General features: G+C 39.8%; 5 protein-coding genes and 4 long non-coding RNA genes across 23 annotated transcripts; 2 read left to right on the plus strand and 7 right to left on the minus strand.

The window, feature by feature from the left end:
- The first annotated feature begins 6,369 nt into the window (after positions 1-6,369).
- On the plus strand, positions 6,370-92,765 carry RAP1GDS1 (Rap1 GTPase-GDP dissociation stimulator 1). 7 transcript variants are annotated; one of them, XM_048941229.1, is made up of 16 exons: positions 6,370-6,619; positions 24,418-24,557; positions 35,099-35,206; positions 51,299-51,421; positions 54,099-54,224; positions 67,041-67,187; positions 74,850-74,978; positions 77,428-77,553; positions 80,706-80,849; positions 81,112-81,243; positions 81,638-81,772; positions 83,180-83,305; positions 84,280-84,419; positions 87,486-87,612; positions 89,104-89,232; positions 92,097-92,765. In XM_048941229.1, the coding sequence occupies exons 2-16, from the start codon at positions 24,542-24,544 to the stop codon at positions 92,222-92,224; spliced, it is 1,836 nt and encodes a 611-aa protein (XP_048797186.1). In that variant the 5' UTR covers positions 6,370-6,619; positions 24,418-24,541; the 3' UTR covers positions 92,225-92,765. The 7 variants fall into 7 exon arrangements, with proteins under 7 accessions (XP_048797186.1, XP_048797187.1, XP_048797188.1 ...); XM_048941230.1 differs by lacking the exon at positions 24,418-24,557 and having other exon boundaries at positions 35,096-35,206; XM_048941231.1 differs by lacking the exon at positions 24,418-24,557.
- On the minus strand, positions 6,676-33,851 carry LOC125691674 (uncharacterized). Of its 2 annotated transcripts, XR_007376204.1 has the most exons (6): positions 28,365-33,851; positions 25,769-25,863; positions 19,004-19,775; positions 15,606-17,908; positions 11,720-11,761; positions 6,676-9,061 (listed from the first exon to the last, which is right to left on the minus strand). It is a non-coding gene; the product is annotated as an uncharacterized LOC125691674 (long non-coding RNA). The 2 variants fall into 2 exon arrangements; XR_007376203.1 differs by having other exon boundaries at positions 15,606-19,775.
- LOC125691672 (uncharacterized) lies at positions 35,790-67,032 on the minus strand. Its single transcript, XR_007376199.1, has 5 exons — positions 59,568-67,032; positions 48,934-49,057; positions 43,443-43,537; positions 38,818-38,902; positions 35,790-36,389 (listed from the first exon to the last, which is right to left on the minus strand). It is a non-coding gene; the product is annotated as an uncharacterized LOC125691672 (long non-coding RNA).
- Positions 92,766-98,634: 5,869 nt separating the features above from the next.
- Positions 98,635-178,886, minus strand: TSPAN5 (tetraspanin 5). Of its 7 annotated transcripts, none has more exons than XM_048941250.1 (9): positions 178,412-178,484; positions 119,322-119,372; positions 114,123-114,222; positions 110,022-110,168; positions 108,186-108,356; positions 106,150-106,275; positions 101,599-101,646; positions 101,359-101,475; positions 98,635-100,794 (listed from the first exon to the last, which is right to left on the minus strand). In XM_048941250.1, the coding sequence occupies exons 2-9, from the start codon at positions 119,327-119,329 to the stop codon at positions 100,729-100,731; spliced, it is 783 nt and encodes a 260-aa protein (XP_048797207.1). In that variant the 5' UTR covers positions 119,330-119,372; positions 178,412-178,484; the 3' UTR covers positions 98,635-100,728. The 7 variants fall into 7 exon arrangements, with proteins under 7 accessions (XP_048797207.1, XP_048797210.1, XP_048797206.1 ...); XM_048941253.1 differs by lacking the exons at positions 114,123-114,222; positions 178,412-178,484 and adding exons at positions 115,355-115,457; positions 115,731-115,871; XM_048941249.1 differs by lacking the exon at positions 114,123-114,222 and having other exon boundaries at positions 178,412-178,886.
- Positions 178,887-179,076: 190 nt separating this feature from the next.
- Positions 179,077-192,570, minus strand: LOC125691677 (uncharacterized). The gene is made up of 3 exons (XR_007376206.1): positions 191,806-192,570; positions 183,981-184,061; positions 179,077-182,804 (listed from the first exon to the last, which is right to left on the minus strand). It is a non-coding gene; the product is annotated as an uncharacterized LOC125691677 (long non-coding RNA).
- A 9,552-nt stretch (positions 192,571-202,122) lies between these two features.
- Positions 202,123-225,564, minus strand: EIF4E (eukaryotic translation initiation factor 4E). Its single transcript, XM_048941256.1, has 7 exons — positions 225,503-225,564; positions 216,952-217,058; positions 215,224-215,319; positions 213,431-213,494; positions 211,378-211,491; positions 209,273-209,412; positions 202,123-207,359 (listed from the first exon to the last, which is right to left on the minus strand). Exons 1-7 carry the CDS (start codon positions 225,518-225,520, stop codon positions 207,245-207,247), a joined length of 654 nt encoding a protein of 217 aa, XP_048797213.1. The 5' UTR covers positions 225,521-225,564; the 3' UTR covers positions 202,123-207,244.
- A 5,322-nt stretch (positions 225,565-230,886) lies between these two features.
- Positions 230,887-236,064, minus strand: LOC125691670 (uncharacterized). Of its 2 annotated transcripts, none has more exons than XR_007376197.1 (3): positions 235,961-236,064; positions 235,459-235,699; positions 230,887-231,255 (listed from the first exon to the last, which is right to left on the minus strand). It is a non-coding gene; the product is annotated as an uncharacterized LOC125691670 (long non-coding RNA). The 2 variants fall into 2 exon arrangements; XR_007376196.1 differs by having other exon boundaries at positions 230,887-231,393.
- Positions 236,065-236,073: 9 nt separating this feature from the next.
- On the plus strand, positions 236,074-260,496 carry METAP1 (methionyl aminopeptidase 1). Its single transcript, XM_048941237.1, has 11 exons — positions 236,074-236,263; positions 246,478-246,529; positions 248,680-248,792; positions 249,513-249,573; positions 250,741-250,832; positions 251,213-251,296; positions 252,196-252,334; positions 253,236-253,367; positions 253,977-254,120; positions 256,817-256,882; positions 257,092-260,496. Exons 1-11 carry the CDS (start codon positions 236,150-236,152, stop codon positions 257,250-257,252), a joined length of 1,158 nt encoding a protein of 385 aa, XP_048797194.1. The 5' UTR covers positions 236,074-236,149; the 3' UTR covers positions 257,253-260,496.
- A 1,446-nt stretch (positions 260,497-261,942) lies between these two features.
- LOC125691662 (alcohol dehydrogenase class-3) lies at positions 261,943-270,255 on the minus strand. The gene is made up of 9 exons (XM_048941243.1): positions 270,125-270,255; positions 268,418-268,519; positions 267,721-267,862; positions 267,039-267,126; positions 265,641-265,860; positions 264,834-265,094; positions 263,999-264,134; positions 263,159-263,297; positions 261,943-262,260 (listed from the first exon to the last, which is right to left on the minus strand). The coding sequence occupies exons 1-9, from the start codon at positions 270,134-270,136 to the stop codon at positions 262,236-262,238; spliced, it is 1,125 nt and encodes a 374-aa protein (XP_048797200.1). The 5' UTR covers positions 270,137-270,255; the 3' UTR covers positions 261,943-262,235.
- Between the last annotated feature and the right edge of the window lie 3,707 nt (positions 270,256-273,962).

Here is a 273,962-nt window from a genome sequence, read left to right on the forward strand (position 1 = left end):
GAAAGACACTTTTTTTTTCAGTTCATTCTTGATTTGTAAATCTGATATATTCCAGAAATATATATGCGTGTAGACATATTAAATACATTTAATACAGATATGTCTCTCTATATATGCAGTCACAGATAGGTAAAGATATAGATCTGCTTTAATTTAGTGAAACTTCCATTTCGGAAAACCAGTAAAATCTATAGCCCATTTCACAGTTAAGGAATTGAAAAAACTCACAGGGTTCTGCATGTCCACACATTCAAAAAGTTCTGTTACCTTAGCATACAGCCTGAATTCCTGTACTAAGGAACGAAAAATTAAATAAACCACAGAACATATATTTTATCTACCTGAAAAGCTTGATTGGCTTTAAAAGGGCACACTGCAGGCAGCTTCCTTCTCCAGCTTCATGTCACACCAGCACATTCAGGGCAATAATGTGGCAAGACTCTGTTCTTGGAGCTGGACATTCCTCTGACTAATTACTCTCTGTATTAGCCAGATTCATCTGACTGATACATTGCTCAGATGTTAACTTCAGTCAAAATGAGTTCAGCTACCTGAATATGGCAAAATTATCTCCTAGTAGCAATGAAACAAATGGAGTCAAAACAGAGAGTTATAAAATACGCAGAAATCCACTGGATTGCAATGTTGGAAGAATAGTGAAAGATTGGGGTGGGGAGAGAAAAAAAAATAAGGAAAAATAAAAGGGCTGCTCTATACACATCCCAAATGTCCTGTTTGAGTTCTGAGAGTTTATTGACGTTGAAGCATAGCAGTATTTACCTGGTGTAAGGAACCTGCTTTGGCAGGGGAATTGGACTCGATGATCTCTGGAGGTCCCTTCCATCCCCTACAATTCTGTGATTCTGTGATTGTATCTGGCAATGTGAAAAAAACTATGAGCTACAGAAAACAGGGTCGTTTCTTCTTTTTTATATATATACAATATATATAATATAATAATAATATATATATAATAACATATAATATATATTAATAATACTAATGATACTACTAATAATAATATATAGCTATAGCTATACATATAGCTATATATATATATAACTATATATATAGCTATATATATAGTTATATATATAGCTATTTTATTTTACTTTAACACATACAGTAAGCAACAGATAAATTCTTACCTATCTGTTGATGAAATGCTTATCCTCATGCAAGGATGATCACAAATCACAGCAATAAGTATGAAAAGTAGGACTTAAAACAGATAATTTTCATTAGAATGCCCTAAAATGTCCTCTCCCTTGCATTGCAGTATCTTATTCTATGCATCTTTCTAACAGCTCAGCTCTGGCTTTACTGAGTTACTTCATTCACAAATAAGTGGGATTCAAAGAACCTCAGCATTACACAGACAGAATCTGTTGTTACAAATTAGATATCGCTTATGTGGCTTAGTTTTATTTGCCACGAAGTAGAGAGATACAAGCACAGAAGCAAATAAAAAATAATTGTCCCGCTAAAAGAGTAATGCTATTTGCATAGTGACAAATTATAACATGTAACTATCAAATGCTTCATAACAGTCAAACAGAAAACACTGTAACAAATTCTGTCATGGATACGCGCACTTCATTGGGCTAAATTAGGAAATGCGATTTGAGTAACAAAAGATAAACTGAAGATACACAATTAAAAACAAACAGCAGCGCGATTGCTTTGTGCACTTAACTCCAAATCTGGCCTTTATCCTAGCACACAACTGTATGTTGGCACTTATTCAGGGATAGGGGTATCAATCTATAAAATTTTTTGGGTTTTTTTTCCCAGTTCATTTCATATTCCTATGACTTGAGCAGGAAAATAACTAAAATCAGCTGACGATAGTCATGAGGAATGCACTTACAGAAGAGATAGAGATCTCCATGGACAAAACCTATTTGTATTTTAGACTCTCATTTTATAGCATTTAAATTTTCTGAAGAGAGTAGAGTTTCTGCCTCCCCACTTGAAAAGATATAAGGATTACAGGATCACACACAGATTACAGAATCGTACAGGTTGGAAGGGACCTCTGGAGATCATCTTGACCAAAGCTAGTTCATCCTTTCTTGCTTTCTTCCACCAGCCCTCTCAGGATAATGGCAGAAGGAGTGACAGGATCATCTGTGTAACACAGGTTGCTATACTTAACCTAGATGCTTCATGGACCAGTCTGACTTTACTCTCCCGACTGCAGAAGAGATTTGGTCAAATACAGCTGTGTACCACCACTGAGGAACAGGAACCACCAAGTTGCCATACTGGTTACCATACCAACAGGCAGCTAAATACCACATGGCTCCGCCACTGCCCCAGCTCAGGACAGGGGGAGAAAATATAATGAAGAGGAAAGCAGATGGTTTGAGATAGGGACAGGGACATTGCTCACAGATTACCACCACAGATAAAACAGATTTAGCACAGGGGAGATTAAAGTAATTGAGAGTCTGTTGCTAACAGGCTTGGGCAGTGAGAACTAAAAGCAAACTAAAACCTCCTCCCCCCCCCCCATCCTCTTTTACTTCATCTCCCAAGAGGCTCAGAGAAATGAGGAATGGTGGACAGCCTGCTCTACTATGGGGCCTTTCCTGAGCTGCACAGAAACTCTGCTCACAGAGGCCATCCCTGAAGCCCCCTGCTACCTAAACCTTGTCATGTTACCCCAGTGCACATACCCAAGACAGCTGCATGGCTGAACATTGGTTAGGCGAAATTTTAAGAGAGAATCCAGCTAGTGAAGAGAAAGACAAATATATCCAAGGCCTCTACCAACCTATCCTGGGAGTAAAGACTTTCCCAAGCCCAGATTCTGTGACTAGGTCATCTAATTCAATTTTAGACCTATAAATCTTCTTGGCACAAGTTGCTATCCTATCTCTTGGCTGCAGGAAAGTCATAATATAGAAAAATTAAAACAGAAAGCTCACAAAAATAATGCAAGTGACAAGCTATGTTTGATGGGAAGGAGGAGAAGACTCCTTGTGTAGGAAACCTCCCGCCACTCTGAGAAATAAAACTATCCTACTGTTACTGCTTTTGTACGTTATAAATGTACCATCAATGGGCCTTATTACTTTCCCTAGCAATTGGGAAGAAAGAGGGAGGCACTATCAATTCAGAAAGACACAGATTTTCAGGCCAGAAAGGGTTTCTGCAATATTTGAGCTTGACTAGCAGTGCATGCACTCTCTCATACAACACTTGCAGTATATTCCTTCAGCTGAAGTAAAGTTATGCTTTTTGAACAATAACTAAGCTGCATGTGAAAACAAACAAATTAACATGAGTTTCTCAGCTTTCACTTTTCCAGGTCACTCATTCTGATATTTAAATTGCACTTACAGCTATGAAACTTCACCTTACATCAAGGTTGGTGTACTCTAATTTCAACTTCCAGCACTTGCCAGTAAGACATTATCACAAATACTTACACACTGGATATGGGAACATGAATGAGTTATCACAGGACAAGGTCACATGTTAGTTTCTGTATTAACAACTGTTCTTGCCCCATGGAAAATATGAGGCAACTTGCTCTCAGGGACAGCAAATAGCTAGAAAACATCGAGTCAGCCTTGTGAACACTCTCCCTGATCATACTTTGTCATCATCTTCCCATTCATGTATTACAGGAAGACCTGAAGAAATGGCTTGTCCTGGTTTCCAAGTGTGAGTTCACAGACAGCACTGCAATATCTCCACCTCGAGTTCTACAAGAACTTAAATTTCTCACAGTGCCAGGACTCGGAGTGTTGCTTGTGCCCCTTGTAGGAAGCAAGTAAAGCACTACCAGCATTTTTCTCTTTGTCCTCCTTTTCCTATGGAACAATTTATGATAGCCTATTCCTGTCAGATGATCCAAATTCTACTAAATTATGGAAATATCAACCATATCATATTTCCCCGTGTATTTGAGCATCCCAACATCCTCTTGCCGATCATGCAGGTTTCTAACATTGGTACAGAGGTAATCAGAAGATATTCCTTACATGCACCTTTGTGCCAAATTAAATTAGATACTGCATGTGAGAAGATTTTCAAGGAGATGCTCTGTCAGAGGTGAGGAGATGTGCTGAGAATGTGAATCTGATGCAAGATGTGAGACTGAGAATTCATGAAGTAGTAAGCACTGGAAAGTCACTTTGACCCAATTTTCTTGCAGAACATCAGATATAGTCAGTACTTGGGAGCACAGAGACATCACTAGTTAACTGCTTTGCTCATAGTTTTCTTCCTCGTTTCTTCTGCAAATGTCACATTGCTTCCAATTCCCAGTTTTTCTAAAAAAAATTTTTTAATTAATTTTTTCCTTGATGAATACATCAAGGATATCATCATTTAAACAAAATATTCTCACAGGCATCACTGCATTGTACTATACAGCTGCTTATCGCGTAAAAAAAACCACACTGCACTGATTTAGCGTACTGTTGTTTACAGCTATGGTATCTAAAAAGCCTGATGGCACAAAGGTTTCCTTTGTACGCTCTTGGAGATGGAAATTCCTCTACTAAAGTCTCCTCACCCTTTTGCAATATATTGCCCTTTTTTTCTTTTTTCTTTTTTTTCCCCACATCAGTACCATTGTTCTGTTGTAAACTTGTATCTGAGAACTTGAAAAAAATCAAGTCCTCAACTCCTTCGGAGCTTTCTTTCTCTCCTACAATTAATATTCAGTCCAAACAGTAAAAGGTCACCCAAGTTTTGGGCAGTACCTCTGGATCTACTAAAAACAGCAATAATCAAAGAAGTTCCGTAGTACCAGGCCTCTTACTGGCAATTTCTCAAAAGCAGAATCCTTCGGAAGCCACTGTTTCAAAAATCCTCTCTCAGAGCAGGTTACCCTTCTGGGCCTTGCGAAGATTGTTGTCTGCTTCAGTTTAGACACACAGGTACACCCATGAAACCCAAAAATTTTACAGAATGCTCTGATCTACCCCAGGTACAAATGAATGATAAGATGAAATAACATGTGGGACAATGTCCTCCACGATCCCTCAGAGATGGATTAATGACAACAGAATTTCACTGCCTTTTTCCCCAGACAAGAGAAAGAAACATTTGGGGGGTGGTTATAAAGACAAAGGAAAAGCTTTTATCAACAGAAGGAAATAAGGAAGCAAAAATGTAAGAGATGAAGTTCAGGCTTGATTTTAAAATAGTTGAAGTCAGCGACTTTTCACCACTGAGATTCATCTAAGAACTGCTGTATTTTATTAGAGATTGAATTAGGCAAACACTGCAGGCAAAGCACAAACGTGTTCTGCTTTGAACGAATTTTCTGCAGTCTCAATGCAATGAAGACTTTCAGTTGTATAACCATAGTAAAAACACAGTCATTTTCAACATCAACTGAGCATAAAGCTAAGTATCTTCAGGATCAAGTTCTGCACCAAGGGACAGTGGTTAAGCCCACTGAAGTCAGCTGCAAAATCCGGCTGATATCAGAAGCAAAGACGTGGTGAATCGCACGGCTACACCAGTGTAAATGGACAAACGAGAGCATTCCTCTTGTGCTGCACAGAAGGGACGGCAAATGATTCTTTGCTTGTCCCTTTGCTGATTCTTTGCTGCCCCTTCTCAGGTACAAAAGCTTCCAAGCCCTTTCCCATGGAGGACCCCTCGGAAGCTGCCGGCTGCCACTCGTGCACCGCGGGGCTGACTCAGCTGCAGCTCCTTTTTTCTCCTCGCTCATCCTTGCTGTACCCGCTGCCCATGCCTATGGAGCAACAAGACTTTGACTCTTTCGTCCTACTCTGTCCAACCACACCGTGGCATTTACTCGAGTAAAACTGCGAATAAGGAAAGAACTGAAGAAAGCGAAGACGCTCAGAATGTTTCCACATTGTTAACACAAAGACTCCCTATGAAAGCAATACAACGCGAGGACTGTCAAAGTAAAGCGTTCGCGACTGCTTGCTGTGCTACAAAATCTGAACATCCCAGGGCAGAGAGGAAGGGGGAATACAGAGATTCATTTTCTTGTTAAAAATGTCCTCCGCACACAACAACCGCGGGCAGAAGCCTTTCGCTTTCGGCCGCGCAGTTCCCAGCATCGCTTCAGCAAAACGCACGGCTTAAGGCAATGGCAATTTGCCCTTCCTCCGCTGATCTTAGCTCACGGGGCCCATCTCACAACGCTCGCCCCCCGGCTCAGCCCTCCTTTCGCGCAAAGGGCCGCCAGACAGAGCCCGAGGAGCTCGCCAACAACCCCATCCTCCATACCGCCACCCCTCAGCCCCGCTAACAAAGGCGGCGCGGGACCGCCGCAACCCCCGCCGGCACCGCCCTCGTCTCCCTCCTTCCCCGCCCCTCCCGCGGCCGGGCCGGGCCGGCCCCGCACCGCCTTCTCCGTGCCCGCCCGCCCCTCCCCGGCGGCGGCAGCGGCACGGCAGGGTGCCGCCGGGCGGGCGGGGTGTCTCCCAGGCGGCCTTGCCCGGATGTGCTACCCTGACTCATAGCCGAGCCGCACGCAGCCTCCGCGCCGCTGCCGCGCTCGCCCCGCTCCGCTCCTCGCACGGCTCTCCCGCGCCTCCCCGAGAGGCGGCGGCGGCGGCGGCTCCGGGAGCAGGGGAAGGAGGAGGAGGAGGCCGCCGCGGCGCCACCACCATGGGTGAGTCCCCTCTGCGCAGCCCCTGCTGCCGCCCCTCCGCCCCCAGAGGCCGCCGCCCGAGCTCGGTGCAACTTCCCCGCCGGCTGCGGGGCTCGGAGCGCGCGGTCCCCGCGGCGCAAAGTTTCCGCGGCAGCTCGGCTCCGCGCAGGCCGGGCCGCCCCGATCCGCACGCGGAGGGCGTGAGGAGCCGCCTGCCCGTGTGCTGAGGGCGGCTCGGGGCACGGAGTTACGTAAGGCGGCCCCGGGACCTCTCGCCGATCGCGGCCGGCGTGACGAAGGCGGTCGGGGTAACGCTTTGGGAAGGTTATGCTGCGGTCCCTGTCCGCTGTTGGAGAAAGACGTAAGGATCTTCGTGTCGCTCCGGCTGCGAGGAAGAGCGTTACTCGTGCCTCTGAATGCAGCCATGTTACCTCTGCCTTTTTTTTTTCTTTTTTTTTTCCCCCCTCTCTTAATGTTGTAAATTAAGTAGTTTCGCACCGGTCGCCACTTGGATGGAGCTTCCAGCGAATCCCGTGTGAACCCAGGGAGCGCAGCGTTTCACTGCCTTCACAGAGCGCTCGCTGGGCTTCTCCTCGCTTCCCCACCTCCTCCTCTTTGCACGCACAGTACGGTGCCCAGCAGCCACCATCAGGTTCCCCACACAGCTGGCTGCAGTGTGGGCGCTGGGGCAGGGGTGGCTCTGCCGGCCTGTGTGGCACTGCGCTCTGGGCCATGGATCCCCGGGGCGAGGGGATGTGTGCTTTGCAGATTGGGCAAAGGGCCTGACTTCGGTTCGGGGCTTTGACATCAGCACTTCCTGCAGCCTCAGGTGCTGCACTGTTTAGTTTCTTTTTGCAGATCACGCGCATCTTTCCTTTTCGACTAGAAGTTTCCATAGGAAGAAGCACTTGCAGTGCCTCTGTTTTCCTGGTCGTGGAATGGGATAGATACTTGTTTGCTTCCTTTAAAGTGATGGAGAACTCCTGGAGAACAGTTGCAGATGGAAGCTGCCAGGGGTCAGGCATGGAGGAGAGCTGTCAGGTTTGCTCAGAATAAGGACCAACTCTTAACAGTGTAGCAAAGGCCTCTTTTCGTGCATGGAGATACCAGGATTTAGTGAGAATGTATTTCCTGTCTCTACTCACAAAGTCAGGCTGGTAATCTGAGTGTTCTGGTCAAAGTGCAGATGTGACCAATTCTACTTTGTCTCCCCCCCAAAAAAAACTTCATAATGTTAGCTAAACCTCTTCAGAAAAGCTGATGCAGAATTAATGCAGCACTGTTTTAGATGAGACTACGTCTCAGCTGCAGACAAGTTTGAAAACAGCTTGAGAATCTGCTCCAGCTTGCTATATAAGTAAGAGTCATTAAAATGTTTTCAGGAAGACAAAATTTTTCTCTAGAATCTGTCATTGCCCGTCTGTAACTGATCAGAGGTTACTTGTGCCCACTCCTTCGCATATTGGGGCCTGGCCCTCTTGCTCTTAATAAGAATCCAGGCAAACGACAGCCTCTGCAGCAGCTCTTGTTGCTCCAAAGAGCAAAGACTGAAATCAGTTTCACCTTGGCTAGCAGCTAACTATGCCTTCTGCTGCTCAAGATCTATGTTCTAGCTCATACAGTCAATGCGATAGCTTCCCCCATTCTGCTTATAGCATTCTTTTTGGTACTGTGTCGCATAACAGCTGCAAATCCTTAGAATTGAAGTGAGAATGAATATTTGCAGTGTTTAATTTGTTCTTCCTATGGCTTGCACTACATTCCATAAATCATGCTCAACAAATAGGCATTTGTAGCAGAGTGCGGTGATGCCTTACAGTTAAATGTGAGCTCTATTCTGTGTTCAAAAATGCAGGCTTAGTATTAGCTGATCTGTATACTGGTGATATAAAATGGAAAGCCAAGTAAGTATATTTTAATGCCAGTCAAAAGATTTCTGCCACTAAAAATATTTGTGTATATATGGATCTGCGTTATCTTTGCTGTATAAAAATCTCTGCTGCCACTTCAGCCCCAAGTGTGTATTTCTCTGAAGTCATTCTCATGGCAGTCATTTCCTCCTGGAGGACTGTGGCTTCTTCTCATAAATATTGGTTCTTCTCAAAATTGTCACTTTTGTTGCTCGTACTTATGTAGTTTTTGAAGTCACGTACACAGAATGGCACAGTTTCAACAACGTTCATTTCTTAGCTTTGCAAGACAAGTTGCTGAAGTGCTCCTAGTAGCAAAACACTGAGTACTTGAGGCAACGTGTGCTATGCTTCTATTTTTATAAGAACAATTTCAGGTTTTTACTTTTCAGTTGCTGATGTCATGCCTCCATTTCCTGATGAATAGCCCCTTTCTCTGGTCAGTTTTCATCTTTTAACCTCCAAAACCACAGCCTGCATGCTCTGTCATGAACTCCTTGTGGCCAGGCAGGTTTTTCTGTTTTCAGGCAGCAGTCATTCCGCAAACACGAATCTGTAAGATAAATCAGTGATATGCATTGACCACTCAACACTAATGCACTGGCCCCAAAAGATGGAGAAACACAATTTGTGAGAGTTCATATGCTGAACAGAAATACAGGTTACACACAAAGTTATTTTTATGGTATGTATCAGTTGCAGATTGAAATAGAGATGTTACGATCAGTAGCAGTGAAAACTCATGAAGACCATTCTTGCATTTCAAAGCACCCGTTGTATTGCAAGAAATGGAAGGTGGCCTCTATTCTGATGAAGCTTAACATGTTCCTCAGCACTTAGCTGGGCAACAAACCGTGAGAGCAACCTGCCAGTTGCACAAGGAGGTTGGGGAACTTCTTAGATTCTCTTAGCAATACCTAGCACTAATATCATGGTGATGAGATGCAGGAGATACACAGGCTATAATGTAAATGGCTATTGTGCATTTAGTTACAATTGTCAGAACAAAGGCTTACGTTGCCCCTCTCCTCCCAGGGCACTGTATTTCCGCTCCTAGTTTCCATACAGAATTACCACAGTTGTCAAGCTTTGTGGCCAGCCTGGCGGCTGTGAACTCCAGATCAGAATGTCACAAGCCACTGTCTGTATTCATGATATTGCTTCACTCAGTGAAGATGGCAGAAAGGAGTGAATATTCAGGCATGGCTGTGTGCAATATCACTTTTGGGAAAATGGGAATAAGCCTGTGTGGTTTTTGTGAGTAATCAATAGCCTCACATATGAGAGGAATGAAAAAGTTGTCCTCCTTGAAAACAATTCTGCTTGTTAGAGATCTTGTAAGAGATGCGAGTCACCTTCATAGATTGCTTATAAAAGTGATATATTTATTGCACAAAAAGCTAATTTTTAATTATTTTAAAGCTTTTGCAAATACAGTGGGACTTCGTATAATGCTAGCATATTAGTTGTACCCAGCAGCAATACACCAGTTTAAGTCAGAATGAGTGAGATGTATTATAGCCAAAGACAAGACTGCATTTGGCAAAAACCTTGTCCTGAAAACACAAAGGCAGAAGAAACTGATTTTAGGATATTTTCTGTTTCTTCCTCAAATAATGTTCCTCAGAGTGTCCCTCTGAAGCATCCAGAGAGGTTAAATTAGTTCTGACTGCTCTACCATAACAAATAATATTCCTATATTCAGGCCGAAGTTTGTGATCTTTTGTTATTACATAAGATGAAATCCAATCAATTTTGTCTCCTGCTTTAGGTTAAAGGCTTGATTCAAAAGTGTTTCTTAAGAATGTAATATGCAGTGGTAGCTGTGTAGTCAAAATAAAACTGGGAAGAGAAAGGGCAAAAGAACAGATGAAAACTGAAGGAAACAAAGCACTGATAATGAAAATGAGAAAGCTACCAAGACAAGAATAGAAAGAACAAAAATCCCCTAAAGGAAATGTGTGGAGGGAGAGAAGTACTAGAAGCAAAGGAAAGATGGGGTAAGGAATGAATGAACGGAACAACAGAAAACAGAAATGTCAGAAGGAAATTAGGAGCTCTCTTCCTGATCCACTCCCAACTCCCCATTTGATACAATTGCCAGGGTATGAAAGATATAGATAAAATCAGAGCATTTTTACCCTTTCTTTGTAATTCATTTTGGCTGCAGCTGATAATCCTTGAGAAGATTCATTATAATTCTCAGCCTTTCTTAAGTAAAGCTGATCTATTTCTGGAAGTTCTGAGAACTTAATTATTTATGAATATGTAAAAGATAAGTAAATATGTCATTAACATAAACTAACATTTGTTCAATAAAGGACAGAATAATGTTGTCACCATTTGACATGAGAGAAAGCTCTGATGTTCCATCTGTGGCACCTGACCAGAAGGTTGGGTATGGTCCTTAACTCTGTTGCAGGATTCAGGTTGAGTGTTACGGACGTTAATGGTTACCTAATTACTTACGTAAGAGAAAACCCACTTTCTCCTGCTGACAAGTCCACCCAGGTCTCTGTGTTAACGAGAAATATTCCATCTGTCTTTACGCTGTTGTACACATTATGTTTAAGACAGTATCTCACTTCCAGATTAAAATTGATTAGTAACTACATATAAACTTCTGAAAATTAAAATCTTGTGTGCCTTCTTCAGCTACTGGTGAAATTTTTTAATGACTGTTTGAATGTCAATTAGGCAAGGAACTTTTCCTATGAAGGGACTTTGTCCTTGCAGTGAAGCTGCTACATATAATCTCACAGGGCCTCTTCTTGTTAAATACGGTCTAGAAACTTGTTTCTGTTTACAAATTTTAATGATAGCAAGCAGATGGAATTGGTTTTGGTAGTGTAAGATGATTGTAAAAACAACAACAACACCACCACAGATTTTTGATCACTGAAGTTCTACTTACTCCAAAAAATAGCTGTTACGTTTTAGAATTTTCATGTGCTCTAGATATGCCTAACTGAATTTGTAAACTCTCTGAAACAAATGGCTTTGGTTCAAGGAGCTTCAAAGCTGTGCACACAGCCTGGCGACATTTGTTCAGTCTGAGAGTCACAGTTCTGCTTTAGGGAGCTTTGAAGTTGTGCAGAAACCCTGGTGATCTCAGCCCACTCTTAAGCTGTAGTTCAAGAAGATTACAGGCTCAGCAGACACCCAGTAGAATTTGTCAAATCTATAAACCAAATAACTGCCATTCACTTACTTTCAGGTGGAGGATGGGGTTTAGCGAAGGATTCTTTGAGACCTGCAAATAAAGACACAGTTCACATTAACTATTTGCTTAAATACATGTCTCAGAAACGTCCCTTACTTGAAACACTTTCAGATATTTCTTAGGAGAATTTGAAAAGATATATCAGGAAATAAACATCAGTGTGTATGTGTCTGTTGCAGCTGGAATTCAAAACATGTTTAAATAGAGGAAAAAGTAGATGTCTATATGAAACTGTGTTAAAATTTGCAACCTAAAATGAATAAAATGAGGGCATTTCAAGCTTTGCATCTCTAGGTTAGACAAACCTACTACAAAGATTACATTCACACATTCAAAAATGAGGAGAAAAACCCACTCTTTTGGAAAGGAAATATTTTACTTGATTCCTTTTAATACTTAGTGCTATTTTCCTCATATTTCAAATCTCTTAACAAACTTACTGCTTTCTAATTATGTATTATGGGAATATGTGAGACATGGGTCGGTTCTGAGCTTTTGTTAAAACACCGAATAATTCCTTGTGTGAGTGATAGCTCTGTGAGATTCATTATAGTTAATCACAGTTGCATACATTCATCAGTTGGTTTTGGCCGCTGATACTTGCCAGCCTGACAGTCACAATCATTTGGAAGAAATTTGCCAGATTTGTTTGTTAATTTTTGCATTAATTTTTTTGTTTACATTTCCTGTCAGTTGATTTGGATTCGGCAAGCCGTGTCAATATCTGATTAAGTGCAGTTCAGCAGGTGTTCAAAGTCACGTGGTGAATAAGCAGCCTATCTTTCAGCCCTATCTCCTTCACTTTTGCAAATATTCTGGGGGAGTAAGACTGGAAAGAGACAAAAGTGAGTGAGAGAGATGGAGACTGAATAAGAAGGCCCAGGCTCATGGAAGAGATCAGCTTAATGGCAGGATGTACAGCATGATGAGGATTGAACAGAGCTTTGGAGAAATTTGCTGGGGCTGCCAAAAGCTGTAGGGAACAACAGGCCTTTGTTGATACTTGAGGAGTTCTGTGCCCATTGTTAGCTTCCTCTGTTTCTACGGCTCTCCTGGTACATTACTGTGGGAGCATCGGGACACAAAACCTACAGTTAAAAACCTCTTCTCGTGGAATTCTTCACCTTTCAGTGAATGCCTTTCTCTCTACTGTATGCCAGTCCAAAAATAACCCCATGTGTAACATGAAGGAAGGATTAATACTTCCCTCATCGTATCTTAAAGGAAGGAGGGGGGCTGCAAAGAAAACTCTCTCATAAACAGCAAGTTACAAACTCCCATTTGCCCGTAACTGTATCCAGACTAGGAACTAGAACTGCTTTGTATTGTGTGGATTAACACTGTGTCAGTGTTTTGTAGCTGGAAACTTAAAATTTTTCCTGCTTGAGTATAAATACAACCAGACATCAAAGAGGAGCAGCTGCAAGGCCTGTGGTCTGCAGGTTCAGCGGAGCGTTTGGCTGAGGTGAGCACGGTGCTGAGTGCAGCCTGCTGTCTGCCAGCCAGGAACTGCTCTTGAGAGCATATTTAGAAAGGTTTCCTGTCTTTGGTGTTGTACCAGTCTCATGACATGACAACCAGCATTTCTAGCCTTAGAAGCAACCTTACAAGTACATGTCACTATTTTAGGGCTAGTAGCACTTCTGCTCCCTTCCCTGAGTTCATGCCTGTATCCTTTCTTTGTTGAGAAACCCAAGATGATCTCAATTTGCAACACCCAGTGCCCTGCAGGCAAAACTGAGTTCAGCACTGCCAAATAGCTCCTTGTGCTGCATGAAGGCTCTGGAACGATTTCCTTAAATCAAAATGCTGTTTTATCTTGACAGCAGGAACAAAGCATGCAAAGAGAAAAAGGCTTTAAAACCAAAGCAGGAGTGTACACATCTTTCTTATCCAAATTTTCCCTGTCCACAGAATGTTTAACTTATACCTGCTGGGCCTCTGGAGGAACTGACTGAAGTCAGTCTTCTGAGCCTAGTGTATGTAGAAATAGCATCTTCAAAGTTGTGACCCCTTCTTCAGGCATACCCCTTTCTGAGAATTTTAAGAGGAAATTCAGGGAATTAACATGATCATCAGGAGGAGCACCAAAGCAATGAGTTGTTTTGGGGATATTTCATGCTTGCCCCCACCTCTTTCTTAAGTAACAAGTAGCCATGATGCTTCTTCCTTTCACTCCCATCTCTCCTATCTTTATGCACTGAATCAATTTTAGGGCCAGGCTATAGTTCTACTGGGGGCAGCAGGGGGGGGAGGCGGAAAAGAAAGGAAACTACAACAGAAAATTGGCCCACAAAGGCATTCACTGTAAAAACATCTGCTATGATTAAATGAATTTAGAAATACATTCAATAGGCTTTATATACAAACATATTTGATCTCACCCTGCAAAACCTGTTGAGCCTTTGTTCCTGGATCTCCTCAGAGGGTGATACAGACATACTGGCTCCCGCCATATGAAATTTGGATGAAAGCAGAGAAATTATGGAGTTTGAGAGCAAGATATGCAATATACCCATAAAGAATGGCTGACAGGAGTCAAGGAAATTCAGTTATTTAGTGGTGATGTTGTTTTAAACAATTGCAGTACAAATTCCATCATCTGTTTACAGCAGGATAAGTACTTCAGTCAAATCAGAGGTACTAATCATTAAGTTTACATGCAGCAGTGCCCAAACTGCTGTGCAATTTCCAGGCAAAAACTACATTTCTGTAACTGATGCTATAATGTCCTCATTTTCTTCAAGTCATTTCTTTTTTTTTTATTAACACAAGAATCATTTCTTACTCTTCCCACTCTCTTCCACAGCCATTCTATTATTCCTTTAGTCCTTTGCTAAGCCCCTTATTTCATTGCCCAGTTTTCTGTAACATCTTCCTCCTCTTGCCTCCTCCAGTTGTTTGTTCTTTTCTGTCTTTCCTCCCATCTCCCACTCTCTCTTCTTCTGGTTCTGTCCTTATTAATTATCTGACAGCTTCTTCCTTCATACCCATTCCACTATCTTTGTTAGAGAAAGAATCGAAAAACTGCTGTTCCACTTTCTAATTTTCAAAAGCAGAAGGTTTTTGGTTTTTATTTTCATAAATATCTGCTAGTTAAAACTAATATAAAATCAGTTTTTAGTTTCGCCTAACATACAATGAGCAAGACTGCATGAAAGAATGCATCTTGTAGGAAAGAAACAGCCCAGGATTGGGCCCTACTCATGTAAATGCTATTTATACAGCATTCTTGTACCCACACAAAGCCCACACTGAGTACCACTGAAGTCACCAGGATCCTGCTTTTCTGACTCAGCTATAATGGGCCTCAAACTATAGGGTCTGGGTGAAACTGTGCAAAATAGCATGTTCCATAGAAATACACTTAGAAATATTGGCTCTCCAACTTATGCAGTTGGGAGGATGGAAATATTAGACATTGGGCTAATTTTGAGAAGCACTGTTCAAATGTCTTTTATTGGTAAGTACGGCACTATGCTGGTTTATAACGTGAAGAAATGATGGAAGCGCCACATTCTGTGCTGAAAAAGAAGATCTGTTGAAATCTTTTTTTCTTAAAAACTGATGGAATCGTACAGCTTATAGTAATTTGTTATTTCAAAGAAGAAACCAATTTAACATGAGGATAACATTAGAACATCATCCTGTAAAAGGGATCGTAAGCACGATGTCATAAGCTATTAATATACATAAAGTTCTATCTTGTAGCAGCATAGGAAAAAAGAATAAATATGTTTCAGAAATGCATTTTGCAGCCATTCGATAGTGTCTTTTGGTATTTTCTGATATTCCCAGAATATGTTAGGAATCTCTCTCTCTAAGACTTATACACATTATGCTTCTAATGCCACATTAGAATGTGGATACTTACTGTTTCACAGGCAAGAATGCTGTAGGAGGAACAAAAAACAATTCAATGCACTTCTTCAGAATGCATCATCATCCCAGAAATGATCTGAAGTGCTTGTTTATCTTTATGAAGGCTATAACTTCTCCTTTTACAAGGGGAGTGAAGGCATCTCAGTTTCTGTTTCTGACTGTTAAGAATAAGGTAGAATTTCAGATTTCTTGTACAGTCTCTGAAAGAGTTCTTCTATGAATGTAAAATTTGAGTTCTGTGCCTGTACCCAGTTCAAAACAGATGACTGGGGGAAAAAATGCCCTAGATAATAAAGCACTTTATGTTAGCAAGGGAGGCCTGTTTTGTTTTGCTTTTTGTTGTAGTTTTCTTTTTCAAAACGTTTATGAGGTTGTCTTTCTGATACTAGAGAGCTCTTGTGATAAAAAGCAACAGATGTGAGCTTCTGGATTACTTTTAGCATACTCAGATTCTGAACAGTTCACTGCACTCAGGCATCACAACAAACAAGGTGTCAGTCAGAAGCCAGCACACTTCAGCAACTTTTAAACTGCTTGCTTTTCTAAAATCATAAATGGTCATCAACAAAACAGAACTTTGGCTGTACACAGAGAACTTTTTCTGAAAGCTGATTAATAGGCACATTTTACAAAATGACTGAAGTTTGGCAGGTTGTTTGAGAAACGGCCTTTTCTGTTGGACACTTTTTGTATCTTAAAAATAAGTGGATGAGACTATTATTATTATTATTTTCACTGTTATCGGAAATACATTTCTTACAATCAGAAATACGCTGAGGAGCCTGGATGCAGATTAATTTTGGACTGCATTTGGGGTTGCAGAGGTTTAACTTTTAGATCAAATATCAGATATCAAAATTGAAAATTTGGGAAATCTTGCAAGCTCCTTCCTGATATTTCCTCATTATTTCTCCCCAGACTCCTTCTTGCAAAAGCAGCCACTGTGTCAAAAGAGGCCCCTTCTGATTTTGGCCAACAGTTCAGAATGAAAATACAGCAGCAATTTTTGTTTAAACATTTGGTGGTTGGACTTGCAGAGAACATTCAGAATAGGTGATTATTGTATTCATATAACAGTACCACTTTTGTACCACTCTTGCACCACTCTTACTCTTTGATCACAAAGCATGTGTTGAACTTCAGTGTTCATTTTTAATATCTTAAGGATGCAAGTCCAAGTATAGAAGGCAAATTCTGCTTGTTTATGTCAGTTTAGTATTATTCCACTCTGTACCTATGGAACTAATTTGTCCCCAAAGTCAGCATATCATTTGAATCTTTACATTAGAGATGTTTCTGCTGCTTCATCTAATAGAACCTACGGGTAATGTAAAGCCATCAGGCAAAGAAGTCTGGTTGCTCTGATGTGAAAGGTCTGCATGTTCAATGCAGAACTTCTAAAATTGCATTAATTTAATGAAAATAAAGCTTTTTTTTTTTTTTCCTGTGCTGAGACATGGCATCTTTAAACGTAATACAGCAAACTATCAAATAACATTTTTAAGTGCATGTTGTAGATTTAAATGGTATTGCCTTGCAGTGCTTTAACTGACCTGGTTGCAGAGCATTTAGAAAAAGTAATCCGTTGAAACAAGCTTTGCCGCTGAAGCCTCTGTGTAGTCAGATTATGGCCTCAGTTCCATTACCCTGTATTATGCATAAAGTTGCTGCAAATTTGATTTAAATGGTAACTGGGCCTAAAATGTAGCTTTTGTGTCCTACTTGAGCATAAACAACCATAGGATAATGGGCAATAAAGCGATGGGTAATAAAATGATGTCCATAGTGCCTTCATATCTGAGATGCCTTAAAGAAATCTTGTTTTTAGATTCTTGTTCTGGTTTAGTAGAATTAATGGTTAAAGGTCTGCATAGAGTTTTGGGGGCTGCCATGACTCACAACTGTGGAAGCCAAAAAAAGCTGCAGATGTTCACTGTGCTGAAGAATTTGTGGCACCAGAGAATTAGGAGTTGCATTCTCAGAAGGCTGCAGTCACTTCAGTGCATCATGGGATCAGACACAGGTCTGAAGAAATCTGACCTCCCATTCATCTGAGGGAAAAGGTAGATGCACTGGCCATGGGTGAAATTAACAGTCCTGGGCTCTAGCATTAAAAGATTCCTCTTCAGAGGGATTTATAAACACTAATTCATTAAAACAGATTCTCATGCAAGACTTACAAGTGAACGGATTGTAGAAGGCTGCTTTTGACCCACATAGGGACACAGGAAATAAGCGACAACTGCTTAGTTGAGTTCTATCATGAACTCTGAAGTACGAAGGCAAACAAATAGCCTAAGAAATAAAATATATAGTGTTCAAAAGAGATATTGATTCAATACTTATGACAAAGTTTGCTCCCAAAATGTATTTTTCAGTGTGGCAATGTATCATTAAGAGAGGTATCAATGTGCAAATGCCATAATGATTGTTAGAATTAATAGCATAATTGTCAGGCCTGAAGGCCTGCGTGCATCCACAACTCTTTAGTTACCTCAAGAATTAAGGCTTATGGGCATTTTCATAATTATTTCATTATATTCACATCAACTCCTAACAATTAACATGCTGCAAAATTTCAATAGCGTTAATACATTTTTGTAGTTCTACTAGTAAACAGTTCACAGAATTGCCACTGTAGTAGGCAAGTTCCCTTTGTGTATTTGTGTCATGTATACTCATGTATAACTCCTCACAGATTTTGCTATTTTTTTTTTAAACAGCCACATTCTAAATTGTTTTTCACATTTTAAGTTATAGAAATATATATATATATTGCTTTTTTTCCAAGAATTCAAATCTTGCTAAAATAAATAAGACTCATTCTGTCTATTTTTTTCTGTATTTACAAACAAAGAGGACAATTAAAAGAAGTCTACCTGGTCCATTCATCAATGCTGTGCTCAGATCCTTCTGGAATAATATGAAGGACTTAATCAAGGTCATTTATTATACACTCATAATCTACATGTTGTATTTTTTCCAATGGTAGGACCTACCTCCGTAATATTTTATAGTTGTACTGTCAGTCTCCTCATATGTAGGAACTGAGGCAGCACAAAATATACATATGCTGCTGAGTAAATGCAAGACAAAAATTTCATAATGACGCATAACAATATGCTGTTAAGAGAAAGGAAATAATTTTATACATACATACGTATAAAATGTATGTTTATTTTATACATACATATACTCTCTTATCCATGACTGAGGCCAACACTGTGGAAAAAAAAGGTGCTTGTCTGTTTAAAAAGAAGAGGAAAAGATCTGTTACCTAAGAGTTAGACAGCAGGAATAGTCAGATCAAGATTTTTCCAGTCTGCACTCTGCTAATTTATAGCAAGATGAAGCAGTTAACAGTTCTGTCACACAGCAAAACAGACTTACCTATAATAAGGATGTCCTACTTGGATGCTCTGTTAGGAAGCCTGTAGTAGAAACAGTGGAAGTGTTGGAGCTGAAATTTGAGCAGATTCACAGTCTTGTAGAAGGAAAACAAAACTGTCATTTGGAAGGATTTTGAATAAAGGTTGTAAGGATTTTGAAGAAGGCCAGTGCTATAACCGGGTCAACTGTGATTTTATGTAGTTACATCTTGAAGCCTCCACAGTCTTTGTGTCTTCACTTTAGGTAGCTGCAGGGCCACTATTCAGTCACTTTTCATCCTTCTCTTCGGCAGAGTGAGGAAGACCTCATCCCCCAACCTCACTTTTGCACATCACATGCTCTGGGGACAGGCTCATCTTCGGAGCCCTGTCCTACACTTTCTCCAGTTTCTCAGTGTCAACCTGGGACATCCAGAGCCAGGTTAAGAATTTGGGGATGTGCAAGTTCTTACCAGGCATCAAGCAGAGACTTGATCTGCTGGCCACACTCCTAATATAGCCATAATGCTGCTTGATTTATTTGCATTGAGAACATGCCGCTGGCTCATGTTTTAATTGGCCTCCACTGTAATCCCCTGGGTGTTTTCAGCAGGGCTGGTCCTCAGCCAGTCAGCTCCCAGTCTTTCCCAGTGTGTGGGATTGTTCAGTCTTAACTACAAATCTTGGTCCTTACACTTGCTGAAGAAGACTTCTGGCCATCCCATCCCCAAGTTTCTGAAGGTGCCTCTGGATTGCTATTTGTTGTGTCAGCTGATCCCCCGATATAGCATTGTCTGCAAAAGATTAACACTGTTCAAATGCATGTTTACCTTCATGCTATAATGTTTTCAAACAAAAAAAAAAAAACCCCAAACTTAAAATCTGCAATTTGTCCAGCCCAAAAAGAGCTGTGTAGACTCCCATTCAATTTTTTTACGCTATAAAGTAAGGCAATGATAAACACTTCTTATTTGTGACTGTAGAATAGCAGAAAAATGATTACATACTTGAAAAAATGTTTGGGAGTATTTGTTAGACTAGCATCTGTAGTTGCAAGTGAACATGAATTATTGGTAATCACTTAATTCAAGTGAGTAGAGGATGACAAACCTTGATTTGTAGACACCCAACTGACTGAAGTCTGCAGAATAACACTAATGATGAAATATGGATTCTCAGTGTAGCCTAAATGGGATGTCAGCTTTTTCTTTTCTACTTTACTTACTTAACTGGTGAGAAGTGCAGAGAGAATGACTTGCAGTAGCAATTCATGGGAAACCATTGGGTCCAGATCTCCAGTCACCCTACTGAGAGCCCTACTGAGCATGCCACAGCTCCCATCTTGCCTATATGTCCACTCTTCTTTCCAGCTAATCAGGGCAGAGCACATAACTTGAGTTTCTTTCACATGGAATATGATAAATCAGAACATGCACTTTGAAGCTCTCCTGATCTTCCAGTTTAGTCATAGCACAAATCCTGGCCCATACTTAACTGTAGAGTCTTCTACACTTAAGCCCCTTCCTAATTTAGGTTAATTTACCCAACACATTTTGCTTTTTTACCTGTAGTTTTGTTTTGTGTTAAGTTTAGATAATATTTTTTTATCAAGCTGGAACAAAAGAAGGCTTTTTCGAGATAGATGAGTCTACACTAGCAGTGTTACCTGTTAGCATCTATCACTATTTTTATTCCTCTACAGCACAGTGTAGACCTGAATAGGATGACCACAGCTTTTGCTCATCTAGATGAGGGAATAATTCATTTTGACAGTGGCATTTAATACTTCTCTAGTGGGGCATAGACTGCACTATTTTAAGGTATTATCACAGTGCATTCTACACACAGGGAAGACATAATTCACTATAAAAGGGTGGCAGTGCACAGGGCTTGCTTTTCCTGGGATGGTGTAGATTCTTCAGTGCTGGTAGAGCTTATTAATTCTCTCTTTCTGGGTCTTCATGTAAGCTTTTCCTTGTAGCATTCAAACTAAGATTACAGATGGGAAGTGCTGACAAAGAATAGGGGTGTGCTCAGTCTGAGAAGGCCAACCACCTAGATGAGACACAGAAGGAGCCATGTGTGCCATGTTATGTGCTGTATATACAGGAGATTTAAAATTACCAGCAGCCATCAAATAACAACTCTTTGTGCCTGCCTATTCAAGTGGGAATGGAGAAAGAAGAAAAAATCTCTTTATCCTGTAGCTGAAGCATTAGCAATTTTCCTGATAAGTATTGCTTTAGTGATCAATTGCTGGCTGTATTAATTAATATTACCACAGTAACTTTCTATATGAGGCTTTTGGGTATTAGTAAAATGGAGAGAAAGAATATTAAAACTGATAATATATATGGTTTTTTTATTATAAGCAGCTTCTGGAAGTAAATGAAGTATGGCTACCAACAATGCATCACTGATTTATGCCTGCTGATACAGAAGCATCCTGGTCTTTTCCTCTCATTTCATTAAGACCTCAGCATGTCAGTGGTGGTTAAAAATGACAGTAGCTTTTGGCACATGTGCAAATCTGCACATTTACTCCATGAACTGTGTCTGTGACCTTTCCCATATAATGTGACCACTTCTGAAATATTCCTTTCTCCACTTTTCCTTTCTTCTACTTTCAAGGGACCAGTTGTAATTGACAAAAAAGCCAACACAAAACAGAACAAAAAAACCAAAAAAACAACAAAAAAAAAACACAATTGGAGAATGTAATAGGAGAGATTGTTTCCTCAGCTGTCATCTCTTTGCACTGTTGCAGCAGTGGCTGGCATCTGTGGGAGTTCTATATGCTGACCGAGTAGAATTCCCTCCATACAAACACTGTAAACATATGCTATAGAGAAGACTGTGAGGGTCCTCGATGTTGCTGCAAGATGCCTCCAGGAGGAGGGGCTAAGGCACATTGTTAGAGTTGTTCAGACATCTGACTTACTGTTGCAAAGCTTCCTATGTGTCTCTTGACTGCCAGGCAGCATGTAAGTAATTTCCCAGTGCACTGAGTTATGCAGATATGCCTGTGACATGCAGCAACTGGTTAGGAAATCACCTCTGCCTCTCAGTCTTGCTGGGTTTTGACTTCTGTTCTCTGCTTCTTTGCCTTCTGAACTAGAACTGTATTTCAGCCAGATGGTAAAAAGATTGGCAGTCCATCGGTAGCTCAGTCCTTTAAGTGTCTGTTTTGAGTAGTTTACTGACCCTGTAGAACTGTCTAACAGTACAGCTGCATTTAACAGGGATGCAGTGATCTGAAGTGTTCTTTGAAAGTGGCATAAAATAACATGGATATTGGGAAATACGGCAGTGGAATTTTTGTGTAGACTCGTGGTTAGGCATGGACTGCATTACGCATATGCTATGGATTTTAGGTGCTAGTTCCCAGTATGGCATTCAGAAATCCGAGGCAGCTGTTTTGGCTCTCTAAACAGTGCCTGCAGAGTTCAGACTACGATCAACTACCAAGCTCAGCAGGAAGACACTCATAACTAACATGCATACCTCTATTCTATTCAGCATAATTTCCACCTCAGGCCAAGGGCATGGAGTTATTTGGGAGATGGGTACCTGCATCTTTTCAGTGAAAGTCTGAGCCTTTGTTACTCCTCCTTTTCAAATGTGAATGAAGGAAGAGGCATTACTTCCTTCACCTTCCTTGAGATGGGCTGCAAACCTCAGTAGTCTTTTGATTCACACATATATGGAAGAAGAAAAAAGAAGAAAAAAAGGAGAGTAGTCCAGTTCTTTTCTCTTCCTGAATCCAGAGCTCTGCCATGAAACAACAAGATCCTTGGTATGCTTCTGTGAAATTGCATGCAGAGGATGAGAATGAATTTGGTTTATTTTAGTGTTTACGTTAATGTGTAAAATGCACTTTCATTTTATTGTCATTTACTTTCTGTTGAATGCTAGTATTTTCACTAGGATTTCCTTTGTGGTCTGTGAGTATGGGGCACATTGTGGCATGGGGCCAAGAGGACACACTTCTTAGAGATCTCTATCAGGCTAATGCATGGATTTGGCTACGGAGCTGCCTGAGAGGATGAGAAGAATTGTGGATTTGGGCTGAAGGTTAAATTTCTTCAGAATTTGGTGACAAGTGAATAGGACCATTGGAAGTAGGATTCCTAGAGTCTTTGGAGCTCCAAAGATTCCTTTGATGACCAAGCAGATCTTGACCAACCCTTAAATCGCAGGGGGAAAAGAATAAAATTAAATGTATAGAAAGAAAAGACTCTAGGAATCCTACTTCCAATGGTCCTATTCTATACACAGGGAAGACATACTTCACTGTGTCCTCTTGGCATTATAGAATGGCTTGGGTTGTAAGGGACCTCAAAGATCACCTAGTTCCAATCCCCCTGCTGCAGACAGGGTTGCCAGCTACTATACTAGATCATACTGCCAAGGATCCCATCCAACCTGGCCTTGAATGCCTCCAGAGATGGGGCATCCACAACTTTTCTGGGCGGCCTGTGCCAGTGCCGCACAGCTGCAAATACCACGGCCCCCAAGCCATTCTATAATTTTATATATCTAACTGCCAAAGAACTTTGCATCCCTTGTGAAACACATACCAAGGACCTGTTGGTGGTTTTTATCTCTTCAAGCTCTGCCCTTCCTTCCTGAGGCCTGCAGATTGCACAGAGAGCCTGCTTCCTTCCAGCTGCTGTCAGTGGCTCCTTACTTAGTCTAAGGGATGGTTATTATGCAGTGAAACACAGCACTACTCCACTTCTCTGCAATACACTCAGATCCTGCTTGCAGAGGCAACAAATTACTTTCAATTTAAGATAAGAAGAGGCATTTTGCAGAAATCTTTTGTCTTCTAAAAATATATTTCTTTGGAGGAAAAAAAAAACTTGGTTGCCTTTTTTTTTTTTTTTTAATTGAACTTGTTACACATGTGTCTTATGAGCATTTCACTTCTTTTTGGGATATTGGCTGAATACAGCTGAATACAGGTTGCAGAATGGAGAGTTAATAACTTAATTAAGAGACATAAGATTTAAAACATATGAAGTAGCCTTTTCTTTCAGAGATTTATTTTTCCTGATTTGCCCTGTCAGACTGTCTTACTCCAAAACCATATTTTCAGAGGATACATAGTGCATCCTCTCATTCATTCAAACGTTCAATGAAATTGTTTGAAATAATCCTTGAGGCTTATAAAATTTGGATGATGATTTACCCAGCTGTGTATACGTGCCTTAGTGTGCAGCCTCAGAACATCAGTATCGTGTTTACTGCTCTGTCACTGTTGTATAGTTTTTACTAAATAAAGCTCTTAAATGCTGTGCAAAGGTTAACAATCACTTATAGCTGCAGTAATCATGCAGAAAACTTGCGGGTTTTGTGGAAATATTTCTTTTAAATCTGCTATATTAAGCATTTTGCTCACTGTTTTAATTTTGCCATCTGATTCATCTCTAGGTTTGTGTCAGCCTTACGTGAAAACTCAGTTGAATCCTTTTCCTCTAGAGAGTATCTGAGCTGATCCTATCAATGCAGTGCTTTATTGATGCTGTATATCTTCTGCATTCCTGAGTGAGAACAAATGACTGCATTAATAGGTAAATATTTATAGCTAGTGGGATTAACCACAGATGCCTATTAATCTTGGTCACACCAGATTTAAGGTGATATGTGATACCTTTAAAAACAAACTTTGGAGTACATTTTGGCCCTAAAAGCTTCTTGATGAGTGATCGCATTCTAAACATTCGAAAGCCAGTTATAAATGACTCAGGGCTCCAGTCTTCAATTTACAATATTGGGCACCACAGTCTGCCTGCAAGTACATATTGTTTATTTGGGGCCACCTTAGCCAGTAATTTGTGCTAAACCACTGAATTGCATCACACCACTAATGGCATCACACCATCTCACCGGCCAATTACCAGCACTTTCCAGGACTGACTTGTTTTCCTTTGTATTCTTCATTAACTTTAGAAAATATTAAGATCCTTTTTCTCTGAAGCATGAGGAAACTATCACATTTTATCAGCCCCTTCTGTGGTTAAAAGAAAATTTTGACTTATAAGTTTTAACAATTGGGTTTTTAAGAGGAAAGGCTATTCTTATGTCCATTCTTTTCTTGGGCCAAAAATGTTTTACCAAGAGTAACTTAATAGGAAGATACAGACAAGCACTTTTGAGCTGTAAGACATTTGTAAATAGAGGTCTTTAAAGTCACCTATTCAATTTGCAACCTGCATCTTTCTAACATACTGTCAAAGAACAATAGCACAAGTAGGTCAGTTTTTAGAAAAACTTACAGGAGCGGAGCTGCACAGTGCAATGCCTTATTATCTTTTATTTTAGAAGCAGTTTAATCTCATTTCTGACATTATCTACTTGTTTATGCTTTATTTTACCGGTGAAATATATGTATTACATATTTACAGAAAGTGTAAAAGAACAGGATACAAAGTGGCCTCTATAACTTCACCAGGCTAAATATTTACTCTCCTTGTTGAGGTTTGGCTAAAGCACTCTGTGTGAGCCCTCAGTCTTTCAGTTTCCATTTCCTGGTTCTGTGTCAGGCATCAGATTTTTCATGGAGCTAACATGCAAAGAGAGCAGCACAGACATCATGATAGCAAGTGCCAAGGAGAAGCTCAGATCAATAGCTGAAGTAAGGGAACATGCTTTGCTGAAATACTCTGATCAGTTTTGAATTTAACACGCAGCTTGAAAATCCAGCATACAATACAACTTTTTAGCCTGGAAAATGACTGCAAAATACAAATCTATGTATTTTAAGAATTTTTAAAGGACTTACTTTTTAGAAAAATGCTCAGGATCCAGACTTTCTTCTAGGATGGTGAGTATTTGTAGGCTAGTACCCTCTGTATCCAGTAATCACATGCAAAAGTACTATAGCAAAACAAAGCAAAGGTATTAATAGATTAAAATTTAAGATCTCTGACTATGAGTACCAAAGCAGATTATGTTGTTAATTTTCAACAACAACCTCAGTTTAAGATGTGAAGATATCTCTAAAAATGCAGCGCTGAATAAATACAGAACATGTAGAAAGATCATTATGTCTCCACTCAGTCTCTAATAGCATTTCCTTAAAGCCTCAGAGCATTTCCAAATTAGTCACTGTTTTACCACTTCTTGAGCTGTTTTATTTTCTCACTCTGTATTTCTCAAATCCCAGACCAGAGTCTAGGGGAGCACTGAGTATTGCTTTACTTGTCTCTTGACTGGATGTTGTGCTCAAGTGGATGGCCGAGATTACATCTGCCAGTCTTGCAATTTTGAGTCCTCCTCAACCACCCACTGGAACAGGTTGCCCAGGAAGGTTGTGGATGCCCAGACCCTGGCTGTATTCAAAGCCAGGCAGGATGTGGCTCTGGGCAGCTAGCTGTATCGGTTGGCAACTGCCCATGGCAAGGGGGTTGAATCTAGATGATTTTTGAGGTTCTTTTCAACCCAGGCCATTCTATGATTCTATGATTCAGCTATTGCTATGATTATTTTACTAGCTCTTCTGTGTTGAAGTCTGTATACCAGGCCAGGCAGCTCAGTTTTGTGTATGGGTGGTGCATACAACCGTATCGGTTGGACTCAGAACATCACATGGAAAAGCAGGTCACTAGGGACAAGGGAGGTCAAGCAGTGCTAACTCTGAAGCTAGATCAGGTGGCTCAAAATTTCTATTTAAGTTTTTTTTTTTTTCTCTCAAGCCAAATTTGTTTTTCCAACATAGGTTTGAATATAGATTTTAATGCATAATTTATTTTTCACTATTAAATACCCATATTTTAGCACAGTGATGAAGGAATAAATCAATAACCGATGTTGGCACTAAAAGATATGCACTTAATGCATACTGAGTGCAGTACTCATCTGTTGCTGAAATCTCTCTCGCTTCAGAGTGAGATTTGTTTCCCCCATGAAGATATCTGTCACAGGACAGACATTTGTCTAACCTGCTGCCTACTGTGACATTTTTACTACATACTCCCATTCCATTGGCTTCGAGCAGGCTGAGCAGTCTAAGTATGTTCACATTTTTAGAACAGCCATGTTCCAGGTCTTCACTTTCACTTTTGTTTTGCCTAAAAAGGAAATCGGAGCAGCAGCAGACTGAACAATCCTAAATGTTAGAAAAAATACATAAACCCAAGCAACAGCCCAAAGCAAAAACTCAGCAGTTTACTTTCAAGGGTAGTTTCAAGCTTACATGCAAGTAAACTTGTTAGAACCTAGCCATCTGTAATATGTTATTAGGTGTGTATCTGACAAAAAAAAAAGAAAAAAGAGGGTAAGTAAAAAAGCTGTCAAATGACTCTTGAACATTCAAATGGCTCAAAGGCTCTTTGTGTGGTAATGCTGGCACAGCTCCTAAGTGACCAGATGGAATTTTGTTAGCACTCAACAGGTCAAGGGCTGAGATTTTGTTTTCAGCTTACTATATTTGAAAAGCTTACACAAAATGTGTCGCGGAGCTTAATATTTTTTCCTCCTATGCAAAATTACACATATACCTTCCCATAATGCAACCACGTTGGCAGTTTCAGAGGTTGTCACTTCTGTAAGGTGGGTAAGAATAGAGATGTGAGAGGCATTTGTTATTTTTGAAACTGATGGCAATTAAAAGAAGAAAAATGAATACATATTCCTGTTATAGACCAGTCAATTTTAAGAGGTGTTTTTATTTACACAGTGATTTTGTTAGAAACAATTTAGAAACAGACTTTGTAATAAACAGGCAAAGCCTGTATTTTTTGTAGGAGATAACAAAAATATCTTACATACTCAAAAAGCTTGGTTTCTGATATCAGTTACCACTAGCAGTAGAGATGTTATTTTCATTGAAAGACACTGGAAATGATATAAAATCGCATGATTTCTGTGAATCCCCTTCTTCTGGTATCATCATGGCTTTACTGTCATAAGGAATATCCAAAAACTGAAAATTGGCATTGTCTCTAGGAAAGCTCTCAGGATGGCTTCCAAACCAGACAAAAACAACAACAACAACAACATAAAAGGGAGAAACAAAATCTCTGGCACACCGTGGATGCACTGTTTGCCTTTTAAGTGCCTCATTTCCATACTGAAGGCTTTCGGGGAGCCCACGATAGGGAGAAGCATGTTATGTTACAGATAAGTATTTTATAACCGACTTCTTAGAGTACCTGAAGCTTCAAAAAGAACACTAATGCAACATCGAATTAGAGTTAGCAATATTAGTTTTGAGCCCAGGTATCATATTCAGGCAAAATTCTCACTGTGGATGGAGTAAGATGAGCCTGGGGCTTTTGCATACAATCTGTTCCCATATTTGTTCAGTAACTCAAACTGATAGCATAAATGTAATTATGACAGACACTGTACTGATTGTATAATTTATATGTACTTACTTGCATAGCATAGGCCAAAGGTCAGATCTAGAGCTTGTTGAAGTCAATAAGAGTTTTTCTTGGCTTCTTCAGTACTGGAACATTGTATCCTCAGGCTTATATTGTCCAATTTTCATTTATTTATTTAATGCCCAGGTTCTGTTTTTTAAAAAAAAATGGAGGAGAAGATGATGGGTCCAGTATTTTTAAAAGGGGAACAAATAATTTATTAAAAAACTAACAGTAGATTTACTTCATTGTATAGATGAGAGATGAATACTTATGATCTAAATCCTGCACTGAAGCCTCATGTGAATATCCATTCACCTAACTTCAGTGTTATCTGTGTTACTTTTAATAGCTGTTTAACAATCCCTAGTGTGTACAGAACTTGGAAAAGTATAGAAAATTGGGAGCCCCATTAAATTATACAAATAAAAAAATCAGTGTTTGTTTTAATGCATCAGGGAAATAATTTGAAGGAAAACTGAAAAACATTTTCCAGAAAGTGTTTTCCTCTTGCTTAACATTTGCCATTTATACTCAGTTGACTTGAGTCAACATTAGGATCAAAGCTTTTAGAGTAGGTGCAGTCAGAGAAGGTTATAGTCAATCCACTGAAGGGATTCAGGTTTGCTTGTAGATGATGATGTGCATTTCTGTCTGGTGAAAAATTAAAAAGCCTTTGTTTAACAAAGGTTCTAATGGTATTTTACGTTCACGCTCTTCATGTGGAAGATCAGGCACCTGGAATAATAAACAATATGAAAAGAAAATGTGCAGGTCAAATAAATGTGTTTTTTAAGAAATTGGTAGCCATCTTGTATATCATTTTTTTTTATTCTATTCCTACTAGTAGGGTACCAGAAAATATCTTTTCATAAACTTACAACTGTGTGTCTTCATTAATTGAAATAAGTATTTTTTCTAACATTAGCTGATACTCAAAGGAAATATTTGTAAAAAGATCTATTTCATTTTCTTCTAGGAAATGTTTTAAACACAATTTTTAAGGGCTTTTGTGTTTTCAAACACCACACAAACTGTTGTAATACAGTTTCTCCAGATCTTCAGTGTTTCATTATGAAGTACAAAGATATCTAAATCTGCATCACATTTTCTTTGGGAAGGGACAAAAATCTTCCAGCATCCTTTAAAGTCTTCTGAAGAGTCTGCTGTGGTATCTTGCCTTTTGCAAGTCAGGACTTAAGTAAGAAGGAAAAGATCACTGGCATAGAGAAACCAGTTACAGCAGCTACAGGTCAATGTAAATATGTTTGTAATAATATTGTATTAACTAAAAGGTTTGACCCTTTTAGTTCCACTTACATGCAAAGGTATATGTTTCTTACACCTTGGCATGAGGGCATGAGGGCATGAGGGAATTCAGAGGTCAAAAACAAAAACAAAAACAGCCTTTTTCGTGTAGAATTGCTTCAAAATTCTGAATTTGCAAGAGATTGCAAGTGAACAATTACTGGCTGGTGCTGATTTGTTTAGGTTTCTATCCTGGTTTTGAATACTAACTAAGTAGTTGTTAGCTTATATAGGCTGACCTGATAATTATCAAAAATCATTAGGTAACTCGCTGCACAGGTGGCAATGAGCCATACTGTATCAGTACTTTCAGGTAATAAAAATGAAGCTCTTTGAGAAATTGAGGCGTCAGAAGAACAGACGCTGAAGGAAATGGATAAGTGAAAGAGTAACAAGTCTTTAAGACCAGATGGTATATATCTAAGATTCAGAAAGTGTTTAAGAATGAAGCAGCTGAACTGTTGTCAAAAATAGGCAATCTCATTAAAATTAGCCACTATGCTAGAAAAGTAGAGCAAACGTACCTAAGTTAAAAGCAGGTTACAGCACAAGCCCTGAAAGTAATGATCCATCAGTATTTCCTTAGTACTAGTAAAATTGGTTGGAAAAAAAAACTTTAACCCATCTCTGTACATGGTAGAACAGAGACAAAGAAGCAGGATTTCTGTTTTAAATTTAACAACAACAAACTACTCCTGGATTAGGAAGTCCGGATTCATGGAATTAAGTACTAATCTGGTTTAGGGCTGGGGTCAGCCTCAGGATCTGTTCAGCATCAAAAATGCAGCTGATAACACAGGAATTACCTTTCTCACTGTGGTAAAAGTCATTCCCAGGTTGTCAGGTGGAAACAGATGGCCAGCAAAATCCAAGCACAGCTGGGGAGATCTTTTCTTGGTGAACTGGAGCACTGAGGCACGATGCCATACAGCTCTCTGTAGCCTGGTGCATCATACCATGAGTTGAGGCAGCTATTTCTGACAGTGCACAGTAGTGTATGTCAGGAGAAACACAGGGCAGGGATGGGATGGGACAAGTGGCATGCTCCCAATTTCTAGTAATCTGAGGACTGGGAACTTCCTAATTCAGAATTCCTATGCATATTTCACTATTAATGGTCATGCATGGATTTCAGTTTCTTCATGAAAAAAAATTCTCATTGAATAAATTAAATGAATCTGTTTACAGTTCCAGCTTCATAACAGTTCCACAGTTTAATTACATGTAGTGTGAAAATATACTTTCTCCTTCAAGCTTATTGCTTAGTGATTTCATTTTGGTATTCTAGCAGCTGTGTTAGGAGTAATAGTAAATAGCAGCTTTCCTTTTATCAAGATAGTACTGTTCATGATTCCATATATCTCAATCATTTTTACTCAGTCATTTTCTTTACAACACGGAAGAGCTCTGGCCAGTTTAACTTCTTGAGGCACTCCTTACCTTTGCTCAGCCATTCCTGTGCCTTTTTTCTGCCACAGGTTATTACTGATCCTGGGTGACTGGAGACACATGCAAACATATCTAGCACACCTGCTTCAGCATCCATGTCTATTTGTCTACTCTCTGAAATGTGCATCTCTTGCCTTGAGCACCTTCTCTGACATTGTGGACTGAACAATATCTGCAGAACAGTCTGCAGTTCTTGATTATCCTGGTGCAGTACAACAGGAATTCAGAGTGAATAGGATAACTTGCAACTATAATGTGTTAGTACCTGAAATCACAACAGTGTAGTCAAAAGATACAGGAAATGTTAATGATACATTTGTTATTTTTTTTAAAAATCACTATACTGGGAAAAGGTCACAAAATAGAGAAAAGTGAACTGTTCAGACCATTTATCAGTCTAAATACTTTTCTGAAACATTTATTTATTTGTTTGTTTTTAGTCTGAAAATGCATCTCTTTGGTGTACTTTGACTTTTTCTGTGGTTTGGATAAAGATACTTTGGACTCAGAGCAAAATCAGCAAGTTGGTTCTTGGACACAGAAGCTGTGTTGCCAGGCACACTACTGGCCACCTTGTAAAACTATCTGTAGCTTATCCAGCATTCCTGAGGCCCTGACCCAAAACAAGGATGATGAACTACCAACTTTTTAATGAGATAAAGGAACAGTACTTCTGTATGAAATAAATTAGTAGTTGAAAATAAGAGCCATAATAAAGCTCTCACAAATAAGGGTACAGTGAAATGAAACAAAATATTAAAGTATTCATTTATGTGAATCAGGTTCTATTTCTATTCTGTAAAAATGCCTGTGTAAGAGACTGTAGTAATAACACCGTGCACCCAAAAGCAACAGGAGTTACTAAAGGATTGAATCCATTTTGTTTTACTGATCGTTTGTGTAATCATCAAGGAAAATCAAAACACAGTAGGAGGTGGAATGGCCAGTTGGGTCTGACAGCTTGCCAGATACCCCTTCCCAACTTGTTAGTATCTTTAGGATATACGGTATTAAATTCTGTGGGGTTCAGGGCTTTCCATGTAAGAGAACTAATGATTCTGACAGCAATCTTGTAAGCCAGATGTAAGTACAAGTGACTCCCTGTGCTTGGGATCATCAGCAAAACAGTTGATATTGCTGTTAAACCTCTGACCTCATTCTTCACAAATGCATGTGATAACAGATTGCTGAGCAACCATACCATACGAATCACATTGAACCTTATTTTTACCTTTACTGTCTCGGCCTTGTCCCCTTAAATCTTCCCAACCTAATGAGCTTTCACGTGACCCTACATATTGACGGAATCTACTTATTTACATTTCTCTGACACTTAGCTGAAAAAAAAAAGTCTTATATTGGTTTTGTCCCGTGGATTTTTTGTCTCTGAGAATCTGATCAGTCTCTGCAGTAACAAGCCTGCTGGAAACAGCTTCTACAGAGAGAGAAAGAGATGGAAAAGTAAGCAAGAGATGATCACAAGGAAACAACAGGGTTTTTGTATGTGAAAGAAAAGCATCTGCAGCTTCCTCCCTAAATGACAGGTTCAGTGCAACTGTGAAACTGCAGAAATCAGGAAGCCTTGCGTAATTATATGATAGGAACCCACTGGAGCACTGCTGCCTTTTTACTCTGAATATTCCTGTCAATGTCATTTCAACTGTAAGGTTTGTTCTTTCAGAACAATAAAAGGAGAAGGGGGAGAAGGAACAAAACCTCTGAATCTGTATTGTATTTGCATATGTCCACTATTCTACAACGTCAAAGAAAAATGCCTCTTTCAAGGTATTAACCTTCCTTAGGAGAGAGAAAGCCCTGGCTTTGGCAAGAAGAGACAAAGTGAGCAATAATATGTTTCCTGAAGGCCACTTCTTCCTCCTGTCCTTGTGGCCTTCTGATTTTGTGGCCAGAGGTCTGGTGTTCCTGCAGTATTCCTACTTGTGTTTTCTTTTTTTGCACAGAATAAGAGATATGTCTAAGGATGCAATAGGTTTAGAATTGTTGCCTTGTTAGAAGCTCAAGTAGTATCATTATTTATTTTAAAAACACAGTTTATGCCTATGGTTTCTAATTTAATTTCTCTGTGTCGTATTTTAAAAGTACTTAGAAAATCTAATCTCATCTAGCGAATGGCAATTTGGTTTGTATTGCAACATTTTAAAAGTAATATGGCGCACTATTGCCAAAAGCACTGACTGATTTTTAAAAGTTAGGTGTGCATGTATGTCAGTGAGATACACATGTGCTCAGTATCATGACAAATTGAGTCACTTACCCCAGAGATTGAAATATTTAGTTGATGTAAGGGTAGAATATTAAAAAAGCAGACATTCCCCAGAAAAAGGAAGCAGAAAGTGGGGCTGTAGGAAAAGAGATGGGGAGACATTCTCACTGCCTATGGTAGGTTCTGACATGGCAGTGCATGTTGAGCTGTTGATGGAGTGCCATTCAATAAACATGCTGTATTTAAGGCTGCTGGGCAGTACCATAAGCCAATACTGGAGAAATTTTTCTTTCTTGCTGGCTTGTTCAAGGAGAGTGAGGACAGGTGGTAGGGAGCAGAACCATGCGCAGCTTCCCCAGAGGCTTTAGAGTTGAATTTAGGAGGAATAGAGTTCCTGTCTGTAGAGTAGCTAAGAACGTGCACATTAGTGAGCAAACAAACAAACTGCCTGATAAACAATTTCGTACCTAAACAGTGGGAACTTTAAAAACGAAGCATCATACTTTTATCTCAGTGGGATATCGGGCTGCAAAATGGAAGTGGGATGAAAGCCCCAGCTCAGGCTGAGAAGCAGAGCAGCTCTAGGAGGAGTGCAATTTCTCTCCCTCCATGCTGCACATCCTGATTCTGCAGTGGGCTGCCAGTGCCTAACAGGCAAATAATGGCAGCAACAGGGAAGCTCCAGCTGTGCCTCCTTTCCTTGGCACCATCTTGTATGCGGGCAAGCGAGGAGCAGGGAAAGTGTGGCTTTCCCTGTGGTTCTGTAGGGCTGGGGTGAAGGCTTTCTGATTAGTCACTCAGGAATGGTAGGCGGCTAGACACTATTTAGCATTATTTGTTTGGAGTAACAATTCCTGCCTACTGAGAGAGTTGGCATGGAAACTGCTTCAGCACTTGTGTTTTAAAGGGTAGCCCATTCAGCACCAGGGTAGTCATCGGTGAGCAAAGCAAGGAGACTCGGCCGGCAGCTGCCAACACTGCTGCCTCACTCCCAAATACAGTGAATGGTCAAAATGGCAGCAGCGATACTGCCCTAACTTCTATGAGAATAAATGGGCGGCTGTTGAGAGTTGCATTACATGGTTTGAGTTCATTTGTGGTTGTTCTTTTCTCCTGGAGAAGGAAGGGTTATTTAATTATCTGAAATTTACACAAGAAGTTTCTTATTTCTAGAAGATGCCTTATATTTTTATGGTTGGATTAAATTTAAAGAGTTAGCACAGTTCATATAAACAGCACTTGCACTTAGAACAATGCGGTGGAAAATGGCATAATCCTTAAAAGGCTGTAAGCTCAGCACTGAGGCTTTGTGAATGCGTAGCCAAGATGGAAACATACACAGCACACAGGAAATGGCACTGTCAATTATTTTCCCATTGTTAATGGCAAAAATTCAAACTGTACTTAATTTCATCATATTTTTTTCTATGCAGAAGTATACAAGCAGAGATACTGCTGCCGATTCTTTAAACCAACTCAGCTGAGAGAATATTGATGGCTAAATTGCTGCTCAGCAGCATTTCATAAAGTGCCTGCTGGCGTCCTGCTCTCAGATGCAGGAGGATAAATGCATGCGTAAATTTGAAAAGTTTAATTTCACGCGTACCCTTTGACTCCTGGCTTTTTGTATCCCCAGAATACAGAACATTAATTCCTTCTTCACTGATACAGAGCTTTGTTTACTTTACAGTCACTGTTTACATTCAGTGCTGTTACCAAACGGCTAAGGACACTGATTTCTCTTTTCTTTGTGTTTACCAAGCAGATAATCTAAGTGATGCCCTGAAAAAGCTGAAGATAACAGCCACTGACAGCACAGCAGATAGCTTGGAGGGATGCTTGGACTGTCTGCTTCAAGCTCTGGCACAAAACAGTAAGTTCTGTGGACCATTCAATTTTTAATCATACCATGGTATCAGTGAATAAGAAGAGAGTTAATAAATTGTGGCTAAAACCTCATGCAAGCAGTTGGCTGCTAGATTGGTTGTTCAGAGTTTTTGTTGTTGTTGTTTGTTTGTTTTTATACACCTATCTGCAACACTTGGGTGGCAATGAAGGCAGTGATAAGTAAATACCTGCTATTTGAAACAGTTGTTGTTCAGTCATTTTTCCAGTATTTTGAAGTAGTACAAGAGATTTCCCAACTGAGGATAGGACAGGGATGGACAAATGGGCCTAACAGGACAAGTAGAGTGGATATAGGAGCTGCTTGCTAATTCTGGTGAAGAGAGTGTTGTTTCCTCTTGGTAGTTGGTTACTTCTCCTCATACTTCATCATTTCTCATACATCAACATTTCTTATTGCCAGTTGTTTCAGATAGCAGAAATGGGCTGGCTATCTAAATGATAGATAAATGATAAATTAAGAATGAAACAAAATGGGTTTTTTTTGCATGGCTTGGTTGTTTTTTTTTAGTTTGGTTAGTTTTTATCCCCCAAAAGCTGTGAAACGTGTGTCCTTACTCCAGGTACTACTGATAATCTTTGTTTCTTCTCCATGTTATTCTACAAATCACAGCCTTTTGGCTTTCTTGGTGTAAAATAATTCGTGAGGTTTTTCACAGTAGACCATAAGTCCCATTCATATCACATCAAAGATGTCATGTGGATAACAACAGTCTTTGCATTTAATAGTAGTGCTTTTTTCATTTTAATTATTCTTCAGGGAGATTCAGCCAGAGATCAGCCCACTTTTTTGAAAATGATGAATCACTTTTGTTATGGGCTTATTTATTAGGCATAACCAATACTTTAATCCAATTTTCTGTTGGTTTTGGTATTTCCAATACTTCTAAATCTAATACTTAATCTGAAGCTTAATTAAAAGGAAACTGTATGAAAAAATGATGATGTATTTAGCATAATTAACACAGATTATCATTTTGCTGATGAAAGTTGCATAATTTTCTAACAGCACAAGGTTAGCAGACACAAAATAATTTTCTCCAATGTACAGCAAACATACCAGCACTTCCTTGCAGCCAGATGACTCTTCTATCATGGTCTAGGGCTTTGCTCTTCCTTCCAGAATCTTTTCTCTTCTGGTCATGTGGCTACTAAATCAGATAAACAGATTAAGATTTTGACCCATTTCTTTTGGGTAGTTTTACATATACAGCTATAATCCTTCTGGAGTTTAAACCAATCCAATCGATGGGTTCAAGGAGTACTTATATTATGTAATTGTTCTTCCAAACATCCTAGTTATTATCAACAATAATATATTGCCAACAGTATATTGTGAAAATCCATCTTCTTTGACCAAGCAGCCAATGAACGTCCTTTCTAATAGTTCTCATCCATTCAGCTAACTTCCTAACATAGATTCACTTATTTGGCACACTATATATCAGATATATATAGATGGCATATATGGTAATATCATGAGGATATGACAGAAGGTGTGTCTGTGTATCAGTACGTCTCTATGTATCTGTATGTCTTACACAAAGGAGATTTCGGGCTAAACAATCACAAATGTTTTATCATTGACAAGTTTACTAACGTAGATATTAGGAGTAACACATAAAGCTAAGACAAAGCAAGCCAACATGACAAAATGGTTTAAGAGATGACTTCCATCCCTTTCAGAGAACATAGTTTAAACAGACTGAAGTCAAATAACCATCCTGTCATTTTAAAATGGTGTCTTTTTTTTTCTTGAAGCAAAGTTTTTGATGCTTTAAATCAATTTTATTTTTTAAATAACTTGATTTGCCTGAAATGAGCTGGAACAGAAGAACGAGTGATCTACGGGGCAAAAGTGTACCACTATTAAGTTTCTTCCAGACATGTCACGTTTGGATATCTTGAGAATAAGCTATTAAAACAGAACTTAGAGGACTAATAAGTCTGATTCTCTGACCTTTCCTGACTGTATATACACAGATATATATATTTGCATATGTGTGTGTATATACATGCACATATATGGTTATATACCTATATATCATGGTAAGTGAAGTTTGTGAAGACTTCTCCAAAAACTGCATACTGACATACAGAGTCTCCAGAGTTCATGGAATAATGCCACAATGATTGATTCCTAACTAGTCTGTTCTTTTGAGGGCAGAATTAAATAATGTCTAGAGAGATAACATGGAATGTGTTTTATATGGGAAAGTTCCATTACGTGTGTTTTCAGATAACATTAAAATAGAAATGTTTCCACCAGGAAGCCTTCAAAGAAATGTAGAAGGTGAGTAATAATGATTAGAAGTCAGATTGTTTATACTAAATTATATATTAATTGTAACAGGAAAAAAATAGTAAGATTTCTGAAATAATGATTCTACTTTCCTTTAGGATATTCCCATGTGTATGATCATATTAATTAAATTTACATTCTGGTTATAGTTCAGTAAATCATCATATTGGAGTAAGAACAGAAAAATAAACTACGTGAGAAATAGAGTGTATTTAAAGGAAATTTTTTAGGACTGTGTTTTCATTGAGAGTTCACCATAGTATCTTAAATCATGTAACTTAAGTTCAATTCACTTCATTCAGACTTAGGAACATAAATAATATGTCGTGTGTAAAATATAATGTAATGTTATTACTCTGATGGAACCCATTCCCATCTAACACCAGCCAAAAATCCAGTGTAAGATTGTGATTTCAACAAAGCAAATAAAAATGTTTAATTCCCACAAGTTCAATGCAGACCTGCTTCATGTATGTAAGAATGTTCCTCAGACTATTTCACTACTTTTAGTTGCTGCCTGCATGCATGCAGCATAGTCTGGTTGCTGCAGGAACACAAGGAAATCTCATTTGTCAGCAGTACATCAACAGTTTTGGTTCTATTTGCTTTGCATGCAATCTTTGAACTTTTATTGTTAAAAGGTTACTAATCACTTTCTTCCAATCCCATATTATGTGTCACATAGAAAGAGACGGCAAAGCTGTGATGAATGTTATAGCTTTTAATTTCTTTTTATGTAACCTTCTACTTTCCTTTTGTGTTTTTTTTTTTCCATAACTCTTGCCAACCCATCTTTTGATAATAGCAGACAGGCTGTAGTGCCATAGAACATGACACCCCTTTTCTCTAGCCTGATGAGCTATTCTGCCATTTGTCACACCAAACAAATTAAGGCATGTGCATGCACACGTACAACAGAACACAAGGCTAAGTCAAATAACGATCTGTGATAGCTGCCAATAAACAATTTGCAGGTCAAACTGAATTGTTTTTAGCTACTATTTTGTCTAGAGAGATGGCTGTATAGCCCTTCACATCTGACACCTGGGTCTAAAAATCTTGCACAGATGGTTTCTTCAGGAGACACTGTTTGGAGAGATTATTATCCCTGTTTATGAGGACATTTATTTCTTCAGTGCTTCTGGTGAGACCAGTCATATTTTAACAAGCTAGAGCCACTAGACAAAACTAAGGGCTATAAGCTGTAAGAAGGAATGATGGCAGAGGAGTAAGAGCTAAGTGCACATTGCAAATGCTTTACAATAATGAAAACATACCTTATTTTGGGGACTTCTTTCATCATTCTCAGTGAAGACAACTGGCATAGCTAGGGACTTTGCAGCCATTCTGTCCACCATATTTCTGAAAGGAAAACACAATTGTTTGATCTCTCTCCATCCACCAGCGTTCATCATCTCTAAACAGATAAACGTCCTGTGCTTCAGATCTCTGAAGTGCAGGCCGTAGCAGGCTGTGGTGCTTGATGGTGCACTGAATGAAATACTGCCTTCTACCAAATCAGAAGATGAAATTCACTTACCGTGTCTTGACTTTTAAAAACTATATATTAAACAAATGACTCCAATGTCTGCTCTACGTTTTAGATTTATGGGCATGGTTTGGTGTGTTATTGTCAAGAAGGAATTTAGCTGATCCAGAAGCAGGCTGTTTACTGTCGTATGAAGTGCAGAATTATCATAGCAATGGGAAAAGACAAAGAAAAAGGAGAAATTACTTTGTGAGTGAATTTGATTCTGAGGTTCTGTACCTCTTGTTCAATTCAGCTTAAACAAAAAAACATTAACTGTGCATTGAAAATATGATTTCATTTTGTGCTTAGAATGATAGAATTCCCTCCATTATAAGTTGAGACCTCTATAAACAGGGATTGTTTTCCCTCTTATCCACAAAGTAGCCTAGAGTAATGGAAAGCTTATGGTTGAAGCTGCTTTTTAATGTCCGTAAAGAAAAAGGGAAAAGAATTAAAATCTGCAGAAAAAAATTACAGGAGGAAATCGGGGGAAAAGAACACTGGTGTGTGATTCTGAATGCATTTTTCTTAGAGAAACATGGTCGTGTCATAGACTCACAGAATCATCATGGTCAGAAAGAGCACTAAGATCCTCTAGTCCAACCACTAACCATCATCACCATGCACACTAAACCACGTCTCTAAGTACCACACCTTCGCATTTCTTAACTCCTCCAGGAACAGGTGACTCCACCTCCCTGGCAGCCCATTCCAGTGCCTTTCCTCATCTGCCTGTGTTCACAGTGGAATGAGAAGCACACTCCTCCCCTGGGACATCAGCCTGCCCTCTGACCACACTCAAACAGCATAGCGTGTCTGCAGCCCAGGGCTGTCTGCCTGCATATCTTGGATGTAGTTAGCAAAGCTGTATATTTGGTCTGATGTTTTTGCTAAATTTTCATCATACCAGCAACTTAGAAATCAAAGGGTATTTTGTGTTTCTGTTCTAATTACAATTACAGAAGGATGTTTTTCCCCTACGTACAAATGGAAGTGAAAGTACCGCTGATGATGCAGGGGAGTCTGTTTGCTTTCCTGTCCAACTGAAATTGCCAATGCAACTACTGTAGAAAAATGGCAGTATTAAATACTGTCTCTAGTGGCATCATTAGGCTTTCATTACTGAACGTTATTGCTTTTTGAATAATAAATTGTACCTGATTATTACATGTTCAAATTATTTCCTATTTTGGAACCAAAAAATCTTTGTTAGGAAAAAGGAGACAATTATTTGGTTTCAGGAGTTTTATTTTAAAAGCACAATGTTATGTGTTGCATTATTGTAACAACTCAAAGGACACAGTAACTTGAACTTAAATTGTTTTATGTAGGAAAAATTCTGTGAGACAATGGATATAATTTCATCCATTTATGATTTTATTGGCTCAGATGCTTTCCAACCAATGACTGCCTAAGTTGACAGAAAAATATAGTCTCTGAACACATGCATTGCAGCTAGGAATTTAGGGGTGTTGCTGTATAAAAATGGGGAGGTGGGGGCGGGGGGATGAAGAAGGCTAAAGCACTTTTGCACTGGATAAAAGTATTTTGAAAGGTTATACTTATAATCTTATATAATTCTCACTTGTGAGAAGTAGAAAATGCTTTATTTTTGACTTCACATCTATAAAAACATGACTGTATACTGTTGGATTTAGGAAACAATAGGTTAATTGTAAAGAAAATACAAAAGAAGGCAATATCCTTCACTGCATATCACTGTGTAGTGATGTATACTCACTAAGCTCTATCTCATAAATACTGCATCTATCAAAAAAATAGTTATCCTGAGATCCTCAAATAGAGGTCTACAAAAAAAAGGACTGCATGAGAAAAAGAAAATGAGAAAGAAATATAGGTTTTCTTTGAAAGCTTCTGGGACAATTACTGCAGTAATAACAAAAAGAAAAGAAAAAAAAGAAGAAAAAAGAAAATGTTGTTGCTAGTCCAGACATGCTGCATTTCAGATACAAGAGGTTAGAGCACACATACATAACCCAGATTTGACAGATGAGGAATCTCCAAATCTGCTGAGAACGTTATTTTTGGCTCTGATACACTCAGTGTAAGAGGCTGAAAATGCCCACTAATCCCAGCCTTCAACACCTAGCTCCGAAAAGTGTCTGGCATGTGACTGAAGCAGAAAGGCAAGCACACACATTTCCAAATATTTTTTACACTTCATTTTTTGGAATCTAAGCCTATGAGTTCACACATTTCTATGTAAAAATGCTAAAGCAGAATTACACCAATAGAGATGAGCTTAAATGAGAAGGGAAGGCCCTCATTTTTGGAAGAAGTTACGGTGCAATGAGAAAGATTTAAAGCAACACACTTCCCCTTGAGATGTGATTGGCTAAGATATGCAGTTTTCTATTTGAGGAACTGTGCTAATCCCTGATAACTCAAGAAGCTGTCAAATTACTCATGAAATTTTTAATTTCAACATTTCTTGCACAGCTCCTTTGCCGTGACACTTTTCCTCCCATAATGAGTATAATTACTTTGTACTTTTTTTTTTTTTTTTCCTCAAAAACATATTTTGGCTACATACTGCCCTGTTTTGATTTGGATACATTCTCTATGTTGCATCAGAGAAAATACATTATAAACTTTCCAAGCAACTGCTAGTAGATCTCTTCCATCACTTCCTGCTGTTTCAGCTTTCTGGTGTCAAGATCATGAGCTCAGCCCTCCTACCTAAACCTTCTGTTCAGGTTTTCTCATGCAAGTCAGCAGTAGGTTTTCTAAAACCTCGTGGTTCCTATTTGATGGCATCACAGAGGAGGATGTGAGCATCTGCTGAAGAAAATGTTGGATTTCAGCAGAGATTGCTGATTTCTCACATTCCTTCCTCGGAGATGAGACTTGCTGTCCTATGTCCCAAATCTCCGGTAGGCATTTGCTTCCAAAGGCATCTACTTTCCCATTTTTTATGTCTTGGTGGATTTCCAGTTCTCACAACCATATGTTAACACAGAGGTTATATCTGAGTTGGAAATTCTTCACTATGCTCTGTTCTTTTTAACTGGCTTTCATATGTTGTTGAGTTAGTTAGCACTTACACTCTTCCTATAATTGACATTACTTTTTCTGATCTTCACTGGTCATAGAAGACAAAACAATTCCTGTACTCAAGCAGCAAAATCACAGAGAATTCAGAGATAATTTTTTGTAATTGCTAAATTCATACTTATACTACAAAGATACACTTCTCTGAAATACTTCAAATGTCACCACTAATGCCTTTGATTCAAGGGAAAAGCTACTTTTTTTAAAATTTACCTATATTTTCTATTTCCTTTTTGTACATTTTGGGCAGTTCAACATACATGCTCTTATTTCATTCTTCACCAAGTCAGACAAGCACCTATACACTGAACTTTTAGCACATCAAACTGCCATGTGGTTTTAGAAAAGTTCTATGCCTGTTTAGTATTTAAGCAGGGGTCATTTCACGTTTTGTTCCCAGGAAAGTAAAAGCTTGGCTACTCTCCCACCCAAACACAGAAAAGAATAATTTGTAGAATGTTCTATCCTAGCAGAGTTATTCTAAGAAATAAGAATTACATATAAATTTCATTCATTCCCATTGTGGAGGCATTTTAAGCTAACTCATTTCCCTTCCTGAAGTACAGAGGAAAACCTGAGCATTTCACAGCTTGCTCAAGCAAACTTGGCCATAAACTTCTCCAGTTTTGCAGTCAGATTTGAGCAGAGTGAGAGTAAGATGAGATGTGTCATTTCATGTGGATTGTTATCAAGTAACAGTGTGAACCTCTGCACAGCATTAGAGCCTAAAATAAAACAGTAGCCACCTATAGGCACTATTTTGACACTCACGTGTAGGATTAAGTTTTGGATACTGTTATTTCACGTAAGAGCACTCACCAATTTAATACTCATTACTAACAAGTAAGCTGCAAGAACACAAGCCAGCAGGCAACAATGGCAGGAGAACACAAAATGAGTGAGCAAACAATGATACCAGTTAATTGTTGGCTTATTAATAAGTAGCAGAATCAAGGCCAACATTAGAAGTATTTGCCCTGTAGCACTGAGCTACCTGTAGCACCTTGAACAGCACGTTTTCTGTGCATATTGGAGACATGAAGTGGTATTTGTTTGGCAGCTGCTAAGTCTTGACCCAGCGTCTTTGGATTTGGTGATGCAGAGATAATTAATTGAATCTGTCTACTCAAACCAAGAGAGGGAGGGGGAGTAGAAATGGAAAAATATGAGACTAAGTAGAGGAGTAGCAAGGAATAAAAGCAGTGCATGTTCTTAAAGGAAGGAAAGAAATAAAGGAAGGGCAGGACAGATGTAAAGTTAAAATTTTTGAAAGAAAGCCATCAAATTAAATGCAGGTACCTGAGTGGCGATGGATGCTGAATCTCCATAATTCCCACTGCCTTCTGCAGCAGCTGCTCACACTCAGAATTTCTACTGATTTCACTCAGTTACTGCTGCATGAAAGTTGAGAACAGAGTAAAATTAGTACAAGAAATAGAAAGAAAGGTTGTGACACTGCCAGCATTTGCCAATATTCTTACCTTTAAGGACAAATTGACAAATTCCTATGTACTGTTAGTCCCATTGAGCCCGAGTTATAACTTGTAAAAAGTTATGTCCATAAGTTGCTCCAAAAGTAATGCCTCCATTTTATTTCCATGAAAACTGCAACAGCTACAAAGAGCACAATAGCACTATTTTATAGAGCAAATTCTCAGCTACAACATGCTTTTTTTTCTTTTTTTTTTCTTTTTTTTTTTTTTTTTTTTCTTTTTTTTTTCTTTTTCACCATAGTCACCACTGTTAGCCAATTTATGAGGATGAGCTGATCGAGACACTCTTCATTTCATGGTATGATTGTTGTGCATGGCTGTCCGGAACATAGCTTGTCTTTCATGGCACTTTCACTGCTGCTGAAACACACCACCCACTGCCTCACTGTGCTCACATCCACTCTTTGGTCTCCATAAGTGTTCAGCAAGTGTCAGTGAATGTCACTGGGTGCCATTTTTTCCATATGGAGGAATTCAGTGACACACATTTGCATTCATACGCACTCCCATGTCAGATGCCATTGAGTCAGAGTGCTCCACCTGTTAAAAGGCAACAGAATGTAATGGAATTGGTTGGGAAGGTTCAGCCTCTGCTGCCATACCACCATTCATCTGCTATGGGACAATAATATAGGAGGCATTACTTTCAGAGCAGCCCTTGTGGATGACAGAGTACTTCAAATATTTGGATATAAAGCCGCTCCTTTTTCAATTGCTTTGTTTTGCAGCACCATCAGTCTCGATTCTTATATGACAGCAGGTGTCAAGAAAAGTATTCTTTCTTCAAAGTTTATTTCTTAGCACACTGTCTTTGCTGAGCATCATACAAACCTGGTCTCCGTGACGGGGAATATAATGCAATAAAAAGTAAAGCAAAAAGCATAACATAAGCGTTCAGCATTTATAGTTGAATTACATTTAACATCCAATTAGCAGGAAATAAGATATCATTTAGCATAATTAGGAGTATTTCTCATGACAAAAGATATTTTGATTGGTAAGCATAAAATCAGTTGTGTGTTTACAGAGATGTTAAGTCTAGGTGGTAGCGAATTACAGGGGAAGAAATTTGACAGGAGCATTTTCATAGAGTGAGTTTTGATGAGAAAATGAAGATGGTACACAAAACTCTGAGGAAGGCTTTATATTCTGCTAGAGAAGGCTTGGAAAAGATGAAGACTGTCTTAGAACAGATGCTGTTTCTATTGGCTAAAATATTCCTTTGCTACACTACCTTACATCACATCCCTCTGAAAGTAACATTACCCAGCAAAAACACCTTACTTGTTTTTCTAGCTTTTGGCAGAATAGCTGCTTCAGCAGTAGGGGTTTGTTGGTAGGGAAACTGCCAAACTGAAATGACCACATCTTAGACTTACGTATTCAGACAAGCTAGAATTTCTAGTCAGCCTTGGATACAGATGATCTCTTGTAGCAGAGCCAGAAGTTCAAATCTTATTGGGCCAGCTCAGCCAGTTAAGCTCATTGAAGTCCAATAAGTTTAGCTAGTAAGACTTACAGTCAAATGCTTTTCTGAAAACTGGGAATCCTGATGGATGTTTTGTAAGGGAGTTTTGTCTCAAATACTGTGTTATAAATTGTTCCTTCTTCTTGCTGCAGATGCTTGTTGCATCTTAGCTCATGAAACTGTGTTTTCAAGGCACCGTATAACACAATGCAGAAATGTTTCAACACAAATGCTGTGTATTATACAATATTACAGTATACATATTTAATTTCAACATACTAAATCAAAGCAACTGCTTTTTATTGGACTGTCTCCCAGTAAACTGGCTTAGCTTAATGATACTGAATGGTAATCACTGCTGCTTAGTAGGGTTATATTTTACATAAATTCCCCTTAATAGTGATGTGTATTGTTAGTGCCACATAGTTAAATGATGTTTATCCAAGTGTTAAATTCCAAGGGCTATTCATTGTATATACAATGTGCCAAATAAAGATTAAGTGTTAAATATTTTTTCTTCTCAGAAGACTTCAGTGAACAGCAGTTTCAGGTAATAGAATATAAAAATATTTTTTTTTAGGTTAGATTTTTGAAGTGCAGTGCAGAAGCAATGGAAAAGGCCTCTTCTGTTTTTGTTTTTGTTTTTTTTTTCATTCTTAGCTTTGGCAGCTCTGTCCCTTATGACTTACAAATATGATTTCTTTTTAGATTAAGCTTTTCCTTATGCTGCTTTGGCAACAAAACTTTTTTGAAACATCAGTGGCTAAGAAAAAAACCTTTGTTTGTAGGCAGTTGCCCAGTAAGCACTGGGGATAATTTTTCAGTAGGCATTTGATCTTGTTTGAGAGCACTCTTAAGAGATTGCTTTAAAGGAATATGAAACATTTCCTGCATGTATAATAGACAGCTTTTAAATCTCATTTCATTTCTGAACTTAACTAAATGTGGAAAAAGGATTTTACACTATGGGCCTTGTATTTTTGTTGCACAGACTGAAAAACTAAAGCATGAGGGGGTGCTTAAGGTTTTACCCAAGGTCTTGTATTGAACCCAGTTTGTACAAGTAGTGGAGGAGGCAGATTAAAATGTCCACACAGACTGAGTACGAAACATAGAATCGCTCACGGATGACATTTGTGCTAAGATGCCAGGCAATCAAGAAGGTAACTAAGGTACTAATTATCAAACTATTTAAACAACTGGGCTACTAAAGCGGTTACTTCCTGCAGAAAGGTGGACAGGGAGAATTAAGAGCTCAAATAAATCCACCAAACCACATATCTGGGTGCTAAACTAGATACAGTTCAGGATAAGAGAATCCTAGCTGCTTAATTTTAATATGCTGCCTTGTGCTGCAAAGCACCCATGGAAGTTTTAATGTGCATATTTCTTCATGGGAGGCAAAGCTGGTGTGTATGTTTATTAACTCACTTCATTGGTACCTGCAACAGGCTGTTCAAGGCATGGGTCTCATCCTACAATTCGTTTTTTTTTCTTTGGATACTGCGCCTGGAGAATTTAATCAGCAGGAATCATGCAGCTAGCTGGTTGGTGAATTGGTCTCTCCATCTGTCCTTCCTTCCTTGTTAGAGCTGAGATTTTAATTACCAACATCTGTGCACTATCTCTTTCTCTTCATTAAAAATAAGAGCTGAAGTTGCCCTATTGCTGCTGCCGTAGAAAGAACAGAGCAAACTCCATGATAAAAGTGTTCACAAAGCTGAGGGAGAATCCTCCCTCCCTCTTAGGGCTTTAATTTGAAGGATGTGTGAGCAAGCAGATTATATTTATGGGGAGGAGCTGCCAACAGAAGATATATTTATGCGTTTAATTGTATATATTCTCTCTTTTTATATAGTATTAATTGTATATATTCATTTTTTAAAAAGAAATAATTATTGGAGTGGTCTTTTTGGCTCCTTCCTCTGTGATGTAGACCTTGCTGCAGAAGATCACATCATTTGTTTTCCAGAGGCTCTTTTTGCGTTCATTTAGTCAGACCAAAATCTCCATTTTGTGGTATGGAAAAAAACAGCAGGAGGGCTACAGAGAGACAGGAAGGCAGAACACCATGTGAGCTCTTGGTCACGTGAACCTTTTTTCTTTTTTCTTTCTACTGTGGTGGATAGAGGATGTACCAGTTAGGAATACATCTCTTGCTCCTTCCATTCTGCTATGTGAGTGAGCCGATGAAAGGTTCCTCTCCTGTTATATGTGTGGTTCATTATTATTTATTCATATGCTCATCCTCCTCTTTCTGATGAGAGCACATGTGAGAGGGACATTATAAAGCCATGGTAACTTCCTACAGTGGTTTCTGGAGGTTTATAAAACATCTCTTCAGCTAGAAATACGTACATTTTTCAAAAAAGTACTCTGCAAACACGGTTGGCTTAATAAAGAGGACACTAATGGAGCTGCTCATTTACGGTTCCTCTCTCATGTAAAGCTCTACAACGCAGGCATTGCTGCAGTGATAGCCCTCACTTATATTATTTCATACTCTTTTTCTGCTGGAATGAGAAGTTATATGCACCGAAAAAAAAACATGTAGTAGTACAATTTAAATTCATTGTTCAAACGAACTGTGCACCAATATTTTTCTGCTGCCTGTGAGTGCAAAGTAGCAGTATTTGTGACAGATAAACCTTTTCCTTCCTGCTCCCTGCCTTTTCTTTCACTTGAAGATGTGGAAAATGATGCAGAGATGAGAAAAGAGTGATACAGAGAGGAGTAAAACTTAACAGGAAATAGAGCCAAGAGAGGAGAGCATACAATCTAATTGGATTTTTTCCTGTAACGATTTCTGCTACTTAATTAAGCACTCTGATAGCCCTGGTGCTCAGCTCTCCCGTTCTGATCTACGACATTAAAGAATTTCCTGCTCACACCCTTTATTATTCTGACTGCAGGCACTGCAAAAACCATGAAAAGCAAAGATATTGACATTTTAATCACACTATTATGACATTAATAAGATTTTGGCACTGTGTGATCTAACATATTCTTCATCTTGATATCTAGTGATAGGAAGAGACATCCAAAGCTGCAGGTTTGACCTTAGGGTTTTTTCCCCCAATTATGCTTGCCATGGCACAGCATTATACTGTATTGTGTGCAAAAGGACTGTTTCTAAAGTAGCATTATCACAGCCCTACAGTTCCTTTCCTTCAAGATAAGAGCAGTAGGTACTCTGTGGGTGGGTTGTGCTTGCAAGTTGAAAATCAGGCTTTAAAGGAAAGCAGATGTAATCTGGATGTGTATTTATAGCAAAAGGATTTTTTGAGGTACAGCACCCTAATATCAGGCAGCCTACGTTGTCAGGTTTTCTTAGCACAGAAATTTGTGAGGAAGTGTAGTTCTGCTGAAGGAGTTAAAATGGCAGCTTGTTAATACATCATTAATGTTGGCTATACTTCCCTTTTTCACCATTACAGAAAGCATAAAAGGAGATTACATCACAGAAGTTTTGTCTAGATCTCACTTGCTCCTGCAGAAACATTTGTTTTTACATGTCTCAGTTACAATTGACAATACATTGAAACAATTCAAAAGATGACACCTGAAATAAGATTCCAAAATAATATAGCCTCAAATTATTTACTAGGAAGCCCAGAATGAAGCTAGCATGCAGCAGATACGCATCTTTTGCAAATATTACTTCTTTCTTGCATACACACAGAGAAACAAGAAAGCAGACCTTTTCCAGTCCATGAAGAGAGTAAAGGGAAGAATTTAGGAGCACCAATTTCCAATTCTTGCCAAATCCCTGTTTTAAAACCTCCAATTTGTTACTTTTTTTCTACAGACATGTTTGAACTGTTAGTACCTGGAAAGCGAATGTTCAGGAGACTCTTCAGTCAAGGGAAATAATTGCTGGAGATCTTCATTTGGATGTCGTGCTTTCCACAGAGCATGTCCATGTATCGTTTGCTTGTCGTTAAGTCCTCCTTCTTTAAGAAAAATACAAAGAATATTGAGCAAAAAAGCTAGATATAACAAAGCAACTTAAAGTTTATATATAAGCCAAGTCGTTGCAATTAAAATACCCTTCCTTCTGTAAGAGTTTCAAAAGCCCTCCAAAAAAAAGCTGAGTTTCTATACCTAAATTGTCTTTTAATTGTATATCTTAAGAAATGAATCAGTGTATTTCAGCACATTGTAACAAGCAAAGTTTTGACATTGGTGCTCAGCCAGAACCAATGGGATGTTGGTTTTCTGAAGGAGGAAGTGTATACAGGTGTGGCTCCTGTACTGCTCAAGGTCTTAAAAAAACAAACAAACAAACAAACAAACAAACAAACAAAATGGAAGTGAATGTCCTGTTTTCATCTATGGGATACCAGGTAGCTGATATCTCAATTTACAACAGGTCTATTATGCACTGTGTTTTTATTGATACACGCTTACTTATGAGAATAAAATAAATCAGAGCCTATCTGCTACACACACCTGGCCTGGAGAAGCACTTTGTTTTATTTTCCCATTTCTTGCAGGAAATATTTTGTTCCAGTTGTGTAATTTATTTTTTGGCAGTAATAAGTCCACCAAACTACAGCTCATAAAATAAGACTGTATGTCTCAGCAGCACAGTAGAGAAAAATGCATTAATGTCTCCTGCCTACTAACTGTGGTTAAAATCACATTGGGCTCACAGATACCTACATTTTTGTCCTTTCAATTTTGAACTCAAGGGAGAGTCATCTCTCCTTTAATAGACTGTGTCTGGAACAGTCTGTAATCTTGACACAATTTCTCTGAATTCAAACTTTCATTTCATTCATACATATCCATGGGAGAACATAGCTAACGATGTGTATGCTAATGTCAGAACTTGAAAAAGCTTCCATATCAGTTGGAAGTTGTTTTACAGGGGATCTTCTGAGAGGAGTTCTCAATACATGTTAAAAAATCAGTTAACTAGATTGCAAATAGATCAGTAACAACTAGTACATTATGTGTATGTTGACATTAATCAATCTTTGGTTTTTACCTAATCTGTTGGTGATCAGATGTCACCATATTGTAGTGGGTGGTCCTAGTCAGAGACCAACATCACAAGAGAACAAATACAACAAATACAGAGCTCAGGCAGAATTGCAAGCCAGACTTGAATTCTCCCCCTCTAATTCATATTCTCTGCAGGGTGAGCCCAATGCAGCTCTCCTGCGCTTAAAGTGGGTTGTCTTGGAGGCCAAAAGGCAATGGCAACACTGAGAATAGGAATAGGAGGGAATAGGAGGGAAGAGGAGGACAGAAGAGATGGTGAGCCCAATGACGTGCTGTTAACTATTTGCAGGTGAAGCACAGCTAAGAAACGATTGCACATTGCTACTCCAGATGACTTCCTGGGCTTCTATGCTGCATTCTGAAGCGGTAGCTGCCATCTAATAATCTATCACACTAATACTTAACTCAAAACTGCAAACTATTTGAAAGCATTTGCAAGATAGGTTTTAGTATCCAGTACCCGATCTTTAACTGCAGTGAATCAAAGTTCATTTACAATTTGTACAGAGCTGCAGGCTAGTAATGCTATGTGGGGCCTTTACTATGGAGCAACTGCACAATTCCTTCTGTAAAACAGGCAGAAAGAGGAAATGATTTGTTCTGAAATCTGCAATCTGAGTGTTATTTTTCCTTTTCCCTTCTACTGGGACTGTGTTGGAGCTACCGTAGCCTAGCAAAGTAATACAGAAGATGCACATCTTGAGTATAAATGAGGTCTAGACTACGATCTGCTTAGCTCTCCTTCTCCAGTTTCTGATTTCTGCATTACACTGAGCCCTCAAATGTTGGGATATCCCCATCATTCTTTGAATGTTTCCCATAATTATACATTTCAGAGCACCAATTCCTTGATTTTTACACAGTATTTCAGGCTGCTGCAGATCATATCACTCCATGGCCTTTAATCTTTCTCCCTCTCTCCAGTCGTGGCTCAGTGCATGCATGAGTATGTTTGTATGTTTACTTATAAGCAGTCACCCATAAAGATTGATTCTGAATGGCAAAGTATAAATTTCCATGAATGCATCATGCAAAGCAAACATGATCACTGAAATATGTCTGCTTGTATACTGGAAAGCAATAACTTTGAGAATTACATTTGAGAAGATGTACATTCTTTTTCTTCCTTTTCCTTCTCCAAGCAAGCTGATGCTTAAGTCATTTTTGTGTGATTTGTTTTTCAGATACGGAGACAAGTGAAAAAATCCAGAAAAGTGGAGTTCTTCAGGTGTTCGCGAGTCTGTTGATGCCACAGTCTTCCTGCACAGCAAAAGTAGCTAACATCATAGCAGAAGTAGCCAGAAATGGTGAGGTTTTCTACAAGAACTTTTCTGCTGGAACATCTTCAGTTTTTCACCTCACTTGTCAGTATGTTTTACTTCATTTATGTTTTCATTTTGTAGATTAGACATCTTTCATATCTCTCCCTCTCACTTTTTGTTTTTATTGTGTCAAATTTTGTTTCTCAGTACAATCAAAACAGCATTTGGCTGCTGGAATATTTTCAGTCCTTACTTCCATGCTATTTAGTTTTTAAGATAATCAGCAATGTTATTGGACAGAAATAGCACATCACTGGCTTTTTAAAATGTATAAAGAAGAAAAGATATGCATCATGTGAGCACACTGTTACACGTAGCACACACAGTTACAGCCATAGAATATATAAGGGACCACCTACAGTCATGTTTTTTCCAGTTTGAGCACGCTGAAGGCTCAGATGCTTTTGGTACCTGGAGTTTCTCTTCCCAGCTTTTAAATTCTTTTTTGAGGTCTTCTCTTCTTTGCCAGACTTAGGAATAAGAAAACCATCTTTATAATCTGTAGTACTACAAAACAATTAAATCCCTCTTTTGAAGTCTTGTCCTGGATTGGTTTATGTTACTCTGTTGTTCAGTCATTCCCCTCCTAACTTTTTAAGTGATTCTTCAGTGTTTCCTTTAAAGGATCTGCTTCATTTTCCCTCCAGGATAGTGGAAACCTAAATGACTTTGCTCTTGGTTACCTTCTTTTTCATCTATTACTTCTGTGCAAATATGTTTGCAGTTTTACTACATACCTGTGAGACAGCAACAGAGTTTTGCCATGTATGGCACCACTTCTTTTACTTCATACCTTTACATGACCTTGATAAACACAAGCTTTCACAGCATATTGCCTATTTTTTTTTCTGAATGGGAGACTGAAAGCTTCTGTTCACTCCAGATTGAGGGAGTGAACACTTCTCACTGCTTGAGCAAGACCCTAAACAGCTGCACAGACTGATCTAGATGTCTTAAGAATAGAACAAGTTTCTCTTTCCTCTCACAGATCAGAAGTTATTATTATATATATAAATAAAAATTATATGATTGATGATGTAGAAACTATGATAAAGCAGTGAGTATAAAATAAAATGATGCAGAGAGAAGCTGAGGAATGGAAAAGAGCTTTCATTGGCAATTAAGAGAGGAAGAAGTTGAGGGGGCAGAGAAGACAGAGGGGTGAAAGTAATATGTTAAGTAAATAAACATTGAGATAGATAAGGAAGTGAGTGATAAAAAAAAGATAAAAAGTTACAAGGACATCCAATCTGGTAACGATAAGTGATAGTATCACCATTTAGGCCATCTCATTTATCACAGTACAGTATCTGTTTACAGTTTCTAAAAGTTCAGTGTTTTAGGGGTCAATTTTACTGGCTATCATCTTCTTTTAGATGCGTGCAAATACAAAGATGTTTCTTCATCTGCTTGGTGATATGTCAATGTTTATCAGCACAGGAGGTTTGCTTGTCTCCATGACAATTACTTATTTAGCTAAAACAATACTACATGATGAACTACAAAAGGTAGAAATTCCTATAGTAAAGAAACATCAAAGTATGTTTTAAAAGGCACATCAAAGAAAATATCTAAAGTGTTTGGTACTTTTATGAATTCTTTGAGGTGTTGGCTTTTGGGATTCTGTTGATCCAAAGTCAGAAAAGCTTTCTCATCTCTTTGTGTAAGGATTGTACATCCTAGTTCATTCATTATATATGACTAAGCAACACAAAAGTAAACTGGTTGTGAAAGATCCAAGACAGTGCAAGATCAAGAAGAGACGTAATTTGTAATTCACAACAAATAAAAAATGTACTGACCCTTTGCCTACTACAGTGCTATATCTCTGATGGTGCCTCAAAGTAAACTACTCAGCTTCCACAAGTGTCTGAGTGGCTGCTTCTGTAAATTTCCCTTGTAAAAAGAACAGCCTGCCTAACTATAGATCTTCCTGGAGAGCAGCATCCAGATTATTTCAGGATAACTGTCTACCTGTGACTTGCACAGACTGAAGAGAATTCTTTGGTTCCCTGGCACAGAGGGACATAGTAGGAAAGAGGGGCAGAAATACAAAAAGCTACCCAGTAAATGGGTCCTTTACTTTTCCTCCCAAGAGGGAAGTCTCACATAAATCCCTCTTGTATTTCTTATTCCTTACCTTCAAATAAAGAACCTTTTTTCTTATTCCTTACCTTCAAATCAAGAATCTTTTACTTAGCTTTATTTATTTCTTTTTTTTTTTTTTTTTTCTAAAGCAAAAGCTTTGGGAGAACTCTATGGAAATAAAGGGTAAAAAATGCTGCTTCTATTGGATAATTTGAGTCATCTCTTGTGTAAATCAGTAGTTTAATTTATGTTTAGTTTGAATGGAGAAAAATGATGTGGATTCTCTGTTCTTTTCAGCATTTCTTTATGATTCTAAAACACGCTCAGCCTGAGCTCTGTTAAATTAGTTTCCATGGAAGTCAATTAAATATTCTTAATTCCTTCTAAATTAACAAATAACAGAAACAGCATAAGCCCAAATCCTGATGTTGGGTTTGTTCTTTAGAAACCTGCACGTGAACTTGCACTGTTTGACTGTACTCTTACAAAAGGCCCCATCACAATGCCAGGGTAACTAGAATGGAAGAACCTGAAAATAGCAGGCTTTCTTTAACAGGTATTTCATCATTTGCAGAATTTATGCGGAACCCATGTGTGGATGCTGGGTTGATCCCTCCTTTGGTGCAGATGTTAAACTGCAAAGACCAGGAAGTATTGCTGCAAACAGGACGTGCCCTGGGCAATATTTGCTACGATAGCCGTAAGTGTTGAAATATGATGAATTTTGTAATGATGCTGGTAGAAGGAGAAAAATGCCAAGGGAATTTATGTTGTCTACTGGCATTCACGTTCCTCTTTTCTAGATTTTTATTTACTGTACAACTGTTCTGATTTCATAGGATCATTGTACAGTGCACTCGCATTATGCCTTTGTGACACTAAGAACAAAAAAATTGCTATGATATCATGATGCAACTGGATATAAGATCAGAAAAGATTTATGGGCTTCAGGGCTCTTTTTGTTTTAAACGTAACAAACTAGCTTTCCAGAGAGTGCAAGTGCTACGTACACAGTGACCTGAATGGCTAATTACCCTCAAATAGGCTCACAGGGGAGAAGTCAGAGCGAGAAGGGAATATTCATATCTTGCCAGTCTCAGAGCTGTGCAGAGCTACACATGTGGCTGAAAGGGAAGCTTCAGCTGTGCTGCTGACTCTCCGAATTCTTAAGTGGCCAATCAATTGCAACAAGATTACATGTGGTTAATTTTGATAATCAGGACTTGGGGATTGGTGACGACATTTAGTTCTTTTGTGGTCAAAATAAATTTTGAATTGCCACACATTAGCAAATTGCAATGCACTTGTGACTCCATGTGTGGATTGCATGCATGGACACATGATTTGCAAAAACAAACCAGCGGTTGCAGTGTTTTGAAAATGCAATCTCTGTATTCACATGAAGTAGCTAGAAGCCTATGGATGTCTGCATATGGGAAGTGAAATGCAATTGCATAAGCACTTTGTTATCTTCAGATTTAGTGTTTTATTTCGCATTGCAAGAGTTTTTCTTTGTGATACATTTTGCATCTGCTAAAAGTTTTTGCTGTTCTGAATTGCTGTCTTTCAAAACTGGAATTATTGGTAGCGTCTTACAATTTTTTTCAAGCTAGTTTGGAAATTTGCATTTTATCTTGTTTGAAATTACTTATCTTGTCTCTGACCTCAGGGAAGCTCATCAGATTTTCCATGCTGGTGTTTTCATTTACAGACAGCTACCACTTCAGGATGATAATACTTAATTCTTTCATTTAGGGTTTTGTTTAAGGTGACCAATCAACTAAACACCTGCTTCCCTGTGAAAACTTCAAGAAGAAACTATTGAGCTTTCCATAACATTTTACTTACTAAATTTTATTTCAGGGTCATATGTGATATAAAGCTCAGTCCCAGGTTGCAGTGATTTATTTCACGTTGGTAAAATCTGTGTAACTACTGATGTCATTCGTTGTTCAACCCACAATTTTACATGAAATATAATAAGCAAACACGAAAATGGTTTTCAAATATTGGGTAATGTGGATTGCTTCTTGCTTTTACAGTGCAGGGCTTACACAGCACAGAAAAAGTTGCACTATATGCCCTGTGCTGCCTTTTTGTGGAACAAAAACCTACAGTACAGTGATATGTTCTGTATGCCTTGTATTGCTGCAGTCCTGTAGGACAGTCACAGCCCTCCCTGTGCATTTAAATAAGAATAATGAACAGGCTGTAATAAAATACCACAAAAATCAAATCAGCATCTCTGATTTAAGTGGAAGAGGCTATTCATGGAATCTATTTATCGCATCCACCCTATCCTGCTTTGTTTTGATTGTTATCTTAAAGTGTAATGATTCTATAACTTATCCTAGAATCTTACTGAAGACGAGTACTTTCAATATGCTTATTACCATAAAATTTAGTATATTCTCATTTATGACTAATTTATTTTTATATAAATTATTTTCCCTAACAAAGATATTTAATATATAGCAAAGACAAGATGTGGAGGACAATATTTCTAATCACGTTCTAATCAGACATTTTGTATAGATCATCTTTTTCTTTTCAGCTGACACAAAAGCAGATGTCACTTTTCTGATAACTGGGACTGCCACAGAAACCCAAAATACCTCAGGAACTCTATTTTACCATGTGCATGACTGTTTTTTCACTTCCATAGCCCATACAGTTATAGCATGCAACAACGGAAAACATTCTAAAAGTCCTAAATCAGTGTTAGGCTAAAAGTCTGAAATCAAGCCCATATTGAATAGCTCATAGCAACATTTCTATTTATTGGAAGCCCCAAATATCCTCTATTTCACATCAACAAGAACATAATGTTTTGTCAGTGACAAAAGGAGCTAATAAAGTCTTTGTTTTGGAGGGAAATCTGTACAATGCAGGATGAAAGCTATGAGTAAAGTGTTTTTTTTTTGTTGTTTTTTTTTTGTTTTTTGTTTCTTGTTTTTTTTCTGTGGGGAAAGCCCCAACAAAATGACCACGCAGAGAAAGACAATTCCCTAATAATTTTCTCTTGATAAAATTAAAATGACACTGTTTCTCAGTTCTGCATGAAGGCAAGGCCATTTCCACTGGTTACTTCTGAAACACTGCTGCTGTGGGAGAGGTATCCATTGCTAAATCCAAATGCTCAGGTTTAATACCCTTCCACAGAGAAATGGGAATTACACACCTCCTGGCCAGACATTATACTGAAAGATTTCCCTACTGAAAACGTGAAATGGAAGCTGTTACTTAGTGACGGATTCTCTTCTCCATTATGTTTGGGGTAACATGCACAGTGTTATCATCTATGTGATCCCCAATTTTAGGCCCCTAAAAATAATGCTGAATAAACTCTTTGAGAAGGGAAGAAAAAAAAACCCAACAGAATAAAATGCATTTCATAAACAATTAAAGAGAAAAAAATAGGTCAAATTTATCCCAAGCAGCCATGAGAGCATCCTTCTTAAAGCTTTTATGTTGTGAAAATATCTGCTTTATGTAGTCTCTAAACATCACCAATACAGGCAAATATCACTGCAAAGCAGAGTAGAAGAAAGTTTTGTTAGTTCTGATGAGGCTTCTAGTCTCCCAGCCTTCCTCTGATAAGCATAGATGAAGGAAACAATTGAGGCAGCCAAAAAGATTTTACCTCAGGAACAACCACACTATGCAAACTGTTCCATGCTGTCCTACAGTTTAAGAACAGATACATTACTGCATGTTCCTGTACAGCCTGTAACTGTTCTAAATGCTTTATGTAGTTATGCCACATTCACTTTGCTCCCCAAATCTTGGTCAAAGCAAAAACTGCAAAGAAATGGAGGTGTGATCCTCTTCATTCTCCCACCTGCTTTCTCTCCCACTACAACTACAGCCTATACCAAATACAGTCACTTGAACCTCTGTATGCCCAGACAGTGGATTCCACAGCCTCACTCAGGAGCAGAATTTTGTCTTAATTTTATTACTAGATAGAAAAATCCTAGCTCACTCATTCCTTTTTACCACCAGCTACTTTCTGCTTACAAGCAAAGCTAAATTCTTAGGCATTGTCTAGTCAGAACATAGGACCTATCTTGTAGTTGCTTTCCCACTCTTTCTCCATGAAATAAATCAAAGCTACCTTCCTACTGTTCTCCTTTCCAAAAACCCCATGTCATTCTTCCCAGATTTTTCTTTTTTTAGAGCTGTTATAGATGTATAGGTCTTACAGGTATTTTAGAGCATACTTCCAGAAGTCCAAAAGGTTCCCCCTACATCTTGAGATCTAAATATTGCATATGAAACCATCTGCACTGATTGAGAAAGGTTATTTAACATAATACAGTTCTTGCTACAAAAACCAAGATCCGCATGAGCATGTGTGAAAAACACTCCAGTTTTGAACTGATTGGTTGACAGACTACTTTCCCACATCTGTATACAACACTGAGCACACTGTAGGAAGTACTGCAATTGTAATATTAAAGTGATAATTATAAGAGGTGGTGAAAAGCTAGGATATTCAGAGCTTGATTTGTAAACCACACGGGCCAGAATGAGTAATTCACGTTGACTTCAGTTGAGACAGGATTTTACCCATTATGAAATAATTCCTTCTTGCTGTTCAGAACATCTAAATATTCTGAAAGCTTTCACAGTGAAATAAACCCTCTATGTATCTTATAAGAGAAATGAAAAAAATCCCATTCTGCACTTCTATAAAATTCATATTAATGGTAGAGGTTAGAGACCTCTTCAGGGGTACTCAGATCAACTGCTATTTACTCCATTTGGTCCCTTGTTTTTTCACAAAACCACCAGCATGCATGCATGTTTTCACCAACCACAGTTCATGATATAAATAACTGTAGAACTTGAGAGAAATTAAAAATGCCAACCTATTCTGTAAGGGCTGCCTTCTGACAGCTGCTTTTCTGCAGGATACGCACTGGATCCTTCTCTTGTTTCCCAAGTCATACGTTTCTATCAACCTGGTCATACTGCACTAATGGCAAGACCTCTGTGGCTTCTCACATAGACCCAAATCTGTCTTGATCCCACCCTTAACATTAGACCACGAACAATATGCCACCTCTTATGTTCAAAAGAACTGGGATGCTATGTATTCCGTACACTTGGCTGCCCATCCTAGAAGGATGTACAGACCTCTTGCAGAAGGAAGGCTATTTACAAAAAACACAAAACTACTCAACTGTACAATTTCATACATCTTTCAGAAGACAAGTTTAATTTCAGGATCTAAAGCTGAAAACCAGACACTTAAGAATTAAGCATACTGAAAACGCATCAAATTCATTCTTCTTCAAAAAAATGGCATAGCCTTTCATAGTACCATATGGAAAAACAGCAGAATCCTAAAATGCAACTGGTGTTGATAATAGCACACTAGTAGCTAATTATTTTTATGAAAGTCACCCTGATTCATGCAGCGAGGCAGCATCTTACCACAATCTTTCACTTTTCTTTGTATCAGACCTTAACAAATGCAAATACCACCTACGAATCAAGCAGTATCATGAAATTGAGACCAAAGGTTGTAACTAATTGCTTGAAAATTGATTGTTTACAGAGAGAGGTGTCAAATTCTAATTTACATAGTGCAGCAATACTGTGTTACCTCTAGACCTGTCCTCTCTAAGCAGTGCCTGAGTCTTAGACAACTATGCTGTATTTTTTAACCTAGGAGTCCCTGATAATGCAGTATTTTTTCCAACCCTCAGCAGAACAAGTATTGCATCAGCTAGAAACCAAGTATACCATATGCACTTATCAGCAATTAGTCACAAATGTTCTTAGGAAGCTATTAAACAATATAATTTTAATTTATGGTTGTCTAAAATGGAATCAGAATAAATCTTCCTAGAGCACTGGAAAGAGCCATTTGAAGGGTGACAAAAACATGAATTCTCCTTCTAAGGCTATTACTCTTTTCAAACTTATGTTCTACATATTGACCGTATTGTGACAAGTGACTAAATTCTTATGACTTAAGCCAAAACTTAAAAGCAGCCCACATAAGAAAAGTAAATTAATAAATGCAATTTACCATGTATTTGCACTTTCTTCTTCATGTCTTTAAAATGAATATATGAGACTGATTTTCTTGCCTTTCAAAGAGTTCAGGTATGAAGAGTCCTCTATATTTTCTGCAATGCTGTTTTTTTTCCTTTTCCTTATTTTTTCCAGGAAGATTATTGGAATATGTAGATCAGTATTCTATCAGTACAGGAACCAGGACTATAAAAGTGAGAAACAAACCAGACTTTTTCCAGTTCTTTACTTTCTCCCCCTCCTGCATTTCATTCACAGTCTTTAAAGTTTGTGCTTTATTCACATTCCAACATCGCCCTTAATCCTGAGGCTGCTGCTCATTTTGTCAGTTGTCCAGCCAGCAGAATAGCCTGAGAAGTCAGGGTGGGTGTGAGAAGGCTATCTAGAACTGTACCTACTTCCTTGCAGAGGGGTTACTTACCTGAGATGGTGTCCAGTTCATTTATCAATGACATCTTAGCACCTCGCCTCCTGAGTGTGGGCTGTTCTACAGTCACCTTATGTTCCTTGATGCCCTAAAGTCAAATCAGTGAACGGCCTTCTGCTAAGGAGGTAAAAGATTTCCTAAAACAAAAGACTACTGGTCTTTCTCAAGCTGCAACCCTTGAAATTGAAGCATCTCCTACAGTCACCAGGCTGAACGCTGCTCCCTTTAGAAGGCCAGATCTTCTCGCTCCCTATAGCTGCATACTGTTGGGCAAAGGCAGCACTACCCCAAACCCAACCAAACCCAAGACTCTCCACAGCTTTTCCGAGGGCACTTGTTTCCTCACTACTCAGGGCCTAGTAAGATCTGCAAACGTGCTTTGTGATGTTTTGTTCGTTAGTCAGTTTTGCTTTTTGCCTCTTGGCCTTATTTCAAACCCCTGTAGGTCACACACTTTGAATTTGCCTCTCTGACTGTTTTGCTGGAGGACCACAGCTCCTTTCAGCTGTCAGCACTGCTCCTGCACAATGCCAGGCTCAGCTTCATGCTGAGCTCCTTTCAGCAGCACCCAGCAGAAAATCTCTGCTTGGCATTTGGTTTTGGTCTACTCAGATCCTTGCTCGTGGCCAGATGAAGCTGAGAAATCTAAATCTAAATGCATGCAGGTTTATTCTGTTCATAGCATGGGATGCTATAAATGCCCACCTACCATTGTAGGAAAACTGCTTGATGAGTTATGGTATAATTGGATTCCATTATTTATTTTATAATACATAAGTAAAAACCATAGGCTGGATTTAGTTGTGACTTACACTCTCATAAACCTAGAGTAATTTGTTTTGGCTGCAGTGCAATTACTCAGGAGTTGCATGGAGTTAGAAAATCAGCAGAAGAATCTGCTGTGAGCATTTCAAGTGGGAAGGAAGGCAGAGAGAACTGCTGCACTTGAGCCAGGAGGCCCCTTGCCTGTCTTAGGCTTAGCTACTTTAGCTTTTTCATACTGTTTGGTTTCCTTGCTTTTTAACAGAATTCATGAGTGGAACTACGTTTGTTCTTTTGACTGAAATTAGAAACAGATGATTTATCTTGTACCTGACAGAAGAGGAATAGGAAAAAACAAGATAGCTTTTGGAAATCAATTGAGAATTTCAGTGTGGCTTGCCTCTGGCTATTGCCACAGCATTACACGAGGGACACTGTGATACTGTCACATTCGCCTGTCCCTTCAAATGTTCAGCCGAACTCCTGACTGAAATTCCATGATACTTGCCAAGGGAGAGGAAGGCTTGTTAGCACTGATGCCCTACAGGGCACTCAAAATTTAACATATAATAAATCTTCCAAAAATATCGCTAGGTTTTCAGTTGGAACATTTTTTAAAGTGATTTGTTGAAATAAAGCAGTTGTGTGAGTGTTAGTGAACACCTGACAGTTTATTTTAGTAGCTGTTTTGTCCTTCATCTGCCAGTCCAGTACCTGAGCTGAACAAGGCTTCTGTGTCTGGTAGCAGCTTCTGGGCCCATACACCACTGCTTCAGTTGTCACTACCCAGCACATATGCTGGCAGCAATTTTATCCAGGAAGACTGATGCTACACCTTTTCAGTCTTTGAAGACATTGTATTAAAATACAGTTTTCTGTTTGCATTTCAAGCTTATTGTTCACCTCTTTACTATTTTAGCAGTCATTTTTTAAGGCGGCACCCTCAATGAAGGTGGAGTTAGAACTGGAGTTAGAACCGATGATAGGTGCTGGCAATTTGAGATAACTAACTACAAGATTTGTATTTCTCTTGGCAGCAGGCATGGCTAATTGAGGATGAGTTTTTTCTTCATTAAAGAAAAAAATTAAGACTATAGTCATTGATTTTAATCAACAAGCAAATTTTTAAAAAAGTACTTCTGGTAATCGCATTTATATAATTCCTGAAGTAATTAAATAAATGGAAAGGAACTTCAGTACAAATCGAGCAATCCCAAATCAATTTGACCATTCAAGTCATAAAACATTAATACCAAAGTACAGTGTTGCCATGCCCTGTTGCTTGTAGACAAGTGCAAAGAAGATGCAGAAAAAAAGCAGCAAACAATACAGTCAGTGCAATGTAATTTCATGAAATTACTTTCCTTGAAAAAATAAAATTAATGGAATGCTGCTCTGTGTTCTGCAGTGGGGTTGTGGACTGCAAAGAACTGAGAGTGCAGAATCCTCTGATTTAAAAGCATACACAAACAAAATAAAAAGCCAAGTCAAGTATTATTAAAATTGAATGGCAGCATTGCATTACAAGTTTCACCATCAAAATGATGAAATAGAAAAATGTAATAGTAAACTCTCAGTTAATTCAAGTAATTAAGGTTTTCCTAATATCTGCACATATAGTGTGCTTTATGCTAGGAAAGGGTTTGCCCCAAAAATTTTAAATTTTCTTTCATTTTATTACTTTAAGCATGGAAGTGGGCCCTTTCTTCCTTTGGAGTTCTGCTCCTGTTGTTTTGTTTGTTTTTTTTACCATATGTACTCATAATTTTATGAATGTCACATCATAATTTTCTCTGCAACAACCAGCTTGATGTCACAGAAAATTATGATTTCAGGTGAAAGAATAAGCACTAGAAGCAGATGTATGGTGAAAAAGAAACAACTACACAAACGGGTCCCATAAAAAAAAGAAGAAAATGAAAACAGAGTATGAAGAAAGAACTCTTCCCCCTCCTCCCTAGGACTACTGCAAATTCATCTTATATTAAAATAATGTTCTCTATAAAACCCTGGTTCAGCCTAAGCAATATTTTGGCCACAAAGAATGCAAAACTGACAGACTGCATCTGAATTTCTGCAGCTGTGTCAGACACCTGAGAACATATTAAGTGCATAGAAAATAATTTCTGTATTATCTATCATAAGATGTTATTCTACTTGTGGATATTGGTCACACTCCAGCTGTATGGCAGTACCTTTATATTTTTCCTGAAGGTCTTCCATGGTTGGAGGAAAAACTTTCTGCGTTACATATCACTGAATGAAGAGCAGACAAATCACATGAATGGAGGGCAGACATAGAAGGTACTCTGCAGTCTGAAAGCAAAGATTTGATCAGATGGGAGAAATGTTTGCACCAGTTTTTTCAGTAAATGAAGGCTGAACAACTATAGTTTAGTTAGAACAGTGGTTCTAATGTATATGACAACCCCTCTGACAAATAATCCCAGCCTGGAGGAGAGCCAAGCATGGATCCTGAAGAAACCAGTCCTCAATGAAGAGAAGTTGAGAGCCCTTTGAGAAATAAAGAGCTGCCATAGAGAGGTTTTGCATTGGCTTGCTGCATCTTCCAAGGCAGCATTCAAGGAGAACAAGTATACAAGGCACCTTCCCCTGAGTTTTAAAGATGTTCTAGTCAGGAACTACAAAAATTTTGCTCTTTGGCTGGTGCACCCCTGACATCCTATAAGAGAGGGCCACAATGAAATTTGACGGATGTCTGCATAGGAGGCATGAGAGCCATCACAGTAATTTGATAGTCCATATTAAAACCCATTTCTGCATAAAACCCCTGAGAGTAATTAAGGATAGAAAAAGAGACTCTAGTCATTCTTAGAGATAGTTGTGTTGGACTAAAGGACATTGGGGAAATAGCGACTTGTTCTATAATAAATCTCACTATACATTTCATTGTAGGAAGAAAACCATCTCTCTGCTCTCTTGGGCTGTTGTCATTTTGGCATCTTTGAACAGTATCATGTTTACTAAAAAAAAGTAATAATGCAACATCATTGCCCTTTGTGAGCTCTACTGAAACATTTTAAAGTAGAACTGTGAATGCTCATTAAACTGTTCAAACGTTGGTCTCATAGGAACAGCAAATGTTTATTTAAAAAGGTCACAGGAATAAACTTGAACACCGCTTCTGGGAGGCTGGAAGCGTTTTGAGAGTGGGAGTTCATAGAGCTGCTGAACTACAAGGTAATAGTTGGACTGAGAACAAGACACAGCAGCATGCTGTGGTCTTGTTTTGACTGTAAATGATTTGGAGTTTGGTATTCTTGTGTGCAAAATCTGTTTCTTAGAGACAAAGCAGGAAGAAGTGAGGCCATATAAGCACATGGAGTACTATGAGTCAGAAATACACTTTTTGCTTGGGGATGCAACTGACTGTCATAGCCTGAGCTTGGAGTGAGTAGTCAGGACCTTCTGAGTTTTCCTCCTACACCTGGTATGGAGTTCTTTGTGGCCCTCCACTAATGAGCTGCGTTAAACCTCTGAGGCATAAGGAGGCAGCACCAGGAGTTTGTAATTATAGCACCAGCGCAGGTCTGCTCTTCACCAAGCTGCTTTGGGCAGAAAAGCAGCTATACAAGATGAGCCTAGCATGGGAAAGAGATGCGGCAACAAAAGAGATACAGCAACAAACTCAATTAAGGCACATTTTCTACTTCAGACTACCAAAGCTGGCACTTAGATCCAGCCACCTACCTGGGGAGGTGATCCTGCAGTTCATTTTACCATACATTTTGAGCATGCTATATATATCTTATTTCTCAGAGTGAGATTTGTTGCTATATCTTTCTGCCTTAGTTTTGCTGTTGGTACCGTGAAAGCTGATTATCTATCTACATAATAAAAACATGGTGAGGATAAAAAAAAAATGTATCATACATTGAAGTGAGAGAAGAGACTACCATGTACTGAAAGATATAGATATAGCTGGTTTTGATATATAGCTTCTCTGACAAACCAGAGAGAAAACAGAACTAGAAGAATGTTCAGATCTTCATTTGTTCTAAGGTATAATCACACGATAATTTTCAGTGGAGTTATGTCAAATTCTATCCAGGTAAGGAACTTGGCTTATAACTGCTTTTTTGTTGGTTTATGGTCTTTTTCTTTTTTCCCCTTTTTTTCTTAATTTTTGCATCTAAACTCACCAGACTATACTTTTGCCGAAGTATTTTATGTGCAGTTCCATACCAAGACACGTAACTAGTTTGACAACTGATTTTTATCACAAGCTCAATTTTATCATGGTTTTACTTTGATGGTTTTAATTGTATTATAGTAACTTGAATACCACAGTCAGTCTATTTGATGCAGAATCAGCAATTCAATTCTGTTTTGCACACCAGTTTTGACTCACAAAAAAGGTGAGTCATATACGAAATCATATATTAAATCTGCAATCAAAAAAATTCCAGAAGATACATAAAACAGTATGCTGGAATATTTTTTAAGTTTTTTTTTTCCTCTGCTAATTTGATAAACATAAGCACCTAATTTGAATAACTACGCTGCCATACTATATTATGATGTAGAATTGTATTTCATTTCAGCATTACGCCCATGTCTGTCAATGCATCAGGGACGTGAGAGGTTTACTGCTTTTATATTTCTCCATTTTTCATACACCATCCTTGACAGACCTTATTATCTTGAATTTAAACAGATTTGACTTTAAACAGATTCTAGTTTCTAATTTTTCAAAATGAACTATACATACCTGGAGCGAATCACAGTTCCTTAGCATCCTGATCAGGTCAGGAATGGAAACAGTCAACGACTTTTTTCCTCTGCTACGTGTCCAATTTCATGGATACTCTGCAAAACACTTACTAGTGTGGTAATAAACTAAACAGTTTAGATCCACCAAGAATTTCTCTTCCCACTCCAGCTCCACTCAATACATCATCTGAAGTCCCTATATCTATACACATATATATATATATACCCTCCTTTATACATACAAATGGTTATAACTATAGAAGAGTTCATATATATATAGCTATATATAGATGCTATACTGTATACTTTATACAGAGAGTATTCATATATATAAAACTATAGTTATAACCCTTTATTTAGATATATATTAATTATATATTTTTCTGTAAAATTAATACACTGTTCCTCTTATACCCCTTACATTCTAATGCAATATGCCCCTTTTAAATGCTATTAACAACAACTGGAAGATTTAGAAACTTTTTAAAGAGCTCTGGACCAATTTTTAGTGGAAGATCATATTATAAATGAGAACAACCTTGGTATTCGTGCTGCACATGTTGCAGAATTGGGAAAACTTGATAGCTAAACCTCCAAGCATCTCCATTATGGGGATAGAAGAGTGATGTTAAGAATAGCAAAGGAAAGATGAGATCTGCTGTTGGACCATTAAGAAATAGAGGACTGAGGAGCAGTGTAAGTTTTCATCCAGATTTTCCAGTTGATTCCGATTGTAACTCACTAGGAAATCTCTGCTTTTAGTAGCCATGCAATTAAGGTTATTGATTGTTGTCTACTGCCTGCTGGGAAAGGAAGCAGTATAGTTGGTTACTGTAATAAAGGACAATTTTTCTTTTATTCATACACTGATACATCAAATTGGATTTGTTATACAGAGAGTTCCATACAAAGACTATGGTGTGTTATTTATGAAACTTCAGAACACTGTAGTATATTGCAGATGAGAATGAATTTTCTTTCAGCCATACAAAAACAGTCTGATAGTGGTATTAAATTCCAGGTATGGAAATATGAAGAACACGCTGTGTGCCACTGAGTTGGTTACTGGGAGTTGGTACCTCTGATTTGCTTTTCCATTTTTTTCCCATATCCTCTTGCTCAAGGGAGCAGGTTGTTCTTTATTTCAATTTCTCAATCCACATAGCAGTAGGAGTCATTTGGCTTGTCCACAAAGCCTTCAGGATACGTGCACTTTATTTTGTAAATGCTCAGAACCTTCCTCTGGCAAAATCCAATGCATCATCTGAAGATTATTTTTCAGCTTCAGGGCCTCTGCATCAAACTAAACATCTGTACAAAGGTATTAGCGCCAAGTGGTTAATCCATTTTGTTGTAGGTGTTCTCACTTTCCCAGCTCTGTTGCACTAAAAGCTGGCCTTCAAGAGTCTTTATAGAGGAATTTGACAACACTGAAGAAATGACTTCACTGTTTAAAAAGTTGGCTTTGTATGATTACTGTGATGTTCGGGGTTCTGTGGTGGGTTTTGGTTTCATTTATTTTTAATGTAACTCTTTGTTTTACAGATGAGGGCAGGAACGCAGTTGACCATGCAGGTGGTGCACATATTGTAGTAGACCTTATAAGGTCGCTGTGCAGTAAAACAGATCCAGCCAGTGAGAAGCTCTTGACTGTCTTTTGTGGCATGCTGATGAACTATAGCAATGAGAATGGTAAACAACACAAAAAACTTGCTTTATGTCTACCAGGAGAACAACCCCATCCAAAACCGAAAAAAGATAAACATTAAAGCCAACTGTAGGTTTATGTTGTAGAAATTAAATTATTTTAAAAGATAACCACCTCGATTTACATATGCAATTTTCTGTTTCAGTACAATTACATTCCAAGAAATACTTGATGTCTTCCTGAGGCAATTCCTAATAGTATAAAGTTTTAAAATCACCATCTGGAATTCACTTGGATCTAAAAGCAATACATATAGATGCATCATACACCTGAGGAAGAAACAGATTTGCAGAAGTAAACTAGGCTACGTTGCATCCTCTTTTTCATTTAATATCAAGTGGCACTATAATATTGGTTTTTCTCAGGCACACAGTATTGTTTTGTTGATAATCTGGATTAAATATACAGGTTTTTCTTAACCATTTTCGCCTTGAGAAATGTATGCAAAACCACATGTTACCTGTGTTACATATGGGGAATAATTTATGTGTATATCCAGCACTAATCTGTGCCTGCCAGTCTTTGCCTTCACACTAAGTGGAAGTGTTTAGGGCTGGGACAACAAAACAAGATAGTAGCTAAAGTTAAAAATCCTAGACCACTGAGGCATGGAAAGCAGTGTTCAACATTAGCTGTACAAACGTCCTGGTATTTTAGTACCTAGTTTGCTTCTGCATGCAAGTGTGGTAATAATGCCAAGGCAAATTTTGTAGCAATCACTCACTTCCGAGTTTTTCTAAATGGGAATTTTTAAGAAAATGGGGAGAGGTGAGGAAAGCTAAATAGAGGCTGTTCTCCTGACTTGTAATGGCACGGATTGCAAATGTAGATAGCTAATCACACTGTTTCTTCAATCATGCTCATCTCCTGATTTGTAGTGCTTTGTCTGATGAAAAAATAGCTTCTTTATTAGCAACTCCCTGTTTCTTTACCATTGTAACTTAGCACTTCCTGTGACTCACTTCCCAAATCTGTGTCCCCAACTCTTCTGCTTTTCAGGAAGGTCCTTAGGCTTAATTTTTTGACCTTTATTGTATAAATTTTTAATCTACTTTATCATCTCTTCTGGTATAGTTTTTTTCTCACACATTTTCTGCACCATCTCTCCAGATCTCTCAGCTCTTATCTTATCTCAGATCTTTCCACCTCCAAATGCCATTGTTGTATGTGTCTCATGTCTTGCTCTTGTTCTTGCATTATTTTTCTATCCTCTTTTCCTAGTAATATTGAAGAACACTTCTTTATAGTACTTCTGCCTTATTCAGCAAATAACAACTGTCTAGCTCCTTTATTTCATAGTCTTCAGGAACTGTTTTTCTTGATGTCTGTGTGTCATACAACTCCAAATTTTATAGTGTTAACTCCATTATTTTCTTTATTTGTTTAAACACGTAGAGCAAATATATTTTCATAAGAAAAAGCTTCCATGTAAAGCTATGAGCTTCCATGATTCTCTGCATTAAGACTAGCAAGCTTCCAGTATATTTTGTAGTTCAAGACAGACCAGTTCCAAAGTGCTGTGCAGAGATACTGCAACAGTTTTGCTTCAGAGACCCAAGTTCTTAGCAAGTCTTCCATAGTTAAACTAATCAGGAGACAAATCTCTGCAACAACAGTTTGACTGTTTTAAAGATGGAGTGAATGACTCATCCCATCTAGTAATCTGGCTTATTCTCATGGAATCTATAAAGCAGTTGTGTAGTTCAGTGACAACTAGGCGGATTCACTAGCTGTTCTCTGCTCTGCTAAAAGACATCTTTCATTTCACATCAACTAACAAACTGATGCAACGGTCAGAGGAGCCAGTGAAGCAGGTCAGAAACATGAAATACTCCCAACTCCTAGATCTGGGTGCAGATCTCCACTCTGTGCTAACACCACATCAAGGAGGAATGCTGGAGGCTTACCAACCATCACCTTCACCCCACATACCTGGTGTCTCTGTAAGGGCTTTCCATAGGGACCCATTGCTATGTCATGTAAGACTCATGTTCTGTAGCTCCACTGTAATCAGTGAATCTGCCCCCGAGCTGTGGCAAACACTAAAATCAACCCTGAATAATCTGCCAAGAAAAAAAAAAATAATTATAAGATACAATTTTAGGAAGAAAACTCAGTGACTGTATGTGCAGTATGTGTATGGAGAGACAGGTGGTTGGCCTGCTTTCCAGATTTGTTTTAGGAGCCACAAATACAGCTGCACAACTGTTGTGAACTGCTATAAAAATACTCTGCCAACCATGTTAAATTTTCAAGACAAATGTCAAATAGGAGCCCAAGAAAACCACTTACTTCCATGTATTGCAGCATCAGTTGGATAATATGCTGAGTAAGTGCAATTTTTCACTGATTTGTTAAAGATGAAAAACTCAGGTTGCCCTGACAGGGAACTGTACTCACAGATTAGCTGGTGCTGTTTTCACAATTGACTTGCAAAAGCTCAATCCTGTGTTACTTCCAAAGAAGACAAACACTGCACTAATTGTACTGTAGAATGAGAATATGGGAATGTGTCCTAGGGTCTTACATTGCTGTACTCGTAGTTATGGAAACAAATTGGACAAAAAAAAAATTAAAAAAAAAATGGAAGCGTGAGAAGGAAAGTGTTTCAGTCTTTGAAACAGCACTTTCTGTTTTTACTGTTTCTGTAATCTTTTCCTGCTCAGCATGTGATGTTACCAAGTTACAGGTGGGGACTTTGAAGATTTCCTTACCTCCTCTAATGACTCACGCTCTCTGAAGTTGCACTAGCTATCCAGATAAGGATGATTACAGTGCATTTGGTTTAGCTGCATGTAATTATCTGTGAAACACCCTAATATTTTCCAATCCTTAGCAATTTATGAGCAAGGAGCATATAAATTGTTTATTTGATTCTAAACATCTCACTGTTCACAGTGTACTAATTACCTTCTTTTTACAATAGCGACTGCACTATTTTTAATAGCAATTAGCTACCTTATTTTTTTGACATTAAAGATTCATTCTCAAGTGCTTCACATTTTTTAATTAGCATAGGGCGTTTACCACACATGAATTTTACAAAAATGGCAACTAAAGAGCAGCTATGAGTAATACTTTATTTTCCTAAACAGAGCAAATTAATCTAGCATTCTCATACCTTGTGCTGGTTCTGCAATTGTAGCTTCATTCATAATGTTGTTGTCTAAGCTTTAAAACTCAGATTCTCTTCATAAGGTTCTTGTGCTATCTGCTCATGTTCTAAAATTATTTTTGCCTGATGTCTCTGACTTCTTTCCTTTGCTTCCATAGTAGCTTACCATTTCATTAGGTGCTACAATGTTAACAGAACAAACTTGGCTTTGGCATCTCTTGCACTTCTAAGCTTTAAAAAAAAAAAAAAAAAAAAAAGTGTTGATTTTTAATTGTATTGCTAGAAAACAGGGATTTTTTGATGGGATACATCCCTTTGTCTTCCGTATACATTATCTCAACCCTCTCTGCCATAATTCTGTTTTACTACTGGACTTCAGTTAGATGCAAATTTCTCATCCCTGCTTTCCATTATTAATTCTCAAAAGGCAGAGTTGCAGGCATGGCTAGGAATGGGACAAGTGTGCCACACATTTGTGAATGGTTTTCCTCATGCTGTAATTCTGTTAAGTAAGTCTTGGCAAAAGCCTGTAACAGTTCTTTCTTTGTCAAGACATGCAACAGCTGTTTTGGCACCTTTGTGCGTTCAGCATAGCGTTGTGCTTCTACCATTCTGAAGACATATTGTTACATATAGTCTCTGTATAGCTATGGATCTGCTTAACAGCAAGAGGCAAAGCAGGCTTGGATAAAGAGTGAAAAATAGCAACTAATAATCATATGCGAACAGCCACATAAAAGAGTTAGTGACAAATGGTTATTCTGCAGTTATCATAATCCTGTAGGCTAAGACTAGTTACAAGTTAATGGGATTAGTCTGTAAAGTAGCTAACTGTCTCACAAGATTTGCAAAACAGACCATGAAAAAACTTCCAAAGAAATGTAGAAGTGATTGAGAATTAGGTCAATTGGATTCTTAGGTCATCAAATTATAGATCAGAAATCAACTGAATACAGTATGCATGTGTGAAACAACAGAGAAAAAATAATTCTGTTTATAGACTACTTTCTCATTTCATTTCATATTAAAATTCAGTCTGTCAAGGTTGCCTATTTCATTCAGTGCCTTTTTAAAATGTAAAGTGATGATGTTAAGCCATAAATCTGCCAACCTTTTCCTATGATCACAAAACTCTCAGTGACTGAAATAAAGACTGGGGACTGTCTTGCACTGTTTACTGTCTGCAGAATCTATGTCAATACACAAAGAATGAAAAGAATGAAAGGAAGACTTACTGTTCCATGATTATGGTCTAATAGCAATATTTCAGCAATGCTTCCTTCTAAGACTTAACTTTGCTAATTTTCATGCTTGCCATAGTTTTTGTTTCATTTCATCACTGCTGTATAGTGTGCTTTCAAAATCTAAATATACTTTAAATGCAAAGAAACCTAAAGCATGTAAAAGCAGATTAACTTTTTTTAAGATAGTGATATAATTTACTATATAATTACTTTTATAGGTTATTAACTTATGCCACCTATTTGTAGAAAACAGATTTTCCTTTAGTGATATAAACACTTAGTAATGAAACATGATGACTGGATGTTTTCTGAAATTTTGTCCAACATCAAGCAGTAGCCTAAATCAGCATTTTGAATTCAAATGCCCCCAGTAAAGTTCTCAATTTGGGATATTCTCCTCAGATCTTACTCTTTGGAGTTTCCATGTGTGTCACCGAAGGACACGGAGCCATTGAAATTCAAGTTTTAGGTAGGTAACTATTTGTGCTGGCGCATGTATTGATTGCCTTTTATCTACCTGTATATGCATCTGTGCAGCATCACTATCAGTGCTTTTCAGCCCCGAGAGAACACAGGCATTTTTCCAGTGCAATATTTGATAGCAGTATAATGAGAGAGTTTTTTTTCTGACTTTAAGTCAAATTCTGAAGAGGCATTCAGGTTTTCATGCTTCCTGTTTAGCATGCATCCAGCTCTGCTTAGGAAGCTGATAGAAATGCTGTTTCATCCTGAGACGTGATGTTGCCTGGCCTTGAGCTTTGGTTCAGCCCTACATCAGAGAGCTGCTTGTAGGACAGATGCATGTTTCCCGTGAGGTTGCCTCCTGCTCTAATAAGGCCCTAGCACTTCATGCAGTGAAGGGCTGAGGTTATGCAGTTATTCCAGGTTTTGCCTCCCATGTGGCTTTGTGACTCATGAGGTTGTCGTGTCTTTGTGAGGAAAAAGTATATCCTTCTGCTTACTGTGGTAAGACGTCAATATTAAGCCCAGATTTTCCCTCTTTGGCAATTCCTGTTCACGCTTTTCTACACTGTAGGCTAGTCCTCAGATGCTATTCTTCCACCAGGGAAAAAAGCTGGCATGGAATCAGATACAATATGTGAGTTTTGACCTAGTACAATTATTCCTTGATGGTGTATTTTCTTTTTCCTTTATTCCTCTTTAGGAATTATGGAGTCCTTTGAACTAATGCGCTCCATGCTCTCTTAAACTATATCCTTCCATTTGGCTCTTAAGATTCCTTTTTCCTTTTAAGGATGGATATGATTTCCCTCTTCCTCATTTGTTTTTTGCCCCTTAGATTTTTTCTATCTATTGTGTTGAAAAAACAAAACAAAACACTACTCACAGTACAGAGTTTATGTTTCTGATGTCAGAACGCTTTGCTAAATGAAGCCCATAGAGATTACTCAAAGAGATAGAAGCATAGTCTAGTAATGAAGAAACTTCTTTTCACATAATTTTCTATGCATTTGTCCTTTGTGTCTTTGTTCTCCTGCTGTCCATGACTACCATTTTTCCTTCACAATTGTTAAGCACCTGCAAGGGACAGTCAAAAATCAAGGAGAAAAACAGATTATTTACCAGTAACTTCAGTTTTCCTGCACAAACATTTTCTCCACAGAACCATTCCAGTTCCCCCTCTCAGTTTTTTGATTCAGAGTTAGATTTTTTACAGTCAGTTTGGAATGAAACAGGAGGCGTTGTAGTGACTCACACATCTGCTGGAGGTAAAATGGCATTCAATGCATGCGCTAGTGCAATCTGTACTTACCTGAAATTTGACAACTTCAACAGCTCTTTGATGTCTCAGAAGGTGTTCTCATATATTTATCTAAAGATTATGCATCTCTGGAAGAGGTAACATCCACCCCCTAAAAAAAAAAAAAAAAAAAAGGGAAATTCAGTTACTGGTCAAAAATAGAGTTTTATTAAAGACATCAAGACATAAGAAATCCTGTTCATCCCCAATAACCTGTAATAACTGCAACATAAACTTATTTAGTATATCAAATTTATTGTTATTCAAAGAGTGTCTTATACCAAATATAAATAAACATTCCAGAATCTTTTCGTAATTTTTATTAATGAAAATTTCAAAACACACATGGCAGAATCTGGAAGATAAAGAGGTTTCCAAGCACGTGAGATGATACTAAATCTGCTAGACTTCAGCTGTAAGATGTTTTTATCTTCCTATAAACATCTGAAGTTTCTGTGGCTCTGATTCCACAGAAATAAAACTTCTAATTGATTTCAGCTGCTCAGGAAAAAAAAAAACAAAAAAACAAACAAAAAAAAAAACAAAAAAAAAAACAAAAAACAAAACAAAACAAAAAAAAAAACAACTCCCCTGTAGGGCTTGATCCAAAGTTAAGTGAAGAAATAGAATTCTGCTGAATTCACTAGGCTTTGGATCGTTGTCTTTTGAGTGTATAACATTAAAATGTAGTTGAAGTGCCTAGAAATAGAGGAAAAAAGATACTTAAGAAATCTACTAAATATCTGGTTTGTTCACGTCTGCTTCATTCTAATCAACTGTGAAACAATGTTTTTCTTCTTTGCTGTGTTATAGGTAATGTTCAAGATAAAAAATGGTTATAAATAATCCTTTAAAACAATCACATTTCTGCCTAACCATCAAAGCATCTTTCTATTTGCAGACATCTAGGAGCAATAACTTTCCTACTTGTAAATACTATAAACTACCATCCTATGCAAGAAATTATCAGAATGGCTTCTAAGGACTTTTCTTAAACCTTCCATTTTTTGTCTTTATTAAACTTTCTTTTTTCTCAAGCTCCTCATAATCTACATTGTGACTTCCTATGTTTATAAAACTTCTCATGTTTATTTCAGTGCCAGTTTATATTCATTCTACTTTTAATTTTCCAGTTTTTATCTTTAAGGCAAAACAGTTTATAGAACCAAGCTCTCAGATAAATAAGTTTCTCACTGACGTAGTTTTGTTTTATTTTACTCAGCTAGTCTCAGTCAACTAAGATTCAAACCCAACTATATTAGGAGCCACCAGTAGCTGCATAATTAACTTACCACCAGAGCAGGAGGGAACAATTACAGGAATATATCCCATCGCCAGGGGAAAAGGGAAGTCTGAGTCCATATCCCATGCCTGGACCAAATCCTAGTGTAGAATAGTAGAGGAGACAGCCATTTTAATACTGCTTAGCCTAGGAGTTACTTTGCGTGAAAAATGTTGTTCTGATGTAAATAACAGTACTACAGACACAAATACTAACTCTTCGTTGTGCTTTCTTTTTACATAGATACCCTGCAATCACAGCTTATCAATATGGGTGTTATTCCTACATTAGTGAAATTGTTGGGTATTCATTGCCAAAATGCAGCTCTGACAGAGATGTGCCTTGTTGCTTTTGGCAATTTAGCAGAACTTGGTAAGTCCGCAACATTCATCTCAAACTTAGTTCTAGTTTTCTTCAAGTTCATTCTTAAGATTAACAGAAGTCTTGTCTCAGTGCATTCCTACTGGTACATTCAAAATTTAAAGCAAGCAATTTCTGCTTCTTATCTCTGAAATCCATAGTTGTCTCTTTTTCCTTCAATAACTCAGATTTATTTGGGTACTTAGTATACTTTCTGTTTCACGCTAACGCTCTTCAGTGCAACTAGGCACATTCTAAATCATCTAAACAGTATTTCCTGAACACTGCTATTTATAGTGAAGTATTTATTAATAATATAAATAATATATCCTGGTGCAGCTCCACAAAGTTCTATCAGGATTAAATTTGCCCATGGAATTCACTGAGTGAAACTGAAACAAGCACAGTTCATAAGTCTGTTTATGCAATATTCTTTTAGGTGCTGAGTTTTAACATGTGCTAGACTACATACTTGCGTGTACACGCCATGACAGAGATTGTGGTTTTTAACAAGTTTGTGTACTACTTCATTTAATTTGAAGTTTGTGATGATATTTAGATCCAATAGGTTTTTATTGGGATTCAACAAGGTGTAAATCAACAGGTTGTTAGGGCCTGTGTTTTAGCACTTTTGTTTTACATTGGTGTTGATCTTTTACCAACCTATTTGGTCAAATTTTAGTCCTATTTATTCATTTCTTTATTTACTCTAGAGTAATATTTACTCTCTATATATTTACTCTATATTACTCTATATTATATATTTATACTCTATAGAGCATTTACTCTAGAGTATAATATAGCAGCTGGGATTATCATCCTGCATTTCTAAGGACATCCTGTGGTTCAGAATATGAAAAACATATCTGTTAGTTAGAATTATTTGAAGGCCTGAAATTATTCAAACTGTCCTCCATTCATAGTTTTGAAGGCCAGAGAGAATATTATGTACTCATCTAGTCTGGTCACACACATAATGCCTTTATACATAGAAGGCAAGTTTGAATAGAATAGAATAAAACAACAGAAAGATTCATCATTAGCACTTAAGAAATGTCTTGAAGAATTGTGATCTGTTCAAGCACTAACATATTCTGTCTGTACAGTAAAAAAAGTAATACAATCTTTGCTTGAAATTCTACTGTTACTAAAACACAACAAAAAACATAAAGATATTAAATATGATACTGAAAACTACATTTTCTTTTCCTCTTTGGGAACAGTCAGCACTGGCCAGCTGGACAACTAACATGGGAAAGAAGCTTAAAGCAGCTGCTTCCCTTCCTGTTCCTGCACAGTGAAAAGCTGCTTGTTCTTTAAGATTGACACGAAATTAATTCAGCTTTTAATACCTAAATCTCCCTTAAGCAATAGCTTAGCCAATCACACTACATCTGTAATATTTTATTTTTGCCATGTAACTTCAGGGAATTTTATTGTCAGGTTGTCATCTTTCATCACTTAAAAGTGACAACTGCATTCTAGAGATCCCATGGGAAGCATTATATGAAACTATGTCGAAGTAAAAAAAAAAAAACACAAAAGAAACAAAAAAAACCAACCCACATTGAGAGAGTGGCGGTGCTTTTCAAATACCAGAAAGGTCAAAAATCCACTTAGAATATGCAGTGCAGTCATATATATTGAAAAAGCAGCAACGGGATGTGCACAAAAGAGGTTAGGTTTATGGTTTTTCCCAGTCCTTGATCAATTCTACATTAAAATAATCTCTAACCATCCACTAGAGCGTTAGCAAAGGTGCTGGAAGATTTAATTACAGATGGCCCTCAGGAGGTGGCAACTGGAGAAGACAGAACACCATTCCCACCATCTGCATCCCTTGTAAAACTGCCAATTAGAAGGAATCAGATATAGGCAATAGAATCAGATGCTTCTATTGAATCCACAACATAAAAAACCACAATCCGATGAATAATCTCCTTGTGGCCACCTTGCCTAGTTGTAAAGCTATGTTATGCTATCCGTGCAGTATGAAACAGCCTTGCAACAGCCATGCACAGATTTTAAAGGAAAGGTCACTGTCACAAGACCATGTAAACACTAAAGCTTTTAGTATGACTCTTATCTCTCCTAGGGAAAATACAGTATATGATCTGTTAGTCTTCCTCTTAAGGTGGGGATAATAAAATACCATCTTTATTTTTGTAACATTACTGTTTCTATAGCTACCTTTACATTCTCTTGGGCAGAAACAGCCCCAACAGCCTTGATCATGTACATAGATCTTTTTGAACAGCCTTATTCACAATTGAAGGCAATGCATCTGCTTTAAAGCATTAGACTATTTCTTTCCTTTTTGTGACAAACACGAGTCTATTGTTCTTGCCTGTGAAGTGCACTATTAGTCATCTCACTGAGTAAACCTGGTAAAAAGAGAAAAAAAAATCATCCTAGCTTTTGATTTGGTTTGTTTACTTGATACGGAACTTTTGCTTTGCAGAGTCAAGCAAAGAGCAGTTTGCCTACACAAACATTGCTGAAGAGCTTGTGAAACTGTTCAAGAAGCAAGTAGAGCATGATAAAAAAGAGATGATCTTTGAAGTTTTGGCTCCCCTAGCAGAAAACGGTGAGCATTTGATCTTTTTTATCTTACAGTATTTGTAATTCAAAAAAAAAAAAAAAAGGAATGGAATGGATATGTTTGTCTCTCTCAGGGACTAACCCTGCTTGGCAGTCCTCAGGGTTGATCTGTGTGATGACAGTTTCAGCTGAAGTGAATATTTTAACTGTCTGAGCACATGACAGGGGCCTACAAATTGCTGATACTGATTCCACCTCTGATTCATTCTGTATGTTATATTTTATTTCCTCCTACCTGCAGTGGAAACATTGAAAGCAGATTTTCTTTCTTTCCTATAGAAGAATTTACAGCATTTATCTACAGAACACTGAATATCAGAGATGCCCATCAGAGTTGTTCTAGGACTGTTACTTTCGCTTCAGCATTGTATTCTTATCCTATGAGCACGATCTATTTGCTTTACAAGTTGCATTTTAAAATCAGTGGAGCTTACTATTGATTGATACTTCTCTGAAGTAGCCAGCAGGTTTCTCTGTGAAATACAGAGAGCTCCATTTCCCCCTGAAAGCTCATGAGAGGCTGTCACGACTCTGTAAGTCCTAAGGAGCAACAAAATAGGCACAACTGTTGGCTGAAGCATTCATAGTCCGTTGCAGCACCAATATATAATATTATATATTATAATACAATATATATATATAATGATGTAATGACTGACATATATACATATTATATATTTGAATTATATATTAAATATTATATAAAAATAAATAATAGATATTATTATATATACATAATAAATCAGTCACTACATCATTTACTGGTATCTCAGAACTCCCCTCCCCCCAACAGCTTAATTTCCTATGGAAATATTTTTGCAAGGGACATGTTAATTGCAGATATAAGAGGACATTCTCTGCTTACTTTTCATTGGGAAATCATTTACACTGAGTTTGGTGTTGATGAAATATATTATCATCAGCCTCAGGGGACTGAAGTTTATAGTCTGGCTTGAGCAGTGAATGACAGTGACACATGCAGGACCACCCCTCCAGCACGTTCCTCTGAAAAGACTCACAGTGGTTTGTATAACCTTATATCTGCCCTTTAGGGAAAGCAAAACATCATTTAACCTGTGGAGCTGATTTGGAAAGCAGCTCAGGGTATGAAAGATAGGACAGTATTTGATGGCCCTATACATCTTCATCACCTCAGCATTAGAACTTGCTGAAATGGAATAAATTCTTAGAAGATAATTGTAGACTCAGAAGATTTAAGTTTCATCCCACTCTTCTCAGTATAAATCAAGACACATTTTGACTTCAATTTAACGATGTGATAATGTCTATTTTTGGCAGGTCCTTTGTCTTTTATTGCAAGTTATATGTAAAACAGGATTTCTTTTTTCAGTTCTGAAAAGGTACCTTTTGCCAAAATACATTCATTTATTATATAATTAATAGAAGCAGCTCTAAGAAGTTCCAACCTTGGAGACTGACACAGAATTACTCTAACATTCTGTGACACCAACATATTTCATTTCAAATGCTTAATTTTTATCTGTTTTACAGTCACAGTAAGCTTTGATAGGTCTACTGTTGCTGAATCTAACTCAGCTGCTTGCACTGTGAGGCGCTCAACTGAACTCTTCCACTGTGAAGCCAAGGCATACCTAAATGATCATGAGACCACTGTGCTAGTGCTGTTAGGTGCTTTTGATTATAGATCACTGACAACCAGCCATTATGCAAAAACATCTAGATGAACTATTGGCAGAGTAAATTGAGGAGGGTTGTCTTGTTTGTTTGCTTGGGTGGTGGAGGGGTGTTACTGTTCGGGCGTTTTTGTTTTGCTTTTTTAAGGACACAGATGTAGCAACTTCTACTTCAAGTCACAGCACCCCGTTATCTTATAACTGGATTGCTGGTGTTTTTTTGTTTGTTTGTTTTTTTACATACCTCAGTACAGAAGTGCTTATTTAAAAATATCCCAGTTGAATATTTTGCATTCTGTAAAAGAGTCCACAAGAAGGTCAGCTGCTCTGGGAGAAACAATTTCACTCAGGCACAAAGTTGAGCAACAGCAGTAAATGGACAGAATCAGGCACATCCTTCAACAGAGAGATGGGCCATTTTTCCTCACCCAACTGTTGCTTGTAAATTGTATGAAGAAATTACTTTTGCAGCTTTGGTCTTTAAAAACATTTTAACTTGAGCTAAGCTCCTTACACATCTCATGCAGAAAATGTCCATACAAACGGCTATTATTTACATTTCTGCAGACCTTCGAGACTGTGCTCTCTGAAGTCAGGATGCAAAACTAATGGTATCACTTTCACATAATAAAAAGAGGTGGCACAGCATCAGGTGATTTGCCATTCTAACTTAACAGGAATGGAATTCATGTATATAAAGAAGGAGATATCCAGCTCTAAACTCACAGGAAAAAAAAGCATTAAATATTGTGTTCTAGAGACAGAAAAATTATTGCTTCCAAATCCTATATTGCTACCTAAACAACCCATTCATCACCTTCTCTGTTGAGCCTCGTTTCTAGTAACTAAGGAATGAGCTTGCTTTAGCAGTTTCCAGCTTTTTTTTGGTCACAACAAATTTCTCTCCCAACCCAGCCTGCTGGATTTGGCCTTTCTGTACTCTTGAAGTCCTTGGAAAAGTGACTGAAGTCTTGGCTCAATTGAAAAAAAATGTGTCATTACTTGCTCTGAAGTGTCATTTTTAGAAAATCTGTATTTTACACTTGCACAGCTCATTGAAGTCAGTGGCTCTTCTGTACACAAAACAGAAGATGCACTCCTACCTTTGTTCTGCAACTCAGTCCAAATTCTTTGGAGAGCCCAAGCACAGCATGGCTCGTATGAATGTGCTGTGTGAGGACCAAGATGCCAGATCATTTCTGCAAAGAAATATGCTCATTTTTGAGAAGAGCAGCTCCACACTGCTTCACAGTGGATAATGTGGCCTAAGGGCAGTCCAGAGCTGGGGATGCACACCTGCTAGTTGAATTATGATGGAAGTTGACCCTAAGAATGCACATTTTAAAAAAAAGTGTGATTTTAGCTACACGAGTTGTCAGTGAAATACTTGACGTTGCTTCTAGTTTTGGCTGTCCTGCATGTAGGTACAATGGATGTATTTTAAATTACAATGTTGACTCCTCCTATACGTGCTACTTCACAGATGTCATTAAACTGCAGCTGGTTGAAGCAGGCTTGGTAGAGTGCTTACTTGAGATTGTCCAGAAGACCGTCGACAGTGACAAAGAGGATGATGTTGCAGAGCTTAAAACAGCTTCTGATCTTATGGTTTTGTTACTGCTTGGAGGTAAGTACAGTGTGTCACTTCTGCAAAGCAACAGCAGACACATGTCTGTCATTTGGCTGCTGAATGTTACTACTTATTAGACAATTTTCAAATAACCTAAAGGACCTGGCATTTAACATTTAGTAGGTTATGTTAGATTTCATTTGTCATCGAATTCAGAACTGGGCTGATTGCAGCAAAGGTGGTAGAGCTTGACAAATATAAAGAAAGTAATTTTCCCTAACATTTCTTTGGCTTGCTGACTGTCTGCTTTTTATCCCAGATGAATCCATGCAAAAGTTATTTGAAGGAGGAAAAGGCAGTGTGTTCCAGAGAGTACTTTCATGGATTCCTTCCAACAGCCATCAGCTACAACTTGCAGGAGCATTGGCTATTGCAAATTTTGCCAGAAATGGTAAGAATAGTCCATAGTATCTTATCTGTGTTTAACTGTGCCCTTCTATCATGCTACATCTGTACAGATACAAAGAAAAGGTGTACACTCTGCTAAAGCTGGTAGCAAACTGTATAGCAACATCAGTAATTTCATATTTCACTAGCCTGAAAAGCATTACATCTATTTTAAAAAAATTATTAAAAAATTTCACATTTGTAATAGATGTGTAGGGAATTTCTGCCTTCTGCAGTTCTTCTATCACTGTTCTAGATTTATCGTGAGCATCACAAATCCCATTGACAGTGGTGGTCAAGCACTCCAACATCTGGAAAGGAGCAGGGAACTGAAACTTCTGTTCTTAAAAAGCATTCAAAATCTTTCATTCACAAGTGACTTGTCTCATCTTGCACAGACGGAAACTGTATCCATATGGTGGATAATGGCATAGTTCAAAAGCTGATGGATCTGCTAGACAGACATGTGGAGGATGGAAACGTAACTGTGCAACATGCAGCTCTGAGCGCGCTCAGAAACCTGGCTATTCCTGGTAAGCCTCCCTTTGCACTGCTACCTATCCAAGGAGAAATTCTGCTCTCTCGCCTTTGTAGCTTTTGCACAGTGATAGCAAGTAGCATTTTTAAGTACATCACAGATCTATCAGCCATCCTTTGACACTTTGAATCCACAGTCTCATCCCCCACCAAGGAAAGGGCAGGGAGCCAAGGCTTCAGGAAGGCAGAGCGCTGCTTTTTGTTTGTTTTTATTTCATTTGAGTTCTCTTTCACAGCCCAAGGTCCCCACCAGACAACAGTGAGGAATATATTGAAACACTGCATCCCCCTCTAACTTCCTAAAGCTTTGCCTATTCAGAAGGTAGAGCTGGAGGTGAGCTGTTAGAATAGCCGGTCTGTTCTATTAGTTACTGTTTGGAGGCAATGGACTGAATGCTAATTTTTTCATTTTTAATAACTTCATTTGTGACTTTTGATTATGCAAACATAAGAGGCAGAGTATGTGCACATAAAACCCAAACAAACCTACGGTACTTGTGTATGCTTTCTAATACAAAGCCACAAAATAATTCTTTCATCCATTTAACCTTATTTTACTATTTTCAGTTTTGACAAACAGTAACTTTCTAAAAATGATTGTGCATACATATTAAACCCATGCAGCTTTTGTGCTACACCATTTGCTTACCTTGCTTAGGTAATTCTGTTAGCTTGCATCAGTTCGAAAGCTTCCCTGCAGCCTGTGCTCAGGAATGTCAGCCAGAGACCTACACAGGACTTAATGAACGTCAATATAGAAAAATGAGTAAGGAGTAAACGGCCCGTGATGAACTGCTTGTTAAATGCTACTCTGAAAAGAAATAAACATTTTTTAACTATGATATTGGATCAAGTTTACACCTTACATAGATTTCAGGGAGCTCCATGGAAGCAGAGAACTTAGACTAGTGGAAAGGATGAAGGAGAGCTCGGGCAGGCCACAGTGTTGCTTGCATCGAATATTACAAGTGGGAAGAGGTCACTCTGCTAATTGGATGCTTTAGTTCCCTTCCCTACATGAAAGAGAAAAGTGTTGTTGGGATTCAGAGAAGTTTCCCCATATTTTGGGGTGCAGGTAAGTACTGGCCTGGGCTTCTGCTTGGTTCATTTTGTGGAGGACTCCTTTCCTAAGCTGTGGTGGGGAAGTCTGGTTTCCACGTTTACAGTGAACACTAGAGGTTATAAGTGCATGCTGGGATTAGGCACTTCATTTTGCACGTGTGTCTCAGCAACCACAACATTTTTGTACAACACAGCATTGTCAGCACACACTCGTGTTCCTGAAGTCTGTGTTCACAAGCTATTTTTCAAACTGTCTGAAAAACTGCACCAACACTGTCTTGGAAATAAACTGCATCTTCCAAAAATGTTCTCGAGATCATTCCTGTTCTTTATTCATGCAGTTGTAAATAAGGCTAAGATGCTATCAGCTGGTGTTGCAGAAGCAGTGTTGAAATTTCTCAGATCGGAGATGCCCCCTGTTCAGTTCAAGCTGCTGGGAACATTACGAATGTTAATAGATGCACAAGGTAAAAATAAACTGTTCTCTATGTTAAATGATTCACTTAGGTTCAGTCTGTGATATACTGCTAAAACTTACACAAGAAAAGCGTTGGGTTTTTGTTTGTTTAATTTTATTCCTCAAGTTTTGGAATAAATACATCTACAAAGGCAGAGAAAAATGTGGGTTGATTTTTTTCCACCCAGAACTCCCAAACTGACTACCAGGGACCCTCAGAATAGATGTCAAATGCTTATTTACTTTCTTATTTCAAACCGCTCCTACACTGTCACAATGTGAGAATGCACTGAGGTGTGGGAGTTGTAAGCTACCACTCCAGTTTTGCTGTTCACTTGGTGCATTTTCTAGCTGTACTGAGCTTCTTGGAGCATACTAATGCACTTGCTCAATGACAAATTGCAATTTCAAAGTGACCAAACACCTTTCAGTTCTGCAGCTTATTCTGTACCTAGAATGTGTATTTTTGAAATTAATGTCTGTTAAGTTATTAATGAAATAAATCACCAAAATGTTTTCAACCTTGTGCAGCAGATTCATGGGGGAAAAAAAGGAAATAAAAAGGAAGCTCAGAATATTGTACTTTACCACAGCTATTAGCTGTGGTAATATAACTTCTGTGAGTAGAAACTCATTGAAGAAACTTATGCAAACTATCATCTACAAGATTTAATTGATGATAGTGGTACTTTAAATTTTTTAACTAGTTCAACTAGGATTGGGACATTACCTGTATTTTCTTTGCTGTTAGTCAGTGCATAAAGTTCAAACAAAAAGTTGGGAACTGGGTCTGAGTATTTCTGATATTTGTCTCCATTTTTACTGGCTTTAATTGCTTCCATGCAACCTAGATTTTTCACACAGTACAAGCTGGCAAATTTCTACTCGAACTCCTTCTAGTAAGTAACTTTCAGCTTATTTTTCTAGCACTTGCTTAAAAAATGACAACTTCTCTGTTGTGTTGTTGGCTCCGGAAATATGTAGCAGAAGCAGCTGAACAACTGGGAAAAAATGCAAAACTGGTGGAACGATTGGTGGAATGGTGTGAAGCAAAGGATCACGCAGGTGTGATGGGAGAATCAAACAGACTACTTTCTGCACTTATACGACACAGCAAATCTAAAGTAAGTTAGTGGCGAAAAAGTTCAGCTTGTAAGAACGAAGAGTTACCTCTGCACTTCATGCTGTTGGCAGCCAAAGCCTCTGGTATCTAAGTCTTGTTGAGAGTTAGGATGGTTGATTTCCTATTTCATATCCTCTCAGCCTCCAGGACCTGCCAGTTCACTGAAGCACCAGGTTTAAACACTCACTGGAAGTATGTGGGTTAAAAAATACAGAAGCCAGTCAAGGAACACCGTTAGAGTGCATACAGCTAAGTCTCAACCTGTTAGAATTTGCTCTATATCCAGCAGAAATTCAGCGTGCCATATTTTCTACTTAATGATAACTTATGAAGAGTCATTGCATTCAGTTATGATGATGTTGCTATATAGATACGTATCAAATTACTGAGATCCAGAAATAGGCTGTCCCTCTGCTCTTTTCACATGGTATTTCAGAGTTTTAAGATTTTAATGGACCATTAGAAATGATCCTCTTCTCTGAATTCTATCAGAAGCTTGCCTGTACGTGGTACAAGGTATGACATTAAGAGAAACTGTGACCAATGAGTTTTGTCTCACCCATTACCTGTGTATCAATTTATACATAAAAGGTCTTAAGTTATAAGATCCAAGCACATCCAAGTCTTCAGTCCTTGCTCAGGGGGAACACTAGATGAAACAGAGCCCTAGAAGGAGCACATGCACCTCCCCTAGAACCAATCTACTCCACGCTCTGACTTCATTGGCTGAGTTTGGTGATACAAACCCAGGTTACATCGTGACTGAGCTTAAAAGTAAGCAGCGTGATGTGGAGAACTCAGACCAATAGTGATTTCTTCATTTGTTCATGGTGTTTGCAAAGTGAAAAACAATCTGCAATGTCTCTACAAAAACAAATCAATAGGACTTACAGAGACAAACACTTTCACTGATTTCTAGACTACTGTGTCTTTTTAAAGCTCACTCTCCATTTTATGTCCAGTTTTCCCACCCCAAGTTCTATACCTTCCCCTCGTATCACTTACAAATGCCATGCGTAGATGGTATAAGAAGGCACAGACGCAAATTATTAATACTCCCTACAAGAAAACAGAATTTAATCCTAAATGCAGAGACACTATTAATGGCTTGAAATAGATATTAAGATGGCACTTAACGGAATTATCACAGTTGAATTTCTTCGTGGTTTAGGTATTTACAGGAGAAACAACTTTGGTAGAATAAAACAGCTGAGAAGGTGGTTGGGGTTTTTTTTAATGCATTTACTGCCCTCTAGGCTTGGACTGTGGACATAACTGGTTCCATAGCACACATTAGATTTGAAATCATTTTTTATTTAATAGTATTTGGGCTAATATTGAGAAAGGCAGCAGTGGTTTAGGAACTTCTTTCTAACTCACAAGTACATACTCCCTTTGTTAAGTTGCAGGAGTACCCAAACCTGACTTATCTGACATAGCACCTCTTACCTGCTTGGCACTGCCATTTTGAAGGCAATGCTCAACTACAGTTATTAAAGTTTGGATGTCAAGGCAGATAGCCAAAATTCCCCACAAAGTCAAACAGAAATTAGCAGCTCCCAGAGTACTCCAAGAAGTCTCAAAGCCACTAAAGAGTTTCCACCAGAAAAATCACAAGTGAGAAAAACTATCCTTGCAAGTAAGTAAAAATACAGAAATACTTACATACTTGCAGACATGACACAATTTAAAAATGTTTTTTCTGACTGACAAATTCTTGAGTCATTAGGCTGTGACTTGCGCCACAAGGATCTTCAAGTATCTTCAATGTGATCATCTATAAGTATTTCGGTTTTCAAGGTTGTGATCATATTGTGTCTTTTTCCTTGCACAAAGAATGTCACCGCACAGTCTATGCAAGCACTGAAACAAATTATTCTAAACACACGTATCAGTTAATGAGCTGGGCTTGTGGTTGGAATTGCAAAGAGACATGTGCTTAAAATGGAAATTCAACAAGCTTATAAATTTAAATTGGATTCTTATTTCAAGAAACAACTACTGCTTCAAATCTTTGCATCCACAAAACAAATAAAAAATAAATTAAAAAGGCAAACCACATTTCCTTGGACAGTTGTCCCTTGGCATGCAAAGTTATCCAACTTCCAAGCAAACCATTATCAAGTATTTTTTGTGCACATAATGATGAAAATTTGCTTTATGTGCAAACTAGCTTTTTAATGATAGCATACAGGTAATCAAAATGCATACACCAGAGATTTTTATTCACTCTTCATTACATATGTAATGCAGATCAAATTTTGAACTTGAAAAGAGAATCCTGTTTGCATATATTTGAACTGTTTAAAGTCACTTAACCCACCCAGCATTTTTATTTCCTAGATCTTAGTCAACAGTCCATTTTAATTGCTGGCTTTAGAACAAAAACCGACTCATCAGTATCTCGTAACTGTCCTTTCCTAACCTGCTTCATATTTGAAGCATAAATTTACAATATTTCAAGAGAATGTTATTCATATTCCTACCTAATTCTGAATTGTAATACACAATTTCTATTAAGTAGCAGATATATTTGTGATCTCACCTCTCTGAACTTCTGGAAGAAACTAAAAATCCATGGAGAGATGAAGACATCTGGATGCCAACATTATTAAACTGTATTCTTATATTTCCTTATTTCAATTACAGAATTTTTTGGGTGGGTTTGATAAGCTGCCCTGAACATGACAACATAAAAGGAAAAATTAGTAATCTTTGAACACCAGCTAAGCTCAAACACCGCAAAGTGTATTCACTGTTAGGCAACTGGCCATCTGCCATAAGAACTGAAGTTATAGGTGGTAACTTGCAAAAGAGCAATATGTCTCTTAGATTGGTTGACTGGCTTGGTTTAATAAGTTCTATATTATAATTGCAGTGTTAACAGCAGATTATTTGTAGGCTCACATGCACATACATTTACATGTAACGCGATTAAATGTGCATATAAGCAATGAATATCCTTACCACGATAACTTTGTTTAAATGCAATATGTAATGTTTAAAATGTTTAAACTTTGTTTGTATGTAATGCGGAATTTTTTCATTACTATGCCATTTATTTTAGGATGTAATTAGGACGATTGTACAGAGCGGTGGCATCAAGCATTTAGTAACCATGGCAACCAGCGAACATGTAATAATGCAAAATGAAGCTCTCGTTGCACTGGCACTAATAGCAGCTTTAGAGTTAGGTGAGTATCCCATTAGCTAACTGCCTGTGTTCTTCTGAGCCTGTGCTCAAAAGAAACCCTACAGGGAGAGTCCTGTGAGTTTATTTTACAACGTAGAACAGGCTGCTGCTTCCATCTCCTTTTTCGTTGCATGGAAATACATGGCAATTCATGCAAAGAAATAGGCAAGAAATAAGTTTATGCAGAAAATTCAAGTTTACTGGTTATACTATATCTACTTTTCTATTCTGATAGGTGATCACAGATTCTAGAACAACCTCCATGAGATTTCAGATAAAATCTAATAGTTAATAAAATTGTAATTTAGAGTGGAAACTATGTGACTGAGGCCTGTGTACACTGAAATGATCAATCCCCTCTTGAAAGGGCTTATCAAAGTAAAGCTTTCACTTACCTAATCAGTGGGAGCTAAAGAATACATATAGAGGTAGATGAGGCCCCAAAATATGTCTATTGCTACTATTAAATTCCACAGAAATAGATGCTAAAGTTGCCATATGAAAGCAGAGATGATTACATGCCTCAACTTCATAGAATGACATAGGTTGGAAGGTACCTTAAAGATAACCACTTCCACACCCTCCTGCCATGGGCAGGGCTGCCAACCAGTAGATCATGCTGCCCAGGATCCCATCCACCTTGGCTTTGAACATCTCCAGGGATGTTGGAATCCATAACTTCTCTGGGCAACCTGTCCCAGTGCCTCACTGCCCTCTGAGTAAAGAATTGCCTCCTAACAAGTAACTTAAATCTCCCCTAACTCAGATTACCAAACAAAGAAGGGTAAATGCCCCGTGGCGGCTTTGTCCTGTTTGTTTGTGTATTAATTAATATCGTGAACTAAACAAGTATTGCATACTTTTGTTCTTGATTTCATCTCTTGTCATTGTGTACACACAGAATGCTACATTCAACTTCCAAATCACTGCCAATAACGCATCAGAGTTTTTGACTGAAAGGAAATGATAAATTCAGGAGTCTTTTAACCCTGCAGACATCTAAAGGTTTCAAGCCTGAATTCAGTATGTTTCTTAGAAAACTACAAAGGAAAAAAATCATACTCTGATCTTGCAAAGCCTTTCACAGTCTTAATAGGCCTTGAGTTTTCCTACCATGGAGTCAAGAATTTCACTGTCTGTATTGAACTCAGACAAACTTTCTAAAGGGAAATTCAGGCAGTAGAAGTCTTCCATGTTTAAATGTTGCAAGTGTTGACTTAAGTAGCTAGAAAGCCAGGCACATTTTCCATTAGCTCCTGCATATTTAAAATTGGATTTTATCACTGAACATAGTGATTGTCTTTTCAAGCAGTTAGGTTATTTTGCATTTTTATAGCAAGAGCTGTGATTCCTATCACCATGCCATCTAACATGTTCTACCACAGCACCAGTTTCACTACAATGAAAGATCCATGCTTCCATAGAAGGATAAAACACAAAAGTACCAAACGAAGCACCAATTCCAGTTTCACAGCTTTCACTTGTATTTCAGTCACTGCTGAAAAGGATCTTGAAAATGCTCAGCTTGTTCAGATTCTATACAGACTGCTATCAGATGACAGGAGCGCTCCAGAAATAAAATACAACTCCATGGTGCTGGTCTGTGCCCTTATAGGATCTGGTGAGTATTTGAGAGGGACTGCTTTCCTAAAACATTTATATAATTAATCTTTCTGTAGAATAAACATAGGGCACATGTGCAAATACACTGGTTCCCTGTTCACTATGAATGTGCACAGAGTGGGTCAATTTACTGTGACACTTTATTTATAGGGTCAAGAAAAAGAAGCTGTTAACTGTTTTGGATATTAACTACAGAAATCAGATTCTAGCTTTTGCACGATGCAGGTTGATCCCAGAAATTTGAGCTATCTGGAAGTTTGACAGGAAAAAAATGAAAGATGTTTTAAACTGTACAGTATTGGTCTCTCTGTACAGGCATGCAGATAATTTAATTTTCACCTTTAACTGTAAGTTCCATGTAACTGACATACAATGGTTGCTTTGTTGTTTTTCTTTAACTTACTCAAGTTAAAATTAGGTGGAAGAGAAATTTGCAAGGTACCTCTTGACCTTAAATTCCTAAAAGAATTGCAGGAAGTTCAAAAAGACAAGAAATACTTGCAGGGACACATACAAACAAGAACTTAGTACAACACGTAGATGTAGTCCTGCGACTACATCCCTCCCTGTGAGGAGGGATCCTCACTCACCTTGCTAGGAAGGGTCCTTCCCTTGGCAACCTGAGCATGCTCCAGGCACAACTGTTTGTGGTCGTTTTGGATGATGAACAGGAGGTGCTCCAACACATGCAACTGCCGGACATGACGATACAGGGAATGGAGCAGGATATAACAAGGAAATTTGATCTTCAAATAAGGATTCAAGAAGTGGCTACATTTCTTTTACTCACTGTGACAGTGTTGTGTGCACTGACAACAAAAATAATCACCCTCAGAAATTCTGCCTGACGCTTGCACTTTCACTTCTCCAAGTCCTGTCACCTGCAAGATTGACCAACAGCATTATTTAAAGTCAAATAACTGTCTCCCTATTCCACCAGAATAAGGCAGCAGTCTTCCCTTATTTTTCCAGGGTTATCCAAGTGGCAGAGATCGGTTGCCACCACACTGTAAGCATTGCCTAGATGTTAGGCATCTTGGCATTCTCCCAGGGAGCAGACAGCACATTACTGCAATGCACAGCTGTGAAGTCGTCAGAGCTGCCCCAATGTTCAGCCCTGCTTCCTCATGAATAGACCCGTGTAAAAATAGCCAGTATATAATAGCAACAACTGAGCAACTCTGGTATTAAGTTTTGTTTGCCAATTGATTTTAATCAGAGAAGTGAAATCACAAAGAGCAAAGTCCACTCTTGCGTGTGAAAATATGAAACATATATCTTCCAGCTCTGTTGCTGCTAACGTTTTCCCCAGTCTCCATATTTTTCATTTACAAATTCCCATGTAAACAGACCTCTGTAGCCATAGTTAGTAAAAGCTAGCAAATGGTTGTACTGTTTCAATTATTAGTAAGTTTAATTCTCCAGTGTCCACTCTTGTTACTGTCCTTAGTTATAGGATAGTACTTGATACTGCCAACAGCTGTGTTAGCAGAAAATACACATGCCTAAATACATGATTTTTGCCACCTGAAGTTGCTGTTGCAACTGAGTGAATGGGTGAGAAGAGGGAAGAATGAGGGCAATGGACAATGGAAGTGTGTAACCTAAGGAATAAGCAAAAGCAGAGTATTCCTAGATAGCACAGTGACTTGTGTGCAGCGGTCAGAAATACGCAGAGCACAACTGATCAGCTAACTGTAAATCACAGCAAGCTCCTAAAAGGCAGTTCAGTAACACTGCTTAAGCTTGATGATATCTTAGGGGAATGAAAGTGCCTACACAGCCTAAGCACCCAACAGCTTCACTGACACTGCTCAATATATACTGGGTCCCAGGCACACAGCAGCATGAGAGTTCTCAACACACAAAGACAGGGATAACTACAAGAAAAAAAAAAGTGAAAACATGTGAACAAGAAAGTAGGAAGGGAAAGAAATGCCCAAGTGTGCTGTAAGGAAAAGCCGTAGATATGCATAGCATATATAGCATAGCTAATCTGAAACAGCTGGTTGGGTTTCTTTCTGGGAAGCTCAGAGATTAAGCCCCTAGCAGCACCTGGGAAGCAAAAAAAAATACACGTAGGTGTTTGTTGCTGAGTGAGTTCACTAGAATGGACTAAACAGGATATGAAACAAAACCAGCTGCTTTGGCTCTTAACTGTGAGAAGTCTAGAGCAGAGGGCTTTCAGTAAGTTCCCTACTTTAAAAAATAAAATAAATAAATGAATTGCATCAGTTTTGAGTACTGTTCCCAACCTTTCCTTTTTAATATCAAGAAGAATGCTATCCAGGATGAGAACCACGAAACAGTCTCGGAGTTTCAAGTCAAACATAAATGCTGTATACATACACACAACATTAGCTGATGACTTGTGACAAGATCAGAACTGAACTGTAAATGGGCAGCTACCAGCAACCAGGTGGTGACATATCCTCTTCACACTCTCACACGACCAACCAGAGATGATTTGAAACAAATGAGCTATGCAGTGAACCCTTCAGGCAAACTTGTTCATTCCATCAAAATAGTTTAAAGAATCAAACAAAAACATTCAATTAAAAAACTTCTTAAGCATCTTTTTTGAAAGGCATTCCAGGTGGATTTTTGTAACTGCTATGCAGAAAACTCATCCTTCATCTCTAGCTGAAATCTGTGGTGTCTGGGCAAGCCCAAGGCCCCAGAGACTTCTTCTATTCTTAAAAGCAATTCAGAACAGTAAATAAAAAGATGATATTTATAGGCTTATGTGTAACAATGGGTACAGGGTAGTGCTGACACTTTCCTAAGTGCCTCATACCATGCTTTACTGTTCTCTTGCCCATCTCATACAAAGCGCTGTTTCTTCTACTATTTCTTTTCCAGAATCTCTCCAAAAGGAAGTGCAGAACATGGCGTTCCTAGAAGTCGTATCAAAACTCCGCAGCCATGAGAACAAAACTGTTGCCCAGCAGGCCTCGCTAACAGAGCAGAGACTCGCTGTAGAAAGCTGAGGAAGGTCTTGTTTTCACTGCATCCATCACAAATTCCACCTTCATCCTTTGTCCTGCTGTCTCTCCTGCTATGTTTTCCACTGTATCACTTGTGCATGCGTGTAATGTCCCCACACAAATTGATGAACTGCTGTAGGTACCCATCCAAAAAGATTTCTAAAAATTCATAGGTGGTGTTAACATGAACCTGTCTCTACCCGTAACTGTTCTACTTGTATTCTTGTTGCTTGGGCCACATAGTAGAATGTGCATGTTGTAGTCCTATGATGATGTAAAAGTGGTACTACACAATGACTCTTTCCTCACACCCCCCCCTAACTGCATAACAATGTACTACTAAATTAGGGACAGTACAAGATGCAGCAAGTCCAGGCTAGTGCACTGACTGTAGGATTAAGAAGTAAATCTAGCTCCATTTTTGGTGCTCTGAAAAGGCAGGTTTGAATGCAATGTACTGCTGCTCATTCACTGGTCTTGCCTATTAATGTCAAACTCATGGTACCTAGAGGTAAACAAATAAAAAATTCAGTGCTTTCACTTATCCTGTGGTTTGTCCTTTTTCATACTCACACACAGAACCTGTGACAGTACCAGCACGTACTGGTGAAGAGCCCTTGTTCCTGGCTCTGGCCCCAACACAATCACTGACTGCCTTTCAGCTGCAAGAATACAAAGGAAACAATTCCAGCCTCTTTCACTGTGTATGCTCACACAGAGGCACTGTGGTGGTTTAACAATTGTGGGTTTCAATGGCAGAAGCTATGCAGTACTTATTCCATAAGGCCATGTAGGTACAAGTGCTGTTGGGCTTGCTTGGGTTGGGTGGGTTTTTGTTACTGTGGTTTGGTGGTTGTTTGTTTGTTTGTTTTTTTTAAGATGGATTTTAAAAGGCATATCTCGCAGCAGCTTACCTAGAGAACCCATCAAGTGAGAAACGCATGCAACTCCTCAGCCAGGTAAAGGAGAATTCAGTGCTCCCAGTGCTATCCAAAGTCTCAAGCTCCTTGCTTATCAACACAAGTCAAACCTGGAGCCCAAGCACCCATGTGACGCCACACCATATGGTTGCAAAAGACAGCTTTTGACCATCCCAAATTCACTGCCAGGCTCTCTGAAATCACTGGGCATCCCACACCGTGATGGGAAGATGCCACTCATGCCAGGAAATGAGTTATGCACAGAAGCTGCATATGAAAAGAGAATGGACACTTTCTTCAGTTTTTTTCAGATTTGAGATTGTGCCAAAACCCAACAGATGCTACAGGAGTATTCACACAAAATTTCCCATCCATTTAATCCAGTGCCAGAAATTAACTGGCAATAATCAGTAAAATGCAAAGAAAAAGCTTCAAGTACCAACTGTAAAAAAGCCTCTTATTTAAAAAATAAATAAGTAAATAAATTCAAAAGACATATTAGTATAGTAGCAATATTAGTATTAGTAGCAATAAAGCCACCTCCAGAACATATTGTTGTGAACATAGATTATAATCCCATGATAAGAGGCTGTGAATAATGCAGAACCTGTACACTGGTAAATGCAGCCTGCATGTTTACATCACAGCTCACAGCAGGCCCATATGAGCCCAAGTTTTCTCAGGCATGGAAAGAATTTCCATTAATTCCAATAGATTCCAAAATATATTAGAAAGGCCATTTAGCAATGACATACCCAGTTCTAGATTCTTTATTCCTTTATACAATGGTATAAACCACAAGTTCTCACATAAGCAGGGCATAACAAAGGGGTGACAACTCCCATTCACCTACGTGTCTAATTGGACTTCAAGTTAAAATATCAAACATTTCCTATTACTGAATTTTAATTAGAGATGCTATTGGCACAGCAAGTGTAAAGGCCAACAGTGATACCCTTTAATTTTCAGATGGTTTCCTAGGACAGAATATGAAGTGACTTACACTTCTAGATAAAATCCATGCTAAGCCTGCACAAGTGGAAGTGAAGATGGTTTTATATCATGGCAGAAGAAGGCAACTGAAGAGATCATCTGTTCACAAAAATGCTGCACTGATCTGAGGCATGTGTCAGCCTGCAGGATATTTCTATGTAGTTGGCAAATCATTTATCCTCTCAGTCTCTCTTCATTAGAGAAACAAGATCTAAGAACAAACACAGTACAAAATAAGACCAGATTTATGCTGCACTATGCTGTTCCCATCTCTTTGCCTGCAATAGGACTAGAAAGAAGCATGTGCACTTGGGCAGCATGTAACCTGTCACAGCCAGAAGCTGTCTCAAGAGAAATGATCATCACTTGGCCCAATTCATTCCAACTCACTGATTGCACTAGATCAGTGACAGATGACAAACAGTTCACTGGCCCATAGATGTTCAGAAACTTTATTTCTTGGTGAAATTTATGAGAAATGCCTCTCATGGAGCCCCTTCAGCCAGAACAGAGCTACATCTTTGTACTCAATGCAGAATCCTGATCAAGCCAGGTAAAGGCTAAGATGAAGGCAAGATTTTCCACTGTCAGAACAGTGGTGATAACTACTGTAGGGGGAAATGAATCAGGGTACTGACCTCCCAAGAACATTTGGAAAGTCTTTCCAAGAGGTTTTCTCAATCTGTTTTCCAAAGTGCCTCAAATCTACTATGCTTGTTTATTACTGCAAAACAATGCAGGTTGATGAAACACTATTTCAGATACATTGAAGTGGATTTGCTTTCCCTATAGCTTTTAAAATACTGTTTTTTTCTCTGTGTAAACAAGTACAAGACATCATCACACATTTTTACCTGCACAATTCAATAAGCCAGCTCTCACTATTTCTATTTGAGATATTACACTTAGAACAATTAATTTCCCACTTTCCTTTACAAAAGCTTAATGCATGACAAAATGCTATACCCCTTCGTGCTGCTCCCTGCAGAGATACAACTTCTGAACACTTCACGGTCACTAAAATGACTATGGTAGGAGCTCCAACAGCTGCACTGACCAGCAGCCACAGCAGCGTGAGGAACACCAGTGACCTGTCAGAAACAAACAGAGCACATTTGTTAGCTGGATTTCAGTAACAGCTGACACTAGATGTGAGTTTTCATCTCTTGAGGATGTGTTGTTCAAGTATTAGCTTATTACTTATTTAAGGGCAGATACTGGCAACACACAGCATGTTTCACAACTACCTCAAAATGTAAATTCTATTTGCAAGTGAGACCCAGGGATTTGTTTCCCCTGCTAGTCTGGGGGAGAGAACAGGATGGCTTTTCCCAGAGGAGTTTTTGCCTGAAATTTGTATCTTCAGCATTGTGTGCTACACCAAGAGTACACAGTCACAACACCATATTTCACGCAATTTTATTTATAAAATTGTAATTATCTAACAAATTGCATATAAAATGATTTACTTCAAGTAAATACAGAGTACTGCACAACTATTAAAACTACTGTGTTGTCCATCATAAGTGTATTAAAAACTAAAAAATGCGTCTATTAAAAAACAAAAACTCAAGAACACAAGTAGCATGACCAAGACCACTTTCAATAGCTTAAAATGAATTACCAGGAAGTTGCATTAACTTCCTAAGTATACTCCAGTTACATCCATTGAGATCAGCATGTGATACAATACCACAGTCTAATGCTAAAGATGACAAGTAATACATATGCACCTGATCTATGCTTTTCTCCCAGACCGAAGATAACCAGTCTGAAATCAGACAACTAAAGCTCAAGTCAAACTCTACTGGGCATGCAGTTCCGTTATACCAATACTTTCAATCAGTAAATGTAGTTGGCTTTTACAATCAATTTTACATCTGATAAAAAAAGGAACACAAGAGAATACATTCGTATAAAAAGGAGTGATACATAAAGGGTAAATATCAACACTTTTCTTGTGCCATCGGATGAACCAAGCGCAGAGATTCAGTTCAAATGGATCTGGAACACACTTATCACAGATGGATCTGAGCCACAAAACTCAAATCCCATTCTCACCAGAGACCAAGGCAGCATCAAGTCCATCTCTACTGAGTACACATCATGAACATGAACACACATACAGATGGAGCTTCTCATCAACAACTTTGTATTGCTGAAACACAATAGACAGCTAGTAGCCCGGCATGGCTGAACTCCCACATGGTGCACGCTAGCAGTCACAATGTTGCTGCACATTAGGGGAAGAAGATCTTTCTTTTCTTCAAGTGGCAAAGTTTGGTACACAGCAGATCTAACAAAGTAGATGGTTTTGTTTGCATTATACAGTTTTGCTATCAAATATAGACAACTCAAAAAGCTTCAGAGACAAAACAAAACTGGAAGAGAGAAACTGGAACCTTCACCAGTTCTTGATATCTGTTGAGATCTAAACTCCCCCGTAATCATTTGCAGAACAACCACTACAATGCACCCAAATGGCACGCATACAACAAGAAAGGAAATGGAATTAAGAATACACATGAGAGTTTCTCTTGTGACCAACATTGTTCAATTGTGACCAATTTTGTCAAGGGCATCTCTAATGAAATAAAAATGCAGATTAACATCCAAGACCACAGCAATTCAAATAGCACCACGCTTAGTCCTGCCGCAAGTGATACTTACCTCCCAAAACAGGTAGTGGCCACTGACTCTGATACTCCAGTTTACAACCTAATATTATTCTCCTAATACCAAGTAGCAAAGGAAAAATGCAAGGCAGGTCCTGATACTAACAGAGCTTTCCCTTCTCCGAGCGCTTGCTGCAATTGGGCCCGAAGACACTAGGTGGTAGGCGACTAAAGAGCTTCTGCCTCACCGGCAAGGCGAAGTAAAGCAAAAATGGCCACTTGCTGTGCTCATGTTCGGCCAGCAAAGTTGCACGGTGGATATCTTGCTTGTCAGTATAAACACTTTCAGAGTGAAAAGCAATCATGTGCAAGAACCATTTAATCTGCATGCTACTATTTACATTTCAAACACTATTTACACACCAGAACCACAATTAGCCTCTCTCACAAAGGGAGAGACAGCTTTCAGAACAGAGCTCACTTGAGCAACGTCTCCACTGCTTCAAACTCTAAGGGGTACAATCAAAATTATGGATTTTGAAACAAAGATATCTACTCTCTGCCAAAACAAACACAGACAAACCAAACATTTGTTCATTAGGTATCAAAAAAAAAAGGCTTTAAAAAAAGCTTGTGAATATGGAGAGAGAGAATTTAGGGAGCGGAGGAGCAAGAATTGTGGAACCCTTTGCTAGGGCTCAGTGGAGAATTCAGAAATGGCTTTAAAATCAGGGCCATCACTAAAGTACAAGCAGACGTCTAAGCAGCAACATTCCCATCACATAGCAAGTACGCAGCAAACAGCAGTCTCATGCTTCACAAGGGGCCACAAATGTGACAACAAATTTCTGAGCAACTACTGCAGATTAAGGAAAGTTACAGTGACTTCTGAATTCACCTTATTCACTAGCCCATCAGGCAAGCTAGAGATTGCCAAAAGGTTGTACTGCCTACCATATCTTATTGCTTTGGAAAATGAGCCCATGTAAGTGGCAGTTGTGCTCTAGTTGTGCTCACCTGAAGTTTCTGTAAGGTTTTCTGGAAGAAAGCTTGATTGATTTTGGCAGGCTCTGACCATAACAGATTGACCTCCAAGGCTTCCCACAAGCCTTCCAAATTGGACACCTAAGCTGCCAATAGCTGGGGCATTTCTAGGACATCTAATCCAATCTGTAGACAGAAATGTGGGATTTAAATGTGCAATACAGGCAGGCAATCCTGAACATTCAGTGTTCATCCATCAAATAACTGCAAAAACGAGAAAAGTTATAGGGAGTTGAGGGGCAGGGGATGGAACTAGCATCTGCAGCAAAAAATACAAGGCCTGGAAAAATAAATTTAGTGGGGTTTTTTTAATAAGAAAAGTAACTCTGGGACTCACAAGATATGTTGAACATTTGTGAGCACATGTGCAAATACTGAGAAAAAGACTTGCTCACTTCAGATCATTTACCTTCCTATCAGTCTTACACTGCCAGTGCACATTCAGCAGACCGGAGCTCAGAAAGCAGCACAACAAGGCAAAAGGCCAATACAGAAAAACTGCAGAAATTCAAGTAGAGGAATGGAAGTTGTCTTCAGAAGCCCATAGCAGCAGAAGTACCGTTCAAGATCAGTGGCAATAAGGAATGTTTCTGTAATAGAGACTTTTTTTTTCTTCAAAGCAAAGTGCTGGGTCATATATCAAGGCTCTTGAATGAAGGAGTTATTTCCTGAACCAGACTTCTTTGATTTCTCCCCATACCATTTCATCAGTGCAGCATCAGAGGTGCTGGTGATCTATCTGTCCTGCTGCTATCAGGCAAAATGGTGTGTCCCTTTGTGGGAAACAAACACCAGCAACTCCTCAAGATGAGGAGTGACTAAGAAAAACATAACACTGTGGTGAGGTGGAACCAACTTTATTAAGGACAGTGAATTATAATTGCTTGCAAAGGCTTTAAAAAAAAATAACTCTGAGTCATGGCTGGCCTTTCACAGCAGATACCAAAGGATATGGAGGCTGCCTGATTCAGAGACAGTCAGTGGGAGTTAACCAGAAGAGAATGAGGTAATACTGAAAGACAGAAGGACCAAAGGACTTTCTGTAGCATCTATGGATCATCAGTGTGCCCAACACCAGTTTTGGAGGGGGGAAAAACACAGTTGACTAAAGCACAGGAAGGTAAAAATATGCAGGGTACATATAATCATATGTTTAAGAGTCCTGGAACCAGTAAAGACCTTAATAGGCCACCAGAGCAGCTTCCTATCCATCCACCACAGCAGGGACACTTAGGAAACAATGCATTAACCTCTTCTACTCCATGTACTCCTCTGAAAAATCATCTCTTGCAAAGAGATGCTACACAAGTTTTTATCACTGTTTTACCAAAGCAGGAGCAAAGAGCTCATAGCTTTCAGAGCTTATTCTGCAGATACTGGAGAAGGTCATAAAAGAAGAGTAATTTGTACAAAGTGCAATGGAACTATCCAAGTCATGGTCAGGTTTGTAAATTCATTATTATTTTTCAAGAACAACAAATCAAACTTTATGGTGGATGGAGTCTGATCTGAGCTTGATTTCAAATTTTGTCCATTTCAAGAGTATGTGCCTTGGCTGATCCTAATACACAGTTCTATTTCAGAACTTTTATTCCATTGCTTCAAGATTATTTTGTTGTTGTTGTTGTTGCATTTTACGCAACAAAGGGAGACTTATCTTCATAGCGAGGATTTGTCCATTGAAAGTAAGCATTTATTCTGGTAAAAGCTGTTTTCTCCAAGTTGCAAAGAAATGGAATATGAGCTTCCCATAATCACATGCATTTACCAATAAATAAGTTTGAATTAGACTGTATTAAAACATATGCACAGATTTAAAGCACTGGAGTGTCACAGATTCTTACTCCACAGCTCATGCAAGTGAAAAGAATTGAAGGAAAAAAAAATTAAGACCAAAGCCTCAGATAGGAACAGACCTAGAAATTATCTTAAAAGAAGTTTTGTACAAGTATATCAAAGCATAATATTAGTGAGATCCCTAAATATATTAGGTTACACTAAATTCCAAAGAAACAAAAGATTTAGCCATATCAGATGCTTTCATTTTTTTTTTTTTTAAGTTAATATATAATTCATTCTTTGAATAATAATATTCACTTGGACCCAATATCCACACTGCTTTCATACATTTATACAGTTATATCTCATTCTTGCCTTAAGAGGCTGATGTCCTAAGGTATGGCAGCAACTAAAGGCTCTACAACCCTTGTTTGACAAATATAAAATTCCTTCCCCTTCATACAAGGATAGAGAAAGGAAGAAAGATGTTGATAAAATTAGGCAGTTCTCCCTGTGAGCTTGCTCATTCCAACTTGAAAATACTACAGGGAGATGGCTGGAACCTTGTGTAAAAAAAAACAAAAACAAAAAAAACACACCAAAAAAGTAACTTTCCCTTGTCTTAAAAACAATTTCATTTACTGTACAATAGATGCATAGAAAGCCTGTAGCTACGTTTATCTGTGAAAATAAGAAGACTGTTCCTTTAGAGTGGTGAGGTGAGCGACCATCTCAGGAATACTTGGCAGCTACTAAGAGCTCATGGCATGAAGAATAAACAGTATATCCACAGATAACAATAATGCAACTCTGTCCCACTGAATACACCAATTTTTAAAAAGTGTCCACTTGTTACTCAGGATCAAGAATACAGTAGAGATTCACGGCTCAACAGCTTTCAAAATGGTGGTTTAAAGAAAAAAAAAAAAAAGAAAAAAATTGTCAGTGAGCAGCAGATTTTAAAGAGCCCACTCTTCTAACCCCCACCCCAAAGAAATACGAGTTCACTGCAATATCAGGAACTTAAACTTGAGACTATGTGGGAGAGAAGGCTTCCCTGTCACCCATGTCCATACAGCTTGGTGTCGGAGAGACACACTGGAGGTTTCAGAGGGTTTCGGTTGTCCAGTGTCTTGTTGTGGTTACTTCAGCAGTTTTACCAGCTGGCTCTGACAGCCTCAATGTCACTAACCAAATTCTGGGCTAAGCAAATCCCAAATATCTGGAAGAGACAACAGTTTATTCATTTGGAGCATTGGACAACTCTTTTCACACAGGTAAACTCCTTCAGTTATACAAAACTTTGTTAGGAAAACAAGCAACAGAAAGCCATTAAGTTAACAGTAAGTGTTGGCAGAAGAAAGTACTGAAAGACTCCTGTAACCCTCATCTTTTTATAGCATTGCTGGGTTCCAGGAAATTGAATTGTTCTGTATTTGCTTCACAAATCCAACTGTAAAGGCATTCCATTGCTCATTTAAACACCATCAGAAACTGTAGATCTGTACGGGCTTAAAAATCTCTAGCCAATCTTTATCTAACAGAGTGTTGATTTTGACCTGTGAACAGCTGAAAAGGAAAATCTTTACTGACAAAAATTAAGTACCTCTTAGCACACACAAAAAAGCCTCAAGCATTTTGCACACCTCACTAAATCCTACAGACCTTATATTTCTAGGTGAAACTTGTATTTCCAATTCTCATATTCAGTCCCTACCCAGCACCTACATGTTTAATTTCTCTGCAATTCTTCTATGTAACTCATTACAAGGAACTCTGCACTTACCTGCAGTAATGCTATCCCAATGAATATACCAGCAACTATGGTAAGATTGTCCTGCAACCATTTCTCAAATTGAGGGACACAGCCTTTTGTGTAGATAACAATCTGCTGATCAACTTCCTGCCAGAGAAGAAGAAAAAAGAGGTTGTTACATTCAATTATCCCACCAGTAAAATAACCTGTTTTTGCCAGAGGGATTCAGATTCTTAGAACACATTAGAAGAAGAAAAAAAAAATGCTTACTGGTTTTTGCCTTGCATCATAGCCACACTGAGTATTAATAACATCTTCCTAGGAAAGAGAGACAAACAGGAGGCAAATGAGTGAAAAGAAATGTCTTCAAAGCATCCTGTCACAGTTCCCCAGAGCTGGTCCTGTATGTAGTAATACAATCACCTCAGTTTTGGTCTTCTTACTACTTTTTAAAAGATTCTTCTTCTCTCTTCCACTCAGTGCTGTCAATTATTAGCAACAAACAAAAACACAAGGTGAAGAATACTTTCAGCTTTCAAAGGAGCGCAGTGGGAAAATCATTTCCCACATTCCATATGTAATCAAAGCAAAAGGATTAAGATGCATCTGCTTGAAGCAAAAGAACTTTCCACTCAAAAAGTTTTGTCTGTTTACAAAAAATACAGTTAAAATTTTTCAGGGCTCAGTCATGAAGAGGTAACAAGGAGCGGTTCCATTTGCAGAAACTAAGCTCTTACAGGATGCCTGTAGAAATATATATAGGTACCTAGCTCCTTTCCAAAGTAATAGAGGAAAAAGGAGAAATGGATAATGTTTACTAGTGCCCATTCTTTCTTATGGGATCTTGATACCAAAGGAGGAGGAGTTTTCATCCTACTGACTCTGCTTCAGAACTCCTCAAGCACCTTCAGCAGGCTATGACAGAGTTTTCTTACTGAACAGGTGCTACCCAGTGGAAGCTGATGCTGACTGCAGGTATTTCAGGGCAATAAAATGAAGCAACTACTTTGCTGCAACAACAGCAAAATATTAAGTTACTGGCTCATATAATAACAGTGAGCAGAATGAGCTGCTCAAGGAAGTCAGAAATATCAGCCAGTATTTGCTAGGTGTACTGAACATCACAATTTAATCAAATTGTGGGAAAGACAGATCGGCAAAGATAGATTTTAAATAACAGCCATACAGAAGAAATATCCTTCTGTTAGCACTTAAACTCCTCCACCTCTTCAGGAAGTACATCAACAGGTATCAATCCTGTCAGTTGCCCAAACTGAATTCCCTCATTGGACCTTTAGGATTTGAGCAATCTTTATTTTTTTTTATTGAGATGAATGCTCCTGTTCCTAGCATATCAGAGAGCCAAGCAATTCACAAGCAGATAAGATTTCAAGAGAGGGTTTTTAAGCTTTCTTTCTCATGCTGAGTATCTACTTGCTTTATTACCAATGCCTTCTGTCTTTAAGTTCAGGATCCGATAACTGAAAGAAAGCATGAAGAATGAAATGGAAATATGACAACTTTTCTAGGCCTTGCCTGTAGAAAAACATAGTTTAACAAGTTGAAATGTTGTACAAAGTGAAGTAAAGGAATCTAAATTTGTTTCAAAGGAGATTTGCTTTGGCTTAGCTTAGACTTATCATTTTCTGATTTAAGCTAAACTAAATGCTACACCACAAGCAAATCCTGTTGAAAAAAGCATGCACATAACTTTCTGCATCAGTCCAACACAGCACTCTAATTCCAAAAGTCACAAATTTGCTTTCCCATGGAATAAATCTGTATATATCATTGCACACAATTAACCTGTCACAGCTTGGTTAAATTCATTACATGCATTAGGCAGTTGTTATTTTAAAGGCAATTAAGTGTGTCACTTCTCTATGGGGAATAAGAATGAGACTTATCTTAAAGTTTCTGGTAACTGCATCACCCCCCCAAAAAAGGAATAACTATATACACAGGCAGAAAATTTTAGCATAGATTATGTATTTATAGGATTACATGGTAACACTGTCACTGGTTTGGTTTTATAACAACTGTATTTTTAAAACTGGGTTGAGATGCACTCTATGTGTGGGTAGGTAGGCAGACTGGTGAACATTATGGGGAAATCCTGAGCTTGAAGTAAGGCTTTAGCCTAATATGCTTTCCATTTTGTTATAATACTTTGTTAAAAGACACATACATATTCACAAGGAATATTCAAACTAGTTTGAAAATGCATTCAACTGCAGAGGAACCAGAACGCAGCATCTGCAAATGGAGGGCTACGGAGGACAACAGCTGAAGCAACTAGATGCCAAAGGAGTAACTGCTTTGCATTAGCAAGGCAGGAAGCACCTGAGCTGCCTGCTGGCAACTCACCTGATTTTAGTTAGTACTATGGACTCAGATATTCAAGGATCTAGAAGTCATTCCAGGTGGAAAATAACCACCTGAGCCACAGCTGACCTACCAGATAATACAAGCACTCACAGGCTGCTTCTTTTAAACTACAAAGTCAAATATATGCAGAGTTACACATAATTTACACAGAATCGCAGTGTTTGGAAGGGACCTCAAGAGATCATCAACTCCAACTCCCATACTAAAACAGGTACCCTAAAATGGGTCACAGAGGTAGGTGCCCAGACAGGTCTTGAATATCTCTACTGAAAGAGACTCCAAAACCTCTCTGGATAACCTGTTCCAGTGCTCCATTACTCATTCCATAAAGATATTCTACCACATGTTAGTATGGAACTTTTTGTGTTCACATTTTAGGCCATTGCTCCTTGCCCTATCACTATGCATCAACAAGAGGAGCCTAACTGCACTCATTTGCCTCCCACCTCCCTTATGATATTTATAAACATTAATCAGATTTCCCCCCCCTCTTCCCCCCCCCCCCCACCCACACATCTTCTTTTCCCCAGGCTACATAGATCCAGGTTATTCAGCCTTTCCTTGCACTAGAAAATGCTCTAGACTCTTAATCGTCTTTGCAGCCCTTCGCTGGACTCCTGCTAGGAGATCCCTGTCTTTTTTGAACTAGGGAACCCAGAACTGGACACAGTATTCTAAACGTGGCCTCAGGGCAGAGTAGATGGGGGATAATCACCTCCCTTGACCTGCTGGCCACGCTCCTTTTAATGCGCCCCCAGGACAGCACTGGCCTTCTTGGCCACAAGTACACACTGCTGGCTCATGGCAAAGCTGTTGTCCACCAGAACACCCAGGTCTTTCTTCGCAGAGCTCCTCTCCAGCAGGTCATCCCCTAACCTGTACTGATATGCGTGATTATTCCTCCTCAAGTGCAAGCCTCTACACTTGTACCTGTTAAACCTTATCAGGATCCCCCCTGCCTACTGCCTAACTCTACAGCCTGTCCAGGTCTCATTGAATGGCAGTGCATCCTTCTGATGTGTCAGCCATTACATTCACCAAGATCTTTTCAAGATGATTGAGAGAAGTTCAGCAATAACCTTTGCCAGCTCCCTCAGCACACAAGGGTGCATCCCCTCAGGGCCCATGGATTCGTGTGAGTTGATTTTAGCTAGACACTCTCTGACCAGATCCTCCTAGGCAAACAGGAAGTCTTCCTTTCCCCAGACTCTCTCTCTCTTACCCCCAGGGCCTGAGATTTCTGAGGGCTAGTCTTCGTATTAAAGACTGAAGCAAAGAGGGCATGCAGAATCTCCACCTTCTCAGCATCCACTGTCACCAGGGTACCTGCCTCATTTAGTAGGGGACCCACATTTTCCTAGCCTTCCTTTTACCGCCGACACACTTAAAAAACATTTTTAGTTAGCCTTTACCTCCTCTTCTGCAAGGTTTAACTCCAAGATGGCCTTAGCCTTCCACATCACATGCCAACAGGACCTGACAACATTCCTACATTCTTCCCAGGTTGACAGGCCCTCTCCCCACATCCCATGGACCTTCTTCTTTCCTTTTACTTTATCCATGAGTTCCTTACTCATCCACACAAACCTCTTGCCACCTTCCCCAGATCTCTTACTCTTAGGCATGCACCAATCTTGAGTTTGGAAGTAGTGATGTTAGCCATGTAACCCATCCTTATTCTAAGCTTCTCATCGTCAGTGAACTGCTTCCCTACACTCTTGATCATGTCTGTACTATTAACATATAGCCCCAGCATCTTCTGCTTGATGTACCAGAACTATTTAAAAGGACATGAAAATGCATCAGAAGAGCTGCTCCTTCAAACAACATTTGACCCTTCAACTTTGATCTCAGGTGACTGCAGGACAAGCTAATTTTAAAAGAAGACAAAGAGCACAGAAATTTCTGTGGCTGTCTAAAGACTGTAACAAAAACATACAACAGTTCTTCAAAACACAGGCTGTCACTTATTACTACACCTAACACAAACCAGGCCAATATGACTACAGCCTCCGGACACTCCATTAAATAATGAGCAATACCTGCTTTAGAGTGTCTGATCTTACAGTTATTTTTTAAGGCAGCAAATGAAGTATCCTGATGATAATCAATTAAAAGCTCACATCCTTCAACTCACTATGGACTTCTGCTTTTTATACTTGCAAAGATTAACATGTACATTCAGCCGAAATTGTGCTTCTCTCATTCTAATGAACAACAGCAAACATGAAAAGCATACAGTGAAGTCTTAAGTTAGTTCTGGATTTTTGCTGGTAGAATTTAGTAGTTACGCTGTGCTTCAAATTAAAAAAAAAAAAAAAAAAAATATTAAAAATGGTAGAAAAGTTAAGATCACGCATGACTTCCAGAAAAATCTCATACAATCATTTGAAATTGAACAACAGACCCCTCTTACTCTCTTGACTGACTTACGGCAGGGTCTTTAGTGCAGCAAGAGAATGGCACACCACAGCGCTCTCGACTTGCATTGGAATCTGTGCAATTGAAGTAAATATTGAGGTTCCAGTCATCAGCTCCAAAAGCCCCGCAGCACTGCCACTAGAACACAGAAAGGAGAGCTTTTTGTCTTTCACTATCAACAAATCTCAGCATTAAAGCATGCATAATTACTGCTGGTTTCTTTCTAGTTTTCCATAAAGAATCCAAGATTCCTTCATTTAATTGGACGTAATTTAATTTTTAAAGACCACTCCAAACTACTAAGTTATTCTAAAATTACCATGGGATTACAGTTCTGTTCACACCCTGCAATGCTATTCTTTGGAAAGAAAATTACAGAGCAAACTGATATCCTAAAGCCACAGAGTTGCACAGTTCTAGAAGCTCACACCCCAGGGACAGTATATGAAGTGTGATATTCTGCCTCGTCCAGTGTGCCATGAGCTCTTAACAGACCTGATGAGCAGTAAGTGCTGCACTAGTGTAGCTACTCCATTTGCCAGTTTGAAGGAATCTTTGCTAGGCTGTATACTAGTCAGTATTAATTCAGCATTTACTGCACATCACAGTAACCCTTAACTGAAGGAAACCAGAATCCTTCAGAAAGTAAATAGTCTAGATGTTACACTTAGTCTCTGGTTAAAAAAGGCCAAACCTGAAAAGAACAGACTAGACTTCAGTGGACCACTGATTATTTACAGCACTCCAGAATCTAGCCCAAGAAACCCATCTATGCCAACTAAAAACATACTAATAATAAATAAATAAATAAAACTAAGCACATTTTAAAGTGTTGGGAATGGCAATTCTCTCCCTCTGGATGTAAATACAGTTCCATCTGCATTAAAAGAAATAGGCTGTCTTCAAGCCTCATCTCTCCTAGCTGAAAAAGTGACTTCCTGGCCAGACTCATGCTGCTCTGACTTAACTGTCAAGATTGCTAATCCAGTTATCTAGTGCCAGTCTACTCCAAAACCGGATTATAGCCTTTTGGTTATGTACATATGCCCCACTGTTTTCAGATCCCTGGCCTTCTTCAAACTGGAAAAGATTCAAATGAGCACAAGGATCCACATTCTGTTACTCACTCACATTTTACCCCAAGGCATATAGAAGCGAACCAAACACTGAATAACTTTATTTGCAGAATATGTAAAAATGAAGAGACATAACGATTTCAACGAACGCTTAGTGATGCAACTATGCAGGGCCAAATTCAATGTGAAGTTCATAACATAGACCAGAAGAGAGTGCTGGAGCAAGAATGTACTGGCAAAATGGCTTCTGTGTGAAATTCAGTGCAAGACTCCTTTACACACTGGCAAATTTGACCTTAGAATCTGCACAAGCACGTGCATCTGACTTCACTCTTCCTTTCCCTTCAGGTGCTGCTGGAGTGTCTTTTAGAGATTTATAAGGATTTTTGGAATTGCCCACTTCATTAAGCTACATACATTGAGTCTTTTTGAGATAGAACATTGCAGTCTCAACAAGCCCCCACATCTCTGTCACTCAGCAGAGTGGCGTAGCACTTCTAATGTTGCTAAAACATCACCAACATTCAATTCATAACAGAATAAGTTTCCATCAAGCTTTAAAAAATTGAGGGTTTTGTTTTTGTTTTTAAACAGAAGTGACAGTTCCTACAATAAGATATTTTGAAAGCAATCCCCACTCTCCACTCCCCACCCCTCCAAAGTATCTTTATAAACACTTACAAATATGCTCCAACAATCTGAACGGTACCTAATCAGTTTGACACACTTATCTTTAAAAGCCTTCATGAATAAATCACCCCAACTCTCCACTGTAATTGTTTTGCTGAATAAAACAACAAGTAATAAGCCACTTTTCATAGATACTGTGTGTTTGCAGAAGGTCTGTGAATATTACAAGAATTACATTCTAGTATATTTTTGTTAATCCTTGAAGAAACCAAACAGGAAGTAACAAACAGAGAAGGTATTTCATTCAATCAAGCATTAAAAATTAAACATAGTCCTACTTACATATTCCTGCGTAAAGTCTATGAGGTTTTGCAAATCAATGTCATCTCGGTATGCTCTGATGTTGTTGTTTATAAAGAAATACAGCTGGTCCTTGATCCAGTCTTTGAAAACAAACGCTAGAATACCAGCAGTGAGTTCCAAGAAGAAAATAATTCCAAGAAACACAGAAAACTATAAAGAAAAAGGAAAACATTAAAATTATTGTACTGTCATGCCAAAAATGTATTTTTCAAGGCTCGCAATTATGTGTGCTGGTAAAGCTTTGTCTGTTCCAGAGCAAACTCAACCTATTCACGCAGACAAAAAAATTAAGATTAAAAATACACATATTTTTTTTTTTTTATTAGAGCTGAAGTACAATACTCTCAATTTTATTCTAGCAAACAATAAAAATGTCAGTGAACGCAAGCATTGGCACCTAAAGCAGGACATTTCACTGGAATTTCCCAAGAAGCTCAAATTGTTTACTCTAAATTTCAACATTACTGCCTGGCCAACTGCCAGGCTCTTTGAAAACTCTTGTAAAATTCCTGTGTAGGCACCCCCACTTTCAAAGGTACTGAACAACAAATAGGACAAATTAAATGCTGTCTAAGTGACCTTCTCTTCAGACATCCTCATTGGTAAAACTTTGCCTAAGTGGGTAAGGCAAAAATTCTAACAACAGAAATTAATTAATGACTGAGTCAGAGAGGAATGTCTATGGAATGACTCATATCCACACTAAAACCAAACGAGGCCGTGATGATTAATGCAAATGCAATGGATGCCAAAGGCATTAGCAATGATCTGCCACTTTCTCTAAGCATCTCCATTGAGTCTACAGTGTTTTAACACACGCTGGGGTCCTCATATACTGGAATTCCATCTCTTTTGCAACTGTGCCTTTAAGTCTCACTTTAATATGCTCTCTGTGTTTGCTCAGATGCATTTTTAATTCCTCTGTCAGCTGCTGTATAGGAAGCTATTTCTGGTAAAGCAGATGGGTACGTTTTAGAGGAGAGAAAGAAATAAAGAAAGAAGAGAAAAAACCCAAAATTTACAAGTTTGGTTTTTTTTGTTTTTTTTTGGTTTTAATTTAATAGAGGTAAGAAGAGAGTAAGCTAGAACTATATCTTGAGCTGCTTCATAAACAGCTCAGTAACTGTCAACTTCCTCCTGCAATACAATGTGTCAGTGAGAGTCAAATAAGTGACCTGAAGGCTGATTTTTCCACTGGAAACCTTTTTGAACGTATACTAAAGTTAACAGTTATAAAGACAAATAGTATCCTGGCTAAGCACAACTCTGGAAGGTGTGACAGGAGAGGAAAATATCTTGATTTTATTCTGAATCTTAAATTTACATATGGCAATAAGGTCTTTTTAGCTACACAGTACAGAGCCGAGTCTTATCACAGCAAGCAATGCCTTCCTAGCAGTTCTATCTCTTCTGTACCATGAGGGAAACTTGTACAGCAAAAATCAGATGGTTCACATTCAGTAGCTTATTATACATTCCTCCTAATTCACAGGCAAGCTGATCATTGATTCTAAGTTCAATTCAGGCTCTTAGTGACAGAAGTCAAAACGTTAGACTATACCCATATGAAAAGCAGTAGTTCCACGTTATAATTCTTACTATCAACAGCTTTAAACATTAAAAAAAAAAAACAACCCAATAGTAAGCAGCAGAGATTGAGATCTATAAAGCAAATCAAGAGATTCAAAGAACAGTACTCACATCAGTAACACCTTCTGCTCCCCAAAAGGCCTTTTAATATCTTTACACGGTTAAGCAGGAATACCAAACATGACTTTCCCCATGTAACTACTGAATGCCACAGTTGCTACTCACAAATTTGAGAAGAAAGGTATTTTCTCGCAAAGCTCCAATGCATCCTGCAAATCCCAAAATGAACATAACTCCTCCTACCACTAGGAAGAGCCAAACTGGATCAAAGCCACCCAGGTCAGTGATGGAAGAGATGTTGGACAGCACTCCCTAGGAAAGAAACAACACCAAGAGTTAACACATGGTCAACCTTTCTGCTGTAAACATTCAGCTTGCATTTTTCTTTTTAAAAAGGTAGAGGTTTAAAGCAAACAAATGTTCCTCAGCACAACAAGAAAACAAAATCTTTTCATTTTGTTTTCAAACAGAGAGAAAAAAAGGTGATTATGATCAGTATTTCTAAATCAATGCATGGGAAGAGCAAAAGAGCATTCTTCTAGAGTTCTCTACAACAAGTCAGATTTAGACATTAGAATAAAATTGAACTTAATTTTATTACCATGGTAAGATGCATTTTGAGTATCGTATATGTTGTTCATAGAAGCACAAACTTACAAGCGTTATGACAGAAAAAGTGGTCAATAGCAAGAAAACCTCTTCAGTTTAGACCCGGTATTTTCAACAACTGACAGAAATTAGAACTGAGCTTCCCAGTTAAATACAGTATTCTGTAACAAATTTTATGTTATATTTTGACAATTTAGATACCAGGCTGATTAAAACTTCAGTCACCTATATGGCAAAACCCCATTAAGTAAGAAAAGCATGGCTACTGTCTCACCTGTTAACAAAAAGAAACATTGAAATTGTATCTTCTTAGTAGGACAGAAAGCCATTTAAAGACATGTCTGAGGAGATGGTATGCATCAACTTGGGTTAGATTTATCACACGGTAAACTACACACGCTGTATTTCAGATACAACAGTCAGCAGAGCCTACTTATGATGCCATTAATCCCTAAGATACAGAGCTTGGGTTGTCATGCCAGGAGTCTTGAGAACCTACTTTATTGATCTGAACACATTTTAGCCAGAGTTTGGCTGATGTTGAACATATGGGCCATATCAAGGAGCAAATACAAAGTCTTCCTTATTCCAGTGAGATTGCGGAGGAACAGTTACAATTCCACAAAGCCTTCTGGCAACAAAAAAGCTGAAGCACCACTGCTTCATTCCTTCATTTACCTTTAGTGTCATAGGTCAATACAAAGCACACTACTGCAGTGGACATTTCTGCATGTGTTCCTTCAAAGAAGCCTGAATGCAGGCTGAGTGTTCTGGACTACTGCTTTCCCTACTAACTCCTGAGTTAACTATGGCTTGAAAAGCAACTATAGATGTTCTGCTCTACAGCTTCTTGTTTGCAGATCTACTCTCAAGTTTTCCATCCTTTTACTTGTTCCTGCTCATGTCCACTTTGCTTCTTTTGCTCCCAGAACAGCAATAGTTTTAAACAATTTTATCATAGCATCATTTCGAAAAGTTGTTAGCAACTCTGTTAACAAGTAGCTCTTCATAATTGTAACTTTGGATCCTTGATTTTGTTTTTTAATACTCAATTTGGGCCACCCATAGCACATAAATAGTCACGCACCCAGTATCTCTAATACAGCACATCAGTCTGCAATCACTTCCATTATTTCCTCCACACAAAGCTGACACTGAATAAACTGGAAATGAAGACAGTCCATAACAGTTTTTATTTCTGAATGACAGACTGGATAAAATAGGTGCCTGAATTCTCCAATGCACACAGCGAGGAGCCTTGGAAGAGACCAGAAAACATAAGAAAACAACAAAAAACAGAACGCCATCTAACTCTAACTTACAAGCAATGAACAAGAATGAGTTAACATTCTCAGACTAGATTTTCCTCCTACTAGAGAAGGCAATCCCCCCCGACAGAGGGATGAAAAAAAAATATATTCACTGCTTTCCTCCTACAGCACATACAGTACTAGACATTGTCATTCATTACAAAGGCAAGAATAGATGTGATGCATAATATAACACAATGCTGCTCAGAACGAGTATTGCTGTCAAACCAGACCAGTTGGTATGCCTCCTTTTCTAAGTAATCAGTGATGAGATGGTACAAGTCAGACTGAATTGAACACTTAAATCAATTTGTACAGAAGTTTTCCACCACTGTTTCTTGATTACTTGAGCCATGAAAAAAGAAACTGAAGGATACAACTTTCTGGCTAAGAATAACAAACAATAAGCAGCATAATCTAACATACAAACCTCTGAAAAAGGCACTGCTTTGGACATACACAAGTCAGGAAACACAACCTCTACCTCAAGGAAAAGGTCTGCCGTAATGACTTCCAATCATGTTTGGAAATCCTGTCTATGTTTTCCCCCATGAGAACAAGTTATGCCTTAAGCAAAAACTACTCCTAATTTCTTTGAATATTAGCTCATATTTTTCATTAATGCACTATAGCAAAGGATAAAAACAATCATTGAAAAAAGGACATTGCCTACTGCAATTATTTTCCTTCAAAAAAAAAATCCAGAAGGATAAATGGTCATTTAAGTCTCTCTTCATAAGACAGTTTGGTCTTACTTTTGAAAGAAAAGAAAGAACAGTCTAATCAAATTATTTCCCTTTTGAAAGTAGTAAAATTCAAATCAAAGACAAAATCCAAGTGTAATTCAGTTAATACCTGTAGACCCTGCTCTTTGAGAAGCTACTCTTTATACAAATAAGTGTTAATAAGAAGAAATACACAACTTCATACTTTCATTACACCTAATGACAATAAAATTTAGCAAATTGGTTGTATTTCTATTCCCTTCCTGATCATGCCATTTCCCAACTGACTTGATTTTAGCACTGGCCACAAGCTGGCTTGTCACTCAGCAAAAGTCACTCACATTTAAGCAGAGTTCTCCTCCAGATTCTGATTGCTCAGTACAGCTGTGATCTGACATGTACTGAAGTAAAACAATACAGGCTTTATCTGCCATTGTTCGCTACCCTTGGAGAGCACCTTTATGTGCATCTTTTGCTAGTCCACATATGACAATCATAAACCAAGCTTGGATAAACTCCAAGTAATACATCCTGACAGCACAAAGCATACTGTGTAATTCTCATTTGCTTTGTGTGCTGTCTGCATACGAATCCTAACTTATCAGTATTCTGGAGACACCTCAGGATAAGCAGTCTTCTGAGTGGCTTTGGCAATAAAACCATTGCTAGCAAGAGGAATGACAAACACAGACAATGTTGTGTGCTTACACCTAGAGATGCACAGAGATAGTGCTTTATTCTGGGGAACACACCAAGTCTCACAATTGCCAATTCTGTCTTCATCCCATCTTCAGCCAAAAGCAGAAAGAAATGTGCATGGAGCTGATTGAGCAGAGGAAGAGGAATCCTGCAAGATAACACTGCTTATTCCAGCGACACTCTGAATCCTCAGGGCTACCTGAGGTGCATGTGGCGATTGTTCACCAGCTCATCTCTTCAAGGGATGAAAAGCCTAAACACATCACTGTAAATCTTTTAAAGATGGGCTCTCTCCAAATGAAAAGAAATTTTTCTCAGCAACACTACTGCAGAAGTCCAGTCTTTACCACAACACAGTTGCAAGTACTATCAATATTCTGGCATCTAACAGGAAGAAAAACTTTTTTTTTCTTAAATCTATATTCACACTTCAGAAGTATGGTAATGTTTCTGGGGTGCACACACAGCACTTCTTTGGTAGTTCAGACATATGCCTAATCTTTACTTGACAGTAAACGCTTTGTGCAGAGCCACACATGCTAATACTTTTCTTCTCCCAGTGGCACCAATCCAGGGGCTCTACTGCAGTCCCACAAGGAGAGCCAGCAGTGCTCTCTGGATGAGCTCCAGCTCATCTGCTTGCTCTGTTCCCCCACCCTCAACTGCCTGCTGTACATTTGAATGTTGAGGTTCTTAGTCTTTTCATCCCCTGCAAGTCACTTTTTGTTCACCGTTATAAAGAAGCAAAACCATCCATAAATGAACTACAATCAATAATGGTGGTTACATTACAAAAAAGTTGCTTTATTTGTTAAGTGTATCTGATTTTGGCCACTAGAATAGAATGACACAGGCATACAACTGGAAAGACTGACATATTTCTAAACCACCCCACATTCATGAGATAAGTGAAACAGCAGGACCTGCTCCTTTCTCCAGTGAAGGAGTGGTGGAGAAGCATTGGCGGTGACTTCTGCCACACCAACAAATACCAGATCACCAAGCCAGGCCCATGAGAAGCTCCTAAAAAAAAAAAAAAACAGGGAGGTGACTCCCTCTCGTACAAGAGCAAACCATTTTAAGAGAGGTGCCTGAATCTAGTGACCTGTGTTGTCATGCTACCTTTTTTTTTTTAAAAAAAAAAAAAAAAAAAAAAAAAAAAAAAAAAAAAAAAAACATGGCCAGAGCTGTGCACCCTACACACTGGATTTCATGCATAGCTCAAGGCAAAGGAAAAATACTGATCTTGAAGACAATTTCTTGATAAGGCCTCTCCCAGTATTATAGCTGCACTGTTGCTTGCTTTTATCCCATCAAAAAAGATGAAGAAAGCAACATTTACTTGCACAAGGATTTCTCCATCCTATACAGAGATTACTAAGACCACTTACACCACTTCCCAAAGCCAGACCTCTAACTCCTGCTCTAATCTTTGATATTTGATACATATCTATATTATCTATATTTGCATTTCAGTTCATGTAAAAGGACTCCCCATAAGCTATGCTTCAGTCCATATGAAAGTCTCAGACCACAGAAACTAGATTACTGACAAATGAAGACATGGCTCCATAATACACAACTTGTGCTCAGACAGTAGGAGACATTCAGTCCATGGGATCACCTAGAATTAGCCTGAAGAAAACAGCAGCACACTCAGCAGTCCCCATGATAAACAATACCCCAGTGGGCCATAAAAAGAAGAAATCAACACAAGTAGGATGGGAGAACTCAAGAGGAAATGCACGAAAATATTTAAGATATAATATTTAAGGAAAAAAGCCACTAAACATTTCTGCTGCAGAAGCACATTTCCAGGACGAAGAAGAAAGTAAGTGGTCAGAAAAAAGGCGCAGCAATACAAGACCTTCAGAAACATTTCTTCTCTGCAGCCTAAGAATTAACCTTTCCACAAGCCTGTCTCCAGGACTTAGAAATGCTGGCAAACAAAAACACACAGGAGTGATTTCCAAATGTATTATTTTAAAATGGAAAAAAATCTACTTCCACAAACTTTTTGCAGTTTCTCTACGCTATGCATCTGAGCAAGCATGAAGAACAGAACATTGGTCATCGAAATATGCCCAATTAATTCCACTCCAGCATTTAGTCTCTGCAATTTAGAAACTGGATGAGCAGTGTTTACAGAACTCACCTCCTTGATTTTTGTTGGTTTTGTATTTCCCACAGCAAACAGTAATAGCAGCAAATCTTTCATTTCCAAGGTTCTAGTGAAGTAGACTAGCCTAACTTCCTTACTGCAGCAAAGTAGAGTTCAACACATAAATAACTGTTAGAAAATACACATAAGAACAGTTTTTTCCATTTTTCAGGATTAATGGTTACAGGGTGTTGGAACACTTCTAAAAATTATTTAAAAACATATTTAGAAAATGACTCTGTATGTACTGAAACCTAAACTTAAATGTACCAGCGAGATCTAATTGACATGAAAAAGTCAAGTTTAAAACTTGAGATCCAGACCAAGAGCTCCTACTCACCAACAGCACTGTGCAGGCACACAGACATACCATATTGTTATTCCAAAGTGTGGAAGTCGGCTTCTGAGCTGGAGTATCTTCTAGTTATGCTGATTTAATAAGAAAAACTTTGAAACTAAACTTATGCGTGCAACCAGCCTTTTCCACTTCTCGCACTTCATTTCAGTCAACCTTGGAAGTAAATTAAGGCTGATCAACAAATTTTGTGAGTATCTAAACATTTTTTTCCATTTCCATTTTAGAATCTCTGCTTTTACAACCTATACCTATTACCTAATGCAGATTCCAAAACCTAAGTACTTGCTTTCTAAAAGCTCCCACTCTACAGTCCCCAAAAGCCTCTGAGAACATAAAAGCAATTCATCATTCATTCTCACTGCACTTACATGTAAATCTCCTGCAGGTAGTGAGAGAACCACAAAGTTTGTTTTCCTAAGTACCTACTGGCATCATACCATGAACACTCTCAGTGAGCCTTAAGACCACATTATTTAATATTCACAACCAAGGAGGGAAGTACACATTTTGTACAGGGTGAATTTGTTTGTAAAAGGCAACAGAAAAGATTGCTTGAAGTGGTCTAAAAAATTAGTGAAATATAACGACTGTGTATTTTTTCCTGCTGCTGAGCAAACACTGTAAGTTGCTTGGACTTAGTGTAGCCTTTTTATATGCTAACAAGCCAGGAGGAGGAGGAAGGGGTGGGTGTCAGCTGCTCAGTGGATGAACTTTTTTTTCCTCAAACAGTACTATACCAAGTCTAGTGAGCCTGAAAACACTGAGAGATTGTGAGCTATATAGTGCATCTATGGTATAGAAAGCTTTATTCATCCCTCAAGTTTATTGCCCCCACCTCCAGTTCTCTTTCTAAGTCCACGATTCAGAATGCTAATTGCTCAGATTTTGTTCAGGCCTGGCTGGCTGGCTGTCAAGCCAATTCTACTGCCTGGTTGACAAATGAGCTCTTTTGCCTCCCTGCATAGGAAGGTCATGAGACTGTGTGTTTTTTTCTTTTTTTTTTTTTCTCTTCAGTTTAAAGTCTAAAGAGAATTCAAACCGATCTAGCAAAAAAGAGAAACCAGCCACTAAATCAACTAATCTATCACAGTCTCACCTGGCAGCAAACAGGCTTCCTATAAAATGTGGATTACTTCATTATATCCTGTATTTTTAACATGGCCTTGTACACTATTTTTCTGTGATGCAGCAGAACTACATACAAGTCAACAACCAGGACAAAGAACAACAAAGCTAGATGTAAATCCTTCTGAAGACCTAATCTGGCAAAAACATGGTAAGTTTATGTTTACATATTATACAATAGTACTATTAAGTTCAATACTGTCAAAGATTTAGTTCATTGGGACAGCAGCAGTCTTCACAGCATAACAGAACGTTCAAACAAAAAAACAGTTGAAAGAGTTGAGGCCCTGGTATAGAGCACCACTGACAAGAGCATGGCACCATTTTTCTCCCAACACCTTCTGGGAGACAGATTCCCCACCACCTGAGCCTTCTCAAGTCTGAACAGGCCCAGCTCACTCAACCTTTCCTTGTAGGAAAGGTTCCTTATCTTCATGGCCCTTTGCTAGGCACTTACTAGTATGTCCACATCTCTTGCTTACTGAGGGGCCCACAACTCAACCCAACACTCCAGCTGAAGCCTCACCAGTGCTGAGCAAAGGGAAAGGATCCCGTCCCTCCACTTGCTGGCAACCCTTTGCCCAATGCAGTCCAGAACATCATTGGCTAGAACTGCCTCTGCAGCACAGGCATGCAGCTGGCTTCTGTTCAATCTGCAGTCCACAGGTCCTTTTCTGCAGAGCTGCTTTCCTGTCTTACAGTGTTGCATTACAACAGACCATGATGCAAACTGATATTCACATCAGCCACATCAATCAAGTTACAGACCTTCCAAGTGTTTGGCTTCACCTGCTCATCTGTCAGCTCCAGATTGCAAGCTGCAGCAAGAACAACTCTGTATGGGATGTAGCTGATTCACCCCTCCAGTTGCATGGGCACTACAATTACCTGGCACTTGATCCTAAGTCAAGTCCTGGCCATTTTCTGTCCCCAGGAAATGCTTAACATGACATGACAATAGATATATAGACCTTGAGTAAAAACATGATTTTTTTATGATATTTACTATTATGAATCGAAAGGTGCGGGTGGTTTCACATACAGACAATAAAAAAAAAAAAAACCAACAACCTTTCTGTTAGAACAACCTCTGGCTGCAGGGGCAGCGCATTTCAGACTTCAGAAACTATAAAAGCTCTTTTCCCTTTACCTGCTCATTTATTCTAAATAGGAATAATCTGTATTACCACAGTAATTATACAAAAAAATGTTCAGAACTTTTCTGGTAAGCTACTCTGAAATATATTACTTCTCTGAGGCTTAGACACAGGCATCATAAGCTCCACGAGTATGCTCAGATAACTCAGTTAAACATGTTTGTACATTTCTGCTGAATGACAGCACCACTTTCCAAACCTACTCAAGGTTTCCAACATGAGCATCATATGGTAGGTAAATATATGGGTAACACACTTAAACACAGGCTTCTACGTACAAACAGGTATATGGTGTGAGATAGTTAACACTCTATTACAAGCTGAGAGTTAGTTTTTGCATAGAGCAATTAGCATTTAAGTCAATAACTCACTTCCAAATCAGCAAAATTTGTCCTGAATTTAAGTGGCAAAACTCCAGCGTTTCCAATGTGGTTTTTCTCTGCTGCAAGTGCCAGTTATTATGCCTGAAGTAAATATTAGCTTAAAACACTAACTTAGTGTTTTCAATCAAAAAAGAAAAACATCACTTAACTATATCATAGCACCAATGTTATCATCCAGGGTTGGATTTTGGTTTGTTGTTGGTGGTTTTTTTTCTTCATTTTTAAACAAACAAGGAAATTCTGGCTTTAATTTTAGCAGTTGTATTTCAGTAACCCAATACATACTGACTTGTTTTGTATGTTATGCTTTGATACTTTATCTTCTTTCTTACTTCTGTAGCGAGCAAACTAAAAATCGGGCTTTGGTTCACAAGTGAATTCTCTCTCTCCACCTTTTCCTTCCTTTATTCCTATTTCCCAATTGACTTTACAGTCTCAAAATAGAAAGATTTCCAGTGTACGACCTTATATTCTGCATAAGAAAAAAAACTAAAATTTATCTTCTATGCCTCAGATTTCATTTGGTTTCCTTAAGAGAAGCAGCAAGAAGCACGCTACGCACAGACAAAGCTGAGAAGGCTCACTTTCAAGAAGTTGCCTTCTGAGACACGTAGGCTACCTCTCATTCCTAGGGACACATGCAATGGAGACACACTGCCAACACTGCCTTCAGTAGAGCATTCTATTATCTGTGCTGCTGTTTGAGCATGTACGGATTGAAATGGTTATTTCATGTGCAAGTGTCAGCCATGATTCCTTGCCAAAGTATTCTTGGGAAAAATGCCTCAGATCTTCCCCTAGGAGAACCTAGCCAAGGTTGTGTTTTATTTTTTTGACAGAGAAGCTTGATTTTGTTTCAGAAGAAACTGCGTGGACACACTAAATGTGTAGCATTCATCAGAAAGAAAAATGTTTGTTTGGTGCTATATTCAACTTACCTTTTCATTCCATGCCCACAATCCAATCCCAAGAAATGCTATGCCAAGGAACTAAAGAGAAAAAGAAAAGAAAAATATCAGACTAGAAACTATAAATTTAAAGATTAATTTATTTTTAAACATACATATTACCTCATCCCCTGTATTGGATAATCAATTTTATCATGACTTTGGGGGCTTCCTAAGAGTTTTAAAACATGAATAGTTGTGTTTTCTTTATTTTACAACTCAACCATTAGAACTGGAGGACTCCGCATACTGCACAGTGATATTTCATGCAGAAACAGTAGACACAACAAACATCACTTTCTCAGCATCATGCAAGTACGACTTCTTGAACTTGACAGACTACCCCCAAACCAAACTTCACAGTCAAGTAACAAATTATTTTCTCATTGCATTATCCATCACCTGTGAGAACAACTGTTGTCAAACCTCTTGCAGATCACACACATTAAGAGAAAAGGATTAAAAGAAAGCCCTCAACACACTTACACTATCAGCTTAAGCAATGTTACCCACAAACACAGAAAACTGTTAAATGACACGAAAAAAATGCCCTTCCTCCACCAAGGAGACTCGAAAAAGTATATCTTCCCAAACAACAGAAAAGGGAACAGCTTTTAGGGTTTTGTACATCCTTGTATTTTCTATTCCACTGAATAATTCAAGTGCATCATTCCCCTCTCAACACTACTGGATTTCTGTATAAAACCCACATCAAGAATCTCTGAAACAAGCAGAAAAGGCAGACTCCATCTCCTGACATCACCACTGTATATTTGACATGATACAGTACCATCATACAGAATGCTTAAAACAAATGTATTCTGGGTGTCCAAGCACGTTTCTAAACATTCACCTGTCCAACTTTAATCCTTGGTTTTAAAACTTACGTACTGGCTATAAACAAAATTATACGCACTCTAATTTCAGGACACGTAACAGAATATTGCTCAAACATCAAACTCGTATTTTCTTGTGGTTTCCACACAGTGAGGTGCACAGACTTATTTTGGCACATAGCACATTTTCTCTTAATATCTGCATAAACAGTCAAGTATCCTAATGATTTTTTTCTTTTGCAAAACAGGACAGAAGTGTTTTTCTTTGTCTAGAAGTGGGAGGAAGTGCAAGTATCAACTTCTTTCCAGAAGTGATTTCAACAACTTCAAAGCAAGGCTCCCACTTATATACACTTAGATGGCAATTTCAGCCTCCACACACCAAGAATTTCTATAAAGCATAATTCAAAAGGGAATATACTCATTGTAATACCCTGAAGTTCCCAAATACCTCTCACATATGAGATATTCTGCAAATGTACACTGCCTGCCGAGCAAAGAAGACACTGCCAGCTCACCCAGAAGCACATCTATGCTACTCTCCTTTTTTGATTTGAAGAGTCATGCTTCCGAATTTAAGGAGTACTATAAGCCAGCATTCCTCACAGGAAACTGTCACAAGCTTGGCTATATTAAATACATGATAAATGGAAAAATTTCTTGAATAGAAAAACAGAACTGCTGGTCAAGAAAGTCTGCTACTTCAACAGCCTTAATTGTCTATAACACATAAGAGATGGATTTGAAAGTATAGCCTCCTGTGACAAACCACATAAGCAAGAAAAGGATATTTTACCTGTACCAAGAATACCTCATGGCTGGACAGCTTGCCAGAAATATGTAATCCTTCTGACCGAGTGATTATTTGAAACTTGGTGAGATAAAGCTGCACAAGTTTTCAAATCACTTTCAGGCTAACACAGTTATTTTGCAGTGACAGGCTCCTTTCATTCTTTCTTATGCAACCAAAAGCACCAAGGACTAAGGAATAGGAGTGGAGGGGAAAAGAAAAACTGGACTTGGAAATTGTGAATTTTTATTTCTAGAGATACAAAGCACCGTTTTGTGAGTAGCTGAAAATACTTTTGAACACAGCAAGCAAGGAAAACCAGAAAGAATTTGATCAGTGCCTATATATATGTAACTTAATAGCCATAAACATCAGCTGTTAGACTGGCTCAGATCCACTAGCTGTATTAAATGTAATCCAGTCAAGTGTCCTTATCATTCACCAGATGTTGAAGCTTACAAGGCATTACTTCATGAGTTGCAAATGGTAACTTGTAGCCTCCTTGGGTCTCCAGCCAGACTGATCTCATCACTCAACTGTAAAGTGAGATGAGACTGCACTATGCTAAGCTGGAGCACCTAAAAAAACTGATACTGTCAAGCCCCTGGCAAGCCTGTTAACAAAAACCAGAAAACATTCTCTTGAGAGGACTCAAAGAAATATATGCTGCTCTGTCCTCTTCATACTACAAAATGGAAATCTCTGTCCAGTTGCCTTTTGAGCAGCTGATGAAAGAGGAACAACAGACAATACCCATCAGGAGAAGAAAACGTTCAGGATGGAATCATGAGTTCTGTCACAGGATGCTGTAGAAACTAAACACTTCAAGGCATTCAGAAGCAGAATTAGATAAATTCATTTAGGATCCACAGCTATCGAAGAGTGACTCTGGCAGAGTTTCTGGCTCAGTAAGTTTTTAAACCATTGCTTACGAGGAGAATATAAGCAGGAAAAGATGCTTGTGTAGATGCTTTGTTTCTTGAACATCTCATTCCTTAGGATTACACTTACTTGCATTAGTTGAGTCAAAACAGTGAGCAAGAAATACAGCTGGCCTAACTCCCTACACTCGCTCCCCAGAAATGCTTACCCTCATGCAAACAGCCTGCTGGGAGGGTGAAGCTCAGAGGAATCTCAGTAATCCCCACTGGCAGAAGAGAGATGCTTGCTAGGAGACTTACACCTCTTCCCAGGATTAACTTGAAAATTCCTTGGCAATCATAAAAGAAACTTTTCAGCAGCTTTTAGGAAGTGCTTAGCAAAAATCCCTCCGCATTTTTGCTATTAGAAGCAGAGGTAAAGCAGGATGCACACTCTATTTATCTTGCAATTTTTCAGCATATGTCTCCATGAGTGTCTTATTCTGCTTGTTTGTAACCAAAAAGAAAATCTGTTCACCCTAAGCACATGGGAAGAGAATGGCATAATATGTATTTTCTCAATTAAGTCTGGAAAATTGTATTTACGCCCTTTAAATTATTCCAATGAGTAATCAAGAGGTAGAAGTTTGCCTCATTATTACAGGAAAGACAGCTTTAATTCTCCCCAGATATCTAGTAAGACCAATCAGCCAAACTGTAAATGGTCATCAGATCTAGGATAAAGCTTGTAAAATCTTGTTTGTCTTTTTTTCCAAACAATAGTTTGCAAGAGAACATTAAAGCATTTCTCTACAGTATCACAGCATTATGAAAGACTCGCATAATAGCACTTTTTGAGCCATAGGTTTTGACTCCATAAGCACCAAATAAATGTGTTCAAATTTCTCTTTTCTAAAGCATGTAGCAATATTTGTACTGCTGCTCTGCTCATAAAGTTTATGTGCAGTTTTCAGAAGTGGACTGATCAATAAGTGCTTCAAGCTGCATATATCTTATTCCTAGTCTTAGCTGCATGGAAGAAAACGATTTCTTGTTGCTAGGGATACAGCATTATGCAGAACACTATTTCATTTGAAGGATGCTGAGGTAAATACTAATGTAAACATGAGATACAACTTCAGAGAAAGATGAGCTTAAGCAGAGCGATCAGACATTTCATACACCAAATTTTTCATTTCAGCTGACACAGTGAGTTGGCAGCAGTTTTCAATCAAAAGCACAACCACCGCAGACCAAGCGGCAAAAAGGTTGGTTAATGTGCCATAAGCCAGTGTTATGTCCACGTGTGAATGCGTTATTAAAGGGTTGTGAGAGAAGGAACTAGAGCACAGCTGCCTTTCTACCTTCATCACACCATACAAACACACTAGCAAAAAGCATGTCAAACCTGAGAAAGCTCAGAGACAGAACTTCCTAACAACTGCTTTATTAAGTTACATACTTAAGGGAGCACACAAATTTCTCATCTGCTCTGTATGCTTCAAGAACTGTGTGTAGTGTTAGCAAGGAGACTCAGGATTCCTACAACTAGTTCTGTGTTTCTTCCTTGGCAATATCCTGCAGGCTCTTCACACAGGAACATTTCCTCCTGTGCGATTCCAGCCAGTACAACAAGGGACAGCAAGGTACAGTAGTTTACAGATAAATGCAGCAAGTGACCAGGACACTATGAAGAGTTTTTTTCACATCCCGAAACACAGTCAGGAAAACAGAGCACTTCTGAACTAAGCACATATGCAAAAGCAGCACTGACAAGTTCTTAACTGAGCCCAAAATCCCAGACGAATAATTTTTCCCTAAGCACTTCCTCCGCAGCAGCCTGTGTTAACATGCACTCGTAGAAATTTCAAAGACAGAACACTCACTGCTTTCTTTAAAGTATTTTATACGAAATCAACCTCTTGGTTTTCAACCAAGGGCAAAAAGGAGATTAATTACTCCGTCAGAGCACAAAACATTATTGTTACTTAGCTTTAGGTAGTACTGACAGAGAAAGGATGCCAAAACAGAGTTTAAAATAAAGATTCGTGCACTTTGTTTCTGCTCTGTTTATGCCACTGACGTGCATCCTGCTGTAAGTATGTCTATTGGTATTCCTTCTAACAACTGAAATAAGACACTCTCTTAACTCTTGTCTCAGCCTCACAGCTTCCAGCAGGACCAGTATTACACAGGAGGAAGATAGCACAAGTGTTCTTTGTTCCTGCTTCCCCATGCTCCGGTTCCAGTGTTTTTTTCTGTTCTGAAACCAACCCTAGCACAGCATTTCATTTTCAGGTGGCTAAACACATATTGTGGCCACACGAAAGGCAAACTGCTCAAAATGTACACTTTCATTTATGTGTTCATGACAATGCTTATAAAAAAAGTGTCCACTTAAAGCCCACCTCTTATTCCCCTTGAGATATCACCAGCAGGACTATATGATGTACTACAGTAGATGAACAAAGTTGCTGCAAATGTGACTAATTACCATTTTGGTCCATAGCAACCAAAAAAATGCCCGGCTAAAAAAATGTCTGATTTATATCCATTTTATGTGATGCTGTTAGAAAAATGTTAAACTGCATTTCACAGATAACTGTTCATGTAATACCTGTTATAAATCACACATATGAGGAAGAAAAAAAATCCCAGTCTTCACACTCTTTTTGTTCAGCTGAATTAGACAAACAATTGATTCTATAGAATCATCCAAAGTAGAAAACCAGATCTGAGAACAATGAGACAGGCCATCTGTTTTATCCTGCAGGACTCTTAACGTGAAGAATTGTATAATTCTTTTCTAATGTATTTTCTAATGAAGAATTAAGCTTCTACAAACCTCCATTTTGAGTGCAAGGTGCTGTGGCTGTTAGTGCATCTCTAATTTACACCCAGTATAGGATTTTCTGGTAAATTCGTTTTAAAAGTAAGCCAGTTGTACCTCTGCTCCTGCCCCAACTGTACAACCATTTGCCATTAGTTTTCTTATTGCCTTCTCCTGTTCTTTAATTGCAAAAGCAAGACATCTGCTTTCTGTTACAGCTGCTCTATGTATTTATTTTATTGCTTTCTGGTGGTGCAATCGTAAGTACTGCCAATCAGCTTGCAGCAAGAGTCCCTGAAGACTGAAGTTCCTCTCCTCTTGTCCACAGAAATTGATATACTGGAAAACATAAAAAGGAGGATGAATTAGACCCAATTTCTCCTGCTCCAACTTTTGAATAACAATTCCCCTCAAGCCTAGATAAAATACATTTAACTCTTTCCAAGCTCACAGTAAGTCTCTGCAAGCACAGTTCCTAAGTGGGAAGACAGAAATTCTGCTATATACACCTCTGTGTGGGCCTCTTCCTTAGCCTCCCTTCTGAGCCATGCTAAGTGTTCGGTCTGCTTCTGCTTTTCCTCTCCAGCCTTGTTCTCTCATCTGTACCACCTTCACCTCTGGCTCAGGCCCCTCCCCTGCAGCTTCTCTGCATCTCTGCCTGAAGTCACTTTCTATTTATAAAAATGCCCCAAAATTCGGGAAGTGGTGCTGCAGCAAAATTTGAAAACAGTATGGGATTAAAACAACCACAGGGAGCTGAAGTGCCTGGAAGCTTAAAATAAGAGAACTGAATACTGTGTCTCTATTCTCTCTGCATGGTCCAACTACTGAAATCTGAAATGTAACTTTTCATCCTGGTCTGCAAATAAGAAAAAAAAAGCCAAGGTAAAGAAAGCACATTTTCCTTCATGCTAGGCTGAAGTTGAGCATCTCAGAGCAGTGCAGTGAACGGGTTGCTGACGAGGGATTGCAGCTTCCTACTCCTGAGGTCAGTGAGACTCCTCTGGTTCCAGTCTTGTTGCTGCGTGCACCTGGTTTGCTTGCTTCCACCTGAGCAAAAGGGTATTTAGGTGCAGCCCTGCCACAACTCTTCGCACCATTTTTTCTAGAGTTATTTTTCCATTAAAAGGAGAAAAAAAAGACTACAAAACAAAGCATACCTGAAACTCTCTGTGAAACAGATAGACAAATGCTCATTTCAGCAACTGTAACATCCAATTCAGGCATTTGATACAGCAAACAGAAAAGACCTGAGCTAGCTTTTTCCTTGGTAACAAATTGATGTAAGCAGCAGAGCCAGGGAACACAAACAGGTACGTTTGTCAACACAGCAGGATGCTTCCAACACTCAGCAATTCCTCCAGAGACAGCAGCCAGAGTTCCGCTGCACAGGCTGCCCACACAGCAGGAATCTCCTGCTCCACTGTCCCAGCAGCCACATTCCCACATCCCAGGCCGTTTCCAGGAACTGCACTGAAATCCATTTACTAACAGGAAGTCAGCGTGTGTGGAGCACAAGGGAGACATGAAAAGCCTGGGCAATTCTGGATAGACAAGCACACTAAGTGAACAGCACCAGCTTTACAGGTAAACTTGGGCTGAACAGTTTAACCTGGCACTTGGTGTACTTTGAGAAGGAACTACACAGAAACTGGAGCACATGCTGCGTGAACAGTCAATGCACAGCCAGTCTATAAACACATTGAGCTTTTTCCAGCAGCAGCTTTACTGCCTCTTACCCTCACCGAATATTCCCTCCTAGCTCTTTTTGAGGAGCCCCCCACTCAGAAAGATATTCAACACCATTTACATAACAACTGGTATCTGGTACCCTCTTCTGAGAACAAAGAAGGTACATAAAGGGACTGCAGTAGGCTTATTGAGTTATTTGACAACACAGCAACTGCTCACTTGCCAGTGTTGCGGCCAGGTGTGTAGAGATGAACAATGCTTCTGACAACACAAAAACATAACCTCAAAAGTTACGCCAGCTGTGTCCACGCATGCTTGTATATCCCTCTTTTTCAGAGATGTGGGGAAAAGGAATAAAGCCAAAACATTAGTTAGCCAGGTATCAAAAGTTATTTCCAATAACCACACACAATTATTATCAGTCAGCCAGATACACAAAGTTCTGTCAAGTTATTTATTGTTTTGCATCTTGTAGCCCTTGCAATAGAAGCACGTGGTTGGCAGTGTTAGCCACCATCAAACTCTCCACATTTCCCATGTAGCACACTCTAAGCGGCCAGAACTGAAAAGCTCAGATGAAACATTAAGCCTGACTCTGTACATCTCTCAGCACGTGTTTCAGGGGCACTGGTCAGTCTGGACCAGAGCTCTGACAAGTTCTGCTCCAGACAATAAGGTAATTTAACCCAGCATTTTCTCTTGGAATGCACTGCTTCTTATTATATCTAAAGCCAAAGCATCTGAAGGACACACCCTTGATGCACAGTACACAAGGTTATCCATCAAATTAATTCACATTTTTACTTGATATAAAAATTAAACAATGCTTTACTAGATACTTCTATACTGAAAGATAGCTTCCAGATTTCCAGTGAAAGAAGAATTTACAGAAGTAGGCAACAATTTGTCATTTCATCAATAATATTACTTGGCTGGGAGCAGAGCAAACAAAACTGTGATTTCAATTTCTTCTCAAATAAAAGCAATGTGGAACAAACAGGAGATAAATGGTCACAACACTTAAGTTCTTTACTAGGAGAGTGGTTAGGCCCTGGAACGGGCTGCCCAGGGAGGTTGTGGATGCCCCGTCCTTGGACGTGTTTAAGGCCAGGTTGGACGGGGTCCTGGGCAACCTGATCTGAATGTGTATGTTTGGTGGCCCTGCTAGGCAGGGGGGTTGGAACTACATGATCCTTGGGGTCCCTTCCAACCCGGGTGATTCTGTGATTCTGTGAACACTATTGAGCTGAAGGTTTTATTCCTAGGTAAAAGTTCTACAGTTTGGCAGCAAACAAAAGCAGCTGCTTGCCTAAATGAAACAAGGCACTAACCCTTTGTCTAGTCTGCAGACCAGACAAAAGTACCCCTGTTGTTTGTTATTCTCAACAGAAGAGCTGGGGGCTTGACTAAACGTGTAAAGAAAATGCTCTTCGCTACCCTAATGGTGCCCCTTCAAAGAGCTGTTGCCTCATGCGATACAGCAGTCTGAGGAAGATTTGCTCCTAACACTTGTGCTGGACTTGTTTTGGAGAGTATATCATGCTATCCACTGCAACTTAATTTGAGGGCCTTAAGCTTGCTTTAAGAATAAATTCATTGAGAAAACAGATCTATGTTGTAAAATTTCTGGCACACTATGCTGGAGCCTATTTTCCCTCATACAACTTCAGCTCAACCAACAGTATGAGCATAATCTTGTAGGTCATATAAAAGGCTCATATATTAAGTACAAATTTTATCCCTCATTTTCTTGTCACTTTAAATGACACAATTTCCATAGACTCTAATTCCTGATGATTGCATTATCTTTGCTTAATGTAAAATCTTCTGGCTTGCATAAGTGCTAATAGCTAATCTGTCCTGCTGACACCTATCAGGAAAAGAAAGCATTACGAAGTCTGTTTAAGGGAAGTAGAAATGCAGCTGTAGCACATACAGATGAGTCGCTAAGAGAAAAGCTATAAAAAGGAAACGATGCTGCCTTACCTCCTGCAGAGCTGTGCTACTGCAGTCAGTCAGTCTTAGCCTGCCGCTCTTCCAAGAGCAGGGAGGCGTGCTGGTACCACCAAGATGTGCAAGTCTTCACGTGCCCACCAGACAGCCTCATTTTCACCCCTGTCTGTAAAAGCCAAGTTGCTGCTCATACAATCCCTGCTTTACCTGCATAGTCATCACTGAAGAGGGCAGTATCACAAGATCATTTTTTAAGGAAGCTTTGGAAACAGTAGAATGATCTTAAAAATGAAGTCTTCATTTTATTTATGGTTTTAATTTAGTGCTAGAATGCAATTCCTCCTTCCATAGCAAATATAATTTTTTTGCTATTTTCTTACTTCCTGCTCTGCCCCAGAAGGATTTCCAGGCACAAAGTATACAAGAGCACAAAACAGCCTCTTCATAGAAAAAAATATATATATCCTGAGTAACTTTCCATGCTTAATTGAGCATTCTTATAGAAGAGAAGAAAAAGCATTTAATTTTTAGTATTAGGCACCACAGTAGATCTATTTCCCATGGAACATTCGTCCCATGCAGAATCTCAAGCGGAACCTTAGCAATCCACAGACTCTCAACATAAGCCTTCCAAGCAAAAGCCACTATATTTAGCTCAACAGGTTCAAAGATAACATGACTATGGAGAACTCTGCCTTTAAGAGTCCCAATGGAATTCACTTACTAGTGGTCCTTTAGGCATTCTTCACAATAGCAATGCACTGGGATACAAACTGACTAAACAGCAGACCTCTGTCAGACTGAGGGACTTTGAAGGCCTCCTGATCACCCCAAGTGCAGGCTTCTCATCCCCAGTATTTAAGTCAAGGCTACAAGGAGATGAAGCAACACGTGCAATAATAAACCTGCGATTGAAGCAGATGCACAAGTATGAAAAGACACCATCTCCTTATGAAGTAACTCCACACTGCAAATAACAGCTTATGCCAGTGGTACATCTATCTAGAAAAGGAGACACATCTCAGCTCTTAAGACAAATAATTTCAGCTAAAAATACCAAGGTAAAGAAGGTATTCTGGCAGAGTTGGCATAAAAACTTGAGCACAGATGTAAAGGAGAATATGTGCAGCATACATCTCTACTAAAGCAAAGTTCAACACCTCCCTGCCTGCACTGCAATTTGAATCCAAGTTAGCAGAAAAAATAAACAGTTTGAGGCACAACAGTGCTGACTTAATGCTACATAGAAAAGACAGCTTAGTATTTTAGAGCCATGACTGAAGTTTTTGCTTATCTAGAAAAACATAACTTAAGTCTTACCCTAAGCAATGATTCCAGTTGCACTGGAAGCCCTGCTTTTGTTTAAGAGCAAACATATTTGGAAGTCACTTCCAAACACTGAAGAAATAAATGCAAACAACAAAAATTGAAACTGCAAGGACAAGCAGCATCAAACAACTTATTCCTATTTCCCAATAATTTCACCTATCGATCTCTTTTCAAAAGAGCTGAACTTGTGTCTTGGCTAATACAGCAGAAGAGTCTGCTTGGTTTCTCTTTCATTTCAGGCATTCCTCTTCCATTTCAGAATACTTCAGAGCAGAAAGCTTCCATCTTCATCCATGTCCTAGTTCGGCCACTAAATACGTAAGAAGTTTTTTAGAGTGTTGTCAACGGTTTACGGGCTGGTTCGGCCCAGTTCCGTGACCAGCAGGGCAGAAGGATCCGCAGATCCACGCCTCCAGAAAAGGGAAACAGCGGCAACGATCTGAGGTGGAACAAACTAATTTACTAAATATAGCATCAGCAAAAAAATAATGAGAGAGAGAGAGTGTCTGAAAGGTGGTGAGGCCTCACCACAACGCTAAGGTGAGAAGTGCAGTCCAGTTGAGCCGATGAAGAAAAGCAGACGGAGAAGAGAGCATCAGATGGCCTTGCACAGAGTTATATCTCCTCACTGACCGCAAAGCCTCCTGGGGAAATGCAGTTCTTCTCTGGACAGGCACCCGGAACTTGAGCATCAGCAGTCAAACCCCCAGTGCATTACATGATGTTATGATGTGGAATACCGATAACCAAAAAGAGTAAATTATTTGCCTTTTCTATTACCTTTATATTTTTAAATATTTTTTTCACTTGAACTGAAGCATTTGGAGATAGCATTTGGAGACCTTCAAGTCTGGACCCACCCTGCAGCACAAACATAGCAGTTCATCTGTGTAAGGCTACAGGGAGAAGGACTGAGAGAAAAGGTTTGCCCAATCAGTGGCAACCTGTCACCATGGCTGCAGAGCCATCAGCAAGAATCCTTCACCAATACTTCACATCCTTCTCTTCCCATAGTGAAGAAAGGTGACCCCAAACAAACTGTGGAGGGCTGAACATATGGAAGGTGCAGATGGAATGGAATTTAACGATCCAAACACAGCATCATATATTTTAGGGATACAAAAATATCTGCTATAAGCTGAAAACTTACTCCCTGGAAAGATGACAGAAAACAGCCTTAGAATTACATGCATCCATCTGCAAGCTGGTAAGGCGATGGGATGTGAAAAAAAGGCAAAATAAGGCCTAACGAAATTGAAAAAAAAAAAAAAATCTCAGAGATAAAAATATATATGATTGCTTTCTGTAAGTTTCCTTCAATTCCCTTAACTCTACAAAAGTTTAAAACATCCAGCAACACTAAAAATGTCCAGGATGGCTTCAGTCCCCTATATGACTACAGGCTGTTCTTTCAAATGTCACATCAGCATTGTACAACAGGACCCTGCCAATGCCAAGTTTGTGCATGCTTTACAACTCCTGTATGAGGCCCCACTATGCTCCATCACTACTCAGTAATGGAATACGGCCCTCAAGATTTTTGGACATGGGCCCATAACACTTAGGATGTAGCTGGATCTACTCACATAAAACTTCAGGTTCATTTACTATAATTTAACATAAGCAGTGCTAGGAAGACAAGGCATCCCAGTGAGCACACTCTTAATGCAAATACATGAACGCATGCAGAACAACACTTCTACCTCTCTAGAGTGCCAGGGTTTTGTTTGTTTTAAAATTGAGCAGCACGTTTTCAAAAGCCTCTCCTGTGACCATCACATTTACTTCCCCCTTATTTCTCTAATCCCAGCATTCTTATGTTAGCATTCTCCTCTGTTTAGCATTTGACTTTGCATTCAGGTAATAACCAGCCTGAATCTGACCCTTCCAATAGTGGTAGCTCATCCAGCTTGATTCATCACACAAACAACATGTGGAAGGCTTTCTAGGACTGGGCCCATAATTACTGAGTACTGACACAAAGACACTTCTCTGGACGCTCATTAATTCAAGCCTCCATTCACTCATCTGTTGTCAAACCTTTCCTCTTGCTCCAAATGTGCTTCCAGATTCAAGCAGGTTTCCTCTGTGTGTGCCATATCTCTCCATAAAAATTACAGATTAATTCCAAGATACTTGGTACAGCACTGATCCCTATTCACACAGCATCATGAAAGGGGCCCAGTGTAATGTAACCTCAGCTCTGGCAATGATGAGCTCTTCTAGTTACACTCGTGTGACCTCGCTTGATTTTGGTCACTGCCAAACAGGCAAGGAACAAGAAACTGCAGGGTGGCATGTCAGATCCTTTACCATGATGCACTAAATCAAGCTATTACACTCTTCAGCAGCCAACCTCAGGGCATTAAAAAGGGAGAGATGGGAGCAGTGTGTGTGAGGACAGAGATACCACCAGCAGCTTTTAGCCTTGCCTTTGGCCAATACAGTAATTTGCACTACCACCTCTTGCCTCAGTCAGAGCAGAAGGAAAAGCTGCAAATCTGTGTGATATACCCCAAATAAAGGAAAGGGGTTATTTCACTAACCCATCATTGTAGTCAATATATCTGATGCTTATATAACAATGCAGGACAACAAATCTATTGCATAGCTTTCTACACTGTCAGTGTAGTCTATCGCTGCCTTGTTGAGTGCTCCTACTCTTGCCTCTCCTACACAGCTCCCAGCAAGACTCACATCCCCCACGATGCACTAGAGGAACTCACAAGCCCCATTTTGTTAAGCAAGCCCCTGCACTCCCCCTCCACCACCATGTACGCACACAAACAAAGAGCTCACAATCAGGCGTGAGGCCGTGCGGAGGCTGGAGCTGTGAAAGAAGCAGCAGAAGGAGAAGGCCCACACTCTACAATGCTTTCAGAGACTAAAAGAGATCGGGTTTCGCAGCTGGCTAAGTCAAGCCTCTGTTCCCAGGAGACACTGCATCCATCAGCAATCTAGAGGTACACAATAACACTAAAGAGGTTGGATTTTTTTTTTTTTTTTTAATTATGGGCAAAAAGTAGAAAAATTTGGAATCATAAGTCCTCCAGGCAAAACATGTACAATGATAAGGATATACAAACATATTAAACCCCGGCATAATTTTCCAGGCTTACTCTCTTGACGGCAGTGGCAGCTGAGAGCAACTAGAAGCTTTTGAAAATCCTCCCCATCATCACTGCTAACGTCTGCTGTAGCCAGCTTAAAAGAACCAATTTATTAACACAAACATAACTAAACCGAGAAGTGGTAAACCAGTAAGCTTCTCATTATTCAGAGGCCATCCAGGAAGCTAAAAATACTACCGCTACATTTGAAGCCACCTGCTGCATCTCCTTTTTAAAGATCTTTTCTTCTGAAAGCCAAATTTTCATCAGAACATTTACCACAGTTCCCAGATCTTCTATTCTGTTACCTTAAACAACAAGCAGTCAGATTTGCGGCTTAAAGGGTTTCACCTCCCAGAATAGCTTCCTGCTTTTTTGTATTATTTCATAGACTGCATCAGCTTAATTTATGTTAAATGCTTACCTCCTTGGAAAAGTAAGGCATCTTACAGATCACATTTTTCCAGGAAGAAAGAAAACATCACATGCAAGGATCATCCTTTTCACCAGTTTTAAGATTACCTCAGTTCTTGACTCCCACTAAATGCGAAATAATTTGATCCAGTTTGAGTCATAAGAATATACTTCTACACGCTTATTAAATGCACTGATTTCTCTCAGTATAGTTTCACTGATCATTTTAACATACGCTTCAACAGAGACACTGGTGCTCTTCCTACTGCTGCCATATGAATCAGCAGTAACTGCAGAGGAAAAAAAATCAAAGACCTCAAACTCCTGGATAGCTTGCTTGCACTAAGAAAATGTATTTTTAAAGCTCTGCAGGTTTTCCATAAGTCAGGACAGAGAATGCTGGAAGTTTGTACCAAAATAGTGTGACAGCTACGCTGTGGGTCAATCTCACGTGACAGAAGCAATACAATTAAGAGCTCAGCTTAAGCTTGGGGATATACTTTCTACTTAATTCACTCTTCCAAATCCTGTCGCCAAGGACTTGCTGAGTACCCAGTCGTTCCCCTATTGCAGAGTTACACAGGAAATACAACAACACAGATGACACATAGCCACATATGGATATATACATATATACTAACCATACATGCACTTAAAACTTCGTACAGAACTTCTCTGCTCCTACACAGCCTTATCTGTTAATATGCAATATCAGTAAATTCAAACACCAAAAAAACTCTGGCATGTTTTTGACGTAATGAAATTTTTCATATTGGTCAGAATATTTCTGGACTCTAAAGAAAAAATATAATCAGTAACTTTAAAAAAAAAAAAAAACATACTTCAGACTTCAATTTTTTCCATCCTTCCCATTTCCTTTTTCTTTAAAGTGAGTCTGATTCCTTTCTAATATTTAGACTGTAGTTAAACCCAAATCGGTTTGTTTTCCAATGCTCAGTGAACTTGAAAATTGCCCATCTAAAGAAGTCCCCTTGGAATTACAGTAAACAACTGCTATTCTTAGCACAGCCTCATCACATACAGCATTATAAGCCGCATGATAAGCACCCAGGTAAATTCTCTCTAGCAAGATGTCTCATTTCATAACAAAACACACCACCCCGCAATTTTAATACAAATGATGAAGATTTGTCATAAGAAATGAAAATCTGTTCTTAAAAGCTGAAGAGATGGTCTGCAGTCAGTGAGAGACTTGCACAAGAGTCTTGGCCTTTTTCCTCAGGAAATAACGTGCTTCCATTTTCCCACACCTGTGGCAGGACTGCCAACACACAGGCACCCAGGCTGCTGTTCCAGGGCAACATGAGTTGTTTCAAGTCCTCCAAGACAGCTGCCAGTCCCCCAGTGATAGCCTGGATACCCCTCCTTCTCTGAGGTGCTGGTTTTAGTACTCTGCCTTAGCAGTCAATGCCCTCCAGATTTCATATACAGTGCAGTCCTTCTTATAAATCAGATTTTTTTTTTTTTTAATTGTCTTAGTTATGCCACAATTTCAGCTTGCCATTTTTTACCCTAAATTTGCAGATTAGAAATTGCACGCTGTCATGTTATCATACTTGACAGTTTAACCAGTAGTCCCTCATCCATCCCTCTCACATCGTTATAAAAGGGCATTGAGGAAACACTTCTATATAAATCATCACTATTCACATTGCAGAAAGACAGCTATTTTTAATGCCTTTAAATTAACAAGATTACGGCTACATGTTTTGCACAGGAAAAATTCCTTATGGAAGTAAAATTCTTTCACCCCAAGAGCCAACATCTACAAAAAAAAAGAAGTGCCAAAAATGTTTATTCACAAGCAACCTCATAACCTCCATCAGCTCTCCATTTGCACAGCAGTAAAGTTTTGCCAACAGAATGTGAACTCAAAGTCATCAGCATTTTACTCAGGACAAATTATCCCTAGTCCACTTCTGAGGGAGCACTCTTTGAACAAGCTATGTCAGTGGAAGCAAGCATATTTCTGCTGTATGACATTGCCTAGCAAGTGCTCAGTTCTGTTCCATGAGAGGAAGGCTGTAACCCAGGCAATAATTAAAAGGGTTCAAGAAACATCTAATTAATTACTAAGGGGAATCTTTCAACTTTGAATTGCTGCTGAGCAAATAAAGTACATCTCTGGATCAAATTACAAAAAAAAGCATCATTTCAGTACAACTGTATAATGTGGAGTACTTTTAATCCCACAGAGTATCTATAAAAAGGGATTAAGAGCAAGAGCTTGGGCCATTATGGCAAAAAAAAAAAAAAGTTACTGTAATCTGATCTCCTAATATATTTTAGAGATCAGAAAAAAAATCCCAAAGTTTTTTTTACTAAAAGTTACTAAAAGTAACACCTAACACTTATTAAACATTTTGCTATATATCACTGCTGTATTCCATTGCTGAAACCATTAACTCTAACAAGGCCTCTTATAATAGTTCCAGCTATGGTTCTGGTGAAATTGCCATGAAAGAAAAGACAAGGAGTGCTATTTCTAATTGATTTATGCTTGGCTGAATGAAAAACAGAACTAAAAGTAAATCTGTTTCACATTCCCACGTTCCATTTAGCATTTAGAATGCTTTACACAATATTCTAAAGTCTTATTTAATGATATTAATTTGTAACCCTTTTCATTATTAAAATTTTATCCATCTACTAAATCCAGTTAACTGGGGATTAGGCCAAGAAACTGTAAACATATTTCCCTTCAAAATAAGAGTAGCCTGAAAGCTTTAGACAACATGATAGAAAATGAACCTCCACCAACGATTAATTTCTTTTGCTATAAATCCTAGAGCAGAGAATTTAACACAAATGAGCACCATCAGTCCCATCAGGTTTCATTTTCTTGTTGTGGTGAGTTACATCAAGGACCGATGCAGCAGGTTCTTCAGTTTGAGATTCAACTGTTCCCAAACATTTGGATTAACTTTCACTGTATGAAACACAGAGGATGGCAACTGCATAAGGACAAGATGCTGCTGCTGAAAATGCAGGAGAGGTGCTGTAACCAATCGCTGCTCTTTGCACCTGTACAGAGGCTGTGCCCTTCAGTTCTGGGCCACGTATCCCAACCAACTTCCGTCCTGCTTTTCTCCTAATTCAACACTCTCATCCCTTCAGTTGAGAGATAGCAGATGAACAAAAAGTATTTTGTTTTTATTTATAGATGAGGAATTTTTTTTTTTTTTTTTTAATATCTAAAACCACCTATACTACCAAGTGTAAACTACTCAGATTTACGCATGCAAAGATGCATGCAGTTAGAATTCAACTTTGGTTCACATCCTACAATGTACCCGTAATAAGCACAACAGTTCACTACCATTAAAAAAAAAAAAAAAAAAAGCTTAAAAACTACTCCCATACTGTTTAAATCCTTACTATGTCAAAGGAACTTAAAATAACTATGGAAGATGAAATCACCAAAAAGAGGATTACAACATATGGAAACATGCTTAGCAAAGTTAAATATTGGCAGCAGTGCAATTCTACAGTTGCTGATATCAAGCTTTGGGTCTCAACTACAAGGCACTGTTTTCTTCACCTTTCACTGACCTTAAAACAAAAACAACTGCAAAAACATATAAAAGTCTTTTTCTTTTTTAGCAATAGTAACCTGAATCAAGAACTTTTATTTGTATTCCCTAAGGTCATGAACTTTTATTGACACACCAGACCGTTTGCCATGCAGTGTCAATAATCTGCTGATTAAAGGTCTCTATTAAGTCCCACAGACACGAATGACCATGACAGCTTAATGATCCGCTCATTATAACCTGGCGTAAGATCCTTCTATAAATTAACATTTTCTCATTCCAAATTAAGCTTCAAATTTATGAAATTCAGAAACAAGACTAAAAAAATCTGAAGCTGTATGTTATGCAACTAAAAGAACAGAAATGACAGCATCACCCCAATGAAGTCACCGAGCTGCATGACCTTCAGTGCTTGTGTTGCAAGTTGAATATCAAGAGTGCCTGGGAAGCGGCAGCCGGCAGTGACAGCTGGTGGAGCGGCAGCCAGACGGCGGCTCCAGTGCCTGAGCCCTCTCCATGGTTTTGCCACTGACCTGCAACAAGACCTCACACAGGTCACGTCCTCACCGTGGCTCACTTTTTCCTACCATCTTTTGTCGGCTAAATAGCCTGAGCCCTTTGCAACAAGGCCGGTCTCAAAGCCTCTGGTCGAGCACAATGCCATCTCTATTGTGTAGGCAAAAAAAAAAAAAAGGTAGTTTCTCAGGCTCAGCAAGGGCAAAGTGTTAATGAAACACTGGTTTCTTATTGTTCACTTCGGCAAGACTGGATTGGGGGTTTTACAACAGATTATTGCTGGTTCGCTTCCACTAACACTTTTATTACAGAACATACAAGAAAAAGAAAACAGCACATGAAAAAGCATGCAGCAAAGGGTTCGTTATAGCTGCACTGTTAACACTCATTTGGTTTTAGTCTTACAGTATTACAAAGGGGGGAGGGGAATCCAGCATTTGATAGATTTTGAGACATCAAAAAGACAATACTGAAGGAAGAAGGGAAACAGATGTTGCTGATAGAAAGTGGCACTGTTATCGCATGATAAAAAGACAAACCGAAAGACAAAAACAAAAGGCAGGGGCCCATCTTTTCCAGTGGCCTGCCTTAAATGCCACCAGAAAATAAACCTCAGAACAGCCTTATCAACTGCTTACACCTGACAAACCTTCAACAGCATCGGGACACTAAAGACTGTTTTGATATCTTTTAGTCACAGCTGACAGCTATGCTTTAGAAGATGTAATTACCTTGTCTGATAAAGCCAGACGCATCTTTTTTCTTAATAAAAGCCTGAAACTCAAAGGACAGAGAAAAGAAAAGAAAAACAAAGCAAAGCAAAGAACATAGAAGGCGGCAGAGAGGGGGCTCACGTGACTCACACCCCGATTCTTTCTCTGCTTGCCTGTCCTAATTAAAGTGCATTTGGGATCAGCACAACGAAGACCACAGCAGATCCCCAAAAAGCGACAGCATGAAGCCTGGTGGTCACAGGCTGCATGCACCTGCCCTTGCCCAAGTAACATAAAGTGAAGACTGGACTGAGAACTTACCCTTGAGGTATTGGAACTAAAAATCAGGGAGCTCTGGGGTGGTAGGAGCTGAGAGCACAGACAGGACCCAGGCAAGACAGTGAAAATACACCAGCAACAGCACAGAAACAAAAGAAAGTAAACCCCCAAATTGTGCAGATTTTCTTTCTTCTTCTAATTTCTCTCTCAGGCAATACAAGCTACTTATTTTTTCACTTCCAGAATTCTCCATCTGGTTTGCATGTCCACCCAGTTCTCAGAAAATGAGAAACTTTATTATCAAATTGGGCTTGGCACAAAACCTGCTCTGGGACAGCAGTTTTCTTCCACTTCATCTGCACCACAGGCTGCATTCACTGCATTAGATTATTTAAAACTAAACAAAAAATACCACCGTGCACAGAAACTTGTTTTGACATGCCTTTAGGCAGCAACTGGCTCTAATCTGCTTCTCCAGAGACACCAAACAAGCATTCAGTGGCCACACAGCACCCTATGAATCAGCTATTCAGTGACACAGTGTTCTGTTCAATACTTTCTGATGCTGCTAGCAAAGAAGACTGCAACACCAAACTACACAGAGTTTTCCATATCAGCCGCCAACTTGAAGAAGCTACTAAATCTTTGTCATTTCAGCCGAACGTTTGTGCACAGTCCCAATAGCTCAAGAATTTAAAGGACATTTTCAGTTTTGAATATTGATGTAACTTTCAGATTTCTTTTTGAGGGCTGAGGTTTTTGTTGGTTTGAGTAGATTTTAAATTAAGAAGAAAAAAAAAAAAATCAGATATAGAGAGCAATGAAGTTTCTCTCAATAAATCCAAAATGGCTGCTAACTTCAGAAGCTAGCGTCTCCTGAAATATTCCTACCTTTTTTAAACCCCTACAGTCCTTCAAGGCATTCTTAAGAAGTCAGTAGTTTAAAAAGAGAAAAGGATTTTAACCAAATACAGGTTTTTAGTTTACGGAATACACAAAAATCAAAACCTATGTTCCTGATGACCAGTTCTATCATGTTTGCCCTACACAAAGACAAACTTCTGCCAAGTCTTGCTCCGCTTGAAAAAAACAACAGAACAGCTATTTATTCAGATGTTTATCAAATTTTCAAAATCAATAATGGCTCTGAAGCAAATCAAATAATGAGTAATAGCCTCATTTCCTTCCATCTGAGAAGGGCAAATATAACAAGAAAAATAAAGAAATAAAAGATCTGACAGCTGTCTTTGTGTTCTTTACAAAATGAAAACCAACAGGTTTATTAGGAGGAGTATTCTTTCCATTTCATGCACCAGGGCTGAAGTTCCATTGTGCACATCAGGTGTACTTACAAGATACTGATGGCATTTTGATCAAAAAATTTCCCTAAGGTCACAGACACTGCAGCTGTGCAATGCACCGTTGAAACTATTTGGAATAATGTCAACATACGAAATGAAAAGGGCTATTCTTATAGCAGTACCCACCCACAAGTTCTCTTGTACCTGTTCTGGGCCCCATTATCTCCAGCAGGACTAGTCTTGAGCATTTTGTAGGAATTTGAATTAACACCCCCTTACAACCAACTTTGTGGAAGGTCATTTTTACTGAATCCACCAGGACAGCAAAGATGAGGAGGAAGACGCTAGGCCGTGGAGTAATTCACTGGCAAAATGGAAGCCTATGACAGGCAAGTTTCCAGGGACCTGTTCTATGTCCTATTCAACATTTTTGTTAACAGCCAGGATGAAGGAAAAGGGAGTGTTTATCAAGTTTCCTTATGGCACTTACAACGTGACTTCAGGTTTCTTTTAACAGAGTACAGAAATCTTGGCAGAATTAAATAATCCATTCAGAGCAGACAGCGTACAGGGAGTTACTTTCTAGCAAGAGAAGGCAAGTGCAGGAGCACAGCACTAACATCATCTGGCACATGGCAGTTCCTCAGAAAAGCACCCAACGCAGGATTACACAAATGACTGATCTCTGTTACGACACACACTGCAAATAAATTCCTGCCCAGATTCTGAAGTCCCATATTTATATGTAGCATTTACACCTTTCTCGGGAGAAGCCCACACTTCCCTTAGCTTTCTTGCTCTAGGAGAGCAGAAGCAAAGCACTTCCGCAATTTTAGACACAGTAACAGTATGCTTCTCTGGCAGATCTAACATCATAAAAACACCACTTCTTTACTGAGAGAATATCGTCACACTTTTTGTTTTTGCTGCTGTTAATCTTTGTTTAAACACCTGCGGTAAATTGTAAGCTGAATGAGTCAACAATAAGAGGCTCATACTGGAACCACACTTCTCACAGGAGCTTATAAATGAAGTTAGCCTACCAAACAAAGTAATCCTTATGCTATATTTAGTCCATGTAAGGCTCAGCCAGGTGTTACACCGGGTTTTAGGTACTTGTGCAAAGATATGGATCACTTGGAGCATCTGAGAAAGCAAAGAAACGACTGTTGGCCTAAAAAGAAAAAAAAAGAAAAAAAAAAAAAGAAAAAAAAGGAAGAGACAACTTAGGATCTTTATTTAAAAACATGACAGAGAGAACTGGTAAACACTGCAGAAAGAGGGAATAACCTGTGGTCTGCATTCATGACCCAAACTGCACTAGGCTGAAACTTAATCAAGGAGGTGTTAGATGAGACATCAATGAAAGCTTTCTAACAGAAGGACACTAAATCATCTCATCTTCTATGATGAGCCCCTGCCTGCTGCTCTCTGAAGGGCGGCAGTCTCCTCCCCAGCCTGAATCAGTACGCCCACAGGCCTGGGAGACTGAGGCCAAAAATGCATTGAGTACTTTGGCCTTCCCTGGGTGAGACGTAGCTAAGCTACCTCCCTATTCAACAACAGGGACGTGTTTCTAGGAAATTCCTTTTGATTCTGGTAAACTTGTAGAGACCCTTCCTGCCAGCCTTTATGTCCTTAACCAGTTTTCATTTCAGCTGCACTTTAGCTTTCCCTGGTAGCATCCTGGTGCCCAAAGGAGGCTTTGACATACTTTGTCCTTGATTCTGTTTCCTCTATGCTCTTTTCTCACATTTGAGCTCGCCAAATCTCCTTGCTTAGCTAAACATCCCTTCCCTGAAATGCTTTATACCCCTATAGAGTGGGATGACTTGTTCCTGACCTCTCAAATAAGCCTTCTTAAAAGACTACAGTCTGACCATAAAGACTGTATTAACTAGATCAACAAAAGATACAGCATCAAATCTTTGCTGTATTTTTCTGAGATCCAAGCTACAGGACGGGGTTAAAAATTCTCCAAAGACAAATACACAAAAAAAGTCTTGTACATAAATTATAACTAAAGTTCCTATAAATCAACTTACAAGCTGTCATTGTAATTATTTTGCCATCTCTCACCCCGTCTCCTACGCCTTCAATGAATAGACATTCTTTGCTTTTGAGCTGAAAGCTCATGTGGCAGGAACAAGTTGAATGTATTGAAAGGTTTTTTGACTGAGACAAAACAGTGCAAACTGAAGAAACCAGTGTGAGACCTCCAATTTAGCAGCCTACACTGAGAATAATACTTTACACATCAACACTTTCAGTGTTATTCTTTAAAGGTGGGATTGTTTTCCCTTGCTATAAAAGACTTAATAAATTTTTACCATACGCGAATGATCACTTTGAGAAACCTGATGATCCTACTTTCATTCCCAGGTCGAAAAGGGAGCTAGTTCATCCATCTAAACAGGGCTCTTCTTGGCTGTACGATTGCCTTTGTCCTCAGACCGGGAAAGACAATAGATCCTCTTAAGTACCAGAAGTTTAAAATTGTTAAATAGATTTTCATGGTGTTGAATCACAATCCAACTATGCCCCATGTATAAGCTTTTTCTCATAAACCTTGCTCCTTCCACACAGTACAGTGGTGTGGAATAAAATAAATATTTACAAGCACAGTTTGCCTTGCAGAGATTTTATTTTTCAGATACTACTTCTACCAAAAATATACAAACTACAACAACTGGAGAAATCTGAGAGAACACACTATTGCAAAATACCAGCAGCTGTCACATTGATCACCATAATATCAACTTTGTAAACTGTAAACTTCTCCAGGTGTTCCCCAAAAGGGACATTTCTAAGGCACACATAAGACACACAGAGGTTATTGTCAAAGCTTATTTGCAACAGCACTGCTTTATCCCATAATTCCTCTATTGAACATAGTCCCCACTCTCATTAGGAAAAATACAACACAGAAAGACATATTTCAATTACCAGAGGGAAATAAAAGATAACTTGAAAATATGACAGGTGCCTGCTACAGTCACATCTATAAAGGAACATTCAGGACTTTTCTCTCCCCTGAATGAAAGACAATTTTCAAGGGAAAAAAAAAACATTCTACAAACTGGTCCAAGAAAGAAGCAAAGCCAAGAATAAGAAAACACCACAGAATTTCTGTGGGATAAAGCAATTCATACATAAATCAAAAACACACATATATAGATACATGCATTATCCTACTACATGTCAGGTTATTTCACCATTAATGAGAATTTGCAAGAAACATCTGAATAGTGTGAATAATAACACTTTTCCAGCCAGGACAGAAAGCTAAAGAATCTAAGGGGAGTAAAGTGCCATCTTCCCAGACTACTGCAAAAAGATGATAAAGTGAAAACTGATAAAAGTTTATCTGACATTTTGTACGCAAGAAATGCATCTCCATCCACTGATTAATGTCAGTGGGGCCTTTCCTACCTGGGAAGATAAAGACGAGTGTTCATGACCTGGAGAACACCTAACTCTTTTCAAGTAAGAAGGAACAATAGCACTTCAAGCCTTACAGCCTTTTCACAGATCTCAGGACTAAAAAACAACAGTCTTCAAAATACAGAGCCACTGACTCATGAGGTTGTTTTACAGACCTTGCGATAATTATGTTTTACTGCTAGCTACTGGTAACGTGTTATTCATTAGTCAAGGTTCTCAGTTATTAGTTTTCACTAGCACAGAAAATATTTAAAATTAGTAGCCTGAAGTCTTCTCAATGTTGGGTTAAATTATGGCTGCTGAAAATCAAAGGATAGTAAGACAAGAAAACTCCACAGAACATAGGTTTTAATCTTTCAGTATATATATTAACACTCAATATGAGTCGCTCTGTTTTTATTACATATTTTATTATCATATATTATATCTGTTTTTAGTAGATGCAAATGAAAACAAATGAGACAACAGATTGCGCTGAGCACTGAAGTCATGGGGCTGCTGAACAAAGAAGCCGAAGCCCATAATGAGACAAACTGTTACTACATGACCAGGAGCTCTGAACCAAGAAGGAACTCTGCCAATCAGCAAGCATTTTGAGAGCTTTATAGATAATCCACCGGTCATTGAAAGCAGTTTTGTTGTCTTACACAGCTAAGCAAAGGCAACACCCTATCACTACCTTATGAGTTGCTGACAATGTTGATTCAGGATGATTCTGCAGTTGACCATCAGGTTCTATACTGTCAGAGAAAGATCTAGAAATTAGCAAAAAATTCAAATGGATAATATAAAAGAACACGTTCAAGTGTTAAAGCAAAAACATCCTTGACCTAGAAAAGGCAACGTTTTCATACCCTACCAGTGTCTCAAAAACTTAACATAAGGTTTCTTTCCAGAGCAAGAAATTGACAAGTTTCTTTGATGGATAACCATGAAAGTTATCACTACAGAGTAATCAAGAGCACAGCTGCTTGGAAACTTGCTTGGTATGCAAGAGTTTCTGTTCTGTTTATTTCCTCAATTTGCTTGAGCCAAGAGCTGAATCTGATCTAAAGCTCTTCTGCACACAGAGCAAGGAAACAAACCAGGTTACCAGCCAACCAACAGAATTCCACGTTGAAACAGCAAGGAATTGAGGAGAATTCTTTCCCCTGAAGATAAAATTTAAAAGTAGGTAGATTTTGGAAGTAATTTTAAGAAATTGATTTTTTTTTAATTAGTAAATTAATTGATCTCAGAAAGGGAAGTGTTCCTTTATTTATTACTGTCAAAATGGTTCAATTCAAAAACTTATAAAGGCTAGGGTCCTTGCCTGGATAGACACAGCTCTAGCAAGCAGAAGCCTTTGATGAGCTCCCAGCTAACTCTCAAGAGGATTTCTTCAGTGCACCCACTGTTGTAAAACAGCTTGAAATGAAGTTACTCTGTTCATAGGGTCACATGACAGACTCTCAAGACAATCTCGTTTTCAGAGAGTAATGTCCTGGCTAACACAAGCTCCTTCTAGTATTTTTTCAGCCCTGAGCTGCTTTTGCTATGTGAAACTTCATGTAACACACGTAAGTAAAATTGTCAGGGGCCTGACTGACTCATCTAACCACTGAGGATAAAGTGTGGAGTCCCAAAGGAACACAGTGCTAGTACTTCTCCAGCTGAGAAACTGTAGTGGCATTTGCTCAAGTACTTCTGCTGCTGTATTTCCTATAATTACTTCTTCAAGCCCTAATCTGTTTTCATTGGTATAGGTCCATGGCTAGCAAGGAAGCTATCAGTGCTTCCTTTGGGGAAAGCCGGGACACAGCTTCACACAAAGAGGCTTTTAAATAAGTAGCGCACTTTACAGACCAATTGGCCAGTACTCAATATATGCTTCTATTTTGGTAAGTATCACTGAGAATACATTAGCAGTATTCTGTTCCTTTCCTCTGGAACATCTCTTTAGTCTGAGTCAGGCCACTTAAAGTGACCTGTATCAGAATTCCTGCCCAAAATGTTACCTTAGCTAGATAAGTAAACATCAGCACAAACGTAACAAAAATTCTTTCTGCTGTTTCCCTCAAAGATCAGACCAGTCAAGGCCTGATCCATGGCTTGTGTCTAGCTGGCCAATTGCTCTTCAGACACATAAGACAGATGGTTCACGAGCTACTGGATACTGAAAGGCTTACTCAGAGAGGAAAGAAAGGATATTTTTATTTAAATACACCCCTGAAGATCCCCAACAAAAGGCAATTGTTCTTACTGGCAGGCATTTCATCTTGATGCTGGATCGGGGCCACTGGTGGTTCAAAGGCTGCTACGTTTATAACTCAGAATTGGTTGTCCAGTTCATTCCCAATCCTGAAAACTCTTCCAGATATCTGAAATTTCCCAGTCCACTCAGAAGGCGGGCAAGAGGCAGCCAAGATGACAGCTGAACAAAAGAGGCTAAAATTTTGGATGGAAGCCAGGAGTTCCCAGAAAACAGATCTTCTTTCTGTTTTTCATTCTTCCAAAGCAGACTACAGGACAACGAGCGGCAAGCAATTTCTTAGGGGAACATGAATCCCTTCAGAAATTTGGAGGAGAAGGAGAAAAAAAAAAAAAAAAAAAAAAAAAAAAAATCAGAATCCTGGAAGATAAAGAAAATAACCCTGAAAGTGTAAGTAAGGCAGAAGTGACATTTTCAGGTTTTTTTCACTTGATTGGGCAAACACACATCGGTTGTGTCTTTTGTGGAGGGCAAGGGAAGACTCGAACAAGATCATGTACAGTAGAAACATTACTTGAGATGTTTTTTCTTTGCATGATTTCACTTTTAGCAAGGCAAGTGAAAAAAAAAAGCCAAACTAAAGAACAAATACAGCCAAGAGTTTATGTGAGGCCAAACTAGATCTCTATCCTATTTGTGAAACAGAGGAAGACTTAAATGACTGGCTACTTATGAGTAATTATCACAACTATTATAAAAAGATTTGTTAAGAGAATTTTGGCTGTTATATAATTATCCTGTGGGTCACCATCTGTCTTTAAGTCTTCATAAAACTAAACATATGTTGTTTTCACCAACTGCTGTAGTAGATTCACATTCTCATCCTGCTTACGTGCTGCAACATGTAAAGTCTATTCATATCACTGGCAATATATTGGAGCCAAATATCAAACTATGCTCTGCGAGCAGGTTGTTTTGAAAGCCAGGCCACTTCCTTGAGTGTTCAGCTTAAAACTCCACAGTGCACAGCGCAGAGACCTTTCACTAACTCAGCATTTGTAGTTTTACACTTTGCTTTGCTGCAGCTTTCCTTTGGCAAAAAAGATACAATCAGGAGCACTGAGAAATACTTACATTACTCTTAGCTTTCTGTATCTTTCAAATTCTGGAAAAACATAGCTCAGAGTTTCAACTGATCAAAGAGTTCCTACCTATAAGTTCCTGAGTTAGGGTTCCCACTTCATCTCTTTAGGCAAGGTGGTAATTGTGAGAAATCCCAATGCTGCTCAAATACATGCACTCCTTAAATTAGCGTTCAAGTGGTGGTACTCAAATTATCACACAAATGCCATCTCCCAGTCCACTTGTAGGTGATAGTACAGGACTGAGACGCACAGTTCAGTATATAGCCTCCCCTAAAACAGTTTGAAGTTGTCATAAATTATGCTAGCTCCTTACACATGCTTTGCTCTTTTGAGATACTAAAGTAAAAATAAGAAATAAAAGAGTGCTTGAATGGTGGAACAGCTTAAGAAGAGATGGCTGAACTCTACAGAAGCAGGATCACATACAACACAAAAAATGAAACAAATCTTTACCTACACCGGTGTGTAGTTTTCGCTACAAAAGCCCTCAGAATATCAAAATAACAGTGCTACTGAGAAAGAACAACCCCAACTGTTTTATTTGGTAAAGCCAGGCCTTTACTGCAAGTTAATTTTTTTTTTTTTTTGGAGGGGGGGGGGGGGGAGGGGAGAGGAGGGGAGGGGAGGGTTCTTTCCAAAAACATGACTTCGGGACACTTGCTAGAATTTACCATAGTCATTAGGTCAGCTACACCATGACTAAATGCAGTAGGATGTCCCTCTTGCCAAGCGCTTACAAAAGTAGTAAGAGTCTCACAACCTGCATTTATTCCCATTTTTATAAATTTGCAAAATGACCATTTTTTAAAACAATGGCTGGCAATGAAATATGATGGCTAGATAGAAGTCAAATTATCTTAATTAAAAATCAAACTTTTGGTTGAGCATGAAACTTGAATTATTAACATATGTTAGAGGCTGATGACAAATCCCTCAAATATCAGCCGCATATAGAAAATTATCTACATGCAAAGATAATAATAAAATAAACAAATAATAATAAAATAAACAAAGAGATGCCATACAATGCACCAGATTATAAATGAGTGGAAAAACAGTTACTTGACTCCACTGTACCCTTTAGGGAAGAATTTTTTTAAAATGTATACAGAGCCACGCATACTAACAAGCACTGGTGAGAATTATCTTCATGAGCCATCAGCTTCAGGTCTGAGGAATACACAGAATCATAGGGGTTGGAAGGGACCTCCAGAGATCATCGAGTCCAACCCCCCTGCCAAAGCAGGTTCCCTACACCAGGTTGCACAGGTAGGCATCCAGGCAGGTCTTGAACATCTCCAGAGAAGGAGACTCCACCACCTCCCTGGGCAGCCTGTTCCAGTGCTCCATCACCTCACTGTAAAGAAGTTCTTGCGCACATTTATATGGAACTTCCTATGCTCCAGAGGGCTTAGTTTGTGTAGCCACATACTTAAGTCATGAGTGATGATGAGAGAATGATTTTGAAAGCAATATTCCATTCAGTTGAGAAGGAAAGACACTTCATATGCAGGAACAGCACCCAGCATGCTTTTGTTCTGCAGGAACGAAAGCAGATTATGAGTGTACAACCCAGGGACAAAATAGGAATCAACTGGTGCTAAACCTGTGCTGGGTGGGCAGTCAAGGCTCTCAGGCCACTTGTAGTGGTTTCCATCTAACAGTAACTCAAAACACTACAGTTTCTGTGACAGGCACCAGATGGCACAAGACCATCCAGTGCTCAACATGCCTTGCGGGCAGCAGTCTGCCATGTCTTGAAGTGAGAAATATGGAGCTGGGTTGCAATGGGAGTTTACCGAGTGGTTACATGCCTTCAAGCTGTGGAAATGCATTCCTTCAAGGCACTGAGTCACCTGGCCTCAAGAGACCTCTTACTCTCTTGATGCTGAGCAGCATGGAAGAACCCAAGTGATCTGTATGCTGTTAGGACAACTACTCTATTAAGAGATGCTTCTGACAAACCTCCATTAATTCCTTCTCTCTTCCTGAATCTAAGTCAGCTTGTAATTTTTTTTTTTATTTTTTTTTTGCAATTTACTACTCCAAGAGTAAAGAGGAATACAGATTAGTGAAAGATTTTTTTTCAAATCTCTCGTAGTACCAGCATCTCCATGTTAGAACTCTTCAAAATCTAAAGGCAAAGTAACTGAGGTTTTATTAACAAATTACCAATATACTAAATGCTTGCAGCTCCATCAACAGGGTTGTGGCTGGGAGCTGGTGAGGAGTGAAGTAATAACTGCATATACAGTGCACCCAGCATTACATCTTAACTTACAAAACAGAAATTTAATATACTTCCAGCTCTGTAATCTAAAGAGCTAAGATAACTCCAGTCATGAGAGAGCTGCCCAAAATAAAGCCACAAACCAAAAACCCTACAGACAAAATTATCTGCAAGCAGACATACTATTTTTCAAACACCTCTGCTATTAATGCTAACTTTCCCTGCATTCATTCCTTTCAGAGAATGCATCCTTTCCAAGAGACTTGATGAAACTTCCCCTTTTGCTCTCAAATGAAATAAAACCAATAGCAGTAGACAGAGCTCAGCAACACTCATCTCTGCCTAAGGTTTAATGTGTAACATAAAACCATTTAGAAAGTCTCTCAATTAATGAGCAATCATCAGTGGCAATTGGATGAATTCAGGTTTTTCAGATCACATACCTCATAGGCTTCATTCTCAGGTACAATTACACTGACATACCATGAAGCAAAGCCTCTGGAACAGAAACTGTTTTGGGAGGAGGAGAATTGAAGAAAACCTATTCCACTACCTGCAATTTCCCTTCAACTTTGTAGCTGGTACAAAAGGCATCAGCCTGCAACCTGTAATTCATTCTTGAGGTCACCTTTTACTTGTACCTTGCATTAGATTTCTCAGTTTCAAATGCAGTAATTTCTGCACCACTTCGCTGTTTTCCAACCTCTTCATCATACTGCCTCCTACAAAAGGACTTTATTTTCAAAGTACATCCTTATAGATCATGTACACTGCATAAATACCCCAATAGCACATCTCCCTTACACGGTGAACAAAGCAAGGAGTTAGACTAGAACTTCAAATTCACTCTTCATATCACCATACTGCAAGTACTACAGAAAGCCAGCTTTCCAAAATGAGGTATTTCACAAGCACATTGTCACTATCAGGCAACTTTCCTCCAAAGAAATCAGTTGATAAAGTTATGTTGGATAACTAAAATTACTGAATTTATCATTTTATAGTAAGGCTTGTTTATCCAGTGTTAGGCAACCCCGTTGTATGGTTTTTAAGCAAAAACATTCATGCATCCATTACACCCTTTAAAAAGCTCAGTCTTCAGTGCTGATATATGCACTCCAGTTTGATCAATAAGGACTGGAGCACAGCAGCATTTCCAATGCATGAATAAAATCGTCTCCAGTAAATGAATGTTGGAAAACATTACTTCAGAAACAAATCCATTGTTAGAAAAGGTTATTTATCACTGCTTACTAGAGAAGTATTTTGATCAGTGCTTTTTTGTTGATCTTCAAATCACTGTGTTTTCCTACAGATTACTCAAAGAAGGTAGAAAACAATTTCTTTGAAACAGAACCTACAGACAGAACCTGAATCTCAGCTTTTGCAAAGGATTTAGAAGCATTCACCTAAATTTACTACTATGCTGTCATGTGAAGCAGGCTTCACTAATCTCCCACTATAAAGCAACTCCTAGCAGACTCAGAACTACAGCCTCTGAGAGCAAACATGGTAAGGACTCACTCCACTTGGTTAAAGAAACCTATGCCCTACAAAAGCAAGAATAGCAGCCTTCTCACATGCAGGCAGCTGTGCTGCTCTTGTGTCAGAAGAATGAAGTTTCACTACATCACGTCCCAGCCGCGGTGCTTCTTGAGGTCTGCCAAAGACGTGAGCAGCTAAGAGTGGTATGCAAGAGTGACTGAAGAGTTTTGGAGGTAAAAGTACACCTAATGAGATCCGTGTGAACTCAGACCTGAAGATGGTGGATAAACTAGCAAGAAAACCTTTGCAACACCAACAACAAAATCCATCTGCTTCTTCAAGAACACAGGGTTGTGTGTCATGAAACATCCTTGCGGGATAAGTACATTGTTAAGGACAGGGTAGGAACACAGCATGCGAGGCTGATCAAGGAAACGCTGAAAGGCAGCGACTTAAAAATCAGCACAACCAACAACCATCCTATGCTTGAACTATAGGCAGAAGAGAGAGGTTATATACCATCATCAACAGGCTTGGGTGTCACCACCCTTTTCAAAGAGCTAATAAAAGGGAGTCGTGTACCAGGTATACAGAATCTCTCTTGGCAACATTCATGCATTTATTTTCCATGCTACAAACTTCATTAGAACAGTCAACAAGGTGAAAACGTCAGTGCTACTGACGAGCTGCCGTTAACCTCATAAGTCACCACATTGCTATGCTTAGTTGTCAAGAACTGTTCCTGCTGAACATTGCATGGATGCACCTACATCTCCAAGCCCATCTCCTATTTGCTTCTCTCAGGGTACGTGAATACAGGGTAGATTATTCTCTACTGTTATATTTTTTTTTTCTATTAAAAACCTATAATTCATCATGAATACGTGCCAATAATGCCATCTACACTTCAGTACATTCAAAGCACCACTTCCCAGTACTGATGCTAAATACAAATAGGGCAGGAACGTGTTTCCTATCTCTGTATCAGTCTCCCCATTCAGTATATACACGCTGGTCACTGTACATATGTGCACTGTGCAAAGCAAAAGAAAGAAGAATCAAGTTAGTAATGTAATAAAAAAAAATTCATGTCAAAATAACCCAAACCACATATGGTGCCCTGCAGGTCACTCAACTCCCCCCCCCCCCCCCCTTTTTTTTTTTTTTTCCTAGGATCCAATGTAAAAATGCAGGTCACATCCGACAAAGCTCAAAGCAGGTTGCAAAATGATGCTGAAGTACAGAGGTTTACACGGCATGAAGAACTGCTGATCTACTAAGATGAAGCAGACAACAAAATGAAAGCTCAGTGTATAATTACACTAATACATGGCAATTTACTTGAGAGGAAGAAGGATTAAGTAGTCCTGCAGCAAGCAACTTGTATTAAACGGAGGAGAAAAAACAATTGAGGATGAGCAGGAACTACAGTTTAGGTAGATGAAAGGTAAATGAAGCAAATTTAATACTGACATTAAAAACCACAGTCTTCCATAAACTTGTCAATTATCCATCAACTATCACGTCCGCATGCAAAAGCAGCTTTCTGAAGTTTTCAGCATTTCAAATTCATTGCACCGTTGCATTTAGCTTGCAAGCAGAACCCTGACAACAATGCAGAGCAGTGCCACTGTGTTTCTCCATGATCGGTCCTGATTCTCCTTCCAAAGGTTACATGGGGCACACACTGGTGTGCTTCCTGCTCAGGACTTGCCTGTGGTTACGTAAAGAATTTTTCACTAGAGTAGATCTTAAGCCTCAGATCTTCCCTCCATTGCTCATTCCTGCCCCACCCAGGGACAGAGGCTGTTTCTTCCTCAAGGCGCTAGCACATCTCTATTCTCTAAACTGGAACTGTGAATTATGTTTTGCTGTTGTTGTTTTTTAAGGAAATCGAACACATATAAGCAAAAAAAAAAAAGCTTTAAGTGTCTGTTTGCAGCCTATGTCATTTCACCATTTCAGCTTAGAGGGCTGTCAAACATTTATGTCAGTACAATTAACAGTGTCTCCTGCCAGCAGATGCTGGATGAGCACAGCAAAGACAGGGATAAGAATTTCTACCAGATCTACCACCAAGACAGCCAGTCACTTCATATTATACCCAGCTGATGCTGCAATTACTCTAGAACTAAAAGAGGCTTCTCAAAACAGCCTAAGAATTATTAAAAGGAGCAGGATTTTCTGTTTTACTCTTCAAAGAGTTACAGACTCTAATTCAGGGATCTCCTGGAAGCACCACAAAACACAGTATTACTGCATGGAGATTAGCAACTAAAGAGCTGTAATAACCAAGTATTTCAAAATAAAGCACCAGCCATCATTCACACCTCATTGCTTTCTTGCATATCTCTTCTACGGGGACTAGAATATACTTGACGATGATCCAGATGCACACGCAGCACTTAGTGTAACTAAAGTTTTGATGAACAGACCACAGTCATCAGTGGTGAGGAAAACAGAGTCAGCACACTTGGGAAGAGTCCTTCTTTTCTGCTTCTCATATCACCACAATATCTATGCCAAAGGGAATCCCAGCAAGGAAGGTAATCTCTAGCATGCACTGTCACATCCAATTCACTACATGCTATTAGAACCCACTAACACCACAGCTGCTACAACACCCTTTCCTACATTTCCAAGAGTGCAGCTCACTTCTCCACACTCCCTAGGAATACAGAACATGAAGACAACTCACAGAAACAGTCCACAGAAGTTAATGTTGCTTTCCCTTATAAAGCTGCAGTAAGTAAGAAAGGGAATGGGAAGCAAACAGAAAACATGCTGTGATAATACCAACAGAGTGGAATGACATTTGGACTGGATCTGCACTTTATGTGCAGATCTGTCCCTTTCTACCCAGAGACATAGCGCAGATCTTCTAAGTGGAATTTCTTTAAAATAGAAAAAAAAAGTATTTGAATAGTTTCCTACACTCACACTATCGAGCGTATGATGAAAGGCATACTGAAACTAGATTCAGTTGTAATTTTTATGCAAGTGTGAATGCTGCATCAGAGTTTTAGACAGCACTGTGGAACAGCTAACATGAAGAACATACAAAGCAACAACTCCTCTGCGAGTTTGGCTTTCATTAGAAGAATTGATTCAAATAACAACAACCAGATGCTCTGGTCATGTAATGAACTCTTAAGACCTTTCCATGCATATTCTCTATTGTTGCACAGATCTCATCCAAAGTGCCACATTTGGTTGTTCCACAGAAGAGAGCTAGTGCTCTGTATTCACGTACACAAACACCACTTTACACAAGCACTTCAAATAGACTGAACTACAAAATACTCATACTTGCATAAAAATGCTCTGAGAGCAGCAGTGAATGTGCACTGCATGCACTGTTATTTAAAGAAAACCCACACCAGAGAAGTGAAATCAATAAATAAGGTACTGAAGATTGAACAATGGGAAATTGTACTAAATAGACAGAAGTTACAACCTCATTTGTTACAATTGTTCACAACCTCCTTTCCAACTGGTCTGGAAAGTGGCAAGAAGACAAGACTATGGAAGCAAGCGCTGAGTTTGGGCAGGAGAGGGCATTAAACATTTTGAAAGAAATCATCTTGCAACAATGTTAACGAATGTACCTTCTGAACAGAGCCTTATTGTACACGTGGCATGCTTCAGTTTGCCAAGGTCGCTATTCAAAGGCTTTAGCTTATCTTGGACTAAGAAGGAAGATCCTCCCTGCCACATGCTTGATTGGCCTCATCATTTAGTCAGTGCGCCCGTGGGTAGTCAAAGCATTGAGTTCTTGCCAATACTCTCCTACAGTCGTTGAGAAACAGCAAGCTCATCAGCATCTTCTCATGACTGGTTTGTTCATTCACGTGCTGAATATATACTATGCAAAGGGACAATTCAACTACAGCTTATTAGGTTAGGTCATGCAATCGAAATATTTCACTGTTTAAAGAGATCTGATGCACAGATCTATTTTTTGTCCCTCTCTTTTCAGTCTTATGAGCTGAAAAAACTACTTTGGATGTTACAATTGTGTGAAAATTAGGGACTTATGTTCTGCGCTGAAACTTGAAGTTGTTTGCCTACTATAAAGTCTAGCTGGGAAACTCTTGCTGGGTGTGCACATCAGCCAATAACATCAACAGTTCCATGGGCACACAGCTCTCACCAGAGGTTAAGAACACAAAGTGCAGCTGCTTTTACAAGAATCTTTATCATTCCCTTACAGGAATTCTAAAAATAACAATCGTCTTCAAATTCGGCTTCAATTTGATCATTTTCATTAGTAACCAGTGAAGAGTGCAATGGCATAAAACGCGTCTCTCAATATATTTTGGCCTTGTAAGGCACCATGGAGATGACCATATCATGACTACCCCATAATTAAACAGGAAAACTTGGGAGTAAAATTTAGGACTGTGCTAAGAGTGCCAAGTGAAATACAGAAGTGTCAGAATGTCACCAGGTCACACAATCATCGATGCATGTCACACATCCTTCTAAGAGCAACCTTTCAAACAGCTGTGACTACCCGCTCAGAGCAAGGCTGAAAGCTCTGTGGTTCACCATTTTCTTGTTCTGCCCAAGTGTAATGATCAGTAACAAACGAGGCAGCAGCTACCAAAAAGCAATCTCCATCTTGGCATAACTTGGAAGAGCTCTCTTCAACCTCCTGCAGCAGCCTGGCATCACAGACTGGTGGCTTTATGGTCTTATGGCCTAGCAGGCCTTGCCACAGCTGGGTGGATGTGCCTCTACACTGGAATGCACTAAGCCGGCTCTTTGCTCAGCCACCCTGCTTCATCCTGCCTTTACCTCCAGTTCTTGCACTGAAGGCACAGTCTCAATACTCACTGGTTATTTCAGAAGTTTACAGTTTTACTTTAAAAAGTCTTCTACAAGATTTTTGAAGCCTCATATATGCCTTCAGTGCGGTTTGTTATCAAAAGGTACTGAGACTTTTGAAAGATATAACCCTTGGAGGAAAACAATAAGCGTGCATTATATCCACATTACTGGCAAATACAGTTACAGAATTAGCTCAGCTGAATTACAAATCCAAAAGCAATAACAACAACACAAGCTCCATCCCCTACCACATCCCTTTATTTAGCTCACCTTTCCAGAAGCCTCATGATAATACACTGCTATTAGCAGCCTAACCTTCCCTGAGGGCAGAGGCTGAATAAAATCCTGCAAAATAAAGCTCTGGCAGGGAATCATGGAGTTACACAGACTTATCTCCTCACTGAACCATTCCCTTTTCAAGGCACTGTGGACTGAGAGAAAAGGAAAAAGTTCAGAAGGATAGCTATTAAAGCCTGAAACAACAGCAAGAAATAAATATCAAAACATAAAGGTGCAAACAGCCCACCCACAGCGAGCCATAGCAACCAAAGCGACACTGCCTGCAGAACACAATTCAGGTATCTGTGAGGGATGTCATTGAGAGATTGTCATCGCGTGCTACACACACTCAACTTCTTCAAACAGATGAAGTTACAAATTACAAAAGATACAGCTTTATGCAATATGCACCATGGATCAGAGGTCCCTCCATGAGAGCTTTTGAAGCTACAGTGCAAAAAGAAATTGCACTGTACTTTCAAATCCAAGAACTCGCCTCCTCTGTCACACACTACCAAAAGCTCACAGATACTAAGCAAACTGGAGAAGAAAGGAAGGGATCTCCTCAAACTCAGCTTCACTCTTCCCACCCGTTCTCATTAGTTGATCATACAGTTCAACCAGGATTACCACCTCCAAATCACTCCTTCACTCTCACTGCATCACCATTAGCATTGCAACAACTATGCCTATCCCTTTTAATGTGTCAACAACTGAGCTAAACAACACCAACTGAATGACAAATGGAAAATAATAGCTTTTACTTTTTTTTTTTTTTTGTCATCCTCTCCCCGTCCTTCAGCTACTTCACTGACATGAATACCATTTCAACAAGTTCACTCTCACCCCATATTCTGTATTGCTCTGTATTGCTATTACCATTCCAGGTAATTCAAAATAAAATGCTGCTACAAATATATATTTACAAGTTGCTCAGTGTGGATGAGAAACAAGTCACCATTACTAATAAACCATCAGTTTCTTTTAGTATGTCTGGAACAGGAGCAGATACACTAGTTTCACCATAGCAGCTATTACAGCCAGAAACATAGATACCGCTGCTGAAGAAAATATAAATGCATAAGGGTGCTGCACAGCGGAGTGAAAAGACACACCCTTGTGCTGTTCTGGTCGATAAAGATGCTTTCAAAAACTCCTGTTCTTTTCCCTTTACAGCCTTTCACCAAACGAAGAACAATGCTTCTAGACATGCAGCATTCTCCATACAATAACTGTTCTCTACTACACCAGGGCACTTGTTTCCTAGGAAACATGCAAAAAAGACAAAAAGTATCTAGCAAGTTAAATATGCAAATAAACTAGGTCACACCAGCCATATTTCACTCACCAGAGCAAAGAATTCACAGATCGTATTTTGGAGCACAGTGTTAGTTTTCCTGTAACCGCTCAAAACTAACCAAGTTTTGTTCTTCCATGAGCACCTCTGAAATATGGTGCTTTTAACAACTGCAAGGAGGAGCTTCAGTGAGAAGATATACGTTGTTTTGATGCCAAGAAAAAAAATACATTCTTAATGCAAGTGTATTTGTACCAGTCAGATATCTGCAAAGCCTATCAAACTCTGAGCAAAGCAAGTCACACCAAACCAAAGCCTGTTACTCCAGTCCAAAACTTAACAAATTACTAGGCAAGTTTTCACCTTGATTATCTATAGCCTGTAAGAGAGTTAGTCAGAGTAACTTCTTCTTAACACGCAGACCAAGCCAAGCTTCACCACAGGAGGATAATGAGGAAACAGAACAGAGCAAATGACCCTTTTGAACAATTCTTTTCAGTATCCTGAAGCAGTTGTTTCCCAGGTTTCCTTTAAAAATAGACAGAGTCCAGCAAAAGTTGAGCAGGTCAGTCTTAAAGAGAAAAAACACTGTCTATTCTTTCTTAAAAAGCTCTCAAAATCCCACTAGCTTCAAAAGAATTCTTGTTTTGGAGAAGAAAACCAAGATGCCAAACCACAAGATAATATTTTTAATAATTTTTATTATTTTTATTTTATTATTTTATTATTTTTATTATTATTTATTATTATTATTTATATATTTTTATTATTACGCTTGGAATGGCATTACAAGAATATGCCAGGTGAGAAGGAAAAGCATATTTATCTGCTATGAACAGCACCTGCAGTAGTACCCTCAGGCAACATAGGCAAGTACCACTAACCCAAATCAAGCATAACAAAAATCAAAACCTCACAGTCAGCCTGCCTGACAGCCTGGCAATCTCCTAGCACAATATTAAATGAACAAAGCATCCTGTGTTGTAGGACCATGCCAGCAAGCCTAAAAACTGTCAGCTGGATCATACCAGTATCATTTTCCAGAATAATGAATTCTATACTACAACTACGCACTCCCTTTCTGACTCTGAGCTACTGCTAAAGAGTCTCTTCAGCTCATATTAGACAGTGAGCTGTAACAGAAGTGCACTGGTCACAGCTGAGGGCGGAATGAATATTGCCTGAAAAAGAAAGCTATTTATATTGCTTCTACAGCCTTTACAAATCTCAGTGTAACAGCAGGCAAGTACAGTCCACCAAGTACTTCAGGTACCACTCCTGATTTTCTAGCCTGCAAAAGAGAACATCAAAGGCAGGTGCCCTCATGACCTCTCGACATCTGTTTTGTTAGCCACGGTATTAAGTAGGAAAAGGATGCAGACACACTGCTCAGTCCTCTTCCTCACCTTTAACAGATAACACAAACAAAGCTATGTCAAAAGTTCAGAGAAATGTTATTTAATCAGCCAAGGGAGAACAGGAAGGAGCTTTATATAAAAGCCAATCTTCTGAACCCAAAAGAAAGTCCAGCAGAACTGGTACACAAAAATGCGTTCAAAGATGATACAATTTCAGAGACAAAAAAAGACATTAGCAGCTGACAGAAATGGTATGATTCCTACAGCTAAATTTATGAGTCCTTGGCAATCTTCTTGGGTGTCTCACCACACTTACACTTTTTCCTATCACAGAACTGATTTGGGCTGATCATCATTATGCAAAAATCTACATGCCTTTGTATCACCACAGTCAGAAAGACAGTGCACACAGTATTTCTCATTCTCTCCAGGTGAAAGTTTGCTGTTTAAAGAAGAAAAACAAAACATAACATAGCAATAGTCTGTTAAAACAGCAACTCCCTAGATGAATAGCTAATAAAGAGCAACCTATTCAATTCAAGTGCTAGCTGGCAAGTTCACATCAGAGACCTGGCATGGTTGGGATGGTGTGGGGTTCCCAGGAAAGAGCTATCAAGACCTATAGAACCATCCTGCCACTGTTTCTCAGCAAGGATGCTGCACAGACACTCACTCTCCCACTCATCCTGATGTACCTGGCATAGAGATACAGGATATCAGTGTGCAAATAATATTAAATTTCCTTAAGAAAAGAAAGCACACACAAAAGTGTGTTTGTTTGTTTGCTTTCATGTAACAAAGCTCGCTTGCTCAATCTTGTCCTCTTGCCTCACCAGCAAGGTAGCTCACAGTTGCCCTATTAGCAAGATAAAAGGAGCAGCAGGAGCAAGTCCCAGTCCTGCTACCTCCCTCCCCAGAGCTTTAATATCAATTATATTTAAAAAAAATTAACACATTTTAATGCAACACAAGTGTGGAGAAAAAAAAAAGGGGGGGGGGGGGGGGGGGGAAGAGAGGAGAGGAGATGGTAGGGTTCTAAGCTTAGGTTTAATTTTTAGGCTTACACAATGCAGAATATTAAGTATGACTAAATGAGATAGCATATGTATTCATTCAGGAGAATTATCAGGATTACTGGCATTTGTTCATTGGTTCCAGACTTGAGGAAAGAGACACAAAGAAACCCCAGTAACAGCTTTATCCTAAAACATTTCAATCTATTTAGTGAATTGCTCAAACTGAGCAAGAGTAATCAGCTCCTCCCCATCTAACCTTGCAACAGTGTAATCCTACTCTGAGCGGTGGTCACTGAATATTAATTGAAATCACTGTAGGAAGTGAAAAATGCTGTAAAATTCATTTGTTAACAGTCAAAGACTCAAGAAGGTTCTGTGAAAGAATTCCCCCCACACACGCTTCTTTAAAATTAACTAACTACACCCAAGGGACACTGAGAAAAATAGCAGCAGCAATTTTCCACTGGTCTTAGAAGACCATTCATCTCAGTGTCGAGCTTTAAAAAGAGAACTTTCTGAGCCTCTGTATCTGCCAGCACACGTGAAAACTGAATAAAGAAATGTGAACATCGACCCTGCTTATTTTGCATACACCTAAGTACTGTATTGCATGTAGCTGCAGTAGGCATCAATGAAGGCGTTCCAGATAACTAATATGTGAGAGGGGGAATGGAAACTGAGCCCAAGGAGCAGTACCGCAACAACAGACAGTCTGGCGAGGCCACAGTTTCATTAAGCAGCAAGGAAGCAGTTAAAGCACTCAGCAGTTGACTCCAGAGGTATTTTGTTCAAAGTCATTAAAATAAATCTGATTATGAAGGTAGTAATGGCATTTTGTTCTTGTTAAGTCAAACTGGTAGATATAATAGCAATTTCATGGTTGGTCCCATAATTATTTCCAAATATTACTGCATGCTTATACAACTTCCACAACTACGGTGATATTGTTAGAGAACAGCTTTAAAACAAGGAAAGTTTTCAAAGAGCACTCACATCATCCAGAAATCAGTGATTAGCATACAACATGGACTTCAGCATACTGCATTATCAATGAGAAATTCCTATCAGCCTCCTTCAGTCCATAGTTGTTTTTGATGATTGTCACAGTTTCTGATACTTTTGCAAGTTTTGCCTAATTCTTTTTCCTCTGAACTAAGCCCTGCAAATTAGGACTCTTCCTCCACAATGCAAAAAGGCATTTCTAGGAATTTCTAGGAAGGTTTTCTAAGTGCTTGAAGTCCACCCTTGTCCAGCTCAACCCTAAATAAGTCTTTACAATAAATAAAATTGATGGCTGTGCTTAGCTTCATTAAAGAAAAAGTTCTGAAAAAAACCTTTTCAAGTTATTCTCTTACTGTACCACTTACAGTACAGTGATACAGTACCCTAGCATACAAGTATGCTGAACCAAAGAACATCTACTAAGTTTGAGACATACAGGATAAAACATATCTAAAAAGAGCCCCACTTGCTGCCAAAACCCATATACACAGCTTGCTCAGGAAACCCACATAACCAACCTCGTCGCATTCCACCCCCCCATCACATATCCCCCTCTGCCCTGTAGGAGTTAGAGATGCTCTATATAAACAGTGTAAGATATCAAGCTTTAAGAAAATAGAGCTCTATCAGAGAAAAGACTCCACTCACTGCTGTGCCTTCAGTCACTGGCACACAATGGCAATGTAATGGTTCTGTTTCTAAAACTCTACATGATCTCATGGGGAGAGCGGAAGGAAATCGGGCCCGTATCTTAGCATACATAAAAAGAACAAAAATAGTCTGTTTTTCCAGAAATTATGAAAAGGAAAAGGATTTGAGCTTCTGATGAAACCCACGTTGATAATTCTTTTCTCTACAAACTGCTCAGACACTCAAGTACATAAACCATTTGAAGTGACTGGATTGCTGCACCTATTCAACCCAGCATTACGACAGTGACTGATGTAAACGCAGAGGAAATCCTTCAGAAAAAGAAGGAAAGCCAAGTGAAGATGATGTAGAAGGCCTGATTTGCCATTGCGGTGTCAGCCAAGAGTGGCCACGGGAGACCTTTGTATTTTAATTTATGCTCTCTGAGTCAGGCTGAGGAGCAGCAGCTGCTGCAGCAAGCAGCAGAGAACGCGTGGCTGTCAGCAGAGCAGACAGGAGGGCAGTCCTTATGCCCACTACCCTGTGGGGAGAAGAAAGATAGCAGGAAAAGATTTCCCCAGCAGGGACCCCTCGCTACAAAAACAGATTTTGGCTGGCAAGAGCAAAAGCTCCTCAGCATTCCTTGGAAGCAGGAAAACAGAACCAGGAAAAAAAAAGAAAGAAAGAAATTTAACATCTTAAAGTATACTGCTTACACTGGATATTATCAGTGCTAATAGGAACCACATATTCCAGCAACTGCACCTTTGGAATTACATCTAATCTCAACCATTAAATCTAACTTGCAAAGGTCAGTTTGTTTCTCATTCAACAGAATCTATTACAGTGCAGGGCAGGTTATGATGCAAAACAGTTACACACCAAGCTCCAAAGGTGGAGAGGAAATCAAAAAGAAAAAAGAAAACCCCTCAGAAAAAAAAAAAAATTAAAAACAAAAACCAACCACCAAACCCTGCCAGCTAAACGAAATAACATGCCTTTAAATGGTAAGCTTTAAAGTGTTTTGTTCTATTGTCCAAGTTTTCATTGAAGTAGCTCTAAAACAGATCCCATGCAGCAAATAAAAAAAGACATCAGCTTCAACAGCTTCTAAACTGTTTACTCAGGTCTATGCTTCTAAGCAAAGGCTTCCTACAGGAACAGGAATTCAGATTAAAATGTTATTTACCTGGAAATTCAATTCCTGCTGGGATCAGACCGTGGACCTGGGAACAAGAACTTTCAAAGTTACTCAGAAGCACTTCTCTCAGTGAAACAGAAAGTCTCAACACTCTGTAAGCTTGGTTTTATCATTGATTTCTTTTTCCCCAAGGCTAGTAACTAGCTTAAATCTGAACTGCATCTTCCACCTCTGCAGTCAGCTCACTTTAAAGGAACCTTTTTTTTTTTTCTAAAAGCATATACCATCAGATAATCAAGTCCTTGCCTCCTCTTTGTTCAGCCAGATAGAAGTAATCATCTATGCCACTTCTGTTATTCCTCCCCTCCCACAAATATTGTGCAAGCAAACAAGTGTAACTTGCTTACATCAGATGTCAAATGCTGCGGTATAATGTAAGATGACTTCTACAAATTTGTCTTGATTAAAGAATACACTCATGCTACAATACAACCTTGTGGGCTTAGGGATGTCATACGTATACAACACCAATGAGTTCACTGTCCCTTCTGACCACCAAATCACCTCATGCAACACCTCAGTATCATACCCTGCATGACACCAGCCTCTGCTTGGGAGACAGCCTAGACATTTCTTTCCAAAATCCACAAGTATGCTTACATACCTCCTCAGGGCCCAGACAAAGCACAAGCTTTCCACTTTGCTCAGAACCCCTGTACCACTATCAGGCAGCAAAGATGCTGGTTCAGGACTCCCTGTTTGCTAAACAGTGACAACTATCACAACAACAGAGAAGAAAGGCAAACTTTAAGCATAAACAGAGCTACGTTCCTTTCACCCAAGATATATTTAAACAAAAATTGTTCTGTCTAAAGCTTCTGCTTCAGAAAAGTAGACTTAAATCAGAGCATAATGGATTATAATGTGCAGGTTTAAACGAGACATTAAGAACAGGCAAGTTTGAAACAGTGCTGAATAAAGGAAATTTGTACTACATAAACAGAACTGCAACACAGATGCTTACAAATCTGTGAAACAGCCAAAGTGCTTAACTAAACTGACTGCCAACTATGTATTGCCAACTATGTATGTATTAGTTTTCTTTCCAAAACACTGGACAGATGACATGGCTGAGCTTTTACATAGTAATAATAGAGAATCTTCAAAATAATTATGAAAGAAGGGAATAATCTGGTGCCCACCTAAGAATACCCTTCAGATTCACTTGTCTATCACCAAGTTTTCATCTCTCACCATACAATTTTATTATTTAATAAGTATCCACCATAACTGGTGGCAGAATAAAATAATTTTGGTGGTATAGGCTTGCTCATTTCTTCCCTCTGGTGGGCAAGGCAACAAGTGGATGAAAAAGGACAGAAGTGTTGGTAACTACAAACCTACATTAAAAACTACTAACCGAAAAACTATTTATTACCAAGGCACAAGAGCAGATACTGCATATATTGCTGTTAAATATACCCTGGTCTTAAAATGGTTAATTCATAACAACTGGAGGAGCTGTGTAAAGATCCAACTAGGTCACCATCTGCAGACTTTGAACTCTTCTTCCCAGCAGCAAGCTTTTTCAGCTGTGACATCCAGCTGCAGTTCCCTTGGACTGGCACACTTACTTGGCTTTATACGCCTCCAACATTTGTAATTCAGCCATCGGAACTACTGAAAAGGAAAGCATCCAACATTCTTTTCTCAATGGTATTGTATGGAAAAGTCAGGGCTGAGAGAAAAGGTGTTTCAAGTCGCATTTTTTTCAGATGCAAGACTTCCACTGCAGTTTCAAAAGGGTAGGTCGATATATTCAAAGTTAATAGACTATAATCTACAGAATGCTCTATTACATGCTTGTTGGTGTTCCAACTCTCCCTAAAATAAGCCAAACCCAACAGAGAAAAACTACAACTAATAACTGGATGCCATGTATTTCATGAAGTTAGAGATTTAAGGGGCAACTGGGAAAATTCACAAATTAAAATCAAGAGACATCAAATACAAATATCCTAACTCTGGCTCTGAAAGGCTGAAGAGTCAGAGCATATTCTCTGAGTTTTATCACTACCTGTCTGCCTTGTCCTAACACTTCTCACCAGGTGTCTCCCACTGGCCACTCTTCAAAGCTCTTAGTTCATTTCTTTATCAGGAAATGTTTCAAGCTAACTTTTAGCAGTAGAGTGAAGTGAAGCAAGAAGAGAAGCTCAATCAGGGCAGCTCACAGCAGATAATCCAAAAAAAGCTTCAAAACAACTGTTCTGTTCAGCCTTGTGCAAGTTTTCATTCTTACATCTCATCAAAATTCATGAATTTTTATTTTAAATGCAAAATGTCTTTTCTTGAAGGCAAAACATTAATTAATAATTATAACTATATCTGAATTTAAATGAATGTGTAATTATTTTATATATTCTTATTAAAGTAGTGTAATTTTGCCAATGTCAAAGCCGCCTTTAATTAAGCACACAAAATGACTCCCAATACTCACTTTGAAACTTCAGCTGTTACTTCTTCTGGTTTCTTTACCAGTGATGATAAACTGTTACGAACAGTTCACAAACAACACTTTCATAACCCCACCCTGTTCTCATTCTGAACACTGAGAATTCATTTTGAAATTTCATAGCAGTTTACAGAGACCAACTGTGAAGTCTGAACTGCTGGCATCAGCTCAGGCTGAGCCAGAAAGAAGAATTTGTATTAGACACTTGCACATTCACCCCAAAGCTCAAGACAGTAAGAAAAGAGTGGAACTTCACCAGCCTTCAGTGAAGTACACTGGAAATGCCATTCTAGGCACACTCACAGTGTGTTATACCAGGCATCCTTAACCATATTAATAATTTAGTTTCCAGATCAATATCTTCTTCAGATTTCAACACACCTTTCACCATTGAGGCTTTCCTAACTCAATCTGGGATTGGTCTAAGGTGTTACTGATAAATTCAGAGTTAAAGATCTTAAGAACAACAGGGGAAGACAACATACCCACAGACTTAATAGCTAATAAAGGTGAGATATTTTCCAAGGGACAACACGTTGTTTATAAGGGAGAGTGGTGACAGGACAAGGACCGGTAGTTTTAAAATAAAAGAGGGTAGATTTAGGTTAGACACGAGGAAGAAATTCTTCTCTTCAAGAGCACTGAGACAGAGAAGCTGTGGATGCCCCGTCTCTGAAGGCATTCAAGGCCAGGCTGGTGGGGTTTTGGGAAGCCTGATGTAGTGGGTGACAACCCTGCCCATGACAGGGGGGTTGGAACTTCATGATCTTTAAGGACTTTTCTGACACAAGTTGTTCTGTGATTCTTTGATTGTTCGTTGCTTTTCTAGATGTTGGTCTATCCATAGAAATTACTAATTATGTCAAATATTCATTGCAGGGACAGCGTTTGACATAAAAAATACCTGCACAAAGCCACAAAGCTTTTATTCAAGGCAGTTAGACCAGGTGGTTGTTTCAGCAGCAAGATGGTTTAGCAGCTCCCAGAGGTCCCATCCTCACTCTGACCGATGCATTTTCTCCCATCTTACTCTTCACTAGCCCCTCAGCTGCTTTATGAAGCTGCATCTTACACTGAACTCAAACTGTTCAAGTTGTTTCTGCTGGCAGATACACTGTCCTAACTGCCTTCTTTGACTAAAATGTAAGACCTCCAAATTGCCTTCGCATCAGACAGAACTTCAAATGAAAAATATTTCAAAAGTTTTCTTTTCACTACATCTTTCTTATCATTCAGTACACAGTCCATGAATAAATACCTAGAACACTTTCCTTAATTTGTCAACATGCAAAGTTAACAGAATCAATACCATACAACTGATTTTCACAGAAACATTTTTTCAATTCCTTATTATTAAAAATTCTCTTCAGCTTGTTTGATAGAGTTGTTGGTGCACTGAGATAATGTTTCTTCACACTCTAGAGAGAGAAAAGCAGGATTCTTGCCTTCAGGAAGCTCCCTTGCACAGAACTTGATCAAAAGGCAAGGCTCAGCACCTCTCCAAAACCTTGAAGCAATTTTTGGATCTGTAGGTTAATGATACATTTGGAGATGTCTGACATCAGTAGATTAAGGATGTAGTGCAGCAGCCCAAATAATTTCTTGATCTCTCTTGGTGATATGACCAGATTAAAAGGAAGGAATGTTAACCCTGCTTTTATTTTGTGTTTTGTTTTATGTATACACACACACACACACACTCAACAGGAATCAGATTTATACTTCTTTAAAGCTTTCCTTAAAAGCAAAAAAGAAAGGCTGGTTTTCCTGTCCTGTTGCTGTTTTGTGTTTGGGTTTTTGTTTTGTTTTTTAGTAGTATTGCAACTATTGCTATTAGTAAACACCATCTACACATACTGTTCCACCACAAACTACGGGACAATACAATCCAACAGCAGAAGTCAAATGCAGTATTCATCAAGTCTCGCTTTTAGACAGACTGTTTTTCCATTTTCTCTATCAATCACCTAAATATAACCAAAACTACTCTGAGATGTTCAGCTTCCATTCAGCTATAAACTGGTTTTCAGGTTTGATTTATATATATAGCAGCTTTTATGCTTTGTTTACAGAAATTCTTTTATTTGCCACGTTAGCTTGCTCAAACACCATTAGCAGCAGTGGAACGTATTTCATGCAGAAGCCATTATCTTTAGCCTAAGATGTTGTTAAAGTTCAGAAGCCATTAATAAAACGTGGTGATTTCTTATGTGGCTAATGGTAGACCACATAAGTAGTGGTACTTAACAGATGGGCATTAGTAGCTCCGTTGGACACAGACTTACCATGAATTTGCTGCTATTACATACACGTTTGGCAAAAGCCCAATTCAGTACTCAATGCTGTACTAATTTAAAAAAAAAAAAAAACACAACAAAAACCAACAGCCATGGCAAGTTGCTGTCCAGACCAGTGGGAAGGAACAAAGACTGCACAAAACAGCGTTAAGTGATAGTCCAGAGTATGTAAAGCTATTTCACACAAGCACGTAACTTCAAAACTAGAGAACATAGAACAGTCTGCTTCAACAGCTACATTCTCTCAGCACTACAGGTATTAGGTTCACATGTAGCTCTTGTTACCAAGGAGAAGTTTTCATTTAAAAGATCAGGATGGTCAGATGGGTACTTACTCTGAGACATAAACCAGCAGAAATGCCTGTCAGGCTCCCCTGTTTGTGACAGAGTTTTTTGGTTACACTAGCTTGTTATCCATTTGGTCTGCTCCTAACCACTTAAGCAGAGCAAAGTAAGAGCTTCAGCTCTTTCCAAAGTTTTTTCCCATGTTTTCTTTGGAGGATCTCTTGCAGCTTTCCTGCCACCTCCTCCTTTAATATTTCCTTTAAAAAAAAAAAACAAAAAAACAAGCAAAAAAAAAAAAAAAAAACCACTGCTTGAAAAGCAAGAGTCTAATTATGCAGCTGCCACCAAGTGATTCCTATTGAAGTCCACAGGAGTTGCTCTTACGCAGAGGACAAGGCCCCAAGTATTTACAGTGCTGAAAGCCTTTGTGTTCTACACCCTAAGTGGATGAAAGCAAGCTACGCAGGAGGCTCATTCAAAATTAATACTACATCAGGAAGTGGATAAGGGAAAGGGAAGGCACTTAGTAATTGATCCACTGTTTGTTTTCTGTGAATTCTGAAATGTTTTCACATACATATTTATTTTGGTTTGTCTTTTTGTGTTTGGTTGGTTTTGTTTTGCTCCAAGATAGAGACTTTTTAAACTAGGATGAAGTCCTATTAGCAAAACAGAGTGAAACAGTGAGAGAGAGCTCCCTAAGTGGCACCGTGATACCAGTAAATGCAAAGAAACATCAACCCTGAAGGCAGCATGGAGGTGGAATAATAGGTTTCATTCAGGCAGAATATGACTACCTTACAACTTCTACAAGATTACATTCTCAAAGTTAAATACCTTCTGTGTTATGATCAAGACATGGAGAGTTCTGCACTTCTGCTCACCCCGTGAGAAGTTACAAGCCTCTTTTTCTCCCCATCACTTATACAGAAGTCCAGTTCCACCCCACAATGGAGACAAAGTCCAGCCCTTCAGCCTATAAGCACCTTAGAACTCCCTAAAGTCTAAATGTACTCACATCAAAATTTGACACCACAACTGCAGTATTGCTCTACCCTGCTTTATCAATGTAGTCCGCAGGCATTTTAAGAACAGAGTATGCAGGCAGATTGGCATAAAGCTGCCTTTTAGAGAAAATGAAAATCTGACCCTTATACGCTAAGATCTAAATAAATAGCAGATCTTGCTGAAGCCGACAGCTCCATATTTTGGACTTACTTAGGATGCATCTAAGAGGCATAAGAGCAGCAAACAGCCTTTTTTAATTTCTGCCCTTTACTGAACAAGCAACATCACCGTGACTCTGAGCTTCAAAGCCTTTCCACGTGCTCTAAAAAGCAAACAAAAAAAAAGGACAATATGCTCCTCAACTCCTTCCCATCTTACAGTCTCTGCCACAGCCCCATCCATTCCACCTCACCTGATGCAAGCCGAGACCTGCAGCAATTGTTCATGAAGCTAAAATGTGAAATTCTTTACATCAGAGCCAGAACAGTGGGTACTGCTTTGATATCATCAGGCTTGTGGATTAACATCAACTAAGGAAACACTACCCGTAAGGCACTATCTGGGAGGTCTTGCACCAACACTGAGGCTTGCTGTTTCAGAAGGACATGCTTAGGTATCACATTGAAAAAAGGCAATTTATCATAAAACAAGCCGTTTGTCAAGTAAGAGAAATTGTCTTATAAAAGGATATCAAAAAAGCTAGTGCTATTTGTTACTTCCTGCCACTTTCCTGCTGACTTCTGGCTGGACCAAGTAAGAGTCAGCAAGCAGCACCCATAAAAAAGCCTCTCAGAGCATCATATTGATTGTATAGGGGCTCCAGAGGGCTAACTGAGAGCACAGAACCCAGCTGACATTTGGGCTCCGGGAAAAAGGAATAAAAACCAGCACAGACAATAGGGGAAGGCAACAGTGAGAATAGCCTCTGACTGAAAGCTGGAGTGGATCACAAACTGAAAGGAGGGCAAAACCAACATCAATCAGATACTCACAAGAGGCTTCATAATTCATTCATGAAGTAATCAGCTGCTACAGATAAACAAACTGCAGGTAGAGATGGAGTTGACTGCAACTTTGATGTCATTTCCTAGGCAAAATATCCATGAAATTCTGGATGAGAATGAGTTCACTGGAAACCTCACCTATGTACAAAATTTTTGGGCAGGGAAAGCAGATAGCAACAGATTGTTCCTCACAGCTGTCCCTTTGCCTCTGTCAGTTTAGCACCTCTGCAGCACAGCTGATAGGTTCATGCATCACTGGATGCATGGGAACAGGAAAACAGTCCCCCCCATCACTGGATGGGGGACAGGAAAAGACTACAACAGAAAACAAGAAAGGCCAGATGAGAGCTGCAACTTACCTACTACATTGTCAAGAACCCTTCAGTCTCTCATCAAAACTGGTATTGGGTTTCCTTTAAAATACAAACCTATTAACTGCTTCTATTTATGAGCTACTTTCAGAAAAGAGAAGGAAAGCAGAGTGCATCAAGGATCTAAATCACATAAAAATGTAAGTGGCTTATGTCCTTATGTCAAGTACACTAGTCACTAGCATGGAAAAAGATTTTGTATCATGAAGTCTTGATTCAGATGTAACTACGAAATTCCAGACCCCAAGCAGGGGTTTCGTCTATCTTCAGAACAATAGGAAATATTTGAAGACAAATAAGATTGCTTATATAGAAAGGAAAGTAGTGCTCTTCAGCCATACTCAGCCCTGTGCGACTGAAACAGGAACACTACTAATGACCACCTCAGAGCTTCCTGCTGCTCTGGAGCAGCAGAAGAGTAGAATACAGCCAGTGGAAGATCAGCACAAAAAGGCCTTCTTTCCAGGTAACAGAAGTTAGATAAGTTTCCGTTCTCTTTAAGTCCTGCTTTTAGGCACATGGGTCAATAAATTTCTGCTCTTATAAGTCAATATTTTTGTTTCCTCCATATGTACGCACAGTATATTCTCTATATAATAAAGTAATATATATATATATATATATCTAAATAATAAAGTATGTGTGCATACATATATACTCATACCTTGCTACATGCTCACTACGTATTTCCTACCATTCAATACTTATTAACCTGTTTGCGACAGAGCCATCAAAAAAGACACTCAGAAACTGATAATGATGACAAACATTCCCTGGTCTTCAGAGAGCAGATCATTTGCCACCCCTTCTAGGAGACCACTCCAATGAAGTACCTTATTACAGAAGAGCAGTGTTTGGAATAACATTTACAGGAAGGAAAAGAAATCAGAGAAGTATGTGATGAAGCTGTACGCTTGCTTTTAAGTTCACACTGAGTTCACATTACAGGCAGGAAAACAAAACGCTGCAGAAGACATGCAATTCAGTGGGAGGGAAAAACAGAGAACCTGCTCTCAGAAAGATAAATGCACTTCTTATGCATATGTACACAAAGCAAAGGTGTCCAACAGGGAGAACCTGTGCTGCAGGCTCTGACAAAATGACAGCTGGGAGATGCGCTAGGAGTGCCACCTCTCACAGTACTGCTGCATCTTTGCTTAGGACACCAAAGCTTGGTTGAGAGAATCTGCCCTCTTGGTACAGAGAAAGAGTCCTGATGCAAAGTAACATTTTTGCATCACGGAAGATTTGTGCCTAAATCAAACTGGACTCTCATTAAGAGTAAGCCACTAATGCTAGGAAACACCCAGTAGGCTGAATTACTGCAAGCAACCTTGCAATTTCATTTATACCACATTCATTACCCTGTAACAATAGGACAAGCTACTGAGCATATGATAGTAGATAAACAAAAGGTTTTAACTCCTTGACATTATAGTCAGCAAAATAGAAGCCTCTACAAACCCAAAATAAGTCATATCTAAAGGCATTTAGTTTCCCCCTACTTTTTTCTTTGAATACAATATTAAAAAAAAAAAAAAAAAAAAAAAAAAAAACACCAGTCACTTCTAGACACAGTTTTTCTTGCCTCTTAAGGGAAAAAAGAAAAAAAAAAACCAACATATTTAGGAAAAAGCTGCTACAGTCCTTTGATTTTTGTGCAAGCAGTACGGCGGTTGAGAAAACCAGACAGTAACAGGTACAGAATAAGCAGTTTTCTTAATATGTATTTGCCTTGTTGCAAAAAGACTAAAAGTCCTCTATCACCACACATCAGGAACTTTGCTTGAAATGATTTTCAATATTATTTGATGTAATGGAGCCTTCACTAGGGATTTTCAAGGCTGGGAAGAGGCATATTGATTTTTCCCCAGTTCTGTGGGAAATTGACAGTTCATTCATAAGATCCTCTGCGTGTGCTGAAGTGCTTATTCTAAATGCTGTCCAGAGGAAAGCAACTGGAAAGTTGAAACATTAGCTGAAGGTGGAGATTGATGTGTCTTAAGATAAACACTGCTACTGCCATTTGCCTCATTTGTTTCCTACAGCTGAAGGAGTGGGAGCTGACTGTTCTGAGCATCTCCACAAGTCAGGCCATCTGGAGGTTATATGAGATCACACTGAGTCAGAGTTTGATACCAAATCAAGCTCCCTTGACTGCAAACCCCAGTGTGTCAGTGACATTATTAAACGTGAGAGTAAAGGGGAAGGTGAATGGCTGTAGATTTGGTTACAGAAGCAGCCACACACAGGGCACTGAGGCAACAGTGACAGCCATCCCAACCCACCCTTCTGCTTGCGCAAAGTCCTGCTGAAATCAGTGGAAATCCACATCCACAGGGAGCCAACAGGGAACATATTTTTTTGGCAGGAGCAGCAGCACACTCACAAGAAATGGGATGTTTTCCAAACTTGTACAATAGTACAATAGAAAATAAATTAGGCCTCAAAACAGTAAAGAAAAATCTATGTTTTCCTGGACCTCACACTACAAAAGTATGCTAGATTGCATCTCAATACATTAGGAAAAACAAAACAAACAAACAACAACAAAAAAAAAAACAACACAAATTTTTTTTTTTTTTTTTTAATTCTTTCTTTCATTACTGCAATATTTTCTAAGTTTTAATATTGGAAAAAAATATGAAAAAAAGTGTTTAAATACAAAGTCACTACAAAATCCTAACCATGAAGTCATGTATTTGGAAGAGTTGAAGCCAATTTCCTTTACTGGGATGCACCTCTGTGGTTAATGGTGACAGTCACTTCAGGGTCACTACTAAGGGTCACTGCAGAGCTGGGTTAACTCCTGAATTGCTCAGCTCTTCACTTCTGCCTATATCAATAAAACAATTAGAGTCCTGCTGACAGGCTGTTAGCCATGTATTTGAGAAATGTGCTACATATTTTGGGCAACACAAAGTATAATGCTGAACTTACCCTATAGGATTATACTTCAGACTGAAAATCCCTGCCTGGCAGAATTAGGTCATATTTCTTTGGGTCAAAAAATTTTAACTGGAAGCAAAACAATATTGCAAATGCCCATAGCAGATCTTCACTGGTTTGTGCCCTTGGTTTATGGGAGTAGAAATTGCTGAGGTACCTACCTACTGTGAGCATTTAATGATGCTCTGGATTTCTAGACAGTAGTGATCTCGGTGCCAAAAACATTCTATAATGTTCTATCTACAAGAAGTCTATTTGTAGCAAAGGAACTTGAAGAAAAGTATCCTGGAAGTATTTCACTAATTGTAACTTAAGTATCATCCCCTACGAACTACTACCTACTGCATCTTACAGAGTTTAAGGAATAGAGATTAAATTTTGCTAAACAGTACAGAAGTACTTCAGGATTATTGTAATCTGAGGAATTAAATGTAAGGGTGTTTAAAAACAGAATGCATACTTGGAAACTCCTCTGCAGTGGAGAAGATGGAAGTTCCTCGCATTTTTCTTATTTCCACTTCCCACGTGTATAGTCAATGAATATAAAGATGTTATAATTATGAAATAAACAAGAGAGTTTGGCAAAGCAGATTATAATAATAAAAAGAGAATAGATAGAAAGCTTACCCGTGTCCTGGGCTCAACGCAAAACTCCAGAGGAGGGATCTCCAGAAGAGATCCTTCCCCACTGGCAGCCAGCTCTTCAATGGGTCTAGGAGAGGAGGAGCCTGGCTTCACCCCTTCCAGCAGCACAGCTGAATTGCCTTCACCTGCGCTCCTGTGCCTGACTCATTGCTCACCTTAGGTGATCAATCAGAGGTTCAGGCCGTGACTCAGCAGTTCCCATACACCACATAAGACAAAAGAAAAAAAAAATCAATTTGAAAATTACCCCTATATCTATTTGCAGTACCTGATATGGGCTCAAAATCCACCTTCTACAGCATAGCAGCTGCTTGCTTTCCCTGTGTGCTTTTGTATCATATGGAGTAGTTGAGTATGCAACATACACGATGAATATATTATTGAAGAGCCTATCTCAAAGAGGTTATCTTAGTGAATTAGGATGGTATGTTTACTTTCACTGAATCATAGAATCACCAAGGTTGAAAAAGACCTCCAAGATCATCCAGTCCAACCATCTACCTATCACCAACATTTCCTACTACACCACGTTCTTCAGTACAACATCTAAATGCTCCCAGAAAGCCTCCAGGGACAGTGACTCCACCACCCCCTGGGCAGCCCACTCCAGCATGTGACCACTCTTGGAGAAGAATTTTTTTCCTCATCTCCAACCTGAACTTCCCCTGGAGCAACTTGAGGCCATTCCTCCTAGTCCTATTGCTAGTTACATGGGAGAAGAGGCCAACCATCACCTCACCACAGCTTCCTTTCCAGGTAGCTTATAAGAGAGCAAGAAGGTCTCACTTGAGCCTCCTCTTCTCCAAAGAAGGAGACTCCCTGAGTCTCCTCTTTGTCAGATTCAGTGTTCTGCAAAACGGACCTACTACCTTTATTAGGAAAAAATTATAAACTGTTTCACTTGCTGAAGTACTGTGCTGCCACAGCCACTGCCACTGCACATACTCAGGGTGTTGCTCATCAGCTTTTCTCTGACTGGAACGCTGAAGATCCAAAATGTATTCTCAGTGCTCTGCAGTAGATATGCCATCAGGTGAAACAAGGTGGGAGTCTGGTAAATACATTTACCAAATCCATCTGTACAGCAGAATTATGTAAGCTGCATTTAATAGTTCCAATAATGTTAAGTATGTTGAAATCTAACACAGTAAGTTACACAATTAACCACAATCAGTGCTTTTTCCCTAGTTCTTAGTCTTGTGTCCTTAGGCTTATTCAGTCTTCTACAAACCCCCAACCATAAAAGAGCTTAAAACAATAACATATTTATAAACAACTAGTTTGAGCAGCACAAACACTTAGGAAGGAGACAGCTTCATCCATGTTCCTCATGTCATTCTTTCCCAATAACCAATGATATGGTCTGTAACAAAGTTACTAGGGAAGGCAGAGCGCACCACATGCTTCTGTATGCATTTAAAGGGCTATGTCTGCTCAAAGACATACCCAGCAATTCAGAGCTCCCAAACTCACAACAATGCATCAATTTTATCAATGCATACAATGTACATTGCTACCCTTCAATGTTACAAAACAGTCATACATTTTCTCCAGACAAGAACCGTTCTGTTTCTGGTAGGACCATTTATGAAATGCTCTCCGAGTCACTGGTGATATTAGATTTTAAAAGCGTAACAATAATAGTAATCTGATTATAAAAAAAAAAAAGGGGGGGGGGGGGGGAAGTAGATAGAGGGAGACGTGATCAGAATGTCATTCACTTCCACTGAAAGAGCAAATATATAAAGATCAAGTGTTACAGAACGCATTTGAAGGCCACATGGAACAAGCCTTGCGTGGATTTACATTTTTTTTTTTTTTTTTTTTTAAACCAATGTGGCAAGGCAAAATTACATAACAAAAACTTCCTTTGTGGATGTCTGAAAAGTAGCTGGCATGAGAAAATGATCTTCTGCCCCTTTGAAAACAAACTACCAACAATGTACAAAATTCAATAAACAGTCTATTTCTTGTCCTCAAAGGTCAGCACACTTTCCCAACACTTTTCCCACAACACACTTACATAACTTCATTCAGTTCTCTTTCTGCTATGTTCTGGTACTTCAGGAGATTATCTAGACCCCCCTACAGTTACCCTCAAAACCAGCACATGTCAAGCAAATTAAAATACAAATCATGACTTGCAATATTCTGATGCATCATAATGGCAGCACGCTGCATGACTTCAAGTGAATCACCTGATAAAGTAAAAGTTGCAGTCTGAGGAGTCAATGCTTTCTATACATTGTTCCTACTAAGTTAGGGTCAGTGAATTCTAGCTGATGTGGAAATTCTAATTTAAATGAAAGTATATATTCACAGATCCCATCAAGCACAGTAAAGCACAGAAAGGAATTCAAAGCACCTCTTGGAACTAAAAGTCAGTTTAAAACTGTCTTACAGAAGTAGAAAGGTAAGAAGGGGAAATGGTTCTTGCCTTTCTAGAAGCAAGGCGACCTACTTTTATTTTTTTGCATTAGACCTTTGACATCATTCTACATGGACGACTACATGGGATGAGGGGAAATATGTCAGTAAAGAATGCAAGTAAACAATACAGTTGTTTTCTTTTAACTTGCACTATGCATGCAGGTCTTATCTAGTTCACAATACATGATGATTCACCCTGATAAAGACTTAAAGGCTGACTGAAAAGCACCGACTCTTCCACCAGCCTACAAAGGTATGCATTATGCTGGCCAAGTTAAAGCACAGGAGCATGCCCTAATGAACAATCAGCACAATGGCAGCTGAGCAACAGAAAGGAAAGCAAAACACTGAATTCTACTTTTTCATCACAATATATTTGTGCCTATTTGGTCTCAGTTCCTAAACATTACACTGGCAAATGCCAAGCAGGCACTTCCACAGAGCACCACAACCTCAAAGAGCTCCAAACAAGAACTGTCAGTATATTTACCTGCTTCCTAGCATTGGATGCCAAAAAAAAAAAAAAAAAAAGAAATTAAATTGGTAAGTATGCCTAGAACACGAGTTACCACAGTCTTGGAGGATATAGTTCTCTTCTAAAACATTATGAGATGCAGAGACAAGGGCAAGTTGCCTGGGGTGGAGAACGACTATCTCCATAAGAGTATCGTGTCACCTTTCCTTTAGTCACAACTAAAGACAGAGCATTAGAGTGCAACTTTCCATACTAATTATTCCAACAGATCAGCCATGGTTTTTCCCTTTATATATATATAAATATATATATTCCCCTATATGTTTAGAAATAACATATTAGCACAAAATAAAAACTGAGAAAAACATCTGATATTTATTTTGCCTATATTCCACAGCATACAAAGTCCCCAATTTCTGTATTGTTGTAATACCTCCCATTTAACAAACGCAAGCAATTATTTCCCACAAAATTTCAGCAGATCTACAATATTTCTTTATTCAAGGCACTGATAATTTTCTTGTCAAAACCATTACTCTTCCAACTCAGTTCTCTTTATTTTTAGACCATTGTTTTATGATGCATAATAGAGGGTATTTTTTCCATTTGTTTTCATTAAAATTTTAACAGGTTATGTTAAAACCAGCATATAAGAAAGCTTCAAAAGTTTTAACAAAGGTGTTCCACATATCTAAATGTCTACAAGACCCCAGGAGAGTGTCACTGGGATAATGCAATGACCTCTTTATCATTTCAATCTATCCATAAGGACTACATTAGTGGCTATGTTTGATGCTCACTTTCTGTGAACATCCAAGCCTCCAATTTTTCTTTACAGCTTTTCTGGCGCAGTTTCACGATAGAATATTAAACAATTACTATTAATCCCATAAAAACTTTAAAATATATTCTGCAAGAGTCACTGTCTCACTTCCCACCATGGTAACGAATGCAGCTACCTCATAAAAAGATAACAGAAGAAATGACTGAAGTCACATAAAGTGCTTTTTGAGCGTGGATCTCATGATGTTTAGCCAAGGACACCAGACGATTTGCATTTTGCAAAACAGGTAATCTGTAAGAAAGGGCCGCACAGCAAGCAAATGGCAGAGCAGGCGATATGCTCAGGTCATTGGATTACCACTCCAGCAGCACAAAGCCACGTGGCCCAGCGAGATCTCCTTTAACCCATTCCATTGCACCAAGCAAAAGCTGCACATGCCAGCCTCAACAGAGGAATAAGACAACAACCAGCCACTAAGTACCAAGAAGATATCACTTCCCTATTTCCACCATCTGCAAATTTGCCTTCAGAGAATGAAGTGAACAAAGTTACAGGGCGTCTATCGCATTGCGTGCCTGGAGGAGCAAGATAACACACTTATGTGTGTTTCATCATTATCTTCCTTCTTTGGTTCAAGGACACGTCACACAAGATGTGTCCTCACACTGCCTTGCTCCCTCCTGAAAAACATATGTGTTCTCAGCAGTGTATGCCCATGGGAATCAAAATGAAAAAACAGATGAAGGAAGAGAACTACAGCAAACTCGAACATTAAACTTGAGCAGATCATAAAACCACAGCACAGGAGGGTCAGGATACTCATTCGTAGGTCAAGCAAACTTTGACATAAAGGCACATAACTGCAGCCAACTTCATTCTAGCAACACACCTCCTTGATTAAGGAAAGACATTTCACTGTGAGAGTGTCACTGATCAAAAATCCTGTCCCTCCAAATCATCCACACCAGGCATCTCTAGTTCCCAGGCACACAGACATAAGGTGAACTACAAGTCCTTATTAGCCAGATAAACACCAAAGTAATAATTGCAAGCTTGGTACTGGCAAGGTTTCTCTCCTTCATTCTTCATCACTTACATTCATTAAAAAAAACAGTGGTGGTGGGTCTTTTTTGTTTGTTTGTTTTTTTAATTGACCCAAACCACCTTTATAGTCCAAAGAAGCCAATATACCAAATACGTACCCAACGTATTTTCATTATCCCTTAGAAAGGCATTCACCCTGCTGGAGTTCATGCACATTTGCTACTGCTAAATGGAATGCCTCATGAAAAGAGGAGATTGCACACGTAAGAGCCTTCACCCAACTTTCATGTTCTACGCAGTGCTAAGAACTCATCGTCCATGCACACACAAGATCAATCGTTCACACCTTCACACTGTGGTTCCAAAATTTGGAATTTACACCCAAAAGAAGCCGCTTCTCCTTCAGAGCCAACAAACTGAGAAGATGCTAGAAGCGCTAATCTACGCGGGTTCCATCCCGCCATACGGCTCTGCTGCTCCATGCCCGCTGCTGAAACGGGGCAACACGGGGCTACGGTGCGCGCAGCGTCCCTCAGGAACAGGCGGCTGAGCCGCTGCCCCCCTACCGGTACCGCTCCGTGCTGATGGCCGAGCAGAATAACGCCGTTCCACGCACAGCTCGGCATTGTGTAACCGCTCCTGCCAACGACACCTCTCGCAGAACTTGAGGCTTTGATTTCTTGCGTTCAGCACATACATATTTCAGTGCCGATATCCCCACGGATCCATCCCTTCCCCAGGCCTGCGCGCCTGGCTGCTCCCCTACCACAAAGCAGTCGGGGGCTGGGGGAAAAGGGGGCGAGGGAAAGAAAAAAGAAGGGGGGGGAGAAGCAAGAAAGACTCTCGGCACCTACAACAAAAGGCGTTCGGAGGGCCGAGGAGCAGCACGAGCCGCGGGCACGCCGCTAGCCGCTAGCGTGAGGGGCGCGGAGGGCCTCGCCCCCCCCCCCAGCCCGCCTCGCGCCCATCTGTCACGCGCCAGCCGCGCTCGGGCGCCCCGCAGCCGCCGCGACCTCCGCGGTGCGAGGCCGGGGGTTGCGCCCACTCACCCAGAAGATGACATTGAAGCCGAAGATGAAATATTTGATGCAACAACTGACTTCAGGCCCCTTGTAGTGCTTCCCGGACATCCTCTGCGCTCATGAAGACACTTTGCTCGCGGCCGGGATGAAAACCGAAGGTGAGGGGGTGACGAAAAAAAAAAAAAAACAAACAATAAAAAAACATAAAACAGGCGGCGGGGTGGAGGTGGAAAGACTGAGGGAGGGGGCGGCGCGACGGGCAGAGCTCAGCGCGCCGCGGGGAGATGCGGCAGAAGCGGCGCGGCGGCGGCGGCTCGGCTCCGGCTTGCCGGGCGCCGGGTATGGCCGGCCAGCAGCTCCCGCCTTCTCCTCTCCCGCATGGGGGAGGCCCCGGCTGCTCGCAGCGGGGAGAAGGGGACCGGCGGGAGGTGCCTAGGCACAGGCGCGGGGCTCGCAAGCGCCCGCTTGCACAACGCTCCTTCCCCCGCCCCCACAGCGGCGAGGGCCGCCGCGTGAGCCCCGCCCCGCGGTGGTGGGGTGGGGAAAGGACGAGGCCCGCAGTCGCGAGCGCCGGCGGGATGATTGACGGCGCGCCGAGCCAATCGGGCTTCGCAGCCGTCCCGCTTGAAGCGCCCGCTCCTCGCGGCGGGTGTCCCGGCGGCGGGGTGCCTGTGGGGGAGCCTAGCCGCCGGGCTGTGCTGGTGTGCCTGCCTCGGGGAGCGGACTGCGCCGTGTCGCCGGTCGGAGGGGTCGGCGCGGCCCCGAGTCGGGGTGAGGACGGAGGGAGGGCGGCGGTGGGCGCTCCTTGCAGCGCTGAGATGAACGTCCTCTCATTTAGCGCCCGTGGTCAGTAGTAATGACGAGAACGCGTGGCTTCGTGGCGGACTTTTAGGTCGGAGACGGAGGATTTTCCATTTTTAAAGGTCAACCAAACCCTTGGCAAAGGGCAAATGAGTGGGCAAAACTCATTGATCCGGCTGGCAGCTGGGGGCAGCGAGGGGACTGCGAGGCAGCGAGAGGAGCGCTCCGCGGTGTGCTGCAGGAGCCGTGCCACAAACAGCCCGGTTGTAGGCTGACTGCCGTGATGAGAGGGTGCACAGCCCTCATCGCACTGTGTGCAGCTTGTTCTAAACTGGTGTCTGCAGATCACCTCCCACCTGAATTTGTGTGTGTTACATGCACGGAACACAAGAGGAACTATTTTACAGCGTGTTCTAGAGCTCCTACTGAGCATACACCGACACTGGTATCTGCCAGCTGTAGCATTGTATTCATGTCTACGTGGGATTCGGAGTACACGCAGCCTAGCATTAGCAGCATAATAGCATTTCCTAGCTGAAGGATATCATCGTTTCAATCTTGCAAGTCTTCAGAGTTTCCTGGTCCAGCAATGATAAGTGCAATACTTCTAATTGAAAAGATGGAAGGCTTCTTTGTAATAGTAAATTATGTCCCACGTTTCTACCAGACTGTAAGATAACAGTCTTCAAAAGTATGATATTTTTAGAACAACACAATAGACTTTGGTTCAAGATCAGCTCATGCTGGTTTTGGAGCCCTGATCATGTGTGTTTTTTGAGGGAGGAAAACATTTCCATCAGGTGTAGTAGATGTTGGGGAGAAAAAGCATTTGCTGAAATGCATCCATGAAAATTAGTGGGGAGTTTGGTGGTAAATGAGAAATGAATGCAAAAAAAAACAACTTATAACATGAATATAACCGTACAGCTTACCATACAAATGATGTGATTGCACATGCTGTTAAGAGTGTTGTTAACACTGTCTTTTGCGAACCATCCATGGAAAGAAGGTAGAAAATTAATCAGTAATATATAGATTGTGTACCAAAGAATGAAAGCACATTTCCATCTACAGCACAGTAATGGTAGCAGGGTATTATTATTAAGGTGCTGTTTTTACAAGTCATTTCAAGTATTGGTGACAACCTGTACAAACATTGATAATATCGCTGTCACAACACCCTACTAACACCACATACAATGCACCCTTTAGCACTGTAATGCTTCACAGGCAACAGGAAAATATTGCAGAATAATATTTATTAAGCTGTATTCCATAACGGTTCTTTGATAGCTTGCCTACCAATCCATCCATTCCTGGTCAACAACTTAAAAAAATGCAATCTTTCTCAATTATAGCACTGTATTACATGGTTTCATTTGCATTCTCAATTGAGAATAGCATCACCATTGCCAGGTCATTTCAAACTCAAAAGCTTTTTATGTTTTCCCACCATTTGATCAGATTAAGAAGAATTAGGGCTTGTAGCATTAATGGTTAAATTGTACACTCGAAGAGGGTATTGAACACAGAGCCCTGGTCTTTTTAATTCACTCTGTGTGTAGGGTTCCCGTGCAGCCTCAGAAATGAGCAACTAGACAGCAAAGGCAGCAGAACAGCTTTGATAGAGGTAATTGATCTTTCAGAGTGCCAGCTGGAACAGAGTCCCCTGCACCTGCAACAGACTCTCTGGTTTATAAACACATTTTTATCTTCTGTCCTAAACAAACAGGAATTAATAAAAAAATAAAAAGAAAAAAAGAAAAAATATCTTTGGCTTTGAGTCATCACTCATGGATCCTTTTTTACATGCTTTGGTGACCTAGGTCTGGAAACTGAGCATTATTGACTGTGGCAACACTTTAAATTCAGTGTTAGTTACTAGACAGCACTGAGTTCTAGTGTGATGTTTTGGTACAAAAGCCTGAGGCAATACTCAGCAGAAGTGAGTAGATAATATTACCTTTCCTGGCAATATGGTGAGACAGTTATTCAAATTCTGTTGCTTTATAATTCATCTGCCTACTACAGGAGAACTAAGGGAGAGTATTTCAGTGACAAAGTAATGTTTCTAGAAGCCCACTGCTGCACAACATTATGCAATGTTTTAATTTACTACTGACATGAGAGAAAAGGTCCTATCTGAATGATTAAATACATTCTCTGCCCCTAAGTCAACAGAAGTCAACAGACTTCTGACCAAAGGCTGACCAAGACTGATGCTGGTAAGTGCAGGAAGTTTGATAAATATCTTAGCACGGGAATAACCGTAGACTTTGAAATTCTTACTTGAAGTAAAAAGCTCTCATCCAATTCCTGAATGTGGTCATTTCTTACATCCTGCACTTCTGTTTTTGCGTCTGCCTCTGTTTGTTGATCTCTGAATTTTTAGACATTTTTCAGGGTAAAAGAAATGCAAGTCTGAGTGACTTGAGACGAAATATGGCTAAGTAGCCTATTGAAGGTGGAAGTTCCATGAGTTATCACATTACTAATGTCACCTTGTGCCACATTCAGGAAGATAAAGAGTTGTGGTCTAAAAAAAGCTCTATGTCTGTGTCCCTAAGTCTAGTTATTTTCTGGACACCTCATTTAAGTTGAAATTTATACAGTAGCAATATTTTTTCCGCAAAAAAGCCATAGAGCTTTCTGAGACACAAGGTTTATGGAGTTAGAGGTACTACCTACATCAGAATACTTTTCAATCTGTTCATCGTCCCAACCTGTGATACTATTTGTATTCATTTAGTACTGTTGCAAATGTTAAAACACTTTGTTTTCTGCTTAGCACATGTCCGACTTCTAAAGAGGGAGGGCTTTTTAGGCTTGAAGTTCTGAGAAAAGGATTTCACAGGACCGGACTCAGGTGCTGAAACAAGCTGTGCTGGCTTCAGTGAATTTGTGTGCCTTATCCCAGTTGTGAATACGGCTTCGGTTTTCTACAAGAATAACACGAATCTTTTCAGTTCTTTCACAACTGCAAGTATTTAGCTGTCTTTAAAGCTACACTAGTTAGTGGCTTTCTAGTGAGTATCAAGCTGCTTTTTCAACCTGAAACTTAGCCTGTGACTACTGAATAATAATATCCTCTTGCAGGATCAACCCAGTATCATTATAATTTAGTAACAAAAGCATTGTTGTTAGACTGAGTCACAAAGCACTGTGCGTCAATACATCTACAGAGTGAGAGGCCAGAAGCTGAAGTTAGGGCATATCAAATAATAACCAGTAACCAAACACATCACACCCAGTATTGCTTTCTCAAGACAATATGTATCTAAGCCTTAATGTTCTTTTCCCAAAGGCTATTCTTTTAGTATAGAGTTCTATTATTTCTTTTGTTCTCATGGTAAAAATAATCATATAAAGAAATTGCAGATTCTACTCACAGCAGTCCCCTCTAAAATTGGACAGGTTTTGGAAGGAAGATGAGGAGAGCTACTAACTAGAATGCAAATTTCTTGAAGGGAACTCCAGCAGTGGTCACAAGATCCACCCAGCTGAGCTCTACTGCTTGCAGTCTGGAAGGTGGCTTGCTCAAGATGAGCCCAGACAAGTCTTGCAGCAGTCAAAACAGAAAGACAAGATACAGCCTCAGAAATCCCTTTGGAGCAAACATCTGCAAAATGAAATATGAAGATCATTAGTGCCAGAAATACTACTATCAAAGAGTAGGGAAAAATAATGCACCCTGCTTTTCCTTTCTTGCAAGCAAAAGGAGTAGGTATGGAGGGTTTGTCTTGTTTTGGGTGTTTTGCCAGGAACCTCAAGCTGACACCTCTGCTGCTCTTGAAAGGAAGAGGTGGCATGCTTCCGCCCTCATGCCGTGCAGGTAAAGGCTAAGGAGCAAACAGGAACAGGGCTGCAGCTGCACAGCCTCACTGCTTGGGGCAAATGCTCAGAAGTGCAGCTCTGCCTCTGTAGTGCAGCGCCTCAGCAAGCCCAGCCCAGGAGATTTTTATTGCGTGCTTTCTTAACACTTCCCCTGACGAGTCTGCACGATACTGAGGCAGGAAAGGTCTGACGTGCTTGATCCATGTCTCCCTACCATACAGTGACTGAAGATAGTTCCAAGCACCTATCTCTTATAGCCAAACAAGTTCTCAAAGAGCATTTACTATTACTTTTTATAATTTTGCATGCAGGACAGTGACAGGACATAGTGAGATAAAAAGATATATGCTACTGTACAAAAGAGTCTCACATCTGCAGTCCTGAATTAGTAGTGGCTGCAATTACTACGTAGGCAATCCCCTGCACCTTCATTGTTTGTGTTACAGGGCCACTGTCATTAGTACAGAGATAAATGTAGACTCCAGCAAGTGACGCATTTATCCTTTTAATTTTGAATTGCTAAGGCACTGAACAAACTGCAAATCTGGGAACTGTTCGCTTCCTCAACAGAAGCATTTGCTTGTCTGTTTCTGATGCTTTTGATGTAATTCTTTCAGATGTTCTGTCCATGTAATTGATTTTTATCCTCGGTTGGAACACTGTGTCTTTTTTGTGAGTTAAGGTCCTTTTAGCTATCCAACGCCCTCTGAATTGCTCTCAGCCATTCTTCAGCAAATAACACAGCACACCCTCTCTTCACAGCTCAGGTTTAACATAGAGAGTTTACTCCGTAACAGCATTCAGGACAGTGAGGATTTCCTCTGAGTGGCAGTAAGGTTTTCTATAAATCCACCATTTTCAGTAATCTTTGAATGCATTTCCCTGCAAGGGGTTTCCTTAACACAGCCCTAAGCCAAATGAGCTTCCCCCATCCATCTTCCTGTGCAGATATTTTTCTTACCTGGGTGCTTGAATGAGAGCTGTCCAGATGAGCAATCTTTCAAGAATCAATCTTGGATCTCTTTCCAAGCAATCTGTAAATCTGTCAGAAGGTCAGGCAGTGGGAGCAGCAGGTTAGATAAGAGAGCGAATGTGGTTGCTGAAGGCCATAAATGCAAGTTGCAGTCAGAGTGGTGGGAGAGGAAGCTAGCAGACCTGTTCATCTTGGAACATATCTTTTAAAAATGCTTTTAGCTTTGGGTTCACAAAGAATGGAGCTAGAACATGTTGAAGTAGATGTTTTGCTGATTCAGACGGGAATTCAGCACACAGCCCTCGGCTTAGACAGCCTTAAATCACCTAGCTGAGAACAGTGGAAAAAGCCATCTATACAAGTTCTTATTTTAAATAAAGGCAGCAATTTTTCATTGTTTTCTGATCCAAATAGATGTAGAGACGCTATACTGTGATAGGGCCCTGTATCATTGTAGAGCCAGCGCTTTCATAGCAGAATACGGACGCAAAACCCTGAAGGAACAAGGCTCTTGAGTGAGCCAGTCTCTAGCAAGAGCATGTTTGCCCATCTCAGCTATGGCAATAGTAGTGCAAAAGGTCCTTCATCTTTGTTCTGACACTGGTGACTCCTGACTTTCAGACTATATAACAGAGCATATCTAAGGCTTCTAATCATGTATTAGGATGCTTCTGGATTCTGTGAGTGAGCTGATAATCCTAAAGAAAGGTGACTGATGCATTTAATATGATTTCCTCATAATTTTGTGTCCAGTTCTTCTTATGCATCTCTATTCACATCTGTCAACAGTTACCACATAGTAGGATCAAAGATACCACTGTTTCCTGTACCTTGAGTATTAATGCTCTTGATTTCTCAGATATAACACAAAGACAGCAAGTCTTTTCATACCACAAATTAGTTGGACATTCTTAAGAACAAGATAAATTATGCACATTTTTTTAAACATTTCCAGAAGGCCAAAAATAGCAATACTATAGACTTTACAAGATCATGCTGTGTTATTAAGGGCTTTTTCTTTTCCACAGTGTCGTGGGGGAACAGACCATGCCGCTGGTAATGCTACATCTTTTGCAGATAGTGCTGTGTTCTCAGTGGCAGCATACTGTTTATCAAGCAGTAAAAGATAGGGCTCAGGCTAGCCATGATTCCCATACTTACTTGGGAACCACAGTATTTTGAGAGTATTCTGGGGGGCCAGTAAGCCAGATTTTGTTCCTAGAATATTTTCAAAGTTAACACTTCAAAATAAATAGCCTGTACACCTTTTTGGACACCTTTAAATTGAAGATGCTTCAGGAAAATATGTAGTTTATTTGTTTGCAAATCTAGTAAGTGAAAATTTTCAGGCATTTTTTTTCTCTCATTACATTTACAAGATCAGAAACATTCAAGTGAATGAGGAAAAAATAGGAGCCACCAATATTCCTGTCAGGTTTCAATTGCTGTTGAAAAGTCTTATTTTTCACAGTCTTGTAGTTTCCTGTAAGCTTCTCTGTGATAATCTCTGAGTTGGCATGGGTGGGGCTCATTTTAATTTCCTGCTTCTCTTTGCTGCAGTAATTATACCATCAGCTATTTTGCTGTTATAGTCTTTTAAGGAAATTGAACTGCGAGTGACTGAAACCTGAACCAGTCTTTGGAAAAAGAGAAGAAATCCTACCCCAGATGTACTTCTGGATCGAGCTCTACCTTATTTTTTCATGTACCATCTATCTTTTAGTCCATCTTCCTTAGCCTTTCTCATAATTGTTAAAGAGCGCCAACATTTCAAGTTTGATGTATCAGTCACTTAGAGGTAAGGACCGCAACTGTCCTTGCTTCTGCAGGTGGTCAACACACAATGTAATAACAAAACTAAAGGAATCTTAGTTTTAAGATGGATCTCTCTGTTGTTTTTAACTCGAGGATGCAAATATCTATGAGCACATTATGTAGACCCAGTAAATTAAAAGGAATGGATCAGAAAATGCAAAGAAGAGACTGATAAGGGAAGGAAAAAAGAAAAAAACAGTTACATCTTCAAGAAACAAATTGTCAGTGGTTTAGAGTTGGTTCAGCCACCCAATTCTGTCACCAGTGGTGCAGATGGACTTGCCAACCTGCACCCCAGGGGAGGAGGAAGGAAAAAAGGTGAGAAGGTAGGGAGATTGGCCTAAAAAAACTGCGGCAACAGGCCAAGGGAGAATTTACTAAATATGATAGTAAATTTACTAAATATGATAGTGGAATGCAAGATAACACAATATGATACAATAGAATTGGAATAGAAACTGAGATAAATAAAATGAGAGTGTGCAAAACCAAAGGCCTTTCTCTAATGCCAAAGGCAAGACGGCTAGGGAGCACACAACCTCAGAGACAAGCAGTAAAAGAAGGGGCCATCTCATTACTCACAAGCAGTTTTATCTTTCCCTCTAAATGGAAAAGAGAGGGAACAGTGAAGATCTTCTGGGAGATGTAGTTATTAACTTCTGAGACCAGATACCTGGAAATATCAACAATCCCCAGAACTTCAGGATTAGCTGAAGCATTGACATTAAGTCCCAGTACACTACATGATGTTATGATGTGAAATACCAATAACAAAATCATAAAGCCATGACACAGATGTATACTTTATCTTTTTGTCTTATATGACTTTCAGGGTAGTCCTGCTTGCTCTGTGCATTATATCAATCTGCAATCATCAGGGAAGTTCATGTTTTTCCACCCAGAAGTATAAACTTATAAGTAAAATATTTTTTATTTAGGCAAGGAGAGCTATTTTGGGGCAGAAATATTCCTCCTGAGCAAAATCAGAATGACCATAAGACATCTCTCAAAGCTTTGCAAATGGTGCCTCACCAAATTCACCAGACTAAGATATGTGGCTAAGTCATGACTTCTCAGAAGTATATCATGCTCTATCCCAGTCTATCCCAAAGATTAACTGTAGAATGTGTCACACTCATGCATGCACCTGTGAAATAAAAGATTGTGAAATTTTTGTTAGGTGTATATGGAACGCAAATGAATAGCAATAGGGAGCTGCTGCTTCTTTGTTTTTGCCTTGTATAATGTTCATCACTTTCTTAGAAATTAACATAGCTCTCAGTACATTTGAAAAGTTTGAACTATTCATCTTAAAAGTAAATTTGCCAACTGTTAGAAATGTTAAGTTATAAAGGGAGCGGCAAGAGAGTTTACAAAAAGTCCATTGTTCTGCTTTAAGCATTATCAGCTTCAGAAAACTGAGAGCAGGACAAAGAGGAGGTCCAGCCATCTAGAGGTAAGTGGCAACACATTGAAACCTTCCATGGGCATGCTCACAGACAAGTACTCTGTAGAATGAGAAAGTGACATTTCACCTAACTGTTCCCAAATTTTCATAGCTGCAGGACTCTGCTGTTGTAAGGTGTCTAGGAAGTGAGTAGATCGGAACTAGCAGCTAAATTCATTGAATCATTGAATGGCTCGGGTTGGAAAGAGTCGTAAAGATCATCAAGCTCCAACCCCCTGCCACATGCAGGGCCACCAGCCTCTATATCTAATAATAGACCAGGCTGTCCAGGGCCCCTTCCAACCTGACCTTGAACACCTCCAGGGTTGGGGCATCCACCACCTCTTTGGGCAGCCTGTTCCAGCATCTCACCACTCTCTTGGTAAAGAGTTCCCCCCTGATATCCAACCTAAATCTTCCCTCCCTCAACCCTGCAGCCTTCTCTTCTCCAGGCTGAACAAGCCCAGCTCCCTCAGCCTGTCTTTGTAAAGGAGGTGCTCCAGCCCCCTGATCATCTTTGTGGCCCTCCTCTGGACCCCCTCCAACAGCTCCCTGTCTTTCTTGTACTGGAGGCTCCAGATCTGAACACAGTACTCCAGATGGGGCCTCACAAGGACAGAGTAGAGAGGAACAATTACCTCCCTGTCCCTGCTGGGCACCCCTCTTCTGTTGGAGCCCAGAATACAATTTGTTTTCCGAGCTGCAAGAGCACACTGCTGGATCACATTAAGTTTTTCATCCACCAGGAGTTCGGAGAAGAATTGGCAGCAAAAACCACAAACACAATGCCAGCTCTTGCTGGACTGAAGCAAGGAAGACCTTCATAGTCTGCAGTCAGCATTATCTTTTTTACTGCTCTAGCAACTAGATATCTGAAGAACGTCTACACTATAAAGGTTACAGCAGCGTGCACAGCAGAATGATGCAATGCTCGCAGGTCCCACTTCATACAGGGAAAAGAGAATTGTGAGCCAGTTTGTCATGAAACAAGAAGGAAGCAATCAAACAGCTACACAGAGAAGGCCATATGCTCAGTTCAAACTAGGATGAAAGTTACCTACCAAATTCTGTTGAGACTGAAATATTTTGTATTTTCCATATAGTTACAAACTCATAGAAAAAGCTTGACAAGACCTGAAGACATATTGGAACAGAACACATGAAATACTCCAAGGGAAACATTGCCAGAGCTCTCCTTTCAGAAGTGATCTCTGCTTAGAAGCCCACATCCACTTGAAATCAGTCAGCTGCAAGTTCTGCAGGGTCTGATAAGAAACAGACCTAAGCACAGAGAACGGGCATCCAGTGAGATAACCTATGCATCCTGAACATTAAAATGTCTATTGAACTTCAGTAAATACAAAGCTAGATATCTGATTACCCAGTTATGAGATGCAAGTACTTTACTTACTTGATATCTGTGATGAATTCTGCTTCACCACACTTTCAGGGTTGTTTGTAGCCACAGATGTTAGAAGGTGAGGAAGGAGCAGAAAAGCCATGTTTTCTACCTTTCTTTCTTACCCTCTAGGAAGTGAAGATAACAGGTGGGCTTTGATGGACTTTCTTTTTGTCCAAGGAAGGGCAACAAAGCTAATGAAGGATCTGGAGCACAAGTCCTTTGAGGATTGGCTGAGGGAGCTGGGATTGTTTAGTCTGGAGAAGAGGAGGCTCAGAGGAGGTCTTATCACCCTCTACAACTACCTGAAAGATTATAGCAAGGTGAAGGCTGCCTCTTCTCCCAGGTAACTGGTGACAGAAAAAGGGGTAATGGCCTCAAGTTGCACCAGGGGAGGTTTAGGTTGGGGATTAGGAAAAATTTGTTCTCAGAAAGAATGTAATGCATTGGAATGGGCTGTCCAGGGAAGTGATGGAATCACTGTCCCTGGAAGCATTCAAGAATAGATGTAGCACTTGGGACATGGTTTAGTGGGCATGACGGTGATGGGGTGATCGTTGTACTAAATGATCTTGAAGGTCTTTTCCAACCTTAATGATTCTATGATTCCAGTAAATCCACAGCCAAGTCGGAAGCCTGAACCCAGAGGCCGGCAGCTGCTGTCTGCTCATGGCTTCAGCAGTCAGTGACAGGCTAGGGCACAAAGCTGTGTGAGCATCCTTCTTCAAAACCTCCCAATCTGCTTACTCAGGCAAATAATAGTTGTTTTTTTGTTTGTTTGTTTTTGTTTATAATTACAGTAGTATCCAAATCCGCATTCCACTGCTGTGTATTTTGGATATTCAATGAATATGAGGCTGTCTGTGCTCGGAGCACTACTGCTGTCATACTTTCTACTGCTTTGTAGGTTGCCAGCTACACTCTGCAAACACACTCCTCTCCCGTGGTTATTTTTGAAGCTGCTCCTTAAAACAGATGTCCCCATATGTCTCTCTTCCCCTTTACATAAATAACAGTTTGCCTCATGCTCCTGTCATCCTTTCGAACTAGAAAAAAATAGAAAATAAAGTCTTAAAAGAGGGAGAAGTATCCCTTCCCACTGGTGAAAGATTTTTTATTCTTGGTCTTCTTCCCTTCCCAGGTTTTTCTCTCTTTAGTCCCTTTCCAGCTCTCTGCCACTTCTTCCGCTGACTTCTGGAAGCACTTACTAGCACCAGAATTCTCACAGAAACTTCCTCCTGACTAATATTACCGAAACCCACACATAACAGCTACAGTTGATCTTCCTGGTATCATCCTCCTGCAACCAGTGGTACCACTGCATGTCACCTGCGTGTGTCTGTGCATCCTCTTCTCTTGGAAGAAATCCTTCTTACTCACTTTACCCTTCACTTCTCTTGGCAATATCAGCATTGGTATATTCCTAAAGAAGTCAATTAAATGTGTGCAAAACAGGCTAGATCAAAATACATGGATGCTGACACAGTCCTGCAAACTCCAAAGAACTAAACCAATAATACCAACAAGAACCATCCTATCCCAATGTTAGGAATAGCTGAACCCATCTGCCATGCTTTGCCTTGTCAGTAACAAAGGCTGGCAGGCCACTTGCAGCTCTCAAAGGATGGGCTCTGCTCTGTCACAAGGCAACAAGCCCCAGCTTGGACTTCTGGCCTCCAAAGAAATTGGAGGATTTGGAGGAAATTGGAAATCAAGGGAGTTGCCTTGAGTCTGAGCTTATATAACTTTTAACAAACTATTTTTAGGTATTGAATCTAGGTGAATCAGCCAAACAATCAATCAATGTAACCATATGAAAACATGCTCTGATTCAAAGAAAAATGCATAGAATAAAATTTCCTTGAGAACATTTGGCCTAAATAACGTTATGTGTATGGTATGTCAGTACACTCAGGGACTGATTCTGCTAGCCTTGCTCGTAGAGCATCCAGAAATCCACTATAAGATGCAATATCTCAGTGACAGTCCCAGTAGTAAAACAGCAATCCTGAATTGCAATCCCTAGTGCTGGGATGCAAGCAAAGTTTCAACAGCTGATCATGCCACTCAGTTATGTTTGCTTCTTGGCAAATGTGATTCAGGTGATGGGAGCATGCACAGACTGTCCAGCTTCACACTTCCTCTTTGATGTCTCTGAGAGCAATGTCCTAAACCTGCAGTAGCTTGGTTTGTTTGGCACAGGGATTATAAGCAGACCATAATATATATAAGAACATAGTATATATAAAGGAGAATTTAAATCAGACTAACAAAAGACTGGACTTTCTCTGTTTGTATCTTTTGTTTGGTTTTTTTAAACACAGACTTTCTCTTAACAGCTGTGCTCCCCCTAACGCTAGAAAAGGAAAATAGCCTTCTCTTATACATTGTCTAAAAAGAGATTCAAAAGAAGCTTCATACACAGACATTTCCACACCCCATGAAGGTTCTTAGCCTTAAACTACACCTCTGAGCATGGCTTGGCCAACAGAAGAAACTGAGAATCTTGCCCTCTAGGCACAGCCCTATGCTGCTCTGTGAACTACTACACAGCTGCTGGTTTAGCACAGAGAATGGGTCTCAGCTGTGATTTCAGGAGGAAATGATTGAGCCAGCCCCTCAGTAATGGGGAAGGGAAAACTTTAACTGCTCTTCTGCCAAAGGAAAAGAAAAAGAGGAAAAGAAAACCGAACCCCAAACCAACGTGACCCAAACCTGGAAACACACACGAAAGTTACACTATGAAGCTCAGCCACTAGGTGTGTTGAAGACAATCCCAGATAAATACAAAAAGAAAACAAAATTTCATTGAGAAATGAGAAATGATGAGGCGATGTAAGGGCAAATAGCCCTAGGCACGCAATGAAGCAGCCCCACAGAGCAGCTGCAGGACATGCAGCTGGGGCTCCAGTCTCCGTTCATTGGCTCTCCAAGCCGATGGGAGACAGAAGGAGCATGGTTACATGGAGATGAAAGGCCTTGCTGAGAAGGAGAGGATCAGGCCATGTAGCATACACACACCTTTTCTCCATCTGTGGGGTCAGGGTGAGCAGACCAACTAACACTCATTCTGCCTGTAACACCCTCTGCCAGAAGTTTCTAACAAGTGAAGGAAGCAAAGGAAAGGAAGGCAGTAGAGAAATCTTCCTTACCCACCGCACTGGGCGGAGTCTTAAAATCCCCAATCTGTTTCAATCACAAGCCAAAACGAGCAGCTCTGCTGTTAACATAGTAGAGGGAAGGAGAGAATTGATGGGGCAGTTGCTGGGGAGCAGGTAGAGGATGATCGATGGTAGCACTGTTGCTGGCCTTCTCTCCATCCCAAATAGCATGATATCTCTCTCTCCCTCCATTCCCATGCAGCCCAGCCTTCACCTGTCCCATTCTGGCAGCTGGGAAGCTGGGCCAGAAAAACTTATTCTGAGCAGACAAGATATTGTGCCTTTGGCAATGGAAACAGCTTGCAGCAGGGCATTTCTCTCCTCACCATGATACACACATCTGCTCCAGAGCCACCTGTTCTGGGCAGCTTCTGAGCTCTGCTGCCACCAGCTGAGAGAAAACAAACATTCTTATGCTGTTTTGGTTAATTTTAAACCAGTGAAATCTGATTACTGAATCTTAGCAAGCTTAATCTATGGCTGCTGTCTAAATTTAAAGGGAAAATGTCAGTGTTTTCCTTTATATAACAGAGAAAAGGAGTGAATGGGAGGAAAACAGAAGAAAAAAGAAAATCACAAATCAGAGGAGTTGATGAGAGCTGTCCAGTTTTATCCTTTTTCTTCCAACTATCACTGTAGCCAGGAGCTTAAATGCAAGTGCACTAAAGCTCTTAGCAAAGTGTGGTCAGCTGTGTGCTATCAACACTCCTGCAACTAATTCACTTCCACACTGAGTAAAATACCCCTGAATGTCCAAAGCAGTAAATTTCAAAAGCAAGAGCAGCAGCCAAAAGAGCACCGTGGAAACTCTGATACTTGTGACATCAGAGAACAAAGGTTCAGCAATACATGTCACACTGACTGCATCAAGCCATTTGCAAGAGATGTACTTTAACCCCAAGTCCCATTTCTTCACATTTAGGTATATTAACTGAGTCAGAGCTCCCTCCCACATACCTATCTTCTATCTCCATTAGTACATGGCATTCTGCCACACAGGGAACTAAATATGTTCACCCTCTTCACTGGGTCACACAACAGCCCCAGCTGTTCTTGAAGCTGGGCAGTTCCCTGTTGCTGCCACCTAAGTCTCACACAGGCTGAAGCTATTTCAGAGGCAGAAGACCTCAAAGTCATATTGAACAAAACCGATTCATTCCTCCTGTGAAAATTACACTGGAAAAGACAAGAGCATGCGAGAACGACCTGCAGGTCTCCTAAAATAATTTGATGTGAGGAGCAGAGCTGGACTGAAGTGAGGGCAATGTGAGGAGATCGTCCACATCCTTGCAGGCAGGGAACTTGAGGAAGAATGCAGCTTTATCTGCAGCTGTTGCCTATTTGGCCCTCTGACAACAAGAGCAGAGAGAAAAGAGTAATACCTGCACTCTGATTCTCCTTCTCCAGATGGCAATCCCTCAGATTTTCAGAGCTTTTTGATATCCTCCCATGCTCCATCGTGGCAAATATTTGCAAAACTTACAGCAATTCTCTGTTCAACCTGTGCTGAGCTGTTTCCTCCTTAGGCTCAGATCCTCCATTCAGCCTCTTCTTTTTTTCTGGTCTTTGCCCATTTGTACGAGGTTGAATGGCACTCTTGAATCCCTTTGAATTTGATCTACAGTAAAATGTTTAACTAGCACAAGTACTGGAAAATGGCACCAGCACAGCCTCGTAGATCTACATAACCCCTAAGCGAAAAATCTTATGCTAAACCTGGATGGTTTAAAATCAGTTACTGAAATAGATTGAATATTGTTCATGGGACCAGGAGCTCTGTGGCTCACGCTGTGCTCAATCCTGGTGCCTCACACAGGGGTGTGAAAACCTGTTCTAGAACAGGAAAGAACTCTTAGAGGAACTATTTGATAAGTATCACCCAGATGAGTCTGTAATAAGCTTGATAGCATTAAGTTTGTGGCACAGAGCCAAGGAGTGTCCTTGCAGGCTTGCAAGCCAAACCAGTGGTTCTGATGAGAATGAAAACACGAGCACATGTGAACATCTGAAGCTTCATGTCATGGAGTGACAAGAGAAGGAATCTACTGCAAATAGACTCCATCATCAGTAACAGGGTCTTGTTAGGGTTCATAAGTTTCGAAGTGGTTTCCTTTAGGCAGTATTTCTTTAATCCAGAGTTGATGGGGCTGCCCCTGGGGCCACGTTCCCCTGCAGACTTCCACACCTCAGCTGCGTTGTTATCAGCAAGGCCCACAAACTCCCTGCAGAGCTGCAGGCTGGTCACATTATCTGGCTGCCTTAAGCTCTCTCTTTCTGACATATAGCATGTGTTCTGCTCTAGGAAGGGACTAATCCTTACTTGAAACAGTAATGCAAGCCAAACATAACACTAGAGTCAGGCCCAATGAGTGCATCTAAAGGGAAACCTGGCAGTGTCAGGAGCCAGGTGAGTCTGAAACCTATATTCCATAAGGTAATAGTGCCTGACAGAAACTGCAGATCAGGTCCATTACCCACTGCATGTTCATAGGCTGTCCGGAGTCACAAGCATGGTGCGAGCCTCTGGCAGTGAGAAGAGGGGTAGCCTGAGTTATCCCCACACACAGTGAGGTAACTGGTTCAGGGTAGGTGGGGGCAACCCAGCTGTAGTTCTAGCAAGAGCTGACAGGATGAAGCAACTGAATGATACCAGGAAGTGCTTAGTTCTGCACTCACATTAAAGCACAAACTGTTCTGTACTGGGTAGAATATGAGCCATCGCATGCAATAACACATCTCTTCTCTCAGCCAAGCGTGTACCCACAGAGTCAGAGGACAGGAAACACATCCTTCTCCTGTTAGGGAAACCCATCCAAAGATTTCAAAGATACGTTGCTGTGTCATTTTTTCCACAAGGCCACATCCTGCAGCAGATATGTACTTGCAGAGGGCCATCCTGGATGGATACCACAGGCTATTGCTTAAGGAAATACGCGCTGTGATTTCATGTCCCACTGGCCTCATGGCCTCACATGGGCATGTTTTAACCTGACTGGTTGTAGCAAGCAGACAATTACAAGCTCACCCACACACATGCATTTCAGTAGTATAGTATATAGTATACAATGGTGTAGTATCCAGAGTCCCTTGAAAGCAATAGCCACCAATACAAGGCGTAATCACACTTAAGGAAAACCATAAAGCAACAAAAATAAATGAGAGCAATTCCTGAAGACAGTGCGAATTTGTTCACACCGTCGATGGTATCTGGCAGCAGAGCAGCAGCTCGGACGGTTGCGGTAAGGCATTAAGCACAGAGTCGAAATGCCGGGGCCCCACCTGCTGTACCAGGAAGGACATACACCCAGCGGCGCCCTTCGGGCTTCACCGCAGGCCCACAGCACACTGATATGGGGTGGCCTTATCTCCCGCATGGGTGGATGCTCCTTGTCTTTTATCTTTGGTATCCCCTTACCCTGTGAGCGTAACAAAATTACATTTAAAAGCTATTATGCTGAAGGCCGAGTATTTTACGGTCCCATGGAGGCAACAGGAGGGACATTCATTGAGTTTCCCCTACTGGTAAAACTTGTGCTTCAACTAAATTCGTCTGGGAAGAAGTTTCATTTCAGTAGACAGCGTGATGCTTCTAAACCGAATAAGGCATTTCTTTAGCAGAGAAAAATTATCTAATAATCCCACCTGGTAAAGTTGCAGACTGGGGCCGGGCTTTTCCTCCCCTGTGGACACTGACTTGATCAAATACGGAAACCTGAAATTCAGGCTCAGTAACAGAAGAAATGTCTAAGAGGAAGCACATTAGAGGTTTTGTACGTATCAGTATTTATCATTAGGAGCAGTTCCTTCCTTCTTGGATGTCCACCATTAATTAATTTATTCTGGAACAATCAAAACAATGAAAAATAAACAAAAATACCTTCTTCTTAAGTGGATCCATCCTTCGCTCTTTTGAATCCACTTTTTTCTTTTTTTTTCCTTTTCAGATTTCTAAGTCCAAGCATTGTCAACCAGGATAGACAGAATGTTAATTTGTGAGGTAAAAAAGCAGAAAATAAAAATCAAAGCATCCTCACCCATTGCTCTCAATTCAGCCTTCTTTTGAGTTGCAGACATTAGCTAAAAAACAAGGTCCAGCTGGAAGCATTTATTCCTTTGAAAGCCAACTTTATTAGAGCTATAGCAGTACCTCAAACACCTGTAGTGTGTTGCCTTTTTTTTTCTCCTTCTTCTTCTTTCCCTTTCTCCTCCTCCTTCCCCACCATTACTCCCCCCCATTAGATTGCTCCTCTGACTTGACAGCAGAGCCGAGCCACTGAGCCCTGATGTTCCCTGGCAAAATGCCTGTTATGATGAAGTAAGACTGGCTTTGTTTATGGCTGTTTCATTCATTAGGTCACAAGGTTCCCAAAGTAATTGAGAACCCTGGGGGGGATGTTTGAAAATAGCTAACGCAGCGGGCAGAAGCACAGAAGGCATGGTTCCTTTGTAAATATGCGTGTATTTCATTTGCCATTTCAATTTATTTTTAATTGAAAGAGGACTTATAGAGGCAGAAAAGTAAAGACAGTAACGACGGAAAGCTCTGCTCAGAGAAACCTGGATTTCATGTTCCACCCTTTACTGGGGTCAAAAAAGCACGGCTGGTATTTGAAACAAATGCAGTCCTTTTCATGAGCTGAGGTGAATACAGGAAGGGGCAGCTGGTGCTGTTTGCTGAAGTGCTGCTGCTGACCACAAAAACAGCTCCTACTAATGCAAAATCTGGTCTGGTTTTCTGCTTCTGTCATTCCACTATATTTAAGGTACAGTCTACTGAATTACACTACTTTTATTTATATATCATAATATGTGATCTGCATGGTCTTAGATGGAGCAAATTAAGTTAACCAGATTTTCAGTACTCAGCAATTGAACAACCCAAATGAAGATGTGATTCACATTGAGCTGTAAGCAGAACCAGTACAGGTTTTATAGTTAAATATATATATATATTATATATATATATAAAATATATATATATATATATATATATTATATATATATGCCTTCTTTAGTGAAGTGGCACATCTACCAGCAAAGTAAATTGGAAGGAAGGAAGACTCAACCTGGGACAGACAGGCTTGTTTGTAGAAAGCTGCTGTGGAGGATGTGTAAATGTCACTGCCTTCTTGAGAGGCATCATAATACTGGAAATCCAGCTGCTATAAGGACATCTGAACATATAAAGCTGTTCAGAAAGGGACTGGCCAAGATAGTGGAGGCAGATCAACCAGCAGCTGTTACATAGGATGGTCCGGGTGGCTTTTATTGCCAGAAGTTGAGTAGGATCTGTAGTGTGATCTTTCATTTCTTAAGCTGTTTTTGTTCATCTGTCTTTAGCCACTGTTGGAAGCAGGAAGCAACCCTGATTAAATCAGAGTTATAAGCAAGTTAGGTCAACATTAGAATCAAGTCAGCAGATAGCAGGACATTTTAGTTCTCAGCCCCTTAAAATAAGCATGGTCAAGAATATAGGGAAGGCAAATGGCAGCACTATCAGCTGAGCCAGAAAAGTAATTTTCTGCATGAAATGTTCTAGGTAATAAAGCATCATTTTTGTAGCTTTACTTGCAATAATGAAAAACTTGTGCTTGGAAGGATATTTAAAATTTGGGGAAAAAAAAAAAAAATCTCTAAAGGGTAAACAGGCCATGATTTCACCTCATGGAGAAGACTAAAGCTTACCATCTTTTGTGACATCCCTGTCCATGGAAACATGAATTTAATGAAAGAAAATTGCTTATCAGCTGCTGCCTCCATTACACGTAAATACAACTCATTCTTTCCACTTCTACCACAATTGATAGATAATAATTAAAAATGTGAACAAAAATATGACAGCTTTATCCTCCTGAACTGAACGGAGAGCAACAGCTACATCAGATGGAATTCTGAAGACTGCACTGACACAGGCGCTGTCTGAACCCACCGTGACTGAAGAGTTACCCTTCTAACCACGATGGTTGTAAGGAGCTGCTGTACCCATGGCATTGGACTGCAGCAAGACACTGGAACATTCGCTGCAAGTTATTTTCCCTTTGCTCATTTCATGCCACTAGGTAAAGAGGAACAAGCCATCAAAAGCTGTCAGTGCAAAAGGGACCTCATGCCCCTGTCTGAAGTCTATTGATTTTTCCAAACATTTCTCAGGTCCCTCTTTCTCAAGCAGATCTAAGCACAAGGCATGTTCTGTGTGACCCTGCACATGTGGCAGATGAACATGATGCCAAGTGGTGGAAAAAGGCAAGTCTGTCTGTCGCTTGCTTTACCTGAGCTTATCAGCAGGGCTGCTATGGGGACGTGCTGCTTGTTGCCATAGTGCAGAACAGCTACCTGCATTTGTGCACTTACTGCCCAAAACTTTCTGTGTTAATGCTTCATTTCTGCTGGAGGGCAGATAATAGCTGGTGTCCAGCAGCTGGAAAATGCGCTCCTGTAGGTATTTGAATTAACATCCAAGTACATAAGCCAGGAAATAGGTGAGAGCAGGCCCAGCTGCTCAACCTCTCCAGAGCAAATCTGAGGTGATAGGTGCACCTGGATGAGCTCTCACAGCCCTCAGTCGTGGTCTGCAGCTGCAGGGAAACCTGGCTATGCTCCTTCAGCTCTGCTCTTTGTGCAGGAGAGGAAAGGCACGCAAAGCCCAGGGAGACTGCAGCCCAGCTGGGCTGGGGCAGGGGTAACCTGTTCCACTAGCACACTATCTCCCAGAGGGAGCGCTTCATCCTTCTTGAGCTTTCTCATTTCTGCCTCTTTCCTTTACCCAAATAAATTCTTAATCTGTACCACCATATCCCCATCCCTTCTCTGGGCCTCTGCAACAAGATTTAGATCCCTGTGAACCACCCATGTGAAGTGCTTCATGACAAAGCACAAAAAATAAAACTTTGCTTGAAAGGAAAAAAGAGAAACGGAGTTTTTTAAGCTGTCACTGTTTTCTGCGTGGGTGAAAAAGGAGATAAGAACAGGGTAAAAGAACTTGAAGTCACAGGACAGGAATTACTGGAAAACAACTCAGTCATCAGCGTTCGCTGGTGTTTGCCAACAAACAAATAAATCATGAGGTGTTACAGGTGACAAAACAAAATGCTCAGTAGCAGCAGTTGCATTTTCTACTCCAACACTCTGCGCAATGACACAAAGACTGGACAGCCTTAGACCAGCCAGACCTTAAGGGAACTCATGCTTTTGTCCTGTATTTTCCTACTTTCACGTCACTGAAGAACCATTCACCAACACCTTAGAAGTACATGGGCCTCATGACAGTCACAGTCTGTCCAGAGGCCTTTCCTCTTCTGATGGAGGATTCATGTTTCCACAGGGACCTCACTGCACAGAACTGCACGCTCACTTCCCCTCATATAAGCTTTTGCAGTTTAAAGATCTTCACAGTCAATGGTCTCAGGCTCAAGGGATATGTTGAGACTATAACCTGGAAAACCTGAACTGCTCCATTCACTGAAACAATTGGTCTGCTTCAGTGAGGGAGAAGCCTGGGGTGGATCAGAGCAACCTGAAGCATTGCATAAAGATAAGGAATGATAAAGCTGTTGTGTGCTCAACAGTCACCTTATAGAGCAGCTGCCCTAGCGACAAGATTTGATGTTAGCTGATGAGGAGTTGTAAAACTTGTTCCTCCTTTATCATGTTTGATTCCAGGCTCAGCCTCTGCCCAAGGGAATGCTGTGGCTCAGCTGCCTTTCGTTTGTCTTTGTGACCATCGTTAACACTGGTTTCCTTGCTGCAATTAATGCTGACATGATGCTTGCTTGCCAAGTCCTCTGGCACAAAATCGGCAGAATGAGTCACCCGTGCTCTCATGCCATTACGAGGTATGGAACAGCTCACACAGGCTATGCCTCTGAGTTGTTTTGGAATTTCACATCCAGCAAAGGACCGTCTATTGCATACAGCCCAGCGGCTGCCTTCTAGCCCAGCAGACCATCTGGGAAAGATTGGTGCTCTGGCTAGCATAAAGGAACATTGCACAGAGCTCCCCTCGTGCTGCCCACATTGTACGTCAAACAGCTCCTCAGGACAAAACCCACAGATTCTAATAGCCTTTGGGTTATCTCTTAGATCCAGCAGGAGCTGTTCCACTGCCCCAGCAGCTCAGGCACAGCTGAGTCACAGTTTCATTACCCTTTGGCATGCTCACATGAGCTTCTGCTTCTTTTATCTGTTTAGCTGGACTCTCTCTTCCCTAGATTTTCCTGAGCACCGATGAAAGACTGTTACAACTACGTGCATTCTCCACATTGCTGCAGCTGAGCTTTGGAAAACCCCTTAAATATACAGACCAAGCCCCATGAAGTTTGGTTTCCCTACTTTTTCCAGCAAGTGTACTAAGCCCCAGATCAAGTTCAACTGCACCCAGCCTGCATGCAGGTACATTCACCAAGGCTGCTCAAAGGTTCTAGCACTCCACTGCTGCCAATACAACTAGCTGGGGACTGTTGTAAAACACACCAGGCTACTGCTGAAACTCACCTATGTTACAGTGAAGGTGTGCAGACTTCAGGAAAGCCAAGTCTGTTGTGTAAATGAATAGAAATTATTAAAGTGGAGTAGGACTAAGTTGCCTCAGATAAATTTTATTAGAGATGACCCTAAATCATATGCTTCAGTGCGACTGAAATGTAGCTGCAAGAGCGTAACTGAGAAAAGGCTGTTGGGGTTGTGTTCTGTTCAGAATTAATCGTGTTCTGGCAGCAGAGCTGCTATTTCACATGAATACTTGTCCTGGATTGTATCACAACATCAAAAAAAACCCCGCAGGTGACAGGTTTACTGCAATAACATCAGGTGGAGCAGACCCAAGAGCACATTCTTGCACTATAATGAGCCCAGTTAGAGTACATGACCTTAGAGGGCAGAGCTGAAAACCTCACCTCAATCCTGCAGCTCACTGCATGTAACAAACAGCACACATGGCAGAAGCTTACACCCAGCTTCACGTTTCATAAAAATGTGAAAAAACCATCTACTCTTCAACATATTGTATCTAAATATTGAAAAACTCATATCCCCCAGTTATTGCTGTTGCAGCTTTTGACTCATATTCACCACTGTTACAAACTCCAATGCATTAGTAATTCCCCATGTAGAGATTTCTCACCTTTCACCTTCATTGCAATCTGAAGCAGTCATTTCACAAGGTGAAGTGACCATGATTTTGTGGATTTAGGGCTACTTCTGCAGCCTTCTGTGCAATACAGTGCAACCTACTGCTGGGAATCTGCTTGAGCAGGGGGACTGGACTCCATCCCCAGAGGTCCCTTCCAACCCCTACAGTTCTGTAATACTTAAATGTTCCTGCAGACGCATATATATTGACCCCAAAGCAGAGAGAAACATTAACTACATGGTAGCATTTAAAGAGAAGTGATACTAGTTCCTTGCAGCAGAGTTGATCTTGGAATCCAACACTGCTTCCCAGGTAAACGTGTGAGTGCTCAAATCTGTTCGAATTTTCACTTCTTCCCAATATACCTTTGAACAACTCCCATGGCCTGAGAAAACCTTACTTCTGGCCTTATCCTTCACTCCTCCTTGCTGTCCCCAGTTTGTGTGCATAGGAACATTACATCTCTGTTGATGACTTCTAAGATTTGAGAGGCCTTGTATTACTTTAAAAGCCTCCAAAATTTGGAGTGCATGTGTTCCCAGATTCTAGCTTGCAGATGTTTCTACCTTGCTTTAGGGAATGAACCCAAGGATGAATTCATCGGGTCCAGGGAAGCCTTAAAGCAGCATTTTCCACTTCTCAAAGTTAATGCTCACCATTTCCTGCCTACACAATAACACTGCCACTTCACAAACACAAGAAAACTGTAATCAAATGAATTTACAGCAGCAGAGTTAAATTATCTACACTTGTATCCCAAGAAAGTCTTCAGTATTAAGTGAACAGCTGTGCAATGATATACCTACAGGGCAAGGGCCTTTTACAGTCCCTCATGGATTGCCCAGACTCAAACTAAAACCTTTCCTGAAGGTTGCAGGTATTGTCTCCAACTTCAGTTCAGCTGCAATGTTCTGCTAGCTGGTGCCACCCAAACAAGTCTCCATTCCTTCCTGCTGGAGAAACTATGGTAAACAAGAGAAGAGCCGTCAGCAGCATTTTTAGTCATGCTGTATGCACTGTTTAGAACAAGGCTGAGCTGTGGGCAAGGCAAGCTGCAGAAGCCCTCTCTACACAGAAGCTCCAACAAACTGAAGAGCGAATGCATTTCAAAGCAGCAGCTTATTCATTTATCCTCGATATACGTTCCTTAACGTTCCACACAGAGTCAAGAAGCCGAGACGTTCAGTTCCTCAGAAGCTTTATTTTCATTCAAGCTACAGAAATAAAGTACCACCTTTAAATTGGTCAAACTTTCTGCATATTTATATGGCTCAGGGTGAAATGCACTAAGATAACTACCCTGTACATAAGAAAGAAAAGGCTCAAACAAAACATAGCTCTAGTTCCAAAAATGCCAAACCTTAGATGTAAGGTTGGCTTCAACTCTTCAGTAACGTAACATTAATAGACAAAACATAAGGAAAAAAAGATTGCTCTAAACTACCTACTATAAGCAAAATCCAAGATTAGTTACAGAAAGTCATCCAAAGAAACCTTTTAGAAATAACAGTATTCTACTCTGAAAAATAGAAAAAATAGATGAGTCATTTTTGCTTTTATATGATATATTCACACACATACTTTCAAGTATCATTTCCATTATTATCATACATGGCTAAAAAAAAAAAGAAGTGAAAACCCCATAAGTAGACCATGCCAAAGAAGTCACAGTCTTTACCAAGGGGCAGGTTAGCAACAGCTGGAACTCCACACACTGTAGCACTGTAGTGACCAAAAAAGCAGGGACTGGACTCCGTAAATTTTTACCTTTAGTTTAAAACATTTTAGAAAAAAATGAAATGGGAAAAGTACAGGCAGTCATAAACCTCACCTACTCGTGATTAAGCTTGTCACAGGCTCAGCACTAGCAGTGGATAAGAAAACTGAGTTTACACACAATTGATACCAACAGACTGACTTCAGCTAGGTTGTTCTTACATTTAAGGCATCACACAAAAAGTGCTGGGAAACAAAACAATCATCATGTTGAGTCACAATTCACATTTAACTCTCTGGACATCAGAATCTGCTTTATTTCTAAACAGGAAGGCTTATGGGGCATCCCGTAGCCTTCTGGGAAAATGCCAGGCAGCCATAGGCATGAGCAGAAGCAGAAATGACAACGGAAAGGAATTACGTGGAAAGGAATTTAAGTGCTTGTTAAAGGCTTTGTTGCAGAGCTAGAGTCCTGCAAACAAGTTCTGGCAGAATACAAAACTTCCACAGATAAACGGCAGTGATACTGTTCAAGCAGCTACGCTGTAGAGATCAAAATGCAGTCTTCAAATTTCAGCAGCTTCTGGAGCTTTGAAATGGTAATGTGGAGGTTCAGCAGGTGCATTGGATAGCTAAGACTGGTTGTTCCACAGCTTGCTAATATTCTCTGCACTCCTGCTCACCTAGCTGGGATAGACTCTTGAAACAAAACGGTCAGGTATAAATTACTGCGATGTCACTTCCAGGGGAAGTGGAGAGTACAGCTGGAGGAGTAGAGAATACCAACAAGTCATCTAAGCAAAGTAAATTCCTGTCATACAACCTCAGTTCCCAGAAAAAGACGACGTCTTGCTGAATACGAGAAAGCACGCATTCTCCTTACGAACTTTGTGAGACCTAACTAAAACCTATTCACTGAAAACTGTGGAAACCACTGACTGTTCTCAAGAGGGCAATGGATTCATACAGAAAACACCAACAACTAAGAACCAGGCAGCCTGAAAGCTCTATGAGTTTCACCAGAAAGCTCAACCACATTGTTTAGTTCTCTCCAGTGCACAGACTAGTTTTAAAACCATCAGCTCCAGACTCAAATGCAAAACTTCTTGGAAACGAGGTTACATACACCAGAGATGATCCAAGTCACTTCACTAGGTCCAAACTGAATGTTCTTTGCTTTTATTAAGGGTCCCATAGAGTATTTTTCTCAGCCTTTCTGTAGGCCAAGATACCATTTTGTTAAGTAGAAGTTTTAAGCTCAGTTTAAGTTTTGCTAAAAAAAAAAAAATACTCCTCCAAATTTCCATAACTTGATCAACTCAGTAAAAATTAGTTGTCCTGAGCGAGAGACAGTCTGAAACAAGAAAGTGAAGCTACAAATGGACAAGAAAGGGCTAATGAAAAACACTGCCCATTCCAAGACTTACAAGAGACCCAGAAGCTGTTGATTCATACGTACTCATCTTTTATCCCTGCTTCCCTGGCTCTATCTTGGCACATTCATGCACCTCTTTGAACAGAATCACTTTTTTTTCTTTCCTTGCTTTGCTGGTTTTGTACCATATAAAAACACTTCAAAATTGACACTTCAGACATTTATTGTCTAGTCTTCTCAGGCTTACTGAAACACATTTAGGTAAGTGGTTAGCTGTTGTCAGTGTTTAATGACCGTAAATACTTTGTACAAAACTAGTTATTTAAACAAATCTAAGTGTCTACTGCCTCTTGTTCTACAAGGCAGTGGCTATTTTATTAACACATAGAATGGACAGCTCTCAGGTTTCTCCCATAGTATCCTGTAAGAATACAGATTACACCACCATAACAACATTATGCAGCACAAAACAATTGGCAAGTTTGAGAGAATGAGGTTCATGGTCACTTATTACTTTCTGGCAAGAAATCACAGGCATAGGTTAGATATTTGATAAAGTAAATATGTAATTTAATTTCCACTCGAGTCTCCTAGAAACACAGCAATTGATATTTCAGCAGTGAAAAGCTTCAAGTCAACTTATTGCAAATTTTCAAACTATGGTGCAAGTCAGTTGGCTTCTTAAGTAGGCTCAGAAATTTGAGACCACACTGAAAATACCATCAATCACCTTTCCAGGTGAGCAAACGCAGCTATCCTGAACAATATTCTATTCAGTCTTGTAGTGAAATTAAACAAAAACACTACATCCTTCTCACAAGAGCATTCATTTTAAACTTGAAGCTCTTCACAGATGGACAGTGCTACCTACATTTTTGAATTACGCTCACTTCAGTGAGCCTAGATTCAGTGCTCCCAAATGACATGTACCTAAACACTCTAAAGTTAGCTCTCAAGAAACTGATTCATCTTAACCTTTCCATGCATGCAAGTCTTACTTATTTAGGATAAATACTAGCTTATTAGGAAGTGTCAAAGCTATTATAAACTTTATTCATCTTGGGGGTTATGATACAGAACAGAAATGGTTTAAAGAAACTTAATTTGAGCTTATGTTAATTGAAAAGATGACTACTGAAGTAGCAAGTCTGAAAACAGGTAGAGATTACTATATTCTATGAATGGCCCTACGAAACAAACTCATCTTGCTCTACAATCCTGCTGAATAAGGGCAGGCAAACAGTTACACCAAAATCTATAGAAACCAGCATACAAACAGCCTAACGGTGCTCCCCACCTTCAACGCCCATCCTAGTTAATGACCAGTACTGAAGGCATAGTATCATTAGATGTCATGAGACACAGATACCTGCTATGTAAGTGTTTCTTTTTAGACAGAGATTAAGAAGCTAATGCAATGCCTTTCTGGTATTATCTAATGCACTACTTTCTTATAAAATGTGCAAGAAAGTGTTTAAGTCTACCTACGCATGTAGAAATACTTAAGAGGCAGACCAAAAAGCCTAATTCAACTAAAGCTTCATCACCAGTGAGTGACTAAACTTGCTTCAAGGAATTCAACTGAAGACCAACAACCAATACGCATCTGCCTTTAAGCTTAAAGAGCTATACAGTCCTGTTAAGATCCTAAAGGACTAAAAATTAAGAACACCACAACACTGATTTGCTGTATGCTCTACTTTTATACAGAAAAAGGTTCTAGTATCGTACTCAAAATGAGAACTGAACTCAGTGGCCTTCTCCAAAATTCTCCCCTAATCCTGCATGTCAAACTAACCTGCAGCTCCCACAGGAACGTTCAGACCAAAGTTTTGTTTCACAGGAAGACATGCAAAACAGACTGTCTAGTTCCTCATACATTTGTTTTGTGGCCATTTCTCTAGTGCTCTTGACTTTTATTTCACACAGCAATTACACATTTAGAGCAGAACCATTCACTTCAGTGCTTCTACTGTAACTGCCACCAGAAACCAGATGGCCTCTCAAGTACCTTCAGATTTCTTGGTATGCACCAAAGCCAAAAGAGAAACCGTGCAAACCACCATCAGTTAGACCAACCACTAAGAGAAAACAGTAGCCACATCAACATAACTTCACTTTCATTTAGGGTGCTATCTAATGGATTTAGTAAAAGTTTCAATAAACCATAGCTCCAGACTCATCTTTCTTGGAAGACACTACAAGAGAAGCCACAGCAGAGACTGCCTTGTCACAAGAAGTACAAATACTTGCTGTGCAGATGGAGAAATAAAAGGACAAATCTAGTTGTCTAAAAGACAATTCACTGTACACATTTTATTTACAGTTTTGTACACTGTCTTAATATGAATGGGACCGCTTTTCTACTTGAGCCATTTTAACCAAAGCAAAATAACCTAAGTAATACAAAGTGTTAAAATACAGCGTAAGATACAAAAACAGACATACTATTTCTAGTAAGGAATGTAAATTATGGTGTTACATTAAAAAAATCCACAAATATGATTAGGAAATCACACAAACAGATCACTGAATTTGACTGAAATGCATAAATTTGTATCAAAGCTTCGATGTTACAAAAAACAAAAAATTACCAAAGAATGCACAAAATTAATGTTTATTCCACCTTTGTCATATTCCCAAATTCTTCACCAATGTTACATGAGCAAAAACAACTGAAATCAATATATCACTAATGTTATCAAATAGGGAAAACAAATAAATTAATCTAGCAGCCATCAGCATAGGTTACAGCAAAGGTGATGCTGTATAAAAAAATTGCTAGAAAACTGTATGCACCATACTCTTTTCCAAACCAGCAAAATGTTACTGCATACAATGCAAATGTAAAACAGAGTAATTTCCTGCAGGTACAGAAATGCAACTTTTCTGAATACTGTGGATAAACAAATGTTTTTTGTAATAGTAATGTTTCTACCAAGCTATTACAGAGTGGGCCAGGAAAACATTTATGACTCAGGGGGGTGTACTAAAATTTTGATTGGTAATGGTTACTTCAGCCAAAACAGAAAAAAATGAACACAGAAGTACAAGACAAAGGCGAATTAGACTTTTCACAAATCTTAGCAACATTTAGATGGAAATCAAATTTAAATGTAGTCCACTCTGCTTTTGAAGAGGCTTTGGTTCAGCTCCCAAATCTCGATTGCTTGACGCAGTCTCCTATGAAAGAATACTCAGAAGGTGTCTTCTTAAACAACAAACCTATTTTTAGTGGTGGAGCCGCTCTTAGTAGCTGTGTCTGCATGGGACTGATAACCAATCACTATCTTTGGAGGAAGTCCTAATCTTTCCTTGTATACTCTCCTGGAGAAGAGAAACAGAAGAATAATTTAAGCAAAGCCCTTCAAAAGGAATCAGTAACAGGATAGCTGCATTTAAGATCTTCTGCTATTTCCATGCAAACAGTTGCCTAACTAACTGAATTCTCTTAGTTGTCTTACCAACTGAAATGGTTTAGAAAATTTCTCAGGTACAAGTGAGGGACTTTAAACATGAATTTTCTAGCTTGTTGCATCAAAAAAAAAAAATCTGTATAAAATTCTTGCCAAAAAATAATGCACGTAACTGTAAAACACTGATTCTACTGCATTCACATGAGTATCATCAACATCAAGCTGTATTCACACATACAGAAGCAAAGAACTATCAGGAAGCCATCAGCCACAGTTCCAGAACTGCAGAGATGGTAAAGTAGCTTACATCAAATGAAACAGCAATTTCCTGAAATACAGCCAGCTTACCACCACACTTGTGAGTTGAATTGACTCGCAGTTCTTTCTTTGAAAACTTACAGAAAGCAGGACCCCGTTGCCCCCAGTTCATTAAAGCACTGTCACAGACACCTAACAAACCAAAGCTTTAGGAAAATCTCAGCTCGGATGTTTTGACTTCAGAGATCAAGTCATCGTTATCCCCCCCCACACACACTATGCTGCTTAGTTAAGAGTATAGGATGTAAGCTAGTGGCTGTAGGTTGCAACCTCTGTGACTAAGCCACAGAACAAGCTTTCTCAGTGCTGATAAAATTATTTTAGCTTACCCTGATCATAATGGGACAGTTTTCAGGATTATAGCTTACTCCAGTTTTAACTAAAACCGGATATAAATAAAAGCTTGACATAGTGTATTTGCAGTTATGGCAACATGACAGTAGGTAGCTTACTCAAGCTTTTCTCAGTTTGCAAAGTCTCAGCTTTTACAGGTAGTTCTTCAATGGAGGCATCTTAGCCGTTAACAGCATATTAAAGCGTACTCAAATAACCTTACATCAAACCTAGCAGATATTTTCCATCAGCAGAAGATGTGTACCACAGTTGTTGAGACTTGAAAGGTGATTAACAGCAAACAAAAATCATACTGTAATTAAACAGTCTCTGTAAGTCTGACCTCGCCACATTCAGAGGTCCAAGTGCCTCACTTGGATGCTTAAGAGCCACCCTGAAAGCTGCCATGCCTGAAAGTTGAATTTTGGCTTAAGACCAATTTGATGAACTGGAAACAACCTCTGTAAACCACTGTAAATATTCAAGAGGCCTTCAGCGACTGAATGAAACACTTTGAAATATCAATATCACAGCAAAAAGAATCCATGAGTTTTAGCAATACTTGTTAAGGAGAATACATTTAGTCTGCTATTTAACAACATAGCTATTGTCTTTCATGAAAACAAAGACTAGAACACACCATTTCATGCATCAGATCCATGAAATCCAGAATTTGGTTAGTATGTAAACAGACAAAAAGAAAACCATCTGTAGTTTTGCAGTGCGTTACTACCCAGCTCTTATCAAAAGTGAGAATATGCTGGTGAGCTTCCATCTCCCATTTCTAAGCATCCTTTTCCCAAGAACAAGTTTAGAATGCTCTATTGTTAGTGACTAGCCAGCTTTACAAACTGGCATGCTGCAACAGAATTTACACTATTTACAAAAACTACTTACAATACCTCATTATGGAACTAAAAGCTCCTGCCAAGGTCTGTGTTGAACTCTTGATTATTTCTATACTATAGCAAATAGAGTACAGTAGTTCAATGAAGTTGCTGATGCGAGCCCATAGAAACTAAACAGTGAAGCAGACAACTTTACAGTGAGTTACTTGAACGTGGGATACAGCTCTGCTCAGATTACATTTGCCAAAAGCAAATTTTTAATTAACCAGCTTTAAATGCATTGTTACACTTCACGTTCATTTGAGAAACAAATCACATTACTTACCCTATATGCGTAACAGCATCCCTGTTTTCACATTCAGTTGTCCATATTGCTATTTTATCACCTTTAGTTCTAACATTAACAACAGCACCACATACATCATCGCTGTAGTCATCAAATGACTCCCCAATAAGGCACAGCAGCTACAAAATAAACATTAACAATTAAAGTAGCAGTTCAAAGTCAGAATTCTGCTCCACAGACAAAACACCAAGTGCACAAAGGACTTTGAGGAATATTATGTTTTACTGCTTATATCCACTAGCCATATAGCAACAGTATTCTGTTGTGTCTTATCAAAGTTCCAAATGTTACACGTGATTGTAAACTCAGTTGGCAGTAGCATCTTCCTCAAGTTTGTCTCTTCTGTTTTGACAGATGCAAGTTCTGACAGATGATCACTTATGCCTCCCTCTCAGTCCTCGATCCAAACAGGTGCAGGAATTAAAGGAATTTATTATTCTTTATGAAGTATACAGACAAATTTTAGTTAACGTTCATTAACTGGAAGGAACCTGTGAGAAACTATTTGAGCAATGCATCACCTAAGATCTGACTTCAATTCTGAAACGCATCAATTCAAAGGCAAACCAAGTACCACTTTTTCAGTTGCAATCTAATGAAGTATTGCCTATCAAACATTTCACTTAAGAAAATCCAGAGTTCCTAAGAACTATGAATTGGAAATCAGTATCCTCAACGGTTTGTAATGCATCAACACTAGCGTACCAATAATACAAGATTCTCTTCCCGGATTTCTAATGGCAAAGTTTGGAAATAACAAAGACGATAACTTGCCGTGAGGTTTCTAAGGAGTTATGTCACTAACTGAAAGTGATGCTTAAAATCTTCAACTTTCAACTTGTGCAACACAATGTTTAGATATTCAAAGCTGATAAGTTCTTGTAGTTACTGTTCTCCACACTGAAGTATTCATCTCTAAATGGACTTTTCTTTGCCACTTCACTAGCACGTTACATTTTAAACATACTGCTCATTACATTAATTTTCTGGAGTCACAACTTTTGAAAAATTTAACACTCTTGCAAAATATTAAACAAAGCAGGTCTTCCACTGCTCCTGAGAACTGCAAGGGCTGATTTCATCGATGAAATAAGAAGGATGGTGTGCTACCGAATAAATCAGGCATAGCTACACATACCAAAGATTACATCCAACAGCAGGGTACTCACATCCACCAAGTGGTGAAAGCCATAAAGATTAAAGGCTAAACCACATGAACGTTCAAAAACATTCATCAACAGCACGTAAGTAAGCAAAGACAGCTACAATACTCAATAAGCACCAGTCAAGCAAATTTCTCATGAATGCTACACAAGAGGAAAGTCTTCTCAAACTAAGTTCAATCTCCTGTTAAGAGATTGTTAAGATTGTTAAGAAAAGCTAGCTTGATCAGTTTAGTTTTGTGAAATTGCTTTGCATTATATTGCATATAATAGCTGCCCCTAAAAACCAGACCATATCTTTTAGACTACTTTATTAGTTCCTAGGCAGTACAACAGTATTCTTTTCCACAGCATATCTACTGCGACACACGGTATCTCTAAAAGTATACTTAATGTTTAAAAAAGTATATTCCAAAACAAGTAACAGCAATGGGAAAACACATTTTTTATAGTATATAGGAAGATTTTGCTATTCCTTCCTTATTCTAGTGTTAGGATAAGTATAGAAAGAAGAAAAAACAATTCTGAAACTTGTTTCAGCAAGACCAAAACCTGGGAACTATTCACCTGTAAGAGTATTTGTAAACAAATAATTACTTGTAAACTTGAGAGTCATATTCAAGACTAAGTATTACTCTGATAGTTGTACAAATATGTTGAGAACATCCTATGGGAAAAGTTTTGTATAACAAACAGCAATCATGAAAATTCTAAGAAAATATTCAATAGCATACGACTACATCAAGCATCATTTCAAAAGATCGTGGTTCAAATGCAGCTCGTCAACAAAACTCAGCCTGCATGGGAATAATATGTTAGCATGAAACTGTAAGTCCAGAGCAGCACACAGGAATAACAGAGCAGTTTAAGTATTAAACACAAGTTTCTTCAGCTGCAACTTTTAAGGCCAATATTACTTACTGTCTCTAGCCAGAAGCGATCAAGGTCACTTCGTCTCTGCTGTTTGGTTAGTGTAATTAGCCATCGGCCTCCTCGCTTGTTTTTCTCATCTTCCCACATGGGTTCAATCCCATCCTGAAAAGAACAGTCAGAAGTTATATCAGATTTGGTTTATACTTTCCCTTGGGTATAAGCAACAGACCAATGATAATTGAAACAGCACCCAGAAGTATAGTTTGGGATACATACTTGTCTGGAAATACCTCGGGGCCAACAATGAAGTTCCAAAACTTCTTAAGAAGCACACCTTTCCTAGTGGCTTTTTTTTGGTTGTTGTTTTTATTTTCGTTTTTTCTTTAAGTCATTGTTTCCACGAAAGATTCCCAGCCCAAGCTGAAGCCTTAGCTACGCAGTGTAACATAAAATACATTGCAAAGTCAAACATCCACTCTGCCCTCTCTGAAACCAGATAAAATTAGCAGCCACATTCTGGAGTCCTTATTTTAAGTCTTGGACTCAGCACAACACTGGCCAAGTACTCCATTTATGTGTGAAGATTACTTCACTAAACACCCTGGCAGTCTCTCTCTGACTTCCTGCAACATGGGGTGAGAATAAGAGAGTTCTAATCACTAGGGCCACAAAAAAAAAAAAAAAAGAAATCAGCAGACTATTTAGAAATAAGTTACAGTCTCATTCATGCATTACCAAAGGCCCTGTACCACATTAAATGACTCGGGATACGTTGAACCTGCAAACAAGTCAGCTGCCACTCTCGTATTTACCAGCCACGCTGAACTTCAGGAAGGAAGGTCAGTCATTAAAAAAGAGCAGGTAATTTTCTGGACTGAAAAATTCAGACAAGAAATGGCTATTAAGAGAGTTACACTATAGAATTTCAGCTGCAATCTAATTAAATGTTCAACCTACAGGATGGAACACTGCCAGTTCACTTTCTCAAATTTAACACCCTCAGTGGCAGCTGCAGAGCTCAAACTGCTTCATCACCTTTAAGAGGAACTCTTATGAGGTCACAATTGAAGGACAACAGCAAGAGATCACTCAAGTCCACAACAGCTGACAACTCTATACCTGTTCCATATAGATGGAAATTGAAGTTTCTGTTGATAACATGCAAACACTGAATGGATGCACATAGAGGCAAATTTAGGATTCAGACAAAAATACACGCATGATCTGTATTTTTTCCTAAGATTTGAAGGGATCAGTTTCTTAACATTTACCAGTAAAGTTTCTCACAACATAAATATTGTTACCTTCTCAAAAGCAAGCATAACTACCTCCTCACTGCCCAAAGCTGCTGGGATTTACAATTTGCATACAGCCTACTGAGGGGTCCCAGCCAGGGTCTGTTTCATAAGCAAAGGAGAAGCCAGGCATCAGTACTTACATGATTATTTATGTATCTGAATCCAGAAAGGAAGCTGTATGTTAGAAGCACTTCGTAGAGATTAGGAATTAATTGAGAGCTCCAAATCAGATGTCCACTCCAGACAAGAGGCAGGATTTCATGTATAATTTCTCCTTGGCATTTTCTATTAGCTAACCTGAATGCTCAATAACTGTCAGCCTTGTGTACAATTTTCTATTTCATGCCTAAGGAATATGGCACTTAACTGGCATCATAAAAATTAATTACAGGAGTGCTGTGCAGCTGGCTAGTAGTATTCATTCTAAATGCTGGAGCACTTTGCAATTCTCCATAGAACTCAACTATTTTTGCTAATTTTATGTGACAGTGACAGAACTGGAAAAATCTCTCTTCATAAAATTAAGACTTATTCATATAAACATCTAAAAGCTAGAATGAAAATATAACTACAGATCAAAGTGTTTTGTATTTAAAATGCTGCAGGAATTACTTCCATTTTCAGTATCGATAACCGTGATTTTCAGAGCACACATGTTTGGGACTCCCTAAAAATTAACACTTTTAGGACACCTCCAACTGTGCTCCTACATGTCTAAAATGAAACGTTTGGACACTGCCTTGCTTAGCTGGGAAATCATCGATCAACATCCACAACTGAAGAAAAAAGGGTAGCAAGCATACCTTAAACAGCGAGTAGTCACAACCAGGCATTAAATTACTAGAGAGCTGGATATGGTTGTATAAACTATTGGAGGGAAAAACAGCAGGATTAAAAACTAAACATTATTTTAAGGCACAAAACCTAAAGAATTTAGGACATGACTGAATAAAATACAAAAATTAAACAGCATTACAGTTATTCGGAAGCAACCCTGTTACCTAGTTTGCTTTTTTCCCAGGAGCACAAAAGCATTAGCTTTAAGTTCTAGCTTAAAGAAGCAGAATGGAAGCTGGTTTCATCAACACTTGTACCTCAGTATGGCCTCTTATATCACAGTATTTTCCAGAAATACCTTTCCTTCTTCTAAACCTAGTTCTAACAGTTAAAAAAAACCATAACTTATTGAACTTTCATGCAGCAAAGAAAGTTTTGTGCATGTGTATTCTTTCTCTCTATATATGCATGGAATAACAATCTATACTCCTATGGTTATTCTCTCTGCAAAGAGAGATTTTAAAAAGCATTAAAATAGATTTTATTCACTACAGTACTTTGTAGCTGAAGACTGTAGGCCTGATAATTCAAACTGAAATAAGAACTCAAAAGGCAAGAACAGATGACTGGAAGAATACAAAATACAGCCAGAATTAAATTCACAACTACAGAAACAGGTGCTTTCCTTTCCTGCACTGCTAAGGTGAGACTTCAGAAAACAGCATGCATCTAACACTAAATTGTAGCCCAAGACCAAGTAACAGTTTTGTTTTTAGTACAGGACCATGCCTAATTACTGCGACTTATTTTATACTTTGACTGGAGATATCTGACACTTTTTCTCCACAGTCTTCATTATGTAGCTCAAAAACTTACCCATCACCAACTATACTGATAAGCTTCAAACCATTTATCACACATTCCACTGGGGATACAAAAACTGGTTTCAAGAACAGAATCCTACTCCCCTCCCTCCAATGACTGCACTGACAAATATTAGCTTAAAATCTTAACGCGTTTCTTCTCTGGTGGTGCTACTTTCACTGATGAGTTTTATTTATTACTCCATGCTTAAGAGACAATACAGATCTGAAAGAAGACATGCACCAGAAACCCTAAGAACCATAATGCTCAAAGTAGCACATAGTACCTACGATCAAGTATATAATGCTTTTTTTCCCATTCTCAGTCTCATGCAGCTTGCACAGAACATTCCCTGACCCACATCTCATTATTTTGGAAGGTGAAATCTTCCAGAAAGCAAAGGGAATTTAACTGGAGCATTTGAAAAACACGAGTCTCTCCTCAAAAGGGTTTCTTCCTCTGTTTTCGTAGACTTATAACTTGAAATGAATTTTCTTCTGAAACACCTACCATTCTGTCAAGGATGCTTCTAATTTTCATCAGCCTTCCAAATAGTATGCTTCAGATACAGGCATTCTTGCATATAAGCCAGCTAACTAAGAATGTAACAAACTAGCAAAATTTGGAACTAAAAGACAATCAGATCCTCTGAGAGTTTACAGATTCACGTCAGTACTGCACAAATGCCATTTTCTAAACGAATGCTACGTATATACGACCGTAAGCACTGCTAACAGCAAAAATACGTGCATTTAAAGTATGAAGAAGTTCTCCAATTATACCTAATTCAAAGGTCACGTTCTAGCACATTCTGAAGAATGGAGTAGACCTGGCCTTCAATTTTATAAGTATTTCCAAAGAGTTGTGGTTAATGAAGAACTTTATGCCTTCTGATTTTGGCATAAACTTAGCTAACACATATCAACACTGCACAGACTGAAACATGTTCACTTACGCCCAAAAATCTTCAACAGTATCAAACTTTGAGATCAGACGGAGGTTTGCTTGCCAAGTTTTGCTCTTGTCATTTTTAAAAAACCAGAGCGCCCATCTAAAGGAGAAGAGAATACAGAATAATAGCATCTAGAATTAAAGTACATTAAAAATAAAATTCAGTACTGATTATATACCAAGTAATTGCAAGCCTTGAGAGATTATTAGCATGGAAAGCAGTTTTCATTAGCAGGCAACATGAAAAACTAATTTCTAAAATCTAGCTCTGCAATATGCACCTTAGAGTTAGAACAGTCATGCAAGACTTGATTATTTCATTGAGGTAATTATTTCAAATGTGTTTGGGTCATTTCTAAGAGTAAATATCTAAGCCTCAGATGCTTCCCCTTTTTGCCATTGGCAAACTGCAAAGTCCTCCCACCAGTAACAATCATGGTTTGAAGCACCATCAATTAGTCCAATTAGCAATTCAGCTGCCTTTTCCATAACTTCTCTGTAAAAGTCAAAAGCTAATTCCAGCATTCTAAGGTTACATATATGAATGCCTCCCTAGCATTCACACACCAGGAGAGCAGATGTAAATAAGTCACTTGAACTCACTGTTTATAAAACTACCAGCTTAAACTTCACTTCAGGTTTTTAAATCTGTATATGTGAGTACTTACTTAAATTCTTCACCCTATTTTCTTCCACATCTCAACTGAGTACAAGTTCAACATAATGTAAAAAAAATAAATATCTTTATACTCAAAGACATTCCTTAAGAATCAGAAGAATATTGTCTAAAATGCTGGAAGGGAATACCTCAGGAGGCATTTAACAGAACAGGCCTATTGCTCATTTTGATCACTTCAGGAGTATTGAGCTGACTCAAGGTAGCACTAGAGAAGATTTATCTTCCCACAGTACTCCTGAAATCACTTCGTATCCATTTGCTGAGCCTTTCTGACTATTTCTAACCTATTTTCTAGAAAAAGCCCCATACCCACTCATAGGAAAGCATCAGCAAGAATTTAAGCAAAGTGTTCACAGGAAAAGGGACAGAAGTGGACAGAAGAGAATGAGGGGAAAAGATGAAACGTGCCATATAGTTCTCCTTGTCTGCTCAAAAAAGAAGAAGTTAAGAGGCCAGCCACACTGCAATATGTTCTCTTTAGGGCAGCACTTAACAGCAACTTCTCAGCAGCTCCTTAGCTGAGGAAATGAGCACCCAGTTGCTCTATTTGAGGTATATGTATTTTCCTGCAGTCACTTTGCACATTTAAACAAATTTAACCTGTAAGCTTAAAATTTCTGCAGGAAGTCAGTCCAAGTGCTGGTTTATCAAGAAATTTTACACTCGAGAAGCCCTTACTGTCTCTGCAGCACAGTCAGAAAGCCATAGTAGCTTACTAAATTAAGTAGCACCCATTTCTGAATGCTAAACAGAGAATTTAGATAGGAGGGCTTGGATTTTTCAATGCCTCTTTTTTATTTCCAAGTGTGACTCCATGTTTTTCTTGATAAAAATGAAAATTCAGGTGCCCTACGGCTTTTTCTCTTGATGAGACATTAATACAAGCATATGCATTAGCTCTTCACAGTGTTTCTTCTGCTGTGTTTCCTACAGGTGATGACATTATTACTGTAGACACCAGCCATTCCAGTTATTTCAAGTCTAATAAGCAGTTTGGCTAAATAAGGCAGCTTTACTACTTTCAGCTCCACATCACGGCTTCATACTACTCACCTGTTCTGTAGTGGATGCTTAATATACTGTTCAGGGCTGGCAACCTCCTGAGTAGGCGCTGGCTCGGTTTTCTCCTCTTCTGAAGGTTGAGGGTTGGGATTGGTTTCCTGTTTGAAGAAAGGATTTATTAATAAGTTCCTTCTCAGTTTTTACTGATGTACTTTAGCTCTCTCAAGTAACTTTAAGACCGCAGAAACTTAGAATTCCTGTAACTCAAATTGGACTGGGAGGGCAGGGTGTCAAATCACATCACAGAAGCACAATTTGTATTCCTTTATCTTTCAGCACCTGAACAGGCCCCACAATACCAGCTGCAGGAGCTCACACTGAGCTGTTCATTGACTTGCTGTCTGTCATTTCTTCCCAGCTCTGTTCACTGAACTTAGTTGTTTGTATTCAACTAAGATGCGGCTGAGTTATTTCAGAAACAAACAGTACAGTACATTATCTAGAATAGGAACCTCTATATTAATTCCCAGAACATATATACCTTCAGAATGAAAATATGATGATTTTTGGATAAGACAAGGCATCACTGCAAACAGGTACAAAATCCTTGCTTAGTTAGAAAAATGTGCTATTCCAAGTCTGAGACACACCCAGAACCCCTCAATATACAGTCGCTACTACATAGCAACTATATATTACAGGCGGGGGAAACTAAGCTGGTAAGTAGGTATCTTTATTTGCAACATCACTGCTAACAAAGTTTCAGGCACCAAGCAACATAATTTAAACATGTATCAGTTCTCAAACATCAAACTTAAATGTAATTTCACATGATTTACCACAGGTTTGACCAAATCTTTGGCCTGTCCCCTTCATCCCCCGCCCCCCCCCCCTCCCCCCCCAATCTCTACAGTGTTAGAGATATCAAATATTTTAACCCAAAAGAGAAATAACACTGCCTTTGCACGAAACTTCCCCATCAAGCTTGTCATTTGAGAAACCACTGTGCCAGGTTTGCAATTCTAATGGCATACCTTCAGAGCTGGAATACAAAGCTTTATTGTGAGCCCAAATGCTCTCCCCAGTTACCACCATCTCTCCCTGATCTGCAATTGATGCTAGAATATTGCAATAAGGCAAGAAACGAGCAATAAAGCTCATTTCCTCCAGTAAATCCAGAAAAGGCATTTCAGGACTATAAACAAATACGAACTACAGCAAGCCCAAAGACCTTAGTCATTCCTCAACACAGCAAAGCACAAGTTGCACTTAAATTGAGCTTAATTTTTGTGGTCTTAAAAGAATAAAGTAACGTAGGAGTGGAATAAGTAAATCAGTGGATTGAGTCAGTCATCTAATAAAGGGAGCAATTCCCAAGTTACTCAGTTTATCATGACCAGAGCTGCTGAAAAGCGAGATGGATTTGAAGTGATAACAAGCAGCACTTAACCTTCACAAGACCAGCTGACAAACTCTTCTGGCAACATCCAGAGACCTGGCTTAACACAGACTTTCATTATCAATTAAGTATAGCAATATAGTTAACTTCAGAGAAACTACACCTTCACGCCTGGGGAAAAGAAAAAAAAAAGAAGAAAAAAAAAAGCTTATTTTATCAGTCTAGCAAAGACATGAGTTCAAAAGCAAAACATAATTTATACCACATTTAAGAAGGCTTTCATACACTCCCGTGCTCAGACTGGGATAAGGCGGCCTCACGGGCAGCGACACTTATAGCACTGCTTTGATTTACACCCTGCGAGGGGTAGGTTGTACAATCTCCCACCTCTTTTAAGAGAACAAATACTTTCTGAAGAGTTCCTAAAAAGATCCATCACTACTTAACACTGCCTCTGTGGGCTTGCCAATCTGTCCCATCTCTTCCAGTGAAATACTGTCACTAAACAGTCCTTCAAGAAATAAATAGAACACCAATGAGCATTTCAAATCTTATCTAGAGTAAGATTTCCAGTGTTAGGCCCATCTATTTTTAAACTGATGGGATTAGATCCACACCCTTCCCTTTAATCATACACAGGAGTCCCAAAGAAGAAATTAAGAAGGTCAGTGCACAAAAGCTACCAAATACACCAAAGCAGTATTTCAGCAGCTCCCCTGAGTTTCAGCTTGCAGTATACTACATGAAATCAAGGCATACACAGAACGGCCTGCCAAAGACTTAATTTGAAGGGTTCCAGAAATATTACATGTGCAAATAAAAAAAAAAAAAATAGGAAAGATCAGTATTTGGGAAGTAAACTAAGTGCAAGGGTTAGCACTAATACTTGCTTTACATTCACATTACTCTACAGTTGTAAATCAATTGTACGTAGTAGATGTCAAGTGCTGAAGACTTTTATATTCAACAGCATTTTGTCAAATACAGAGTACTTTCCAAACTCATTCATATTGCTCAGCAAAGAGCTTTCAACATACAAAGAGCTGACCCTAGCATCTCCCAGGTCACTCTTTCTAAAACATAACAATCCCAAGTGGAAGAATTAATACAAAACCAAGCACATGCAGGACTACCATATAGATGCAATTTCTTGTTTCTAATGGAAGACAACACCAGAAAGGCTTAAGATAGCACCTGCAGACAATGCAAAAACACAATGAGCCTCAATACCTCCATATATACCAATGGTCACCCTTGACAGGGTAACCACATGAAAGTCCATTTTGGAACAAATGGAGACATCTGACTCCGCAGAAATGTTTTTAAGTCACCATAATAATAAGTCTCTTAAGATGTTTTGAAAGCTGTGTAACTTCAATGAAACTCAGACTACCCATCCTTTCAAGCTGTTGCCCAAAGCAGCACATGACAACTCACTTCTAAGACTTGGCCATGGTCCCAGCTCAGGACCACATAGCTCCTCCTGAGCACGAGCCCAGCCTGAGGAGGATTCCATCAAGGATAGCACAACTGCACACATCAGAATAAACTTGGAAACAGGTGTAAAGTTGGAAGCGGAGCTTTGTATCACAGAACGTTTCTGCTTAATCTCAGGCAGAAGCTTAAAGCAGCTCATATGCACTACCTTTTATTTCCCAGCGCTATCCATCAAAATAAGAAGCACTTTCATTTTTAGTTAGTTAACCATACAGGCTCCTTTTCTTTTCATCTCATTTATCTCACCATTCCAACCAAACAGAAGTGTTTGTACAGCAAAGTATTTCCCATTAATCAAACACAAAGCACGCCAATTCAGTAACCGCCAGAATCCCTTTCTTGTGCTCAACCTCTTTCCAGCTACTGAAATCCTACAGCAAACCACAAGCACGCACCCAACACCACCTTTACATGATGCTGTAAATACAGCACAAACTAAAGTTATGTTTCATGCATTTTACCAGTTCACACCTTGAAGTCCTGCAATTGCTGCACTATTAACTTAAAGCCAGTCTGCCTCCACCCACAGTTTCTGGGCTTCTAGACTTACATTCATTTACAGTATTTTACTATTGCTCATAACTAATTCCTTCTTTAACCTAAAATTGACATTGCGTCTACTATTACCATCACCGGGTTTGTTGCTTTTAAAACAGATGTAATGAAAGATGGTAGCATTACCAGCCAGACTGGAAAGCTTCAAATGGCCAATCCTACTACTCAAACACAACAGCACGTAATTAGGAGTGACATTCACTACCCACATGCTTCTTGATGTAGGAATCAGCTTGCAGAAGTCTGTGAAACATTCACCTACTCAGCACTTAGTGACTGTGCCTATCTGCACGTTACCTGCATTCTGACACTTGCAGACTTAATTGGTGTTATTCATTCCTTCTCCATAGCACATAATGACCAGTGCACGAAAGGAAGGTGTGCATGTTGCTGGGACAGGAAATGGGTGCTGCTCACTGCAAGAACTGCATAGTCAGGTTATTTAAAAGAAGCAACCCGCTTGACTAGGTTCCACCCAGTGTTCGCAGATACCGCCCAGACCACATCCATGATTTAATAATCTACAAAAGTTGTTTAGGAAGTCCAGTTAAAAGAATGACATGTACGTTCCAGAAGGAAGCAACCTCACACCACTATGCATTCTTGGTGCAACTTCACAGAATTCAGCTTGCAGAAGAAGCTTGTGCAGTTTCTTTGAATTAAACCAAACTAAGATACATCTGAGTGGTTCCACCTCTTCACTTCAGGTTTCCAAAAGAAGAAAAATGTGTGCTCCAGTTAGCAGATGTCTAGGGCAAAAGCATGTCAGTTATCTCCTGGTGCTACTTGTAGATACCTGTACTGCACCACAGTTAAGACAACTATTCACACAGTACAAAAATCAAGAGTTATTTATCTCAAATACTCTAGACAAAAAAGGATTTAAGCCCACCCACAAGCAAATCCTATGTGCTGAGAGAAAACAGAAAACATGTTTGGCACTGTACAGATCAGCAGGACTGATGCCCAACTCAGGAATGACTACACAGAGGTAAAGATCGCATGGAGTATATGTACTACTAATTGGAAGAAAGGTACCACTAGCACCTACTGCAAATCCAGCAACGAAAAATGGCTTTCCAGACACCAGAACAAAAAAAGCTTAGGTATGACATATCAAGGCCTAACAAGGAACAACTACCCTGACAGCATACGTTGTAACTTAGAGCACCACAGACTTCCAGAAGGTATTCACCATTAGAAAGCAAACATGGCTCTTGATTTTAAGTGAGTGATACCCCAACAAATCAGGAGAGAAATGCAACATGAGTACAGGAGGGATAGGAACAAGAGACTGAGTAAGTACTGCCACATCTCACACCAGTCTGTGCTCTACTGCTGCCCACGCTACTGGAACGTGAAACCTACAAGTGGGAAAAGATGACTAGCAACACTTTGCACTACATCTAAGATACACAAAAAACCCCTCCCCAAAAATTGCTGAAAACAGCTCCGATAACTCAAGGAATAAAAAGTTACCGTGTAACATCTCTCATTTCCATAATCAACAATTCTACATAACAGACAAAAAGCACCCAAATGACTCTAAGTATATAGAGACATTCTTGCAACCAAGGCTGGAATTGCACATTGTTGGCTGAAAAGCTAAGATACTCAGTTTTCAGTAATTCATTTTAAAATGTAGTAGCATAGGGATGCTCAGGGGGGTCGTTCCTCAACCACAGAAACCAGACTGATATGCCCAATTAAAGCACATAACATACACAAGCTAATGGAACAAACAGCACTAGACGCAAGAAAAATGGAGTGCTGATTAAGAGATTATTTACTTCAACAACTGTTTTACACATTTAGAAAAACTTTAACAGTCAAAATTTTACTTCCTTACATCCACTACATACTAATGAAGGGCAAGTGTCATTTTCAGGCAGTTAACAAAACATTACATAGCACATAAATCTACTGGCAACACTTGTAATACCTTCACATTCTGAACAATGTAGAAAAATATTACAGTGTAGGATTTAAGAAATTTCCCTTTCACACTTCACACTGTCTTCTAGTACCGCTCATTTGATTCCCTGCCCTGTCCACTCAAAGCTCACACTGATCTTTACAGAGCTACCAAAGGGTCACGCTTCATCATCAAAACTTCCTATGTACCTCTAGACCTGCAAGTTGAATCAGCAGAAGCAACATAACACAGACTCATACTATTTTTAATGCGTTAGCTCAAAATAAGTTTGAAATTCAATATGCTCTATGAAGCACATCTGTTCTTAAATTGCTTTCAGAAAGATGTTTATCTCAGTTACATGATGCCCAACACATTCCCTCTCTTAAAATAATATAGGAGGCTTTGTATTGCCAGAAATGTAATTTACAGTGAGGAGGTCAATTCATGCTACAAGCTCTCAATTATTCAACAGCACACAAGATACATTTATGTTGACTGTACCACACTTGAGCACTGTACCGATTTCAACCAGAGAGGGACAAGGCTATAGCTGAAATGCCTAGTAATAGGAGTAAACCTAAAGCTGAACCTGGCCTGCACTGAACTTACATGCCACCTTTCTGTCACTAATACCTCTCAGCACCTCTTGTATTTGAAGAGGTATTTTGAACTCCCCAGAACTTCAAGACCCTATACCACTATGTTTATAACCCCTTAGAAGTAATACCATTTCATTTAAAGGAAGATCAGCTCAGTTTTGAGTCCTACCTATTGACTATTTTGCCTAACAAGTGTTTCTCAAGTTATATGACTTGAATATACTCTTGAAATGTGATGTTAGATATCTAAGAACCACATTTGATCAAGTGCAAAAGTAGCTGTCAGAAAGAAAAACAAAGAATCATGACGTTTGTTTCCAATCTGAGCAATAAGGGATCAACTGCTCCCACATAAATTACTTCCACACAATTTATCCCACTAACATGTTAGTTTCTCCATGGCTACATTTTAATTTAAAGTCACCTTTGGTAAACTACTGTTCACTAAAGCATTACTATTGGTCTCACTGTTGACTTTGTGGACTTCTGCACAGTGTCATCTGATCACAGTAATCCTCAGAGGCTATAGATGAACCAACTAATAGGACACTTCTGCATATTCAGACAAATTAATCTAGAACAGTCTTAGAAGAGCAACCATCTGGGACAGCACAAAAAAAAAATAACAATAGATACTACTATTCAATTTTGCAAACGATCACATTTTCTCTGCAGTGGAAGTATAAGCCACTGTACAACAGACTTATACAGAGTAATCTTGCTTTTCTTAGCAGCTGGACACTCTGCAGTACTCAATATTCCTAAATAGTTTCAGTAAGTTTTTTCCAGTCCCTTAATAAGATATAAAACGATTCTAGAACTTGTACGTTACTGAGAATGTGGAGCAGGACCCTGCTAAACCTCAGACAAGATTCTGAAGGTCTACAGGAACAGAAGCTCCATATGATCACATGATAATCAAATTCCTCACATCCCCATAGAATTAATTTGTTCAGTGGAACATTACGCAGTATTTATGCAACACTAAGCATCTAAGATCTCTGTCACTACATAGGTTTGACTCCATGCTTAGGTAGAAATGTGAGCCACCTAGAAGAATAATAAACAAAAGCTTAACTATTAAAAAACATTTAGAAATAAACAAGCATAGCTGATAGCTATTTCCTGAAGACAAGCATATCTCACTGCAGGCAGACCCTTCAGCAGCAATGCCATTTGAACAGTTCTAAGCGTTGCTCCATCCTCCGCTCTCACTGGGTCAGCACAACTGCTTATCACTGCACGACAAACTGAATCTGGGGAACCAACCTCACTGGGAAATGGTGTGACAAAAGCCATTGTTTCTATCTGGCTCAATAAGGCCCCAGATCTAGTTCAGTATGCAGACACACACTTGTGCAAAATTGACAGCAGCTCAGAGATGGTCATGCTCGCACCAGCATCACAGCTAAGGGAGTTACTGAGCTGTGCTCTTTGCATAGCTCCCATTCCCAGCGGCCATCAATATGACATCAATATGACACATTGTTTATCCCAACACCTACCAAGCTCAGCAACCATTACAAAGCAGTGAGCTGACACAAAGCTCTCACCTCTGGAAACGCAGCTACAGCTCAGAAAGATCGGGTATGGGACAGCAAACCCAATACCTAACACTGCAGCTGATGACCGCGGGCAGAGTACTGCAGCTTGCTGCCCCAACAACTGCTGCTCTGCCTTCCCAGAACTGCCAGGCAATTCACAGACACTGACCAACCCCATCACTCCTTGCTAATAAAGGCAGTTTTTTCGTTCATAGAAGAAAATTGCAAGAGAGACAACATCCTCTACAAAAGGTTATAGGGCCACCTGCCTCACAAACTACAACTAATCTTTATTTTAAAACAGCGAAGTGATTATTGGATATAAACGCCCAGTGCCACAAAGGAGGCACGGGCTCCCCACGGTCGGTAAGCAGCAGCCACAAAGAGCCCTTCCTTCAGCCTCTGGTCCTCGCCCCATCGCCAGGCGGTCACGCACAGCCCACGGGAGCAGAGCGATAGCGGGCCTCGGCCAGCTCCAGCTGCTCCAGTTCTTCGGGGAAACGCAGGCAGGAACAGCGCTTGTAAGAGCGCAGCACCACAAGCACACGTAGGAAAAAAGAATGACGTTTTTAGTTATCACGAAGTGCCCAGAAAGCTTCCATCGGCGTGCGGGCTTCGAGACGGAAAGGCGCCGTCCGCGGGACGGACGGACGGGCCGCCCTCTCTGCCGCTCCCCCCGGCCGCTCGGACCCGTTAGTGCCGCCGTTAGCGGCGGCCCGCGCCGGCCCGGCAACATGGCCACCCCCGCGCGCCACACGCGGCGCCACCCGCCTCCTCCTCTTCCCCGTCCAGCCGCCGCCGCCGTCCACCTACCGGCGGCCCCCGCCCGCCCCAAGCCCGGCACAAAGGGCGCCGCCGCGGTCCGCGGCCCCGCCACCTCCCGCGCCGCGTTCCCCTCCCCCCGGCGCCGTGCGTGCGTGCGTGCGCCCCGCGCCGGCCCCGCCGCCCTGCCCGCCCCCGGCCCGGCACCGCGCGGCCCGGCCGGCCCCGCCGAGGAACGGCGGCGGAAGGAATAGGGGCAGCGAGTGGAAAGGAGGGGGCGGCGGGGTGCGAGGCAGCGGCGTGCGGCGAGCGGGAAAGAGGCACTCACCGGTTCCACGGTCGCCATCTTAGCTCGGTCTGGCCGCACCAGCGCCGCGGGGAGGGGAAGGGGCGGGTGGGGGAAAAAAAAAAAAAAAAAAAAAAAAAAAAAACCAAAAAAAAAAAACGGCTACAAACCCGGTTGGCCGCGCGGCGGTCACGTGGGCCCGGCGGCCGTTTGGGAAGGGGGAGGGCGGGCGCCGGCTCCGGCCGTCGGGCGCCGGGCGCGGCGAGGTGGCTGCTGGGAACTGTAGTCTGCGGCGCGGGGCAGGCTGGGAGCGCGCGGGCACGCGGCGCCGCTCCGCCGCTCCGCCATGCGGGGAGGCCGCGCGGAGCCCTCTGGCGGCCGGTGGCTCCGCGCAGGGAGCGGCGCTGGGAAGCCGGGCGTGCCCGCCGCCTTAATCCCGGAACGGTGAGAGCAGGGGTAGATCCAGCCTACGAAGGGCCCGCGGGTTGTGCTAACGGGATGCAGAGGTCGTAGAGCTCATTGTAGGTCTGCGGGAGCGGCAAAGGGAGAAGCGTTCTCCACACCGAGATTTAGGCAGACCTTAGTCTGGTGCTGAATCTTTAGAGGTTACGAGTAAACAAACCTGAGGCCCCTGGGTTTGTTCCGCCTAGAGCAGAGTAGGCTGAGGAGAGGCCTCATGGCAGCCTACAGCTCCTCACAAGGAGCGGAGGGAATGGTGCTGAGCTCCGCTGTCTGTGGCAATGACAGAGCCTGAGAGAATGGCGTGGAGATGTGTCAGGGGAGGGGCAGCTGGGCTTAGGGACAGGGTCTGCACCACAGGGCGGGAGCACGGAGCAGGCTGCCCAGGGCTGTGGGCTCAGCCCCAGCTGCCTGAGCTCAAGGAGTGTTTGAACAGCGCACTCGGTCATACGGCCTGCGTGGTGCTGTGTGGAGCCAGGAGTCGGACTCCCTCATCCTTGTGCATCCCTTCCAAGTCGGGATATTGTAAATTGGCAAGCCCTGGGCACGCACTCCTGTCTAGATAAGGAATTTGATCCAGAGTGTGCTGCATATTCCTCCTGGCTCATATGCCCTTATTTCCTTTTTGCATCGTAGGGAGCAGTAGCAGATAACACACAGCTACATCTGCTTCAGGCGGAGTGCTTTGGTTGTTGGCAAACGAAGCACAAAGGTTCTCAACTGTTAGACGTGTGTCTGTCTGACACAGAACACTCTCCTCAGTAATTCACAGGAAGGAATCATAGTTTGCTCCACAGCCATGCCTGTGCAAGGGCAAGGGCTGCATGGCTACTGCACTGCTGTAGGACAGCTCCAGAGTCAGTTCCCAACCTCCTGAACACACAGAGCTTGGTATTCCTCAGCCCATCTGGCAGTTCAAGGCATGCAAGGCTACCTGGGCACAGTGTCCTCCAACCGAATGCCTTTCGTTCAGTGGGGCACAGAACATTTTGGATTTAATCTGTAGTTATGCTTGCACATGAGGTGCCATGCAGACATGTCAGCTTTCTTTGGTCAGGAAGTGTCTGAAACTACAGAGATATTACATTAAACATCTGAATGCCTGTAAAAACTCTAAAGCTGGTTTACTGGAAAGCTATGCTTCTGGGATACCGATCATGTTTTATCCTATTTTGCTCAGAAGGTAATATCTTTAAAGACAGAATCCCAGGTAGGGTCCTCTTAAAGAGAGAAGCCAAAGGTGAAAGGACTGTCATTTAAGAACCAAAAGGTCTTAACGCGTGATGTTTTGCTGATGTTTTGCTCCAGTGTTTTAGCTGACTTTGTCCTGCTGCCAGTTAGACGTGTACTTCTAACCACAACTACGGGAGTTGCAGCAGCTGTATTTTCCCACCCCTTGGCCATTGATTAAATAAATTACAAGTCCTGTAAAACTTATCCCAGCCAAGATGGAAGAAAACTACTGCTTTGCTGAGTGCAAATAGCAGAGTGCAGGGAATCAAGTACAAAATGAGACATACCACAGCTCGGATTGTTGATGGTTTCACAGGAGATTGAAAGTGAAGGCTGCCGCACCCCTAATTTACAAGAACGGTCCAGAAATTAAGTGGAGCTATTTTTAGAAATCATATCCTCACACAGCAGAGTGGAGCCCATATTTTAGACTGCTATTCATGATCAAAAATGCCACCTGCTCAGATGAACAATAAAAACCCAGCAGTATGAGAGGGATAATAGTATGTTTGAGCCCTATGTTGGTTCCGTGGAAAAAGACTGTAGGAGTGCAGAGAGCCTCCCTAGAGAGGCATTTCATTTTCCTTCTGAAGTGTTCCTGTCACAGGCAGTCTGGTGTAGGCTCTGCACACTTCCATTCTCTTTACCTGCTATTCGTTAGCAAGCAGGGTATTTTCTGGCTTTGAGCATAGGTTCATTCAAGCACATTCATGCAGCATCTTTTCTCAGGGAGACTTAAAAGAGGAGGACTAGTATATGCAATTATAGTGGTTAGAATGCTTTCCGGTCTCCCTAGAAATCTGCCTTTTAAAGCTGTTCCCCTTGAAATCACTTTCCAGAGCCTGGCCAGTGTTGCTCATCTCATAAAAGAAAGGAAGTACGATGTTACAGTCTTGAGGGAAGGGTAAGCTAGGAAGGTGACAGAGGGACTGAGCTGCATTGCATGCAGCACAGTCTTAAGAGAACTGAGTGTTTCAGGAACGTGTTGGAAGAGGTGAAACAAGCAGCTGTTTAGCTGTTAAGAATGTGAAACTGGAAATAACGGACACTTCAGCTAGGCTTGCATTCCCTCATCTGCTGCAAGCAGATAAATGCAACTAAGCTATACGAGTCACACCTTTCAATATGCAGGTTGACTCTTCATGGAATTCAGTAGATTCATAAGGCAGAATTTCCCTCTGCAAAAGACATGTTGTCTCTTCAAAGTAAATAATATTTATCCAGCTGTCTACTAGTTCTGGAGAGTGAGCAGGCTTCCTGGCCTAGCCTGTCAGGCTCCCTATCTTCCAGGCAACCCTTTTTAGAATTTGGCATCAAGTATGCAATCCAGACGCTGCTAGTAACTTCCATCTGTTCCTGATTGTTTCTTACTGCTCATGCTATCAGTTTAGCAGTTTCCACTGGATATCTGGTGAATCTCCCGCAAGGGTTTCCCCTTTCCTTCACTGTGAAAATTGGCTCAAGTAGTTTGTAAACTTCTCTGGTTATCAATGATAGTACCGGTCTGGAAGGCGTCCTGTTCCTAAGGTGTGAAGAGAGATTTATTAGTTTTGATTCCTTTTGGAAGGAGACAATCTGACTGTTTTCTTACATTTTATCTGATGGAATCTACATTTCTTTCTACTACTTTTTCCCTTCGAGTATTTCTGCACCTTTTCTAAAGATGTTTTCTTGTTTCTAGTAGCCTTCCTTAGCCTGCTGTTTACCTGTGCTGTCTTTCCTTTTGCCGATTCTCAAACCTTCCTTAGTAGTCCAAACATGTACTAAGCTTTCTTCCTAGGTTTTAAAGCATTTTAAAATAGCTTCCTTAATTCTTATAGGGATTTGATCATTGTAGCTGTGCTTTTTAGTTACTTTTTAACAAACTGTCCCATTTTCATATAGTTTCTCTTTTCAAAACTGAGGATAAATTTTGTGGGGTTTTTTGCCTGCTGGTGATCCTGTAATGATATTGCATCAAAGTAAAGTATGGTCACTGCCACAGAATGACTCTCCAAATATGAGATTTCAAGCCAGATCCTGACTGCTACTCAAGAAGTCAAACCTGTCCATCTCCACACGGGCTTTCTAACTAGCTTTTCAAGAGACAGTGAAAATGTCTAAAATGTCGGTCTCTTTGTATTGTCTAGATATAACATTGTATATCTGCGTACAAGCAACACAGTCTCCTGCTCCCAGTACATCTTTTGTCCTTGCTGAACAACTTTATCTTCCGTGGCATTTCATTATTAGTAAAATTGACCCAATATCAGCTCAGAACATGTCAGGAATTATTTGTGCTCTTCTACAGTCTCTCTCGTTAAGCTGGATGTAGATCTCTGCACATACTATTTGATTTCTAATAATAAATTTGTTAATGGGATTGATTGAAGGAGCTGCTTTTCCAAAACCAAACTGTTTTTAAGGAGAGGTGAACTTCCTCTTGTTCTAACAGAAAAAATTGCCTGCCTCTGTAAGTCCTGTGGAGGCAGTGGTATTGTGAGACCGTTAGTTGGAAAAGTGTTTGTAGAGGTGCAAGAAAATCCACACTTACAGATACTTCTCTGCTGGCACAGCGTACCAGGAAGAGCTTGTAGGACTTCAGGATTTTCTTAATAGGTCTTGAGATGGTGACATATATGTGAAAGTTTTATTAAAAAGTATTTATCACTGACACAATAAATCAGAACACAATCCCAAAGACAGGCCAAGCCAGAAGAGTGGTTTAGGGTATTATTTCATTGTTTTTCTTTACTGCTGGGAGATGCAAGAAAGCTGCCTTATGCTATATTTGTTTGTAGATCACTGAAGCGTCATTGATTATCACCAAAATGTCTTGGAACAGTAAGTTTCTACTGTATTCTTTCTGACATTTACTTTACATAAGTGTTTTTTTTTTTAAAAAAGGGAGGAGGTTTAATGAAGTGATGTGTTATCTGCCACCTGGTGTCTCTAAATAAAAACACAGCAAAAATATACTAAAGATCTTAACCTTTTATAGTACCATTATAAAAAAAATAAATACTGAAAAAGACTCACAAGAAAATAATTCAGACATGTCTTCTCAGTGATACCACAGGAATCAAGGAAGAAAAGAATGCTCCATTTGCAGTAGAAAGTTAGATCATGCTCAGGTGTTGAAAGAGCACAGTCTCTAATTTGTACACTTAGAAGGTATGTCAGTACACTCAGAAGCATTATTTTTGTGCTCTGTGACATGCTCTTTGATTTTATCTATTTTATAATATTTGGTTTCTAGTAATTGTTTACAGACTGTTTAATGTGAATACAGTAATTAATGAGCCTCCCTATTTATTTGCCTAATGTGCTGCCAGATGGATCTGATATTCCATTTTACTTGTTTGGCAACCGCGCTCATGCTTTGACTGCCTCTGTTTTAATCCTGCCTTTGAGCCTCTTAATGTAGATCATCCATCCAGAATCCGCTTCCCCACTGATCATTTTCTCTTCCGCTCCTTTTGTGTTTAACTTTGCATTTTCATTCTTAATGAACCAGGTATGCAGAACTACGTTTGATAGCCTTAAATGTCACTTTACTGACAGTAAGTGTGAATGCATGCTAATAATCAAATGGTACTGAGTGCCATGTAGTAATTGGCTGCATTCTCATTTTCTATGCAATACAGTGGTAACTGAATAAAGTCCCTGACAAGATAGGTATGCTCACTAATGGTTTTTAATAAGATAGACAAATATAGTACAACTTACCTTACTTCCAGTCAAAAAGGAATACATTGTTATATGTTTTTCTTTGATTTCTTTATTAAAGAAGTACAAAGCCTTTAAAGGTGACATCAGAAGTTATCCAGCAACTTATAACAGCAATGAGAGGATTGTGAATTACAGTAATCTTTTCTTTAAATCACTGACATACGTAAGTAAGGTCCTTGCAATGGTGTGGCGACCTTGTGTAGTGACATCATCTTCAAACTGAAAGGAAAATCAAGATAGACGTCGAAGAGGCATCATGTATACATCCACAAAACTGTACCTTTGGGCATTACAGTATGGTTCTGAAGTAGTGTTAAATGCTTCCTCAGTAATCCTTGCACACTTCAAAGCTCCATCGGTTTTCAGTAGCTGTTAGGAACATCTGTTTCCTTCTGTAAAGTATGGCATCAAAGTCAGAGGCACGCAAGTATGAAGTCTAATTGATCTGTACACTCATATCTCAGGTTTGAAAAGAAACATAGCAAGTCACTCGCATCACTGATCTCATCATCTTAGTTTGATTTTGAAACCTAAAAATAGAGAGAATTTTTAATTCTGATGAAATACAAGTCAGTATAACATTCCCACTGAATTAACTGGGCCAGAACTTCATGACTTTTCATATGTTACTATAATTTTAAAAATGAAAGCTTTTATTGTCTCGAGAAACATCCACAGCTTCTTGCAAATACGATACGTGGTGAACTTTCTTGTAACTTGTTGTTTAAGTGGGAATGTTTTCAATAAAATATCATGTTGTTTAAAAAGATGTAGCTTGTTGTCCTCTGTTCTTGTTCCATTAGAAACAGACATTTTCATATGCATATACTCAAAAATGCTAAGATTGCTGGATACCAGAAGAATGTTCTTGAATCAGGAGAGAAACATTTCTAAATCACAGCAGAAATGTTGATCCACTGTAGTAATATTTCAAGAATTAACACTACTTAATTAAAACAAAACAGAAGGTCATGAAGAATCTTCCTCTCCACCTCTGCTACAAGAAGGCACTCTTGGAGCATTATTGGCTTTGAAATAACCTGCTCCATTCTGAATTGTGGCCGTAATGGTAATCAAGTTTGCAGTACTTCTGATGGAAGTACTGAGTCAGGAGTTTGTGGTATATTGCTGCCTTTTTTTTTTTTTTTTTTTTTTTTTAACCTTTTGGCCCACAGAATTAGGCTTTGAAATCTCACATCATTTTTCCTTAAAGAAGAAAAATGGGCACACGTTCCATTAACATAAATCTGTTGGTATACAAGGAATGTTTATAATTTTTAAATCGTATTTATTTATATCTATCTAGACTAAGCCTATTTGCTTTGACCACAGGTTTTTCTTTCTCTCTGTATATTGTTTCTTACAAAAGCTATTTTTCACTTGTGTTTAAGATCATGCTACACATTCTTTTGTGGTGATCTGTCAGATGTTTGTTTTCCTATGCTCTTGAGCTGGTTTTACTATTTCTCATTCTTCCCGCACATACAGATGCACACACCCAATGTAACTGCTGCATTTGTTATGGGAATCCCAGTAAATTCCTGTGCCATCTGGCCAAGCCATAGTTGGTATTTGCATGTGGACTGATGCCTGGGTGGTATTTTTTTCATTGTTTCAGCTATCACTCAGCAAAGTCATTTAAGTGGGTCTTCAATGAGCCTGAACAGAATACAGCTACTATACCCAAGAGCTTTAGTTGCAAAGTGCAATTACTCTATCTCCTCTACTGCAACACATAGAAGCAAAGAGAACTAAAGCACTCTCTTAATTAAGTAATGTCAAATTCAGTGGCTATTTTCTTCCTAAGTAGCAGCTGTCTCAGTTGCCAGCTGTACTTGCTTTTTTGTAGCCTACCTAACCCACGAGACATCGCTGACCTCTCCTGTCCTCGTTTGCTACCCTCACTCACTCAGTCTTGAATTCCTTTTGGAGGAGTTCTGAGGATGGCAGGAATACAGCATTGTCATAAATCAAGGATCATGAACAGGCTGTAAAATTTCTGACTCCTATTCTCCTCTTGTGTGTGTTTGTCTGTGACACAGGGAGACAAGCAGCTAGAAAGTGACAAGAAAAGCCCAGCAGCGAAAAAGAGTTCTACTCAAGTAAGGTCACAGAAAAGATCAATGAACTTCCCTGCTGAGAAAGTATACCACCAGATAATGGGAAATGGCAGCAGTCAGACCTCCAAGAGGCATGAATCAATTCACTTATCAAATAAGAAAAGTCAAGATCAAATTGGGAAAGTAAAAGCATTGAAATACCACAATGTTTGTATGGGGATGACAATATAGGGCTGTTTAAAAGGTAAAAGACATCACAACAAAAAAATCTTGGGTCAAATCTCTCAGACTTCGCTGTTCTTGGGTGATGTATGAATACAGTTAGTGTCCTCTCCAAACAAAGAAGGGGAGAAATAACCAACTTCATCAATTCTTCAACTGGCAAGTTCACTGTTCTACTTACATGCATTTAAAAAATACTTTGTTAATTCACACATCATTGGCTTCTCAAAGCAAACAGTTTGCTTTTATTCGGCGCTTCAGAAAAGCAGCAGTAAGCAAAATTAAGGAACAGAAGGAACCCTATCTACTTGTTACAATGACAGACCTGTTTTTCCCCCCCAACCTACACCACTGTCAGCTGCTTCAAAGTTAGCCCAAACGTACAGCAACATTGTACCAGCAAGGCTACTGACAATTCATTCCCATGTTACACTCAGCCATGAAATTAAATGTGATTTAAATATTCATAAAATTTAGTAAAGTATCCAAAATTAATAAAGATAATTAAACTGAGATCTCATCAATAAGCAGATGACATCCAGTGAGCAGAGCACACTGGATTACAACAATCATAGCACTGTAGGTTTTTTGTACCACACCAGAGGCACACAGTACTTGTAAACCTTGTTTAACCAGTTAAGTGATGCCTACAACTCCTTAGGGTTCTTTACATTGCAGAAAGTGGCAACTAAGGTGTACAAAGCAGCAAAGAAGGCATTCAGTCACTCAGCCTTCCCCTCCTCCTTGGTGGAGGTAAAAAAAAAAAAAAAAAAAGAAAAAAAAGATGATGGAGATTCTCCTCAGTCCTCCTTCTGTTATTAAAGTATTTACAAAAACACATCATAAAGATATTTCATGGTCTTTGTTGCCAATTGGTTTCCTGTCTTTAGTATTTGGTCCGAAATGCTGTCACAGCACGAAGAGTATAAATCAATACATACCTATTTTTACCCACTGAAGAAAATAAGAGGTGTAATTTTCATACCTTGAGAGCATCCTAGAAACATTTATTAATTCACCCTCACCCTTTCTACAGAAACCAGGCTGATACAATATGACTGGTGTTAGAGAAATGAAGGCGAGAATTGTCAGAAGTATTCATAGATAGGAGTATACTGCAATTACACTTCAGTAACAGCATTGTATCAGATTGCTTTGGTTGTTTGACTGTACTAGAGAACCTGTTAATCACACAACAAACGAGGACTGCATCCTTCATTATCTGTCCCTTGGTCCTGTAATCAGCTGGGCTATACAGCAGTTTTTACCTCTTGACATAAGAAAGCAAGTACATCTGCGTGGGTACACTTACTGTGGTAAAAGAATAGGATGTATGCTTTTTTGTTCTGGAGTTAGTAAATAGAAATTTGCACTTGTACTTACAGTTTCCTAAGAAATATTTTATTAGTAGTAGTAGTACTAAAAACTGGTCCAGGACACCAAAAGGAATGGAACACAATATAAAAGCAGAAAATGGATTTTGAATTGCTCTCTCTGAGGAGTTATCTGGATGCCAGGAAGAGAGGGTATTTTGTGTAACAAGATCAGAATACAAACTGGTGCAGTTCCACTGTACTCAGTGAAACTGAAACAGGCTTTACTACACAAGAGAGAATTTGATCCTACAGTGTTTTGACTAAAATAACAGGCTGTGCCTGCTAGCTAGCTAGAAAGACAGCAGAGATTTAGGCAAGGAGTGGGATTCCAGGTTTAATGACCGGATCTAGCAAATGTGCCCTGAAGTCTTTGCAGCTATTCTCCTACACATCAGGCATCTTGCTGTGTTCTTTTCAAAAAACAACTTCCTCTTGCAATATAAACCAGAGAAAAGTGCCTTGCGCTGATGTTGGATGAGAGATGTTCTAGTACATACTGAGAATAGTTTGAACATCAGTGTTCAGAGAACATAAGCACAATGAGCTTTATCAGTACAGATGGTATCTTTATGGAGACCAACTGATGTAAATGAGAGAAATACAACATGTATTAGTCTCACGTTTTTATGGGATGGAAACAGATCATTTATGTCTAGTGTTTCTCTTTTCAGGAAGAAAACCAGCAGCTTCCAGTGTCAATGGCATTGTGACTGCAGACTGCTTTTCTAATGTTAGTTACCACCTTACTGAATCTGACAGCTTTTCCCTCCAAATGGTCTGAAAATAGGATTATTATAAGCTATGTAGTCCTACAAACCAGTATCAAGTACCATAATTCTTAGTGTAAGAAGGTACGACCTAAGGATAAAATTTACGATATAGCTGCATTAAAACCACAAGAACAGTGCAGTTAGTGCAATTAGAGACACGCACTTACACCACAACTGGTTTCAAGTGTGATCGGACGAAACGCCCAGTGCCGCACGCAGACCTCCGGGTCCCGAGGAGCTGATCCCTCATCCCAAACGCACTTTAGGGGTCACTCCATCAGCAGCACGCCGAAGGGCTGCAGTCGCGAGGTGAGGAGCTGAGGGCCCGGCTCCAGCCCAGCCAACCACCGACCCGCCGGGCCGTCCCGCCGCGCGGCCCTCCACGGCTGCCGCGGTTCCGAAGCGCATCTGTAAGACACACGGAAACGCGACGTCAGCCCGGAGCCGCGGGGGCTGTTTCCACGCACCGCACCTCCTTTCCCCACGACTCCATTTCCCCGCACCGCCTCTCCGCCCTGCCTACACGAGAGCCGTTCGAGGCAAAGCCCCCGGATGCACGCTCTCTCCCGGTTGCCTCAGAGCGTGTTTCAGGAACTCCCAGCCAGCCGTGCCGCCGCATCGTCCCGTGCCGCCGCACCGTCCCAAACCGCCGCCCGCCGCCGCCGTTACCTCACGCGCCCCTCCCCGGTCCCGCTGCCAGTAGCCGCCACTCAGCGTCTAGCGTGGAAGGCAAGAGGGGAGGGAAGGGAAGAGCCGGGCAAAGAAGGGAAGGGAGGCACGACGGCTCCGCCCAGCCCAGCCGGTGGCTCCTCCCCCGCCGCTCGCCGCGCCGCGCCGCGCCTGTGGCAGCCCGGCAGCATGGCGGCCGTGGAGACCCGCGTCTGCGAGACGGCGGGCTGCAGCAGCGAGGCCAAGCTGCAGTGCCCCACCTGCCTCAAGCTGGGCATCCAGGGCTCCTACTTCTGCTCTCAGGTGAGGCCCCGGCGCCGCCACCCTCGCCTCCTCGCCCCGCTTCCTCCCTGCTTCCTCCCCGCTTCCCGCTCTCCCTGCCGGCTCCGAGGGGCGCCCACCCGGTGCCCGCTGCGGCCGGCACTCACTCATGGCCCCGGAGAGCTGCGAGGCGGTGGGCCGGGCTGGCGGCGGCAGCGGGTGTCGGCCGGAGCCCCTCGCCGGGCCCGCGGCCGCTTGGATTGCGGGAGCACCTCCTGCTCCTCGGCTCCGGGCGCGGCGCGGGGGCTCGGGTAGCGCTGCCCCGCGCCGGAGGGCGCTTTGCCTCCCGCGGGAAGGAAACGTGTTGGCGGGGGGGGTGGAGGGGGGTGGGAACGCTGTGGTGAGATTTCCAGTCGGCGAATGAGACCGGTGCGCCGGTGCCGGCGGCGGGCTGCTCCCCGCCTCGCGTGCCTCACGCCGGCCTGGGCTCGGCTCCCGGCGGGCGCGGATCTGCCGCTCGGCCCCGCGGGAAGTTCCCCGGCCGGGGGAGGCGGGGCGCTTCGGCTCGGCGTGCAGCGAGGTCCGCGGCGCAGGGAAAGGCTCGTGAGGGGGTGCGCGGTTCCCCGTGAGCGGCGCCTCCCTTCCCGAGCGCGGGCTTAGTCTCCGTGCATGGGCTTAGTGAGCACAATGAGGCGTGCTTGTCAGGTTCCGGCGTGTGTGCCTCTGGGTCTGCATCAGCTCCGGGAATGGAGTTGCGTGGCGTTACCAAACACAGAGGACTTGTTGCTCCGCAGGCAGTGCTGCTTCCTTTAACTAGACAAAAGCTTTGTGGAGAACGATTTGGTGCTCTGCTTCCTTTTTTTTCTTCGAAATGTCTGTGGATATTTTACTTCCAGGCTACAGAGCGACGAGGTTCAGGTTGGGCCAGTTCCAATGCAGCCACACAGTTCAGACCTCGGCTCTCCTCACATCTCACCATGGTCCTAGTGTGCTTAGGTACTTCCATTAAAAAGAAAGGACTGCCTGATGGCTGCATGGTGGGTTTGATTTGTTGTGTTTTTTAACAACTTGGAAATGCATGGCAAAATACAAGGCTGAAGACTTTGAGCCTTTTGTATGTGCCATTCCTGCTAACGTCCAGTGAGGAAATATGATTCACAGGTCAATGGTGGAGTTCACGCAAGAAAGTCATTGGAAGTCTGTTGATAAACTTCATTAAAGCTTTTAACCACCTCAGCTAGATTAATGTACTAATTGAGCAACATGGTTACTTCTGAGTCAGAATATGAGCTGATAGTTATCATTTGCATAGGGCTTGAGAACTCCCCATTTGAATGTAACATGCTCACTGTACTGTGTCTGGTGCTTCCCCAGAGCCTCTGGGCCACGTGCTAGGAGTCAGTACTGTTATGTGGACTGCGACTCAGAGTTGTGATGATTCTGTGCATTTAGCTCCAGCATGGTTCTTGAAGGTGGCTTGTAGGGTTTGCTCTGCATTTTAGTACCCGTTTTGACATGTCTGATGTTCATCATAAATGCATCTTCAGCAAGTGCGAGTATTAGCTGATGTTGACAGTACCATTTTTTAACAGACCAGGGAAGCTTGTAAGCAAAATAATATGTTTGCTTCTCTCTGTCCTGTCCCCAACTCTGTTTAGATAGGTTGCATTGATTCTTGTCTATGCATTAAGTGTAATTATTTTGAAATATTTGCTATTGCCATAAGGCAAAATTACCGGGATTATTTATTGGCATATTAAAGTAGGCTTGTAAAACTGCCTTGTCTAGGAGATAAAGTACTGGACTGTTAATTCTGAGTGACCATGAGTGTGTTCTTTCTCCTTATTGCCTTAGTCAGTCAAGTGGGTAAGCATAGTTGTTACCCATATGAAAGGTGCTTTGAAAGTCTGGGGTGAGTGAAGCATGTCATAGAAAAGACAAGGGAATTAACAGCAGCCTGCTTTCGAGATATGCAAAAAACGTCATGTACTGGGAGACCTCGTGTTCCTCCCTGCAGGCTGAACATCAGTCCCCCATAGTCCTCTGTGTTATCTGAGGTGTGCCTTGGAGGAGATGGAGGTTCACGAGCATCCTGTGAGCTCCAAGTGCTGTCGAGAAGGTAGGTTAGGTGCTGCTGACAATCTGGCTGTCCATTTGTACAGGCACTGTGAGGCTTATTGTCCCTGCTCAAAGGGATCTTCAAAGCCAGGATATTTTCTCTGAGCTCCCAGTAAATTTCAGCCGATAGTGCAGGAGCGGTCAGCATCTGTGTAACTTTTCCTAAGGTTTCTCCTGAGTGGTTTCCTTTCCACAGTAGCATTATATGCATAAATAACTTCTCAATAAGCTAGTAAGTGAAAGTAGGGTATTATTCCACCTTAGAGTATAGCCTGCTTTGTAGCTGTCCATTACCTAAAGGCATAGTCTATTCCCTCCCACTGAGGTTGCAGGTTTCAAACCCTTCTATTGAGCTGGACCTGATCCTTTGGTGAGCTGCTTCTGAGGTTTTTAGGACTTTATTTTAATGGAGGAACAGCATTTGCATCAAGTTTGCTGCTAATCAGCTTCCTGAAGCTTTGCTAGATCAGAAAGCATTCTACCTGAGAGCAGATTTATGCCCACTCTGGCCCAGCTGTGGAGTTTCTCTGTTCTTACTGAACACACAGTGGTAATCGCACTCATGCAGCCTCTTGCTCTGGGCACAGTTCAGGACTGGAGTGGCAAGCCACCTAGTGTCTCTGTACAGGCACACATGCTAGATTAATCAATCTGCTTGAGGCCTGCAGAAGAGGAAAAAAAAAAAAAAAACAACAAACCATCAGGATCATAATGTAGATATGACAACATACAATATTGTGTACACACACACAGCAGCCTATTGGTATTTCCTTTATATCCCTATATTAGAAGCCACTGCACAGTATGAGCACTTGCTCATACTCCTGAAGCTCCAGTAAGAGCTGAAATTACATTTGCAGGAATGCATTTTTTCTGGTGCTGAGATTAAACAATAGGAAACTGAACTGCTCTGAAAGGTAACAGATATGGAAGGATGTGTTTGGATTATAAATTGTGATGTGTGCTTTGTTACGACAAATGAACATGCATAGCATAGGGCTGAGAATGTCAGCGTGGTGAGGAAGTCATCCCACGACTTACCGAACATCATTTTTCCATCACTGTACATATAGAATTGAAGTGAACTTTTCAGGTAAGCTGTATTAAGACAATGATTTCCCCAGTGAATTTATGGGTTGTGTTTCTCCTTCCTTTGACAAAGGGCATTATTCTAGTGCCTGTCCCCCTTCTGCTTCAAAAAAAGGACATCTCAACAACATGCCCTGAAAATGCTTACTCTGAAGTAATTTGACATCCTCAAAATTGCCTTTGAGAGAACACAGTTTCTCCTCTGGATATATGCACCTCATAAGCTGGATATGCAGCTGAAGGGTGTGCTGGTGGTGGGTCATGAGTGGAAAGAGGCTGAGGCAGCTGTGCACCAGCTTCACCTGTGGTTTTACACAGGTAATGGAGGCAGGGCATAGGCGGCTTGAAAGTATACCAGTTGAACCCTGGCAGTATTTCTTTTTTTTTTCTTTCAGTCCAATGTATAATGAGAGGGCATATTCTGCTGAGGGATTCTGTCTGCTGTTAACCTTTTGTGTCTCATTTAGCCTAGTCAGTCAGGGTCCTGTTGCTGCTAGCTGTCTTCCACTGCCTTGCTTAATCTTTTGTAAGACTTTCTGCAGTGTTTTGTGGATTTATTAGCATAGACTCCGTTACTCTATGTCCCCAGTGTGGAAATAACAGATGCCCAGCATTGCATCTCCAGTGTGTTGTTTCTCTTAGTAAGATAAATTTGCAATTTTAAGATCTGTCTTTATAGACATGTGTCACTTCTGTGTAAATTATATGTATTGTACCTATTCAGTTGGTGTTTAAACGCACAATTTGTATTTTTATCTGCCTTCTAAAAGCTGCTGACTGATACACAGAAGCAGTAACTGCTCTTGAGATTATCAGTTACCTCTTTTATATGACCTTTCTAATTATACGTTGGTCTCTTACTAATAATTTTGCATTGCTTTGCTGAACTCTTCCTCTCTCATGTTATTCCTATCTATGTAAGTGTCCCAGGCTAGACAGAGCTGTCTGAGATGTTCTGTGGTGTGGACTGTGTACTGGTGTGGGGTCATTTCCCTGCCAAATTCGGAAGGATCTATTTCTAGGCTCATCATGGAAGCCTTCTCTTACTATCAATTCAGTGGCCTGCACTGCCTATTTCTTTCTTTCTGATATTTGGAGGCCACAGATGGCTTTTCTGAACTTTATGCTGTGCAGCTCTTCTCTCTCTCACAGCGGTAGATGGGTGGGTAGTGAGTGGAAAGAGGCTGAGGCAGCTGGGCACCAGCCTCACCTGGGGTTTCGCACAGGTAATGGAGGCAAAAAACCCTCATTTGGAGGGTTTTTTTAAATCCACTGAGGGAGAAGTGCTGCTGTTTTCTTGGTGACTGTGTACTGTTGCACCTTCTTTCTGGGAGGTACGTTTTCCCTGATATTTACATCTAATTTACTCCCAGATCTGGGCCCTTGATAACTTTGGGTACTCAAGGTCACAGTAATTTATTAAAAATTGGAATCTTGACGAGAGCAGTGGTATCCCCCCGACCCTGTCACCAGCACCACACACCTTTGCTGTTTCCTTTCACCTTCAGTGTGTTGGGTGTGGGGAATGGAGACCAGAAGAAACTATTTTTTGTCTTCTGTCATGTCACAGCATAGGACGAGTGCTGTATTTCATTCTTGGTGTGCTGTTCTTTGCTGTGCTTAAAATAGGCTACAGCCTGCTGCTTGGATCCAGATGCAACAGTTACAGTTTTCTTTTGATATAAATGGTACGCTGCGGATAACTCTCTGCTAGGTATTTCGACAGATTTCCTAGGTGAAGAAGTTGTTATTTTTAATTGCTTATAAATCCCCTGTGGTAAGTGCCTGGTTATTGTTGAGACACAGATGCAAAGTATGCGTAACTTTTTGAAAGCAAAACTTTGGGCTGCCAGGCAGGCTTCCTGAGCTGGTATTCAGTGTACTGAGGAGCTGGTCCAGGTTGCTGTTCTCTTAGAAACACAGAATACTTAGAGTTGTAAGGAGCCATTAAAGGTCGTCTAGTCAAACTCCCCTGCAATAAACAGGGACAGCTAGAGCTAACTAGATCAGGTTGCTCAGAGCCCCATCCTGCCCGGCCTGCAGCGTCTCCAGGGATGGGGCAACAACCACATCTGTGGACAACCTGTTCTTTGTTGGTTGTTCTTTTGCTACTCTTAAAAACTGCTTGTATACCTCTGTAAATCTGATAGAGAGCTGCAAATCTGATAGAGTCCTTTCCTCAAAAAATGGCTCCTTCCTAGAGTCTTGGGGTGAGATGAGGCTTTAAATGAAAAAACGCAAGCTTTGTTAGCATCAAGATGTTACGTGGAGGTGCTTCCCTTGAATCTGCAGGCATGCATTCACTTCATCTGAGAAGCTGGGGGTTAGCTATGCCACACAGGTTGTTCTGTGCATTTTGCCGTGAGTTTTTTAGGCCAGCAGCTGTGTCTTCTGGGCATTTTCAGCACCTCAAAGAATATCAAGTTTGATATGGTAAAAGGGAACTGTTTCATTGTAATATCAAATGTGTTAACAGACCGTATTCCTAAGTCACTTATGTTTATGGATAAAATGTAAGGTTGGTCTGTGTTGTATTAAATATACATTGCTAGTAACATAATATTTCTTTGAAGCTAAATGTCATACTTTTTTTTTGTTAGTTTTGTTTTGTTTGCATACCTTAAAGGTGGTTTGGTTAAACTCCAGTTCTCATTACATAAAATAGCACGTGATCTCAGATTAAGCCTGAGACGGTTTTACACTCCAAAGGACACTTTAAAAATCTATCTTAAAAAAGTTGCTCAGAATATTTTTAAATACAGCGTACTTCTTGGCACTGTTTCTTAGACGTTTGCCTGACTATTACATCTCAGGGCATAATTACGTGCAGAGCGCCAGCCAGTCTGTCCCTGCAGTCTCAATTCCAGCTGTCTCATTTTTTGCTGTAGAACGTGTATTTTTTGGAAATTCAGTTCCATGGTTCTAAACGATGAGTGCCATGGATGGAGAGAGGTGCTTCTGTGGAAGCCAGATGCGAGCTGGAGCTCCCACCAGCTACCCACGCCAGGCTTTGGGCAGTGTCTGCACACTTGCCAATGCATGCAGTGTTCAGGGCCAGGTTGTATGGAGCAGCTGTGCCCAAAAGGGAACCGGAGCCTGCAGAAGGCTGTGACAGCCCCAGGGCTGATGGTGGAGCACACTTCAGCTGAGCTGCTGTCTTGCACGTGTTCAGAGAAGCCTGCAAATAAGTATGTCTTGAATTCTGCAGTGCCTACAGAGCTTCCTGTACTTGACTAATTTATTGGAAGCTAGTTTGGGTATGTCTGTGCTATACAGAGGCTTGCAGTGTAAATATAGCCCAGTTTTGGTTCATTTAGTCCTTTTTTTTCCTCTGGCATTTGGCATTTGTTGTACTTTGCTACCACATAATCCCACTGTATTGACAGTGAGCAGCTTTCCTTCTATTACTGTAAAAATGACAGTTAAAACAGGAGAAAAATCCTTGCTATGTTGATCAGTTATTTTAAAGGAAGAACAATATTTCTTATTGTTCTTCCAATGGCCGATTTGGAAAGAAAAAGAAAAAACAAAACAAACATATTTGTTAGTGAACTCTCTGTGCATACAGAAGTGCCCTCTACTGTGAAACAGATTCTGCCAAGCTGCACGAGTCTGCAAATATTTTAACCAGCAGATGTAGGACTAAGTCCTTCAGGTGGAAGTAATTTAGAGAAATAACTTGGCTTCCATCAGCTGTTCCAAGAGGAATCTTTCCAGCTTGTGATGGTGAGAGTGTCTTTAGTTACCTTTTGGTAAATGTACAGGTCCTGGTGAACACTGTTGAACTTGTCTCTACACACAAAGTCAGCGAGATTGGTTTCAGGATTGCTCAAGACCAGAATTGTTGTTATAGGTTTATGTATATTAATGGTCTCTAGCAAAAGCAGTTGTGTTTTTTGTCCTAATAGAATAATTGTATGCAAGATTGGTCTAAACAAATTCAGGATGGCTCCTCTGCACGTTCCCTTTCATCTCTGCTTTTATTTTGTTTAAGTGACAGGAGTGGGGCTCGTAATATCAGGAATACTGGTGGATTTTGTAATGTTCGAAAGAAAATTCAGGAAGTCTTCCAAGTCTTGAAACCAAAATTATGTTATCCCTGTGTGCTTTTCCTCTGAAGGTTGTTAATTTTGTCACACAGCTCTGCAAAGCTATGTGTTCCTTTCCATTTAATAAAATAAAAAAAAAAATTAGGAAAGTATCTTGTTCACTTTTTCATTTTATTATTGAAATTCACCCTGGATATTGGATATTTTTTCTTGGGTTTCACTTATTTAATCATTGAAAGCTTTCTGTGCTGATCTGTATGTGACATAGGAACATAAAAGAATTGTTAGAGGCAGGAATGGCAACAGGAAGGTTGAAGTAAATGTCTCAGCAGAAGGCTGAGAGGAGGTTCAGCAGAGAAGCCTTATCAAAAAGCAGGATTTTCTCCAGCAAATTCTCTGCAAAGTGGCCCAGATGGAGAGAGAGGGAGCGGCTTTCTTCCATGGCTTCTCAGGAAGACTGCTGTACAGACGGTGAGGGTGTGTGAAGCATTCAGAGGTCTGACGGTAGTGCTTCATAGCCACAGGGATGATTCTCCAGCCTGTGAGGTAACAGCAGCTGGATTTTATCTGAAATTGCCAAAGCAGAGCTATGCAGATATGCCCAACATAGTGCTTGTGCAGTAAGTTGTTGGATGCAAATCGTTTGTACTCGATAAAGTCCAGTGCTTATGGGATGCATGTGACTGAACCTACACCAGCTAGGTGGGTTGGTGGTGGATGCACTGTGTACCCTCTGAAGCCTTCCAGAAGTGTCGGACCAGCACAGAGGTATTCTCTGATGATGCACCATTTGTGGAATGGCCTGTGCAGCACAAATGTTTTTGGACTCGCTGTGTGTACTTGCTGCTGTTGATTGATGTGCACGTGCACAATATATAGGGCACGTGTCTGGGGCGCTTGGCTGTACAGTGGCAGTTGACAGAGCTGCTGTTCTTTTGGAAATAGAGGACAAGTGAAATCTGGGAAACATATTGGAGAGAACTCAGACACATGGCAGCCTTATGCAGGATCCTTTTACTTTGGTTACAGCTGCAGGAAACAAAAAGCCAACATAGAGACTGTCAGGTTATGGTGCTGGCAGCATTGTGGTGCTCGTGTGGTGTTTGCTGGTTAGGAGCCAGCAAGAAGAAAAGGCCTCAGAGAAGGGAATGGGATTTGAGAATGCTTCTCAAAATTTCATGGGGAAAGAAAAATTCAGTTACAGCCAGTAATTACCACAGTGGATGGATGCGTTCGTTCCCCAGTACTCCCTTATCTCCCAAGAAGTGGATTCTAGATTTGCAGACCTGGTTCCTCATAGTCGCTGCTGTAAGTTGTGTAATCCTCCTTCCATCTTTGGCACATCAGTCTCTGTTCTGAAGTATAAGCAGATTAAAAGCATATTGGTCCTTCTAGTGTTCTTGAAATAGGGCTTTTAGCCTTTTTCTGTGAGTGTGTGTGTCTTAAAATAGACCTCAGTTAAAGCCTACTCCTGTTCCCACAGCTTTCCAGCAGAAAACAGATAATAATGCAGCACAAAGGTCTGTGTGTGCAGCAGGTTATACAAGCATGACAATAAAACCTACTGCTGCTTGTACAACAAGGTGTTCTCCCTTTCATCTACACTGGTGCTTTCAAAGCGACCTGTTATCTGGTCCACTGCATGATACTGTGGCGTGCTGAGTGCCATCTGGAGATAGTGGCAACTTCAGGTGTGGTGCAAAACAAGACAACAAGGAACAGGTTGTGGCGATGAGGGCAGCAGGGTCTCTTTGAACACAGGCACAGTTGTACACCACTTTATCATGGGCTTTTGGATACAACTTGATAAGCACCATTTGCAGAGACAACGGGAAGAATATGGTGCTGCAGGAGCAGACGGTTCTGATGGTGCAGTAGCAGCTGTAAAGCAGGAGCAGAATCTCACCCACAAGGCTTAGCTTGCAGCTTTGTTGTCTTGCATTGCTTTAGGGTTGTGTATGTTAGGTTGAATCTGCTGTTGGCTCCAGACAGTAGTTTTATGATGATGATTCAGCGTTAGTCTTTCCTTATAAAGTAAAGCAGTTTGTTTCATGCCTTTTTCCTCAGAAATCCAGCAGTTATTGTAAATAATTGGATTTAGCTGTTTCCTACCAGTTGGTTTCATAGCTATATATTACTCAAAACAAGTTATTTTCTAATTAGCACCATAGAGGATTGCCTTTAAATGCTTTCTTGAGCAGCTTTTTTTACTTCCACCTCTCCTTTTTTTTCCATGTCTTTCCCTCACCTTAATCTTTCTGTACTCTACTCCAACGGCCAGGCATTTCCTCCGCTCCTTTGCTGATTCATTGCTCTTAGCATGAAGCACTCCATTTGTGCTTGGGAGGAAGGGAAAAATTACAGTCTCCTTCACACACACTCTTTCCTTGCTTTCCATCTCAATTTCATCTATCGTTATGATTTGCATTTCTTATTTACATTCAGTAGCTCAGTCTTTTTCTCCACATTGATCTCTTTAATTTGTTCCCTTGTGAGTATGCCTGTTGACCTCTGTTGCTTCCTTACACTGGGGAAAGAGGCTGAAGGGCTGCAGTTAGCAGGAGCCAGGGGAGGATCACCCTGCCTGCTGCAATGTCCCAGCATTAAGTATGGAGATGGTCCACTTGAACGCTTACGTCTGTGCTTCTTGGAGCAGCGCAACATTTCAGTCAGCCTAGAGTAACCATGGTGTTTAATTATTCTTGAAATGATGAGGGGATGATATTTAGTGATAGGATTAGCTCACTGTTCTTCATTTCAATGGGTGCATCCGTTTGGCTGTTTTTTGTGACTATTCTTACTCATGAGCAGTTGAAGGTTGTATTTCTAGTGCCAAGACTGGCAGTTACAGCAGCATGTACTGCAAGTGGCTACGGGGGTTAACGCCTTCCACCTTTTATATTTTAAAGCACAGTTACTTCTTAGTTTTTGTGGAAATGATGCGTCTGTTCAGGATGAAGCTACTTAAAAGTGTAATTTTTGTTTTCTTTGCAATTCTAGGAATGCTTTAAGGGAAGCTGGGCTACTCACAAGTTATTACACAAGAAAGCAAGTAAGTTTTTTACCCATATTAAAATTCTGTTATGAATGTGCATATGGAAATCCTTTTGGTGCATTTGCTCCCCTTTCCCCCAGTAGTGTATCATTGTTTTGGTTAATATAGTTTAAAAGTAAAGTGTGGGAGATGGGGAGTATATTGGTGATTAAGTAGTATAGTGCAGTTTGCTTTGTGTCATTCCACACGTAAGTGTGCAGCTACACCTGGAGTATCTGACTCAGTTTTGGGCTTCCCAGTACATGAGAGACTTGGCTACACTGGTGAGAGTCTGGCTAATAGCCACGATGGTGATGAAGGAACTGGAGCCTCTTATGAGGAGAGGCTGACGGAGCTGGGGCTGTTCAGCATACAGAAGGCTCAAATGTCATCAATGTGTATGAATACCTAGGGAGAGAGTGCAAACAGGACAGTCACACTTTTCAGTGGTGCCCAGTGCTGGGACAAGAGGCTGTGGGCACAAACCAGAACACAAGAGGTTCCATCTAAACACCAGGCAGCACTTCTGTGCTTTGCAGGTGATGGAGCACTGGCACAAGCTGCCCAGAGGCTGTGGAGTTTCCTCTTTGGAGATGTGTAAAAGCCACCTGGATGTGGTCCTGGGCACCCTGCTCTGGGTGGCCCTTCTGGAGGAAGGAGGGGCTGGAGCAGATGGACCCAGAAATGTCAACCTCAACCATTCTGTGATCCTTTGTCAAAGAATGGTATGGGTTTTTCAAAAATATCCAGCACTAGATTCTAGATATCTGAAATTGCATTGTTCCTAGTAATGTACACGTTAGACAAATTTCAGTAAAAATGTAAAATTTCAGACTGTGGTACACAAATCTCTTCCTGTTCCTTTTTTTTTTTTTTTTCCCTGAAATAATCCTTCAGCTGAACTGCTAGGTATATGAAGTGAGAAAGAGATCTGAAATAGAGGGCGAGGAGAATAATAAATCATACGTCATTGCCAAGATTGTACCATCCATAGCATTTTGATTCTTGATGTAGAAAAAGCAGTAAGGTGAGAACCGTTTTGGGAAGCTTTTGTGATTCAGCACTTGCTGAAATGCAAGTCAGTCAGAGTGCAGCTGTTCTGTACATTTCCCACTTTGGAGGGAAAAAAAAACCTGGCAAAAATGTCATTGGGCACTAATGCAGCTATTGACAGGGGGATACATTGTAGATAGGATTTTGCCCAGCTTAGCTGAAGGTGATAGAGATATCTGTATGTCTTAGTTATGGCTCACAGATCTGGTACGGAAGCATTGGTAGACTTGTAGATTCCCCTTATCTGGGGAACTAAAATATCTTAACTAGCCCCTAAAGAGAGAAGGCAGACCTCAGTTCTGCACCTGCCTTCCTCAACCCAGCCATCAAGCCTAACTTAAAAGGGAGTTGAGATTATAAAATGGTATGGCAGAAAGCCAAAACCTCATGTCACTTACCTCCTCCTCTCCTAAAGTCCCAAAAAACTTTTTTTTTTTTAATCCATGATAAGTTATAATAGCTGGAAATAGAACAGACGAAAGTCACAAATGATTTCTCTCTTTCTGCGTTCTCAGAGTTCTCATAGTTCACACATGCATTCTATATCCTTTTTGTACCTGCAGGAATAGAAAATTGCCTTTGTGGTCAGTGCAATTAATATAGATATGGAAATCCTCTGGTGTGTTCCCCTAATGCTGTTCATCTGACAGTAACTTTTTGATCATATCACTAAATCCATGATCTTGCTGGCTTCCTGGATAACTGAGACCAGTATGAGTGGGGTTGGTTCTGGTAGCCCTCAAATCCTTGATGCCGGAAACTGCTGAAGCATCTCAAAGCAATCTGGAATATGGCTTAATTATAACTTTTTTTTTTATATAAGTTATTATTTCTCAGTGGTTCATCTAAACTAATGTTATGTGGGCAGATGGCTCAGATGTCAACCATAGGGACTGAGAAACTCGTTTTAAGGTGTGCTTTAGAACTCTTGCCATTTCTTCATTCTTGTGAGATGTGAAAAGGGAAAACAAACTTAACCTACCAGGTTATGAGTTAACAACGAATGCTGCCAGATCTGTGTACGTCTGGGTTGCACTTGGGACCCCAGAGCTTTTATTCTTGGTAGAAATTATCTTGCTGCTAAAATTTATTATTTCTTTATTTTGTCTTTTCAGAAGATGAAAAAGCTAAACGTGAAGTATCCTCTTGGACCCTGGAAGGTGACATCAACACAAATCCCTGGTCTGGTTATCGATATACTGGCAAACTCAGGCCGCATTATCCTCTGGTAAGTAATAAGTTCCACTGTACTCCAACACTGGTGGAAAAAGTACATATTACATAGGAAGGAAAAGCCTATGAGGGAGCATGCATCAGACATAGATTTCAGTTCATGCTTTTTCTCCATATATTCTGAGATTTATTCTGCAAAATGCTGCTGCTAATTAAGAATTAAGATGTCATCTTCTATCTGTTTGCTGCTCTTAACAGTAATGGAGCAGTCTGCTTCAGAAAAAGTCAAGATTGATTTAGAATTTAAATAAGTAGCTTGATATAATTGTATGTAATGGTTTGAAAAAAATTAGTGAATATACTGGTGAACAGCTCTGCTGAAGGAACAAAGGATATAGCACTAGAATGCTATATTATCCTGCAGTGGAGTAATGAATAACTGGAGTCTGTAACATCTTCAGCTGTCAAAAGTAGGCTGAGAAAATGACCTCAGTATAGCTGTGTTTTTAAGCTGGTAGAAATTTGTATGTGGAATAAGCCAAAATTTACAGAATTAATGACATTTCCTTTACAGGTGTCTTTTCTAATTGTCATGTACTAGAAATCTTTCCTCTGTAGCATCCTCTCCATAGTATCTATTACAAGAACAGATTGACAGTGCCTGAGCATGTGTGTGTTAGTCACTGGAGAAAGGATTTTGCGGTGTAGGTTTCTTCTTTTGTGACTGTTAGATGTATTCTTGCAATTTAACCATCTTTGTCTATGATTTATTTAGACACCAACAAGACCTGTGCCAAGTTACATTCAGAGACCAGATTATGCTGATCACCCACTAGGTAACTCGAAACAATTCACAGTTATGGAGCACTGTATTTGCTTTTTCCTTTCTTTGATTGAGGAAACATTTAAGGCATGAATTTAAAGCATGGATGTGCTGGAAATGGGAATCTTTGTATATATTATCTTCACTTTACTTTGTCTGCCCCCCCCCCGTTTAACTTAACAATATAAAAGCATGAAACTAAAAGTAGTTACAGTGTTGTATTTTATTTCGTTGTGCTTTTCAGGATCAAAGTTTGTAATGAGTTATATTTCAGAGGTGTTCAGGGAAGAAAAGGCAAAAACATGCAAATTATATTCCTCTGGTTAACTTCATAACAAGTAGCAAACATAGCAGAAGTTGCTTGACACATACGAACTTTAAGCCATTCTCAATGATGTGTTGGAAATGAGTTAAAACACCAACAGAAAACTCTAGTAAGCAGCACCTGTAAGAGAACTATTAAATGACTTCTTTCTATCTTTAGATGCAGAAAGGATAGATGCAAAATTACTTGTTTATTTTCCACTTTTTTTCTGTGGCTTTGGACTTCTGTTTCCCTAAAAGCTGCTTAGAAGTCTGTTGGAATTATTTCTATATTTTCAATGAGTCTTTAATTATTCTTTACAGAATGTAAGTACTTAAACAGCACGAAATGCTGTTTGTTGGAAGTCATTCATCTAATAAAACTGAGCTTGCACATAATCTGTTAGGAAAAACTTTGATGTATTTGTCAGTTGGTTATTGCAGTAGTTTAATTAGAGACGGTTGCAAGTTTATATAATCCTTTAATGGCTATTTTAGATTATTATTTATTTCCAAAGTAGCTTAAAAATACTTTTATATGAATAAAATACTTCCCTTAAAACTATGATCTTAAAGTTGTGTTTTGAGAACATTTTGACTGGCTGGACAAATTGTATGCAGGAAGTAAACGGGCATTCTGAGCACGTTTGAGCGTTACAATGTTGAGGAAGGCTTACAAGTTCAAATTAATCTGGCTAATGATAATAATGTTACGACTGGTGTGTTTGTTACTTTAGCCTGTGGTGAGAAAGTGGATATTTTTATTGCTGTTGGTGAGCTAATTAACTTTCTTGATTGGTTACGTGTAGCAATAATTCCTCCATATAATGTTTTTTGTTTGTTTACCTCCTCTTTTTTTCTTTTTCATTTCCCCCAGGAATGTCTGAATCAGAGCAAGCTTTAAAAGGAACCTCTCAAATAAAAATACTGTCACCTGAGGATATAGAAGGGATGCGAGTAGTGTGTAGGGTAAGGAGGTCTTGATTTTTTTTTTACAAAATGCTTTTATTCTTTAAAAACATACAGTAAAATAAACAGTTAGTGACAACACATTTGAGAATACAGATTTCAAACTATGTTTGAGTTCCGAAAAATAGTTTGAGAAATCTTGTGTTTTATGTCTCTTCTCATAACTCCAACTTGCAGTGAATTATTTTGTAAACAGAAAGATTACTTTTATCCATTTTCTGGCTTTGTCATTACTTGTGAGAAATACTTTGTGGCTGAAATGTTGTTACTGTTAAGAACATATTTTATAGCACAGATGTGATCAGTGTATTTTCTTCTCTTCCAGTTAGTGCCAAGTTAAAACTAAAAAGCAAAACAACTTTTTGTTTACTCATTTGCAGCTTGCTAGAGAAGTATTGGATGTTGCTGCCATGATGGTGAAAGCAGGTGTAACTACTGAAGAAATTGATCATGCTGTCCATTTAGTAAGGTTATTTTATTGTTTTTTCTGGTGTTTTCAATTGCTTTGTTCTCTGTCTTTATTTTGGAATTAGTGTTGCAGAGTTTTCATTGTTGTTGCATGAATTCTTCCTATATTTTGAACTATTTCCCACTCTGAAGATAGTAAGTAGTGCAGATGTTGCAGAGTAGTGCAGAGGTATGTTATATAGCACAATGGTAGATTCAAAATAAGCCCCAGAGTAGGAAATCCTGTGACTCTAAATCAGCATCTTAGATATTTCCAGCTTCAGACTCCCTCTGAGTTTCTTCACCTGTTTTCCTTGTTAACATCACACAGTTTTATTTCTTTAAAATCCTTTGAGCTCCACAGATACTACTATATAAAGAGTATCATATGATGATACATATTTAGGCCTTGGACTTTTGTGCTCAGTGTTGTTAGTTAAGATGTACAGAGGAGAAAGTTTATTTATTTATGTTTGGGAGTCGGAACTGGGGAGCCTGAGATAGAATTGAAAAGAAGCAGCTTAGGGTTTTAAAGGTGGGGGGGTAAAGAAGTGGTGCTCAGTCTTGTTTGGCTTTTTGAAAACTGTGAAAAATTTTAGACCTGGTACTTAAAAATAGTCATTGAAAATGGCTGTTTTTCATTCGATTAAATATTTCCATGCTTTGTTCTACACCTGAAAGTTTCAGCATTCATAGTTGAACATAAAAAAATGAATGGAAGCAAAATGAAGACGGCTTTGCTGTCTTTCTGTTTAAAAGATGCAAAGCATAGCAGAATACCACAGTGCAACAAAAATGCTTGTAGAATCTTATTTTTAGGAGTCACAGTATTTCAAAATATTCTTACTGGAAGGCAGTTGTTTATGATTTTATTTTCTACAAAATGTGCTAATGCAGAGTGTATTTTCTCAATTAGGCTTGTATTGCAAGGAATTGCTATCCTTCTCCTCTGAATTATTATAATTTCCCTAAGTCATGTTGTACATCAGTGAATGAAGTGATCTGTCACGGAATTCCTGACAGGAGGCCATTACAGGAGGGAGATATCGTTAATGGTAAGGGCTATGAGAATTAACTTTCTATTTCTGATCTTCAACACTTTCTACTTTCCAGTTAAGCCATTCAGTGAGGTGAAGTTTATCTAGCAGACAGCACAATTGGAATAGCTTCTATTTAGAAGCTTTTGTTCTCATTTACTAGTTAACATCTCTGCATATTTAAATTAACGATGCTAGAACAATTTCAAAAGCACCTTAAGAGCTTTATAATTCTTCTGCACTGATCTATTTGTAGCATTATTATAGTGCCTGAGTATTCCTGATACCGAATGTTTAAATTATTTTGTTCAAAAGAAAAAAGTTTTAAGCCATCTGGTATATTTTTTTCTTAGGAATGCTACTGGAAGGTTCTCATGTATTCAATGTTCGCAATGAAACTTTACTTTTTTGGCTGGAAGTGATGGGTTTTGGCATTTCAGTTTTTGCAAAAATGTGACTCGTTTTAAACTTGCATAGAAATAGCTGAAGTTAAAATACGCCTTGGAACACGATTGCATACCTACTTAAATTTAATTTTGTCCTGTTAGTGCTGGAGTTGATTTTCAGGAAATATTTTAACCAGGTAAATCGCCATGGAATTATGAGATTAACATTCGTGTTCTTATATTTTACGTAGAAAACCAATAATAAACTTTTCATGGCTGTGCTGCATAGATATTCGGTTTTATTTTTTCTTATATTGTTGACCAGAGAAATGCTATCTTATTGATTTAGTTCTGCAATAGCAAAGAATAAGTGTGAGAATTTATTCTGCTGGAATAGTTTACATTAGGAATTCTTGCCAAGTGTTCTTGTATCTTCACAATTACAATACTATATTGTATGTCGTTTTGTCCTTTTGATAATCAAAGACAGAATTTCAGACATAACATTATTATGTGCTTGGTATTCTTTGCAGTGGATATTACTGTCTATCGTAATGGCTACCATGGAGATCTGAATGAGACATTTTATGTTGGAGAAGTTGATGAGGGTGCAAAGAGGCTTGTCCAAACGACATATGAGTGCCTAATGCAAGCTATTGATGCAGGTAAACCCTCATGCTGCAGCCTGAAGTTTTACAGTTTTGGCTCTCAAACACAAGTGCTCATATTTGGCAGTACCTGGGAATGATTTCTGTTGCAGAACACAGAGGTGCTAGTGTGCATCTCTAGCAGATGACATCTATTATATAATACATTGATTATTTTTAATGATACACTTCCATATGTGGTTGTTGCAACATTTTACTTTAAATGTGGGTTTACAAGTGAAATGTAAGTGATGCTGAGGGGATCCACATATGTTGATATTTACATAGAGACAACAGTATTGGACAATTACATGAATAAAACATCCTTAATCCGAGTTGTTCTACTTCTCTAATTTATATGGCACTGTAACATGAACCAGTAATGCAAAACATTGTTTGAAGACAAACACCACATCTCGTTGCCCCAGCAAACTTAACTGTTCAGTGTTATACCTACTTACATACTTGGTGAATTAAGTGATCATAGTGGAGGGACGAAGCTGCTTACTAGAACAGGTGAGCACATGAAACCTGAATGTTACAGAGGTGATGTTAGCCTGAATGGTGTTAGGTGATTAGTTTCAGTGAAAGAAAGCTCTGTAAAATTGTATCTTTTAAATTTTGCAGTAAAACCTGGTGTTCGGTATAGAGAACTGGGAAACATTATTCAGAAACATGCTCAAGCAAATGGATTCTCGGTTGTTCGGAGCTACTGTGGGCACGGAATCCATAAACTTTTCCATACAGCCCCTAATGTGCCACACTATGCCAGTGAGTATTCCTTCTGCACTGTGCTACAGACAGGACATGCTTTGCAATGAATGCACTCGATTGAGTTCCTGCTCTACTTTAATAAAGCAGCGTGTTGTCTAACAGTCATTACGTTAGCATTTGTACACTTGTGAAATCATTTGTTTTTTGAACTTGGGATCATAAAATGTTTCATGAACGTAAGTAGATGTGTTACATACTCATTCTACGCAATGAGTAGGTAAGTTGTCAGCTTTTTTGTATCATTTTCCGACAAATCCCTCAGATCAGTCCCTATCTGGCATGAGTAGGTAAGCATTTTCAGTCGGAGATCAAAGTGAAAACTTTATGCCATTTCCTGATGTATATAAAAGTAGAGTGGTTTTTGTTTTGTTTTTGTTTGTTTCTTGCATGATGTAGACAGGTGATGTGCCTAAATCTGGATCCTGTTTCAATTCCCTTTTCTCCATTTGAATGTTATGGTGTTGCTGGAAATCATGCAGGGTGCAGAGCAAGAGAGATCTACCCCCCTTCTCCCTTCCACCTCCTTGGTGTTCTCAGCTTTAGTTTTTGGAAATGGCCATGTCCCTATAACTTTGGCAGCAGGACTGAAGGGCAGCATCCACAGAGGCAATAGAGAGAAGCTTGAAGATGAGTGGGCAACTAAGGACTGGAAAAATACCACAAAGCAGCGATGAACAATTCACACCCACTTCAGCTGCATAACTCTCCTGATAGGGTCTTCATTTCCTCGGGTCTGATGGATGCCTCTATCTCCACTTATTCCAAAAAGCTCTAGCAGAGGATGTACTTGTATCACGGCAGTCCAATATTTTGGCTTTCCTGGGCCACACTGAGTGAAAAGGAATTGTCTTGGGCAACGTATAAAATATATAACATAGCCAGTGTATATAGATAACAGAACTTCTTTTTTAATAAATATATTTTTTTTTTAATTAAAATATTTTTAAAAGGCAACAAAAGTGTAAAACTACTGGGTTGGACACATGTTGTAGATTACAATCACTTCTGTAAAATGATTTTTCAGGGAATAGAAAGAAAACAGTTAATCATCAGGTAGAAGGGTATCAATTTCTAGTATTCAAATTTGGTGATGTATGATGAAGAGAATAGGCTGCCTGGAGGAGTTGTCAAGACCAAGATAGATGGGCCTTTGAGCAGCCTGGTCTGGTGGAAGGTGTTCCCTGCTTATGGAGGGTTGGATATGGGGATCTTTAAGGTGTCTTCCAACCCAAACTGTTGTCAGATTTCAAGAGAATCTGAATTCTGGACATGGAGGGACATTTTATGTAAAATAAAACATAATTTGAGAAAAAGAATATTTGTCTTTCCAGGTTGATGGGGACTTTGAGCTTTTTATTTTTTTATTTTTTTTTTATTTTTGACTGAGCCAGAATGTCTATTACCAAGAAATTATACTGTTTTCCTTTTTTTTTTTTTTTTCCTGTTTCCTTTTTTCTGTTTTCTTTCATTTGGTTTTGTGTTTGTTTGTTTTGTTTTGTTTTTTTAAACACAGATTGGCAACAAATGTAAAGTGGAAAAACTTGAACCCTTTGGACAAGAAAAAATGAAAGCTGCTGCTTATTTCTGGCTTAATATGATCAGATTTTTTAAAAGCAAAAAGCTCATTTTATAACCTTTTGAATTATTTAACAAAAATTATGGAAATTTATAGGGGCAGAAAAAAAGGATAAAACTTGTGCAGATGCAAAAAAAACTAGAAACTGAAATGTAAGTGTTGAGCACAAGAAATACCAGCAGATGATAAAGAATGAGGCAAGACCCTTTAAGTAAATGAAGTATTCTGTATTCTGTTATGCCTACCCAGCATCTGAAGTTTTTAAGACATCCAGGTGATGTAGACATTTTAATAGATTTCTACAACTAGAGATCTCTAGGGATGGTGAATCTGTATGTAGGAGCCTATGCAAATTTTGTACCAGAGCAGAGTGGTTGAGATACTGGCATTTGTTCGAGCTCTCACATTCTAGGCATAATTGCATCTAAGCTGTACTGAGGTTCACTTGCCCTGTTTCAACAGGGCAAAGGAAAAGAGCTGAAGCCTTTCTCCAGAGTGCACTCCTACATGTATACTGTGCATCACCTCATAAACCTCCACAGAAAGACTTAGGCTTATCTAACATCAGAAAGTTCCAATGCTAGAAATTCTCTGTTTATTATTTTCTTTTAATGCTACCTAAAGAAATACCTCATTATCATCCTGATACTGCCGTGTCTCCTTTAGTATTCCAGAAGAATGAGGGGGACAGTGTCTTTCAGAAATGGAATCATGGGATTACTAGACTGTTAGCTTATTTCAAAATTCATTGGAGGTTTCAGTGGAGCTGAATTAAGAAGTCTTCAAGCCTTCTCTGAATATCTTAAATGCTTATTTTTACTAAAAATTTTAATTGATGTCTTTCATCATAAAAGTTTGTAGACCTTTTTTGTTTTTATAGAATTGGAGTTAGACAACAATTAATTTCAAACTCCTTGAGTAAATATTGCATAGAAGAAGGAAAGAAAGAGAGCACTAATGGAAATTTTAATGTAAGATTAAAAATGAATGGACGAGTGAATGCACCATCTCTCAAGGACTTTTCTGACTTCCCCTTGCTATCTTCTTCTAGGACGAGGATTCATCTATTACCTAAGGTGTGATCAATTTTCTAACTTGAACGTTTATTTTATTGCAGAAAACAAGGCGGTTGGAGTCATGAAGCCAGGTCATGTATTTACAATTGAACCAATGATCTGTGAAGGTGAGCAGTTTGGCAAAAGCCAAAAATCACTACACTAAACTGATTCTGCATAATACCTGAACAGAGTTTACTCCATGTTTATTATTAAGAAGTGATGAAATAGGAAGCTGGTCGTGTTCTGTATAGTTGATAGATTTCTTTCAGTTCTTTTGGGGGAACTAATATCTGGTATTTAAATTGTGAATTTTTGGCTGGTTTTACATTTTCAGGTGGTTGGCAAGATGAAACGTGGCCTGATGGTTGGACTGCGGTAACAAGAGATGGAAAGCGATCTGCTCAGTTCGAACACACTCTTCTGGTTACTGATACAGGCTGTGAGATCCTAACCCGGCGAATGGATAGTACTCGTCCCCATTTCATGACCCAGTGATAGTCTAGACTGAGCAGGTGGATCTGAACGATACTTATTTGTCTCTGTACTATGCATTTTTTTAAAGAGTACAGAATAGAGAGGAGTTTCATCATTTGCTTTGTTCTTGCTGATTGTAGATAAGAGAGGAATTCATTGAAGAACTTGTCTGGTAAAGCAGAGAAGAATTTAAAGAATTTTCTGCTTTCCTCTTACCTACAACACTCGTGCTATATATATATTTTTTTCTTCCATTATCTCTTTTGCACCTTTCTTCCAGTTAGACCTGCGGATGCTTCTGTTGCTGCCATATTAGCTAGAAAAGTGTGGGTAACCTTTCCCACCTGGATTTGTTATTCTGGGATCCAGTTTTCTTTTCACTTCAGTGTGCCCTGTTTCTCTTGGTGTGTAAGCAGCACCTAAGATTTTATGTGTTTCTAGTTCCAAAGACCCATTCCTGCTTCTGCAGATGCTGTTCTAATGGGCTGGGCCTCATTTGTTTATCAGTTGAGAAACAGTTGAAGGGAGAAGGACGTGCATGTTGCAAGAATAGATGATCCTTACCTTTAATTCCGTTTCCATCTTTCTGCTGGTGATCTCTGTGGTAATTGTGACTGTAGGTGACACACGATATTAATGCAGGACTGACTTCTTTTGCTAAGAGATTTCTAGAATGGCCTTCCTACAGGGAAAACTGCTAAATTCTGTCTTAACTGCAGCTCTCTGCAACAAGCCTCCTCTCTGTGGAGCAGTGTTTGCAGGCAGTCTCCTGCTCCAATAGCTTGGTGAAAATGATGCATCAGACGTAGCTAGAGAAAAGAATAAAACAAGAACCAAAAAGATCCCACAATTCGTAGGATCCCTGTGTGGGTCAGCTGTGGGACATTTGTTACAGGTACGTCCACAGTAGCTGTGGGGGACTGGATATGTGAGACTTACACAGTGAGATGAGTACATATCTCAAAAGTCCAAGTATGAGAAGATGAAACATCAATGCTGTATTACTTCTTTTTTTTAGTTCTAAAACAGCTGTTTCTCCCTCATCAAACAGTTGTGTGAGTTTTATAGCTGTGTAAAGTCTTAGAGGGGCATAGGAAAACTGATCTTTTCCCTCAGACTGTACAGTGGGCTATCTTAATTTTAGTACATATGCACTTTTTTCTTGTCTGTGGATCATGATCAGCTGGTAACCGTCACCTCAAGGAGTCCACATTGAGCCTCTGTCTTCTCTGTATCCTTTCTTTTCCCCTGCTTACTTCCTTTCCAGTATCTTTGGTGTCTTTGCTGAGGGAATTTATTTTTTCTTTTCTGAATTGTAATGAAATTTTTTTCCCCACTGCAGACTTAAAATCTTACATCGCTGTAATGCAAGAAACAGTTAAACCAATGCAGACATTAAATCATACAACTGTGGGCATGAAATAGACCTTTTACAAGGTATCCAGTGAATTTGTTGTCACATTAGATCCAAGCATGAGGTACTGCATGCCCTTGGCAATGCAGAATTTAGATGGGGGAAAACGTTTGTGCTTCACATAACTGGACTGACACAGATTCTACCAAATACCAAATTTACCAGAAACGTATTCTCTGCTCTGAGTGCCTCAGACCTCCATTGCTGTAAGAGTATCACTGCAATGTTTTCATTACCTTTATTATTATTTTTTTTTAATTATGCAGTAAAGTGACCTGAAATTATGCATAGAGAGTGTGTGTGTGTGTGTGTGTGTGTGTGTGTACGCGTGTGTACAGATTTTAACAAAACAGACTGTAGTACTCTGAGTGGAATTACCTGTGTTGAATGAAATGTAACATATTGAGAGGACTATCCTGGAGGTTTGCCCACCGTCTCACTCACGTGAATGGTTACAGTGGTCTTGCCTTTTCTATGTGTGTGTGCGTGTGTGATGGGGGGCCTCATTTTTGTTCTATAAAATAAAAATTGCAGCTGCTTTTAACAGAAATCACATTTTTCGTGATCCAAAACTAGAAATAGCATTTCTAGGTTTCTCCAGGTTTGCTTGCACTAGTGCAAGCCTACTAGTAGATGCATGCAGCCAGTTAAAAATCACACTTAAACCTGTGCATGTGTAACGTGGATACCTCTTTGTTGTTGCACAAATACAACCAAATTTAGCACCGCAAGTTTACACCACAGGTAATCTATGATGCTATGCATTTCTGTCTATAAATTGAAATTGCAGTAAGAAAACTGTTTCTACTGAGTTCATACTGTTGCAGTATTTTTAAACAAGTGAAAAGTTTGGACAGCATCTACACCTGTTCTTTGAACATGGGATAGGTAACACGTCAGCCTGGAGAACAGAATTATTTAATAAAAATGTTGTGAAAGACCTTTTTCACCTATCTAGCCATAGCTTTGCTTGAATGTTACATGTTGTGCTTATTGGATTTGGGAAATGATCTATTTTTTTTTTCTTACAGAAGTTGCTATCCATTACAAAATACAACACAACAAAAAACCTTACATCAGTTTTCTAATTGTTTTTTCTTTCCCAGAAATTCTTGCAAAAAATACAATTGTACAGTCTTCTCTTAAACAATCTTATTTTCGCTTTACTATCACTTCCAATTCAAGAATCATACAAGACAGTACTGAACGTGTTCATATTGTTTTTGAAAACCCATATGGATATTTGAGAAGACGTGATAGGTAATGTTCAATAAAAATAAGAGCATGAGAACATGAAACAAGTGACATTTTAGTGCTGGTGCAGCATTTTTGTACGCTGCTGTCACATACACACAGTTAACGTATGGTCATTTGGTAGAAAAGTTTTATTCATTGAAGTCCTTAGAGTTGGCAAGACAGTTATAGTTCTATAGCACAGTACCTCAGTCACCCAGAATGGGGTATGACAAAGAGACTGTGTGTTAATGAGCCCCTCTCACATGAGGAACTTCAAAGACAATCCCTTTACTTAATAGCTTTGCAGGACAAAGTAGTCTGTAAACTCCACGTAGGACATCAATTCTTCAGCCTGGGAGGAAGCTGGAAGTCTTAAACTCGATTCTTGGGTTGCTGAATGTCTTTGTCTTACACTGGTGTCATAAGACTGGCTTTCCATAAACACAGTAAGCTACAGATTCCTGAGAGTGGTAATATAATCCAAACAACATGCTTGTGTAGTCTCAGAAACCTGGAGGAACAACTGTTATAAATGCTTTAATTTTGTTGCATCAGTTAGGAAGACGAGGCTTGCTAAGATGCTAAGTGAATGCCATATTGATGTAATCCTGTTGTTTCAGAGTGCCCCATTGGAAACTATTAACAACAGTAAGGTTTTTTGTGTTTTTTTTTTTTTTTTTTTTTTTTTTTTTTTTTTACTAAATTATCTAATTTTCAGCCAGTATTGAAGGAGCTTATAAGGTACTGGGAATCATCTTACTGCTATGTGGAAAGGCATGCTTTTCTGGTAGAAATTAAATTGTTTTTTCCTAGTTGCTTAAAATTCAATTCTTATGACATTTACCAGGAGTTAATTTATTTGTTGTTTAGTCAGTCTTTAATAAAGTTAGAAATGCAGCTACCTCAACTGTTTTCAGAATGCTTTCAGGATCTCTTTCCAATAACAAATGGAAAAGATGTAATTGTCCCAGTTGTACAGCAGTGTATGAGGGCAAGGCAATTACTAGAAGAAAAATGCCTCTTATCCCTAAGACGATTACTATTTACAGTCTGGTTTCTGAACAGTTGTTCTGACCAGCATCCCTTGGAAAGAAGAAGAAAAAAAAAAAAAGGAACTTTTCTCTTAACAAGCATCCTTGGCTTTTAATGTACATAACCTTTTAAACTAGGTAGATTTTCTGCCTCTGCTTTGCAGTTTGTTTCACTTGTTTTTCCAGATCTGCTGCATTGCTTCCAGGTTTCAATTCTACTAAGTTGTATCCAGTCAGATTACATCAGCTATAGTTTAAGAAACCCTACAATTTCAAATTAAAGCTCTTAAAACACAGCAACGCCAACAAAATAAAGAGAAAGAACCCTGATGCCTTCATTGGACCCAGGCCATTACTGCTCTCCTGTGATTCCCTACTTCGATAGCATGATCCCACTTCGGACTGCTTAGAAATAACAAACACAAGCTGTATCTACCACTGTTGTTGGTTTTTGGTGCGTTTTTTTGTTGGTTTTTTTTTGTTTTTTTTTTTGTAGTACTGGCTGCAAATCTGCAAATGCTTCTTCAGTTGCCAGTAAGTTTAAGGAAATAGCAGAATTTTCTCTGTGCTACTGAAGTCTTGGAGGTAACACCATTAGGGCAAGTCAACAAAGTAGTTTTATGCTATCAACTTTACAAAAATCCTGCCCTCAGCCACTGTGATGAGCCAGATTGAAAATAAGGCAGAATATAGACTTGACTTTGCAAGGAAACATGAGTACACAGACATTTTTTAGGTCATTCATCCAACCAGTCTGCGCTCCTACCTGGCTTCACAGTAGAGCTTGGTAGTAGGTCCTTTGTAGTCCTTGAGCAGCCTCAAAAGCTTGCCAGTTGCTACAGTTTTTATTCATCTCTGTGCACTTGCAGCACATTGATGCTGCTTCTCACCCTGTTATTCTTAGCAAACCAATGAATTCCCCCATCATTTTCTATTTAGTTTGAAAAATGCTCATCCATATACTGTAAAACCACCTAAGGAAAACAGTAAGATACAGCCATCAATGTCTTAATGATAAACAGTTGCAACACTGTTTAGAAATATGCTTTTATTAGGTAAATTGAGTTAGGCACGATTACATTTGAGGAACGGATACAGAAGTTCCAAAACCAGTATTTGTTATTTATATAACACTACCCTGTGGTTACTGATTATTTTTATTTTCCCAGAAGAACAGGTCATTTAATATTTAGAAGACTCCTCCTAAAATCTTCCTAAAATCCCACTGAGTTTTCAGTTGCAGGGTCCTACTCCTTGTCAGCCATCCCATTATAAAAGGACAGTTACCACATGGCTGGCCAACTGGAAGGTTCATGGCTGCTTCTAAAGCTTTAGAACTGTTCGAATGCTTAAAATGGAAAAGAAAAAAATAAGAGTCACAAATATGTCAGTTTTCAAGTATGCTATGACATACTCTCATTTAACTTCTATTTTTTCTAAGAATGAAACTATACCTCTAACAAATATTTATTAAAAAAACCTGCCTAAAAGTGTTGATAATGCTCATTATCCTTGATCTTTAGTCTGTTCCCAAACAAGATATACTCGGCAGGAAAGCTTTTCAAATGATGCGTGTCAGTTTTCAGTAACTTGCCAAATTACCTATGAGGAAAACTAATGTTTACAGGCAATCCCTCTTTTGGCAACTTGGAGTATTTTAAGTAACTTACACTGCTTTTTTTTTCCCCCACCATCTGCAGTCAATTGCAGAACTTTGCAGTGTGAACAGTCAAATTGCTGTTTATCTTACTAAAGGAAGAAGCCATTGTAAAAGCTGTCTGACCCTATTAAGAAATACAAACTCACATTAGCATTCAACCCCAGTTCAAACCATGGAGAAAATACCTGAAGAAGTAGCCTATTAAAAGCTGACTCTTAAGTGACTCTTTCTGCTGGTAATCTATCTTAAGTAATTGATGAAAATAACTAAATAGTAGATTTCAGCATAACTGCTAAATTAGAATCATGGTTTAATAATTGTAAAAATGTATTTGGAAAAACTGTCTTTTGATCTCTGTTTTTCTAAGAAGGAATGTTTTGGCAGTAGATTTGGAAATACAAAGCTAAGAATAGCTTATCCTCTTTACCTGTGTATTTTCCTTATATGTTGCTTGCTTTTTTCTCTGCCTCTGATTTGGCATGTGTTTAGAAGCCCAGATAAAACATATCTGTCTCAGAATGAACGTGCACAGTATATGCCCGACCCCTAAAGAAACATCTACACCTTTCAGTGTTATGAACATTACCTTTTTCCTCCATGCAGTAGATCAAAAGCCTCATTAATTTTGTCAAAAGGCAGGGTGTGAGTCACAAACTCATCTACTTTGATCTTTTTGGACATGTAGTCAGTCACCAGCTTTGGTACATTGTCAACGCTCTTCCAGCCTGAAAGACAGCAAACACACATTTGTTTTTGCCCTTTCCACCCACCTCTGAACAAAGAGGGAGGAAAACATAATAATCTTTGGGTGTTAACCAATAACCAATCTGTGGGTGTTTATCTGATAAATCTGAAAAGGAACAGAGACTGCTGCTGTCTGTCCCTCCTGCTCTAGTCAGGTAGTGAATATGGAATGAAAGGAGAGTACAAACCTTTCATTAGTATTTCAAAACTCAACAGCCCTCACCTAGAAAATCTTGTACTAGGCTTCTCCATCAGCCTCTGAACAGACCTTTATAACCCAACTAAGTTTTGTATTACTTGGAAAAAGAGGTCCATAAAGAAATTCATCAAGTTTACTGGTAACTAAAATTTTGAACAGGTTTCTGTTGGTGGTGGTTATAAAAGAGCTATAAAATAAAAAGTTCCCACTTTAGCCCAAAGATCTGCCTACTAAGTGACACAAACACATTTACATGAATTCCCATCTCCACAAAGGTCATTTTACTACATCCCAACCTCTAGCTGATAAGAAAGCAGTTACACTACATCATTTCCCTTAGAACGTTATGGTTGTATGGCTATATTCTCTGAAATATGTGATATGCCATACCAATGTGTGTGCAGCCTGTTCGTAGGAGTATCAGATAAAGCATCCTCACATTTTGTAAATTAGTTTTATCCCCAAAGCAAAAGAGTTATTCACCTCCAAACGCAGTCCCTTTCCATGTGCGACCGGTTACCAGCTGGAACGGCCGCGTTGAGATCTCCTGACCAGCAGCAGCTACTCCAACTATCACGCTGACCCCCCAGCCTTTGTGGCAGGCTTCCAAGGCAGCCCTCTTCACGCATGGACAGGACAAAACAGAGCATGTATAGCTAACGTTTACACTGCCTTGACTGGCACAGGTTTCAATTCCTCTCCCTCAGTTAATGAACTGCCACATTAATAATTTAAGGAACAGTAAAAATACAATGAAAGTTACATTAAGTCTCCCATTTGTTCAGATTCCTTATTCTGCTAACGATTCACTTTGCTCTTTTTTTTTTTCTTGTCTGGCTTCCAGAGAAGTCACTGTGAACTCCATCTGGGAGCTGGGATAAATAAGCAGAAACCAGGTAGACCATGCAGCTTAGCAATCTTGCTGTCATTCCTGAAAACCTAGCTTTACACTCACTGTTTCTAAAGGTTAAATTAACTAGCTGAGAAAGAAGAGAGACACTTAGCAGTCCTTGAGATTTTACTATTTGTGGTATAGTATATTTCATATTGTATTTGTTAATTAAAATGATTTCAAAGAGAAAATGTTTGCATAGTGTAAGAACACTATCTTAACCTAAGAAGTAGCATTTTCATTAGGGTTGGATATAAATTGTCCTTTTTAGTCATGGTAGTCACCATTACTGTTTAAAAATAAACTAATGAATTACCGTGGCATGTTTTCTGTAACAAGAAAGCAGCTCATTTTCCTGTTCAGCTGAACAACTAAGTGGCACCTAGCTAACCACCCCCCAAGTACTGCATTTATGCAAACACTCACCATGACTCCAACGTTACCAACACACTCAAATGAGTAGTCTACACCACCATCAGTCATTTCAACCAGCACCTCCTGTATGGGCTTCTCAAAGTCTTGAGGGCTAATGCACTCAGCAGCTCCAAACTCCTTGGCTTTGGCAAAGGTATTCTTGTTTATGTCAATGCCAATGATTCGGGATGCTCCTGCTGCTTTACAGCCCATAATAGCAGCCAGCCCAACTCCTCCTAAACCAAAGACTGCGCATGTGGACCCAGGTTCCACCTAGGTGAAAAATAAAGAGCCATGAGCAACAGAGAAAATTCATCATTCTATGAGTGGTTGAAAGATCTATTATGAAGAAAAAGGAGGGATAAATACAGTAGCTACAAGATCTTAAAACTTAGATAAGGCAAACTCCACAGAAAGCTCACAAGAACTCTTCAAGTGCCAGGCTTTCTTCTTTGCCCAGACTCCACTTCCAAAACTTGCCCAAGCCTCATGCGCACTCACCTACCAGCTCTCTTTCTCACCCTGACCTTTGAAACCATCACACAGATTTGCACTGAGATTAAGGTGACTTCATAATTTCTGGAAAGGCCGATATAAAAAAAACGCAGAATCTTTTACGTGCATTTCCTCTAATTTTCTTCTAATCTGATCTGGCCTTTATTGAGATGTTAGAAATTCTTAGTTAAACCTCATAAATTAAAGACCATTAAAACCCAGAAAACTTGTACATCATGGTTCCAGTGTAGTCCCTAAAGTGTTAGTGTACTTTGGCTCAGATACAGTTGCAGAGAAAGGCCAGAAGCAACCAGAAGCCTTTACCTTAGCAGTGTTAAGAGCAGCCCCATAGCCTGTAGAGACGCCACAACCCAGAAGGCACACTTTATCGAGAGGTGCTGCAGGATCTATCTTAGCTACTGAGATATCGGCCACCACCGTGTACTCTGAGAAGGTGCTAGTCCCCATGAAATGGTAAATCTGCTTTCCTTTGCAGGTGAATCTGCTGGTACCATCAGGCATGAGTCCTTTCCCTTGAGTAATTCTTAAGGCAAAGACAGGAAAGTAGTCAGAGTCTTTAGCAGTAATCAATCTCACTAGAAGGTATCCTTTCAGTCTACTTAAAGGTACAGTCACATAATTGCACCACAGATTTTTGAAACATTGCAATATACCATAAATTGACAGAAATCAGACACTAGATTCCTAACACTTTGTGCTGTTAATTCCTCCAAGGAAGCACAGAAAGAACTGCGGAGTTTTTCAGCATGCTACCAATCCTAGCTGCTTGTGCCGTAAGATGGGAGTACCATACTCCCATCTTCACCTCCTTCAGTCCACTTCCCTGGTGTAGCACCTGTAGTTATGTCTCTCTAGCCTTTGGTTTTGCAAGACTGTTTTATTCGGAATGGAATCTACGCTGTAATCTCACTTATTTTTAAACAGGAATTTAAATAGAGTGCCCAAATAGCAGTCATGTTATTCCTGTGGCCTGCTGCTACCAGAGTGGCAGCATGCTTGGGTGAAACAAAGAATTTCCAGCTGAAATTGCAGCAGAGTAACTTTAAAGCATGAAAGGTACAGAGAGCAGCTCTTAATTTACAAAATGAGATACCATATTTCTGTGGGCTGAAGATAGTGACCGAAGACAGATATTCTCCCTGATCACCAGAACTCATTGTAGTACCAATTGCTTCCACCCACTGCATCCAAGCTAGACCACCTATCAAACAATATTAATGGTACGTCTGTCCCAAAGACAGAGAGTCCTTCCCTTCTTTGATTTACCACCTCTACTGCTTACCAGCTGGAAATGCAGCAGGAAAGCAGGCGTTCAGGAAAAACAACTTCTCTGTAATTCTGTACCCCTCAAAACCTCTGGTGTTTGCACCAAGAGCTAAGTTCTCTGAAGTATTTCCCGTAAGTATGGATTAAATATGGAATTAGAGCATTTATGTTTTCAAAGCTGTGGAAAGAAGCTAACAGCTCTCACCTTCACAAATGTGAAAACAAAAAGATTTATTCAAGACATATTAAGGAAGAACATAAAGGAATTTATAACTGACTCCCTAAAGCATATACTTACCATGTCATAAAATGATTCACCAACAGTTCTACTTCTCAAAGAATCCCTCAATTATTTTTGAAAACTACAACAGGTGTATGTTCAACAGCAACTAGACTCAAGACAGCAACTAGGGTCAAGACAGAAAGCATACAGACCTGATCTTTTGGCACAGATTAGTTTTAGGATTCTTGCAGAACTTGCACTCACCACACTGGGGGATGTACAGAGGGATAACAGTATCCCCTAGTGAAAAAAAAAAAAAAAAGAAAATGGCTATTACTGAGTCAATGAAGGCTTTGGGAGAAAAGTGAAGTTACTCCATTTTTACAGCTTTTAAATAAGCAGCTGCTCATTTAAAACTTCTGTGTGTTAGAGACTGCTTAGAGTATAGAGTAGCACTGTTTACGGAGTGCTAGCTAGAACACTTTCTCATACCTGAACAGACAGCTAATCAGAAGTTTATCTTTCCAGAACAAATAGGAACATGACTGTAAAACAAAACAACCTCAAGCTAACAGAAACATGATTCAACATTTTTAAGCTCTTTAATTAAAACAACAGGTGATAACTATCACTTGAAAAAAAAAATCTTCTCATTATGTTGATCCAACCTCAAGTAAGAAATCCAGAGTCTTCCAATCATTAAACCAAGAGCACATTGAATAATTGGCATTATCCCTCACAGACAAAAGGAATGCATGCACATACACCCTAAAATAAAACATTATATTAATTCCTGCAATATATCATGTGAGTAGCCAGATTTGACAGTTGATCTACTAAAGTGACACTTCACTACGTGGTAGTAAACATGGAAGATGACAGGTATTTTCTTACCTGGCTTTACTTTTGTTACTCCTTCCCCAACACTTTCTACAATTCCTGCTCCTTCATGACCCAAAATCACAGGGAAACATCCCTCGGGATCAGCACCACTCAGAGTATAGGCATCAGTGTGACAGAGAGCAGTTGCAACTATCTGTAAAGAAATATATAGGCTCAGGCATCTTGAAAAATACTAACACAGGTTTCAATATTTCCCTTTGGTAGTAATTCACACAAACTGCCAACAGAAGCTTTCTGATCCAAGCAATGTGTGTGATACAACAAGCTAACTTTCACTCCTGACAAGGCAGGTGGTACATCATACTCTGAAAAAAGGAAATTTATGATGATACATCTTCTCATTTCCATCAACCACATCCTGATGTTAAAACAGACAAAACACATCATCTAGTTTCCTCAAGCTAGGAATTAGTAGTCCAAGTCTTCTCAATGCAAGTTGGGCTCCCAGATTTGAAATTACTGATCCCCAAGTCTAGCTATAATTTTTAGACCAGACTGAATTAAGACCAATAGAAATTAAAAATGTTTTCCATAAACAGAAGATCTACACCCCATAGTTTTCTTCGTTACTTCATTCTCAACTCAGCCAGCTTTGCACTTTTCATTCAACATTTCCTCTGTTGGTAAACAAACAGCTTTAATACCCAACACCCCAAAATATAATGCATACTGTTACCAATTTAATTACCTTGATGCGGACTTCATGAGCTTTTGGCGGAGCGACCTCCACCTCCTCAATAGAGAGAGGTTTACCTGTCTCCCAGGCAACAGCAGCCTTGCATTTAATAACCTAAAAGACAACAAAACAAAAAGAGGACAGAACACTGATTGTTTCATTGAAGTTTAATTTTTGTTCAGCCAAGCAAAGAAGCAATAGAAAGGCAAGTAGGTTTTGGGAAGAATGCCAGATCTGAAATATGTGATTTCAGCACAAAGACTTAATTGCCCTACATTTCACAAAGTTAATGAGTGAACTAACATGTGGAATTTGAATGTTAGCCTCTTACTGAGCAAAAACATAATAAGGAGAAAACAGGCAGGGTATCAAATAGTCCATGTTTTGCCTTCTGTTAGATCCATCTTTCTGACAATGCAACGTACAGTAATTTCCTGCAAGATACCTGTGAGAGAGCTGTAGAATCAAACTCAGGGCTTTATCTACAAGCATACAACCTGACCAGGAATGCCATCACTGACTTGCTTGCCTTGGAAGAGGCCCCTCTACAATCTAGTCCAGAACAGTAACCATATATTCTGGAATAACTTGGTTATGCCATAACTGATCTTGGACCCATTTTCTTTCATGCCAACAAGGACTCAGCCATTGCAATGATGGCTGAAAAGATGAAGTACTGTATAGTGTGCACTACCAGTTGATATAAAAAAATGACATTCTGGTGCATTCTATCCATGGTGCTCCTGTGGGCTTCTCCCAAGATCATCCATACAGACACCCAGCCTTACTGATGTCTTGCTGCCTGGAAGAAACAGCAGCTCCAAGACATTCTGAGTTTGCTGCACCTGATTCATCAACTATATACAACAAAATGACGGGCACTTTATGGCTTTTTGCAGCACTTTTTGTCCTATGCTGCCAGGTAGGTGAAACAGCACAGCTGCAGGCACTTCCTTTGGCTCAAAGCATGCAGAAGTGACTGCTGCCAACCCAAAGGGGCCGAAGTTTGACAGCTCTACAAAACGGGCACCATTCCCACAACCCACGGCACCGTGACTGGACACAGCTGCCCCCCGCTCTGCTTTTTATACCCTGGGTAAATACTACAAAAGCACACCACGACCAGATGCGAGTTGCTGACTCCTAACTGCCGAACATGCCAGATTTCAGCAGGAACTCTGAATTCGACAAACGAAGCGCAAAAGGCATCGATACTCTGCAACAGCACTGCCCGATTTCCCGTAGAAACGGGGAAGCGCTCCGTGAAAATCCCTCGGCAGCCCTCCCGCTCCTCGCGGGAAGCGGCTCTTTCTGGTGGCAGCCCCGAATACCGCACTTCGGTGAGCTCCGGCAGGCAGACAGGCGGGCGGGCGGCTGGGGGGAGGGGGCAGAAAAGTCACCCCGGAGGCTCAGCTCGGATGTCCCTAAAGCTCACAGCGCGCATCCAGAATGGCGCTTCGAAACTCGCGGCGCGTGATGCCGGCTGCGGTAACGCTGCCACTCGGCACAGCCGCGCCAGCCGCAGCGCCCCGGCCCGCCCGGCAGCCCCGCGCACGGCCCTCCGCCACTTCCGGCCTCCCGGAGCGAAGGACCCCAGAGGTGCCGAGCATACCCCCGCACCGCCTCTCGAAAGCGCGTTCTTAGAGGACAAAAAGGGGAAAAAGCGATAAGACCGCTACGCTCATAAGAAAAAGGGTTCGGATCCGCACGCCGTCTCACCCCGCTGGCCATGGCGCACCGCTCCCGAACGGAGAAGAAACGCAGCGCCGCCCACTTCGCGCGCGATGCGCACGCGCGATGTGAGTGGCCGCTAGGGGGCAGCCATCGCTGTGAGGGGGGCGGTGTTTGAGCGGGAGTTGGGGTGGCGCTCCTAAGGGGCCGAGGGCGGTAAGGCGGGCTGTGCCGTGGCCTGCGGTGTGCGGGTGCTCGCTGCTAAGGTCTGGTAAAGCTTCGGCCCCTTTGTGTTAGTAGCCGAGGCTGAAACCCAAACATGGTTTGTCCCTCGTTAAATTCAGCTTTGCCGGTCCCTTCTGTGAGCTCGCTGGTCCTGGTCACCTCTGGTTTGTCAGCGCTCCCAGAAAACCAGACGGTTCTGTGTTTAGGTAGCTCCATTAGTGCTTAGCTTTTACCAGCAGCCCTGTAATCATGTGCTGGAAGCTGCAGTGGCTCATTCTGGTAGACAAAAATGTAAGTACGTAAATCATAAATACTTTGTAAATCGTTATACTCATTGTCCATTTTCAGAGATAGATTAGTTTTGTTTTGTTTTATTCTTTCTTGGCTTAGAAATACAAGAAAATCCAAGGAATTAAGTCTTTTGCAAGCTTGGCAGATGCATTTTTTCTCAGCACCTGCTAAGGGATTTGTCAGGGTGCTCCTCTCTGAGCAGTCTGACAGCAGAAGGGAGAAAGTAGCTTATGCCAGTATCAGAATGGAAAGGTGACAGCACTGTGACTGCTGGCTGCTTCCTTACACGCTGGAGAATGGAGCGGCCAGGTGTAGGTAGGCAGAGGGGACTGACACACAAAACTGAAATGCATTCACACAAGCATTATCTGGTTCATTTCTCCAAAAAGATTGTACCAGAAGTATTTTTTTTTCTGCTACTGACACTGCTTGCTATACAAGACCAACATGATTCGTTTTGATACAGATATTTCGTTAGAGCAATTCCATTGATCCTGTAATAACTTGTTTCCTTATTCCACAAGTTCCTGTGTGCAAGTGGAGCACTGAAGCTTGATACATTTCAGTGTTGGTTGCTCTACTGCATCAGTATTCTTGTGGGACTTTGCTCTCAAAATTGGCCTTCTGAATTCTGACTAAGCTCTCTTAAATTCTCCCTATGAAGCATTGGAGAATACTTGTATAGAATTCAAAAAAATTATGAACTCTTGTTGCTCTTCAAATCAACATTTTGTTTTATAAAATGTATCTGTAGCCAGTTGGAAAACAGGACTGCTTAAAGGTTGGTTGTTTTTTTTCTTTAATTTAAAGTGTTCAAAGCTGGCTGATAATACTTAAGATGTGCTTTGTGAATTATAATGTTCTGGCTTCGTTAAAATTAAAATTTTCAAGAAATGGTTGAAAAGGAAAACATTGTAGAAGGGTAATTTTACTGTTCAGTATAATGCTGGAGTATATCAAAGTAAAATAACTCATCAAATTAAAGGCCCATGCTAGCATAATATTTATAAAATAAATATGTGTAATGTGTGTAAAATGTTGATGACATTTTTACAATAGAGATGAGAGAAGTTGGGATAGTGAATGACTTTTCATGTTTTAGTTAGGGAAATAAGTTATTTGGGGAAGTCCACAATTATTATCCTCAGGAAGTTGCTTTCACTAACAGGCCAGATTAAAGGCCTGATCTTCCATGTGTTGATTCTAGTGTGTGAATATTAAACTAATTACAAAAGAGAAATTTTAAAGACAAAAACAAGGGAAGGGTGATGGTAATACCTTATTTGTTCTTAATAGCATCTTCTGATACATACTAATGTCTTGCAAGTCCTTTGAAGGTAATTAGTTGGTCACCTGTGAAACCGGTGAGGAATTAAGCAGGATTTGAGGAGCTTTTCAATTAGCTGCTGAAATCCAAAGTCCTGGAAAGCTTGTAGCCCTTATCAAAGGTGCAGGAGGATCTCCAGGTTGTTGGAAAGTTAATAGTAATACGTTTGCTGCCTGGGCAGCTGAAGCACTTCTTGCTAGTGAACCTCAGCAACGACAGTTGCAGGGTGTTCAGTGAAGGTGGCAATTGCACACTCATCTGCTCACACACATCGCTGTGCACCTGGCAAGCCTAAGCCACCGATGTGCGCTGCAGGCAAAAGGCGGACCTGTGCAGGAATCCGAATTTTCCAGCACGGTCGGGAAAGTCCATCGAGAGCGTGCAGAGAAACCCGCCAGGTGGCACTGCGAGGGCAGCAGTGCTCGGCGCACCCGGCAGCGCCTCGCACGGTTTTCGCAGGAGTTCCAATTAGCCGGGGAAGTGCAAATTGTCACTGACTGAATGCAGAATTATTTTCTTGCTGTCAAATTTTGTCTTTACAAAGTTGTTTGTTTTGTTTTGTTTTCCCCCTAAGTGGAAAATAAAGGTTTCTGTCAAATTAGCAAAACTAGGAATAATGCATGATGATGCAGGTGGAGGAACTGTTCAGTTTCTAGCATGTCTGGTGTCTTGTTTTGTTTTTTTGTTTGTTTGTTTTTAGTCTCTATACACTTGTTTAAGTTCATTGTAGAGTTACTAGGCTAACTGATGGCTTTTTTGAGACTTCCTCCTTGTATAAAATTAAAACTGCATGTGCAAAAAAGCAGTATTACAGACATTTTGCTTATTGAAAGGAGCTTGCAGGGTTTTCTTATGTAGAGAAGTGCTAGAACTCAAAACACTTAGTGAGTTCTTTTGGTGTCCCCTCATTACCTATAACCATGTTGTTTTGCACCTTAAAAAGTAATTAAGAGAAGTAAAGGTATTTTTGAAAGCAGGGAAACTGGATTCTGTTTGCAAATATCACTATGAACTGGCAGCAAGGTAAAATTCATTAAACTCTGATAACTCATTTATGTATTTATGATGTGCTATGTAATTGTTGGCTGTGCTGAGAGATTTATAGAAGTTCAAAGGGCTGCCTGCTAGGATAAGAGTTTCTCAAAAGAGGCCAAAGGCATTAATCTTACAGCTCAAAGTAAGTGTTGGTTTGCTAGAATGACCTGCTCACAATGGCAGCCCTGTTCTTTGGGGAAGATTTTGCTTACTAACTACATTCCTGTATGCATGTGTAGCTGTCGCATGATGATGAAAAATTTATGTACTGTCTCCCAAAGCACCCTTGTAGGTAACCTTAGGAAGTATGAGATAGATGAGTGGACAGTTGAGAACTAGCTGACTGGCAGAGCTTGGAGAGCTGTGATCAGCACCACAGCGTCTAATTGGAGGCCTTGGAAGGCTATTGGAATTTCCCAGGGCATGGTACTAGGCTCAGTTACATTCAACGCCTTCATCAGTGACCTAGATGGATAGATACAATGGACCCTCAGCAGGTTTGCTGATGATATGAAGCTGAGAGGAGTGGTTGCCACACCAGAAGGCTACGCTGCCATTCAGTGAGACCTGGACAGGCTGGAGAATTGGTTGGAGATGAATACGATGAGGTTCAGAAAGGGCTAGTGTTTAGAGTCCTACATGTGGAGTGGGAAAACTGCATGCATCAGTAGAGGTTAGGGACTGACATGCTAGAAAGGAGTTTTGTCTGTCCCCTTATTTCAGTCTGCTTTACTTAGCTATTGAGCAAGCACGGTATGTCTTCCTTTGTGTACTTAGGACAACTGGAAGTGGCTATCATCTCTTTAGAAAGATAAGTGGGCATAGGCCATGTTTTCCAAGATAGAAGTGCCTCTGTCCATGCTTCCAGTTTGCAGAAAGCAGCAAGATTCTGTATTTCTTTTGGCAGCTGATGGGATGCACTGGAATGGTGCAGAGGTGCACTGTGTCCAGTTTTGGGCCCCTCACTGCAAGAAAGACATTGAGGCCCTGGAGTGCGTTCAAAGAAAG

Source organism: Lagopus muta, chromosome 4, assembly GCF_023343835.1.
Source record: "Lagopus muta isolate bLagMut1 chromosome 4, bLagMut1 primary, whole genome shotgun sequence".
Classification (NCBI taxonomy): domain Eukaryota; kingdom Metazoa; phylum Chordata; class Aves; order Galliformes; family Phasianidae; genus Lagopus; species Lagopus muta.

What these genes read in the sequence shown, in the direction of transcription:
- RAP1GDS1 (XM_048941228.1), top strand. An exon ending in CAATATTTGCTACGATAGCC is followed by an intron (nt 54,225 to 67,040) that starts GTAAGTGTTGAA and finishes TTTGTTTTACAG; the next exon opens with ATGAGGGCAGGAACGCAGTT. An exon ending in GGTTTTGTTACTGCTTGGAG is followed by an intron (nt 80,850 to 81,111) that starts GTAAGTACAGTG and finishes TTTTTATCCCAG; the next exon opens with ATGAATCCATGCAAAAGTTA.
- TSPAN5 (XM_048941249.1), bottom strand. Translation starts at nt 178,492, where the DNA reads ATGTCCGGGAAGCACTACAAGGGGCCTGAAGTCAGTTGTTGCATCAAA. An exon ending in ATACCTTTCTTCTCAAATTT is followed by an intron (nt 108,357 to 110,021) that starts GTGAGTAGCAAC and finishes TTTTCTTTATAG; the next exon opens with TTTTCTGTGTTTCTTGGAAT. An exon ending in ATGATGCAAGGCAAAAACCA is followed by an intron (nt 101,476 to 101,598) that starts GTAAGCATTTTT and finishes CTTCTCTGGCAG; the next exon opens with GAAGTTGATCAGCAGATTGT.
- EIF4E (XM_048941256.1), bottom strand. An exon ending in AAGCATCCACTACAGAACAG is followed by an intron (nt 215,320 to 216,951) that starts GTGAGTAGTATG and finishes CTTCTCCTTTAG; the next exon opens with ATGGGCGCTCTGGTTTTTTA. An exon ending in ACTGTTGAAGATTTTTGGGC is followed by an intron (nt 213,495 to 215,223) that starts GTAAGTGAACAT and finishes TCCCTCCAATAG; the next exon opens with TTTATACAACCATATCCAGC.
- METAP1 (XM_048941237.1), top strand. Translation starts at nt 236,150, where the DNA reads ATGGCGGCCGTGGAGACCCGCGTCTGCGAGACGGCGGGCTGCAGCAGC. An exon ending in GCTCCTACTTCTGCTCTCAG is followed by an intron (nt 236,264 to 246,477) that starts GTGAGGCCCCGG and finishes TTGCAATTCTAG; the next exon opens with GAATGCTTTAAGGGAAGCTG. An exon ending in GGATGCGAGTAGTGTGTAGG is followed by an intron (nt 250,833 to 251,212) that starts GTAAGGAGGTCT and finishes ACTCATTTGCAG; the next exon opens with CTTGCTAGAGAAGTATTGGA.
- LOC125691662 (XM_048941243.1), bottom strand. An exon ending in AATCTGTGCCAAAAGATCAG is followed by an intron (nt 265,861 to 267,038) that starts GTCTGTATGCTT and finishes CTTTGCCTTAAG; the next exon opens with AATTACTCAAGGGAAAGGAC. An exon ending in CTGCTCTTAACACTGCTAAG is followed by an intron (nt 265,095 to 265,640) that starts GTAAAGGCTTCT and finishes TTTTTCACCTAG; the next exon opens with GTGGAACCTGGGTCCACATG.